Below are 288358 nucleotides of genomic sequence, written 5' to 3'. Positions count from 1 at the left end.
TCTATCCTTCTGTCCCCACGGTTTACGATCGATATCTTAAGAACGCTTAAGCCCAGGGTTCTTAAGCTTTGTAGACAGGTTGGTCATTATCAGCAGATAAAGCCTTTTGATTTTGAGGTCAGTTGGTCAACGGTCTATGTCGTGGTGACCATAAGATTACCTCCAGCTGAAAAAAATTTCCGATCAATATACGAAGAACACTAAGCCTAAGGCCTAAGGTACTCAAACTTCGTAGGCAGGTTGGTCATAACCAGCCGATGAACCCTCTTTCTTTAGAGGTCAGTGGGTTAAAGGTCAAGGTCGTTGTGACCGTAAGCTGAAAATACGAATTTTCTTGACAATAATTGAAAACGCTTAGGCCTACGGACCTCGAACTTGGAAGGGGTCCCTTTAACATGGCAAGCACCGTAAGTATTTTGACGTCAGTTAGTCAAGAGTCAAGGTCGTGGTGACATTGAGCTGAAAGTCCAAATTCGTTCAACAACTGACGAATGCTTGTATCCAGGTACCTCGAACTTGGTATGCTGGCGAACTGCATCTGTTTCCTTTTAGTCATGTTTCAAAAACATTCGCGGCGTCTTTGATGCTTTGCATCAATATTAGTCTTGTATATATTGCACTTAAGAGTTTAATAATGTAGTATCGAATTTACATGAATGAGAAAAACAATGTTTTATACCTGTGTATCATACATACTAATTTGATTACTTTAAGGGCTAAATACATAAAACGTCTGAATATAGCGGTCTTATTTTCAAAGCTATTCATTTATGATGTCACGTTAAATATTAATACTAGTTCTATATTTAAAGTATGTAATTCAAAAGTGTGATTTAAATTAAATATTTCTACTGCCAAATCTTCCACTGAATCTCGAGAAACTATTGGATGTGCTGATTATCACATGTGAAAAGGAAGAAGACTAATCAGAGTGGGGTAGTCATAAGTAGTTTGATGTGGCTGATCATTGGCTATCAAATATTTTTAATATTTGAATAAAGAATTGAACTGTATCGATGTGTGCTTTTCTATCAAGGTAGCATCACCGTATTATAATTTTCGAAGCTTAACGTCAGAGATGAGCATGAGTCTCCTTCGATCATTATATAGAGGACAGATGAGAAGATCATAATTTGTTGTCTCCTCCTGAATTCCGCATGAGCAGAAGGATGACGTACCAATGCTTTTAACAAAAAGGTGATGGTTCAATGAAATGCACTTGTTCCGTCAGCGCGTGTGTGTGACCTGTAGTCAGTGTTTTCGATGATAAAACAGAGTGTTTGGTATGGGATTATCCGAGTGAGCTTTAAAACTAGAAACTGTGTCAATGGATTGTGCCTCATCTGGGACACTATTCCATGCTGAGATTGTTGAAGGAACGAATGAATTAAGATAATTATAGTGACATGTGTGTACGATGCATAGAAATATTCGATCAGTTTCTTGTTATTTTGTTCAGGTATACTCTATTGTCTGAGAAAACAAATTTGACAGATAATCAGAAGAGGGACATTCTTCATTCTATAACAGAGTAGAAGCTATCCAAGACATATTCATTGTGAAGCAGCCGCAGAGAAACAAGTAACAATACGTTCGTATTCGTTTGGAAATTTTGTCAAGATAAACTTTTTTATGTGTACAATTGCTCCATATGACGTTCGCGTTCTCCAAGATTGGCCTAATGAAAGAAAGATAATAACCTCCAGAGACCTTCTATCAAGTTGATAGCGTAGACGTTTCAGGATGTAAACTCTTTACCAAGCTTTTTTAATACAGTTAATAAAAGTATGCCAATTGTCTTCATCAAAAATAAAACAGGTGTTTGTGAGAATTGCCAAAAGGGATATCAGTGTCAAACATGTACACAGACGGGTGAATGGCTTTGTTCCTTTTCCGAAACATAATCATTGATTCAGAATTAGTAAAATAAACAAACTACTTATCAGCCCAGAGATATATATGTTGTTGATGTATGTCTGTAGTGTCCACAAGCTTCTGGCTAAGTTGATCATAGTTACTATTCTCCATTGTCATATTACCATTTTCTACGACGAAGACCTTCTTAACCAATTTTATTGTAACCAAAAATCCAAAGATACGGCGATGAAAACGAATATTTTGCTCTAAAAACGGCTCTCCAACTCTATTATGGACTAAGCAGTTTTAGTTGGAAGTAAGTAAGGGACCGATAACTGATGAAGATTTTTTTGTAAAGTGTAATGAACCTGAAATGCATTGTTCAATGGCAACCTGTTGCGATATGGATCTGATTTTTCGCCGTGAATTATCAACTTAAGTATTCATATTGTAATCACCGGTAATGATAGTGTGATCACCGCTGCTATATTTCGCCAAACCTATAGAGTCTAATAATATTTATGCAAAAAGCTACAGAAACAAGCTCAGTAGCAAAAAGTTTAAACATAAACCAAGTTTAGTGGCACTGGGCAAACGCCAAAGACATAGAACACAAAATCACAGGCAAGAAACATAGAAGAACTGCATGAGGCTATAGTGGTTAATTACAGAGTAAAGAATTTGATGGAACAAACAATTTAGCGTACATTGAGGTGTGGGTACCTTAAAAACCAACCAGAGACACTCAAGCAAGCTCAAAAGTATTTCTTCTTTAAAAGTTGATACCGTCTTTGAAGCGGCAACACAAACCTATGAATCTCTTTAACAAACACGACGAACTGGTTTAGAAAAACCAGGGATAAGAATGTGGTCGTCTATGATTGCATCAGCTTACCAAGTCGCAGAAAAGGTAAGAATAAACTTAGCTTAAGGGTCAATTATTCCTTTTTTTATAGAAGACTCTATTTAAGTGTATAAAGGAAATTAGGACCTGGATTAGAGTGATTATCACCAGACAAGAGGAAAAATATATGCAACCAAGTTAATACTACCATGGAAATATAAAGCACAAGCAATTTTTAGTGAAACATGTATTTGTACCAAACCTTACACAAGCTGTGTGGCTTAATGTAAAATTACACTGGAATCGCATAAAGTGATCGAATTTAACTTGATATATTTAACGTGCAAAAACACCTTAAAAGATGAAACTTTGATATTCAACAGTAAATAGTAAATATCACCTATGTCGCTTACCTAGCCCAGTAGAAAAAAACATAGTTAGATGGAAACGACCGCTGTACTTATATTTAACATTTGGGAAGACCTTCATTTTGCTTTGCCTTTTCATGAAATTGAACAAACAAAAATGATATATTCTAGAACCATCGTCGACATGTTGATACAAATAAAGTACGATGTTGCTTAACTAGAACATTATCCACAATCACATTATCAATACACTGGCAGAGAAATAAAGAGCAAGTAGAAAGAGAGCAAAGAACAGGGATATGCGTAATCATGCGATAGTGATTATGGAGGATATAGTATATCTTACGTTGTGCCAGTCATAGAGAAAAACGTCTGTGTAGATAAAAATATGTTAGGCCAGTTGTCAAAATATCAAGAAAGCTGAACAAATGAGCAGGCGAAAAATCTACTTGGATGTTGGAAGCGGTGTGTATCAACAGTCAAATACGAAATGTAAAATAAAATAAAAATTAAAAAAAAACTTGTCTTGCAATTATGTTCATAAGAAAACATAAAATTTGTGTTTCCAACTTTCCTCAGATTGAAATAAAAAATCTTTATTCATATAAAAGGCCGAGTCGCGTATCTACACTGATGATGAGTATTATAAATGAAATAATGTTATTTCAAAGTAAGATTGTAGAACAATAAAAATTATTTTTTTTTTAATTCATTCGACCAAATACCAGTTTGTAAAGCCATACTTTCATAAACACATACAAAAAAGATTGTATTTTGAATGTCAAATAGTGTAACTGATGTTGTTTTTCTACACTATAATCTGACAATAATGTCAACAGATGGGATGGAGCCAGTGACTAAGTCAAACCTTCACGGTAGTCAACCATGCTTGTCCCAGGCCAGAGCCTTAACAAAACAAGAACACATTCACACCAGTTTATGCGCATTTGTTTAATAACATGGGTATAAATAAACTGCAAACATTCATAAACAAGAGCCGTCGTAAGACAGCGCGCTCGACTACGCCGCTTTGACTTAGAAGTGAATACAATAACGATGTAATATTACCAAGTTTGGTCTCTTTATGGCAAACCTTACTAAAATTATTTGATACATAAGGTGACTTTGATGCTGCCCTCCCACCAGCCCGCCCGAACAATGACGCAAGTCATTCAAATAACTCGATTTCCCATTATGAAATTGCAAATTGAATATGCAAACGCACATTACAGCTCCCAGCATGGAAACGATTTCTACCGAACAAATAAAAACGAATGCCGATAGCAATGCAAACCCAACCCATATCGATCCTAAAGAGCATACCACCTTGCAATCTACTTCTTACGCTACAACGGGAAATAACAGAAACACTGCCAATTCTTGCTCAAAGCAAACCCTAAGGTCTGAAAATCGAAGCGAGGAATGTAGAACAAACTTTACAAAACATCCTACGCCGGAACCAAGCGATACAACTCCCCACCCGAACAATCGATTCATCGCCGTGAAACACCGCCAGACTACATCATACTTTTTGGGGAATATTGACCCAGACGTCGTCGAACAGGATATCCATGATTACATGACAGATATGAAAGTTCGAGTGAAACGTCTTACACTATTTCGTGGACGTCATGGTTCATCCGCACGACTAAACATATATCCGGAAGACGAAGAAACAGTTGAAGATAACTCATTTTGGCCCGAAAATGTAACTTGGCGTCGGTGGGTCAGCAAACAAGAGTGGGAGCGCGAACGGGGGGAGTCCCGTCAGCGACGTCGTGACAACCTAAGGCACCAGCCATACCGTCATTACCACCGATACGATGACTCCTACAACAAACGACAACACAGAGTCGAAGACACCAGCTCACGTGACAATGACAGGAACAGCCAATGGTACTCTGATAGAGACGACTACCACGATATTGATGAGTGGGACCCATCGAGGGACTAACAATAATATTTAGTGACAAAATACTGACAAGATCCAGTCTTACAAGCATCATTTTATAATGCCATACTCCTTTTGGACTCACATTGTTATTGTTTTCATCGTACCTATGTCACTTAATAGTTTAGTATGGAATGTTAGAGGGATCATGTCATCAGCATACTCTCTCTCTAAGTTACTCGATGACGATACGATTGATATCGCCCTTCTTACTGAGCATAAGTTGTTATCTCACTCAGCCCATTTTTTGGATAGCGTTCATCCAAATTATACCTCATATTACACTATCGATGAATCGCTAGGCCACTTTGACGTCTTAAAATGTGGTAAGGGAGGGACAGCAATTATGATTAAGAACAATATTGGTTGTAAAATAAGTAAAATCACAGCCATAGATAATGATAGAATATCAGCGATCGAGATTATTTCTCACAAAAAGGCTCCGACGTATCTTTTCTGCATATACATGCCGTCTTGTAGCGACATTGAACTATTTAAGGAAACCCTGAAAGACGTCTGTGCTCTCTTTAACTTCTACTCCCGGATCGGAAATGTAATATTGGCCGGAGATTTCAATGCGCAAATAAACTCTCAATTCAGCACACAGTCATCCACCCCAAAATCCCGTATTTTTACAGAGTTTGTAGCTAAACACCAACTTACGTCGCTGAAAGAGCACATAGGAAATACAAACGAATATACTTTTCACCCGATGAAGTCGACAATAGATCATGTCTTAGTCCATAACTCATCATTAGATATGTTTCACTCATTCTCGGTTATACTTGAAAGAGACATACTTACCTCAGATCATGCGCCAATATTATTTTCTATAAACCTCGACCTAGGGAGAAAAGCACAACCCACAGTGCATAGAACATGTATAGCATGGAATAAATGCACACAGGGGCACATATCGAACTACCAAAGCCAACTAAGAAGCGAACTAAATAGCATCACGAACGAAAACACCGATGGATGCTCCCCTGATTTTATTAACTCATGGCTTTGCAATGCTTTAAAACAGGCCGTCTCACAACTTCCTGTAAGTAAGTTTAACCGAAAAGCCAAACCGTATTGGACGGAAGAGGTCAAAGCGGCGCATGCGCAGGCCCGATGCGCTCGGCATATATGGTTAATTCAAGGCAGACCCCGCAGTACAATGTCAGACTCATTCATAAACTATAAACAAGCCAAACGCACTTTCAGGAGAATACAGCGGAATTGTCGCGAGTCCCATGAAAACCAATTATATGACGAACTTAATAGAACAGCTGAAGTAGACTGTCGAATGTTTTGGAAGTTGTTAAAACGAAACAGCAAACGATCTTTTGAGACTTGCTCTGAGTTGAAAATAGACGACACGAATTATAAAGATGACAGGGTGACTGACGGATTTAAAAACCACTATTCAAAAGTTTTTAGTCACCCAAACGAGCATGACATCCTATCAGAAGATGATTTGTTCGAACTTCAGTGTTATCTTACATGTAAAACCACTAACAACACCGTCACCCCAATTAGCTTAGATGAGGTTAACAAAATAATCAAATCCCTCGCGAAGAGAAAAAGCCCTGGTCATGATGGAATAATGAACGAACATGTCATATTCGGCGGACTTGCTGTCACAAAAGCGCTTACACTACTATTCAATTTAGTCCTGATGCATGAGAAAATACCAATAGATTGGAAAACCAGCGTTATCATCCCTGTATATAAAGGTAAAGGAAAAGACAAACGTGACCCTTCAAGCTACAGACCTATATCATTACTCCCTTGTTTTTGCAAAATTTTCGAAAAGGTTATGGCCGAACGGATCAACTCTCATGTGTCGTCAGCAAGTAACACCTTCCCAAGCCCACAACAAAACGGATTCCAAAAGGGTCTCAGTTGTGTGACCACATCCTTTAATCTCCAAGAAACAATTTTCTATGCTATAAACAAAGGTAGCAATGCATATGTTGCATGTCTTGATCAGAAAGCCGCCTTTGACACAGTGAGGCACTCTGCATTACTCCTCAAATTAGGTCGACTTGGCCTTAATGGTAAACTACAAAGGGTCATCAAGTCCTCCTATGAAAACCTCAAATGCACCGTACGTGTTTGTCAAGACCTAATGTCAGATGCCTTCGACGTAGTCCGCGGCGTGCGTCAAGGGGGAGTCTTGTCCAGTTTTTACTATCTCGTTTATCTCGACAGCCTATTACAAAACTTAGAGATAATTAAGCATGGCTCTCGGCTTATGTCTGTTAATTGCGGCAGCCCAACATTTGCCGACGACATCTCTCTCATCTCGTTATCTCCGTATAAGCTGCAATGCATGGTGGATATTGTGTATAGTTACTGTAAACGTTGGCACGTTGATATCAATGTCGATAAATCTAACGTAGTCGTATTTACTCAAGCCCGCCGAGTCCCACAAGTATGCATCATTTATGGGGACCAAGAAATAAAACAGGTTACATCAATAACGCACCTAGGCATTTCCCAAGAGGGCAGCCTTAAAATACGTACACGCATTTCAGAACGCTTACAGAAAGCTAGAAATGCGTTTTTTTTCAATGGTGGGTCAGGGTGTCCACCCTCTCGGTGTGAACCCATTAGTATCCACAAGTCTTTACAAAAAAAATGTAATTCCAATTGCTCTCTACGGCTCCGAACTCTGGAACTCAATGACTAACGTTGACACCTTAGCCATCAACCGTCTCCAACACTTCGTAGCCAAAAAGATACAAGGACTGCCTATCTCTACCAGATCGGATATGTCGGAATCTTTTCTAGGATTAAATAAGTTAGATACCTACGTCGAAAAAAGAAAACTGATGTTCTTACACAAGTTGTTAATGCTTCCAAACAAATGTATAAGCAAACAAATTTTTGTGAGAAAATATATTTCTTACGTTCTTGATAACAACTCAATTAAACGAGGATTTATACCAGATATATGTAAGCTGCTGACCAAATATAACATGCAATTTGTGCTAAATAGCTACTTCTCCGTAGAAAGAGCCACCCCAGATAAACAAACTTGGAAACGCATGGTTAACAATGCTGTTATACTTAAATGCAAGTTATGCTGGGATATCCGTACTTCCAATGATTGCGATTTTATGTTATTTCGTATTCTTCATCCATGTTTACAACCTGCTATTATGTATACTATTTCAAGAAAAAGTAGTTTTCGTCACACAGCAAGGAGTATAGCAAAATTGTGGTGCAGACCTTCGATTTTACGAAACAGACATTGTGCTAAGTGTAACTTAACCTTTCAGGAAGAGCTTGTACATATATTAAGCGAGTGTTACCACACATTAGCAATTAGAGAAGACTTTACTACCCAAATGAATACTATTTTGAATGAACATGACTATGAAAGCTTAAATAACTTAGAACAAATACAATGGACTCTGCGACTTCTCGGAGCACCTTTAGAACCTTTTATAGACACGGACAACAACGCTCTACTTCTGCAATGTTCATACAATTATACATTACGGTGTATAAGTGCATACTTTGACTAGAGTTTGCTGAAGCGACATTTAATAGCGCTTATCATAATAACCGAGCTTGGTTGCTAATCAACTACCGATTATAACCATAATCATAATCACTTTTACCTCAACCTATCTACGTGCACAGCTAAACCGAACAGTATAGAAACATGTTCCGTAAAAGCCTCTTGTTCTGTTTCGTTAGTGTGATTACATAGCAATACTTGTATACAATGCATGCATCGTTTTCTTATACATACCTGTTATTATACTCATCACAGCTATGTTTATAATCACTAATTAAATCGCTAGCTCAAATAACAATGTGGACCCGTTATAGGATGAAAAAAAAATAGAATACAAAACCTAAAAACAAAAGCATCCAATGTACATATGTGTAACTAAATGTATACATATTATATATAATTATGTTAGATACGTTTTCCCTGCTTATTGTGTTAACTTGTTCTATATTGCTCAATGTTAGAGCACCTTACACGTTGTAAATATATTTGCATATCTTCTGTATAGGAGGAAATAAAGATTTGATTGATTGATTAATTGATTGTTGTAAGATGGTCGTAAATAATTTTGAATTTTATTAAGTGCGTTGAATGAACAGTAAAGAAGTTTTTTTATTAAAATCCCAACTTGCCCTTTACTTTTACTTGCCTAAAACTTTAACCTAAGTCGATCAGGGGCCATAAATTGTATTAAGGATATGGAGTTATGTAACCTCATTGGGTAACGGTCCTGAACAATTGTGTGAAGTATTAAGTCAATTGAACATAGGATATATAAGTTATTAATAAATATCCCAACCTGCCCTAAAACTTTAACCTAAGTTCCATAGTCAATCAGGGGCCATAATCTGTGTAAAGAATAATATAGAGTTATCTATCCTCATCATGTGATGGCCCTGAACAACTGTGTGAATTAATAAGTCAATTGAATGAAGGGTTTTGGAAAAATAATAATCCCAACTTGCCCTTAAACTTTAAACGGACGCCGACGCCGACGCCGGGGCGAGTAGTATAGCCCACCTATTCTTCGAATAGTCGAGCTAGAAATGACAATGTGAAAAATATCATTATGGCATATATGTTTGAATTATTTAATTTCTGATCATTGCATGTAAACAGCAAAAGACATACGTGTTTACTTCATTATACTTTAATTATTTATGTCAGCACGTAAGTTTCATAAATACAGTATATTTACAAAACACCTTTCAGACATAATGTAACAAGCTAATGACAAGTATTTAAGAAAGAAAATCAATAAACAGATAACAATGTGTTTTATTTGATTGTTGCTCTATAGCATGCATATGAACAAGAAACGAACAGCATTGTCTTTTTGGCTGAACTTTAATACTAATTTATAGATATTTTGATTTTTAAAAATGATGTGTACATATTTTAAGTGAGTCAAACATTTCATACACAGAATCTAGCCTTAAATGTACAGTCATGATAAAAGTTTTCAAAAATCTAATGACTTCGTTATTGTTAAATTATGTATGTTTAAGAAGCCGCAAAATAAGTTTAAAATAAGTAAGCAAATTTAGTACCTTAATTTAATTTCATGCAACATGTAATTAATTGTAATCTAGTCTGTACACATTATAAATAACTAAACAGTGTGTGAAGATATTTTATCAAAAATATACAGCACTTTGACATGTGGGAGCTTGTAATGTATCATATGAAGAGTGAATAATTTCTCAATTATATTGTACACCAAACCTTAATCGTTCAATCATGAAAACAGATGTAACAAAAACAATATGGCCTGACCCCGCACTGACGCCATCACGACTGAAATTGTGGGAGCTTGTAATGTATCATATGAAGAGTGAATAATTTCTCAATTATATTGTACACCAAACCTTAATCGTTCAATCATGAAAACAGATGTAACAAAAACAATATGGCTTGACCCCGCACTGACGGGTCACGGACACTACGGACCATGGACATTACGGACCAGACATTACGGACCAGATTTAGGGACACTACGGACCAGATTTAGGGACATTACGGACCATCTTCAGAAACTTACTGACCATCATTTATTTACATGCCATAACCTCATTTTCCGCTAAATCTGAGCCAAAATGATAAATGGCACTGTAACCTACCAGTCGGATTGTGTATTGAGCCGTGGGTTCAGTGAAAGTGCGCCGTTACAATGGGTTTTCACACTTTTATGATTGCCAATTAAAGGTTGTCAGTATAATGTTTGTTTCTTTTGTAATATACCGCCGATAATTACGGGTACAATTATAACTAATAAACACTAATTAAGGCAACAGAAATTGCCAGTTTTAAACATCAGTTTGCAAGAATTGCAACAAACACACATCGTTTATTTAATATATGCTCGATTTATTTTGGTAAATAAACTGCTTTGGAAAATATTTCTGCTCGATTTATTTTGGGAAATAAACTGTTTTGGGAAATATTTCTTCTGTTGCTTTTAACTGATTTAACTGCCGATCTTTCAAATTTCGTTCATTATTGTTCACATAATTGTTATAAATGCATCTATATAGGTCTTTAACACCTTTTGGAATTTCACAAGATTTTATATTGAACCATTGATCTATTCGAACTTCACGGGATTTTTCACAGTTTTATGAAAGATATAACGTCATACTGAGCACTCATATTCAAGTAATTATTAACAAATTAAAAACTAATGAGTGATTAATTTAAAAAAAAAAATGTTTAAATCATGGTCCGTAAGATTCCGAAGATGGTCCGTAATGTCACTAAATCTGGTCCGTAGTGTCCCTAAATCTGGTCCGTAATGTCTGGTCCGTAATGTCCATGGTCCGTAGTGTCCGTAATTCGCACTGACGCCATCACGACTGAAATTGTGTTCAAATGCAAAACGTGACTGAAATTTCCAGTCAAATCCAGATATTGGACGCCTTGATGAAACAGAGTGGGATACAAGAGATACGAGTGCGATACACTGGCTCTTGGCTCTTAAACCTCTTAAATGTGCTCGTATGTAAATGGCGGACTGGTTACATTACTGGATCTGGATAAAAGAAACCCACGTTTGAAATTGAAATACACTTGTAACGATTGCGACGTAATGCCTGTAAAGCACTCCAACAAAAGAGCAAAATCAAAACTCTCAATCCTTCAGCCTATATTTAAGGATGTGAAACCAGAATATTATTTCATTTTTTCAACTGGTGCATAAACAATTATTTTGATTACGCTAATAATTTAGACTTGTTTAGTATGTGGGTGTTTGCTTTGCTGTTCTTTATTATTAACGTAGACCCTGTACCATTGAACTGAGTTTATGTTTAAACTTTCGACTACTCGACTTGTTTCTTTAGTTTTTCATATAAATATTGTTGGAATATCTAGAGACAAAACAGCTTATTATAAAAAAAAAATTTGTAACATGTTTATATCTGTAAGTCCGTCCGTACCAAACAAATATCTAACTAACTCTAGCTCTAAAGGAAAAACAATATAGCATGAGAAATGAAACTCTAATGAATTTTAAACTGCATGTGAAATTCTTTGGTTCGTGTGTGGCAGCAACCTAAAAAGTGTGGCCATTGACTTATTTAAGCAAATAGCCTATAAAGCGGATAATCATGTGTCGCGTGTATATGTGCCACAGTCACGAAACCTTGGAGGGATCTTAAACAATATTTTAATTACGCACCTTGGGTTTGGTGTATTGCTGCGCTCAAAATAAGAGCGGAGTTATGAAAAATGAAACGGATAGTGTGGAGAAAGACTTGTGACTTGTTGACATGTAGATTATGATTCGTATCCCCTCGATAGGTATTAGTAGCGATGATCTGCGCGGGAAAATATAATTTTGGGTTGTTCTTTTTTTAATGCAACCAACAACGGACGTTATTGCCGTAAAAGGCATTGCGTAGTTTTTGTTTCGAATTGTATGCAAAGTATGCAGTGTCTTAGAATATTGTTAGTGTCATATGTATGTAGAGTATGTTTAGAATATACATACACACAAGATCAAAACAAAAACTAATGCTATGATATCATCGGTGTATTGCTGTGCTTAATATGTGTAGAGCTATGACGCTTGAATTTGTGTAAACATCTGAAAAGACCATACAATATTGTGTCGCGCATATTTCCAAATGGAGCTGAACTCTATTAAGCCAGCATGTCATGTTGTGCAAATGGGGTGTAGCGTCAGACATCTTCATCATTAACAGAAGAGTACTGTCCCTTTACTGAAATACAAATCATTAAACGTCGTGTTACCCCTATCTTGTAAGTATATAAGTAAAAGTCATAAAACTCTAGAAACATGGTAAGCTGCATGTCCATGTATAGCATGAAATATACTGCGTTTCACCTTTTAGGTTGTTAGTTTACATGTACAGTTGTGTACCTGTATAAACGGAAATATCACTGCCAGACACGCACCATTAGTACGCGAAGTTACAATCTAGGGTCATATGATTCAATACGTGACCTGCGGTAAGAGTTCTTGATTTTTCCGAGTTCGTATACTTAAAAAATAATGCAACCTATAGTGTGTAGAAAGACTTGTGACTTGTTGAAATGTAACTTAGGATTCGTATCCCCTCGAGAGGTATAACTAGGGATGATCTGCGCGAAAACATGTCACTTAAGGCTTGTTCTCTTTTTATCCAGCCAACCTCGGAACATGCCGTTAATGACATTATGTGTATTTTTGTTTCGATTTATATGCAAACTAGGTAGTTTCGAAGAATATTGTTAGTGTTAAATGTGTTATATAGTATAATTTGTAATTTAAAATCAACCCCAAATCATGTTTTTATTAATTTTCAATATTATTATAATAATGTATTAACTTTGTTTCAAGGCTTGAAATTAGCTCAGCTCATATTATCATATAGTAACATTCTAAACTTTAATACAACTGACAAAAAAGAACTAAAAATCCTACGCGTTTATCTATTTGATTTTATATTTATAAGTGTTACTATATAAAAATAAGACAATATGTAGAGTATGTTACGATTATACATACACACAAAGATAAAACAATAACTAATGCTATTCCACACGCGCATGGTTTCTCCGGTTCATGAGTACCGCATATATACATGTTTGTGTATGTAAGCTTATATGGTACGGTAAATATTCGGTACATTTTGTTCGTAATTCAGATAAATAGTTCAAAACTATGCTATTTTAAATAACTTCCATTTTATGCAGCCATGTCAGAAAAATCCCAATGCTTAATTAAAAGATTGATCATTGGAGAATAAAATATACTCAATTTCGCAATTACATTCAGTATTTATACACTAGTTCTTTACAGATATCTGGATATACTTTATGGCGGCGAATTGTAATGGGAGTGTTTGCCGGCTGCGATTCTTTTCAACTGTTTCAATCTTGGTAATATGTGTGTGCTTTAAATAATACTGTGCGCACTGCCGATATTGCAGCGGGCAACGGGGTATCCCTCCCCACCACCACCACCACCACGTCACAAAATGGTCAACATGTTATTTTGATGCACATTCATCGGCTATGGGCGGGAAATGACTCTGTTTGTTATAAGGAAACAGTTTGATACAAATTGCATACATTTACAATAAATAACACAGAAAGAAATATTTTATTTCCTTCTCAACATCATCATCGATGCCTTTAGAGAACTATGGGAATAGTAAAAAGAAAAGTCCGATGTGTTGAACTGTCCGTTTAGGTTGATCCAGGAACAGTTATTGTACCACCATCCTGCCTTGTAACTATTACCACACACGCTGCCCTTTGCAGTAAATGTCATGTTGTAACTGTATTTTAAAAAGTAGTTGCCGTGGTCACCTGAAAATTAATAATAGATAGTGTAATAGTATTAAACAACTGATAATAATATGTTTCATGTTAATCTGTGATTACAATTTAATCACGCAGCCTGCACATAAAGTAACAAAAAGTATGATCAATAAATTAAAACCCAAATAATTATCATATTCAAAAATGAAATGCGAAATTTCTGTAATTCTGATGTAAAGTGTATATATAATTAGCAGACCATTACCGCTAAAGTGTATCACATTGTATCTGATATACGTTTACAGCAATCGATTTATCATTATTGGAAACTTATTTTTTTCTATTTCTTATTACCACAACTCAGTTTATTTATTCGAATCAAATACGTATCAAATGCGCGCCATATTATCTACAGAAATGGTCATTCATGTGCATAGACAATTTCATGAATGATTTTGCTCAAGAAATAAATCCCTGCATGGCCATGTTATTACACATTTTCATAACCTTGTATTTGTTTGCGTAAAAAATTACCTAAACGTCATGCGGTTAGACTTTGATTGATATAGTTTCTCTCTGTGTTTAAATTCTAAAGAAACTTATAACTAATGACATTAAGGTATGGTTATAACATGATACACGGCCATAATTTTTAAAACCGCATTTACAAAACATCATACATTCTCATCAAAAAGTGCATTTTTAAAAGTATGGAGAATAAATTGAACTGTAAAACTGTCAAATATGAATAGTGAATGTCTTTCGAAAAACTCATTTTTATTGAAAATGTATGTAAATTAATCTGATACTAGATAGTCAAATTGTGAAATATGAACTGATGTCCAAAAGGTTCAAAAGTTACAAGAATATGACATGGTCGGAACGATTTGTCGGTTGCGGATGTAGCACCAAAAGCGTTATATATTTACAAATATCAGCTTTTTACAAATACAAACGTATGTTATTGATTACATTTCTTTAGAAATATTCGTTATCTAGTTTATGACCGGAAACCATGTTTTCTATTTTAAAAAAGCGACCTTGACCATGGCACCGCACAATAAAAAACATTCTAAGGCTATGTCTTCATAGACGATATTTACGCATTAGGATTTAATCAATTACCATGAATCCTAACTAATGCTTTAAAGCGGAAACAACCTGTTTGGCGCTAGAACTCCTGTCCACCCGGTAAACAATCATTCATCTAACATCGTTGATTATTTATGTTAAATATGGTTCATTAATACAAATGCAGGATGAAATGTAAATATATTGAGCAAACAAAGAGCTAAGAACTAAACATAAAAAAAATATGTTAAAACTAGTTATAATCGAAAACTGACACAATCATGTACCGGTCTTGGATAAGTTTGCTATTGTAACATGTAAAGGACTTAATCATCCAGCAGCAGTTCCGTTTCCACCCTTCATGATAAAGCCTGTAATTAACGAGGTACCGAGTAACCTGCTGTCCCAGTTCCATTCCCTCCAACGTGAAGCCTATATCCAGGGGCGTTCCCGAGACTAAAGTCAGGCCACTCTTCGTACAAAGACGTACCGTTCGCCAACGTCCCCTCCATCCTAATGGTGGACGTTCCTTGGTCTGCCAGCTCCTTGATGTAACTCAGTCCTGTGATTAATCAAATTATCGCCAACTTGTAGTTTTATGTTTTCATTTAAAACCGGATAATATAGAAGTTTCTATACTTAATGTACTAGTAAAGGCATGTATTGTTGACGTGCTGTGTTTTACGTCATCCTAGTATGTACACATAATACAAGTTTAGAATAACACCTCCGAGTAAAGCGATTATCTGAGAGCCAATACGTACCAGTTCATCAATAAGCTCACGAGACATTGAAAGTAAAAATATGAAGAGAAAGAAAACAAATCAACTCATGTAGGGTCTTATCTAACAAATATTCATCTTAACATTTCTTATTTTCGAAATGATGGGTTGTCGTTTAAATATTTATGCGAATAGCTACAGAAACAAGCTTAGTAGCAAAAAGTTTAAACATAAACCCGGTTTAATGGCACTGGGCAAACGCCAAAGACATAGAACATACAAACAAAAATTCACAAACAAGAAAAATGGAAGAACAGCACAAAACTCCACAAACAGCACAAAATGTTTGTAATTTAACACCATTTCTGTATATTTTGCAAAAGTAACGTTTTATCCCGACAAACCGTATTCTCATTTAAACATGTACTTAGTTTGCAATACAGGTAAGACTATATCTTAAGCATTCGCTTAAAGTGAAGTTTCGCAAAGAACACAACGGCAAATCTGATACGAACGTATATCAACAAGTACAGGTAGACGTAAACTTATGTTGAAACTATAACAAACATACTTACCAAGCCAATATTCTCCATACACATTACCAAAGCCTTCCGTAAAGTTACTCAACTCTCGGTAGAAGTCCACTGATCCGTCAAATCGGTTTTGTAAAACCTATTAGAATTAAAGAAATATTCAACAGAAGAATTATATTTTGGAATATTGTTTGAAAGAATGAAATGTACAAAAAGCAGGGATATTGTGGTTTCAGTTCATTTAATATGTTCATTGAAGCACAATCATACATACACATCTTTGTTTCCAATATAACCAGAAGAGGTAATATTCAGAAACAGATACATTTTAAAACAGCAGGCTCGGTTTGATTGAAAAACTTTGTATAGACAGTTATGTTAATGGTTACGCGGTCAACGACTCCTCAAATGGTATTCTATTACATGGATGCGAAACAGTGGCTCAAGCTCTTTTAGAAGCTGTATAAAGACTGTATAACCTCGGACAATAACTCGGCCAATATGAGATCACCTAATTAATAACATTATAGTATTGCCCCCAACAAAAAAGTGTGTACTACTACGTATTACTCCTTAAAGTATTCCAATTTACCAATTCAGATGCAAAGCAAGAAGTGTTGTTGTTGGTTTTAGGTTCAAATCCCATTATAACCTAGTTAGTTCTGTTAGATGAATGTTTATGCATTTTTCTATATATGGAGGTGGGCAACGATACGTTTTCGTCTTAATTTAATCGTAATAATTAAGCATACTTTTCTAGTGTTACATTATGATACAATGATAATGTTTAACTATATAAGCATAAAAAGGGATTTGAAAAATAGCACCACATTTATTAAAAATGTACAGAAGAATAACATTAACAGAAATCATTCAGTGTACAATAGGTCAGTTGATTTCAAAATTGATGGAATATAGCAAATAGTTTACCAGTTGTATGTCTATTTAATGTTTTTCGTCTAATGAGTCTTTTTAAAATGAAACACTTTTTCTTTGACCTACTACAATTAGTTTCTTTTGGTTTCTGATTGAATCCCTCAGACTGCTGCACTCCATTTTAGCCGAATTGCAATTTAATGCTTATAAATATATTGATATTTTACAAATAGTATAATATCTTAATAATAATAATAATACAAAGAAAACTTCAGATTTTCCAAATAGGCCGAGTTCAGTGCATAGAAAAGGAGTAATAACATGCTCATTCCAGTAACAGGCGCTCATATCCATTACCAGCAAAATAAAAGCTCTAGATAATATATATATAATGATTGAGGAAAGCGACTCAACTGGGTTATAATAAGTGTTAAGTAAGCAGTTAACCAAAGTATACAAGTGGTAAGTATGTAAAGTGCTTAACAGCTAGGCTTTGTACTAAATGGATAAAATCAAACTGACAGAAAGGGATCAAAACAACAACCTCAAACGTGAACTATTTGGTACTAGTACTGGTGTTATCTTTAGTGAAATTTAGATGAAAATGGATGAACATTTTCTACTTTCGGTTGTAAAAATGCATGTGTTTCATTAAATAATCGTTTGAATAACCCTATGAACAGTGTTTATACCAAATAACCGAAATACGTGTAAAGATAAAACATATGGCACTGTATTCCCCTATTTCTTAAATAATCCCTAATAATCGTGATGTTAGGTATATTACTAAAGATAGCGAGTTATACTTATTTTTTTGCATGCTGTCCGCTCTCTTTCTCTAGGTCGGAAGTGTCATTGGCTCTGTTTTCTTAACAAACCCTTTTAGTGCTGGAGCCACTTTTTTCGCACTCGTGTATTACTAAACGACACACTCCAATTCATACCAGAACATTATCATATTGAATGGGGACGAAGTATGAGGCGTCCTATTACAGCCACCTTACAATACATAGTGCCATTTGCAGTGACAAGTAAAATGTTCATGAATCTCTTATCAACTGATCCCTAAGAAGCGAAAGATACTGGCAACTAAAAGCAGCGCTCTTCATGTAAACATTTTTGAATTCGTCTGTTTTAAAATTATTTCATGGAGTATTTCTAATCAAGCATATGGTCTTTCTCAACGTCAAATCTCGCAATTTCAACAGCACAATGAACGTGTGATACTGATACGGTATATATGTTTAGTAGATGGTGATAATTGCTTCATGTGTCTTTAACTATGCTATGAGTTGATTTTAACCGTGCCATATTGGCCCAGAAAAATAAATAAATAAATAAATAAATAGTTGTGCAATATAAGTTTCATATTCGATTAAAACAAATACTTATATATTAGTAGGATATAAATAAAGGGGATAAGTGCCAAAAGTGATATTATATGAGGCCATTGTAAAACGTCGCCTCCTTTAATGCAGATGTGGAGCGTACAAGACGTCCATTTAAATGAACAGTATGTCATTTTCGCTGGACATGCATTTTTTTTTATTATTTTTTTTGTATTCCAGCTCATGTAGCATTATGATTATATTCCCATATTTACACCTCAACTTCCATTCCTTAAATGACTGGCCTTTCGGCGATTGCGTTCATCAATCACCTTCGGATATGTTTGGATCGCAGTTCATTGCATAACAATATACATGAAATATATTTATCTTGTTTGTATAGTGTCAAAAGGTCCCGTAAAATATAAATCAACATTTTATAAAGTGTTAATTTTTTTAATTTTAAATGTGCAGTTGCCATAACTATTTGAATTTTACGTTTAAAAGTGACTTCAAGTGGTAGAATGGGTAGGAACGGATCACTGAAAGTTTTTTTTAATGAAATAGTATTGTTTTTTAACTATTGGTGTAAATATGAGTAATCAATTGCGGGCTTGATGTCATTATCGGGGATATAGACGCAATTGGGCTGGCCAAAGTACGCTTGGAGTCCTTCGGACTCCACACACCTTGACCAGCCTAATTGCGTTCATTTAAAAAACATTTATTTTTCTCCTAATGATGCCAGCTGTTTCATTTTATTAATTAATTTTGAATTTGGATTTTACATACTGTCCAACCACCGCCGGCCGATGTCATCACACAATAGACGCTAATAACTGTCCTGCTCTTCCACAGAATAATGTTGTAAACACCGTCGGTAAGAGTTGAATTTCGGCGAAATAAATCAAGGCAATCCGACGCAATGTCTGAAACAAATATGAAATAAAGAGCATAAGATAACAGTTATTATCAATAACCCTTATGGTATGCTTTTGGCGAATTAGGGAGTTGTTCGCTTTGGAACACCTAAATTATTATTATTATATGTAATCACACATATTTACAAAAAGGCAAATTCTATAACCCTGCGCAAATAAACACATAAAAATAACTGTAAAAGAATTTTCCTTTGCTTGCGAGGTTTGATGTTTTGCGGAAGGATATTTTAGCAGCATGTTTTTGTGTTATGGTATAAAAGAAAATAAAAACGTGGTTCGCCACAAGAGGATTTCAATTGGCAGCGATAGCATTCAAGTATTTTTTCAATATGTCCCAGCCACCCACCCTCGCTTTAGGAGGGGTTAAAGATTTATTTGTTGTTTGAATAATGTATATATTGTCTTTGTATATTAAAGGCAAAGTACATGTTGGATTATCGTAAATCAAATAGCAAAGATATAATTTTTGCTGGTGTTCCTTTTAATAATTTGGAGGGTTAGTTAACAGTGAAGAGGCAAAAAACCACTGGAAGATAAACAGGTCGATAATCGTATAAATTAGGCGTCGCAATAGTTAAATCAGTTCCGTTACGGTTAGAACAAGTGTTTCAACTGTGTTATTGCCTTACGTACGTACAGACACGATCATGTCCGGTGCTCCGTGCTGTATGGTTTTGAAAGGATGACATCAAAATTCACGCCAATAACGGCAGACATCTAAACCCCCAAAGGCATCTAACATCGGAGACATGTTATTTGACAGGATTTCGTTTTCGCTTTTAAAGACTTTCGTGCTTAATAGTTCAAATATACAAATTGACTATTTGTCAACGTGAATTCAATTTCTACGTTGCTATATATTTCAATATTGAAAATACACGGTAAACACACGTTACATGTTTATACTTGTTTGTCTTGGACGTGTACCAATTTCCGAGGTATTTACATTTCATAGTTTGGCTAAAGTTGTATCTCTGTTTTTGTCTGTTTTTGCTCTGGCCTAACGTTTGTGAAATTTAATGTTGTGTTTGTGGATGACGTGAATGTAATATGAGTATATACACCTTTGAAATCATTTTTATAAATTCTAATGCCATTTATTTTGCTGTACATTTTTACTTCGATCTTTAAAATTGCATTTTCCGTTTCCTTACTGAACTGATTCATAAATGTATGTTACATGCACTTTTTACTCATTACGCTTCAAATACTATATGCAATACGCCGCCAATAACAAGTCCAGTTTCTAATTGTTGTTGTTGTTGTTGTTGTTGATTTTGTTATTGTTGTACTGTTTACGGTGCAAGGTATATTTTGCGATATTTGATTAGGAAATAATTAATGTACTCATGATCTTAGTATTATTCGTCAATGCGGTATGACAATTCTCATAATTGTTATTTAATTTAAAAAAATATTCAGTATACAGCCAGTCAAAAATGTGTTTGTTTGTACACATTGTATAGGTATTCGGCTTTAAATAAGAAAAATGTTGTTGTTTTTTTTCTTTTTAAAAATGTTGTTAATTTTTATCATATGTTTCCAAAAAAGACGTGTTTATAAAGACGTTTGATTAATGTTTTAAAGGTATTAGACCATCAGGCATGGAAGTGAATGACTATTGTCAATACAACCAATATGTATTTGGACTCACATATAATTTTTTAGATCACAATTCATAATACGAAATTAATTTGCAAATCTGGAGTAATTCTTTTTATCAAATACATCAGTGATCGCAAAATGATTTGATTATTAAATGTAAATATAATGTCAACGTTTCGAAAGTTTAGTGCAAACAACCGAGATTGTGATGTGGAGAAGACAAAACATTCCAATGGTAGACGTTCGTCATGAAATACTTCGTATCCTCGTTAAATTAGAATGCGTAGAACTGTGCCAGCACCCATAATAAATGTATTAACTTTTATAAACTTATTCATTTTTGTTGTATCGTTTCATTTGTATTGCATTGCAAGGTAAGCTATTAAAAACAATAACGAACTGTGTTATGCAGCGTAGTATCCATTCAATGTTGAACATGTATCTCTAGTTGCCAATTAATTGTCATTTGCACAATGTGTATCTATGTATGATAATATTATTAAGAGGTTATTTACACAAAACAGTCAATCTCCGATACAGCATAGACGTATCGAGCCATATTTCGTACATTACAAAATCGTAAATCCAGCTTTCATCTGTTTGCTTGAATGTCTTGAGTACCTCGAAAACAGAACGCGCTAAAGACAACCGTCCGTGATATACTCCGTTTATGTAAAATAATTTAGCAGCCATCGATTCACAGACGATAAGACTCATTTTAAGGAAAATATTCACAAAACAAATTTACGTATTTAAAATTAAAGTCTGTGATGTTGTTAGTAAAAATAAGTCCTGTAGAGAAATTATTGTATTTTCAATTGTGTTGTACTTTTTTACACCAGCATTAGCTATTTTGAAATACATGCATTTCCATCAGTATTTTTTTGAAAACCTAAATGGATAAATATCGTGTTTTTTCTCAACAACATTACTTCCTCTCGAGGACTTATGTTACTGACAAATCACACACAATATATATGTTTGATTATATTAAATACTTTCGTTGCAAGTAGTTCCTGTATATCCTGAGGAACAAGAGCAAGTGTACCCATGTGGTTGGGCGAAACATATTCCATTCACACAAGGATTACTGAGACAATGATCTGAAAGACAGAAAATTAACTCTGAGCACAAGTCCAATCTATCTATATCTTGCATGGTAATATTCTTTCTAAATATCTAAGTCATTCCACTTGTAGCATTGCCTCAGAAAGACTACGAACAACATTATTGATATGCAAATGCGTGTCTAAAGGTGTCTGGTCGATGCAAGCAGAATCGTTAAAAGTTTAACAAAGACAAACAGTAAAATGGTGATAATGGTGCCGTCTTGCAGCAATATATGATAGTAAATATTTAAAAACACCTTCACATCATTGTGATTTTCCCCCGAAATGCGGTTCTATTCAGGACAGCTTGACAACAATGCATACCTACTAGAACAACTAAATAACAGTATGGTATTGTATAGAATACAATCTAATTGCTCATATCTAACATTTTCGGAATGTTAATTATACTCTGTTAAAGTGAAACATACACAAACTTGACTAACAAGTATATACAACTGTTTCCTTCAGAACAATAAACGTAAGTATTACCTATATATTCAAATTGGTCCCCAGAGGTACCATTTGCACAGACACACGTATATCCTGCATCATAGTTGAGACATGATCCGTTTCTTAAGCAGGGATTTGGTTCACATGCATCTTGAAATAGTAGAGAAGCATTTGAAATAAGAGTTTGAAGTGAGACATATAGCACTTTGCCTAATATTTGAGAAGCAATTTGAACGTGAGGTCAATCGATTTCAATCGAAACCTAATTTCTAAAGATGATATAAACGGTAACATTCTTAAGTACGTTATTTCAATTAACCAATTTAATTACTAATAGTTGACAAAACAAAACATAGTTACCCGTAATTGATTATCTTCACCATGGTATTTATTTAATTCTTTAGAACTGTCAAACCAATTTAAAGGAGAACATTATACCTCATTTGCATTTTTCTTTCAACATTTAAAGGTACAAAGACAAGAGAGAAGCATAAATGGAAACGTTTTAACTTTAATGCAATTATATGTTGAACTCATTTGACTCTAATGAGTATTTCCAAAAAGGCATTTGATTGTATGTAGATATAAATATCAGCGATATTTTTTACGCTTTTTTCAACCTAAGAGTTGCCTTGAAATGAAAATCCCGTTTGACAGGCTAATATATTTTTCTCTGTACACAACTTATACTATTTTTTATCATTAAAGTCAAATAAGTTAAACATAATTATGTATAAGTCTTTATACGCTTATTTTGTGCATCTTTATAAACATAAAAATATACAATTTTTATATTGGCTTATATTAATCAAAAATGCCGGGACACTGCAAAATTTGATACAATTTTATTTTAACACTTCATTGCAAGAAGCTTAATTTTACTCATAAAAAATGTAATGCTTTCTAATTGAAATTTCATTTATTCGAAAATGTAAATGCTTTGTCGGCATAATTCGGTATAAAATAACAAATAAAACATTACATTGCGGGCCATACACAGCTTATAAACAGTTTGACTGAGGACGCTCGTTGGACCAAAGCGAAATGGTATGTTTTAATTTTTAAAGACTATGCATTTTATACCAAGACGAAAATAGTGTGCTGAGATTGAACCTGCTATTAGGCACATAAGATTGTTCGAGAAATTGAGGCCAGACTGTCTCAATACAAAGCGTACGATCATTTATTGGATCATGATCAGATTAACATACGAAACGTTTACTTACAAAATTGGCAACAATCAATTGACGAAATAAAAAATGCAAACACTGTAATACCAAATTAAAATGTGCTTTACCACGTCTGTCGCAAAGTTTTCCGATATACCCATGGTCACATATGCACACAGAGTGTCCGTTCATATCAATACATGTTCCATTATTACAAGGACCGGGAGCACATGGATCTAAGAAAAGGAAGTAAGATTTCTTTATAATGCATGCACTAGTAATTTCTTTTTACTCGATTATGACGATAGCTTAAAGTAGCTCGCCCGAATCCGCTTTCTGTGTAGAAACCAGTACCGGTGCCTATTTTGAAAAACCATGAGAAAGTTATACCCTGGTGGGGAGAAACCCAAAACACCTTGGATGTGAGGCGGGCACATATGCCACTAGACTACTCTTACCCTTTTCATGATTCATCTCTTTTAGGTTTCCTCAATCAATATATTGTTGACAAGTATTAAGGCAAATATGTTGTTTGGGTATGTTAAATATCTGACTCAAAAATGATAATGTCCTATGATACTTTTGAAGTAATATCCAGATATAATAGGAAAACGTTCAACGAAGGTAATGCCGTATTTCAATAATTTAAGTTCTACGAGAAATCCTGAAGGATGTGCCTAGTCTTTCTTTGAATGAAAGAGCACATCACACTTGATTGATTATGGTTCATAGAATGTTAAGGTACGTTTTACATGTCCTGGTTCGTTGCATGTCCTTCCTTTGTAGCCAGTATGACACTGGCAACTGTATTCTCTTGTCGTCTGCTGACATGTTCCATGCATGCAAGGGTTGAACGAGCAGAAGTCTAATAACAAGGGCAAACTTTTTAAGGTTCGAACGTTTCGTATTTCAAAGCCAAAAAGAGCAAAACAAAACAACTACCGACAAACAAATAGGGATTATTATATTGTTCAATTTGTTTGTCCAACATGTAGATATAAATCGAATTGCATTGCTATAGCATGCTTAATTACGTAACAGCGACACTCTTTAAAGTGTACAAGACCTTGGTAAAATCATTTCTGAGAAATAAGTGTATTTCAAATAAACCAGTTATGTCGCAGGTCAGGCCGCGATATCCGGCGTCGCGTATACAGCTAAAATTCCCGTTATGCGCAGCAACGCAGGCGCCGTGAACGCATGGATTGATTTTACAAACATCTAAAAGTAAAGATAAAGACGGACACTTTCTCTGATTCTCATAAAATCAACGTTAAAGGTGGATATATTTCAGGTAAGATCACCATTCTTCTAAAGCTACTCAAATTTGATATATGTTGATTTTGGGGTCATTCATATTCGTGTCAATCTTTGAGACAGCCGCATTAAAAATGGTCACAGACTTTCTTTTAAAAATGGCAATGGGGGGGATGTTGGAGATCCATTTACTAGTCTAGCCCCCAGTTAACTCTCTGTTGCACTGAAAAAATCCAGTGATGATGATCCAATTCATATGTTGTCCATCTGTGTTACATTGTGACGTTATGTGATCTTGTTCGGTTTCAGTTAGGCCTCGAACTTTGTTCCGATATACAGTTATATATTGGCTTTAAGTTTCCCTTGTAAAAATAAAATGTCAACTGTAAATGTGGTGAGGCCTTTATGTAATTGGTAATGTAAGCTGTACTTTAATTATACAAATATGCCCATTACATTATGTTACCCCGCATTGAAATCTCGAGTGCAGCAATAACGTAAACATCAAAATAGTCTGCATATGCTTAAATGCTCAACCTTTATGTAAGTCAAATAGCATATGTCAGGTATATACACTGAAAAAATGTTGTATTTAAAGGGACTGTACACCAGATTGGCACCAAAAATAGGTTTTTTTCTGTAACGAATCTCAGGACAATTATTTAATAAAATGTTTTACTCTTTGATATTATAATCGTAAAACCAAAATGTAAAATAATTCGATTCGGAGACTGGGTTCGAACCGTAGTCGCCAAAATTGCAGTCCAGTGCTGTATCCACTGTGTTACGAAGGCTTACCCTAAAAAGTTGGAATATTAAATCTATAACCCAAACTTGGTAATATCACGTGAAAACATCGACTAGCCAATCACGCATAAAGAATGAATTCTACTAGATAGACATACCTAGTGATCTTTATAGTGGAAAAATACGAAAAAACTGCGAAAAAAAAGTTAATTGTAGACTATTTGGTACTTAAGTAAGTAAGTTTTAATGCATTGTACACATCGATACCAAGTTTATGTCAGTTCTCGACAATTTTTTTTTTCGCTATTTCATCTCACGGAGTACAGCCACTTTAAATCGTTAACGCATTTTATATAAAGCTGATTTTTGTGAATGCGTTTTTCTGTTTTCTGATTTCACGAACGTTCATACTGATCACATACATGATACATTATATTTAAAAAAAATATTTATTTTTTTTCTTATTATTATTTTATTTTATTTTATTTTATTTTTATTTTTTGGAGGAGGAGGATTGTGAAGTTAACGTCAAATACCTTGCGAAATTAAAGCATCACATTGCTTGTTACAAAGATCGGTATCACAGCATCCATGGCAGACATGTTCAGTCAGAGATCGACGGCCTACCAATGTGCTGATGTCGACAGTGTCAGGCAAACAAGTCTGATGAAAGTAACTATGGTTAAAACTTTTGAATTGGTGTCAAATATTTAGGAAATGAAACTATAAGGATATACAGTAAAATATAAGCCATGTCAGTATTGAATATACTAAGATCACTAAAAACAATAACTATAACCTTGTTAAACGTCGAGTCTTAAGTTTAGTTCCATATTACATTCGTAAACCATGTTTTGAGATAATATTCCTTAAAACATCGAAACTATCTGTCTCACGTGTTTCTCAGCACATTGGCCAGAGTATACGAGATCTCCGAAATCTCTTCTGAAATCGTATCTGCAGACCTGAAAGTACAATACTTGCTTTGATGTATGGAATAGTCATTTGAATAGTCATTTCGCCACATTGCATAATAATTAAACTAGAACTTTTGATAAAATTAATCATTATATATTAACTATTTCATGAAACATTTTATATACTGAAAGTTGCATTTGGTGCGCGTGTGTGCGTATGTGTGTGTGTGTGTGTGTGTGTGTGTGTGCGTGTGTGCGTGTGTGCGTGCGTGCGTGTGTGCGTGCGTGCGTGCGTGTGTGTGTGATCATGTAGACCAACATACGAAAAGAAACTCAGTAAAACTTACCATTCCCGGTTCACAGACTTCTATCGCATTGCAGGTGTCGGGATGGGTGTTGGACGGACAGTTATAGCATACAGGGCCAATATTGGCAGGATAACCTGTGGTCAAGAGGTATAATAAAAATGTTTTCAGTAGCATATATTTATCTGAATTGATTGTAGTGAACTGTAGCAAATTGCTCAGTTATATTCAAGACAAGAAGCTTATCAAAAGATTATTTTATGGCTACTTTGCAAATAACAGCCATTTGGTTGGCCAAAAGTAATTAATAGATCAATACTGACCAATCAATAAACGTTTAACTAACGTTTGCTAAACCAACGAGTTAACCAATGGTATACAATTGGTTCCAGATAATTAAATAACCGGTTTATAAGGTTTCTTTGGCGTTTCTTAGTCTTTCTCAAACACCCATGCGAATGTAAACATAATTCTAAAATGTGCATGATTGTGTATTTACGCAAGATGTTCTTGTCTAAACAAATGTCATCACACGTCCTAATATCCGTTCGGGAAGAAAATAGAAACCATACCCGGTTCTCCACAGCCAGCTGCGTTACACAGATTGGAATCACAGCACGTCAGGCATCCGTCGCCGTGGTTTGTGTTGCTTCACAAACAATGCTGATTTAAGTAAGGTACATGAAAGATCTATTAATATGCGCCAAATTCTCAATCATCAGATATTCTGGTGCAGAAATTAGCTTCTGCATTATATGAATGTGTATCAAGATGTGAATGGTTTTGTAGTACAGTTCATCGTTGTATGAAAATAGTTGGTGAGTGCACTGTCAATGAAATAGAAGAGACTTAAAGAGTATCTGTGCACTGACCAAATGTTTTCATACATGGATGTACACCCCCCTAACAAATTACCTCTTATAAGATGAGAATATTGAGTGATTAAGTAATTTATAATAATTTGAATAATCAATTAATATTTTAAACACTGCAACTTATATTTGTCAGAAGTGTGTAGTTTTATTTAAAAAATGTCAATAACATAAGAAATTGCAATCTGTTTAGCCACGCATCCAACATTGTAGACGTTTCTTCCGTGAAGAGTTTTTACTTGCTGAACACCGCAAATCTATTGATGGCACGTTAATAAATAATAAAAACAATACAATTCACACTTGAGTGTGTTTCCATGGTAGAAACCAGAACTGGTGTCCGTTTGAAGATGTCATGATAAAGTACCCATGTTCGGACTCCATCCTAGAAACTCTTTCTGAGAAGCGGATACCAATACCACCTATTTTCTCAATACACACAACTAGGCATAACCTGCTAGCTTCGGGATAGACCTCGTTAAAAGACTTAACTACATATGAAAATGTGATGAGCACCGGTGATCAACTCAAATACCTTAACGCTAAGTAGACCTATTCGATAACGCTTACAATGTACTGAAAATAAAGATTTTGATTCGTTTCTTAATTACGCTTTTGAGAAACCTGAATTCGACCCGTATAGGACCTGTATCATGTCACTACTTCTCCTCCCTCAAACATTAAATATGTTTCCTGACGGTTTAAAACACATAATACACGTGTTGAATATGGGCGCCTCGGCCTATGACGGACTTTTGTTGTTTCCAGGGATATATCTGTTGGATTATGGCCGATATGTTCCGATTTAAGTTCACTCCGACTCTTTAGAACCTATTTCATTTATCTTAGCTCATTTATGCCTTAGATTATACAAAGAACAGCAACATATAATTGCTTCAATGTTAGTGAATGATATTATTCTAGACGGGTATTGTTGACTTGCTCAACAAAATTATCAATGTGGTGTCCTATATATGCAAAACCGTGCAATGTTGTTTCGTTCAAATTTAAAGATAATACAAGGCGAGGGGTAAACGCGGTTTCACAAATAAAGGCAAATGCATTTTTAAAGTGTCACATTAAAAAAGGTTAGTTAATCGTTTGTGTGTTCAAAATATAATTACAGGACATTCTGAATTGCGTTTCTCATTTTTACTTAAAGTCAACATTTCTTTTACTTGCACACTGCGCATAATTCACTGTTACGTTGGATATACAAGACTAATATACCTCATCTGCGTCACATGTTGATACGATTCTGCAATGTCGGGGTTGAGATATTCCACTACACTGCAGGCACTCAAGTGCAAACCCTGTCACATAGTATCTGTGGTCAATAGAACACGAAAACTTGACAATAAAACGGAACATTGTTCATATAAAGACGAAAAGCATAACGACTTTGACTTTAATTTCAGTATTTCTTTAAGTCAAACATAATCCTATTAGTTCAGTCTGTCTGTTATTTAAATCATTTTTAATGAACCAATTGGTTTGCCGTCATACCTGTTTGGAGTATTGTCAGCAAGGGAATGAGGATGATAAACATCGCTGGCATCTGGAAATACCATGCGTAATTGACCAAATCAGATTTATATCCAATTTTTATTTGCGTACTTTTATGAACTATTATGAGTTAATTCAAAATCACACGTGTTACCTTGTCTGAAACAAAATCCAAACTGATAAGGGGAAATATGAGAACACACTTGCCTGGCGTCTTGATTTCGGGACGCTCCTTATCGCCCCGTGATGTTCTATTTTCAACTACGTTAAATCTGTCACAGAGAACAAAAGTGCACCGATTCAAACGCTAACAAATTGATTAAAAGAAATAGCACAGCATTTATTTTATTTAATATTAGTAGTATATAATACGATGTTAATATGTATTGCCTTTCATATGCCTTTACTTTGACTTATAGAACTACAAGCATAGTGAAGGTTTCCGCATGGAGACGGCAAGGATGACACCAAGGATGACATATATCGTCATCTTTCTTCGAAAACAAGCCAATAAATGAGGTGTATCTTAGTGTATGTGGACTGCTAACTCCAATGTTTCATTTAAAACGGATGGTACTATGATGGAACAAAATTCCGTTGTACTAGATTGTCGTTTTCGTTGATAACAAAAGTTTCGCGGCTAACCGATTTTCCTTCCTAAAAAAGAAGTATAAAGGTTGGTTGCCCACACAGTATACGCACTTTACGCTGATTATAAAATAGATTTAAGTATTACCGCTAGATATAATATTCATCAATTAGTTATTGTCTCTCAAAATGAAAACCAATGTCTTCTAACATTTAGTAAAACGTGTGTATGTTAAAGTTACACCGATTTCACACAAAGACTAGTAAGAGATAGATCGTAAAGTACTGATAAGTACTTCAGTGTAAGCCGAGCCAATGTTGCCCGCATGTCAAGTGTATTCGATAAGGTATTTCACCGTTGCGATCACGTATACCGGTTCAAGCTCAAGTGGAATCATTTTACCAACGTTGTAAGCAAACAAAATGTGTCTTTTGATATTAATCAACATCAGTAAACTCCAGGACAATTGTTTACTTTATGAGTTCAATATAAATGGTCATGCAGAATGCTTCTAAACCAAAACTGTTAAACTAGTTGCATAATATGTTATAGTGGTATCTAAAAAAACTTTATCGCCATATTTAGGCTATTGCGTTGTCTTTATAAAGTGGTAGGAGACCATCCCTGACCGATGTTAGCACTACTTTAGACTACAATAGTACGTATTATTTATCTATAAGAGACGCGTTCTTATCTGGCTCTTGTTATGTGGTGAAATAAAGGATATAGAAAGAATGTAACTGGCAAATCATGCGAAAATATGTCGTTCTAACGAATAAAATTGTGTTTCAAAAATGGCATGTTCGTATCTTTATCCATTCCTGCTTTTGTTGACAGCTAAAACAGGTAAAAAGCATATATATTGACGTTTTGTAATACAGCTCTTATGCATAAACAAAACAAAATGTGTGTGAGTGCTGGCATTTATGTATAAAAGTGGAATAGTATATATTAGGAAAGTGTGAACGTTATCCATTTATAATACATAAGACGTCAAGAAACGGGGATTTCAATCATGGTAGCAAGGGTGATAAAGGGAAGCTTTGTACACTTTCATGTTCATACCAAGAAACTGCATTGTTTAAGCGTTGAACATTCATTTGTTTTTATTGCAAGGTGTTTTATGAATATCAGTAAAGATAGAGTATGATCCGTGGGGTTGTGTAACTTCATGTGTCTTGCGTACAGCTTATTTCAGATGGGGCCGTATCTTTACGCAATTATAACGGGAAGTGATACAATTACTCATATCAGCCGACTTACATAGTATTTCTTTACTTTAACTCAGTTAAGGTATTTAAAAAAAGAAGTTTTCTTTACCAAAGCATTTAAATTCGACGAAATTCATAGTATTGCGGAAGTAGATCAGCGCATGCGCTCTACGCTACTGCATGATACGGATAGGGAACACACGGTGTGTAATACGATTTTTTTCTGGAAGCCACATTTTAATTTTTTATCGCTCAATATATTCGTCGGACATTTAGCATGAATGTAAAAATTTAATTCATATTTTGCATTTAATATTCCTGAGCCATTTTGATTAGGAATTTCGCTTGATTATTAGCGATTGCTTATCTGAACGAACAAGTCACAAGCATGATTTTAAAATCTGATTAAGATTTAGGATAGTACCACAGCAATACAAAAATACAGAGATTATCATCAAATTAAAAAAAAAAAAAAATATCGCAAGCGGAACGTACTTTAAATGCATTTTTTTGTAAATAACGGTAAAATAAAGTAAGTTGTCACAATTGTTTAACAATTAAAAACAAGAAATTACAAACAAATATGTATCTTGTATTAACGTTAATGAAAAGATGAATTGCAGCTTTTGGGCTGGTGTGCCTGCAGTGAAGCGGTGTATCTCAACCCCGACATTGCCATCTCGTCTCAACATGTGATCAAGGCGAGGTATGAAAACAAACATTCACTCGTGTACTACATATAACAGTAGCACTTTGGTCTTTCTGTTAAAAAACTTTTAGTTTTCTTTTGCATGCGTTAATGCCACAAATATTTATGTAGGTTAAATAGCTTCTGATATGTTGTTTCGATCTCTTATTAACGAATATACAATCGAAAGGCAATCGACACTCGTACTAAGATCAAACAGAGTTGTTTCAGTCTATATCGACATCATCAACATCAGTACCTTAGATCAACATTTGGTACAACTGCTATTGGTATTTGTAATGTAAAGTCTTTTCGAAAACAACGTCATTGATAGTCAGTCAAAGCTTTGATTTTAAAGTAGCACAGAACAGGTCAAACTTTCTATGAAACAACACAAAGCGTATAATTAGCAATACTTTCTTTTATTTACAGATATGTGGTGTTCAAAAAGTCAAAACTGTGAACGGGCATAACGTGTACAATATTGGATGCGTATCTAACCAGGTGACATGTATCAAGATATATTGACACTGCCCGAAATTGATCTTAAAAATTAACACAGTTACATTTATTGTTCTGGGGGTTTAAATCTATTGTTTTTCTTTATAATTCCAACAATTAATTTTAAGGCACTGCTTCAGAATGATATTACTGTGACACAAGGATAAGTTAGAATTAGGGAGTCTTCTGTATAATTGATAAATTTCATTTTTAATAAGTATGGCCATTTAAACTTTTAACTGACTTTTTAACAGTGTATCATCTGTGTATATTACAGCATTGCACGATAAACAGCACTGTAGAGATACATGGTTGCATGTCTTGCTGTGACTCGGATCTGTGCAATGCACAGGGCTGTGGTGAACCCGGTAAGATCTCCGTTGTGTGATAGAGATACTTTAAAAATGTCTCAGTTACTACACAGTAGTAGTGCATAAAATATAGTGTATTTTAAAGTAAGCTGGAAAACACCACAATGGTGACAGCGGTTTTCGAAAAGACCAGTTGCGATATTCGTCCGCTCGGAAAGCTGTACGTGTGACTCAGCTGTTGTGGCTGGATTCACATTTGATTTTTTACTTGATTTTAAAGATTCAATGCAAAAAAGCTCTAGATAATTTGTGTCTTCGAGTATTGCTCTATTGAATAACTATACCAATTTGATTACAATTCGTCAATTATTTGAGCTTTTCCGAGTTTTGTGATAGCAGATAGCTGTGCAAGTTTGTTTTCAAAATGGTCGCCATTTTGTTCCATCGTTCTTATTTTTAACATTTGATAGTAGCTTGTTCTTTCGCTGTTAGTATACAAAATGAGTTAAAACCCTCAATAATGGTTAAATAATTAATGTTTCCGGCACATTTTGCACCAAATTTTGCCCTTTGAGCACATGTCAATGCTGCTGTGGCTTGATAAGGTAATATTAGGCACTTACCTTTAATAAGATCACTTCCAGTATCCCTAATTTATGATGGGGAGGGGAATTTCGGTGCAGTCAGTCTTACGCTCACTCGTTATGCTGAGTAATCTGGTTGGACAGATGAAGGATGCGTGCGTGCTTTCTTTCACGCAAAGCAGCTTATTATTACGTTTTGAGGGCCCATTTCGTACTCCCAATTTGTGAGGTATTACTGAGCTTGCAGAGTTATGACCCTTGGCTCTTGTCTGAAAAGATTATGAATTCCCAAATTATCAGCAGGGCTTGTAAGAGTATGCAAGATAAAGAAGCTGGGCTTATGGTTTGTATGGGTGAGCCCGGTAAAATCCATTAGGCAATACAACTTGTACAAAAAGTTCACTCAGCTGTTTATTGTTCTAGTACAGAGGAGAGTGAACATGTACATACCGTTGGTCAGGCTGTAGGTAGAGCAGCGGATGCAGTCCAGGTAAATTCTCCCATCCTGGATGTGGGAGGGTTAGGAGTCTTGAATGTAATAACTGTGGTGTTATAAATGCCTCATAAACCATAGTGACATGTTTTGGGTGGTTATCAAGGGAACTGGGATAGGTAAGTAATGTATATCACTTCGAGTAAATATTTCACCCGTGGCAAAGCCACTCGTAGAATACTTTTAGTGCTCACTCGGTGAAATATATTGCATATCTTTAACTGAAACAAACTAGTAACCTCTATATTCATTTTTAACTACGCATCAATATTTAAAATAATAGACAATTACACGATAAAGTGACTTGCTTATTTTTAATGAATTATACTTCGAAAGGCAGATTTTAATAATAACGCTTGTATCTTTGTCCAACTTCAGGTAACCCGGCCGGTATGGGTCCAATATTTTACAACTGTCCAATCCACACCCATCCAGATGCCTGCAATGTCATTGACTTTTGTGAGCAAGGGAGGGTAATTCTATGTCACGGTAGACAAGTACTTGTTTTACCAGTCTTACAGTAATGCATTCAGTCACTGTAGTGACTGAATTGTAGAATGCAGCCTTCAGAGTAAAAAGTATTAATTTGAACATAGTTTGCCACATATCACTGTTATACAAATACAAATTTAGCTTTACATTACCATTCAAAATTATTTTTCATTTAAGGACAATCATATTTAGAATAAGCTATTAGGTTGAATGTTGCATTTGTTAAGAATAAACAAACACATTATTGTTTCATTTAAATATAAAAAGTAAAATATAAACGTAAACTTTGTCATTACATACTTTTGCGAGTGCCTACTGAAAATATGGCGTATAAGCTCATACAATGATCATGTATTTAAGTATTCGGCTGTTTGTTTTGTACAGCTGTGTAAATACGACTTCAGGCGAGAGTTCGGTGTCTTGATCTATTCAGGACAATGTGCAGAGAAACACGTGAGTGACATCTGAAGCCTTTTTTTAAGTTGAACCCGTTTATTGGAAAAGGGACCTTTCATTGATAATGCAACATTTCAGCTGATTGATTATTATAGCCGGTTATCCACAGAAACAAAAGTCGGTGCAAATGTTGAAGATATACGCGCTTAGCACTATACCTGTCTTGACATTACGGCGGCTGACTGTGTGAGTCGCCAAGAGAAATATTGACGTTACTTCAGTTCTAATGTAACGCTAAGAAGTGATATTACACAAATGTAGTTAAATGAAGAAACCAATAAAATAAAATGGCTGTCGAATGAAGAGAACAGTTTATCAAAACCGTTTTTATAATATGGTGTGCGTGTTTATAATGGCAAACATATTTAAAGGGTCATTTTATTTTGTTTTTGTTCTACTGTCAGGATTTCTTATATTTAAGGGTTGTTTTATGTCAAGCAATATTGCGGAACCAATAGTATTACACTTGAATACATAGACTTGTTCTCCCGACCCATTGGGCATCAGCACATTAGTAGGAAGGGACACGGGCCATAGACGCACAATAACTGAACAAGTTTGCCATGGATGTTGTGAGACAAATCTCTGTAACAAGCAATGTGTCGCCAGCAGTTCGCAAGGTATTTCAATCCAAGTTTTCATTATGTTTGTCATAGCTTTCAGTAAAAACTCTTTCATTTGCAAAGTCTTAGTTAAACAATTAGGCCATGTGTATACAAGAGATAAATATAGGGTTAAGGCCTACATAATCATTTCTCCATTTACGAAACGCGTGGAGTTTTATGGTTACAGTGTTCACACATTTTAATAATCCAGCTGGACCATTCAATGATGTCAGATGGCATTACTATGTTTTTGTGACATTTTTAATAACTCAGAAGTAGTTTGCACTTTGTTATGTAAATGAATATGCACTAAATCTAAAGTATTTTGTAATTTGTTTGGTATAGAACATGTACAGATATCCGATGTTTATGGACGATAAAGGTACTACCATATTACCAGTCCTACTTTTTATATATTTTTATCTGACCAATGGTCAATGTTTTATAGAGGAAATGAACCTTGTTTACAGATTTGTGTGCACAAAATCCGTGTGGTGGAAACGGAAAATGTCTATCTCTCGGAGGAGGAGGCTCAACATGTGTTTGTAGAAATGGCACATATGGATCACGCTGTGAATTGATAGGTAACCTTCTGAACTTCGCTCTTGACTTTCTCTGACCCTTTAAAGAGGCGCAATATAGGTTGATGTAAAATCTAAATTTATAATTGCTATGTACTTTTGTTTAATTGATTTGACTTTAATGATCAAATAAAAAAACATAAGATTTGTGCATAGATTAAAAAAATATTAGCAATATTATGTAATTACATATATATTTATAGTTTAATATCGCTCATTGAAGTATAAAATTGTACTTTTACATATCTCTTGAATAGTGTTGTATTGTCGTTGACAGATCATTGTTTCTCCAATCCATGTGTACATGGAGAGTGCTTCTCAAGTAGGAACAATTACACGTGCCATTGTACGCAGGGGTACCAAGGAAGGAACTGCAATATAGGTGAATTTGGCAAGTATATGGAATTACTCTTTCTTTATATTTGTATTTAGAAAATGATCAAGGTCACACTAGCATACGAGGGTTGTTAAAGAAGTTCGTTGACTTTTTCATTATTATTTTTTTAGGTGAACATTGAACAAATTCCTTATATTACGATAAATGTCAGGGATTCCGCTCTTTATGTGAAGATTTCAGTTTTTCACATCAATTTTTTATAGTAGTACACGTTTGTCAATAATAGTGGAGGGGCAAGTTAGCTAACGCACCAAATGACGTCAAACGATATAATGCTTTTGAAGACGAGAAAGCTAATCTTTAAAGCATTTTTGCAAGCGAGAATATTTCAAAATGTCTGTTCATTAATTTTACGTAGCTCAATTCTGTTGAATGTACCAAAAACATTTTCATATTCACATTTTCAGAAGTAAAGGTCATGAATAAAATGAAACGCCATTACAGTCTTAAATATCATTGTTATACATAGTTGTTTTGTTTTTTTTATTATTGCTCTGCACAATGTGGATACATACAAACTGGTACTTTGGTAGTGATGATGAGTTAGCAATAGGATACAGATCGCCGGACGGATTCTGATTTAGTCATTTAGAAGGCCATTGGCGAAAACAACCGCCAAATTACGTCATTAATTGGTTGCATTAAGTAGATTATTTAGCGGTTCGCACATAAGCGCTGGCTTTTATAAACATGAGACATGTATGCGAACACTGAGTAATTTATTATTTATTTCATTCTTTTTTTTACCAAAACAATTATTCGGGCAAAAACAAAACGTTTACTTACTTCCGAACAAAATGTTATCTAGACGTCTTTTCTGTTACTTTAAGTAAACGCTACCGACTGCCTTGATATTTATCGCCAAGATCCGGCGGCAGCCGATGATGTTTACAATATTCGTCTCTTGAAAAGCAGCACAGTTATTCAAGTAATGTGTGTCATGTCATCTAAGGGGGCTGGATGGACAGTGAGTACTAAGCACATTATATCACATTTCTTTTTACTCATATTAATAGTTTGTCTGTGCCATCTCCAGTTTTCCAAACCGATCTACACATGTACCTATTCAAAAAATGCCTCACCAAACACAATGGAAGAACAATGATTTTTTGACGACATTAATCAATATAAATAACCATTCAGAACTCCTCGGCCATTTTCCATCGAATAAAACCTCGGACGTATGCCGGTCCATCAGCAGAAGTATTTCATAATAAATAAATAATAGTATTAATGAATTGTACTGTTTTAACGTGTTTTAGTATATCTTGGTTAACATTGAGTAACAGTGAAGTGATTTTTTGCAGAAATAATTATGATGCCCATGAATAAAGTCATTAAATTTAATTTCTAAATTGAAATTACTAAACGTTTTACTTGCAGCATGGTTAAGTGTAAAGTATTTGACATTGTAAACAGCCAACATACATCCGAACATGTTTTCGGTGGAAAATGGCTGAGGAGTTCCAATGTATAAATGACCTCATAAGATGTCTGAATCAAAAATATTGGTGAGGAGTTTAATACACATGTAATTATATGTATTTACCATGCTGTGGCGTTATGATTGGCCCTCGTGCTCATAACGTACCTCGTCTGCTCGGACCAATCATCATGCAATGGCCAGGCTTCGCCATGTATCATATACCTCTAAATAAAATTTATAACATCTTAAGATATATGAGTCTAAGTTGTTGTTGTTGTTGTTGTTGTTTTTGTTGTTTAAAATGCATGATATTAATATTCCTGGACATGTTTGAAAAAAAACATATTTTATACATTATTGGTATGAAACATTTGAATAATTATTAAAGATATTCTGTAAAAAAAATATTTTCTAATGTGCCTCCTGTGAGCTTGTTAATGGGCTGTTAAATTGTTATAAAATATGAAAAATGCATTTCTTAGATAACCAGGTTTTCAAGAACCGGTTTGACGGATTAGTGAATTTTTACTGATACCTGACTGATTACACCAACGGCTTTGATAGTGTCCCGGCTGCAGTCATATAGCCATAAATAGTCCATGATCATCAACGACATATCAACATCTGATTGGCATTTTAAATGGCTGGCCCTATATAATGTGAATGTGTCGTTGAGTGGTTCATATTGTAGGAAAAACTTGTATTACTTGTGATAATTACAGGACAGATGAAGTGATCCTTCATACTTCTGTTGGTGTTGTGAATCCATGCATTGACTCCATCTATGGTGTCGCAACTAATGCTGAAACGAAGCGTCGATGTACCTCATCATTGAAACCCCTGCGTTTTTTATTGTCAATGATGTATCCGTACTTTTAAAGTATTTTCGGTTCTGCGCATAGCCGCCTTATGGTGGTGACTTTCTTCATGATAATTACGTAATTGTTCATTCAAAACCCGCATATTCGCAGCAAAAGCATGGGCTGAAAATTACACAAAAAAGAAACCCACTTACATTTTATAGGGCAGACAATGGCAAGTTGAATTCAATTTGGCTAAAGGGAAAGGTTTACAAAGATTTATTTTTTTCAAACCACACAAAAAGTAAAACGTTCAATGTCTGACCGTATTAAAAAGTTAGAGCCCCAGTATGAACCTCCAAGCATTGCATTTTCTCCATTGTAGAATGTGCTTCAAATTGTAACCGATCTTTTTCTCCAACAAAACTGCACTGTCATTGAAAGTTCGCATATGTTAAGAAAAATTATTCTGTATCGAGGAATGGGAAAAACTCTCATATATTATAGCTCAGCCATCGAGCATTGCATGTTTGTGCTTACATTGGCAACGTAATTGTTAGAAAGGTTACTCACTATCGAAAATATGAAAGTGCGGCCTGAGAATTCTGCCTGTTTTTTAAATGTTCTTAGATGGCATCTTTTAAAACAGTAAACATATTGTCTGAATCAGAAAAGTACATTACTAACTAGAATCAAGACAATTTCCTTATTGATATACGATTGTGCGTCGAAAATGGTGATGGCCATGGTAATGAGCAATACATTGTCTTAAGGTAATGTGTTAAACAGAAAATGGTAGTAAGTTTCGTTCTTGTATAATCTCGTACGATAAGATCAATTATAGCAGGGCCAAAATAACAACCGGTGCCTTATAGAAGGCATTAACTTGGCTTTACATTTGGAAATGACTGTAACTGTTTTTGAATACCAGCCAGGGTTTTCAATTTTTAGTAGAAGCATGGCAAATAGATGATCCCTATTTTTGAGATATCGATTACTATCGATTGGTGCTTATGTTCCGACTAGCTCATCACAAGCTTCGTGGCGCTCTTGTTTCAATGTTATGTGTTTAATAGCGAAACACTTGATAATTTAACAAAGCTTTTTTTGCTACAAAGTTGTAATTTAAAAATATCCAAAACATAAACATTTTATTAAACCAGGACTGAAATACATAAAGGAGCTAACAGACCAAGCGACATCCATCATCAGGATGGAGGTGACGGCGGCGGACGGGACGTCGGCATACGAAGAATGGCCGAATTTTAGTCTCGGTGGTGCGACTAGATATAGGCTACATGTTGGGGGAACTGGAACTGGAACGGCTGATAAGTTGGCAATTCTTCTTCTTCTTTTCGAAGTTTTCTATTCTCGTGCAATTTTTCATTTCTCAAATATGCTTAATTCGTAATGACTTGTTTTACATATAGAACTACCATAGATAATTATGAGTTTGAAGTCATCTTAGGGTCAAAACTAAGATCTCTATGACATATGTTGGGATAAACTTTTGCCTTTAATTATTTCCAGAAATTAAATAGTTTCTATTCATCTTGAAAAAAATGTTCAAAATATTTGTTTTCACGATATTTGATACTTTTTTATGTTTTTTTCGGGCCATGGATGCAGGCATTGTCCAGTTAACAGACAGACAAACTTTGGCGTTCAAGGTCACTGTGACCTTGACCTTTGACCCGATGACTTCTTAAATCAATAGGAGTCATCTACTCGTCAGGCCCGACCTCCAAGTCAGGTTTGAGGGCCATGGGTGCAGGCATTGTCGGATTATCACTCTGACAAATTTTAGCATTCAAGGTCACTGTGACCATGTCAAGCCTCCATAACCACACTTTTTTCGCTGCTAAAGGCAGCCGCTGTGGTGATGGTGACCAGGGAGGCTGTTGGTACGGCGACTGTACCTACATCAACCTAAACGGACCGTACCGAATACCAGGCAGTACTGGCAAACATGATCTTATTGATTGCCCTTTCACATATGCCTCATTTAAACTGATTAAACCCCTAAGAAAAATATGATTCGATGTCGTTTTTGAATTCGTATGTACATACCTGTATATTGAAAATTTGTTTTTAGTTGTTGTTATTTTTGTATTAATGCCATGTGAGCTGTGTTGAAATAGTTTAAAATGCACATGGTCGTGTACAGTAACAAAGAGGCCAATGATTGTCTTAACTCCACTGGCATGTTCAATACAGAGCATTTATGTATGGGTAAAAGTCAACATAATACAATGATAATATCTCGTGATTTGTCAGTATCTTAGTTGGAACACTCGTAATTCCGTTATTCATTTTTGTTTTCGTAAAAAGTTCATTTTATAAAACATATGCGAGGCCAATTATAGGGCCAAAGAGAGACAAACACTACAATACCAATACACAGCTATCTGTAACAATTGTCTCTCTTAAAGTATACTTTGAAAAGGCTACACAATTCTAAGGGCAATAATCCACTCACACAAAAGTAGGTCTGGCTAGTTTTCAACACAGCTTTCATGGATGTCGAACTGCTATATATGTTTGATTGAGATACAATAACAAGAGGACCAAAATGGCCCTCAATCACTCGTCTGAGTAAAGTTTGAAACCTTTATTACAACTAGACAATGTAACACATAAAATATCTTAGCTCTATGGCTTTTTTATTTCAGACAATAACACTCTACGTTTGTTTTCCTTTTGATTTTTATGTAACACAGGTGACTCTCAGAGCGGGACCAATTTTGAACTCAGGGACACAATCTGAACAATCTAGGTAGAGAGCCATTAGAAAATGCTACACACCAAATACCTCACTTTTATATTTGTTCTCAGAACTGTACACATTGACCGAATATCATTGCTATAACTTCAAAAATAAGAAAGGATGTCAAAAAGGTCACCTATCAATGTAAATATTGATATTTGTTTGGAAAATGTGCACATGGTCAAAATTGCAATACATTAGCTTCTAAATTTCCTAAGTAGGCCAAAAGGTCACAATCAAGGTCATCGAAGCACAATAATTATATTTGTTTTCAAAACTGTTCACTTGATCTGAATTTTATTTCTGTAGCTTCAAAACAATTAAAATAAGACAATAGGTCACAGTCAAAATCATCCAAGTGCAACATTGACATTTGACTTCAATACTGTACACATGGCTAAATAATATTGCTTTAGGTTCAAAAATTTGAAAGTGGGTTAAAAGGTAACCTATCAATGTCAATTTTGATATTTGTTTGCAAAACTGTACACATGGTCCACATTTCAATGCAGTTGCTTCAAGCCTTAGAATGTAGGTCAAAAGTTAACAAGCAAGCTCATCTAAGCACAACATTGATATTTGTTTTCAAAACTATACACATAGTCAAAATGCATTGCTGTAGCTTCAAAAATAGGAAGGTAGGTCAAATGCTCACAGTCAAGGCATTTGGCCAGTAGAGCTTAAAATCAACCAACCCTCTTGAAATGTGGTTTGACCTCTTTTTACAAGAGCAAGGGAGAGTAAAACATAAAAACAATCTAAAAACAGGTTGTCTCTCTGTAATTCTAGACTTAAGAATTGTGCTAGCATGACAAAGTTTCAGTTAAGGCACGACCAACTATACTTTATTAATGTGGTACAGCATAAATGCAGCATTCAATAATGATAAACCTGTAAGTGTGACATTGAACTTCAAGTTCGGGTCATGGGTATTGTACGTGACACACTTGTACAAATTACATGTGCCAATTTATTTTTAAGGGCTTTTTCTTGTTTATTTATGGAAGACCCTAGACGAATTGGGGAAATTCGCATCGTAAAACTTACAGATTAGGCAAAAAACATTAACGCTTTCAATTTTGCGATAAAGTACCTGAAACAATTAAAAAATTTCAAGTCATAAAACAAATTTCGATATTGGGAATAAAATTAATCAGCCAAATCATCATTTTGGGCAACATTTCTCTGTGAAATTAGTGTATTTTATAATAATTGTTAATGAACAAATGTTCCGAATTCATTGGTTCTACGCTTAAAACAAGCGCATGCAATAAGAGCCACAGTGACAGTCAGCAAGTCATTTTGGATTTTCTTGATAACAGAAAAAGAATATGGAATGTGTCTGACATTCTGACCCCTGAGCTGGACAGAAAAGGCCTGAAGCATGACCTTGAACTTTGAAGTAAGGTCATGGGGTTTGCATGCTACACATCATCTTTAAATACCATCAAATGTGCCAATTTATTTTAAATATTCTTCGTGCATGACACAGCTACAGCCCTTGATGTAGGGATATGGGTCGTGCACGTGACAAATCATCTTAATGTATTGAACATATGTGCCTAATAAAGCATGTGATAAAATCAGAATTACACATGGGAGATTCTAAAATTCAAATTATTACTATTTGGTTTTTTTTATTTTTATTTATTCTTTAATCTGGTTTTAATGAGAGCAGATGTGACTGATAAGACTTACATTGCAAAAAGATATACCTGTATTAGGACTCAAAACATGTATGATTCCACCTACAAACGGCCTTTAGGACATGCATTGGACTGTATACAGCTATAAATTAGACTTTACAGACGACCCATGGAACACACATGTATATTCGACTCTATACGGTTATGATTTGACCACTTTACAGACGTACATGGGGCGGATCCAGGATTTGTCTTAAGTGGGGGCGTAACTTTTCGACCTGCGCTTTTCCATCCCTCGGAACCGAAATTTATTTGGTTTTAAATGTTGGCAGGGGGTTTGGGGGTACTCCCCAATTATAATTACATATATTAAAAATGAAAACAAAGATTCTAGGCATAACTATATGGGTATCATGTATACTGAATTAAATGTATATTGAATGCTGATTGAAAAGATGCACACACAAACAAGAACCTTCTATTCTCACATTTCAATTGGTCATAGTGACAGTTAAAAAAGATATATGTAACCAATATGTATATGTATATATGTATAACATGTTATACAACGTTTTCAAAGAAAAACACCGTCAATCGCTTCACACAGTCTCCAATGTAGGGGGAATGCAGATCGACCCCTTTGAGACCTTTTACAAAAATGTCTCATCTGGTGCTAGAATTATAGTCTACTTTGAGTCTGCAAATGTACATGTACGAAGCTGCATAGTCCAAGTATGAGAGGATATAGATCGGCACAATATCATCGTGTGTTTACTTTTGGTTTAAAACAATATCATGTTATGTCACAATGACCACTTATATTTCGCGTATTATCTGTAAATGAATGCATGTCCTTACACACGTTTTAGTGAAAACATTTGTCAAATACGTTAATTCTAACGGACCAGTTAAGGGATTTTTTTACCATTCTGACGTTTATTATACATGTTACCCGGCCGAAGAGTCGCTAAACCAAAAACAATCGTTATAAGACTCTGAACCATCTGTTCATATGTTCTTTAGTCGGATATTGAAACTTCGCCAAGTTCATGTCACAATGACCACTCATATTTCGTGTATTATCTGTAAATGAATGCATGTCCTTACACGCGTTTTAGTACAAACATTTGTCAGATACGTTATTTCTAACGGACCAGTCACCTTGCCGCAGTTACACGGTTAACTTTACGGTTAGCCTTAAAACTGTGTCGAGCATAATACCAGTGTTGCTGGTTGGATAGAGATCAGCCTCGACCCTATTTTGCATCAAGAGTTCTGCAAGTGGAGGTCACTGTGTCTGATAATATAGTGAATTGTAACCAAGTTTATTTGAAACTTTTGTTTGTTAATTAAAGAGTGGTGTTATATTAAATTAGTTTACAATATTTGAATAATGCTAAAAATGATTTGAATCAGTCTCCTGTTGGCGGTTAGGGAAACATAATGAATGTCCAAATGTTAAAAATGTTCCCCTAGCGTGCATTATTGTGGCTAACACAACAATGACATTAGTATAATGCAACCGAAAAAAGGGGAGTAACTGCGCGTTAAATTCACAGCGCTTGACAAACGGAGAACAAAAATGTTTAATGAGCATGCATTCTGGCTCAGAGTTCCTGAACTTAAATTGTTTTCCGAAGTTGAAAAGACAATATATTTAAACGTTAAAAATACAAAGGTGTCCGTCACATGGTTGCATGTCAAAGATATATATATATATATATCGTCTGTCTTTCTTCTTATCTTAAGTAATATAACGCGGGGGGGGGGGGGGGGGTAATCGGAAGAAAATATATTTTAAACACATTTGTTTAGTGACAGTCTTTATAAACGGAGTAGACTGTAGTCTGGACTACGCGTGCTGTAAGGGAGGGGTAGATCGATTTACATCGGACACCTTTTGTACCGATGGCTGCATTGACGGAATATATGGCTTTAGATGTCACAACGCTTGTTTTGAAAGTTGTTTTATGTGTGCACAAGCAACAGGTATACCATGTAACAGCTGCAAAGATACATTTTATGATACACACAGTGAGTGTAGCAAGAGCTGCTCAGTCGGGTGTGATGGGGGAGCCTGTAATGATGATTGAACATGTAGTACATGTACAGAAAACTTCGAAGGAACAAATTGCGGGACGTGTATACAAGGAAAATATGGTTCACTTTGTACACTAAATTGCACTTATCAGAACTGCCGATGTTCGAACGAAACTGATTGTACTTCTTGTAAAACGGGGTTCTACGGAAAAGGTTCCCTCTGTCAAACACCTTGTTCACCGGGATGTCAGGATGGTGTTTGTAATGACGACGGTAGTTGCAATTGTCTAGTAAGGTTTTTGGGAACTACATGCAGTGAATGTAAGCCAGGATATTATGGGACACACTGCAATGTATCCTGTTCGGTAGGATGTGTAAATGGACTGTGCTCAAAAGATGGCACTTGTTCATGTCGCACATACTTCGTTTCAGCGAAATGTGATACTTGTGTGGATGGACGATACGATGACAATTGTGTTCAGAACTGCAGCATAGGATGTGCCACATCGTCCTGTAGCAGAAGCATTGGCTTTTGTGAATGTCTTCCTAACTTTTCTGGAGATAAATGCGACCAATGCAAATCAGGCTTTCACGAAAGATACTGTGACTTACATTGCTCTGATAAATGCAAAGAAGGCACATGCTCACGATATGAAGGGAAATGCCGTAAATGGCTGTGTTGATGGATATTCGGGTGACAACTGCAAGATACACTGTGCCAATACATGCGCAACATGTCTACAATCTGATGCAGCACACTGCGAGTCATGCTACAATGAATACTCTGGCATAACCTGTCAATGTTTACCTAATTGCAATTGTGACTTTGCATCTGACGTATGCACTGCATGTGCAAACGATTATTCTTATCCTGAAAAACAATGTGCGTGTCAGTCGAAATATTGTATCGGAAGTGGATGTCATAAATGTATAAACCAAACGTTTTATGTTGATAACTAAGCCTGCTGTGAATGTCCAAACAATTGCAAACACAGTACTTGCAAAAGTGGACCTGTATGTATTTCTGGTTGCATGGACGGCTTTTACGGTTTGGATTGTTCTCAAAGTTGATTGTCCCTGAGTGCGGACTGTTTAAGATGTAGTCAGACTGATGGAAAGTGTCTGGAATGTAACGACGGTGTATATACCCATAACAATGGAAGCTGCATAAGTTGCAGTATGGATTGTATGAATGATCAGTGCGATTCTCAGACCGGCGCGTGTATCGATGGTTGCACAGAAATGTTTTGGGGAGACAAGTGTGATATTCAGTGCGTTTCTAAATGTGAAACCTGTCAACTAAATTCGGGATTCTGTTTGTCGTGTTCAGACACAACTTACTATGGACTTTTTTGCAACGAATCATGTAGTACCTCGTGTTTTAAAAGCAAATGCGAACAAAAAACAGGTTTTTGTTCGAATGGTTGCTCCAGAGATTCTTTTGGACGTATGTGTGATATCAAATGCCCTAAAAATTGTCAGCAAAGGGACACAGAAACGAGTTTTAATATCGATGGCGACTGTTTATATGGCTGTATCAATGGTCTTGAAGGCAGAGATTGTTCAGGTATATGTCAATGGCATATACATACTCGTATATCACATTTTATATAACTGTCTTTCTGACTAGAAAATGTGCAAACTAATTTGAAATTAGCAAGTTTTAATAAAGATTCTGATTCAGAATGTTGATATCAAACAATTCGCTGCAAATGATGGCAAAGATGCTCCATTCGAGTTCTGCCGATTTAAGGTAATTGCTATCTCAGGGATGAACTTTGATGTTCATTACCACAAAATAAAAATTGGATTTCGAGGAATTGAAAAATGTGTGTCAAATTAAAAACAAAATGGCGCTTGGAGTGATGAATATCATACAGGTGAAATATCCGTTTTACTTATATATACATATAGTGCAATATTTTTTGCAAAACATGCTTTCACTTAAAGACACCCTTGAATCATGATTGGGTTTTCATGTGCTGTAAACAAATGGTAGAACGGAATATGATGTCAAAAAACTATTTTTTTTCTCGAAACGTTTTGGTACTTCACCAAGTTTTTATAATTGAAGCATGATTGATTGCTATACTCACGTGGTTTTGAATTTCATCATCGTTTTTTGTATGTTTTTTTGGAAAAGAAAAAATGAAAGTATACAAGGGCTGTCCCATTAAATCATAGACATTCCTTATTTAAAAAAAAACTAATGAACCAATTGTTGACAAAGTTCTCTGACGTTTTATTCATCCTCATGTGCAAATACACACGAAATAACACTTAAAATAGCTATAAATGAAAATTCTACAAAACATTTAATAATACCATGTAACATAATCGGCTCAAGCCGACGTCATAATTGTGGCGGTAGACGTCATAATAATTTAACCCTGATGTGCGATACACTTATGGTGGCATCTTACCCAGTTCTCATAAACATTCATGAACCAATCACGGTCTAATGTGCGATTGAATGTTTGTATCGCATGGTTGATCTCAGTTCTATCATTGAATCGTGTTCCTCGCAAAAATGCCTTCAACTTTGGAAAATATGCAAAATCCAACGGCGCAAGATCGGGGGAATATGGTGGATGGATAGCTCGCTGGAACCCTAACATATCGATGTCTTATTGTGTGTTCCTAGAGGTATGGCTTGGGGCGTTGTCTTGGTGCAATACTACGTTTTCAATCTGAGCTGCCATGTCTGGGGGCTTCTTCTGTAACGCATGCATAAGATCATGGTGTACCGTCTGAAATGAGACAAAATACAATTTCCTTAGTTTGATGAATAAATGTTATAAGAGTTTTAAACATTTAATCATTTAAACATTTTATCAACTTCAAGCATAAACATTTTTATTATTATAATAATTTTATCTTAAGTTATATACTTATCTAAAGTATTTAAGTAATTTATTATTAACCAACCTGCGAATAGTAGCACAAATTTCATTGTTCTGCAATCCTTGTACTTCGGCCGCCCACGAGGTGTACACTCTGTAATATCGGCGCTAAATCTACCATGCCATTTATACACAAGTGCTCTTGAAACATTCTTGTAACGTTCTGTGAATTTCATCTGGCGTAACGTATTGATAGGTGTCATTCCTGATTGTACACAGAATTAAATAGCTGTTCTGTGCGCCGCTTCTTCGTCTGACGTCGCCATTTTCTGCTTATCACAGTTTGTGATGATGAAATACTATCGTGTGTATCGTTGTCAGTAATAACGTCAATATTGTTTGAAACTTAACATTATGACGTCAAACAACGGCGTCGTCATGCGATATGACGTTTTCCTGGGGAAATTGACGTTAATGTCTTCTCCATATAGTTCTCAGAAAGATTCGAAATACGTTTAAATACGTACTTATGAAAAAGAAGTCATGTTATTCTAGAGACGCTCGAAAAGTCTGCGTGTGAACGTTTATTTCACAAAAATCAGTAAATGCTCTTTCCAGTGTCTCTGCATTGGACAATTTCTTGTATCAGCTCGAAAAAATACAAAGGGATTTCGAAAAATAACACTTGACATGTACAAAAGGGTGAACCGAATGTGGTTATCTTATCGCAAAATGCAAATGATAAACTGGAGTTTAAAAAAAAAATGAGATAGCAATTATCTTAATACAAGTACTCTGTTTAATAGTATTAACACTAGTATTCATGTTAAATTAATTATGCACCCATGCCCATTATTTGGCTGTTTGAAAACGGAACGAGTGATTAGTATTCTCCCAAAATGGTGAACTTATACCTTCCTTATTCAAATGGGGACTGATTGTAGTGGAAATATTTTAACCTGTGGGCTTTTAACTTTTAAAGTAAATCCATTCTATACAAAAACTTGATTACAATTCGACATCTATTTTGCCAAATAGCGTGACGTTATGATCAGTCCTACGTCATAACATTTATGGCGTTTTTAGTTAGTCCTATCTTCACTTTCAAATAACATATATCTAATTGGAGCAACACACATATACACTTTCTTAATTGTGCTTATTGTATACAAGTTGAATCAAAATTGTTCTTTCAGAAAGACGAATTTACATTGTTTCTTCCACAAATATTGCAACCGCAGCTTTATCTGGAGTTTTGGGAATTTTGCTTATTTGTACAGCTGCTGGTTGTTACCTGTGGAACAAACGAAGGGCTACACAAACATGTATGTACAGTTAGATTAGCTTTACTGGTTGAGAAGCAGTTTCCGACGGAAAGCAGTTTCCGACAAATCGCTTTTTCGTGTACCTTCCTTTGATCTTCATAAAGAAGGTACTGCAATTCAACTATATGGTAACTAGACAATCAAAAGTTGAAATTCTTACCGAGACACGTAAGAAACTTTTATTGACTTATACAAACAATGATCATTGTGTACATATTTGTGAACACTGGTGGCATGCTTGTTTCGCATCTACATTCACTTAAATGTATAGAAGCACAAGTTTCCATCAAAAATGAATAAAAAAAATCATTGATATTCAGTCTCTGCCTGATTTCGAGTATGAATTGAATGTCGTAAAATTTTAAGGTTTAAATTCTTCGTAAATGCTGAAAAATTAAATAACATTTCTCTTATTACAGTCTTCTATTTAGTTTATTAATTAACGGATAATAAAAACACACAACAGGCACCTTAAATATGCCCCGCATTCAAGTTGTCAGAAACTGCTTCTCATCACAAGCTAATCAGAACAATGTAAGTACCCTCTTTGCGCCCCTATTAGATACACTATATGTGACGTCACACATGTAAAGGAATATATCGACAATAGCAGCTTGAGCTGTAGTTATATAAAATGTGAACATTTGAGTAGATATTTAAACACGTAAAAATAATTCAATAAAAACATTTGAAAAATGTCGGAAACTGCTTCTCAACCAATATACAGGAATGTTGACGAAAATTATTCTGTGCTTTCAATGTAGAAGTTCATAACACCGAGAATTTGTATGTGTTTATGGATGGTACGAGATATTGCATTTACATACTGAAACTAGAACATTGTCTGATCTTTTGTTTGCTGGTAGATTTTGTTGTTGCCATCCGAGTAATTATTCTATTTCAGAACAGTATAACCGTATATATATCATTAAACGTTATATGTATGTATACACGTTTCCGGTGTACATATAACAGTGTTTGTTTGAGACATCCTGTTGTGTGCCCGTATTCTCTAAACACTTGGTAAAGGTTGGGAAAATGTGCGGTTGAGCGCTCACAAACCGATTAGTAAGAAAGCGCCGTAAGTGGTTACCCCAACCCTTAAACATGGGTATGGATACATATTAGGCTGTTGGGCTAATTCAGTAAAATACCATATAGTTCCCTTTCTGACAGAATGGAACTTAAATTGTAGACGTATATCCAAGCACATACAACGAAATAATCCAATAATACACTAGTGGCTCTGAAGGTTATGCATCCAACGCACGACCACAGTGTTGTTCTTTAAAGTATCTAACAATATTGAACGTTCGAGCGTGAAATAGCGACATTTTCAGTCTGAAGTGCTTTAACCCAACACATTGTTATATACCACAGTATGATATAAATATAACTAATAACAAAAATCAGTCATTGCAACGAAAGAGGTAACCATTAACTTGTTTTCAGTGCCTTTCAAATCAATGCCGAAAAGTCGCTCAGCAAGTGAACAAAAACTGTCAATTTCCCCCATTTTGTATGTGATTTGTTTGATAATTTGCTTTATATAAATAAGTTCCTTTTATAAATCTTTCTTCAAGGAATTGTGTTTTGAATAAAAAAAATTATGACAAATGTTTGTGTGAAAGGGGTCGTTATTGCTTTTATACAATTAATTCAATGTGTTTCGACTTTGGTAAGAAAAAAAATAATGTTGTATCATTGCTGTCTTCTTTCACAAAAACATCTTCTCCTATACTAGATCTTTGTAATATATGCTCTTTTAAATAGAGTAAACATTAAAACTTTTAACTGCTTGCTTGTTATCTATGTATTATATTACTCTTTTGTTTTTATTTACATACGAAAGGTAAGGTGTGTTTATTTATAAATCAAAAACATGCGTATGTATAGAGGTATTTTGTACCCTCATTTTAGGCCATTTATCAGTGAGCTTACGAAAATGTATCGCTCAGAAAATTCACGAATGCAAAGCAATGGACTAATTAATAAAAAGAAAAAATTGACAATTTAAAGTTAAACTATTTGTTTCAACATTTCAACAGACATTAAACAATCCGAAAATAGGAAAATCCCTTGCTAAGATGGCTTATGACGTATGACCAACCAAACTTATTATATGTTAATATGGAGTTGCAACTGTTTTGCAAAAGATGTAAGTGTAACAGCTGTGTGTGTTTTGTTACTTTGAAGCCTTGTGCTTTTGAAACTTGGCATGCGGCTATAGTTTCCATTTTAGTATTATTTCAATTGAACAGTTCGTGGCAAAATATTTTAATAATACAAAAACATACATTAACTTGATTTAACCGTTTTGATTTGCAACAATTAGTGAAACAGATACAAATGCTTATAAAATCAGCACCAAATGTAAGTAACTTTCTCAAATATGTTGTTTAATTTTAATTAAAATTCTAAATATGGTTCACCTTTTTATATTAGAATATTTACCTGTTATATCAGAATGATATTAAAAATTCCTTTAAAGATATCTATAATAGATTTGTTTCGTTTCATATAGATAATTTATAAGATGGCAAACGTTTAGGTACTTTTATAAAGTTGGTTTCAAAATTAAAATGATCAGGAAATCCAGGTCACATTATGACATAAGTAAGCGCTCACATTCATATTTATCTCCAAATGGACATCATAATACTTTCATATTACTTTCAGTACTTTTGTTTTCATTTTGTTTGTTATATTATAGTGTTTTTACTTGGTAGCAAATTAGTTACTGCATTATATGAAAGTTGAAGTCATTGGTATACAATTACGCTCTGCAGTTGTTTCACCAAAACATATTTTAAACTAATCTTACTTGGTTCAGGTAAGAATATTACAAGAGTATATATAAATAGTTGGTTATTTCTAAGGCTCCATATAGCTTCATATTGTATAGGCTGTCTCATGTAAGCAGTTACAGGTATTTGTTTATATAAATGCCATTAAAGAACAATATCTAGAAAATACATCAGAAGTATTTTCTTTTAGCTGCGCCCGAAGCAATAAGGGACAGAAAAGAAATCCACGAAAAAATGAACATGGCACTTGATCGTTTTTTCTTATTCCGATTTTTAATTACTTAATAATATTCCATACATCGGTTACTTCGCTTTACAAAACAATACAATACAGTTGTCGCACAAACCAAATTAAGATAAAAAAAAAATATACAAGTTGTATTTTTATATTTTCAAAAAGTCGGTGCGGTACATCCGTTGAACAAAACATAAATAAAGTGTGGCCTTAAAGCTGCACTGTCACAGATTTACAGTTTTTTTGTCTGTAAATCAACTTTTTTTTCGTGAATGTCTGGACACCGGTTATAAAGACTACTAACTGCAGACAAAAGATCAGATCGCACTTTTTATACTTACGGTCGAAAATTAATGTTTTATGTTTGAAAGCTTTAATAACGCTTTAAGAATAATGATTTTTCGGCATTAAACATCATTTGTTGAACTGAAATCAGACAAGTGCGACCACAAATTAAAAAGATGTCAAAACGGTTAATCTGTGTAGTGCAGCTCTAAAGCAATATAGTTTAAATTAAAATACTTAAGGTCTCAATTAACCAAGACTGATTAATTCATATCTTGGTGGATTTTATTCTGCCAAAAGATCGCTTTTCAAAATAAATCGGCATTTTCAAATACAAATCCTTCCATACAGCTGATTCAAAACCGTTTTGACGGAACAGCCGACTTCTATCGGGTTTCAAGTAACTACATGGAAGGATGGTAGTGGCGGCGGTGGAAGGGACGTACAAAGAGTGACTGGACGTAATTTTTGGTGACATCACCGGATCCATTCAATGGAATGGGACTAGGACAGCGTGTCTCTCGTTTATTATAGGCTCCTGGATTGCGGATGTTTGAACGCAACTGCTGGAGACGTTTCAAAATTGGATTTTAAACCTAACTCCAATTATTTTAAATCTGTATAAACGTCACGAATGGCACCACGCTTGTTTTCCCCAACTTTGTCATCATTTTTAATTCTTGTTTTAAATTCTATCCACTCACATATGAAGCCAATAATAACTATGACAATAAGATATCATTTTAAAGGGACGTAAAACAGGTTGATGCAAAAACGATTATTTCAATGCATTGATGTGTTTAACTGATTTTACTTGAAAGATCAAAACAAAAATGGTTATGTTGTTTTTGTACAGATATAAAATATGTCATTATGTGAACTTGAGTTCATGTTATTAATGCTTATAATAGTTGTGCATAGTAAAATAAAGTAATAAATGGAAAAAATGCTTTGTCGTTAATAAATATTTCACAGGAATGTGTTTTGTTGTTTTTAATGATATTTATATACAATACCAATACCGTATTGCTTCATTTTCTTCAGTGTCTGTTATATATATAGCAAACTATCAAAAATTGAACTGCCGAAAGACTAAGCCTAGATGAATTTTCTGTACTTGTTCTAGATTTTGCCATTTGGATACACGTGCATAGGTATACGATGGAGCAAACTAATAACACATTCATTTAAGTCAGATAATTTTATGGTTAACAAACAAAGCTGAATACAATTAGGTTCAATGAAAGTGTTCAGATTATAACCAAGGTGGATGATTGCCCGCGGCCTGTGGCTTCATCAACATTTATTTAAAATGTACTATTTCCAAGTCAGTAAATTCTTTCAAAGTTTATGATAATTTACATGCTTATTATTTCAGCGTGATTTTGAAGACAACTTAAGCTGATAAAAATCACAACTTGTGTATGTGGTCTGTTTGTGATGTTTTGAATAATGGTTGGCCAAATACTGTACAACATTGCGACAAATACAAATATTCAAACATTTTTATAAATCGAATTATACTCAAATTATACAAAATAAATTTCATGGAAATTTAAATTCTTATTAAATTCAAAAGCCTTGTTGGTTAACATATTAAGATCCCGCCTGTGCCTCTATGTACTTATATACTCATTTTATTTTTCTGCCTCTTTGTGATTTAAAGCATGTTCGCCGGATGATTTGTTAAGTACAAATAATATAGCTAATGAACTACTTACAATATTTTTGCATTGGAATACTTTCGCACGACAACTGGCACTGATGAAAATCAAAATTATTAGCAATACTTCTGAATTAGAAGTACCACTATTAAGGCAAATCAAATTAGTATTCAATCTTGAGAAACCTAAAGCACATGGGCTTCAGGTTTCAATGTTTTCAGGATATTACCCATTAACATGTGTTCCTATTGACCTTCATAAGACTCTTGTAACATATTTACTGCAAACTCTCAGAAAATAATGGCATGCTAGAGTTTAGTTTGCTTAAAATCAAAGATGTTAGTATTTTCGTTTTGCGTGTGCATTTTGTTTGTGACATTAGTTTCGGGATTGAAATTGAACGACGAACCGCAATGTTTCTCTAGATTTGATTTCGATTACAAAGTTCTGATGAAGTTTGTTGAACTTGAAACGGAAACCAAACAACTGCAGAATATTGTAACAGAGCAGGGTAACAGGATAAAAGACCTCGAGGAAACATCCCAGGTGAGATCATTATTGGTGCGCTAGATAACGATATAAAATGGGATTTAAAGAGACTTGGAAGAAAAGGAGACTTTAACCTGTAACTAGGTAAGCGGTGTCCGATGTCTGTTTAATCGTTTGTTTTGCATCGTCGTATCTTGGATTGATAAACACTGTTGCTGCGCTGGTTTAATTCCTGTGCGAGTCTTTATCTGATCTGGTCGTTGAGTATTATTAATAAAAATAAAAGTTGAGGTGAAGTTTTCTTTACACTTCATCTCATTCCAGTTGATTCGGTGAGGCTTATACGTTTAGTTTTGATATATGTCAGGACAAGAATGCGGCATAAAACGGTTAAACCCCTTGACAGCACTCATTTCATACTTTAAAACATTTCTTGATTGTCTTAATACAATGCTAAATGTTTGTTAATTTGGTTTAAATATAGCCACGATGCTAAATAATGCTGTAATTCTTCTGTGCACTAATTTTTAAATACATGTATAAATATGTTTTCTTCAAATTGAAAACTGAACATTTATCAAAAAAATAACAAACGTCCCGCAGTAGATCTTCAACTGTGATGATATATAAATAGTATTCTAGAGTGTTTGGTGCTAGTTATCTCTCTTGATTAAATCTTCATCCGGTGCTGTCCTTGAAAAAGGGGATAAAAAGTGATAGCAGTTTAGCTGATTACTTTTTTTTTAAATATACTTCATAAAGTTTTCGTTGAGAGCCTGTTGGGTCGTTCAACAGGATATTAGTTGGATGGCTACTTGGCCTGTCAGTATCCTACTTTACTATTTGGAGCTAAATCTTAAGTGTTGAAAATGCTATATGACCCATTTCCGCTTTAAAGGGGCTTGTTTCATCGTGTGAAACACTTTGTGTTTTTCAGCAGTTAAACAACAGGGTTCGTGATCAAGAAAGGTCTGACAATGCTTTCAATTTGACAAGTGGTAAGTATTGAAAGTTTATATGTGTCATAACAAACGTTCATTTAACTGGAAAATGAAAATAACTTGTGATGATAGTTCTAATGTGTCGTGCTAAAATTGGCTTCTTTCATGGGAAACGCCACTAAAAATCGTAATACAGTAAGGCGTTAAAACAGTCAATCACGAGCGCTTGTCAGTAGCGCATTTGGTTTTTAGAGCTTCCGAATAAATGGTGATCATGAAAAATAAATGAATGCTTTATCTACGATTTGGCCAACCAATGTCATATGTTTCGACAATCTTGGTCGTATTCTCCTTGTTGTATCGTAGATTGACAACAAAGCCACATTCCTCTTAAAGAGTATGTTTAACGTTTTTGTCTAAAACTCAATCAGTATGTTGTTTCATACACATAGTGCAATTGACAAATAATGGGTAACTCGAGATACTTGTAGTATGTTCATCATTAAATCGGTAACACATACGCTGCAATATGCCGTTCAATATTGTTACCAATTGTTTATGTTGCAATGCAACACATTTAGAGACATGAGCGATAAATTATAAATCAATACAAAAAGGAAAGTTTATGCAATTATTAAAAGTGCTTGCATATTACTTTAGATTTAATTTAACAATTGAACGTTTAACATTTTTTTTTCAACAGCACACTCACGGCTGTTTCACGATGCTTCCGAAACGTTGACATTCTATTGACATTTAATAGTAACATCATTAAACGGGCACTGGTGTACTGATCGTATTGATCATACCACGACAAAAAATACCCTGCTGCCAACCCGCAAATATCCTTCCGCCAAACGTTAAACTACTCAAGAAGATGACAATTAATAAAAGTTGAAACTTAAATAGATATACATGTATGTGTAATTGCGCATGTTTATAGCCTTTGTTAATTGTAAACATGTGTGCTTAACATATTGAAAGTCTAGATGAATTATCAATGGTAACAAACCTTTGAGGAAAACGGTCTTATAAACTATTCAAATTAAGTTTTGTCTATGTTGCTTAGCAATTGTTGACAAGAGGTCTTATAAATAAATAGATCAATGTTCATTTTTAATGAAGGACATCATTTGTTTACAGATTTGTGTAAACACAATTCTTGTGATGGAAACGGAACATGTCTTCCTTTCGGGGGAGGTTTTACATGTGTGTGTAAAAATGGCACATATGGATCAAGCTGTGAGCTGACAGGTATGCTAAATTGTTCTGGATCTAGCTCTACAGATCATTGTTTTTCCAACCCATGTGTACACGGTGAATGCTTCTCAAGTAGGAACAATTACACGTGCCATTGTACCCAGGGGTACCAAGGAAGGAACTGCAATTTAGGTAAATTTTGCCAAGCATATATTACTTATTTTTATTCATTGCCATATCCATATGAGCATACATATAGTTTCATTTCACAATTCAGTTTGTCATAATAAAACTCGAATAAACAGCGTTATAGTTTGTGTAAACTAGATCATTTCATTTTAATGAATCGGTTAATTTTTCAAAGGTTATCAGGCAGACGACTAATTTAGTTCATTAAATGATCTCCAGTATTACAAAAGCCAGTTATCCTCAAATAGCAGGTGAATTTAAATGCATTATATGTATAACCTCATCAAATATGCCGTACATTTATATTGCGTAATCAACAGTCAATCGGCAATTTAATCAGGTAAGTCGGTTACTTTATACAGAGCCTTGGACAGGTAACAAACTATGAATTTGAACATTCAGCTAATATGCATTATCATATAACCAAGTTTAATTCTATAAATGTATACTAGCAAACATAAACCTATACTCTGGTTTTGCAACAGATGATAAATCCGTTCTAATTATGAATTAATAATAAACTTAACCCTTAATCACTTAACGTATTGATTTTCAGATAGTTGTGCAAATAGCCCTTGTTATTACAGAAGCTGTGTTGCAGATGTCACCGGGTTTACGTGTATTTGCCAGACTGGTTATGGTGGTGCTACTTGTAACGAAGATAATATAGGTTAACTAAAACAGTTTGCTTCTTAACATTAAACTACTAAAGCAAAACGGAGTTGGTCATATTACTCTCTTAAATGTGATATTTAAAAGGTGATTTTTATACCTGCAACATGCATATTTAATGTGCAGTGAAAACTCTGAAGCAACTAGCGTCACAGAATATGAATTTCTGTTCTTTCTAAACTTTATGATTTTATCTATGGTGTCTTCGATTTTTAAGTCACTTTCTCACCTCGTTATGATTTGACAAAGAGCATAAACTCACTTAAAATAATCTTATTAATCACATTTATTGTACATGTATAGATCTAGTGAATGTTTGTGGTTGCCCATACATTGCTGAATATATCATTTAAGAAATTTCTTTTTTTATTTCCCTTTCATATCAAAATTAGGATAAGAATAGGTAGACATGGTTTCAATACGTCTTTTTGTTATACATCATATAAATACCTTACAATTTTGTTAACGATTTTACGTGCCATTTTTTAATATTTTAAACGCATAATATGTTTTGATACTAGAACCTATCATTTGCAGTTTTGCAAAAATATATCAACACCTTTAATGCCCAAACACTGAATTTAAAAGTACATTTTCAGTGCATGTTTTTTTATCACCTGATTCGTGAGCCAATCGATTTTTTCATAAAGATCTAAAATGCTCTTTGCATAAATATATACTATATGCACAGTCAGTATGTGTCTCTTTATGATTTGTACAATTGGAGGTCTACTGTGCATTAAAATATCAATTTCAAAATGTTCAAATGCCCATTTAAATGTTTTTTTCCCTCAAAAAATGACTCTAAAATACATATTTTACTAAGAAAGTCCCATTGCATTCGATATTATTTAATGGAAATCTGAAGTATTCAGATATTCATATTTTCTGAATTAATGAACTACCTTAATTATAGAAGAATATTTCCGAACAAAACATTATCTAAATCACTTTTCTGTTATTTTAAGTAACTGCCACCGACTGCAATGATATATATCGCCAAAAAAAGACGGCAGCTGACGGTGTTTACAGTATTCGTCTCTGGAAAAGCCACACAGTTATTCAAGTAGTGTGTGTCAGGTCATCTGACGGGGCTGGATGGACAGTAAGTTGTCTCATATGGTTTTGCTTTTGCTTTAGTTCATGTTTATCGTCAATTCCAATTTTCCAAACGTGGATGTATATTATTTTAAAATAGCAAGGCCTTTACAATACAATTGCAAGCAGACTATTTGTGTTGATGTTGTTATGCCAATATTTGGATTATGTAGATAACATATAATGTTGTCTTGGGCCATATTCACTAACTGCATGAGTCTAAGTTTGAGACTTTGGCACAGAAATGCGATATTTTAATTAAAAACAATATAATTAATATATTTCATTTTGACAAAAGGTGAACAAACTTGGGTAAAACTAATCATTTGTAACATATATTCAGCAATCATTATCATCGAATATTTGCAAATTGAATACCAAAGAATGTTATAAGATAATATGAAAAAGAACATTTCTTGCATTCTTAGGTTTTCCAGAACCGGTTTGACGGATCTGTTAACTTCTACCGATACCTGACTGATTACACAAATGGCTTTGGTAATATTTCCGGGGAATATTGGCTGGGTACGTAGACCGGGCTGTCATCATTTAGTCATATATAGTTGATTTTTTAAACGATCATTCAAAATCTAAGCTACCCACAATGGTGACGTTGAGTACAGATTGTGTTTGTGTCTGGTTTGCCACTTTAATATCTGTTATATAAACAATATAAAGCGGTCCGTCGAGTTGCAGTTGTTTGCAGCCTTAATACTAAGATATTTCATGTTCATGAGCGCCTTTCACGAAAAAGCATATGAATTAAAATAAAATGGTACCAGGACTGGTCAGACTGTATTTATTGGAATGTTTACGACATATGTAGTTGATTAATTTAATAAAAACTGTTCTGGTACATTATGGATCACGTAAAACAAAATGTTATCAAAATGTTAATCAAATTATTAAATTAAAATACTCGTGTTATGCTTTATATTCAATACAATTTATTACATCTTACGATATGGCGCTTTCCTGACGACCAGTATCATTGATGTCTCGTACGGCGTCATTGTCGGCAACCACGGTACTTTCTTACGTGACAATCATACATACCGAGGGGAAATTGACTGAGAAAATCTCGTTTATATGATGATGCATTAGACAGGGGAAACAACTCTTCTTCCAATGAAATCGCATGATACAATTAGAAGTTGTCTCCGCAGGCCAGTGGTCTTTGTAGCTGTTTTAAAATGAGTTGTGATCGAGCGGTCCGAGTTATAACACCATACCATATTTTTTTTGTTTTCTATGGAGAAACATTAGTATGAGTTTCTATGCATATGTGAGTCATATTTCCGCTTTGGAAACATTGAACCTGCCTCATTAATTATTCATGATTACGATAATCGCCAACGGCAAACATCGGGGCTATCCGACAATGGTACGGCGTATATTATGACATGCTAACAGAAAAAATGGATTCCAATCAATAACTAAAAACGACTTAACCAGGAAATTTATATCCCGTGTATCGTTTTTTTTTTTTTACATAGGGTAATGCATCCGATTATCCTTTCATCTCGTTCTGTTTCTTCACCTCTTCTTAAATCTGGATTTGATAGGGAATTTCATGTCTCATGTCATAATGCAACCAATGGGCGTGGCAGACCTTCATTAACTCCAAGAAACAAACATTATTGGTCACTTTCCTGATTTTCTTTCTGAAGGAAACTTTGGGAGAACAAAATGTGTTGCAGAGAAGCGTGATGGTCTCAACCGTTTACTTTGCAGCATTGGGTAATTACGTGTGTTTTACGTGCATTATGGACATTTGAATGGAGGCCTTACGGTGCTGCTCGTGGTGCATTCATATCTGAACTAGAAAGGCTTTTAAAGCAAAAAGATGGTCAATGAGTGAAACTGATTAGGTAGATATACAGATGCTTCGTTCCAAGCGTGGAAATGATTTCTTAGTTTGGGTCAGTAGTACAAGTGTATTAAACCTCATTAAGGCACAGAAGCCCAATGGAGTCAGTAGGACTCGGGAATGGCTTCGTAGAGGTTACTAGTGGTATATTAAGTTGATCCTAAGCTGACTTTGAGAAGTAAAAAGAGCTTCCTCTTAGTGTTACTTTCTTTACTTTCTTTACTTGCTCCTCTTCGCGACGCTCTGTTTTCTATTTAATTCGTTTATTGAATGAGATCACGGTTATTTAACAAACCAAGTTGTAATTTCGAAATAACAAAACATAATTATCATTCAAGGCCTTAAGTACATTAAGGAACTGGCAGACCAAGGGATGACCACAATCAGGATGGAGGTGACTGCGGCGGATGGGACGTCGGCGTTTGAAGAGTGGCCGGACTTCAGTCTCGACGATGCCCCGGGATATATGCAACATGTTGGGGGAAATGGTCAAGGAACGGCTGGTGAGTCGACGAGTCTTACTTAATACGTGCAGTAACTGTACATGATGAAATAACTATATGTGTATGTCAGATATCTTTGACTTTTTAACAAATCCGGTTGGATCCAAAATTTGACTTTAACACCCTCTCCACCTCCCACCTACACCCCTCCCCACCCCGACAAAAATGTGCAACTTTATTCGATTTTTCCTTAAATGTTGGTCTCAAGTGTTGCATTTAGTGTATATTTGAGTCATTTGCCCTCACTTAAATGACATAATAATGGCTTTTTGGAGTCTTTAGGGACCCATACCCTTTCCCGCTTTTGAATTATTTAATAAAGTATCATGACATTTTGTTTCATAAGCTTGTCGGCAAATGAAAAATAACTTTTGTCGTGTCGTTGAAATTATTTTATTTTTCTTTACGTTTATAAATGTATTAGTAATTACTCTTTTATTTTTGTCACAAACTCTACAGTGTGGAATTTAATTGTCCCGCCTTAATTTCCAATACGAGAAATCGACAGGCGGTTTTGCCGTTACGGCAAACCGCACAACAGTAGAGAGTTAAATGGTGCGGCCAAATTGTTCCATGTTTTTGCATGATATAAATAAAGTTATCAGTACAGTAAATTATAGCTGTGTATAGTATGTACGAGTATTAGCAAATGTCAAACCAAAAACTTTAATCTTGACTTATTCTACGTTTCCGGGCAGAAATATACGATTATTGCGCGCACAAGTAGACATGAAAAGTAGTTATACTGGACGCACTTAACAGCCGACGATTTACGTAGCTTACGATGTAGATAACTGAAAAATAATAGTAGGATGTATATTAAATCATCACTGATATAAATGATAGCTGCTACATACTATGTATTAAAAAATATCAAACTTTAAAATATTTGGATGAAATGTAATAAATAGTAAAGATACTGACAATTTATTTGCGGTGTAGCAAACCAATAACTTAATTTTAGCTTATTTTGTCCAAATAAGCCGATGTAAATTATATTAATATATAACTGACCATTTATTTAGCTTTTCACATGCAACGAAGTTAGGTCTCATGTTAGGAGACACGTAACGATGGCTTGTGTATTCAATTGTTATAAACTAAAAACTTACCAATGCTTCTTTCTTATGTTTGATATGTTCGGACATCCCATATTTCATCAAAATGGGAAAATACGAAATGCGAAGAAATAGTATATGCAGAGTGCAATAACGACAAAATATAATAAACATACAATCAAACAAATTGCATTTAGCATTAATATATACATTTGAAAATCAAATTCGTTATATAAAGAATGTGCATTATTGATGAATGTGTATACACTGTAAGTAGCTGAACGTTTTGTGTTCACTTGGCAGTGCTGCTATTCTGCTATTCTTTAATTAATTAAAATATGTATTTTCAGTGCTGGAAGTATTTGATACATGTAACATGTATTTATTAACGTCTTTCAACAAACAAGATTGTTTTCAATTTAACTAGGCTTTAAGTGGCACTATGCTTTGTACCATGGGCATTTTCACAAACAACATCTGCTGGATCCAACTTTCTTTGTCGGTATAGACAGGTTGTCGGTCTAGATGATTTACTAAACAAAAGGAACTGAATGAACCTAATAACATTGTCGGTATAAGAAGAATGTCGTTATATCAATGTGTCGTTACATACTATTTTCTATGGACGAGCAAGCAATCCAGCAGGTTGTTTTATATTTATCTTGTATTGGTATAGATATAAGTACAGTAATTTATTTAAATATTGCATACAGTTGTGTTTTTGAAAGCTACATAGAGCAAGGCAAATGTGATTTGGGCTTAATTAAATAAAAAGAACTCTATACATACATCTCATACTGTCGACACATTTTGTTATTAAGGTTACTGTAGTCATGGCATTTTCAAAAGAAGTGCCAGTTGGAAATACTTGTTTAATTAGTTAAAGACGAAACACACAATAAATAACAGAATTGGCAATGCATAATGCATTCAACTTCAATGTTAATACAACAAAGGTAATTGTGCAAAGCACTTCTAAAATAACACGAACTAGTTCAATAGAATTGTCTTTAGCTATTATGATGATAATGAACAGTATGATAAAATGTATAAATGTAGTGAATATAATAACAAACGAATTAAACATGACTTGTCTGCATTCATTCTAAGACATAAATCATATATGATACTATAAAAAAAGGAAAATGAATCACTATTTTAAAACACATTGATTCTTAATCATACCCAGTGTAAAGCACCGATAAAATATCACAGCTTACCTGGGTCTAGGTAGTACTTAGAATTCCGATTGATTCAATACTTACCCCCGTAACCGAGCACCAAGCAGGGATTTGATACTGGTACAACCTGTGTCTCTTGAATTACATACCCGGCGATGGAGCCTGCGACATCATCGTCCAAAAACGGATAGTAACCATTGAGTCTTAATTGTATGGGACTGCATAGCAGGGGGGTACACGTATCCCGAATCTGCAACGGTTTAAGTGAGGTTTTGGAGTCTGATTTGCAAGATGGCGGCGAAACAATGACAGAATAGGATTTTCGGCACATGTTTTCGCCTGGTAAGTAGTATAAAGTAAATATTTCCAAAATATCATGACGCGCCTTCGGCTCTACAATAACCATGCGTCCCTCGGCTTTTTATTTCATGCTTCTAGATTACGGAATAAAATAGTTATTGAAGGAAAACCTTCGACCAGTCTGTTGTTTACAAATGTGGGAAGCGAATATTTAAGGACGTATAAGCTAAAAAAATGGTTTCTACTGTAATATTATTTAAATGTGGTATTTTAATTTCCTGACGATTCCTTTGCTGTACAAGAGCCTTCGTGACCATTTTCTTTTGGTTTAACCACCTAAATGTGTGCTGATAACAGTTCAACCACCTTTTGGCACCTGAACAGAAATGCAGTTGAAGAGCTGTAATAAATGAAAACAAACTGTGTGACAAATGAAACTTGTCACAAACGTCCCATAATATTATACTACCACGTGTTGAATACTTTATTATTATTTTTATTTTAAAGCGATTTATTTGTCTTTTCTTTAATGTCTATTTTTCTATACAATTTTATATTGATTAGTCCGTTTGATTGTTAACCTTGCCCTCTATAACTCTTCTGTTAGTATGAGCTGATATCAATGATCGTTAGAAAGAAAATGATCTTAATCGTTAGAAAGAATCGCTTATGACATGTTAAAAATGTCCGATAGGTAATAGTAACAATTTGAAACTATGCAGATCATCAACTATGAAAACGGTGTGGCTTTTTATGTTAATATTGGAGAAAAACAATATGATACGCTAAAAATTCACGCTTTCGGACTAGGATTGCTTTTTTTTTAAAAAGGCGAGTACCCCAACCCCCTGCCACTATTTTAAAATATACGAAATAAAAGTCTGAGGTAGGGGCGCATGTGAACATATTGCGCCCCTCTTACATTAGTTCCTCGAGTCACACCTGTATCTTCAAAGTAGTGCCAATGCAAACTCTACAGAACTGTTTTAAGCGCCTGTAAGCTACGTATTCATTGATTTTATACTGCCGATATTTCTTTTAAATGTCATTTTACTTTAAAAACCAAACTGATAAAGGAAACTTTCTACAATTTATCCGTGTTAAATGTCTTTCAGTTCTGATGCCATCATGCATATCAGACTCCAAAACCTCACTTAAACCGTTGCAGATTCGGAATACGTGTAACCCCCTGCATAGAGCGGTTTGTAATAAAGAGCAACACTTTCTTGAACATAATTGGGTTGTATAGAACGGTTTTGTGGCTTGTTAGGTACCTGGTGGTTTGACCCAGTTAACGTTTTCAGAACATCTGATGAATCATATGTTTGGTTTGTTGGGTACTCAGTATCTTGGAGGTTTCATGCGTACCTGATGGTCCTGATATGTATTATTAAACTCTCCGGTTGTTGGGCAATGGGTGTAGATGTATAAAATTTAAATGTTAAATATTACAAAAGGCTGTTTTGGCCGGCAACTTGCTAGACAAATAACGCAATGTGGGATTTTCTGGTACTTTAAGCTTAGAAAAATAATGACTGTTCAGCAATAGATGTTGATATTGGTTTTGCATTACTTAGACAAAATAAAGTAACTCAGTTTTGTTGAATTGAAAACCCTCTATGATCTAAGGAGATCATAAATAGGGTTTAACAAACATTTCAATAATACGATGAAAAATACAGGGGCAAGCCCAGTAGTCGAAAGAATAAAACAATATTACCTGTTTAAGGGCACAAGGCAAGAAGCCAAACGATAATTCACTATAACAAAACTATATTAAAGTCACATACACAAATACAAACGCCAATAACAAACTTACCCTACATACACAAATACAAACACCAAAAACAAACTTACCCCACATACACAAATACAAACACCAAAAACAAACTTACCCCACATACACAAATACAAACACCAAAAACAAACTTACCCCACATACACAAATACAAACGCCAAAAACAAACTTACTCCCACATACACAAATACAAACGCCAAAAACAAACTTACCCCACATACACAAATACAAACACCAAAAACAAACTTACCCCACATACACAAATACAAACGCCAAAAACAAACTTACCCCACATACACAAATACAAACGCCAAAAACAAACTTACCCCACATACACAAATACAAACGCCAAAAACAAACTTACCCCACATACACAAATACAAACGCCAAAAACAAACTTACACCACATACACAAATACAAACGCCAAAAACAAACTTACCCCACATACACAAATACAAACACCAAAAACAAACTTACCCCACATACACAAATACAAACGCCAAAAACAAACTTACCCCACATACACAAATACAAACGCCAAAAACAAACTTACACCACATACACAAATACAAACGCCAAAAACAAACTTACACCACATACACAAAAACAAACACCCCAAACAAACCATACCCTTATCAAAATTGTTTTACCGTTAAATGATGAGATTACCGCCTTGGAACGGTCAGTGGAACAAGAGTTCAATGAAACTCGAGTCTACTTGGGGCTTGAGGGTTGCTATAACCTCAAAAGTGTTCCATCATTTATCAATAATTAAAATTAAATTAAAATATATATGCCTCATCAGAGCACGATTCAACTTATTTTCAAGTTCTAAAACATCACCTGTAAACGAAGGAATCAAGACGGAGCAACAGTGCTAGCTCCTAAGAGGTACATTCAAAGACAACTATTAGAAAAAGCTCGCCTTAACAAGGTTTAAAAATATGTCTTCATTTAGTCTAATAATGAAAGTATCATTGTACAAACTAGGAGGTAAAGCACAATTGAATTATAATAAAACAATAAAGAAATGGGTTACGTTCTTTGAGATGTAATAACGAAATGAATAAAAAAAACACACGAACAGTATTTTATCTATGAGGTGTCATTCAAACTGTAAGCCAAAAACGGTCTTGAAGATATCTTTCAATCTTCAAAAAAAAACATTTGCGGACTGCAACGCTCAACTCGATCGAAAACGGTATTGAGAAATATTTTAATATCGGAAAAAAGTATATGAAGTAAATGTCAATTAAAGCTCAAGTCAAACGTAGTCATTGCTTTAGAGAACGATAATAAAAGCACGACTTGTGAAACTTTAAACAGTAATGTAATTTAAATTTTTATTTGACCTTGTAAATCAACTTGTTGAAGAAGAACTGTACTGTATGTTTGACAAACTTTAACTATTATTTATGATGCTGGTTGTTTAGGAATATGAGGCACAAGCGCGCCAGCCAAACCAAGAAAAATCTGCATCTTATTCCTGGAGAGAAAAAAAAATACACACCATGTGTTTTTTTATTATAATAGAAACTGTTCGGACAACTCAATTAGTAAAAATGGCTACATATTAATACTAAAACGTTCACCTATGAGTTTATTCTTTGATTGTAACACATGACCCGTCTTCATCATTGCAAAAAGGATCTTCAGAATTATTTTATGATAATTTTTGTGTACAGGTTGGAAATTTGGATTTTGGCATTCGGTTTTGATATTTATGCAAAAAGATACATTTGAACTTCCTTGACAACGAAATCAATTTGCTTATCATGGCATTACACTTTCGAAATTATTCAGGGCGGACTTCAAATATTAAAGCAGCTGCACTCACACAGATATACCACTTTTACAACTTTTTTATTTTTTGTCTTGGAAAGAGCAAATTTTTGCGTAAATAACTGCAAACCAATGATAAAATATTGCTGACAAAAGATCAGATCGCATATTACCTTGCGAAAAATAATGTTTTATGGCTTAAACCGTTACTAACGGTCTAAGAAAAATGCATTAAACATTAAGTTTTGAAGTATAAAAATCTGCGATCTTATTTTTGTCAGCAGTCTTATATAACTTGTTTCCATGGATTTTCGCAATAAATTGGCTCGTTCCAAGACAAAAAATAAAGAAGTTGTAAAAACGTTCAATCTGTGAGAGTGCAGCTTTAAGAAAAAAAAAGATTTCCTTTCTTCATATACATCCTAGTAGCATTCAAACTGAGATAACTTTAAATTAAAATGTGTTATATCAGATGTAAGCAATAGTTGTGAAACTTTTAATATGCAGTTAAAAGAGACAAACAAGTGTTGCAATGTGATTGCTGATAAGCGTTATTGAGGTGGGTTTAAGGGCCCGATAATAAATCTTGCTGCTGACCATATCTTTATCATTTCTTCATTTCTATTTTACTTTGTTGTTTTCAAATATTTATTTCCTTAAAATTTAATTGTGTTTTTGAACAAGTTGTATTATTGATAATTTTATCGGTGTCTTAAATGTTAATCTGGTTAATATTGTATTCATTTATTTAGAATAGGGACAATTTCAGTGACTTTTCAAAAGTGTTGAACTCATTTATTATTATTATTTCGGTTTAGTGTATTGTGTTTGTTGCTATTGATTATTTTTCATATTTGGTTTCGGGTATAATTTATTTGCATGTATTATTGTTTCTTCATAGTTCATATCTTCAGACACTGGAGCTACTACTAAAGACTACGGAAAGACAGCTCTTGTGATTGGTGCAGAGTGCCACTACACGAAGGAAGAGTTTCTAGACGAATCAGCTGCCGGGAACGTGGGAATCCACCAAGTGACGACTCATCTAGAGTGGACAGAGACGGTTACCATGAGGATGTTGTGCAAGATGCCTAGCGCACCTGCTTTGAATTAACTTTTGAATTGACATTTGATTTTGACACGCTTACATTTCAGATTGATTTTACTTGTTAACTTTTTGAATAAATGTTTTGTTCACCTTCCAACAAAGGTGAGCTCAGAAAAAAGAGCGCCAAAATTTTCGTGATTCTGCTTGCCAGTAATGACGGACCTTCTTTTCCGGGACATGCGCATGCGGCATGCCGCTGGCGTAGCCTACCCCTTTGGGGCGGCTAGCCGCATGCGCATGTCAGAAATTCAGAAATTTTGAACGTCACTCAGAAACTACAGGAGCAGCGTTGTAAAGTCCACCTCTGTACCGTCTGTCCACGCAGAGACGCCGACGTTTCGGAGTTTAACAGCAGGGTGCGACAAGTAAGCCGGGAAACAGGAGCCGATCTCATCGACTGCTACCAGGCGTTCGTCTACGGAAACGGAGATACAGTGATACCATACTTTACCCGCGACGGAATTCATCTCACTGAGCAGGGATCGAGAACACTAGTTGCGACTGTAAACAGTCGAGTTCATATTATTCGTGATAGAGACGGTAACCAGAAGACACACAGAACACAGAGACACTTTAACACACCTCCAACGCAGACGTGGGGCACGTTTCCCAGACAATCTAGGAATAACTTTCATTTCAGAATGGTAAAAAATGGAAGATATTCCCAATAGGATAAGCATGACAGACACTCTATTGATTTAACTCGTTCTTGCAATAGATATCATCATTTAGCTAATATATGCCAGGAATGTAATGTGGTAATATGTTCATGCAGTTTTTTTAGGCAAGTTATGTGTGTTGACCAAATTGAAACGTGTAAAAACATCGAAAGTATACATTCTGAGTTAACATACGACGTCTGGCAAAATGAGAATAGATCTAGCACAAATTGTATCGAAAATAATGTTGCGTTATACGGTCACGTCAACTCGCTAGGAACCGATATTAAATCTGATAAAATTATTACCGATACCGATAACAACGTAAGCACCATAATAAGCCAAAAATGCTGTCAACTAAATTGCACGAGTGTGTTGGGCGGTAGTCATAATTCGCAGTGTATTAATACAAATATGGAAACAAATGGAAACACATATACTCCAGCAGCCTCTTCTCAAGGTGACACTGTGTTCATGTTTGATAAGAAGGGTGTTCGGTGTGCACACTTAAACGTATGTCATTTGCTTCCGAAACTTGAGGAAATTAAATACCACCTTTGTCAATCGTATTCGCCAAATATATTAGGTTTATGTGAAACTTTTTTACACGCAGATATCAATGACAATATGCTGCAAGTTAAGAATTACACGTTTGAAAGGAAAGACCGAGAACATAAAAAGGGAGGGGGTATTCTTGTTTACGTGAACAATAATATACAGTACCGTAGACGTCTAGATCTCGAGGTAAATGACATTGAATCGATTTGGCTTGAAATTAATGGTCTATATTGCAAATCGTTCTTAATCAATTTCATTTATCGACCTCCGAACTCCCAACAAAAATGGATTGACTTATATGATAAGCAGTTAGAAATAGCTGATAGTTCTAATATTGGGTTTCATTTAATTGGAGATTTTAATATCAATTATTCGCCGGAAAGTGGCAAATATAACAACACTAAATGGGCAGATCTTACCACGAAGTATGGCTTGGAACAATTAATCAAATCACCAACAAGAATTTCAAAAAATAACTCTACAATAATAGATCATTTATATACGAATATGAGTAATCATGTAACTGAATGGTGTGTGTCTCACTTATCACTAAGTGACCACTTTCCCGTTTGTTTCACACATTCTATTACAGACAAATTACCAAAATTGGCCCCTAATAGCCATACAGTTATACAATATAGATCTTTTAAGAAATTTGAAAAAGAAGCTTTTCAGGCAGAATTGATGTTTTCAGGACTGGATGAAATAGACTCATTGTCAAATTCCAATGATGCACTGAAAAGATTTTATGAAATTCTAAATGGCATTTTATCTAAACATGCCCCAGTCAAAGATAAACGTGTGAAACGCGAGAATCAGCCTGATTGGTTTACTGAGGAAATTATATCTATAATAAATCACAGGGATAAATGCCGAAAAACTGGCAACATAGACCAGTATAAAATACTTAGAAATAAAGTAACTTCTATGATAAAGAAAAGTAAAAAGAATTTTTTCAACAATGCAATAAAAGACAATAAAAATCCGACATATTTATGGAAAAATCTAAAAGATATTTCACATTTGAATCAATCAACTTTGACAGCATTACCTCATAAAATGACATTTAATGAATTTCCGGTTGAAGATCCGTCAAATATTGTAAACGAATTAAACAGTCATTTTGTAAGCATTTCAAACATTATAAATAAAACAAAGTTTTTGAATACAAATTTTAGAAACTTAAAACATATTCTAGATACAAAACTAGGTACAAATAGGTTTGAGATTAAACATATTACCCCTTATGAAGTCCATACTATTATTGATAAATTAAATGTTGGAAAGGCCACAGGCATAGATGGAGTAGGCCCCAAAATTTTGAAGCAATCTGGTGATACTATTACACCTTGTATAGCATCAATTATCAACAGTAGTATAGCGCATGGAGTTTTCCCTGATAAACTGAAAGAAGCACGAGTAATACCAATTTTCAAGTCGGGCAACAAAGAGGACCCCAATAATTACCGCCCCATTTCAATACTCCCAACTATATCAAAAATCTTTGAAAGGCATATAGCGACACAGGTACAGTTGTACTTTGAGAAAACCGATGTCATACACAAAACACAATCTGGATTTAGAAAACACCATTCATGTAACACTGCTCTAATAAGACTTATAGATACTTGGCTTAAAGATGTTGACAGTGGTAAACTAGTTGGTGCGATATTTTTGGATTTGAGAAAAGCTTTCGATTTAGTTGATCATGAAATTCTTCTTTATAAATTGAAACTGTATCATTTTTCTGAAATAGCATTGAATTTGTTTAAATCATATCTTGAAAATAGAAACCAAATTGTAAAGATTGGCAAAATTAAATCGCAAAAACTCACTGTTACATCTGGGGTACCCCAGGGTTCCATACTGGGACCCTTGCTTTTTATTTTATACATAAATGATATTGCAGTTATGCATCCAACATTAAATATAGATCTATATGCAGATGACTCAACACTTTATGAATCTGGATATCAGTTGACGGATATTCAAAATAAATTACAACATCATTTAAATTATGTTAATAAGTGGTGTCAACTAAATAATATGTCATTGCATCCTTCCAAGACTAAATGCATGTTATTAGGGTCTGCAAATAAATTAAAAAACACTGGGAATCTTGAACTTTTTATTAATGATGTTCAAATAGTTAATGTTGTTGTGCAAAAGTTATTAGGGTTGTATATAGATAATACACTAAACTGGCATGTGCAAATCGATTATGTTTGTAAAAATCTGAATAAGAAAATTGCACTTCTAAAAAATATAATATATTTCCTCACACCTGATACAAAACGAATGTTTTACAATGCATATATTCTGCCAAATTTTGATTACGGCTGCTTGGTCTGGGGCAAGGGAACCAATTCATATGTGAATAAAATAAATAACTTACAAAAACGAATTGCAAAAATCATACTTGGTAAATCTAAACGAGATTCATCAACAAATCTATTTAAAGAACTAAAATGGCTAAACTTCTCGGATAGATGTAAATACCACGCAGCAGTATTAGTTTACAAGACGTTGAATAGCATGGCTCCATCATATATGTCAGAATTAGTAACAGTTTCAGACAATAATGTATATATGCTAAGATCAATGGCACACAAAGATATTGTTTTACAAACTAGACCTCGTACTAATTATATGAAAGCATCTTTACATATTACAGCAGAATTGTTTGGAATAATATACCTTTGGAAATACGAGAATCAAAAAACTTTAATACGTATAAAATAAAGGTCAAACAGTACCTCATAGGAAACTTGTGATTATACAAATTGTGATGTTTTATTCATAATTATATTTAACTGAGAGTATCTGTCTAATATTGATTCAACATCATCATCATGTCATCATATGCATCATTATCGTCAGCATCAACAGCATACTTATAATCATCATCATCATCGTCATCGTTGTTAGCATCGTCTTCATGTTTGTCTTATGATTATTTGCCATATTTTCATTCTGTTTCAGAGGGCCATATCGAAAATAAGATTCTGTAGTTTTGTACATGATCTTAATATGTCACCTTCTTGAAATAAAGATATTATTATTATTATATTATTATTATATAAAAACCAAAACAAAACCGTACCTTCATATTCACCAACTCCTTTTAAATTTTTGTTACCGATCATCTACTTTATCATTAATCAATTATAGTTGACAGGGTTTTCTCAAGTTTAAATACCGAAGAGTATTTCTCTCCGATCAAAAGTCTCCATTAACACCATTCCTGTTGACACCTCATCATTAGCAAGTGTCATCATTATCGCGAGCAATTCACTTTGACACCAATTAACCTTGCGGGTTTAAGTAATGATAGTTTCTCCGATCTTTACCGAAATAATTATCACCTTTTATGACACTTCCTAAAAAAAGATTAGGGCGGAAACGCGTTGCGCGTTGAACTTCAACGCTTGTTAGATTTAAATTGGCGCTTGTTAAATTGATAAAAAAAATATTGGGAAAAATTATGGGGATAAAAAGTATAACGCAAGGGTTATTGGTGGCAAAACAAAACATTATTTTTTTCTCTGGTTTCAGATATCGAAATGAAATTAAATTAAAATATATTAAGTAAGATGAAATAATTCCCATGATGAAATATTTCTTTTAAGAAAAATCGGACGAATGTCACGTAACGTCGTTACGTATCAACTTTAAAGTGTCACGTAACATAAAAGTTACGTATGAAACACTTTAAAGTAATAACAAAAATCAATAATAGAATTCAAAGTTTATTTGTATCAAAAAGTAAATACTTCATCATGGTGATCAAATGTAGATTCACTTAGATGCTGACAGTTCGTGATAGCCGCTGGCTATTAGACCAATTAGCGTGACAGTTCATGACTGTAGAATACATCTTTTTGTATATAACAAGAAATTAGATATGCATACCTGTCACAAACTAGACGAAATCAGCAGTATATATGAAAGCATGGTACTCATTTAGTGAAGGTTAGGTTTTGGGCATAAACTGGACATATAGCCCGTATGATACTTAAGAAGGTACATAACAAAATAAAGACTTAGAACACTTGAACAGTTGTTGGTTGTTTACTGAACGAACTATCACGAAAGTTAAGTGAGCGTTGGCATTACGCGACACGTAAAAGTTTGGCGCCTGCTGACCGAAGATATTCAAGAACAGGGTTGACGCGGAACACAACGGCGAAGTACGAACTTCCCTTAACAGCTTTAATGAATAAATTAATTTACTTACCCAATTCTGTCCTTGACGTATCCTCTGGGTGGCCACTATGGAAATTAATTACAATCATAACAGCTGGTGTTCTGCTTGTCAGTGTGACCGTTCTCATTCTTTGTAAATACTTCATCATGGTGATCAAATGTAGATTCACTTAGATGCTGACAGTTCGTGATAGCCGCTGGCTATTAGACCAATTAGCGTGACAGTTCATGACTGTAGAATACATCTTTTTGTATATAACAAGAAATTAGATATGCATACCTGTCACAAACTAGACGAAATCAGCAGTATATATGAAAGCATGGTACTCAGTTAGTGAAGGTTAGGTTTTGGGCATAAACTGGACATATAGCCCGTATGATACTTAAGAAGGTACATAACAAAATAAAGACTTAGAACACTTGAACAGTTGTTGGTTGTTTACTGAACGAACTATCACGAAAGTTAAGTGAGCGTTGGCATTACGCGACACGTAAAAGTTTGGCGCCTGCTGACCGAAGATATTCAAGAACAGGGTTGACGCGGAACACAACGGCGAAGTACGAACTTCCCTTAACAGCTTTAATGAATAAATTAATTTACTTACCCAATTCTGTCCTTGACGTATCCTCTGGGTGGCCACTATGGAAATTAATTACAATCATAACAGCTGGTGTTCTGCTTGTCGGTGTGACCGTTCTCATTCTTTGTCAATATCATTCTGCCTTCCTCAAATGTATTCCTAACCGATCGCGTCCCAAACCCCACCCACAATACAGTCAGGTGGTCTACAAGGCCAGTGAGGAATCTACTCTCGCCCAATCAGAGGCGAGGCCTGAAAAACCGGGTATCTGCAACCAATCAACGTCGGCTGCGAACCCAATGTCCGAAGCCATCCAACGACTTTATCTTTGCTTGGATCGGATGGATTTAAACCCTGAGGGCCACAATTAAAATTGTTGATAGCCACCGGGACTTCTGATATGTCACTAAAAAAATCGTCAGCCGACGATACCACAATATTGATGGACATCATTAATGAACTTGTACATAAAAATCGTTTACCTATTTATGGACTTATTCACTGAAGTACATGAGAAAATTCACTGTGTAGCAGCCCAACGCCAGGTCCATGTCTGCGTCTGCTGCTGTGAGGCCAGTTTCTCGCAGGTCGGTGAGAGCCCTCACCAGGAAAACGGCCGTGTTCCAAAGCGTTTGGACACGTGCCTCAGCGCATCTACAGCTGCCGCCTCAAGGACCAGCAGCTTCGCCCATCCTTCCGGTCTTGCCACTTACATGGACGTGCTCCAGCTGCTCAAGTGACCGCCCACGGTCACCACCCACGAACATTACCATAGACGTCAACAGTGTCGACTAGGGACAATTTCAGTGACTTTTCAAAAGTGTTGAACTCATTTATTATTATTATTTCGGTTTAGTGTATTGTGTTTGTTGCTATTGATTATTTTTCATATTTGGTTTCGGGTATAATTTATTTGCATGTATTATTGTTTCTTCATAGTTCATATAAAAACCAAAACAAAACCGTACCTTCATATTCACCAACTCCTTTTAAATTTTTGTTACCGATCATCTACTTTATCATTAATCAATTATAGTTGACATGGTGATCAAATGTAGATTCACTTAGATGCTGACAGTTCGTGATAGCCGCTGGCTATTAGACCAATTAGCGTGACAGTTCATGACTGTAGAATACATCTTTTTGTATATAACAAGAAATTAGATATGCATACCTGTCACAAACTAGACGAAATCAGCAGTATATATGAAAGCATGGTACTCAGTTAGTGAAGGTTATGTTTTGGCCATAAACTGGACATATAGCCCGTATGATACTTAAGAAGGTACATAACAAAATAAAGACTTAGAACACTTGAACAGTTGTTGGTTGTTTACTGAACGAACTATCACGAAAGTTAAGTGAGCGTTGGCATTACGCGACACGTAAAAGTTTGACGCCTGCTGACCGAAGATATTCAAGAACAGGGTTGACGCGGAACACAACGGCGAAGTACGAACTTCCCTTAACAGCTTTAATGAATAAATTAATTTACTTACCCAATTCTGTCCTTGACGTATCCTCTGGGTGGCCACTATGGAAATTAATTACAATCATAACAGCTGGTGTTCTGCTTGTCAGTGTGACCGTTCTCATTCTTTGTAAATATCATTCTGCCTTCCTCAAATGTATTCCTAACCGATCGCGTCCCAAACCCCACCCACAATACAGTCAGGTGGTCTACAAGGCCAGTGAGGAATCTACTCTCGCCCAATCAGAGGCGAGGCCTGAAAAACCGGGTATCTGCAACCAATCAACGTCGGCTGCGAACCCAATGTCCGAAGCCATACAACGACTTTATCCTTGCTTGGATCGGATGGATTTAAACCCTGAGGGCCACAATTAAAATTGTTGATAGCCACCGGGACTTCTGATATGTCACTAAAAAAATCGTCAGCCGACGATACCACAATATTGATGGACATCATTAATGAACTTGTACATAAAAATCGTTTACCTATTTATGGACTTATTCACTGAAGTACATGAGAAAATTCACTGTGTAGCAGCCCAACGCCAGGTCCATGTCTGCGTCTGCTGCTGTGAGGCCAGTTTCTCGCAGGTCGGTGAGAGCCCTCACCAGGAAAACGGCCGTGTTCCAAAGCGTTTGGACACGTGCCTCAGCGCATCTAGAGCTGCCGCCTCAAGGACCAGCAGCTTCGCCCATCCTTCCGGTCTTGCCACTTACATGGACGTGCTCCAGCTGCTCAAGTGACCGCCCACGGTCACCACCCACGAACATTACCATAGACGTCAACAGTGTCGACTAGGGACAATTTCAGTGACTTTTCAAAAGTGTTGAACTCATTTATTATTATTATTTCGGTTTAGTGTATTGTGTTTGTTGCTATTGATTATTTTTCATATTTGGTTTCGGGTATAATTTATTTGCATGTATTATTGTTTCTTCATAGTTCATATAAAAACCAAAACAAAACCGTACCTTCATATTCACCAACTCCTTTTAAATTTTTGTTACCGATCATCTACTTTATCATTAATCAATTATAGTTGACATGGTGATCAAATGTAGATTCACTTAGATGCTGACAGTTCGTGATAGCCGCTGGCTATTAGACCAATTAGCGTGACAGTTCATGACTGTAGAATACATCTTTTTGTATATAACAAGAAATTAGATATGCATACCTGTCACAAACTAGACGAAATCAGCAGTATATATGAAAGCATGGTACTCAGTTAGTGAAGGTTATGTTTTGGGCATAAACTGGACATATAGCCCGTATGATACTTAAGAAGGTACATAACAAAATAAAGACTTAGAACACTTGAACAGTTGTTGGTTGTTTACTGAACGAACTATCACGAAAGTTAAGTGAGCGTTGGCATTACGCGACACGTAAAAGTTTGGCGCCTGCTGACCGAAGATATTCAAGAACAGGGTTGACGCGGAGCACAACGGCGAAGTACGAACTTCCCTTAACAGCTTTAATGAATAAATTAATTTACTTACCCAATTCTGTCCTTGACGTATCCTCTGGGTGGCCACTATGGAAATTAATTACAATCATAACAGCTGGTGTTCTGCTTGTCAGTGTGACCGTTCTCATTCTTTGTAAATACTTCATCATGGTGATCAAATGTAGACTCACTTAGATGCTGACAGTTCGTGATAGCCGCTGGCTATTTGACCAATTAGCGTGACAGTTCATGACTGTAGAATACATCTTTTTGTATATAACAAGAAATTAGATATGCATACCTGTCACAAACTAGACGAAATCAGCAGTATATATGAAAGCATGGTACTCAGTTAGTGAAGGTTATGTTTTGGGCATAAACTGGACATATAGCCCGTATGATACTTAAGAAGGTACATAACAAAATAAAGACTTAGAACACTTGAACAGTTGTTGGTTGTTTACTGAACGAACTATCACGAAAGCTAAGTGAGCGTTGGCATTACGCGACACGTAAAAGTTTGGCGCCTGCTGACCGAAGATATTCAAGAACAGGGTTGACGCGGAACACAACGGCGAAGTACGAACTTCCCTTAACAGCTTTAATGAATAAATTAATTTACTTACCCAATTCTGTCCTTGACGTATCCTCTGGGTGGCCACTATGGAAATTAATTACAATCATAACAGCTGGTGTTCTGCTTGTCAGTGTGACCGTTCTCATTCTTTGTAAATATCATTCTGTCTTCCTCAAATGTATTCCTAACCGATCGCGTCCCAAACCCCACCCACAATACAGTCAGGTGGTCTACAAGGCCAGTGAGAAATCTACTCTCGCCCAATCAGAGGCGAGGCCTGAAAAACCGGGTATCTGCAACCAATCAACGTCGGCTGCGAACCCAATGTCCGAAGCCATCCAACGACTTTATCCTTGCTTGGATCGGATGGATTTAAACCCTGAGGGCCACAATTAAAATTGTTGATAGCCACCGGGACTTCTGATATGTCACTAAAAAAATCGTCAGCCGACGATACCACAATATTGATGGACATCATTAATGAACTTGTACATAAAAATCGTTTACCTATTTATGGACTTATTCACTGAAGTACATGAGAAAATTCACTGTGTAGCAGCCCAACGCCAGGTCCATGTCTGCGTCTGCTGCTGTGAGGCCAGTTTCTCGCAGGTCGGTGAGAGCCCTCACCAGGAAAACGGCCGTGTTCCAAAGCGTTTGGACACGTGCCTCAGCGCATCTACAGCTGCCGCCTCAAGGACCAGCAGCTTCGCCCATCCTTCCGGTCTTGCAACTTACATGGACGTGCTCCAGCTGCTCAAGTGACCGCCCACGGTCACCACCCACGAACATTACCATAGACGTCAACAGTGTCGACTAGGGACAATTTCAGTGACTTTTCAAAAGTGTTGAACTCATTTATTATTATTATTTCGGTTTAGTGTATTGTGTTTGTTGCTATTGATTATTTTTCATATTTGGTTTCGGGTATAATTTATTTGCATGTATTATTGTTTCTTCATAGTTCATATAAAAACCAAAACAAAACCGTACCTTCATATTCACCAACTCCTTTTAAATTTTTGTTACCGATCATCTACTTTATCATTAATCAATTATAGTTGACAGGGTTTTCTCAAGTTTAAATACCGAAGAGTATTTCTCTCCGATCAAATGTCTCCATTAACACCATTCCTGTTGACACCTCATCATTAGCAAGTGTCATCATTATCGCGAGCAATTCACTTTGACACCAATTAACCTTGCGGGTTTAAGTAATGATAGTTTCTCCGATCTTTACCGAAATAATTATCACCTTTTATGACACTTCCTAAAAAAAGATTAGGGCGGAAACGCGTTGCACGTTGAACTTCAACGCTTGTTAGATTTAAATTGGCGCTTGTTAAATTGATAAAAAAAATATTGGGAAAAATTATGGGGATAAAAAGTATAACGCAAGGGTTATTGGTGGCAAAACAAAACATTATTTTTTTCTCTGGTTTCAGATATCGAAATGAAATTAAATTAAAATATATTAAGTAAGATGAAATAATTCCCATGATGAAATATTTCTTTTAAGAAAAATCGGACGAATGTCACGTAACGTCGTTACGTATCAACTTTAAAGTGTCACGTAACATAAAAGTTACGTATGAAACACTTTAAAGTAATAACAAAAATCAATAATAGAATTCAAAGTTTATTTGTATCAAAAAGTAAATACTTCATCATGGTGATCAAATGTAGATTCACTTAGATGCTGACAGTTCGTGATAGCCGCTGGCTATTAGACCAATTAGCGTGACAGTTCATGACTGTAGAATACATCTTTTTGTATATAACAAGAAATTAGATATGCATACCTGTCACAAACTAGACGAAATCAGCAGTATATATGAAAGCATGGTACTCAGTTAGTGAAGGTTAGGTTTTGGGCATAAACTGGACATATAGCCCGTATGATACTTAAGAAGGTACATAACAAAATAAAGACTTAGAACACTTGAACAGTTGTTGGTTGTTTACTGAACGAACTATCACGAAAGTTAAGTGAGCGTTGGCATTACGCGACACGTAAAAGTTTGGCGCCTGCTGACCGAAGATATTCAAGAACAGGGTTGACGCGGAACACAACGGCGAAGTACGAACTTCCCTTAACAGCTTTAATGAATAAATTAATTTACTTACCCAATTCTGTCCTTGACGTATCCTCTGGGTGGCCACTATGGAAATTAATTACAATCATAACAGCTGGTGTTCTGCTTGTCAGTGTGACCGTTCTCATTCTTTGTAAATATCATTCTGCCTTCCTCAAATGTATTCCTAACCGATCGCGTCCCAAACCCCACCCACAATACAGTCAGGTGGTCTACAAGGCCAGTGAGGAATCTACTCTCGCCCAATCAGAGGCGAGGCCTGAAAAACCGGGTATCTGCAACCAATCAACGTCGGCTGCGAACCCAATGTCCGAAGCCATCCAACGACTTTATCCTTGCTTGGATCGGATGGATTTAAACCCTGAGGGCCACAATTAAAATTGTTGATAGCCACCGGGACTTCTGATATGTCACTAAAATAATCGTCAGCCGACGATACCACAATATTGATGGACATCATTAATGAACTTGTACATAAAAATCGTTTACCTATTTATGGACTTATTCACTGAAGTACATGAGAAAATTCACTGTGTAGCAGCCCAACGCCAGGTCCATGTCTGCGTCTGCTGCTGTGAGGCCAGTTTCTCGCAGGTCGGTGAGAGCCCTCACCAGGAAAACGGCCGTGTTCCAAAGCGTTTGGACACGTGCCTCAGCGCATCTAGAGCTGCCGCCTCAAGGACCAGCAGCTTCGCCCATCCTTCCGGTCTTGCCACTTACATGGACGTGCTCCAGCTGCTCAAGTGACCGCCCACGGTCACCACCCACGAACATTACCATAGACGTCAACAGTGTCGACTAGGGACAATTTCAGTGACTTTTCAAAAGTGTTGAACTCATTTATTATTATTATTTCGGTTTAGTGTATTGTGTTTGTTGCTATTGATTATTTTTTCATATTTGGTTTCGGGTATAATTTATTTGCATGTATTATTGTTTCTTCATAGTTCATATAAAAACCAAAACAAAACCGTACCTTCATATTCACCAACTCCTTTTAAATTTTTGTTACCGATCATCTACTTTATCATTAATCAATTATAGTTGACATGGTGATCAAATGTAGATTCACTTAGATGCTGACAGTTCGTGATAGCCGCTGGCTATTAGACCAATTAGCGTGACAGTTCATGACTGTAGAATACATCTTTTTGTATATAACAAGAAATTAGATATGCATACCTGTCACAAACTAGACGAAATCAGCAGTATATATGAAAGCATGGTACTCAGTTAGTGAAGGTTATGTTTTGGGCATAAACTGGACATATAGCCCGTATGATACTTAAGAAGGTACATAACAAAATAAAGACTTAGAACACTTGAACAGTTGTTGGTTGTTTACTGAACGAACTATCACGAAAGTTAAGTGAGCGTTGGCATTACGCGACACGTAAAAGTTTGGCGCCTGCTGACCGAAGATATTCAAGAACAGGGTTGACGCGGAACACAACGGCGAAGTACGAACTTCCCTTAACAGCTTTAATGAATAAATTAATTTACTTACCCAATTCTGTCCTTGACGTATCCTCTGGGTGGCCTCTATGGAAATTAATTACAATCATAACAGCTGGTGTTCTGCTTGTCAGTGTGACCGTTCTCATTCTTTGTAAATATCATTCTGCCTTCCTCAAATGTATTCCTAACCGATCGCGTCCCAAACCCCACCCACAATACAGTCAGGTGGTCTACAAGGCCAGTGAGGAATCTACTCTCGCCCAATCAGAGGCGAGGCCTGAAAAACCGGGTATCTGCAACCAATCAACGTCGGCTGCGAACCCAATGTCCGAAGCCATCCAACGACTTTATCCTTGCTTGGATCGGATGGATTTAAACCCTGAGGGCCACAATTAAAATTGTTGATAGCCACCGGGACTTCTGATATGTCACTAAAAAAATCGTCAGCCGACGATACCACAATATTGATGGACATCATTAATGAACTTGTACATAAAAATCGTTTACCTATTTATGGACTTATTCACTGAAGTACATGAGAAAATTCACTGTGTAGCAGCCCAACGCCAGGTCCATGTCTGCGTCTGCTGCTGTGAGGCCAGTTTCTCGCAGGTCGGTGAGAGCCCTCACCAGGAAAACGGCCGTGTTCAAAAGCGTTTGGACACGTGCCTCAGCGCATCTAGAGCTGCCGCCTCAAGGACCAGCAGCTTCGCCCATCCTTCCGGTCTTGCCACTTACATGGACGTGCTCCAGCTGCTCAAGTGACCGCCCACGGTCACCACCCACGAACATTACCATAGACGTCAACAGTGTCGACTAGGGACAATTTCAGTGACTTTTCAAAAGTGTTGAACTCATTTATTATTATTATTTCGGTTTAGTGTATTGTGTTTGTTGCTATTGACTATTTTTTCATATTTGGTTTCGGGTATAATTTATTTGCATGTATTATTGTTTCTTCATAGTTCATATAAAAACCAAAACAAAACCGTACCTTCATATTCACCAACTCCTTTTAAATTTTTGTTACCGATCATCTACTTTATCATTAATCAATTATAGTTGACATGGTGATCAAATGTAGATTCACTTAGATGCTGACAGTTCGTGATAGCCGCTGGCTATTAGACCAATTAGCGTGACAGTTCATGACTGTAGAATACATCTTTTTGTATATAACAAGAAATTAGATATGCATACCTGTCACAAACTAGACGAAATCAGCAGTATATATGAAAGCATGGTACTCAGTTAGTGAAGGTTATGTTTTGGGCATAAACTGGACATATAGCCCGTATGATACTTAAGAAGGTACATAACAAAATAAAGACTTAGAACACTTGAACAGTTGTTGGTTGTTTACTGAACGAACTATCACGAAAGTTAAGTGAGCGTTGGCATTACGCGACACGTAAAAGTTTGGCGCCTGCTGACCGAAGATATTCAAGAACAGGGTTGACGCGGAACACAACGGCGAAGTACGAACTTCCCTTAACAGCTTTAATGAATAAATTAATTTACTTACCCAATTCTGTCCTTGACGTATCCTCTGGGTGGCCACTATGGAAATTAATTACAATCATAACAGCTGGTGTTCTGCTTGTCAGTGTGACCGTTCTCATTCTTTGTAAATATCATTCTGCCTTCCTCAAATGTATTCCTAACCGATCGCGTCCCAAACCCCACCCACAATACAGTCAGGTGGTCTACAAGGCCAGTGAGGAATCTACTCTCGCCCAATCAGAGGCGAGGCCTGAAAAACCGGGTATCTGCAACCAATCAACGTCGGCTGCGAACCCAATGTCCGAAGCCATCCAACGACTTTATCCTTGCTTGGATCGGATGGATTTAAACCCTGAGGGCCACAATTAAAATTGTTGATAGCCACCGGGACTTCTGATATGTCACTAAAAAAATCGTCAGCCGACGATACCACAATATTGATGGACATCATTAATGAACTTGTACATAAAAATCGTTTACCTATTTATGGACTTATTCACTGAAGTACATGAGAAAATTCACTGTGTAGCGGCCCAACGCCAGGTCCATGTCTGCGTCTGCTGCTGTGAGGCCAGTTTCTCGCAGGTCGGTGAGAGCCCTCACCAGGAAAACGGCCGTGTTCCAAAGCGTTTGGACACGTGCCTCAGCGCATCTAGAGCTGCCGCCTCAAGGACCAGCAGCTTCGCCCATCCTTCCGGTCTTGCCACTTACATGGACGTGCTCCAGCTGCTCAAGTGACCGCCCACGGTCACCACCCACGAACATTACCATAGACGTCAACAGTGTCGACTAGGGACAATTTCAGTGACTTTTCAAAAGTGTTGAACTCATTTATTATTATTATTTCGGTTTAGTGTATTGTGTTTGTTGCTATTGATTATTTTTCATATTTGGTTTCGGGTATAATTTATTTGCATGTATTATTGTTTCTTCATAGTTCATATAAAAACCAAAACAAAACCGTACCTTCATATTCACCAACTCCTTTTAAATTTTTGTTACAATACAGTCAGGTCGTCTACAAGGCCAGTGAGGAATCTACTCTCGCCAAATCAGAGGCGAGGCCTGAAAAACCGGGTATCTGCAACCAATCAACGTCGGCTGCGAACCCAATGTCCGAAGCCATCCAACGACTTTATCCTTGCTTGGATCGGATGGATTTAAACCCTGAGGGCCACAATTAAAATTGTTGATAGCCACCGGGACTTCTGATATGTCACTAATAAAATCGTCAGCCGACGATACCACAATATTGATGGACATCATTAATGAACTTGTACATAAAAATCGTTTACCTATTTATGGACTTATTCACTGAAGTACATGAGAAAATTCACTGTGTAGCGGCCCAACGCCAGGTCCATGTCTGCGTCTGCTGCTGTGAGGCCAGTTTCTCGCAGGTCGGTGAGAGCCCTCACCAGGAAAACGGCCGTGTTCCAAAGCGTTTGGACACGTGCCTCAGCGCATCTAGAGCTGCCGCCTCAAGGACCAGCAGCTTCGCCCATCCTTCCGGTCTTGCCACTTACATGGACGTGCTCCAGCTGCTCAAGTGACCGCCCACGGTCACCACCCACGAACATTACCATAGACGTCAACAGTGTCGACTAGGGACAATTTCAGTGACTTTTCAAAAGTGTTGAACTCATTTATTATTATTATTTCGGTTTAGTGTATTGTGTTTGTTGCTATTGATTATTTTTCATATTTGGTTTCGGGTATAATTTATTTGCATGTATTATTGTTTCTTCATAGTTCATATAAAAACCAAAACAAAACCGTACCTTCATATTCACCAACTCCTTTTAAATTTTTGTTACCGATCATCTACTTTATCATTAATCAATTATAGTTGACATGGTGATCAAATGTAGATTCACTTAGATGCTGACAGTTCGTGATAGCCTCTGGCTATTAGACCAATTAGCGTGACAGTTCATGACTGTAGAATACATCTTTTTGTATATAACAAGAAATTAGATATGCATACCTGTCACAAACTAGACGAAATCAGCAGTATATATGAAAGCATGGTACTCAGTTAGTGAAGGTTAGGTTTTGGGCATAAACTGGACATATAGCCCGTATGATACTTAAGAAGGTACATAACAAAATAAAGACTTAGAACACTTGAACAGTTGTTGGTTGTTTACTGAACGAACTATCACGAAAGTTAAGTGAGCGTTGGCATTACGCGACACGTAAAAGTTTGGCGCCTGCTGACCGAAGATATTCAAGAACAGGGTTGACGCGGAACACAACGGCGAAGTACGAACTTCCCTTAACAGCTTTAATGAATAAATTAATTTACTTACCCAATTCTGTCCTTGACATACCTCTGGGTGGCCACTATGGAAATTAATTACAATCATAACAGCTGGTGTTCTGCTTGTCAGTGTGACCGTTCTCATTCTTTGTCAATATCATTCTGCCTTCCTCAAATGTATTCCTAACCGATCGCGTCCCAAACCCCACCCACAATACAGTCAGGTGGTCTACAAGGCCAGTGAGGAATCTACTCTCGCCCAATCAGAGGCGAGGCCTGAAAAACCGGGTATCTGCAACCAATCAACGTCGGCTGCGAACCCAATGTCCGAAGCCATCCAACGACTTTATCCTTGCTTGGATCGGATGGATTTAAACCCTGAGGGCCACAATTAAAATTGTTGATAGCCACCGGGACTTCTGATATGTCACTAAAAAAATCGTCAGCCGACGATACCACAATATTGATGGACATCATTAATGAACTTGTACATAAAAATCGTTTACCTATTTATGGACTTATTCACTGAAGTACATGAGAAAATTCACTGTGTAGCGGCCCAACGCCAGGTCCATGTCTGCGTCTGCTGCTGTGAGGCCAGTTTCTCGCAGGTCGGTGAGAGCCCTCACCAGGAAAACGGCCGTGTTCCAAAGCGTTTGGACACGTGCCTCAGCGCATCTAGAGCTGCCGCCTCAAGGACCAGCAGCTTCGCCCATCCTTCCGGTCTTGCCACTTACATGGACGTGCTCCAGCTGCTCAAGTGACCGCCCACGGTCACCACCCACGAACATTACCATAGACGTCAACAGTGTCGACTAGGGACAATTTCAGTGACTTTTCAAAAGTGTTGAACTCATTTATTATTATTATTTCGGTTTAGTGTATTGTGTTTGTTGCTATTGATTATTTTTCATATTTGGTTTCGGGTATAATTTATTTGCATGTATTATTGTTTCTTCATAGTTCATATAAAAACCAAAACAAAACCGTACCTTCATATTCACCAACTCCTTTTAAATTTTTGTTACCGATCATCTACTTTATCATTAATCAATTATAGTTGACAGGGTTTTCTCAAGTTTAAATACCGAAGAGTATTTCTCTCCGATCAAAAGTCTCCATTAACACCATTCCTGTTGACACCTCATCATTAGCAAGTGTCATCATTATCGCAAGCAATTCACTTTGACACCAATTAACCTTGCGGGTTTAAGTAATGATAGTTTCTCCGATCTTTACCGAAATAATTATCACCTTTTATGACACTTCCTAAAAAAAGATTAGGGCGGAAACGCGTTGCGCGTTGAACTTCAACGCTTGTTAGATTTAAATTGGCGCTTGTTAAATTGATAAAAAAAATATTGGGAAAAATTATGGGGATAAAAAGTATAACGCAAGGGTTATTGGTGGCAAAACAAAACATTATTTTTTTTCTCTGGTTTCAGATATCGAAATGAAATTAAATAAAAATATATTAAGTAAGATGAAATAATTCCCATGATGAAATATTTCTTTTAAGAAAAATCGGACGAATGTCACGTAACGTCGTTACGTATCAACTTTAAAGTGCCACGTAACATAAAAGTTACGAATGAAACACTTAAAAGTAATAACAAAAATCAATAATAGAATTCAAAGTTTATTTGTATCAAAAAGTAAATACTTCATCATGGTGATCAAATGTAGATTCACTTAGATGCTGACAGTTCGTGATAGCCGCTGGCTATTAGACCAATTAGCGTGACAGTTCATGACTGTAGAATACATCTTTTTGTATATAACAAGAAATTAGATATGCATACCTGTCACAAACTAGACGAAATCAGCAGTATATATGAAAGCATGGTACTCAGTTAGTGAAGGTTATGTTTTGGGCATAAACTGGACATATAGCCCGTATGATACTTAAGAAGGTACATAACAAAATAAAGACTTAGAACACTTGAACAGTTGTTGGTTGTTTACTGAACGAACTATCACGAAAGTTAAGTGAGCGTTGGCATTACGCGACACGTAAAAGTTTGGCGCCTGCTGACCGAAGATATTCAAGAACAGGGTTGACGCGGAACACAACGGCGAAGTACGAACTTCCCTTAACAGCTTTAATGAATAAATTAATTTACTTACACAATTCTGTCCTTGACGTATCCTCTGGGTGGCCACTATGGAAATTAATTACAATCATAACAGCTGGTGTTCTGCTTGTCAGTGTGACCGTTCTCATTCTTTGTAAATACTTCATCATGGTGATCAAATGTAGATTCACTTAGATGCTGACAGTTCGTGATAGCCGCTGGCTATTAGACCAATTAACGTGACAGTTCATGACTGTAGAATACATCTTTTTGTATATAACAAGAAATTAGATATGCATACCTGTCACAAACTAGACGAAATCAGCGTATATATGAAAGCATGGTACTCAGTTAGTGAAGGTTAGGTTTTGGGCATAAACTGGACATATAGCCCGTATGATACTTAAGAAGGTACATAACAAAATAAAGACTTAGAACACTTGAACAGTTGTTGGTTGTTTACTGAACGAACTATCACGAAAGTTAAGTGAGCGTTGGCATTACGCGACACGTAAAAGTTTGGCGCCTGCTGACCGAAGATATTCAAGAACAGGGTTGACGCGGAACACAACGGCGAAGTACGAACTTCCCTTAACAGCTTTAATGAATAAATTAATTTACTTACCCAATTCTGTCCTTGACGTATCCTCTGGGTGGCCACTATGGCTACAATCATAGCAGCTGGTGTTCTGCTTGTCAGTGTGACCGTTCTCATTCTTTGTCAATATCATTCTGCCTTCCTCAAATGTATTCCTAACCGATCGCGTCCCAAACCCCACCCACAATACAGTCAGGTGGTCTACAAGGCCAGTGAGGAATCTACTCTCGCCCAATCAGAGGCGAGGCCTGAAAAACCGGGTATCTGCAACCAATCAACGTCGGCTGCGAACCCAATGTCCGAAGCCATCCACCGACTTTATCCTTGCTTGGATCGGATGGATTTAAACCCTGAGGGCCACAATTAAAATTGTTGATAGCCACCGGGACTTCTGATATGTCACTAAAAAAATCGTCAGCCGACGATACCACAATATTGATGGACATCATTAATGAACTTGTACATAAAAATCGTTTACCTATTTATGGACTTATTCACTGAAGTACATGAGAAAATTCACTGTGTAGCGGCCCAACGCCAGGTCCATGTCTGCGTCTGCTGCTGTGAGGCCAGTTTCTCGCAGGTCGGTGAGAACCCTCACCAGGAAAACGGCCGTGTTCCAAAGCGTTTGGACACGTGCCTCAGCGCATCTAGAGCTGCCGCCTCAAGGACCAGCAGCTTCGCCCATCCTTCCGGTCTTGCCACTTACATGGACGTGCTCCAGCTGCTCAAGTGACCGCCCACGGTCACCACCCACGAACATTACCATAGACGTCAACAGTGTCGACTAGGGACAATTTCAGTGACTTTTCAAAAGTGTTGAACTCATTTATTATTATTATTTCGGTTTAGTGTATTGTGTTTGTTGCTATTGATTATTTTTCATGTTTGGTTTCGGGTATAATTTATTTGCATGTATTATTGTTTCTTCATAGTTCATATAAAAACCAAAACAAAACCGTACCTTCATATTCACCAACTCCTTTTAAATTTTTGTTACCGATCATCTACTTTATCATTAATCAATTATAGTTGACATGGTGATCAAATGTAGATTCACTTAGATGCTGACAGTTCGTGATAGCCGCTGGCTATTAGACCAATTAGCGTGACAGTTCATGACTGTAAAATACATCTTTTTGTATATAACAAGAAATTAGATATGCATACCTGTCACAAACTAGACGAAATCAGCAGTATATATGAAAGCATGGTACTCAGTTAGTGAAGGTTAGGTTTTGGGCATAAACTGGACATATAGCCCGTATGATACTTAAGAAGGTACATAACAAAATAAAGACTTAGAACACTTGAACAGTTGTTGGTTGTTTACTGAACGAACTATCACGAAAGTTAAGTGAGCGTTGGCATTACGCGACACGTAAAAGTTTGGCGCCTGCTGACCGAAGATATTCAAGAACAGGGTTGACGCGGAACACAACGGCGAAGTACGAACTTCCCTTAACAGCTTTAATGAATAAATTAATTTACTTACCCAATTCTGTCCTTGACGTATCCTCTGGGTGGCCACTATGGAAATTAATTACAATCATAACAGCTGGTGTTCTGCTTGTCAGTGTGACCGTTCTCATTCTTTGTAAATACTTCATCATGGTGATCAAATGTAGATTCACTTAGATGCTGACAGTTCGTGATAGCCGCTGGCTATTAGACCAATTAGCGTGACAGTTCATGACTGTAGAATACATCTTTTTGTATATAACAAGAAATTAGATATGCATACCTGTCACAAACTAGACGAAATCAGCAGTATATATGAAAGCATGGTACTCAGTTAGTGAAGGTTATGTTTTGGGCATAAACTGGACATATAGCCCGTATGATACTTAAGAAGGTACATAACAAAATAAAGACTTAGAACACTTGAACAGTTGTTGGTTGTTTACTGAACGAACTATCACGAAAGTTAAGTGAGCGTTGGCATTACGCGACACGTAAAAGTTTGGCGCCTGCTGACCGAAGATATTCAAGAACAGGGTTGACGCGGAACACAACGGCGAAGTACGAACTTCCCTTAACAGCTTTAATGAATAAATTAATTTACTTACCCAATTCTGTCCTTGACGTATCCTCTGGGTGGCCACTATGGAAATTAATTACAATCATAACAGCTGGTGTTCTGCTTGTCAGTGTGTCAGTGTCATTCTTTGTCAATATCATTCTGCCTTCCTCAAATGTATTCCTAACCGATCGCGTCCCAAACCCCACCCACAATACAGTCAGGTGGTCTACAAGGCCAGTGAGGAATCTACTCTCGCCCAATCAGAGGCGAGGCCTGAAAAACCGGGTATCTGCAACCAATCAACGTCGGCTGCGAACCCAATGTCCGAAGCCATCCAACGACTTTATCCTTGCTTGGATCGGATGGATTTAAACCCTGAGGGCCACAATTAAAATTGTTGATAGCCACCGGGACTTCTGATATGTCACTAAAAAAATCGTCAGCCGACGATACCACAATATTGATGGACATCATTAATGAACTTGTACATAAAAATCGTTTACCTATTTATGGACTTATTCACTGAAGTACATGAGAAAATTCACTGTGTAGCGGCCCAACGCCAGGTCCATGTCTGCGTCTGCTGCTGTGAGGCCAGTTTCTCGCAGGTCGGTGAGAGCCCTCACCAGGAAAACGGCCGTGTTCCAAAGCGTTTGGACACGTGCCTCAGCGCATCTAGAGCTGCCGCCTCAAGGACCAGCAGCTTCGCCCATCCTTCCGGTCTTGCCACTTACATGGACGTGCTCCAGCTGCTCAAGTGACCGCCCACGGTCACCACCCACGAACATTACCATAGACGTCAACAGTGTCGACTAGGGACAATTTCAGTGACTTTTCAAAAGTGTTGAACTCATTTATTATTATTATTTCGGTTTAGTGTATTGTGTTTGTTGCTATTGATTATTTTTCATATTTGGTTTCGGGTATAATTTATTTGCATGTATTATTGTTTCTTCATAGTTCATATAAAAACCAAAACAAAACCGTACCTTCATATTCACCAACTCCTTTTAAATTTTTGTTACCGATCATCTACTTTATCATTAATCAATTATAGTTGACATGGTGATCAAATGTAGATTCACTTAGATGCTGACAGTTCGTGATAGCCGCTGGCTATTAGACCAATTAGCGTGACAGTTCATGACTGTAGAATACATCTTTTTGTATATAACAAGAAATTAGATATACATACCTGTCACAAACTAGACGAAATCAGCAGTATATATGAAAGCATGGTACTCAGTTAGTGAAGGTTAGGTTTTGGGCATAAACTGGACATATAGCCCGTATGATACTTAAGAAGGTACATAACAAAATAAAGACTTAGAACACTTGAACAGTTGTTGGTTGTTTACTGAACGAACTATCACGAAAGTTAAGTGAGCGTTGGCATTACGCGACACGTAAAAGTTTGGCGCCTGCTGACCGAAGATATTCAAGAACAGGGTTGACGCGGAACACAACGGCGAAGTACGAACTTCCCTTAACAGCTTTAATGAATAAATTAATTTACTTACCCAATTCTGTCCTTGACGTATCCTCTGGGTGGCCACTATGGAAATTAATTACAATCATAACAGCTGGTGTTCTGCTTGTCAGTGTGACCGTTCTCATTCTTTGTCAATATCATTCTGCCTTCCTCAAATGTATTCCTAACCGATCGCGTCCCAAACCCCACCCACAATACAGTCAGGTGGTCTACAAGGCCAGTGAGGAATCTACTCTCGCCCAATCAGAGGCGAGGCCTGAAAAACCGGGTATCTGCAACCAATCAGCGTCGGCTGCGAACCCAATGTCCGAAGCCATCCAACGACTTTATCCTTGCTTGGATCGGATGGATTTAAACCCTGAGGGCCACAATTAAAATTGTTGATAGCCACCGGGACTTCTGATATGTCACTAAAAAAATCGTCAGCCGACGATACCACAATATTGATGGACATCATTAATGAACTTGTACATAAAAATCGTTTACCTATTTATGGACTTATTCACTGAAGTACATGAGAAAATTCACTGTGTAGCGGCCCAACGCCAGGTCCATGTCTGCGTCTGCTGCTGTGAGGCCAGTTTCTCGCAGGTCGGTGAGAGCCCTCACCAGGAAAACGGCCGTGTTCCAAAGCGTTTGGACACGTGCCTCAGCGCATCTAGAGCTGCCGCCTCAAGGACCAGCAGCTTCGCCCATCCTTCCGGTCTTGCCACTTACATGGACGTGCTCCAGCTGCTCAAGTGACCGCCCACGGTCACCACCCACGAACATTACCATAGACGTCAACAGTGTCGACTAGGGACAATTTCAGTGACTTTTCAAAAGTGTTGAACTCATTTATTATTATTATTTCGGTTTAGTGTATTGTGTTTGTTGCTATTGGTTAATTTTTCATATTTGGTTTCGGGTATAATTTATTTGCATGTATTATTGTTTCTTCATAGTTCATATAAAAACCAAAACAAAACCGTACCTTCATATTCACCAACTCCTTTTAAATTTTTGTTACCGATCATCTACTTTATCATTAATCAATTATAGTTGACAGGGTTTTCTCAAGTTTAAATACCGAAGAGTATTTCTCTCCGATCAAAAGTCTCCATTAACACCATTCCTGTTGACACCTCATCATTAGCAAGTGTCATCATTATCGCAAGCAATTCACTTTGACACCAAGTAACCTTGCGGGTTTAAGTAATGATAGTTTCTCCGATCTTTACCGAAATAATTATCACCTTTTATGACACTTCCTAAAAAAAGATTAGGGCGGAAACGCGTTGCGCGTTGAACTTCAACGCTTGTTAGATTTAAATTGGCGCTTGTTAAATTGATAAAAAAAATATTGGGAAAAATTATGGGGATAAAAAGTATAACGCAAGGGTTATTGGTGGCAAAACAAAACATTATTTTTTTTCTCTGGTTTCAGATATCGAAATGAAATTAAATTAAAATATATTAAGTAAGATGAAATAATTCCCATGATGAAATATTTCTTTTAAGAAAAATCGGACGAATCTCACGTAACGTCGTTACGTATCAACTTTAAAGTGCCACGTAACATAAAAGTTACGAATGAAACACTTTAAAGTAATAACAAAAATCAATAATAGAATTCAAAGTTTATTTGTATCAAAAAGTAAATACTTCATCATGGTGATCAAATGTAGATTCACTTAGATGCTGACAGTTCGTGATAGCCGCTGGCTATTAGACCAATTAGCGTGACAGTTCATGACTGTAGAATACATCTTTTTGTATATAACAAGAAATTAGATATGCATACCTGTCACAAACTAGACGAAATCAGCAGTATATATGAAAGCATGGTACTCAGTTAGTGAAGGTTAGGTTTTGGGCATAAACTGGACATATAGCCCGTATGATACTTAAGAAGGTACATAACAAAATAAAGACTTAGAACACTTGAACAGTTGTTGGTTGTTTACTGAACGAACTATCACGAAAGTTAAGTGAGCGTTGGCATTACGCGACACGTAAAAGTTTGGCGCCTGCTGACCGAAGATATTCAAGAACAGGGTTGACGCGGAACACAACGGCGAAGTACGAACTTCCCTTAACAGCTTTAATGAATAAATTAATTTACTTACCCAATTCTGTCCTTGACGTATCCTCTGGGTGGCCACTATGGAAATTAATTACAATCATAACAGCTGGTGTTCTGCTTGTCAGTGTGACCGTTCTCATTCTTTGTCAATATCATTCTGCCTTCCTCAAATGTATTCCTAACCGATCGCGTCCCAAACCCCACCCACAATACAGTCAGGTGGTCTACAAGGCCAGTGAGGAATCTACTCTCGCCCAATCAGAGGCGAGGCCTGAAAAACCGGGTATCTGCAACCAATCAGCGTCGGCTGCGAACCCAATGTCCGAAGCCATCCAACGACTTTATCCTTGCTTGGATCGGATGGATTTAAACCCTGAGGGCCACAATTAAAATTGTTGATAGCCACCGGGACTTCTGATATGTCACTAAAAAAATCGTCAGCCGACGATACCACAATATTGATGGACATCATTAATGAACTTGTACATAAAAATCGTTTACCTATTTATGGACTTATTCACTGAAGTACATGAGAAAATTCACTGTGTAGCGGCCCAACGCCAGGTCCATGTCTGCGTCTGCTGCTGTGAGGCCAGTTTCTCGCAGGTCGGTGAGAGCCCTCACCAGGAAAACGGCCGTGTTCCAAAGCGTTTGGACACGTGCCTCAGCGCATCTAGAGCTGCCGCCTCAAGGACCAGCAGCTTCGCCCATCCTTCCGGTCTTGCCACTTACATGGACGTGCTCCAGCTGCTCAAGTGACCGCCCACGGTCACCACCCACGAACATTACCATAGACGTCAACAGTGTCGACTAGGGACAATTTCAGTGACTTTTCAAAAGTGTTGAACTCATTTATTATTATTATTTCGGTTTAGTGTATTGTGTTTGTTGCTATTGATTATTTTTCATGTTTGGTTTCGGGTATAATTTATTTGCATGTATTATTGTTTCTTCATAGTTCATATAAAAACCAAAACAAAACCGTACCTTCATATTCACCAACTCCTTTTAAATTTTTGTTACCGATCATCTACTTTATCATTAATCAATTATAGTTGACATGGTGATCAAATGTAGATTCACTTAGATGCTGACAGTTCGTGATAGCCGCTGGCTATTAGACCAATTAGCGTGACAGTTCATGACTGTAGAATACATCTTTTTGTATATAACAAGAAATTAGATATGCATACCTGTCACAAACTAGACGAAATCAGCAGTATATATGAAAGCATGGTACTCAGTTAGTGAAGGTTAGGTTTTGGGCATAAACTGGACATATAGCCCGTATGATACTTAAGAAGGTACATAACAAAATAAAGACTTAGAACACTTGAACAGTTGTTGGTTGTTTACTGAACGAACTATCACGAAAGTTAAGTGAGCGTTGGCATTACGCGACACGTAAAAGTTTGGCGCCTGCTGACCGAAGATATTTAAGAACAGGGTTGACGCGGAGCACAACGGCGAAGTACGAACTTCCCTTAACAGCTTTAATGAATAAATTAATTTACTTACCCAATTCTGTCCTTGACGTATCCTCTGGGTGGCCACTATGGAAATTAATTACAATCATAACAGCTGGTGTTCTGCTTGTCAGTGTGACCGTTCTCATTCTTTGTAAATACTTCATCATGGTGATCAAATGTAGATTCACTTAGATGCTGACAGTTCGTGATAGCCGCTGGCTATTAGACCAATTAGCGTGACAGTTCATGACTGTAGAATACATCTTTTTGTATATAACAAGAAATTGGATATGCATACCTGTCACAAACTAGACGAAATCAGCAGTATATATGAAAGCATGGTACTCAGTTAGTGAAGGTTAGGTTTTGGGCATAAACTGGACATATAGCCCGTATGATACTTAAGAAGGTACATAACAAAATAAAGACTTAGAACACTTGAACAGTTGTTTGTTGTTTACTGAACGAACTATCACGAAAGTTAAGTGAGCGTTGGCATTACGCGACACGTAAAAGTTTGGCGCCTGCTGACCGAAGATATTCAAGAACAGGGTTGACGCGGAACACAACGGCGAAGTACGAACTTCCCTTAACAGCTTTAATGAATAAATTAATTTACTTACCCAATTCTGTCCTTGACGTATCCTCTGGGTGGCCACTATGGAAATTAATTACAATCATAACAGCTGGTGTTCTGCTTGTCAGTGTGACCGTTCTCATTCTTTGTCAATATCATTCTGCCTTCCTCAAATGTATTCGTAACCGATCGCGTCCCAAACCCCACCCACAATACAGTCAGGTGGTCTACAAGGCCAGTGAGGAATCTACTCTCGCCCAATCAGAGGCGAGGCCTGAAAAACCGGGTATCTGCAACCAATCAACGTCGGCTGCGAACCCAATGTCCGAAGCCATCCAACGACTTTATCCTTGCTTGGATCGGATGGATTTAAACCCTGAGGGCCACAATTAAAATTGTTGATAGCCACCGGGACTTCTGATATGTCACTAAAAAAATCGTCAGCCGACGATACCACAATATTGATGGACATCATTAATGAACTTGTACATAAAAATCGTTTACCTATTTATGGACTTATTCACTGAAGTACATGAGAAAATTCACTGTGTAGCGGCCCAACGCCAGGTCCATGTCTGCGTCTGCTGCTGTGAGGCCAGTTTCTCGCAGGTCGGTGAGAGCCCTCACCAGGAAAACGGCCGTGTTCCAAAGCGTTTGGACACGTGCCTCAGCGCATCTAGAGCTGCCGCCTCAAGGACCAGCAGCTTCGCCCATCCTTCCGGTCTTGCCACTTACATGGACGTGCTCCAGCTGCTCAAGTGACCGCCCACGGTCACCACCCACGAACATTACCATAGACGTCAACAGTGTCGACTAGGGACAATTTCAGTGACTTTTCAAAAGTGTTGAACTCATTTATTATTATTATTTCGGTTTAGTGTATTGTGTTTGTTGCTATTGATTATTTTTCATATTTGGTTTCGGGTATAATTTATTTGCATGTATTATTGTTTCTTCATAGTTCATATAAAAACCAAAACAAAACCGTACCTTCATATTCACCAACTCCTTTTAAATTTTTGTTACCGATCATCTACTTTATCATTAATCAATTATAGTTGACAGGGTTTTCTCAAGTTTAAATACCGAAGAGTATTTCTCTCCGATCAAAAGTCTCCATTAACACCATTCCTGTTGACACCTCATCATTAGCAAGTGTCAATATTATCGCGAGCAATTCACTTTGACACCAATTAACCTTGCGGGTTTAAGTAATGATAGTTTCTCCGATCTTTACCGAAATAATTATCACCTTTTATGACACTTCCTAAAAAAAGATTAGGGCGGAAACGCGTTGCGCGTTGAACTTCAACGCTTGTTAGATTTAAATTGGCGCTTGTTAAATTGATAAAAAAAAATATTGGGAAAAATTATGGGGATAAAAAGTATAACGCAAGGGTTATTGGTGGCAAAACAAAACATTATTTTTTTTCTCTGGTTTCAGATATCGAAATTAAATTAAATTAAAATATATTAAGTAAGATGAAATAATTCCCATGATGAAATATTTCTTTTAAGAAAAATCGGACGAATGTCACGTAACGTCGTTACGTATCAACTTTAAAGTGTCACGTAACATAAAAGTTACGTATGAAACACTTTAAAGTAATAACATAAATCAATAATAGAATTCAAAGTTTATTTGTATCAAAAAGTAAATACTTCATCATGGTGATCAAATGTAGATTCACTTAGATGCTGACAGTTCGTGATAGCCGCTGGCTATTAGACCAATTAGCGTGACAGTTCATGACTGTAGAATACATCTTTTTGTATATAACAAGAAATTAGATATGCATACCTGTCACAAACTAGACGAAATCAGCAGTATATATGAAAGCATGGTACTCAGTTAGTGAAGGTTAGGTTTTGGGCATAAACTGGACATATAGCCCGTATGATACTTAAGAAGGTACATAACAAAATAAAGACTTAGAACACTTGAACAGTTGTTGGTTGTTTACTGAACGAACTATCACGAAAGTTAAGTGAGCGTTGGCATTACGCGACACGTAAAAGTTTGGCGCCTGCTGACCGAAGATATTCAAGAACAGGGTTGACGCGGAACACAACGGCGAAGTACGAACTTCCCTTAACAGCTTTAATGAATAAATTAATTTACTTACCCAATTCTGTCCTTGACGTATCCTATGGGTGGCCACTATGGAAATTAATTACAATCATAACAGCTGGTGTTCTGCTTGTCAGTGTGACCGTTCTCATTCTTTGTAAATACTTCATCATGGTGATCAAATGTAGATTCACTTAGATGCTGACAGTTCGTGATAGCCGCTGGCTATTAGACCAATTAGCGTGACAGTTCATGACTGTAGAATACATCTTTTTGTATATAACAAGAAATTAGATATGCATACCTGTCACAAACTAGACGAAATCAGCAGTATATATGAAAGCATGGTACTCAGTTAGTGAAGGTTAGGTTTTGGGCATAAACTGGACATATAGCCCGTATGATACTTAAGAAGGTACATAACAAAATAAAGACTTAGAACACTTGAACAGTTGTTGGTTGTTTACTGAACGAACTATCACAAAAGTTAAGTGAGCGTTGGCATTACGCGACAGCCAACGAGAGTGATTAAAGTTGCGATAGCTTGTTTCACAATCGTTGTATAATTTAAGTAAGTTTAAACTAACACAAAACAATTAAAAGCAGTGCATGCATTAGCGAAAACATGAACAATTTTGTAAAACATCAGTTACATACATGTTACACAATAATAAAGAATAATTAAGATACTTTTACAGTAATACATGTGAGGATTTCTTTTAAAGGTGATTTTAGAGGTGATTTTAGTCTCTTATCTTTAAAGCCTGGTACAGATAGAACGCAAATTTATTTTACTTAAATTAAGTATAAAGTAATGATATAATTTTTTATCGTACTTAGATTTTTTCACATACTATCTAGGAATATAAGTCTGTCGTATATCATTATACAATATTTACACCGCAACGTCCATTCCTTATATGAACTGCCTTTTGGCAATTGCGTTCATCATTCAATGGACGCAACATCTTCGGATATGTTCGGATCGCAATTCATCGCATAACAATATACATGAAAAATATTGATCTTGTGATTGTTTGTATTGTGTCAGCAGGTCCCGTAAAATATAAATCAACATTTTAGAAAAAAATTTTTTTTAACTATATTGATGCCATCCGTGTTTACATTTTACGTTTAAAAGTGATTTCAAGTGATTGATCTTTTCCCGCGTTATTGTGACGCCATTTGAAAAAAAAAAATGCTTCCGGTTACAGTCGGGTCGTTCTATTTACAGAATGGGTAAGAAAGGGTCACTGAAAGGTTTTCTGAAATGAAATGAAATAAAATATTTTGACAATAATTGAATAAAATAATGAACTATTGGTGTAAATATAAGTCATGAATTGCGGGGTTGATGTCATTATCGGGGATACACACTTTGACCAGCCCAATTGCGTTCATACCCCGATAATGACATCAACCCCGCAAATCATTCCTTAATTAAAGAAACTAAAACAAATGACATTGATCTTCAATATCGTTTAAATTAAGACTAAATAAGACTAATTAAATAATTACATTGTATCATTAAAAGTATATCGACTGAAGAGCGTAAGTGATTGGAGTAAACCATATCTCATCCTGCAAACTTGTTTTGTCATTTATCAATGATTTGACCCGATATTGCAAAATTCATTTCAGAGCTAAATAGGATTTTCATCTTTAAAGTTCAGGCATTATGTTACATCATAAAATAAAAATGAGTTGTATATCACAGGACTGCACCAAAAATATAAAAAAAAAATGTTTTGTTTTTTATATTTTCCAATTTGCCTCCGTGACTGCTTTTAAACTTGTTTTGCCCGTACTTCCCACCTAGTTTGTTCCAACCTCACAACATGATATCCTTCATTGATTTACATTGCAAGCATGCCTTTCTTGACAATCGCCACTTCAACACTTTCAGAGTTTTATTTATATTATATAATTTTATGGAACAATTTAAAATATGTTTTATCACATGATTTTCTTTAATCGAGTGTAAAACAATCTTTTCGCACTTTATTGTATTCCACTATTCCCCCTAGTAATAAAACTCACCACGAAAACGTTTTCAAACTTGCTAAAGGCTTGCTTTATAACATTTCCTACACTCGTTTCATAAATGTTTTAATCAAAAGGCAACACATGTAAGTTTCTGAAATAAAGGCATATCTCAACTTAATAGTACTTGTATCATTACCTGAAATCCTAATTTTAGCTTTATCGAAATAAATTTTGCATGATATAAGATTTCTAGGTATTTAGTCCTTTGCTTTATGTATTATTATTATTTTATTTTTTTAGGTGACCAAGACAACTGGTTTACATCATACAATAAAAACTTCACTGCTAAGGGCAGCTACTGTGGCGACATAGCCCAGGGTGGGTGGTGGTACTACAGCTGTTCATACATCAACTTGAACGGGCCGTACAAGACACCAGGCATAATACCAACTGGGGTTATCGATAAACATTTCATGTATTATTACTCATTTAGACATAATGAGGCTTTGAAGGCATCTAGAATGATGCTGCGTAGATTATTTTGAACTAGGTTTTGGTTGTTATTTTTCATGAACGTGCTTGTATATATCTTTTTCTATGACTCAAAAAAAACGTTACCTTACTACCAGTAAAGAGTTATATTTAACTTTCATTTATGTACAAGTACATGACTTATTAATATGTTGAATAATAACGTACAGCAAAACATTGTTATGAATAAATGATAATCAACTTGTCTATAGATGTTCCAAAATGTTTAAACAATGAACGTTTTAAAGTACTTACCAAAAGTAAAATAATGTGTTTTGTTCCTGTATTCATTAGAACTCGGTTATCATGTTTAATACAATCATGTATATGTTGTTTTAAAACGATTTCTTAATTGTTATGCGCTATAACGTCACTGTACCCATATACTCAATTGCCTTATATTATACTTTTGCAATGTTAATTGCCATTTGTAAACGTGCAGTATATTAATACACACGGGAAAGTGATTGAATACACTCACACGTATACATTTTCCTTACATTTTTTTTTCAAATCAATACTATGACTGGTTTTCTTTAACAAACAAAACCGCATGTCATTTAATATTACATTTAATATTTTTTATCGTTTTTTTTCCAACGTACCGAAGAAAATGAATAAAACAAAAGAAAAAATATATTGATGTTACTTATGTCCTTTAAGTCATAGACATGGAATCGTTTTATACAAAGCGTCTTATATTATAAGATATAATTAAATATTTTCGTATTTCTTAATAAATTTTATAAACATAAATACAATAAACTAAGCTTTTCTTAAGAATTCTGTTATACAGCCCCTGATCGTTATATTTGGTCTAATAAATAAACAAAGAAGCTCAGACAGTATATTTATTAATATCTCTTTTGACATTCTTTTCTCAATGGTTAACAAATATGCCAAAACTGTCATATTGAGCTAAACCTGAAACTTGTGATTTGGAGAAATGGAAGATTGATTTATAATTTATTATTTTAAAGTCAAGGGACTTTGGCTGTTCAGGTCTCAGCTGGGCTTTGGCGCGGTGGGACATTTCTTCTTGGGCCGCAAAACATCGACTGGTCCTGCATATAAAACAGTACCTTCTTAAGATAATAACAATTTGGCTCGTCTAGTACAGTAGAATGATTTTAACACTGTGTAAGTCAGGATCTGGTCGTAATTGAGTTATCGCAGACAACATCTCAATAAACGAAGACTTCATATCTTCACATCATTAGTTCACAAACTACAACTGAACTGAAAATATAAGGCATAAACCTATACAGATGTATACCATACATATAAACGAAACACAGGCCTTGACCAACTGACACCGGGGACCGCAAAGGCATGTTACTTATTCCAATACAAATGTTACATGGGCAAGACTTTAACAGTACCAGGGACCGCATACCAACGAAAACCACACCACAATATAACCGGCATCGAGGGTCACACATCAAAGACACTTGAGTGCGTGAATCACGGCACAACAGCTATTATAAAGCTGGTACCGAGTGTAAAATATCAAGACACTTGTTGACGTATACCAACGGCACAAAAGCTACAATAAAATTGGCAGAGGGGAACACATATAAGAGACATTTGGGGCGCTGTATCAACAGCACACAAAATCAGCTACATTAAAAGTGGCTATGAGGAACCGTATATCAATGGCATGTGAGTTGCTAAACGACAAGTTCACGGGGCAATGCATCAACGACACTAAGGGTTGTGTATCAATAGTACGCGAGATACAATACATACAATTGGCACATTAGTCCAAACATCAAAGCCATTTGCGGCTGTGTTTTAACGACACTCAAGCAAAATTCAACAGACACAGGTAGCCACACATCAAAGATATTTGGGGTCGTGTATGGGCGACACTCGAGCAAAATTCAACAGACACAGGTAGCCACACATCAAAGATATTTGGGGTCGTGTATGGGCGACACTCGAGCAAAATTCAACAGACACAGGTAGCCACACATCAAAGATATTTGGGGTCGTGTATGGGCGACACTCGAGCAAAATTCAACAGACACAGGTAGCCACACATCAAAGATATTTGTGGTCGTGTATGGGCGACACTCGAGCAAAATTCAACAGACACAGGTAGCCACACATCAAAGATATTTGTGGTCGTGTATTAACGACACTCAAGCAAAATTCAACAGACACAGGTAGCCACACATCAAAGATATTTGTGGTCGTGTATGGGCGACACTCGAGCAAAATTCAACAGACACAGGTAGCCACACATCAAAGATATTTGTGGTCGTGTATGGGCGACACTCGAGCAAAATTCAACAGACACAGGTAGCCACACATCAAAGATATTTGTGGTCGTGTATGGGCGACACTCGAGCAAAATTCAACAGACACAGGTAGCCACACATCAAAGATATTTGGGGTCGTGTATGGGCGACACTCGAGCAAAATTCAACAGACACAGGTAGCCACACATCAAAGATATTTGGGGTCGTGTATGGGCGACACTCGAGCAAAATTCAACAGACACAGGTAGCCACACATCAAAGATATTTGGGGTCGTGTATGGGCGACACTCGAGCAAAATTCAACAGACACAGGTAGCCACACATCAAAGATATTTGTGGTCGTGTATGGGCGACACTCGAGCAAAATTCAACAGACACAGGTAGCCACACATCAAAGATATTTGGGGTCGTGTATGGGCGACACTCGAGCTACAAAACAACTGTGACTGTGGGACACACAATAACTTTGATAAGGCCCGTGTATCAACGGCACACAGGCTACACTTCAACAACGATGGGGGGATCCAGCAACGGCACTGTGTATTAACGACACAAACGCTAAAATACATCTGACACTGCGGAACACAAAGCAAGGACACTAAAGACCACGATTAACAATACACTGGAGCCGCTTATCAACGACACCAGGGGCCGTTTATCAATGAAACACGAGCTAATATGCCACTGGCACCGGTGACAACACATCACGACACTAAAGGCCGTGTATTAATGACACACAAGCCATTAAGCAGCTGATAACGGCCACCACAAATATACAACACCGAGGACAGTGTATGGACGACACACGAGCACAAACACTTGGAGTCGTGAATCAACGACACACGATAAAAAGTACGAATGGCACCGGGGAATACACATCAACGACTCTCGGGGCTGTGTATCAATGACAGCTACAATACAACATTTACCGGGGGTCACACATCAACGATATTAGGGACGTTTAGTAGCGACCCATGAGGTTCAATAACACTGTTACCGGGGGCCTGAAATAAAATATACTAGGACCGTGTATTAACTGCCCACAAGCTAAAACATACTGGTACCAGGACCACACATCTACGACACTTTGGTCTTGTATTTACGATACACGATCTACACTACATCTGGCACGGGGGTAACGAACTTTGGACTGTGTATTAGCGACACACGAGGTACTATACACTTGGCATAGGAGGCCACACATTAACGACATTTGGGGCCGTGCATTGGCGACACTCAATGAACTTACTTTTTGACTGGTACATAGGGACACACATCAACGACAATAGAGTTTGTGTTTAAATTTTATTAAACCGTAAGTAACGGTTTAGGACATAAAACATTAATTTTCGGACCGAAATATGAAAATCTGCGATCTGATCTTTTGTCAGCAATCTTATGTCATTGATTTGCAGATATTTATGCAAAAATGTTCTCTTTCCAAGACAAAAAATAAAAAAAATGTAAAAATGGTAAATCTGTGAGAGTGCAGCTTTAATAAAGTGAAGCAATTGACCCATGGTAAACTACAATGACACAACTATTTGAAGGCTCTGTTTAAAGTATTTTGCTAAACACAGACTCACCTTATGCAAGAGGCACAAACTATACGAAACAAAAATAAAACACAAGCAAAATATGTAAATCTATTAATTAAAAACAATATGGGGTTAGCAACCTGGAAAAGTCAGCAAAACAGAAAATAGGTATCAAGCTATTGTGATTGTTAACTCATACTTGTGCCAACAAATGTCGATGTTGATGGAGCCCATCATCAATGAAAATTTATTCATATCATCCATAATAAATGTTCATCAAAAATTATTTTTTCAAATCCCCCCTCCCAAAAAAATGGTTTGGTTAGGGTACCATTCTTTTCAAAACCATGTAGGGTAGGTAGGTTTTTTTACTTTTCATTATTTTGTTTAGTTAGGCTTTATGTAAGAACTTTAATGTCACCATTGGAGAATGGTGTTAAAATAGTCGTCTGTAAAATAAAGCTTATACGGTTTTAAACTACATATTGAAAAACAGACTAGGCAATTTTTATTGGCCCAATTACTATTACAAACTATGTGTGTGCAATGTTATGTGTTACATCCAATTATGTTAGAAAAAAATGGAAAATAAATATTCGGCCAAGAACAGGGTTGACGCGGAGCACAACGGCGAAGTACGAACTTCCCTTAACAGCTTTAATGAATAAATTAATTTACTTACCCAATTCTGTCCTTGACGTATCCTATGGGTGGCCACTATGGAAATTAATTACAATCATAACAGCTGGTGTTCTGCTTGTCAGTGTGACCGTTCTCATTCTTTGTAAATACTTCATCATGGTGATCAAATGTAGATTCACTTAGATGCTGACAGTTCGTGATAGCCGCTGGCTATTAGACCAATTAGCGTGACAGTTCATGACTGTAGAATACATCTTTTTGTATATAACAAGAAATTAGATATGCATACCTGTCACAAACTAGACGAAATCAGCAGTATATATGAAAGCATGGTACTCAGTTAGTGAAGGTTAGGTTTTGGGCATAAACTGGACATATAGCCCGTATGATACTTAAGAAGGTACATAACAAAATAAAGACTTAGAACACTTGAACAGTTGTTGGTTGTTTACTGAACGAACTATCACGAAAGTTAAGTGAGCGTTGGCATTACGCGACACGTAAAAGTTTGGCGCCTGCTGACCGAAGATATTCAAGAACAGGGTTGACGCGGAACACAACGGCGAAGTACGAACTTCCCTTAACAGCTTTAATGAATAAATTAATTTACTTACCCAATTCTGTCCTTGACGTATCCTCTGGGTGGCCACTATGGAAATTAATTACAATCATAACAGCTGGTGTTCTGCTTGTCAGTGTGACCGTTCTCATTCTTTGTAAATACTTCATCATGGTGATCAAATGTAGATTCACTTAGATGCTGACAGTTCGTGATAGCCGCTGGCTATTAGACCAATTAGCGTGACAGTTCATGACTGTAGAATACATCTTTTTGTATATAACAAGAAATTAGATATGCATACCTGTCACAAACTAGACGAAATCAGCAGTATATATGAAAGCATGGTACTCAGTTAGTGAAGGTTAGGTTTTGGGCATAAACTGGACATATAGCCCGTATGATACTTAAGAAGGTACATAACAAAATAAAGACTTAGAACACTTGAACAGTTGTTGGTTGTTTACTGAACGAACTATCACGAAAGTTAAGTGAGCGTTGGCATTACGCGACACGTAAAAGTTTGGCGCCTGCTGACCGAAGATATTCAAGAACAGGGTTGACGCGGAACACAACGGCGAAGTACGAACTTCCCTTAACAGCTTTAATGAATAAATTAATTTACTTACCCAATTCTGTCCTTGACGTATCCTCTGGGTGGCCACTATGGAAATTAATTACAATCATAACAGCTGGTGTTCTGCTTGTCAGTGTGACCGTTCTCATTCTTTGTCAATATCATTCTGCCTTCCTCAAATGTATTCCTAACCGATCGCGTCCCAAACCCCACCCACAATACAGTCAGGTGGTCTACAAGGCCAGTGAGGAATCTACTCTCGCCCAATCAGAGGCGAGGCCTGAAAAACCGGGTATCTGCAACCAATCAACGTCGGCTGCGAACCCAATGTCCGAAGCCATCCAACGACTTTATCCTTGCTTGGATCGGATGGATTTAAACCCTGAGGGCCACAATTAAAATTGTTGATAGCCACCGGGACTTCTGATATGTCACTAAAATAATCGTCAGCCGACGATACCACAATATTTATGGACATCATTAATGAACTTGTACATAAAAATCGTTTACCTATTTATGGACTTATTCACTGAAGTACATGAGAAAATTCACTGTGTAGCAGCCCAACGCCAGGTCCATGTCTGCGTCTGCTGCTGTGAGGCCAGTTTCTCGCAGGTCGGTGAGAGCCCTCACCAGGAAAACGGCCGTGTTCCAAAGCGTTTGGACACGTGCCTCAGCGCATCTAGAGCTGCCGCCTCAAGGACCAGCAGCTTCGCCCATCCTTCCGGTCTTGCCACTTACATGGACGTGCTCCAGCTGCTCAAGTGACCGCCCACGGTCACCACCCACGAACATTACCATAGACGTCAACAGTGTCGACTAGGGACAATTTCAGTGACTTTTCAAAAGTGTTGAACTCATTTATTATTATTATTTCGGTTTAGTGTATTGTGTTTGTTGCTATTGATTATTTTTCATATTTGGTTTCGGGTATAATTTATTTGCATGTATTATTGTTTCTTCATAGTTCATATAAAAACCAAAACAAAACCGTACCTTCATATTCACCAACTCCTTTTAAATTTTTGTTACCGATCATCTACTTTATCATTAATCAATTATAGTTGACAGGGTTTTCTCAAGTTTAAATACCGAAGAGTATTTCTCTCCGATCAAAAGTCTCCATTAACACCATTCCTGTTGACACCTCATCATTAGCAAGTGTCAATATTATCGCGAGCAATTCACTTTGACACCAATTAACCTTGCGGGTTTAAGTAATGATAGTTTCTCCGATCTTTACCGAAATAATTATCACCTTTTATGACACTTCCTAAAAAAAGATTAGGGCGGAAACGCGTTGCGCGTTGAACTTCAACGCTTGTTAGATTTAAATTGGCGCTTGTTAAATTGATAAAAAAAAATATTGGGAAAAATTATGGGGATAAAAAGTATAACGCAAGGGTTATTGGTGGCAAAACAAAACATTATTTTTTTTCTCTGGTTTCAGATATCGAAATTAAATTAAATTAAAATATATTAAGTAAGATGAAATAATTCCCATGATGAAATATTTCTTTTAAGAAAAATCGGACGAATGTCACGTAACGTCGTTACGTATCAACTTTAAAGTGTCACGTAACATAAAAGTTACGTATGAAACACTTTAAAGTAATAACATAAATCAATAATAGAATTCAAAGTTTATTTGTATCAAAAAGTAAATACTTCATCATGGTGATCAAATGTAGATTCACTTAGATGCTGACAGTTCGTGATAGCCGCTGGCTATTAGACCAATTAGCGTGACAGTTCATGACTGTAGAATACATCTTTTTGTATATAACAAGAAATTAGATATGCATACCTGTCACAAACTAGACGAAATCAGCAGTATATATGAAAGCATGGTACTCAGTTAGTGAAGGTTAGGTTTTGGGCATAAACTGGACATATAGCCCGTATGATACTTAAGAAGGTACATAACAAAATAAAGACTTAGAACACTTGAACAGTTGTTGGTTGTTTACTGAACGAACTATCACGAAAGTTAAGTGAGCGTTGGCATTACGCGACACGTAAAAGTTTGGCGCCTGCTGACCGAAGATATTCAAGAACAGGGTTGACGCGGAACACAACGGCGAAGTACGAACTTCCCTTAACAGCTTTAATGAATAAATTAATTTACTTACCCAATTCTGTCCTTGACGTATCCTATGGGTGGCCACTATGGAAATTAATTACAATCATAACAGCTGGTGTTCTGCTTGTCAGTGTGACCGTTCTCATTCTTTGTAAATACTTCATCATGGTGATCAAATGTAGATTCACTTAGATGCTGACAGTTCGTGATAGCCGCTGGCTATTAGACCAATTAGCGTGACAGTTCATGACTGTAGAATACATCTTTTTGTATATAACAAGAAATTAGATATGCATACCTGTCACAAACTAGACGAAATCAGCAGTATATATGAAAGCATGGTACTCAGTTAGTGAAGGTTAGGTTTTGGGCATAAACTGGACATATAGCCCGTATGATACTTAAGAAGGTACATAACAAAATAAAGACTTAGAACACTTGAACAGTTGTTGGTTGTTTACTGAACGAACTATCACAAAAGTTAAGTGAGCGTTGGCATTACGCGACAGCCAACGAGAGTGATTAAAGTTGCGATAGCTTGTTTCACAATCGTTGTATAATTTAAGTAAGTTTAAACTAACACAAAACAATTAAAAGCAGTGCATGCATTAGCGAAAACATGAACAATTTTGTAAAACATCAGTTACATACATGTTACACAATAATAAAGAATAATTAAGATACTTTTACAGTAATACATGTGAGGATTTCTTTTAAAGGTGATTTTAGAGGTGATTTTAGTCTCTTATCTTTAAAGCCTGGTACAGATAGAACGCAAATTTATTTTACTTAAATTAAGTATAAAGTAATGATATAATTTTTTATCGTACTTAGATTTTTTCACATACTATCTAGGAATATAAGTCTGTCGTATATCATTATACAATATTTACACCGCAACGTCCATTCCTTATATGAACTGCCTTTTGGCAATTGCGTTCATCATTCAATGGACGCAACATCTTCGGATATGTTCGGATCGCAATTCATCGCATAACAATATACATGAAAAATATTGATCTTGTGATTGTTTGTATTGTGTCAGCAGGTCCCGTAAAATATAAATCAACATTTTAGAAAAAAAAATTTTTTAACTATATTGATGCCATCCGTGTTTACATTTTACGTTTAAAAGTGATTTCAAGTGATTGATCTTTTCCCGCGTTATTGTGACGCCATTTGAAAAAAAAAAATGCTTCCGGTTACAGTCGGGTCGTTCTATTTACAGAATGGGTAAGAAAGGGTCACTGAAAGGTTTTCTGAAATGAAATGAAATAAAATATTTTGACAATAATTGAATAAAATAATGAACTATTGGTGTAAATATAAGTCATGAATTGCGGGGTTGATGTCATTATCGGGGATACACACTTTGACCAGCCCAATTGCGTTCATACCCCGATAATGACATCAACCCCGCAAATCATTCCTTAATTAAAGAAACTAAAACAAATGACATTGATCTTCAATATCGTTTAAATTAAGACTAAATAAGACTAATTAAATAATTACATTGTATCATTAAAAGTATATCGACTGAAGAGCGTAAGTGATTGGAGTAAACCATATCTCATCCTGCAAACTTGTTTTGTCATTTATCAATGATTTGACCCGATATTGCAAAATTCATTTCAGAGCTAAATAGGATTTTCATCTTTAAAGTTCAGGCATTATGTTACATCATAAAATAAAAATGAGTTGTATATCACAGGACTGCACCAAAAATATAAAAAAAAATGTTTTGTTTTTTATATTTTCCAATTTGCCTCCGTGACTGCTTTTAAACTTGTTTTGCCCGTACTTCCCACCTAGTTTGTTCCAACCTCACAACATGATATCCTTCATTGATTTACATTGCAAGCATGCCTTTCTTGACAATCGCCACTTCAACACTTTCAGAGTTTTATTTATATTATATAATTTTATGGAACAATTTAAAATATGTTTTATCACATGATTTTCTTTAATCGAGTGTAAAACAATCTTTTCGCACTTTATTGTATTCCACTATTCCCCCTAGTAATAAAACTCACCACGAAAACGTTTTCAAACTTGCTAAAGGCTTGCTTTATAACATTTCCTACACTCGTTTCATAAATGTTTTAATCAAAAGGCAACACATGTAAGTTTCTGAAATAAAGGCATATCTCAACTTAATAGTACTTGTATCATTACCTGAAATCCTAATTTTAGCTTTATCGAAATAAATTTTGCATGATATAAGATTTCTAGGTATTTAGTCCTTTGCTTTATGTATTATTATTATTTTATTTTTTTAGGTGACCAAGACAACTGGTTTACATCATACAATAAAAACTTCACTGCTAAGGGCAGCTACTGTGGCGACATAGCCCAGGGTGGGTGGTGGTACTACAGCTGTTCATACATCAACTTGAACGGGCCGTACAAGACACCAGGCATAATACCAACTGGGGTTATCGATAAACATTTCATGTATTATTACTCATTTAGACATAATGAGGCTTTGAAGGCATCTAGAATGATGCTGCGTAGATTATTTTGAACTAGGTTTTGGTTGTTATTTTTCATGAACGTGCTTGTATATATCTTTTTCTATGACTCAAAAAAAACGTTACCTTACTACCAGTAAAGAGTTATATTTAACTTTCATTTATGTACAAGTACATGACTTATTAATATGTTGAATAATAACGTACAGCAAAACATTGTTATGAATAAATGATAATCAACTTGTCTATAGATGTTCCAAAATGTTTAAACAATGAACGTTTTAAAGTACTTACCAAAAGTAAAATAATGTGTTTTGTTCCTGTATTCATTAGAACTCGGTTATCATGTTTAATACAATCATGTATATGTTGTTTTAAAACGATTTCTTAATTGTTATGCGCTATAACGTCACTGTACCCATATACTCAATTGCCTTATATTATACTTTTGCAATGTTAATTGCCATTTGTAAACGTGCAGTATATTAATACACACGGGAAAGTGATTGAATACACTCACACGTATACATTTTCCTTACATTTTTTTTTCAAATCAATACTATGACTGGTTTTCTTTAACAAACAAAACCGCATGTCATTTAATATTACATTTAATATTTTTTATCGTTTTTTTTCCAACGTACCGAAGAAAATGAATAAAACAAAAGAAAAAATATATTGATGTTACTTATGTCCTTTAAGTCATAGACATGGAATCGTTTTATACAAAGCGTCTTATATTATAAGATATAATTAAATATTTTCGTATTTCTTAATAAATTTTATAAACATAAATACAATAAACTAAGCTTTTCTTAAGAATTCTGTTATACAGCCCCTGATCGTTATATTTGGTCTAATAAATAAACAAAGAAGCTCAGACAGTATATTTATTAATATCTCTTTTGACATTCTTTTCTCAATGGTTAACAAATATGCCAAAACTGTCATATTGAGCTAAACCTGAAACTTGTGATTTGGAGAAATGGAAGATTGATTTATAATTTATTATTTTAAAGTCAAGGGACTTTGGCTGTTCAGGTCTCAGCTGGGCTTTGGCGCGGTGGGACATTTCTTCTTGGGCCGCAAAACATCGACTGGTCCTGCATATAAAACAGTACCTTCTTAAGATAATAACAATTTGGCTCGTCTAGTACAGTAGAATGATTTTAACACTGTGTAAGTCAGGATCTGGTCGTAATTGAGTTATCGCAGACAACATCTCAATAAACGAAGACTTCATATCTTCACATCATTAGTTCACAAACTACAACTGAACTGAAAATATAAGGCATAAACCTATACAGATGTATACCATACATATAAACGAAACACAGGCCTTGACCAACTGACACCGGGGACCGCAAAGGCATGTTACTTATTCCAATACAAATGTTACATGGGCAAGACTTTAACAGTACCAGGGACCGCATACCAACGAAAACCACACCACAATATAACCGGCATCGAGGGTCACACATCAAAGACACTTGAGTGCGTGAATCACGGCACAACAGCTATTATAAAGCTGGTACCGAGTGTAAAATATCAAGACACTTGTTGACGTATACCAACGGCACAAAAGCTACAATAAAATTGGCAGAGGGGAACACATATAAGAGACATTTGGGGCGCTGTATCAACAGCACACAAAATCAGCTACATTAAAAGTGGCTATGAGGAACCGTATATCAATGGCATGTGAGTTGCTAAACGACAAGTTCACGGGGCAATGCATCAACGACACTAAGGGTTGTGTATCAATAGTACGCGAGATACAATACATACAATTGGCACATTAGTCCAAACATCAAAGCCATTTGCGGCTGTGTTTTAACGACACTCAAGCAAAATTCAACAGACACAGGTAGCCACACATCAAAGATATTTGGGGTCGTGTATGGGCGACACTCGAGCAAAATTCAACAGACACAGGTAGCCACACATCAAAGATATTTGGGGTCGTGTATGGGCGACACTCGAGCAAAATTCAACAGACACAGGTAGCCACACATCAAAGATATTTGGGGTCGTGTATGGGCGACACTCGAGCAAAATTCAACAGACACAGGTAGCCACACATCAAAGATATTTGTGGTCGTGTATGGGCGACACTCGAGCAAAATTCAACAGACACAGGTAGCCACACATCAAAGATATTTGTGGTCGTGTATTAACGACACTCAAGCAAAATTCAACAGACACAGGTAGCCACACATCAAAGATATTTGTGGTCGTGTATGGGCGACACTCGAGCAAAATTCAACAGACACAGGTAGCCACACATCAAAGATATTTGTGGTCGTGTATGGGCGACACTCGAGCAAAATTCAACAGACACAGGTAGCCACACATCAAAGATATTTGTGGTCGTGTATGGGCGACACTCGAGCAAAATTCAACAGACACAGGTAGCCACACATCAAAGATATTTGGGGTCGTGTATGGGCGACACTCGAGCAAAATTCAACAGACACAGGTAGCCACACATCAAAGATATTTGGGGTCGTGTATGGGCGACACTCGAGCAAAATTCAACAGACACAGGTAGCCACACATCAAAGATATTTGGGGTCGTGTATGGGCGACACTCGAGCAAAATTCAACAGACACAGGTAGCCACACATCAAAGATATTTGTGGTCGTGTATGGGCGACACTCGAGCAAAATTCAACAGACACAGGTAGCCACACATCAAAGATATTTGGGGTCGTGTATGGGCGACACTCGAGCTACAAAACAACTGTGACTGTGGGACACACAATAACTTTGATAAGGCCCGTGTATCAACGGCACACAGGCTACACTTCAACAACGATGGGGGGATCCAGCAACGGCACTGTGTATTAACGACACAAACGCTAAAATACATCTGACACTGCGGAACACAAAGCAAGGACACTAAAGACCACGATTAACAATACACTGGAGCCGCTTATCAACGACACCAGGGGCCGTTTATCAATGAAACACGAGCTAATATGCCACTGGCACCGGTGACAACACATCACGACACTAAAGGCCGTGTATTAATGACACACAAGCCATTAAGCAGCTGATAACGGCCACCACAAATATACAACACCGAGGACAGTGTATGGACGACACACGAGCACAAACACTTGGAGTCGTGAATCAACGACACACGATAAAAAGTACGAATGGCACCGGGGAATACACATCAACGACTCTCGGGGCTGTGTATCAATGACAGCTACAATACAACATTTACCGGGGGTCACACATCAACGATATTAGGGACGTTTAGTAGCGACCCATGAGGTTCAATAACACTGTTACCGGGGGCCTGAAATAAAATATACTAGGACCGTGTATTAACTGCCCACAAGCTAAAACATACTGGTACCAGGACCACACATCTACGACACTTTGGTCTTGTATTTACGATACACGATCTACACTACATCTGGCACGGGGGTAACGAACTTTGGACTGTGTATTAGCGACACACGAGGTACTATACACTTGGCATAGGAGGCCACACATTAACGACATTTGGGGCCGTGCATTGGCGACACTCAATGAACTTACTTTTTGACTGGTACATAGGGACACACATCAACGACAATAGAGTTTGTGTTTAAATTTTATTAAACCGTAAGTAACGGTTTAGGACATAAAACATTAATTTTCGGACCGAAATATGAAAATCTGCGATCTGATCTTTTGTCAGCAATCTTATGTCATTGATTTGCAGATATTTATGCAAAAATGTTCTCTTTCCAAGACAAAAAATAAAAAAAATGTAAAAATGGTAAATCTGTGAGAGTGCAGCTTTAATAAAGTGAAGCAATTGACCCATGGTAAACTACAATGACACAACTATTTGAAGGCTCTGTTTAAAGTATTTTGCTAAACACAGACTCACCTTATGCAAGAGGCACAAACTATACGAAACAAAAATAAAACACAAGCAAAATATGTAAATCTATTAATTAAAAACAATATGGGGTTAGCAACCTGGAAAAGTCAGCAAAACAGAAAATAGGTATCAAGCTATTGTGATTGTTAACTCATACTTGTGCCAACAAATGTCGATGTTGATGGAGCCCATCATCAATGAAAATTTATTCATATCATCCATAATAAATGTTCATCAAAAATTATTTTTTCAAATCCCCCCTCCCAAAAAAATGGTTTGGTTAGGGTACCATTCTTTTCAAAACCATGTAGGGTAGGTAGGTTTTTTTACTTTTCATTATTTTGTTTAGTTAGGCTTTATGTAAGAACTTTAATGTCACCATTGGAGAATGGTGTTAAAATAGTCGTCTGTAAAATAAAGCTTATACGGTTTTAAACTACATATTGAAAAACAGACTAGGCAATTTTTATTGGCCCAATTACTATTACAAACTATGTGTGTGCAATGTTATGTGTTACATCCAATTATGTTAGAAAAAAATGGAAAATAAATATTCGGCCATTCACTAATTTTCAATTATGAATAAAATACGTTTTTACAATAAATATGATGATTTTATTCCAATGTTTCATTCAGAACTACACTTTCAATGAATTGCAATTTGATGATCAATTATGGTTTGATCGCCATTTTAATTTGATTATGAAATCAGTCATATTTCTAACTTTAAACACCATACTAATTAGCAAAATTGCTGTTAGTAAAATTGTTGTTAGTAAAATTGCTGTCAGTAAAATTGCTGTTTGTCATTGCTGGTCGTCTTCCAACCATTCCATCAACCAGCTAAAAGGGGTACATTTCTGCAATCAATAATAAAATTCGATTTCGCCAACTTGTTCCATCAACCTCAGACAAACTATCACAAATGACAGGGCCAAAGGCTAACTTCAATCGCTTTATTTAATTCGATCCAATTTCTGGGTATATTATATAGATATTCTGGCCTTTTTTTGTTTTTCAGATTTGCAGTGACCTAAATGGCACTCATTCGAGTAATTTTGAGCAACTCTGCTATTTATGAGTAAATAGGTTTAAAAAATATCAGCAGTACAATCTAATGCAATAAGTGACGGTTGTGTCCCTTTGCAAAACTTACAATAGTTCAATAACATTCAGAGGGCAAGAATATTTCCAAGGTCATGCACAATCCTTTCCCTTCTCAAAGCTAAACAATTCTTACTTTGTGCTCTCAAATAACAAGTCATTTTCTGTATCATACATAATAAATAGACACATCCCGCGCTGAAATCGCAATTGTTTGAACAAGCCTTTCTTTTGCATAAAGGAGAAAACAACTGTTTGTGCAATAATCTGATCTCGTTCTGTTTCACAGCAACCCATTTCAACTTCACAGCTTGGTTGACCTTTTTCTTCAGCTTTCATCAAACCTATATCTTCTACATTCGAAATCGTCACATCACCCAGAATAATGTCCACACTCCCATGTCATACATACAGGTTTCCTGCAACTAAACAAATACAACTATATAGCTATCACTGATTGTGATTATTATACCCTCAACGTTAACCTGATTGGCTCTTTCTCAAAGGGGCTAGACACCAGATTGTCTCAAAATCTGCAAATGCATTATTTCCAAAAGACAAGCCTAGAATTGTCAATACGAGCTTGTATGAGGGAGAAAATTCACCAGTTTACTAATGATATTTTGTTGAGCACTGTCTCAGCCGAGTTATCCTAATTAAACATAGCGCATAGTGTTTTCCCAGTTTAAAGTGTGTATTTACAGCATGTCATCGTCACGTGATTAGTACAGATACATAAACCAACGTTATTTTGAAATTAACTGGGATTAACGTGGTAGACAAACCCAGTAAATTTCGGAATGGAAATAAACACAAAAACCGCGAGTAATACTTTTTTTCGTTAGCGATGTGGTACATCAGTAAGTAAGAATCCATTTGTTTTACATAACGATATCAACTTGATGTAAGTTTTTGACTATTTTTTATTTGTTTTTATTGCAAATGTTTCATCTGGTGTCTAGTCCCTTTAACCCTCCGAGTGTTAACTAGTGAAAATTTTAATAGGTGATGTGATGTAACTACATTTAAGAAGCAGCTAGATCAATGAAGTCTCATTAATTTCAGTCCAGTTTTGGCAGGATTTGACCCTGGCTCGCATGGATTAGAAGCCCCTGCACTAATCAGTCATGCGGAAATAAATCATTGTGACTGATATACTTCGCTAAATTGAGCAAATCGGTCTTTAAATAGTTCAGGCTAAGGGTGGAGTGGAGCATTATTTCTTGAAATGTGCGTGTAAACTGTTTTATGGTGACATTTGAAGCGATAAATAATTGATTAGCGTTCTAAATATTGCCACAAGACAAGGTTTCCATGATGCTACAGACGACAGTCTTCAAGGGGGTTTTTAACAATGTTGTGACCAATAAAAAGGAGTTCCATACGGGCATTTTATCTTCGCCCGTGGGCAAGATAAGAATTTCTAGCATGGTTAAATTATTGGATCTTCTTATCTGAGGTGTCAAAAAGGTTCATCCCAACCCTCGCGCAGGGTGTTTTTCGGAAACTCGGTAAACCTCGTTTCCGCAAAACACCCTTCGCTCGGGTCGTGATGAATCTATCTTACACTCTCGGCCATGGAAGATACAAGTTTATAAATTCCCTAGGAAAACATCAAAGATCTTTCTGAGCCTTTGGACTGCATTATGGCTCGACCCCATCGCATTCCCTTTGCACCTTAAAGAGATATTTACACGCCAAATGGGGGAAATAACCTTCATTGTTGACTGAGATATATAAAATCAACGATATTAATTTAGCCCCAAAAGTTGGTTGTGTATCAACGTTGAATGGCATCTAAACGTCATACAACTGAGGGAGGAAAGAAAGAGGGAACTGGGTGATAATCAGAGCTGAATGTTAAGGATTGAAAAATAGTTTGAGTCGAAGGTATTTTGTCTTAGACTCTTGAGCGGGGGTGCGCGGTGATACAGCAATCCGGTGGATTTCCACTGGAAAAATGAAATCCACTCAGAACTCATTCATTTTAAAAAGTAAATAAAAATTATTGGAATATGCTTCTTAAATGGTTTACATTTCAACTGTTTTTGAAATTGTTTAAGAAAACAAAAAAGTAATAGCATTTTTTTTTTTTGGAAATCGAGGTGAAATCCACTTTTTGAGAAGTGAAATTCACTCATAACTCAGTATTTTTTCACATATATTTTCTTCTGTTGGAACTATAATGGAATATGCTTCATTATCTGTTTATATTTCAAATTTATTGAAATTGATCAAAAATGAGCAAGTTATAGGAAATGTAACCGGTAATGGTGTTATGTAACCGACGGTACCGGAAGCCGGTAAAGTAACAACAAAGATGTCGGTGCAATCGCTCGTCAGTCGTAAGAAAAAGAGTTTCATTGGATTACCAGCTCCTCTTGGATATGTCCCTGGTCTCGGACGTGGGTATGTAATATTATAAAGATAAATTGTTTATAATTTGCAGATAGTTTGTCATTTCTTTATGGGCATTCTAGTAAAAGTTAAATTGTCATCTATTTCCGCGACTGTTATGTAGGGTTTTTGCTTTTGCATTTAAGCGGTCCCCATAATTGCTGCCTAACTATTTTTGGAAGTTTTGGCAACAAATCCTTTTATGTCAGGCTGACAGCAGAGCAAACACGTATTGAGCAGGGGTGTTTGTGTATCGGCCCCATAATTACATGATGTCATAATTTTACACTTCTGATAGCGAATTAATGGGGACTGCTAACTAAGTCTTCACATATCTTACTTCAATTGTAATGTGTCACAAGACAACTTAATCGTGTTTGTTACTCTTAAAGGTCTAATAATCATATTGTCTTTCATTTGCAATAACTCTTTATTTTCCAGAGCAACTGGTTTTACAACACGATCTGATATTGGTCCTGCAAGAGATGCCGATGATATTTCGTAAGTAAACTTGTTTGTTTATTTAATCAATTTACTCGTAAAAAGCTTTTTTGGCTTGCTCAAATCATCCTGAAATTCAGCCACATTCCCTTATTATCTCAAAATGTTGAAATGAAAAATCTTATTGCAATTTCATTTTGTTTACAATTATTAATAATCACTTTCAGAGATGATCGCCATGGTCCACCAGTAAAGAAACCGCGGGATGGTGATGATGAGGAGGAAGACCTTAATGATGCTAACTATGATGAGGTAAGAAATCTTTTTTCTCATGCAGAATAATAAAGATAGCATTATTTGAATTGTTACACTTTTGATCTCTCTCTACAATACTGTACATGAGTTATAAAGTTCAGGAATAATCCGGAAATCAGGATTGAGAGTTTTTAATTTCAGACTATTGAACAGTTGTTAATATCTTATATATTGCTCGCACATTTGAATCAATAACAGTAGGAAGTATGTTGAAATTTCTATAAATGACTTTGGAAACAATTGAAAAAAATGCTCTAAGCCAATTAACCCTGCTTTAGGCATGAATCCCTCATTCTCAAACAACCCCCAGCTTTTTTTTTAGGGTTGACAATAATCAGATGTTTGAACCCCTGATGTTATTGTGTTTTATTTGTAATTGTCATTATCTTTTTCCCAATTCTTATTTTTTCATGTAATATTTTTCATATGAGGTGTATAGTTCTTTAATTGGAATCATCATCTTTAATCAAAATATTTATGGCACAGTGTTTAAAGCTATTTAGTCTGTATTTTGTTTCCCAGTTTACCGGATACGGAGGAAGTTTGTGCAGCAAGGACCCATATGACAAAGATGATGAGGAAGCGGATGCAGTGTACGAGGCAGTTGACAAACGCATGGATGAAAAGCGCAAGGAACGTAGGGAGAAAAAACTACAAGAGCAGATTGAGAAATATCGGCAGGAGAGGCCTAAGATTCAGCAGCAGTTTTCTGATTTAAAGGTGTGTGTTTGTTCTATTTAAAATAAAATAAATATATAAATATTAGATATTTGTTATATTAGAAATGAAGCTGAAATTTGAACCATTCTCAATTCCAAGATGTATAATTTGAAAACATACAAAGCTTAAAAGGTTAGAAGGAAAATACAATTTAGTTATATATAAAGATAACTTATGAAAATGGAAAATAAAAAAGTTTCTCTGTGACAGCATCTGGGTCTGGGCCATGATTACGAACAGTCACAAGTCTAGACTCAGACTCAGAAAAGCATGAATAAAATGAATATAAATGAACAAAAAATCATATTTATCCATTTCTTTAGCAGAAGTGTATGTTAATAAAAGTAAAACATTCAAATATTAATGTATTTCAGCTAATTTCACCATCATTGCTATAATAGAAGAAAAATTACATTGAAATGAAGCTTTGCCATAAGGAGTCTTGAGTCTGAACTCAGACTTGAGACTGATCATTATCACTGCCCCAGGTCCTCTGGATGTTGTTGTCATGCGAACTCAGGCACAAAGGCTGCTTTATGGAAAATGAATATCTGTCATATATTGCCAATGTTCTGACTGAACTTGAAAAAATCTTTGTCCCTACCCTACCATGGGTAGAATTTTTGGGACTGTTGCCCTAAACTCACTCTCAGATAAATGTTTAAGCCTTAACTTAATTTATTTTTACCAGAAGCACTAAATATTGAATCACAAGTTGTCAACTTTTGAAAGTTAATGGTTATTATTTTCATGTTTTGCAAACATCCTTTTTAAAAAAAACAACACTTTTTGAACAAAGGTGTCTAGCATATCAGGTAGTAGGGTTATATTGAGAAGGGTTCAAGAGGCCTGTCAACCTGTCAGTAATTTATTTTTATATATAAACAAACTGCCTTTAACAAGAATTTCAGTTTAAGTTCTCTATTTTCACTGTATTTAAAAGGACTGGTAAAAAATACTGAAATAAGAGAGAAAACAGAAGCTAAGATGTACATGTAGCATAATTAACAATATTTTTTAATTGGCATTAAAGATATTCTCATTCCATTGAGTCTAAAAGATGCTATTTATCTGATTAAACTAAATACATGTATTTATTATATGTTTATCTCTTTGGTGATGGTTGAGTTTTAGTGTTTCAGGGAACACTGGATCAGAGGGTCTCTGGTTCGATCCTTCGATTTGATAATTTTGTACTAGTGTTCACCCAGTAATGGTAAATTGTTCTCAATTACATGAACATAATTAAAGTATATTATAAAACTGTGCAATTTTTTTCGCTATGAAAGTTCTCTTAACCTTCCATTCACAGAGAGACCTGGCAGATGTCAGCATGGATGAATGGCTCAACATCCCGGAAGTCGGTGATGCGAGGAACAGAAAACAACGCAACCCCAGGGCAGAGAAGTATGTACATTTGGTTGACGTCTGGTTTAGCTTGTCCATTAATTATTGAAGAAAAAAGTTAAGGTATTGTGATAGTTTTGGTGTAGGCATTGACAGTTTGCAAAATGTTATATTAACTTTGCTTAGTCCATATTCAATACAGTACTTATAGTTATTCTTATACATGCCTCAATGATTTAATTCAGTTTATTGGCCAACTAATTGTATGGGAGTTTTAAAGTTCAGAATGAATTCTAAAATCGGGATCGAGAGCTTTTTACTTCAAACTATTGTAAAGATTGTGTTTTGTTGAGAAATTTGCATCAAAGGGGTAGGAAGTACCTTGAAATAAATTTAAATTATTTTGGAACGATTACATGAATCTCTCATGCACTCAAACAGACCCCTGGCTATTTTTCAGGATTGATAACTTGTATATTATTTTGTTATCATTTGAAAGGGTTTTATGTAGAAAAAGAACATGTAGTTGTTATACAAAAAACAATAGATACAGGTTTTTGGTCTTGAAATATTGCAAAATACATGAATGTTGTTTCATATGTGTTTTCAATTGATATAAAGGAAATAATATGAATTCTAATTATAACATGATCAGTAATGGGTTTTCGGTCATTAATTGTTCATTTTAAAGGCCCACCATCACTTGAATGCATTATCATTTTGATGCATATTCGTTTGATATAAAATAAACAAGCATATGATTGAGTCATAAACAAAAAATGAAATATAAGCCTTTATAATAAAACAAAATGATAGCTATGTGGCCACAAATTTCCCAGTTAAACGGCGCCAAAATATCCCCAATATTTTTTATCTGTGCCTAAATCATAGGATATGCGTTTTTTTAAATGGATCATTTAAATCAAATGAGTTAATAGCAATTCAATTTATGCATTCAAATAAAAACAAATTGCATCTACCTATACATCTACCACCTTGACAGTCATCGAAATTAGACTTTCGGATGAACAAGCCCGAATTCTTATACTTTTGCATGGAATCATATTTTTGAACAAGCCCTGCTATATAAATTTTAGAATTTGAGCAAGCCCGGAAGACATTTTACCAGTGCAGGGCTTGCGGGCTTGGGCTAATTTCGACCACTGCCTTGACCTGATGATCCAAACATGCATTTTGTTTTTTTATTTAAAACTTGATGGTTAAAATCAATACTTTCCCTTCCCAGGTACACCCCAGTGCCAGACAGCGTGTTGTCGAGAGCCGCAGCACAGACTGGAACTTCCAAAGTTCTTTCAGAACACGATCAGGTATTTTAAAAAAAGAGTTTTAGCTAAAGAGTTATTGAAGGGCCCTTAGCATGAATTTTCCGAGGCCCGAGGTACTTTCGCCAGTCCCTGGGAGTTTGAGCCAAAGGGATTCGACTGAAAACTACTGGTTATTCTGGTACTGTAATTGCATTTGTTTCTAGTTATGCTCTACCAAGGCTGTCTTTCTAATGAATTTAGGGGTGAATTTGTGCCCAATTTCCTCGCATCTTAAAGCATAATTTTTTCCAAAATTTAAAAGTAGTTCTGTAACTAGAACCCAGTTATTACTAAAGTTAATGTAACTGTCTATATGACACCACAGTTAACATACAGTTAACTATATTTTAGAATAAGAATATTTGTGTCTATGGAAATTCCCTTTTCCTTGCTAAAGTCTCCTTTGGCAGATTTGCCCCATTTCCTAAGTGCTGACAGACGGCCCTGTCTACCTTTCTGTTCAATGAGTAATAAAACTGTTACTTACTTTAAATGCTATTTGTGCTTTAAGTATCTTTATTGCAAATGTACTTTGTCAAAACTTCAGAAATTCGGAGGTCTTAACACACCATATGGCACTAACACGCCGGGTGGGTCAACTCCAGGAGACATTGATATGAAGAAAATTGGGCAGGCGAGAAACACACTGATGGACATTAAGCTAACACAGGTGGGTAATGGTTAAGAGATATTCAGTTGCATATGTTCGCCAATGATTAAGTTATGGTGACAAAAAATTCCAAACTCCTAGTTCCTAATTGGAAGCAAAATTGCTGAGTGTGTCTCTCCCGTTTCTTATTTTTCACAACCATTGGTCCTGGGGCTGTATTCAATGAGCAACTTAGATTAAACTGAATTTAAGATTAGAAATTAAGAGTTTTGATTGGCCTGTATATTTAGCTGACCAATAGTTTGAATGTGATCACTGAGGCATAAATAAGGATAAGATCAATATTGAATATTGAATACCATTGTAGAAATGGCTGAAGTATCAATCCTTGTGCAATAAATCATGACAGTTAATATTGCATACTAATCTCTGAATGTGAAAAAACTACATCGCACAATAAAGGATGTTGAAAGAACCATTTCAGGTCAAAAGAATTTCTTTTCTGTTTTTTTTTTGTGATTTTTCTCAGATTGGGAAAAATATCATATATTTTGCTAGGGAAATTGGTCTGATAGTTTGACCCGTGGGTACTGTAGAAAAATGGTTTTCCCCAATGCCATTGTGCCAACAAACATAACAAGTATATTGTTGTGAAATAACTTGTATCATAATTTGTTTCATCCTCAGGTATCGGACTCTGTGAGTGGACAGACAGTTGTGGACCCGAAAGGCTACTTGACGGATCTCCAATCTATGTTGCCATCACACGGTGGGGATATCAAGTAGGTTTCTTTGATATTGTTTCAGGGGTGTGATTTGTCGGCAGTTTCACAGATTTAAGCTTTTGTCATACCATTGACCAGTGTTGTGCAAAGACATCAAACTTGGCCCTTTCTCATAAATTGATCAAGATATTAATATAAACACGTGTAACTATTGACACAAATCAAGCAGGACCCATAACTCTTGCTTTGATACTTGAGCTTTGTGGAATATTTTCTCCTATAATAATCAGTGATTTTTTTTTGGTGCAATTTACTGCCTTCTAAAATGTCCATTTTTTCCAAAATCTTATATTTTTTTCCCAATTTGATTAATGTAGATAACGTTAATGAATAAAAAAAGCAATGAATTTCTTGAAATATAAACAAAATCTTGACAATACTTACTCTTTCACATCATAATGCATGCATAAAAAAATTGAACATGTCTATTTACCATTATATTAGCTATTTTGGCCTGATTTTGTATTTTTTTCCAGAATCAATTTTTCCCAATTTGCAAGGCACAGGCAGTAAAAATAATTCCAAAAAAAATATCGTATGTTAAGCACCTAAATGAATACAAATTTGAAATGTTGATGAACTCGAAGGATAGAACTGTACTTGTAAAAATGGCATTTTTTTGCAAAATTATTTTGGCCAAAATCTAATTAACTTGATTCTCCCTAACACATGCTGATAAATACCAAATTCTTCAAAAATACTTATCACTTTGTTTTATAATTCACTGTATAATATGTTTAAACAGGAGTTGAGTTGTTTTGTTTACAAATGTTTATCCGTTTCATGTACAAATCACATGCTATATGCCTTGATTTAGGATGCTATATGCCTTGAATTAGGATGCTATATGCCTTGATTTAGGATGCTATATGCCTTGATTTAGGATGCTATATGCCTTGATTTAGGATGCTATATGCCTTGATTTAGGATGCTATATGCCTTGAATTAGGATGCTATATGCCTTGATTTAGGATGCTATATGCCTTGATTTAGGATGCTATATGCCTTGAATTAGGATGCTATATGCCTTGAATTAGGATGCTATATGCCTTGATTTAGGATGCTATATGCCTTGATTTAGGATGCTATATGCCTTGATTTAGGATGCTATATGCCTTGATTTAGGATGCTATATGCCTTGATTTAGGATGCTATATGCCTTGAATTAGGATGCTATATGCCTTGATTTAGGATGCTATATGCCTTGATTTAGGATGCTATATGCCTTGATTTAGGATGCTATATGCCTTAATTTAGGATGCTATATGCCTTGATTTAGGATGCTATATGTCTTGATTTAGGATGCTATATGCCTTGATTTAGGTATAACACTTGAAACCTATGCAGTGATCTCCCTTGACTCGCAGAAAAGATCACTACCACCATGAACGCAAATATCTTGATTTTAGCTAAAGATTTTTTTCGGAAAAATGTGATTTTATTCACATATTTATGTGATATTCTATTTAAGTCCCATTAAATAATTTGGTTGTCAAATTCGAGTCGATAAAATTTAAGGGGCGGAAAAAAGAGGAGGAGGGCATGTTTGTCATTTTAATACAGAAAATGATCACTGAGTCCTGCATGCCGCAATTATGTCTTTACCAAACTATGGTATTTCAATTTCAGTGATGTGAAGAAAGCTCGGCTCCTGTTAAAGTCTGTCCGGGAGACAAATCCCAAACATCCGCCGGCGTGGATCGCGTCTGCACGTCTAGAAGAGGTGACGGGGAAGATTCAGGCAGCAAGAAATCTCATCATGAAGGGCTGCGAGGAATGTCCGAAATCAGAGGATGCTTGGTTGGAGGCAGCCAGGCTTATGGTGAGAGATATATGGCATATTTCATGTACATTTTGTACTTCACATTAGAGTTTTAGAGAAAGAGTTATTGGAAGAGTGCTGCATCCTGTCCTTTCTTGGTAGCTCTCTTCTGCCCTCATGTAGACCAGCAGGTGTAGAATTAAATGCTTAAGATAATAAAAAAATCTTTTGTTTTGTTTTAAGCTATAGATATTATTATCAATTCATATGCACTTGACATATTTGGCAGTTGAAACCTTCTATTACTTCAATTTAAAACAATTCCTTCAATTGTTTGTGAAATTCATTTCCCCCTTAGCACCCTTTCCTTTTTCTGCATCACCCTGTCCCGTTGAAAACCTGGTAAAACCCTATTTATATAGAGGATAAAGATTATTGTAAACACTAAAAATGAGAAAAAGCGTCAGTCTTCCAGATAAGTGAGTGCAAAAAGGAAGCTTTAAGAACAGACTGGAACCCGTTTCTAAAATTTTATTTCCCAAAATTGATCATTCTCAAATACATTGAATTATTCAGTCTAATAATTCTGAGAACTTCCAGTTGTCAGAAACATGTAAACAAATACTCAGATAAAAAACTTAACAGGAAATTTTCCTAATCATTTAAGTCGTAATGATTTTGAAAATCATAACGAGTATTATTGTGAAAAAAGTCTGGTGAAACATCACAAGCGTATTCGCAGTTGCATTATTAATTTAAAATTGAAAGAAAATATGCCTATTGGCAATAAAAAACAACATTTACACAAGGTTTTCATACTTTGAACATTGAAGCCTTCTACTTTTGAAGTTTATCCAAATTGAAGTGTCTGCACATCCAATTACTCAATTTGGAAGTTTGTGCCCATTTCTATGTAGTAATATACTTCCTAAAAAGGGAAACTCTGTAAGCTGATTTTAAACTGTAATTGTTGGTCGCCATAAAAGCTTCTATATTTGTTCATCATTAGGCTGAATGTTCAGAAATTAACGTTCAATCTGTGAGAGTGCAGCTTTAAAAGAAAAGTTAAGATTATAATTAACGACTTGTTATTAACTTTTAAACATAAAATATTTGATTGTGTGCTCATATATTTGAAAAGAAACAAGTACAGCCTAAACAGTTGTCTCAAATCTTGTTACAAATACAGCAGGGGGCTGTTTCAATAAAGGATTTTAGTCGTAACTTCAATTCTCTTAAACCTGTATAAAGATTAACAATACATGTACATCAATTATTTTTATTTACTCAATTTGGTGTTCATTTTCAATGCTGACTCGAGTTCAATTCACTCAAATATGTAATAAAATAATGAAACTATGACACTAAGATAATTTCAATTTACGATAAAAATCTTTATTGAAACGGACCCCAGATCACAATTGTGTCCACTTTACACCCAGAGCAGTAATTATTTAAAATTTAACAATGCTGATGTTAACAACATTGTTAACTTGAACCATTTTCTGAACAATCAAGCCATTGCGATGTTAAAATACATCGTTCTTATACCTTATTCTATCTCACATTGTTCTTATTCCTTATTCTATCTCACATTGTTCTTATACCTTATTCTACCTCACATTGTTCTTATTCCTTATTCTATCTCACATTGTTCTTATACCTTATTCTATCTCACATTGTTCTTATACCTTATTCTATCTCACATCGTTCTTATACCTTATTCTATCTCACATCGTTCTTATACCTTATTCTATCTCACATCGTTCTTATACCTTATTCTATCTCACATCGTTCTTATACCTTATTCTATCTCGTTCTACAGCCCGGGGACCAGGCTAAAGCTGTAGTTGCCCAGGCAGTGCGACAGCTCCCCCAGTCTGTAAGAATCTGGAGCAAGGCTTCTGACCTGGAAACAGAACTCAAGGCAAAGAAAAGAGTGTTCAGAAAAGGTAGGGGAAGATTATCTCGATATACAAACACATAGGAATTAATTTATGGGGTTTTCCCGCAATAAGCAGGGGGTTTTAAGTTCCAGGTCAATCCAGGATTGAGAGGTTTAACTTAAGATTATTGTTTAGTACTAAACAGAGGGTTTTTTCCCCTGGACATCAGCAAATTTGCATCAGAAACAGTAGGAGGTAGCTTAAAATGGATATAAATGATTTTTGAAACAATTTCAAAAGAGGTTGGGCAAAAATTCTTCATACTCAAACAGTTCCCCAGCTATGGTTCAGGATTGACAATTATCAGCTGTTAGAATAAGGTGATGGTAATTATTGGAAGGGAATGAATGTCATTTTCATTGCTTTGTAGAAATATAGATAAGTTATTGTGAGTTTTAGATGGTCAACAAATCCTTTTATTCTAAACTTTCTTACACCGTAAATCACTGTATAAAGGATACACTGTTTCCCCCAGAATTTCCATAAAAAATGCTAGCATCCTATATACGGTGATTTACGGTATTACAATAGTTTAATTTCTTAGAGAGTACTGTTACCTTTGTTACATCCTCACACAGAATACCTTCTATTAATTTCAGCTCTTGAGAACATACCAAACTCTGTGAAGTTGTGGAAACTTGCTGTCGAAATGGAGGATGAGGAAGAAGCTCGAATCATGCTTAGCAGAGCTGTTGAGTGCTGCCCCACTAGTGTTGAGGTATGTTGTGTCTAATTGCTTAGCAGAGCTGTTGAGTGCTGCCCCACTAGTGTTGAGGTATGTTGTGTCTTAACATTATTATGAGTTTAACTTTTTGATTAATTGAAACAACTTGACCTATTATTGTCAATAACAAAAAGTCATGATTTGGAAATAATTTTCAAGCTTTATTGTGTTATATTCTTTAACTGTCAAGAGCTGCAACACACTGTTGTCAACTATAATGCAGAGTTTCATCTATTGACATTCACTGCAACAATCTTTAATGATGAATAAAAAGTGAGTTTTTTATGAGTTTACAACCTATATATTCTGTATTTTGGCAAATGCATACAAATAAATTTCAGCCCTGGATTCTGGAACTATGAACATCAGAGTTTTCTTTGTTTTGTGTATTTCATAATTATGTCAATAATAACAAATTAAACTTGTAACCAGTTTTCTTTGTAAATGGTATGTAAGGAATGTTTTCATCATCTATTTCAGCTCTGGTTAGCCTTGGCCAGGTTGGAGAACTACTCCAATGCCCGTAAAGTGTTAAACAAGGCCCGTGAAAATATCCCCACTGATCGACTCATATGGGTCAGTGCTGCTAAGCTGGAAGAAGCCAATAATAACATACCAATGGTGGAAAAAATCATTGAAAGAGGTGAGCAATGGTCGAAATAAGCAGAAGCCTGCAAGCCCTGCACTGGTAAAATGTCTTCCGGGCATGCTGGGTTTTATAAAGCAAAGGTTTTTCACAAAATTGGTGCTAAGCATATATGTATAAGAGTTCAGGCTTGTTCATCCAAAAGTTTTATTGCCTGGGTGAGAACCTTTCAGCTTCTCTGTTTCTTGAAGGGTGAAGTTTGTTATAGCCTTGGGGTCATTCAAATGTTGCGGTGTGCAGAAACTTTAACCATAATTCAAAAAGCATTCAAAACATGACAATTGAACTTGGTACACATGTTGCCGGAGGAAATCCACACATGCACAGCATGGTCCATAACTCTCGTTTATTGGAGGCAATGCACGAGTGGTAAGCACGTTGGATGCTGGTTCAGTAATTGCGCTCACAACCCACAATTGTCATACATACACACATGTTAATGATTACATAAATAGAGATGATAATTCATTACATAGTGTAATAAATCTGTAAGGCTGTAAACAAATGGCAAAATTTTTATTTGGGAATTCTTTCGATCGAATATTTGACCAAAATGAATCTTTTAGAAGTTTCAATAACTATTATTATCTGCTATAGTAATATGCAGAGCTTTTTAACCCTTCTTTGTTGTAGCTGGTACATGCTAAGGACCCTCATATTTCCCAAAATTAGCCTCTGAAATTGCCCTTTTAAAAAACAAAAAGCAATACATTTTGAACAAATAAAACTCAAATAATTCAAATAATTTCCATTCCACTGCATTCATATTTGTAAACAAGCAAAATTAGATTGGCGAAGATTGTAAAATCCCAGTTAGATCCAAAGGACCAGCAGCCATTTATATTAGACATCTGTCATTGTTAAAAGTTGCTATCTCAAGTCACTGAACCCACTTATTGATAATTTAATTGCTTTCAGCACTAAACTCTCTCCGCGCCAACATGGTCGAGATCAACAAAGAGCAGTGGTTAAAAGATGCCGAGGACTGTGAGAAATCAGGGAGCATGCACACCTGCCAGGCCATTGTGTGAGTAGTGATGGGGGAGGGAGGGGTGAGGGGATGGGTTTAAAGATGCCGAGGACTGTGAAAAATCAGGCAGCATGCACACCTGCCAGGCCATTGTGTGAGTAGAGATGGGGAAGGCAGGGGTGAGGGAGAGGGGGTGGGGTTAAAGATGCCGAGGACTGTGAGAAATCAGACAGCATGCACACCTGCCAGGCCATTGTGTGAGTAGAGATGGGGAAGGGTTGGGTGTAAGGGGGAGGGGTTGGGGAGGCAGGTGCTGAGGACTTTGAGAATGCAAACTTTTTCACTCAAAAGCATCCTTGGGGTCCAATTGTTTCTTTAAAAAAAATCTATATGATTTAGCATTGGAAATGGAGCCAAACTTAGTAAAACAAATATGTAAGTCATATTTTATAAGCAAAATAAATGTATAAATGTTTTACTCCTGTATGCCAATAAAGAGTCCAGATATTGCCTTGACCTTGTTGATTGTGGTAATCATTGATCAATATTTCACAATTATACAATCAAACAGCTGATTTTCTATAAAAGCCAGCAGTCCATGCACATATGAAGTGGAAAAAACATATCAATACTCAGGCAAATTAATGAAAACTAAAAAAGTATTTGATCAACATCATTTTCCTCTATGAAAAATAAAAATAAGAAAGAAATATATATTACACAGAAACAAACATTGATTTTTTTCTAATTAACTGTTTCAGTCAAGCAGTGATAGGTATTGGTGTTGAAGAGGAAGATAAGAAACACACATGGATGGAAGATGCAGAATCTGTGAGTATTGCTTGTTTTGTTCATATGTTCTCACATTGCACAGTCCCTGTAACTCTCACTTTTTCTTTGAATCTCTCATTTTCGCTTTAGGACTCACACTTTTGCTTTGAGACTCACACTTTTGCTTTAAGACTTAAACTTTTGCCTTTAGTACTCACGCTTTTGCTTTGAGACTCACACTTTAGCTTTAAGACTTAAACTTTTTTTACTTTGAGACTCACATTTTTGCTTTGAGACTCACACTTTTGCTTTAAGACTTGAACTTTTGCCTTGAGACTTGAACTTTTGCCTTGAGACTCACGCTTTGCTTTAAGCCTTAAACTTTAAGATTTTTCTGGTTCAAGACTCACATTGCTTTGATAGTTCTGCCTTCATAGAAATAATTGCTTAAGACTGTCAATATATCTTTTGTTTTAAATAAATTTGGAAGTTGAAATGTAATATTACTTCCATTTAACACAATTCCTAACATTTTCTGTCAAATTCATTATGTTCAAGACTTAGTTTTTCATAGGCAGATATAATAAAATGTGTCTTATCTCCAAAAGCACCCTGTCCTTCTTTTGCATCGCCTATCCTTTTAAAACCTAGCTTTAACCCGTATATCTTTTAAAGGATGTATTCAGATGTTGACATCCATAATTCTCCATTACAGTGTGCGGTCCATGGTGCATACGAGTGTGCCCGCGCCATCTATGCCTATGCTCTTTCAGTTTTCCCCAGTAAGAAAAGCATCTGGCTGCGAGCTGCATACTTTGAGAAGAACTATGGAACAAGGTAAATTGTCATTTGTAAATTTAAATTAATAATAAACTAGATATTTCACCAACAAACACTTTCATGAAGTTTGGTGGAAATTGGATGAGAAATGTTCAAGTTAGAGAGCGGACAACATTGTGGAGCCGCCCGCCCGCCGCCCGCCCGCCATGGGTGTTCCCATAATACGGCCATCGTAAGATGGGCGTATAAAAATAGGTATAAAAATGATTTATTCATTGAAGAGTTTCTGTTGGTTCATAGAGAGTAATAAGGTTACTAAAATACATTAGAAGTATAATGTTCTTATAATGATGAAGGGATGATAAATTTCAGAGAAATATACCCAGTTTAATTTGTATATTTTAACATGAATATATACTATGACAGCCAAAAATGGGTATTACATTAACTAAGGATTAATCATAGATAGGCTTATGTTATTTGACATAAAGAATAATTAACTTGAAATGATAAGGAGAACAGGACTTATCTTAATTATATGAATGGTCTAATCTTACAGGGTTTCAGCTGAACTGGCCTAAGGTTACAAGGAATAACTAAACTAGTCTTATCTTAACAGTGATTTATTTGAACTGGCCTTCTTTTAGATGAATTTATCTTAACTGTTCTTATCTAACAGGGATTTATCTTAACTGGTTTAATATTTCAGGGATTTATCTGAACTGGTCTAAACTTGCAGGGATTTATCTTAACTGGTCTAAACTTACAGGGATTTATCATACCTGATCTATATCTTAACTGGTCTTATCTTAACTTTCGTATCTCATAGAGATTTATCTTAACTGGTCTCACCAAACAGGGACTCATCTCATCTATTCTTATCTTTACTGGTCTAAGCTAACTGGAATTCTTTTGACGCCCTTTTACATTACTGCTTTTGCTGATCGGGACAACCTTATCTTAACTTGTCTTAAGTTCACTTGCCTTATCTTTCAGGGAGTCTTTGGAAGCTCTTTTACAGAGAGCTGTGGCTCACTGCCCGAAAGCCGAGGTCCTTTGGCTGATGGGAGCAAAGTCTAAGTGGTTGGCTGTAAGTAACTTATATCAACAGATACAGATGTATGTATGCATTTCCTTAGTTTGAACATTAGCCTTTATTGGTTCAATTTTGTCTTAAAGGATTTTCTGATATTATAAAAAAAATTTTTTATATTTTTCATTCCGAAAGATGTGTTCATAATATGTGCTAATAAAAGTGGAGCATGTTATTTGTGATACATTCAGCATGATTTACCCTTTAATGTTTTTTTGTAGTAATTTCACATGATATTAATATTTGCATATTTGAGCCAAGAACACTGGCACAAGATGTTGAAGAATAATTATGTTCTATGACGATAACATTTAAGAGCAGTCTTCATCTCTTCTTTTCAAAAGTTTAGTGATACGATCAGTTTCGTAATCTCTGTCTCTTGAAGGGCGATGTACAGCAATCATTGAAAATGTATACCAGCCAAAAGAAGCATGTTGAAGGCCAATCAAGGGCAATCTCTATTGCCCATCTTTTATATGAGTTAAATCCAAGACTTTCAAGCCAATTCACAAAGTAACAATATTTCTTATCCCTTTCCCTTGTAGGGTGATGTCCCGGCTGCTAGGAGCATCTTAGCACTGGCGTTCCAGGCCAACCCTAACAGTGAAGAGATTTGGTTGGCGGCTGTGAAATTGGAGTCAGAAAATAACGAGTTTGAACGTGCCAGACGTTTGTTGCAGAAGGCAAGAGCTAGTGCTCCAACTGCTCGAGTGAGTGAATTTCTTCATCCTTATTTATGCAGTATATTAACATGGCGTTATACATAGAAAGGAAATATATAAGGCAAGTTTTAATGCTCATTTAATTTTGGGCATAATATTTGCACATTGCATAAGATGATATGCTGTGGGTGTTTTTTAATATTTATAAATAATAATAAAATTCTTTTTTTAGTTCAGGTAAGGCCTAAATAAAAATTGTTTGGTTAGGGTTACATCCTTTTCAAAAATAGGTAGGGTAGGTAGGCTTTTTTTAATTTTTTTATTAGGCTTTATATAAGAATGTCATTTTCATCATTGGAGAATGATGTTAAAGTTATCTTGTATATAAGCAATTAAGGTTTAAAACTACATAAAGAAAAGCAATAAAAAAAATATTTTTTTTTTTTTTTTTTTTAGTTTTTCATTATTATTTTTTCAAACTGACTATAAAAACGGTAGGGTCGGCGACTATTCCGTAGGTAGGGTCGGGTAACCCGAACCAAATGTATTTTTTGTTAGGCCTTATGAAACTATTTGTCCTTTTGTTTCCATATATGTATTTGAAAATATCATGGTTTAAAGTGTTATTGACATTTTGGTATTTTGTGTCACAGGTGTTCATGAAGTCTGTGAAGCTGGAATGGTGTATGGGTGAAATAAACAACGCCAAATCCCTGCTGGAAGATGCCACAAAACACTACCCTGACTTCCCTAAGGTAAATGGATCAATCCAAACTTTATGCTGATTTCCCCAAGTGAAAAATTGATCATTCCAACACAAACTGACTTCCTTGTTGATTGATTCAAACTTTTTGATTTTTCCAAACTGGTCACAAACTGCCCTAATGTGAAATGAATCAATTCAAACTTTACGCTGTCCATCTCTTACAGTCTAGATGTTTTTTTATTATGTTTTCACCATTTTCCTGAACTGTTTTGGTTGCAGTTATGGATGATGAAAGGTCAGATTGAGGAACAAGAGGGACATCTAGTAGAAGCCAGGGAGGCTTATAACCAGGGGGTAAGTGAGATAACACAGATTAAGTAGCCAGGGAGACATCTTATAGAAGCCAGAAAAGCTTACAACTAGGGGGTATGTGACATAATACAGATAAAGCAGCCAGGGAGACAACTCATAGAAGCCATGGATGGAAGTCAGATAGGCTTTTAACCAGGGGGTTAGTGAGAGGATTGAATAGCGAGAGGATTGTGTAGCCAGGGAACCATCTGACAGAAGTCAGGTAGCCTTATAACCAAGGGGATAGTTAGAGGATTGGGTAGCCATGGGAAAATCTAACAGAAGTCAGGTAGGCTTATAACCCGGGGCTTAGTCAGAGGATTGTGTAGCCAGGGAACCATCTGACAGAAGTCAGGTAGCCTTATAACCAAGGGGATAGTTAGAGGATTGGGTAGCCACGGGAAAATCTAACAGAAGTCAGGTAGGCTTATAACCCGGGGTTAGTCAGAGGATTGTGTAGCCATGGGAACATCCAACAGAAGTCAGGTATGCTTATAACCAGGGGCTTAGTCAGAGGATTGTGTAGCCAGGGGAACATTTGACAGAAGTCAGGTAGCCTTATAACCAAGGGAGTAGTTAGAGGATTGTGTAGCCAGGGGAACATTTGATAAAAGTCAGGTAGGCTTATAACAAGGGGGTTAGTTAGAGGATTGTGTAGCCAAAGGAACATCTGACGGAAGTCAGGTAGGCTTATAACCAGGGGGTTAGTTATTGGATTGATTAGCCAGGGGAACATCTAATGGAAGTCAGGTAGGCTTTTAACCAGGGGGTTAGTTATTGGATTGATTAGCCAGGGGAACATCTAATGGAAGTCAGGTAGGCTTTTAACCAGGGGGTTAGTTATTGGATTGATTAGCCAGGGGAACATCTAATGGAAGTCAGGTAGGCTTTTAACCAGGGGGTTAGTTATTGGATTGATTAGCCAGGGGAACATCTAATGGAAGTCAGGTAGGCTTATAACACTTTTGGTTATGAGATTATTAAATTATAGACATGTGTTTAGGTGCAAATGCTCCTAATTGAGTTTTCATGTAACAATTCCTGTTAAGTCTCTCAAGAAAAGATATACAATGTGTGAAGACCCGGGCATCCTGACCCAAAGACTTCAGTCATCAAATTAGACTTGAATGAATAAACTAGAATTCTTAAACAAGTATTTCGACTTCCTATTTTGACAACTGATTCTTATGGTTTTTATAAGAGCATCCTTCACATGTATCTCCTTTTCAAACTTTTAAAGCACATTGCATTTCCCTTAATTGCCTTACAGTTGAAGAAATGTAAAATATGAAAAAGTTCATTTGTACATGTGTTTTCTGCATAGCATAGTTTTCTGATCCAATTAGAACAATCTGTAAATAAGTCTCAAGCCCAAAAGGAGTAAAATATTAGCATGCCTCATAATTGAGTAACATATTGCAATTCCTGATTATGTCTTTAAAAAAAGAAATACATTCTGTAAAGACCCTGGCATCCTGACACTAAAAACTTCAGTCATCGAAATTAGACTTGAATGAATAAACTAGAATTCTTACATAAGTATTTTGAAGACTGATTCTTCTGAAATTTTTATGACCCACACAAACATGACTGTATCTCTTTTTCAAATTTTTAAAACGCATTACCTTAATTTCATTTCAGTTAAAGAAATGTCCACACGCCATTCCCCTGTGGTTGCTTCTGTCACGCCTGGAAGAGAGGTCTGGGCAGCTGATAAAGTCTCGGTCTATACTAGAGAAGGCTCGTCTGAAGAACCCGCAGACTCCAGAACTCTGGTTGGAGGCAGTGCGTCTTGAAAACCGTGGCGGAATGCGGAACATTGCCCAGAACCTCATGGCAAAAGGTATGACCAGTCAAACGTTTTTAGACTCTAATGAGCTGATGGATAGATCTTCAGAGCAGTGTACCATATTTCATCCACTTTTTTAAGGCTATATTTTTGTCAAATAAAAAACAACATTTGTGCTAGGATAATGAGCATCTAAAGAAAAAAGCTTTTACAGTTAAATTGCTTCACAGATGTACGTTACGTCTACACGTGCATATGACCATAACATTTAGTTTCAATGGTAAACTCCATTCTGTACTTTATGTCAAAGAAACTAGAAGATCCTGTTCTTTTCAAAGAACAGAATTTCTACCTGCCAGATATGTAGGATTTTAAATTGGACCCTGACACATAGAATCAATTTGATATACCCTATATATATATATAAAGTATAAACTAGCAGGATGTTCTGAAATAGGGTGGGTTTTTTCAGCAAAGAGAAATCGATGAAACTCACTGCATTTTTGTAAATACCATTTCTCTCTTAATTTATCATTTCTCCTAATGTGACCTAATGCCTTTGTCCAAACATTATTTACTAGCATCTAGATGTTCACACATAAATCTTAATCATTTAATGATTCCATTTCAGCTCTGCAGGAGTGTTCAAGCTCGGGTATTCTGTGGTCGGAGGCCATCTTCATGGAGCCTCGACCCCAGAGGAAGACAAAGTCAGTGGACGCTCTCAGACGGTGTGAGCATGACGCAAATGTACTGCTGGCAGCCTCAAAGTATGTGGCTGGTGTTGACAATTTTTTTGGTGTTTTAAGAGAAAACTTCTCTTCATGTAATAACATCTAAAAACATCTAGATTCATGAAATACATGCATAATTCCCCTCCACTATTACTTAACACAACTTCATAATCATTAACTTGGCCTTGTATCTATCACTTGTTCAATTTTCCTAAATCTTTTGACTGTGCAAATTGAAAACCATTTCCATGTCTACACTTTTTATACATTCTCTCTTTGAGCTTGTCATATTTGGTATTCTTACATTTCAAAAAAATATTTAACTGGTACATAAATTTTGCATTACTAGTTTATTAAAGCTAAAATAAAGTTCACTTATTCCAACCTTAATCTCATCCCAATTTAATAGGGTTGTGTTTCTTACAGAATGTTCTGGTCTGAGCGTAAGATCGGCAAGGCTCGGGAATGGTTTAATCGGACTGTGAAGATTGACCAGGATAACGGTGATGCATGGGCAAACTTCTACAAGTTTGAACTAATGCATGGAGATGAGGTATGTTAACCTTTATGAATTAGCTTTATACATATATCTTTTAACTTAGTGGTGGCAGAAGCTTATGAGGTTATAGAATTCATTACCATTTTGAGGAGCCATGTGAAAGTATCCCCCAGTGGGGATCAAACCCATAACCTGTTATATGACACACAGACTCTTATATGCTCGGCCACTCACACTCTTGTTAAATTGGTGGCATCGTTGGCGGAAACGTGTCTCGCGGAGGCAGTTTATTAATCTAATGATACTTCCATGTGGTTGAATTTAAAAAAAAATACATTTTTTACATGCTTCCTGGTAGTAAACATAGATTTTAGTGAAATAAAATTTATATTTTGTTGTTCTTAACAGTGAAAATATTTATTATTTTTAAAGGAAAAAAAAAAGAGTTTTAGCCCATTATGTCTTGATCAAATGTCAGCTCAGCTCGCACAGGGCTGGGACAAAAATAATGTCATTTCCGAAAAAAACACTATAATCACATAAATTGTGGCTTGCATTTCTGAAAAAATATATTTATTTTTTTTAAATCCTCTTTATGCATAAAATAAAAAGTAAAAAATTGATTATTTCAGTGTAAGATCACCAGATGAATGGTAAATTGTTCTTAATTCCAGGAAACGCAGACCAATATCCTCAAGCGCTGCACAAATGCCGAACCTCGACACGGTGAACACTGGTGTGTTGTGTCGAAAAACATCAAAAACTGGCGTCTCAAAGTGGAAGAGTTACTTCCCTTAGTGACAGAAGCCTTGCCAATACCAACATAGTTTCCTCCCCTGATTCAGAAAGATTAAATGTGATGTCAGGATTTTTGAAATGTCTATGTAGTTATTGGTCCCTTGGGTCTGGTATTAAAACTGCGAGCTAAAGTTGTGCTATGACCATTTATAAACTTTCAACATAGTATCCCTTTAAGCAGGTCATTTTTTTTTAAATCTCTGCATAGTTGAGTTACCTTTGTGGAGGAGCTGAAAATTGTGAAAATCAAGTTGAAAGCCATTATTTATGAACAATCGACATAGTTATCTCCCTTGGAGCAGGAAATGAAGACATGATGGCATTATTCATGAACTGTAGCAACAGAGTTCCCTCTCTTGGGTCAGAAGTTAACAAGGTGATGACATAATTCATTTACTATCACCATAGCAAAAGCAAGATTGTCATTGTGAATGTAATAATGTGAATAAGGATTAAAACAAACCAAATATTACCACATGTATCAGTCATCAAAATTAGATTTTTGTATGAACAAGCCCGAATTTTTATACTCTTGCTTGGTGTCAAATTCCCGAACAAGCCCTGCTGTATAAAATTCAGAATTTGAGCAAGCCCGGAAGACACTTTACCAGTGCAGGGCTTGCGGGCTTGTGCTAATTTCGACAACTGATGTATACAACCGTGCTGAAAATAATCTAAATGTTTATATATGTATATGCTGTAGATTTATTTGTTATTGTAATGGTTTTATTTCACTTATATTTCTGATAAATTTTGTCCCATTCAGATATTTTTTCTCGAAATACAATATGAAAAAGCCTACAGCAAGCTATTAAAATTATTATTATCAAGGTGTCGGATTTGTTTTTCAGAAACTCTCTGCCAGCTTGAATAAACAAGTCAAGAAAAACATCATTCATAATCATTATTTCGACCTCTGATTTAACCACAGCTCTATCAATTTATGGCTATTAAATGATGACAATATTATGCCTTGATACGTAAAAATTATAAATATTCGCTATAATGTTGAAATGAGGATTTTTAATGATGAAAAAAAAACGAATCTTATTTAATAATATTTAACTGCATGAGTGTTAATACAATGAAACTATCAATACAACATAAATAGGCTAATATAGTATTTGAGACAAATAATTCATTATCAAAAATGCAAAGGTACATGTATTGGGCCACGAGTTATACCAACCTCAATTACGGCCCTCTCCAAAAAAATCGAATAGAATAATGAATAAGAAAGAAATCTATCCTTCATAACAATTTATCTATAATATAGACTTAGCTTAATTGTGAGTGACAAATTTTTTTCATGTGTTTTTTTGTTTCGGAGATATTCATTATACTTCCATGTTTTGTCTCTAATGTTACAGAATAAATGTCATTGTCTGTAAATTGTGTTTTAATTAGTTTTCTGCTAGTCTGTTAAATCTGTGGTCAGCAATGCAGAAAGTAACTCTTTTTTTCCCTCCCAAAAAACATGCTATGGCCATGGAACTTGGTAACTTGCTCTTGACAAGTTGATGACGCTAATGCGTTTGGGTGGTAGTGCTGAGTAGTTGGCTATTCAGACTCAGGATAAGAAAGAACAACACCATGCGATCATGAAACTTGCCCTTGAAAAGTGGATGATCTCAATTAATTTGAGTGGTCATCGCCAAGTAGTTGGCTTACAGTTTAGACTCTGAATTAGAAAAGAAACCTGTTGTGGGCATGGATCCTGGTAACTTACCCTTGACAGTTAGATGACCCCAGTCCAATTGCTTTGTGATATCCGACTAGATGGCTCACCAGAAGGTAAGGGGTTCAATCTCTAGCTCATAGCCTAGTGTATGATTGGTTCAGGTTATTATCCCCCAGGAATGTTATTTGGTTCTTTAACACATGACATGTGTATAGCTGAAAGTTTCTCAGTTTGTTTCCTAGTCATCAGTGCATAGTGTTGTAAATCCTGCCATTACAGCTGAAAAAAATGCCTGCTTCATAACAATAGGTATATTTAGATCACGACTGTCAATGTGAAGGTCACAGATGACATGCTTGCCTCATAACCACCAGTATCTGTAGACGACTGTCAATGTGAAGGTCACAGATAATTTGTCTGCCTCATACTGTAACAACCAGTATTTGAAGATGACCCCTGCCCATGTGAAGGTCACAGATAATATGCCTGCCTCATAACCACCAATCCTTGTAGATAACCCCAGCCAAAGTGAACTTCACAGGGAACTTGCCTGCCTCATAACCACCAATATTTGTAGATTACCCCTGTCCATATAAAGGTCGCAGGGAACTTGCCTGCCTTATAACCACTAATATTTGTAGATTACCCCAGTCAATGTGATGGTCACAGGGAACTTGCCTGCCTAGTAACCACCAATATTTGTAGATGACCCCTGTCCATGTAAAGGTCACAGGGAACTTGCCTGCCTCATAACCACTAATATTTGTAGATGACCACTGTCCATGTGAAGGTCACAGGAAACTTGCCTGCCTCATAACCACCAATATCTGTAGATTACCCCAGTCAATGTGAAGGTCACAGGGAACTTGCCTGCCTCATAACCACCAATATTTGTAGATGACCACTGTCCATGTGAAGGTCACAGGGAACTTGCCTGCCTCATAACTACTAATATTTGTAGATGACCACTGTCCATGTGAAGGTCACAGGGAACTTGCCTGCCTCATAACCACCAATATCTGTAGATTACCCCAGTCAATGTGAAGGTCACAGGGAACTTGCCTGCCTCATAACCACCAATATTTGTAGATGACCACTGTCCATGTGAAGGTCACAGGGAACTCGCCTGCCTCATAACCACCAATATCTGTAGATTACCCCAGTCAATGTGAAGGTCACAGGGAACTTGCCTGCCTCATAACCACCAATATCTGTAGATTACCCCAGTCAATGTGAAGGTCACAGGGAACTTGCCTGCCTCATAACCACTAATATTTGTAGATGACCACTGTCCATGTGAAGGTCACAGGGAACTTGCCTGCCCCATAACCACCAATATTTGTAGATTACCCCTGTCAATGTGAAGGTCACAGGGAACTTGCCTGCCTCATAACCACTAATATTTGTAGATGACCACTGTCTATGTGAAGGTCACAGGGAACTTGCCTGCCTCATAACCACCAATATTTGTAGATTACCCAAGTCAATGTGAAGGTCACAGGGAACTTGCCTGCCTAGTAACCACCAATATTTGTAGATGACCCCTGTCCATGTGAAGGTCACAGGGAACTTGCCTGCCTCATAACCACCAATATTTGTAGATTACCCAAGTCAATGTGAAGGTCACAGGGAACTTGCCTGCCTAGTAACCACCAATAATTGAATATGACCCCTGCAAATATGACAGTCACAGAAAATACCTGCCTCATAACCACCAGTATTTGTAGATTACCTCTGCCAATGTAAAAGTTCACACATTACTTGCCTAACTCATAGCCACCAGTATTTGTAAATGACCCCTACCAATGTGAAGTTCAAAAGGCCAACCGTTTATCCTCGTTTTCAGAAATCTGATTAAGAACTACATGAAATTTATATAGTTAAAACATAAAATCATTAATCTTTCTACACATGTAGGTCACTTACATGAGTCTACTATTGACCTTTCATTTATTATAGGTCACTAGGTGAAAGGTTGAATACAGTACCTTATTTTGTGAAAAGTGACTGAGCCAATGTAATAATGAAAAGGTGAAAAGGGTTTATCATATGAACATTGATCTCAAAGATGACCCCTGTTAAATTTGGGGTAAGGAAGTTGAAGTCGGCCATTATGAAGCAGCTTGCAAAGCGTGGCAAACATGCATAATATGTTGTCCTGTCCTCCACCACTCGTGAAATATATCTTTTGGTGTTCATTCGGTGAAATGTTTTATGATCTTACACTAAAACATTCAATTATCCTCTATTCAATATTCATCCACCTGTTTAAGCATTGAAAAATAAAAACGCTCACACGTGGTAACAATAAACAATGCCTTTACTCAGAGATACAAACATGACTTGTAGCATGATTATATATGGTACATTCAATGTACATCAACAACCAGTCATAAAGTCACTAACAAGTCTTAAGGTATCAATTAATACAATACAATTTGATTAAACAAATATTATACAATACTTAATAATAATGACTTTCATTCAAAAGCATTTACAAGTTAACAACATTGCCGTCAATCATACCTGTACAAAGATTTCTAAATAAATAGTGAATGAAAAAAATTGAAGATCTTCAAAAGTGGCAGGCAAGAAAGGTTCTATCAGTTTCTTTATATAATGTCATTAAAGCTGCACTCTCACAGATTGACCGTTTCGGCAACTTTTTATTCTTTGAACTTTGAATCCACCATTTTGGCATAAATGTCTGGAAACCAGTGATTTAAGACTGCTGACAAAAGATCAGATGGCAAGTTTTCATATAAATTTACCTTCAAAAATTAAAATTTATAAAACAAAATCATCTTTTCTTAAAGCGTTAGGAACGCTTTTAGCCATAAAACATTAAATTTCAAACATAATATAAACACTGTGATGTGATCTTTTGACAGAAGTCTTATACCACTGGTTTCCAGACTTTTACACAAAAATTAGTCCATTCCAAGACAAAAAATAAAAAGTTGCCCAACAGTCAATCGGTGAGAATGCAGCTTCAAGCACCATGTCTCAGTCATCCCCTCTAGTAGCATATTCAATGCAAAACTTCCTTATTTGTACTAACTTCTGCAGCAAATTTTATAAAACTGGATAACTCTTTTGTTTGGGTTAAAGTTAGCCAAAATGTTCATTGATTGGTCAGTATTTATCTAATAATTAGTATCGACCAATCAAATACTTTAAATGTGTAAATCTGCCAAAAGGTAACCTGTGGACAACTTATCAAGGTCTTATACAATTGGCTGCTGGCGTTTTTCCTATGTGTCCTTTATTAAATAAAACATACCAAGTTTGACTGAAAATAGGGGATTTAGTTAGGGTCTCTCCTCAACTTGAAACAGACCTCACAAATATTATAAAATGAAACATACCAAGTCTGATTAAAAATAGGGGATTTAGTTAGGGTCCCCTACAACTTGAAACAGACCTTACAAATATTATAAAATGAAACATACCAAGTCTGATTAAAAATAGGGGATTTAGTTAGGGTCCCCTACAACTTGAAACAGACCTTACAAATATTAAATGAAACATACCAAGTTTGATTGAATATAGTGGATTTTGCTAGGGCCTCCCCATAACTTGAATAAGACGCTACAAATGGATTATAAAATTATTTTTATATGAAAATAAGTCCTTGTTAGTGTATTTTAGAAGCTTTAAATTGCATCAAAAGCATGTTAGTTTATAATAAATCATTTTAGCTTGATTTTAAAGAAAGCTGTAAGATGGTATGAATCTCTCTCAAGTTGGTTTAATGGGTTGGGATCAAATCCATGATCTCTGGTGGGAGAAGCCAACACCTTTACCATTAAACAGCTCTCAAAGCCAGAGTTATTGCCCTTGTTACAAATGTTCGCATTGCGTCTGGCAACATGTGAATGAAGTTTCATGTGAATGTCTAGTCATACAGTATTTTAAGGCTTTGAAGATTGTGTTAGTGTAATAAGAGGAGAAAAAATGTTACATCTAACTATTAAATGTCAATCATCCGGCACATTCATTTTGATTAAAAATAAAAAAAGTACACCAATAAATTAAAATCTATAACAAACCCTTCATGATTAAACAAAGTACCCCGTAACTTGAAGCTTAACAATATATGTAACATGCAGATCAACTACACCCCACTCCATTTTATTTATACAAATAAAAGCATTATGCACTAAACAATATCTTTAAATATGCACTTCATATCACAAAGCTATCAAAAACAATACTTAGAATAATAAACAAACATGACACTTAATTGTTTGATAACCATAACTTAGTAATCATGATTTATAATGACAACTATAGCTAAGTAATAATCATTTATTAATCATGATTTATAATGACATAACCATAGCTTAGTTATAATACTAATTCAAAATTTATAATGACATAACTGTAGCATAGTAATACTCATGATTTATGACATAACCATGGCTTAGTAATAATGATAAATAATGATTTATAATGACATAACCATATCTTAGTAATCATTATTAATCCCGATTTATATTGACATTATCATAGCTTAGTTATAATCATTACTAATCATGATTTTTAATGACACAACCATAGCTAGGTAATAATCATTTACTAATCATGATTTATAATGCCTTAACTGTAGCTTAGTAATACTCATGATTTAATCATGATTTATGACATAACCATGGCTTAGTAATCATGATTAATAATGATTTATAATGACATAATCATAGCTAAGTAATCATTATAAATCCTGATTTATAATAATGACATAACCATAGCTAAGTAATCATGATTTATAATGACATAATCATAGCTAAGTAATCATTATAAATCAGGATTTATAATGACATAACCATAGCTAAGTAATCATGATTTATAATGACATAAACATAGCTTAGTAATCATTATTAATCATGATTTATAATGACATAACCATAGCTAAGTAATCATGATTTATAATGACATAAACATAGCTTAGTAATCATTATTAATCATGATTTATAATGACATAACCATAGCTAAGTAATCATGATTTATAATGACATAAACATAGCTTAGTATCATTATTAATCATGATTTATAATGACATAATCATAGCTTAGTAATCATTATTAATCATGATTTATAATGACAACCATAGCTAAGTAATCATGATTTATAATGACATAAACATAGCTTAGTAATCATTATTAATCATGATTTATAATGACATAATCATAGCTAAGTAATCATGATTTATAATGACATAATCATAGCTTAGTAATCATTGTTAATCATGATTTATAATGAATAATCATAGCTTACGTAGTTATCATTATTAATCAATGATTTGATCTTGTTGATGGATATATCAATGATAATAAAACTTGAACAATGAAAGCATTTTACAAACAGTACAAGACGCTTAATAGAATTATTATGATATTCAAAAGTCCATGAACGTAGGAACAACATGCATATAACTATATAATCTATTATTTTTTTTCATAATAAACACACCTTACAGAATATATATATATATTTTATCAATTCAGTAAATTAAATCATGTAATAAAGGGTTTTAGCCACGATTTAAAAAGGACAGGGTGCTGCAGAAGAGGGACAGGGTGTTAAGGCAGAAAATAGCGCATTGTATAAGGCTGTGAAGAACTTGATCATTATGAATTGGACAACAAAAATTAGAAATGGTGTTTATTTTAAGTCATAAAAGGTTTAAGTGCCAAAATATGTACAGTTTTTATGTAAATATAATCTTGCTCTAATTTTTAATTCAAAGAAATTCTTCATTCTATGAAGGCAGAAGAGTGCCCATGTTCGTCTCCGTAAGGGCAGAATGGTGCTTCCAGAAAAAGTCATATTTGTGTAAACCAATTGAAATCAGATTGAACCAAGTAATTACTCATGCTTGTGATTTTATTCAATTTCCAATTTTATTGAGTGTTCAACATTATCTTTTGATACCAATAGGATGGCAGTATTTTTCAAATGTGCTGTACAATTATTTTGTTAAATCAGCCATCAGTCATTATTGATTTAATCAGGTGAGTCAAGAGATTAAAACAGAGGCTGGGTCCGTAGACAAATCAAGTATAGTTGGTTAATAGTGTGTACTGTGCTGGGCCTTACCACATTTAGTGGTCAGCTTTATATCTTGTCCAATGAAAAGGCAATATTTTTCAAGTTTAATAATACATTTATTTCTGTAAATCAGCTGTTACCTTTAATTGATTTTAATCAGGTGAAGCAATAGAAATAAGCATTGGCTGGCCGAGTTACTGGGTGGTGTACACAATATAATGTAGACAGCTAAACAACTTTGTTTGTAAAAATTGTTTGTAGGTACTAACATAAAATGAATGTGACTGCATATACTATATTTAACCATTACTTAAATTGGTGAATGCATATTAACAAACTCTAACCAATATTTAATACTTACTTAATAAAAGTTTGGACAAAAACTGATGAATCAGGTTAGATCAGATAATTATTAATACACCCTTGAAATCAGTTTAATCATTATTTTCACTTGAAAAGTATAAGTTGCTTTAAAGCAAAATTGTACCACCTAATCCTCTTAATAATAAATACAATGTCTATAATCAAAATACAATTCTAGAAAGAAAAAAAAAAGATGAAAAAACTTCTTTCTACAACACGGACTAAATAGATCTGATAAAGTTCTGTATGTAACACACAATGTTATAATGTAAATTTAACATCACTGCCCATTTTCAAATTTTCGGTTTTCTGATAATCTATTTCCGCGTACGAGACTGTCCCTTGTGTTATGTCATCATTGGACGAGGTATGCCTACTTTTTACACGAGGAGATTTATCATGGACGTTTTCCTTGGAATTGTTCAACTCAAGATCAGCATAATGAAGCTCATTTGAGGTTTTACTTGCCACTTCATTTAAATGCTGCTGAGACGTACACTTTGTCTGACTTTTCTGTCCCAGTTTATCAGCAGGAAAAGACATTTCTTCATACTGTGTCAGATCTGAAAAACTGTGCCGACTTGGGTGACCTGAATCTTGTAGAAGTTCAGAAACGTTCGGCACTTTCTCAAACACGGGAATATTCATACACGGCATACTTTTCTGCTTGTGTAATTCCAGTACGGAAACCAAAGGCTCTAAGCTACTTGTATTTTGCCCAGGTCCTCTTAAACCGTTCCCAGATTTTCCGTACTGAGTCGACATTACAGCAGGACCACTTGGGTGTCTCGTTCTTCCAGAAATCTGAATTTCGCCACTAGTACGCGGACTTTTGCTGGGTCCTGTAGGAACACTAGTCTGCCTGGAAACTCCGGCTACGTGAACATTCCCCTGACTCCCGTTTCCAAAATTTCTCCCAGGCATACTCCCCCTTAATACATCACTATCCTTGACAACCCCAGGGGAGGACCTTCTACCCCCAAGTGGAGGTTTCATCGGAGACCCTACACTACATTGTAAGCCTGATGCCCCCTCACCAGTGTCGTCTGCTATAAAGCTTACAGTATTATCAGGGACGGGTAATTCACCGATGAAACTTCGTGCTGGGTCTGGCATCGGTATCTCGTCTTCACTCGTCATACTGTCCAACACTTTACGACTTCTGTCGCTATTGGAGCTAGAAGTGCTCCCTGACCTATGGTGCATCTTTGTGGTACATGGGTTTGAGATAGCTTTATCCTTTTCACTCAACACTTTCTCATAATCAATGTCACAGTAACCTTCATCCTGAATCGGCTGCCCTTCTGGAGCGACAGGCATTGTAGACTTAACGACCATCTGCCTATGAGCTTTATCTAGAGAATACAATTTTACAGAGCCTATACTTTCTTGTGAACTCTGAGAAGGTTTCCGCACTAATCCTGTCGAACTGTCTTGTGACAACTTTCTTACAGAGGACACACTTTCATGTGAGCTCTGTGAGCTCATTCTATGGAAGCCCATACTGTCTTGTGAACTTTTCCTTGTTGAATGAGCACTACTTATACTACTTTGGGAGGTCTGTCTATCAATTCCTGTTGTTACATCAATCAAGCTCTCCCCTCTTTGACCAAGGTCAATACTTTCAGAGTTGTTTCCACTTTGCTGAGAGACTGATCTGTAAAATTCAGTCTTTCCACCTTTCTGCTCAGTACTGGTATTGCTCCGTGCGCTACATGTAAAGGTTATCCCACTATCCACATCACTTTCCTTCCGTGTCAGTCTATCATTATCGCTTAAAGATCTTCCTTGATTAGAGCCACCTATCATTACCTTATTCGAAGCAGTATTAACAAATATTTCATCATCTTTACCAATGTCCTCAGCCACAACAGAATGAGCGATGTATGATTTCACACGTTGCGGAGTTGTAATACTTTCACTTTTTTCCTCCTTTCCGGCCCCTGTATCTTTATCAGAAGCTGGGTCAAAGTCCATGTAAGAGAAATCATCAGATGTTCCCTTCTTCTTAACTTTTGTAGGTGAACTCTCATTACTTCTTTCTTTTTCTTTCACTATTCTCAATGGCGATGCTTTCAAAGGGGCTGGGTCCGCCTCCATGTAATCAGAACTTGGTTTTAACATATCACTTTCACCTTTACCCGTTAATTGACTTTCAGAAGATTTCTTAGGCGTTTTTTCAACACCACCATTCTTGCTTCCATTTGAATCATCCAATGTTTTAACAGAACTTTCGCTATGCTTCCTTGTAGCAAAACCTTCACTTGATTTTCTAGAACTATTTGTCCTTTTGGGAGTCTGATTTTCACCACCTTTCCTACTAGCGTTACTAAGTCTTTCACTTTCATTCTTGTTTATAACGTGATCTGGGTTCCCTTGCTCGTTCACAAGTTTATCCTGTTCAACTTGTCCCGGAAAATCAATCTCACAATACTCTCTATCTGGAAACACCCTTCTAGGTTGCTCCATTCTAGCTTCAAGATTAGGTGACTTGGGACCGATTCTATCTCCAATTTTATCTGCTTTATCGATCCTCTCTACACCTTTATTAGCTACACTGTTCTTTACGCCACTTTTGCTGGTTCCACTGACTTTACTGTTATAAACACTTGTTGAGGTAGCTGGATCGCCAGGCAGATATTCAAGATAAACACCGTCATCTTTCTTCACTTCTGGTTGTGTTTTTTTGTTTGTAAACATTTTATTTGAGAAAAGATCATCATCCGGCATACTGGTATAGTCCAATTTCTTTTCTATCGTAGGACTGTGGCTTCTTGATGTTTTATTAGGGGGAGTAACTCCACCATGATTATTACCTTTTCGTAATCTAGATTCTAACCCTGGGGATTTAACCAATTCCTTTTCACTTTTTGAACTATATTTACGGCTTAAAGCCTTTTCCTTATCTGTATTGATTTTCTTGCGAACACATAAACCTTCATTTGTTTTACTCCTATGCTTTTCCTCGTGTCGGTACTTTCCGCCACCTTGGTAGTCATTAGTAGAATCGCTCATTCCAGCAGCCATTTCCGGACTAAAAATGGCTGAATCGTAAGATTTACTGTAACCATGTTGTACTTTAATGTTCGGTCGGGATTTTAAACCGTATTCCTGTGTCTTGTAGGAATTATCATCAAAAACAGTGACTCCGATTGGCATTGCTTTACTTGGCTTGAACTGTACATAACTCTCATCCTCTGATTCCTTTCCCGAGCTACTTGGAGATCTTTTATCATTCATTTTCAACCTTGTGGTAACTTTGAGGTGATTTTCTGAGGGTACATTTGGGGAAAGCGTTTTGTAGCCAGATTTCTGTATGGGTTTTCCAGAGGCCTTGACTATTTTTGTACTGCTATGGGATTTGTCATAAAGGTTATGGCCAACGGAGGAAGCGGGTGATGAGCCGAGGCTATGAGTTGAGGAGCTTGGTGAAACTCCTCGGGAAGTTGACTTAGGGGTGCCTATTGTCATATCTACATAACCAGTAATATTTGGCTGTGGGGACATCGCAGATTGAACATTTGGGGAGGGTGTCTTGCGTTTATCGAATCCCATGTCCATATATTCAGACGCGGGGAAGTTTTTTTTTGCATAAGAATCCTCATTAAGTTTTTTTAAAGAGTCATTTGAGGAATTTCGACTTGAGCTAGACATTTTCTCAATGGATTCCTGTGATCGACGTCTGCCTGACATATCTGTTGATGTGTTTCCAATTGATTCAAAGGAATCATTTCTCAAATTAGCAATCAAGTGCCGCATATTGCCTTTAGACCCCTGACCATAGCTGGATGATCTTGGCCTGTGGGGCTGGGTGACCTGTTTGCCGAAGCTTGATGCTCGGGGTCGACAGCCGTAACTATCACTCGAAGTTCTTGGACGAATGAAATCCATTTCCATAAAACTGTCTGAGTCTTCCGATTTCACTGAAGTACTTAAAGGACTCGATGCATAATATGAGCCATCTTGGTGACCTTGAATGTATGGAGGTCGCTTGTTGGTAATCAAATGAGGAGCACTGCTGCTTTTGCTGCTATCTCGTTGCTCCCTTCGGAGAAAATCCGGCTGCTGATGATACTTATAAGTGGGCTTGGTAACTGGGCGACTTCCTACAGAGTAAGCCCGTTTTGGAAAATCGCCCGATACTGAATCGGAATCAGAGAGGTAGCTGTATGCTTTCACTGGTTTAAGGCTTTCCATGGACATGGGGCTTTGACCAGAGGGCGACATCGGAAGGTACGCCTCACCACCTGTAATTAACATAGGGATTAAAAGTGATACTCGTATTTAAAATCACATGTATGACAAACATATATTTTGAGTGATAAACCGTTAACTACATTTTTAAATGTGTGTTTCCACAGCAACTGTCGTAACACAATGACAATGTATGGTGAAATTGAAGTATTTTTCTGCAAAAATGGTACCAGGGCTTCCGTTAAAGGAAGTTTGGAAGTATATTACTCACAAGAAATGGGTTTAAACTTCTTAAATTGATTCCTTGGAAGTACAAAAACTTCCATAGTTTTGAAGAAAACTTCCTAAGTTGAAAGCTTGGAAGTTCAAAATATCAAAACCTTTTGTCAATATCACTTTTAGTCACAATTTCAATCAGTTTAACTGTTTTTAAGTAAAATGAATTATTATAAGTTAAAGTTGCACATTATTTGTTTTAAGGCCAAATAAAAAAATAGGTATGTTTCAGGTTACCCGACCAACCCTATTTTTTCCCGCCAACCCTAACCTATTTTTCCCTGAAAAAAAATGTGATTTGGGTACGAAAAGCATTTGTTACGAAATGTATGTAGGTAAAGTTGACAATATTAGAGTTGGATTTCTGAATGTATTTACCGTACTTCACCTTAGAGTTCGGACACCTTAAAATAATTCATTTTTCGCTCTACGAATTCATAGAAAATAACCATTTTTACATTTTATTTACATGTATGGTAAACCTGCCTTTTTTCTTCATGTCTGCATTTTACCACTTATTAATTTATCCGTAGTTATCAATGGTTATTACGCCTATAAGTCACTGTAGCTCCTTCATCAAGATAATTAAAATCCCATTCAACACCATTTTATACATGCATTGATATGAATAAACACCTTTTATCGGCTTCAGATCAAACAGTCACATTGTTTGACGTCACATAACTCAGTTATACCCACGAGGATCTCATGGAGAGCATGGATATTGTTATGCAGGATTAATGCGTCTGGTGTTTTTTTATTGTAACTTAAGTATTGCATTTATAACTTTAATTCATCACATTTAATAGTTACCTGTATCATTGAATGTGTTGACTTTATTGTTTTCATGCCAAGAAATCCTATCCAATTTTCGATTAAGAAGGAAACCCCTGTATGCCAGCATATACCTGGATTTTAGCAGCATATGCATTATGTTCCATTCAGTGGTTTTGTGCTAAGGGTTAAAGGGCTGACTTGGTTCTCCATGAAATTTTTATCAGTTATCTGCTGTTACAGCTAATTTATTTCATTTAATGGCCATTACGACCAGCATGAAATTCAGGGGAGCAATAATTTTGGTCATTTTTCGGAAAAATCTTTCTATAGTGCATGATTCTTAGATTTAATGCTTCATCTCATTTTGTTTATTACGACACTTGTCAAAAATAAAAATAAAAATTCAATAATAGTTTATTATTAAGTATTGACATGATTTTCTTAACTATAAAAAGTATAATTATTAATTAACTAAGCTAAGCATTACATCTTTGATATTGTTTATGAACAATCTCCTTGATAACAATATTTAACTATCTAAACCACACTCTTGTTATTATGTTTAATTATGTTTAAAGATTGAAAACATCAAGTACAAATGTACTAACTATATTTCTTAGTTCCCCGACAGCTTAATATTTTCCTCACGCCGGCCAAATCCTAATAGCCTCTTATAGAACAATACCGTAATCAAGTCGTTTAATTTAACAACTTGAGTACGGTATTGTTCTATAAGAGGCTCTTAGGATTTGGCCGGCGTGAGGATGTTTTTTGAAACAAATAGATTCACAAACCCAGTCAAACTTATCAACTTCTGGCTCAAAATGTTATGACTCATGTATATTTAATAAAATGATACCGGGGAGTTGTTTATCTGTGGATGTCGAAAATCTGCTTAAAGGGGCTATACTCCGTATGATAAAATAGCTAAAAAAAAGAGAAAAATTTCGAAAACTGAAATAAACTTGGCATCGATGTGTACAATGCATTGAAACTTACTAACTGAAGAACCCGGTCTCCGACACATTTTTTTTTTACATTTTGGTACTTTTTTTTACAATTATGATAAAGTGTAACACAGTCCATTAGATAATTGTCCTGAGATTCGTTACAGAAGAAAACTTTTTTGGTGCGAATCTGGTGTACAGTCCCTTTAAGGGTTCATTGTACTTTGCGCTCATTATAAATAGATAAATGAAGGGTCTTCGCATTGATACAAAAAGCTTAGTTCCTTCATTCACAGCAACATATAGTTGATTAACGCAAGATTAGCAAGTTATATGATAGTTAGTAGAAGGAATAGTAGTAGCTGTTGTTGTAGAAGTGGCAACAACAACAACAACAATTCAGCAGGAGCGGCAGTAGTTTTAGGGGTATCATCATTATCATCATCATCATCATCATCATCATCATCATCATCATCATCATCATCATCATCGGTGGTGGTGGTGGTGGTGGTTGTGGTGGTGCTGACAGTGGTGTTGTGGCGGTGGTGTTGACATTGGCAATAGCAGAAGCAGTAGTGGTAGTATCAACAACAATAGCTGCAGCATTACCACCTGTATTACTAAGACTTAAGAGCACACGTATTAAATGACCAACATAGTTGGTTCTGTTCGGTGGGGTTAAATACCTATTTACAGTAACGATCGTTCTGAGTCATGTTATTATTGGGGGGGGGTCAATATTTTACAGAAAAGGAGTCACTCAAGGATAGTGACCATTGTCGTGAGTTTATGTCGGTCAAAATATGTTCTTTCACAGGTCACGGTATGAAGACAATGCCAGATGAACACAAAACTAAGCAATTTTTTAGATTGAAACATTGCAAAAACAAATCCCAATCAGTTATACGAAAATGCATTTTAACCGCCTCAGAATGTGTTCATGATAATATGAACAAAACTGAAGTAAATTTAACATTCGGAGATTCAGTTTCGCCAATGTGATATATTTTTTCAAGTTTCGTTTGTATAATAATAAGTTTTACTAAATTAAGTACTCTGTAATTATGTCTAACACGTGATACTTCTTCACGTCTTTCTGGGCAAAATTTAATACATTCTTCCAAATCTTGACCCAAACTACAGCAACTCCCTAGATATGAAAACATGATTAAACACATGGTCAGATTCTCGGTCAATTAGGGGTTAATGTGTAGCTGAAATTGGCTCTTGTGTAGAAATGAAAAGTGGAAAAATTGGCTGGTATTTCTTGGCATGATTGATGTTTCAATGAGTATTACTGTGAGATTATTGCTTCATAAAGTCTATATTAAAAGTGTGATACAAGTTTCAAAGTTAATTGGCGGATCGTTTTACAAACATGTTATGTCTGTGTTTTCTTAATCTCTGCATTGCCCTTGTTGTTTCTTTAATCCTCCATTAAATATATTACACATCCTTTTCACCAGGCAATAAATCGTTTAGGATGGGATAACTAACTTATCACAGTGATGTATACGGTTAGGTAATCTAGCCAGGCATTGTAACGATAAAGATCAATAATTTTTGTCTGTGCGACTTAGTAACTGTAAAAGTTCAGTCAATGTCCTTTGGGTGTCCGAAAATTCGGTACCTAAAATAAATTATTTTTGAAAATAATAATGGATGTCCGAATTTATAGAATGGCCGAACTCTTAAGGTGAATTACGTTTGTGCTTGTGTGGCAGGTATGTTTCAATTCTTGAACTATATTTTCTTGTCAGATACAAATGTGTCAGATACTGACTTTCGGATTGATATGTCAGACTTAAGTGTGCAATTTTGGCAATAAAACCTGCATGCTACTTGTTCTTCAAACCTGAACCCCCAGGTCCTCTTGACAGCATTGAGGTTTCCTTGGCTGATGGCTTATATTGTAAATTTGCTGTCCCACTCTTCATGTAATTATGTTTCAGGGAGGTTAGTATTCTACAGAGGGTGATTGAAAGCAAACGGGTGCATAAAGAAAAGTAAAGCCGTTCCTGGAAAGTCTTAAATAATAGCAGAGTGGTGTACCATAACTTAGTTGAAATCCAACCATCATTGTCAAAAGTATTTAACCAGACAAATAAAGAATGTTTCCTTTGAAGCATGTAACATGTTTAAAAACTACTGATAAACCTGAAAATTGATGACTTTTATTTTTGTTACTTTCTGAGTCAACAGTTACTGAAATCAATATATCAAAAAAAAAAAATATTCCGACCTACCTACCCTATTTTTTTTAGCAGTGTTACCTGAAACACACCTATTTTTTTATTTGGCCTAATATACTTGTTGAAAAATAGTTGAAAAATAGATTGTATTCGGGAGACTTAAACTTCCACATTTCAGTGTAAAACTTCCAGAATTGATTGACAGGAAGTTCATACTTCCAGTTTCAAATTCTTAATGGAAGCCCTGTGGTACGATCAGCCAAAAAAAATCATCTTTTTATAAAAAATATTTCATATTTAAAAACAAAGTGCATTTAGGTTATATGGGAACAAACTCCAATATAAATATCTCAGAAAATCGTAAAAATTGAGTTTCAGAAACACAGAACAAGATAGCTTCATTCGTAATGTCCATTGTTGTCTTTCAGTTACACAAGGGGCATCAATTGACAATAATGTGCCAGACTATTTGCCCTGCTATGAATATAATTAACTCTGGAGACATACATACCTAGTTTTATACAAATATCTAATAAAAAAAAATATCAAGGATTTAGTCTTAAAATTGCACAAAAACGATAGTGTGCCGATTGTTCAGAACTTTATTAAGGTTAACAACATGATTAACGAGATTATTGTAAACTTTTCAACATGAAATATTTGATGATGTGCTCAATATTTAAATTTAAAAAGTACAGCTGAAGCAGATGTCTCAAATCTTGCTAGAAATACAGCAGATCAAAAGTGTATCCATTAAACTTCCAGAGCAGTAAGGATATCAACGGTAACAACGATGACAATAACAACTTTCAAAAAGTTCTGAGCAAGTGACCCAACAAATGGTGGTCAGTTAGGAGCAATCAACCGGTTTAAGTCAGATAACAGTGACCTTTATACAGTGAAAACCCGTTGGCTCGATCCAGTTTGAGCAAATTCAAACAAGAATATTGAGCCAAGAGGGAATGCTTTCATGAAGGGAACAAGGTTATGTTTTTGCCGAACGTGCTGGAGTCTTTCGAAAATTCAATGTGACATCCAATATGGCTTCGACGACACCAATGCTATCAAAATACCCAAACTTCATTCCTTTGAAAAAAAGACATGGTAAGTAACTTCATAACAGTCAACTTACTACCGCTCTCCTTGACTGTGGCCAGAGGTTGACCAGTGGGTATCATATCCATGTACCCTGGCTCCTTGGGCCTGATGGGGATAGGGGCCGTCATGCGTGGGGTCTTATTGCCTTCCATTATCATATAGCCCGGGCCTAGGTCTGTGGGAGCTAAAATAAAACGTGAAGCTTGATTATTATTTTTTGCACTCGTTTTTCAAGCCAACACGTCAAGTGAACTCGTTTATTCTTGCATATTCATGTACAACATGAACTAGAAGCGCCGCAATGCGACGAAACCAGGTTTTTGTTATGGGCAATCAGAAATTATAGCCAATTAATTTGTTGTATGAGCAAGTTCAATCTGCAGCTTCATATAAGCTATATTCACACTAAGATTCATCACTATCCATCAATTCTAACTAAGTTGTTGGGCAGAAAAACATTTTTCAATTTTTAGGAACAGTGACCTTGACCCCACCTCCCAAGCTAGCTCTTCACATAAGCTACCTTCACTCTAAGTTTCATCAATATCTATCAAATGAATGCTAACTAAAGTTATTGGGCAGAAACCATTTTTCTATTTTTAGTAACAGTGACCTTGACCCCACCCCCCTCAAAAGAAATTCCAAGCTTGCTCTTCACATAAGCTACTAGTACCTACACACAAAATTTCGTCAATATCTATCAATCCTAACTTAAGTTATTGGGCAGAAACCATTTTTCTATTTTTAGTAACAGTGACCTTGACCTTAGCTCCAACCCCCTCAAAAGCAATCCCAAGCTAGCTCTGTACATAAGCTACCTACACACCAAGTTTTATCAATATCTATCAATGCTAACTAAAGTTATTGGGCGGACACCATTTTTCTATTTTAAGTAATAGTGACCTTGACCTTAGCCCCTCCCCACTCAAAAGCAATCCCAAGCTAGCTCTTCATATAAGCAACTTACACACCAAGTTTCGTCAATATCTATCAATCCTAACTTAAGTTATTGGGCAGAAACCATTTTTCTATTTTTAGTAACAGTGAACTTGACCTTAGCTCCAACCCCCTCAAAAGCAATCCCAAGCTAGCTCTGTACATAAGCTACCTACACACCAAGTTTTATCAATATCTATCAATGCTAACTAAAGTTATTGGGCGGACACCATTTTTCTATTTTAAGTAATAGTGACCTTGACCTTAGCCCCTCCCCACTCAAAAGCAATCCCAAGCTAGCTCTTCATATAAGCAACTTACACACCAAGTTTTGTCAATATCTATCAATGCTAACTAAAGTTATTGGGCAGAAACCATTTTTCTATTTTTAATAACAGTGACCTTGACCTTAGCCCCACCCCCCTCAAAAGCAATCCCAAGCTAGCTCTTCCCATAAGCAACCTACACACACCAAGTTTCATCAATATCTATCAATGCTAACTAAAGTTATTGAACAGAAACCAATGTTTGATGCCCGCCCGCCCGCCAGCCCGTCCCCCCGCCTGCCCGCCCAACGACAACCTCATTCTAATAACCCGGTTTTCGTTGAAAACCTGGTCAAAAATGGAGGTAAATATTGAAGACAATGCTATTTAGAGGCTAAAATGAATTATAAAACATAAAATAGAGTGGAAACTTCCTAAGTCTTTTTTCGATTTTCTTATCTTTAATTATACACTTTTTGTATTTCGGTTATATAAAATGTTCATTATCTCTACGTATTTCCCAGGGTCCCAATGACTTTGAAATAGCAAGTGTTTACTGCATTACCATATTTAAAATATAATTATCATTATTAATTGATTTTAATGTATAATTTGTATCTGAGATTTTGATATCATGTATAATTCACATGCAAAGTAGCCCTTGTGTCAGAGGCCTAGTTGTAATGTGCACTCCACTTTTTCCGTTTAGCGCAGTGGTAAGCACACTCGCTTCTCACAAAGGCTTACAGGGTTCAATTCTCGGGCTGGGTGTATGAGTTTTGTTTGTGAACACCAAATCAGACAAATGGGTTTTTTCCTGGTACTCTGGCGTCCCCCCCACAAAACAAGACCAAAAGGAGTGCCATAGCATAAGCAAATATAATCTTCTTAAGGAGTTACTTAGCATAAGTAAAAATAACTGTCTTGAGGAGTTACTTAGCATAAGTAAATATAACTGTCTTGCGGAGTTACTTAGCATAAGAAAATACAACTTTCTTTAAGAGTTACTTGGTATAAGTAAATATAACTTTCTTTGTTACTTAGCATAAATGAAGATAACTTTCTTGGGAAGTTACTTAGCATAAGCAAATATAAATTTCTTTAGGAGTTACTTAGCATAAGTAGATACAACTTTCTTGGGAGTTACTTAGCATAAATAAAGATAACTTTCATGAGGAGATACTTAGCATAAGTAAATATAACTTTCTTGAGAAGTTACTTAGCATAAGTCAATATAACTTTCTTGAGAAGTTTGATAGCATAAGTAAATATAACTTTCTTCACAATTGTTCTAAAATAAATAAAGCTTAAACTACCATGCCAGACATATGATAAACTAGGTCTTCAATTATGCTCAAACTCTGGACCAACTAGTTAAGGCCACTATAACCCAAAAACAACGTTCAACTTACTTCTCTGTCCAGGCGTCATATCAATGTAACCACTCCCTGCTGCTGTGACAGGTGGCGCCATGCTGACATATCCGCTCTTGTCTGGTGGAGCGTGACCAGAGGGGGGTGGGGTCCGGCTCATATAACTATCGTTACCCGGGCTGCTAACGCCGCTACCAGGCTTCATGTCCATGTACCAGTCCCCTTTACCGGTAGAGTCTTGGCCTTCCGAGCCAGCTGAAGCTGAAATAAAGACAGACAGGTTGGATGTTAAATTGTTCATCATTTTCAACAAAATTCACAAAAATACAATAATCATGCACCTCCTACGATTTTCAACAATGACCACTTATGACAATGCCTTAGAATTAAAATATTTGCTGTATAAAACGGCTCAAATAAAGAAATGAGAAAATGTTATAAAAATTATTCCTGAAATATAACTGTACCTGGCCTTTCTAAATGCCTGGTTGGAGATGGGGTCATTGACCTTTGACCTGAGCCTGGGGTCATTGCCAAATAGTCACTATTTCCAGTCGGTGGTGGAGGGGTCAGTGTTCGAATCTTGTGACCTTGACCATGTCCATGAGCCTGACCTTGGGATGCTGGCTGACCGGGGGTCATCGACAAATAATCATCATAGAAGGCGGTTTGACCTTGCTTCATTTCCAGTGTCTTAACTGGTGGTGTAGGTGACCTTGACCTTGACCTTTGAACCGGGCTGGCCTGCCCTGGGCTCATAGGTAGATAGTCATCATTGCTACTGGATGGATCGTCGTAATCTTCTAAACTGTTGGACAATAAGACAAAAAAATCTATATATTCAGTATTATGAAGTTATTCAGACATCAATGTGTATACATGGATTTTAGCTAAAGAGTATAATAGGAGGGTAGAGTTTTAGCCATGATATAAAAAGGACAGGGTGCTGCAGAAAAGGGGCAGGGTGCTGCAGAAAAGGGGCAGGGTGCTGCAGAAAAGGGGCAGGGTGCTAAGGGAGAAAAGGGCACATTCAATCAGGCTATGAAGGACTTAATATTAAAAATTGGGCAGAAAATGTTAGAAATTGAGTTTAATTGAAGTCAAATTAGGTTTCAACTGCCAGATATGTGAAATGTTATGTATTTATAATCTTATTATAATTTTTAATTTAAACAAAAGAAATATATTTGACAGTCTGGAGCAATTAATTCTATGAAGGCAGAATGGTACCAATGCTGGTCTCCACGAGGGCAGAAGGACGCTACTAAAACAGGACAGGGTGCAGCAGCCTTCCATAACCCTAAAGCTAAACCCCTTTAGAAGGGTGCTGCACCCTGTCTATAGCACTCCTCCGCCGTCATGGGGACCAGCACTGGCACGCTTCTCTCTTCATTAGGATTAAATGCTCAAGACTGTCAAATATTATTTTTTTATTAATTAAAACTTATATGACTACATATTCATTCAATCTTAGCACCCTTGTCCTTTTCTGCAGCACCCTGCCCTTTTTAAACACCTAAAATCCTTTACCAAAACATTCAAAGTTAAGAGACAGAATTCACATTTGAATTCTAACTTGACCTATACTATACACCAAACTAACAACATTACATAGGCTTCGTTTACAAGCACTGTCTCCATTTCCATGCAAAAGTTTGGAATGACGAAGGACCCATCGTTGAAAAGTTTTCAGTGTTGTTAAAGTTAAACACTTCATCCCTTAACTTTTGAAGGTGAAATAGCTTACGATGTGCTCATATATTTCAATTAAACAACTACAGCTGAAACTGTTGTTTTAAAGCCTGTATTACTGCATGTCACAAGTGTGTTTATGAATCTACCATTGAAAATGAGCAACAATTATGCCAACAACATTATTAATTTGAACAAAGTTCTGAACAATTGGCCAATTTTCTTTTTAATAATCCTAGAAAATGAATATTTAGTTGGCAAAATTGTTGATTGTTGTAAATACTGGTTATTAAAAGCTCTTTTTAGTTGGTACCTTAACAGACAATACCAGGCATGTTTTTTTATCATAATTTTGATATTTAATCAAATACCATGTAAATATACCCCCACACTTTTTGTTTGATTTTCTAGACATAAACTTTGAGGTGTACTTCAAATTTCAAACAAATTTCAAAGAGCAACAATCCTGCAGTCACAAATGCCTTACACAAAAGATCCGTCCGGCATGGCACGCTCTATATTCTCGTAGGAGGATAGACCGTGGGCCAGTTCTGAGTGTCGACTAGTGTGGGAGGTGTGAGAAGTACGGGAATTCGTGCTGTCAGATCGTAGCCGCATTTCTTCTAACAGCGACGTGTCAAATGGGCTGAAATATAGTAAGGAGAAAATTATTCGGGAGCACAAAATGCAATAAGTCAGGGATGTATTTCACCTGGCAGCTGCAGGGCTAATAAACATTTTGGCGATAGTTTTTGGGGGAAGGGCACTTTCCCCTTCAAATGGGGGTCAAAAAGATTGAAGCACCATTCTGCAGAAGCAAACCTGACCTTTCAGAAGCCCTCTTTTATTTGAAGAAAACTGGAGTGTCAATACTAACATTAAATAAGGTACCAATCAAAAGCAATCAGTGAACCTTTTTAATCAGTTAAAAACAAATTGGTCCCTGGAATCATGAGATTCGCGGAAATCCACAAATCTGCAGACAAATCACATCCCTGAATGTGAGCTTATGTCGGCAATCAAAGACATGGTACGGTAAGGCCTAAAATAAAAATACACTTGGTTCGGGTTACCCGACCCACCGGCGCCGACCCTACCGTTTTTATAGTCAGTTTGAAAAATAAATGAAAATCTTTTCTTTTTTTTGGTTTTTAAATATGGAGTTTAAAACCTTAAATGCTTATACAGGAGATAACTTTAACACTATTCTCCAATGATGAAAATGACATTCTTAAATAAAGCCTAATAAAAAAATAATATAATAATAAATAAAAAGCCTACCTACCCTACCTATTTTTGAAAAGGATGTAACCCTGACCAAACAATTTATTTTTTTAGGCCTAACGGCAGCCTCGTTGTAAATGAGACTGTTCATTGACTGTAATTGTTAGTGCAACAATTAGTATGTCTGTCATTAAGTTATTGATATATTAAATGATCGCAGGTTAAAACAATTTCAATGTCAACTAACATGTTATTTTTAAAGTAATGTATATTTTGAAAATAATACAGCTCTGTTAGTTATAACCATGAATGTTAAAATAAATATGTCAGTGATTTTTTCAGCCAGGAATCAAGTTTAAAAATCAGTTGCCAGTCTAACAATATAACTCCCACTTCAAGAGAGTTGCCAGTCTAACCATATAACTCCGAATTCAAGCAAGTTGCCAGTCTAAGTTAACAATAAAATTCCGAATTCAAGACAGTTGCCAGTCTTAACATATAACTCAGAATTCAAGAAAGTTGCCAGTCTAACCATATAACTCCGAATTCAAGACAGTTGCCAGTCTAAACATATAACTCAGAATTCAAGAAAGTTGCCAGTCTAACCATATAACTCCAAATTCAAGCCAGTTGCCAGTCTAACTATATAACTCCCAGTTCAAAGAAGTTGCCAGTTTATTCAGTTAACTGCCAGATATTTTTTTATGACTTTTGTTGTCTTCCAAAAGTAACAATGGGGTTAATCGCAAAATATATCAAACCACTATATTTTTGCATGTGACCTATTGGCATTACATAGTGCCACCATAATGGGAAACAGATTATGAGGTCGCTGTTTGCCAAAATGTGTTTAAAACATTTTCAAACACGACAGTTGTTTTGGAAACAAAATCAGATGTCTCCCCCAAGCTTGTCTGATTCTGTTCCACTACATTTGACGTTGGGAGATATGGGTCATATTATGGGTGTTGTGTCAATAAACTGAACATTGGACACACGAGAATCACTGAAACAGAGATGAATATGTACAGACAATTTCATGAAAATCTTCAAGGAGTTTCGAAGATGCGCAGTTGACACAAAATCAATGACTTTATCCTATGACCTTAAAATGTGACTTTGACCTTGAACCGCATGCCTGGAAAGTGAGTTCTGCACTCAGCCAAGATGTGGTGAATATTTGACCAAAGTTTCATAAAAATCTTTCAAGATGTGTACCGAACACACAGCTGTCACATAAAGTATACACAAAACCTATGGCTAGAAGCTTTGACCTTGAACTTTGCCCTTGACCTTCTGCCAGCGCCTGAAATCTGGGTTCTGCAAATTGTCTCGATTTTGGTGAACATTTGACCAGAGTTTAATGAAAAAAAATTGTGGTTAACAAATTTTGAGCAAACTTGAAATTTATGACTTGAAACATTGACATAAACTATGACCTTGAGCTGGCACACATGTGTTGAGGGTTCTGCATATAGTCTCGATGTTGTGAACATTTGAGCAAAGTTTCATAAAGAATTCAAGGGGTTTAAGAGACACAGAGCAGACACAAATATATGGCTTGAACCTTTGACCTAGAACTGAGCTCTGACCTTGACCTAGAACAGGCACAACTGGGATTAGGAGATATGGAGCAAGCACAAAAGTGTGACAGACAGACGGACACACAGACATCCATGCTTAAAACATATGTCTGCAAAGCATGGGGGGGAGATGTAATGTTTTAGTACTCGCCAACATCAATAGTTTACTTTGATAAGATCCGTGGGTTTTCAAAATATATTATTTAGCGATGCAAAAAATGGTCTCGCAAACATCGATAACCACCTTGGGTTCTCTATATATATTATTAAGCGAAGCCAAAAACAGACACAAAACATTACCACTTACGAGATTAAAGCAATATTTTTATTACCTACAGTAACGAATAATTATTTACCTAGGTGAAGAGCCACCACTCGGTATATGGTCAAGGTTAGGATGGGAACTTCGAGAATACACAACTGTTGACTGAGGTCTGTTTATAGGTGCACGTGCTCGCCTAGGACTCCTGGATGAATAGAAAATTTATATTAAAGTATGTAATATTATGACAGCCCTGGTTTTATCTACAGTAGATTGTGGTATAGTAATTACTGCACAAGCTCACTTCAGACTCCTGGAAATATATCATTTTATTACGAATTATCAAATATTATAGCACCCGTGGTTTATCTACAGCAGACTAAGGTCTGGTAATTGTTGCATTTGTCCACGTCAGACTTCAGGAAAAACAGATGTTTAAAGGAGGTAGACACCAGATGGTCCAAAAAAACGACAAATACTGTATTTCCTTAAAACAGGCCTGGAATTCTCGATGCAAGCTAGTAGGAGTCCGATAAAACATCATTTTACCTGATGAAAAGAATAAACGCACCAATCATGTTGCTAGCTCATCTGAGTTTCCCTGTTTAAAAATAGCGCATGATGGTTTCCCAGACCAAATCATATCTGTTTATGAGTACAGATAAATTATGCCAACACTATTTTTAAACTTACTGGAATTGACATGGTAGACAACCCCAGTAAATTTCAAATTGGAAAAATGCGCAAAAACTGTGAATGATGCACATGAAGTACACAGTGTGAAACATCAGTAAGTAAGATTCATAGTATTGTACACCTGATGACCGCCCCTCCGCCCCCCAAAAGAAATCCTTCAAGTATATGTTTTATTTCAATAAAGGAGATAAAAGGTAGTAAAATATGTCCACAAGGCACCATTTCAGACTAGAAATTGTTTACATTTTCAAGGGGGAGTACCCCTCACGTACCCAGAGGCGTAGCCAAGAGTGAAATATTCCCTTTGGGTTAACATTTTTTATTTTTAAAAAGCAACTTTACAAAAAGCATTTTTTCTATAATAATGGATGAATTACCTTAACCCCACTTAAATAATGTTAAATATTTAAGATTCAATTTTCTTTTATACATGACTGTTATGATACATCAGCTTAACTTAAGATCTTCAAACAAGGAAAACAGTTTATATAAACATGTACTTGTTATTGTATAAAGTTCAGTTGGTTTTTATCAAAATAAGCTGTAAATGAAGTAAACAGGTCTTAAATCTGGAACAGCACATGTATTTACCATTATAAAATACAGACCTTCAAAAATGGTAAACAAATTATACCAGCAAGAATAGACAGTCTGATTCTATTTATTACTCTTTTTTAAGTTTATAGATAACATTTATTATTTTCAAACAGAAAAAAACTTGTTTGTAAACGCCAGTTCATTTTAGCATAAAACAATTAAAGGGGGAAATATAGGCTGAAACTTAATTGATGCAAAAAAAAATATTTTCTTTCATAATCATGTTTATTTTCTTTTATAATTATGCTTAATAATAACTCATTTGATTTTCATTTAAAGGATAAAATAAAAAATAAAAATTTATGAGCGATATATTGGCACTTTTTTAACTGAGAAATTTGTGGCCTATTATTTGATAACCCCAAATACATATATATATATATATGTTAATATTTGTTTAACTCTACACAAATTGTATGTTTTTGATTGTTTTGATCATAAAGTTAAATGAGTATTAATTTACACACTTGCCACTATAATGGCCTAAAAAAAATACATATGGTTCCAGTTACCCGACCCTACCAGTCTTTGCCTTAAAAAAAATTCAGCACTAGTCCTTTCGAGCAAGTAATTGAAGAAAACCACTTGCCCTAAAACAGTTTACTTGCCCAAAATATTTTTTAAAAAATCACAACAAACAAAAACACAAACAACAGAAGTATTTAATTAATAAGTGTCCAAGTGACGGGAAGACGCTTAGACGCTTATTAGTTGAGTACTACAAATGCTGAGCACGAGGAATTTTGTGACTTCACCAATTCATGCGTAAATATGCTAAAGCCAATATTTAGAACGTTCATTTAGGATTTGCGAATTGTTGCTGAAGAAATTATGAAAAATGAGGGATTTAAATTTCGGAAAAATGCACTTGCCTATTCAGGCAACCACTTGGGAATTTTTACTTGTCCGAAACAGCATTTACTTGTCCCAGGCTTCGGGCAACCCATTTACGACGAAGACTGCCCTACTGACTAAAAGGCGTCGACTCTACCATTTTAATAGTCATTGTTAAATTTATTTATTTTTAGTGTGTGTTTTAATATGGTGTTTAAAACCTTTGAAGCTTTATACAAAATATTTCTTCTTCACCATTTTAAAATGATGACAATAACGTTAAGTTCTTATATAACATAAAAAAATAAAATAAATATAAATAAAAAGCCTACCTACCCTACCTGTTTTTGAAAAGTTTGTAACTCTAACAAAACCATTATTTTTGGCCTAATTTATTTTAATAATTTATTGATGTTCATGTTCACTGTCTATCTATGGCTGTTAACCTTCTTAAAAACCTTGAGAAACATTTTTTCTATTTCCATAATTGTTATGGTCAATATCAATTGAACAGAATAAAATTATTCTTGAATGCATACATTTTCATATGCTGCAACTTTCCAGATTGTAATCAAAATTTGATTCCATTTTGGTGGATATCCCTCTTCCCCCGGATATTAACCCCTCCTAATACCCAACCCCTTCTCCTAGGGACCCCCAAAACAACGAAATAAATCCAATCTACCATGATTTTGGGTGAAATGAAACCAGAAACCGATACCTAAAACACCTATCTGAAATAAAATAGGTCAAGCTATTCACAGGCTTAGCCTATTTTTATTCTTCATATTGATTTCAAGTTCATTTAAGTTATTTTCTTATTTAATGAAGGTCAGTGTATCAGACTTATTGAATAGCCACCGATCTATGAATAGCTGAAATGAACAGGTTATGTTAACAGAAACACTAGACTAGCCTTTTAATAGAAATTGTAAAGAAATCCTTATCATTCTCTGACAGGGTTAGAATTCACCTATGTTATGCACTTTCAACATGACAAGACAATCGCAAAACCTATGTTATATATGATGACACAAGTCATTAATTATCATTCTCGTACATCATAATGCTGCAGCTTCATTTAAATGCATGCATCCGCCTTAGCGAAATAAACGTCATAAAGTTGGCTTTTTTGACTCTGTGTAACCAACATCATCTTTCCAAAGACCGTCATTCAGTATGAAAACATTATTGTTATACTCCTGCTAAATATGTTTTCATTTATTAAATTGCACTTAATTGATGTATGTGTGTATAACAGTCCTTTTCAAGTTTAACCTCTGAATTTAGAGCAAACCCAATACAGTCGAACCCTGTTGGACAAGCGAAAATACATCGAGGGAAATTCAAGCCAAGCGGGCCAATTTGTTAAATGCAGTAGAAAAAAATCAGCCCTTTACTTCCAGTTCGAGAAAACAAGGATATTGAGCCAAACGAATTCCAGCCAACAGGGTTCGACTGTACACCCACTATCTGGAGACTGAAGCTCTCCAATCAGCCATTGACAAAGGCGAACAATAGCGTCATGACCATTACCAGTACACTCGCATGCGTGCATGACCAGCGTGTGCGCATCAAATACAATGTATAAGGAAATCGAACAGCTGAGTTTAACAATAAAGTGCTGTACTTTTGAACTGAGAAGATAATTATATATCCACTTGCAGAATTTTGCAAGCTCAGGCTAAAGTCACTTGCCATATTTTAATTTCACTCCCTTTTTTGCTAGTATGGGAGTTCAAATTCGAGCTCTGAATTTTATATTCATATATTATTAAAGAAACTATTATTGTTTTTGAAAAAAGGGCTCCAGGTACCAACTTAACCAAATTAGAACCCTGAATATTCATTCATATAACAGAAAATATTATAATTTTAAAAATAAAGGCAACAGGTACCATTTTAACATGCACACATAAATTTTGAATAATATTCAATGATTATGTAAGAAATTAACCCCATGAAAAACTGAACTTCTTTTTAATAAAATGTGGTAATTTGCAATACCATAGTGCTCGAAATTAACACAAGCCCGCAAGCCCGCTTTGGTAAAATGTCTGCAGGGCTTCATCAAAATTAACACAAGCCTGCAAGCCCGCTATGGTAAAATATCTGTATTGCTTGATCAAATTCTCAATTTGATAATGCAGGACTTGTTACAGTTTTTTTATGCAAACAAGTGATTAATATAATAATTCGGTCTTGCTTATCCTGGAAGTCTAATTTTGATCATTGATAACCAAGTCTTCTCAATAATTATTATCAAAATAAAAATCTTTAAAATCTTTAAAAAAATAACATAAATGAAACCCCCCAAAAAATATATCTAATATCTTTTTAAGCACAAAATGAGGAAAGATTATCTAAATTTATAATGACAATAAATATAAATAATTGATCTAATGAGACTGGATACCTTCAAAAAAACACTCCATGTAACAAGTTGAAGCGCTTTACAAACATCAGATATTGGTCTATGCTTTGTGATCAAGGGTGCGAAATCATGGATTATATCACTGGTACCAGGTACTGTGTGTACATTACATCAGGAAGTGATCATTGCAAGACAGAAGTAGATTTCACAGAAGAAAAGCGATTTGTTCTGCAATATTTTGTTTAGAAATAGCTATTTATATAGACTTGATTGTTATTAAAATAGCATAGAGTTGATATGAATCTATTCCTTGATGGAAACTATTTCCAGGGGTTCGAACAGCTGATATTTGTCAATATTGCCAATTTGGGTGTCTGTTTGAGTTTGCCGTATTCATGCCCGAAGCATGGAAAAGGGGCTTAGATCCCCTTTGAATATGTTTCCAAAGTAATTTATATTCATTTCAAGGTAATTTCTACTGGTTTTTTTATGCAAATTTCGGAGGAAAATAAATCTTTACAACAGTATACTGTATGAAAGTCTAAAGAAAAGCTCTCAGTTCCGATAGGAAGGGTTAATCTTGAACTTAAGAACCCCTTTAATACTGGTGCCCTTTTTCATGGGCCAAAAGGTTTCTACCAATTTAGCCACTCAAAAGTGAAACCTTGGCAGGTATTCATAAAACATCTTAGGTCATTTTCTAACTGAAATTATTTTCTTAAAGTGGCACTCTTATTCAAAATCAATTCATGAACATGTATAACAAACAAAACTTAAGAAAAGTAATCTTTTAACTACTTACTAAATAATGCATTTATGGAAAATATTAAATACTGATAACAAAATGGTAACCGTGCATTTAATAGCTGAAAACGTAAATATATTAAATGATTGGTGAATGCTAAAAGATTTACTATCATCTCATAAGGTAGATTTATTGTGTTTTCTGTACCTTTCTTTCAAATTAAACATGGTATCCTTCATAAAAACCATCGTTTTCGACATTTATTCACCCTTTTTCGTATAAAAAAAACAATTTTATTAATTGTGGTAAATCTTATTTTGGAGTAAGAGTGCATCTTTAAGTTAAATATCTCACTAACCATAAGGTATTATGACCTCCTAATATCTGATATACATTATTATCATTGATTTGATGCAAAATACTTTCATGTTAAAACCACTTTAATCTTTTTTATTTTAATTTGACTTTGAAAAATTTAGGAAATTGACTTAAGTTAAGAAATGATTTAAGATGTTTTATGAATATCGGCCCAGGGTAAATTTTTAATACATTTAAAATAGTACAAAACCAGATCCAGTATTAATTCAAATCCTAACTTAAGTCATTTGCCTTAGTAAAGTATCTTAATCGTCATATAAATATAACCTTAATAGTTTCTAAAAACTTAATTTTTCATTAATTTTATAGAATTTACATACTTTTTATGTAAAAAAAAGTATATGAAAAACATTAGGAAATAGACTTAAATTAAAAAATGTTAAGATATTTTATGAATACTGGCCTAAGCCTCTTTCTAACCACTTTGGGTCAATTCACATAGCTAAATATGCCATTTAGCAAAAAAATAATCGCTTTACAAAAAGAATTGGGAAACCTTACACTAAAAAAAAAGTTTTTCTGTCTGCTACAAATGAGGAAATTATTATTTCTTTTCACTTTCAAGACTTGAAAATCTAAAATATCAATATGTGCGAGTGTAAATTATGTATTGCAATTAATCATGACAGTTAATATTGCATATTGATCTCTGAATGTGATGAAGAACAACGATTTCTGAATTCAATAATACCCAAAACCTACATCACATTCTTTTGATTGGGATTTTTTTTTCTCCAGATAGGGAAAAATATTATATATTTTGCTAGGGGAATGGGTCCAAATGTCGGACCCATAGGAACTTGGCCTGAAAACTTGACAAGTGCTTTAAGACCACCACCTCACCAAAACGCTTTCTTAATCAATATCTTACCCAGGGTTATGGTGACTCTCACTTGTTGTCCGGCCTCTAATCTTATAGCTGTGATCTGACGAGTGCGGGGGTCCCCCTGTGTTGCTACGGCGACGGAATCCTTCCTGCTGCTGGGCTCGGGAGGTAGCCATTTCCCTGAAAACATTGATATGCAATTATTAGCCATCTACATGCATTTGTATAGTATATATACTAGTTCAGGTTTTTTTCATTTAAAAGCTGCGCTCTCACAAATTGAACGTGTTGACAACTTTTTTTTTTTTTTTCTTTGTCTTGGAACAAGCATCTTTTTGCGAAAATGCATGAAATCCAGTGATATAAGACTGCTGACAAAAATCAGATCATAGTATTTTTATATTTTTGTTCAAATATAGATGTTTTATGCATTTTTCTTACAGTGTTAGTAACACTTTTAGTCATAAAACTTTAATTTACTAAAAAAAATATTTGAAAATCTGCGATTGGATCTTTTGTCAGCAGTCTTATATCACTGAGCAAAACTTGGCTCATTCCAAGACAAAAGATAAAAAAGTTATCAAAACGATAGATCTGAGAAAGTGCAGCTTTAGTGCCACGCTTGTAATTAATTGAACATAAGAAACAATAAAGCAAAAATAAACAATGGGCCGATTGCCCAGAACTTTGTTAAAGTTAACAACGTGATTAACGACGCTGTTGTTATATTTTCAAATATTTCACGATCACATATTTAAGATTAAACAAGTATAGCTGAAACAATTGTCTAAAATCTTGTTTGATTTTAAAGCTTCACTCTCAGAGATTTAAAGTTTTGACAACTTTTTTATTTTTTGTCTTGGAACGAGCCAATTTTTGCGAACATCCATGGATACCAGTTATATAAGACTGCTGACAAAAAATCAGATTTCAGAATTTTATATTTATTAAAGTTAAAAAATTGATGTTTCATGCATTTTTCTTAAACCATTAGTAATGGTTTTTTCGAATGGAAATATGAAAATCTACGATCTGATTTTTTGTCAGCAATCTTATATCATTGGTTTGCAGATATTTACGCAAAAATTTGCTCTTTCCAAGTTCAAATGGCCAATCTGTGAGAGTGCAGCTTTATAATACAGAATATAACAAGTGTATCCATTAAACATCCAGAGCAGTAACAATTTAAAGTTAACAATGATAAAGTTAACAACACTGTTAACTTTAACAAAGTTCTTAATAATCAGTCCAATATTTGCTTAGATTCCATGGGCGTGTGCTCATGCAAAACATAGCTTTAATTTGGAACATTTTGGATAGAGATCTTAGTTTTCAGCTTGCAAATTTACTTGGCAGATAGACCGCACGAGTAAGTGATGCGAAACAGGTAACAAGAGTGGATTTCCCTTAACAGTTAAAATTCCTGTTAAAATTTGCACTATTCTGTTATCAAATTGGATTTATTCTTTCTTTGTCAGTATGATCAATACAAAGCTCTTTTCTAATCAGTAAATCAATACGTGAAAACTTAACAAGTAAGCAGAAAACTGCATTTTATGTTTGAAACATGTTACTTAGTATACAGAAAATCTGCTATAAAAGCATTAAAGGAACCCATTCATTACCATAACTTATTGAGGGAGTTTATGATGCAACCTTAAAATAAAATGTTTTCAGTTAGTGGAAAAATGCTTAGTCGAGTGGCTAATGATAGATTTACGAGAATCATAGAGCTTTGGGTGTTTTCAGATACTAGGCCCAGTGCTTTTTCACCTCCTTTAATAGCGCTTGAAATAAGGTAGGGATTAAGTCAGACCGGGGGCTGCAGAAGTGGGACAGGGTGCCTCGGGAGAAAAGGGCACATTTTTATTGCGCTTTGAATGACTTTAGCAACATGAATATAAACAATTATTCCAAAAATATTGGAAACTGCGCTAAATTCAAGTAATTTTAGATGTAGCGGTAATAACCAAACGTGTACATTGTGTAGTGTGTTTGTATAAATTTATGATTGGACAGGAAATTTTGTTAATAAAACAAACAAATATTTCATGCTTATCTCTTGAGGGTTGAAACGTGGGACCAAAAAAGGCATGGAGCAGCAGCCTTTAATAATTGCCTAGTTAAAACCCTTTAAGGCTATTTTGCAACTGCAAAAATTGAAGAAAAAAAAAGATATCTCAATTTGATTCATAAAATGTCCCTTATTATTGCAATTTTCACTTCAAATGATTTTTCACGTGTTCTTTACGGTAGAGTTTCCACAATCACGATAGATTTAGATACAATGGGTTTACGAATTAACAGTTCACATAAGACACAACAAAACAAGCAAAAAAATCAACATTAATTCATTGTACATACTCAAGTATTCTGTTGTGCATATAGAGAGAGGTCTGGGTGTCTTCAACAAGCATCCACAACTCGCCGCTCCCAGTAACGGCAGTACGGCCAACCTCCATGAAGAAGAAATTGTCAGAATGTCCACACCTTCGTATACTGGAGAACTGAGGAGATAAAAATCAAATAATGTTACATGCACATGCTGGACCTATGTCTAATGTTACATGTAGACCCAATGTCTTATGTTTCATGTAGAACCAATGTATTATGTTACATGTAGACCCAATGTCTTATGCCACATGTAGTACCAATGTCTTATGTTTAATATAGAGCCAATGTCTTATGTTACATGTAGACCCAATGTCTTATGTTACATGTAGTACCAATGTCTTATGTTTAATGTAGAACCAATGTCTTATGTTACATGTATAACCAATGTATTATGTTACATGTATAACCAATGTATTATGTTACATGTAGACCCAATGTCTTATGTTACATGTAGACCCAATGTCTTATTTCACATGTATAACCAATGTCTTATGTTACATGTATAACCAATGTCTTGTGTTACATGTATAACCAATGTCTTATGTGACATGTAGACCAAATGTCTTATGCCACATGTATAACCAATGTCTTATGTTACATGTATAACCAATGTCTTATGTGACATGTATAACCAATGTCTTATGTTACATGTATAACCAATGTCTTATGTGACATGTAGACCAAATGTCTTATGCCACATGTAGAACCAATGTCTTGTGTTACATGTATAACCAATGTATTATGTTACATGTAGACCCAATGTCTTATGCCACATGTAGTACCAATGTCTTATGTTTCATGACTTTTTGTAGACCCAATGTCTTATGTTACATGTAGACCCAATGTCTTATGTTTCATGTAGAACCAATGTATTATGTTACATGTAGACCCAATGTCTTATGCCACATGTAGACCCAATGTCTTGTGTTACATGTATAACCAATGTATTATGTTACATGTAGACCCAATGTCTTATGCCACATGTAGAACCAATGTCTTGTGTTACATGTAGAACCAATGTCTTATGTTACATGTAGACCCAATGTCTTATGCCACATGTAGAACCAATGTCTTGTGTTACATGTATAACCAATGTATTATGTTACATGTAGACCCAATGTCTTATGCCACATGTAGTACCAATGTCTTATGTTTCATGACTTTTTGTAGACCCAATGTCTTATGTTACATGTAGACCCAATGTCTTATGTTTCATGTAGAACCAATGTCTTATGCCACATGTAGTACCAATGTCTTATGTTACATGTAGACCCAATGTCTTATGTTACATGTAGTACCAATGTCTTATGTTTCATGTAGAACCAATGTCTTATGCCACATGTAGTACCAATGTCTTATGTTACATGTAGACCCAATGTATTATGTTTCATGTAGAACCAATGTCTTATGTTACATGTAGACCCAATGTATTATGCCACATGTAGACCCAATGTATTATGTTTCATGTAGAACCAATGTCTTATGTTACTTGTAGACCCAATGTATTATGCCACATGTAGACCCAATGTATTATGTTTCATGTAGAACCAATGTCTTATGTTACATGTAGACCCAATGTCTTATGCCACATGTAGTACCAATGTCTTATGTTACATGTAGACCCAATGTCTTATGTTACATGTAGTACCAATGTCTTATGTTTCATGTAGAACCAATGTCTTATGTTACATGTATAACCAATGTATTATGTTACATGTAGACCCAATGTCTAATGTTACATGTAGACCCAATGTCTTATTTCACATGTATAACCAATGTTTTATGTTACATGTATAACCAATGTCTTGTGTTACATGTATAACTAATGTCTTATGTGACATGAAGACCAAATGTCTTATGCCACGTGTAGAACCAATGTATTATGCCACATGTAGACCCAATGTCTTATGTTACATGTAGAACCAATGTCCTATGTTACATGTAGACCCAATGTCTTATGTAACATGTAGAACCAATGTCTTTTCTTGCATACCGGACGTGTGTTTCCGGTCATGTGACCGGTGCTGGAAAAACTCATCTTACACCCCCATGTAAGATGAGTCACACGAAACAACGCGCCACTTCTTATTTCTTTTATTGTATGATTTATGAAAAGTATATATGCAATTTCAATAAAGCGGAATCAAAAATATAAGAATACAATACTTTTAATTAAAATTGAAAATAAATACTCGTAAAAGCCCGATTTTTATTTAGGAACTATTGACGTCGATAGTGATTTAAAATTACTGCGCTTTATGACGTCAGTACTCAACGCCGCACGCGCTTTTTGGCGAAATGTACAAAAGTGCGTTTTCTACGTCAATTTTTCAACAAATTCATAATTTTAGGTATGCAAGAAAAAATATAAATCATGTTTTTCCGGTCCGGATCGAAAAATCCGACCCTCAGGCACGCTGCGTGACCGGTAACTCGGCAAGCCTCGTTACCGGCTTACGCGCGTGCCCTCGGGTCGGATTTTTCTATGCCTACCTACCCTTTCTGTTTTTGAAAATGATAACCCTAACCAAACCATTTTTTGTCCGTATCAGATATAAAGGCATAAATTGACCAACTCCAAAATACATGTACAGTACACTCAACGAGTAACACCCACTTTCTGTTTCCCTTCGCGGATTTTTGCTATCGCGGCCAACACAATGATTTTATCGACTGTCCGCGTTACTCGGAGTTTGAATTTAAGGACCTCGGAGGGTGATAAGTCGACACTAGATAAAAATCTACGCTAAAGTTATATTTATTTTATTAAAATTTTCAACAGATTACGACGGCTCCACTAAATTGCTATTATTCTTTTTCCTCTGCCCGTTTTGCATGAAATTAGCTTACCACAAGAATGCAGTCGTATTTCACTAGTTGCTCATGAATCTTATAAACATGTTTTACTAATGACTGATAAACACATGAAATTCTAGGTTACATTTTTTCGGAAAATCAGGAGGTCAAACACGCGTTCAAAGTTCACAGCGCATGGTTTTGAAGGCCTTCTTGCCTCCTTTTCTGTGAAAAATTCCATGAAACTTCATAGCTATTTTTAACCACCAATTATAAATAGTATATATTCTACATTGTATTGATCACGCGCTTGACGTCAGAGGTCATGGTTCAGAATCTCGTACATAGTCGGCTGCTTTATGATGCAATAACTTAGTGGATATACTTTAATGATTCAATGTTTATAATTCAAGACAATATTCAATTGGCGTTTACGGACATTAATACAAATTAAACGTTGGTACATGTAAGAATCTTTTACGCTAAACAATGTGCATAAGAATAAAAATATGTAACTTCTGAACAAGAATGATTTCTTGCTTATCTGATTAGACTCGGAGTTCCGCCGCGGGATCATAAAATCGGACGATTCTCAAGGCTATCGTTCATATTAAACTCGGCGGTAAGCCAGCCACTCGGAGGAACTCGGGGGGATTTTAGCAAGGGCAACAGTTTTACCCTCGGAGGAAACCCGCGATCATCGACTTTATCCCTCGGAGTGAGTGAGGAAAGTGGGTCTAACTCGTTGAGTGTACTGTACAAAGGTCACAAATAAAAAGGACCTTAAAAAAATAAAAAAAAATATTCAGCAAGTCAATACAAATGTAGTATTACATACCTGAAAGACATATGACGGATGAAATTTGTCAAGCTCAACAAGACTAACTTCCTTGTTCGACAAACATAATCTGTATGGTCCTTCAATCCGTGTACAAGAGGTCTTGGACTTCTTCTTGATACTGCCTTGCCACACGTATTCTGTAAAGACAAATAAAACAAATACGTTACAATTTTCATCAGAACTCACGGTGGTCACAATAACATTTAGCAGACGCCCGCTTATTGAAAATTATGCGGCCAAGCTGAAGTTAATAATTCAAGCTATTAGCTCATTGAACAGTTTTTAACTGAACTCATATTTATAAGCTATTCATCTGAACTACAATATTTTATGACAGTTCTTTTTTTACCCTTAAAGTAAGGCCTAAAAAAAAAATACATTTGGTTCGGGTTACGGAATAGGCGCCGACCCTACTGTTTTTATAGTCAGTTTGAAAAAAAAAATGAAAAACTAAAAAAAAAAAAAAATCGTTTTTTTTTTTATTGCTTTTCAATATGTAGTTTAAGGTATTAGTCATGTAATAAAACTCGGGTAGCATTGACATATATCGCCACTCGCCGTAACAGATCGCGACGAACATCGAGCGTATTCGGCCTGTACCGGATGTTGCTATTTTTAGAAACAGAAGGTATTTCCCCGCTATTCATAGGTCAATAATGGAATTTCTACATTGTAGTATTTGGAAACTCTGTGAAGTATTTCTCATGAATATACGTTTAAAATAAATAAACACTTAAAGTGCACGCTGACAGTTGATTACGATACATCTAACAACTTGAGTCATTACAGTAAAACATGGATTATAAGTGAATTATACGCGTAAGAGAAGATTATCTGTCGAAAAAACGAACTGTCAACAATCAGCATGGAACTGGGATATTCAGATATTCGTATCAAAGGGCTATGAATGTAAGTATCCTTGAGCAGTTTTGTACGTTGATGTGTTCAAAAATGTTTGTTTTTTAATTTATCTTTGAAATTCTTAAATCATTTTTGTTAGCTAAATGTTTAGACAGCGTGTTCATATTTGTACATGTATTCATGTACATGTTACATATTTTTATATGTACTTATGTATATGTTACATATTTTGATATGTACTTATGTACAATATTTATGTATATGATGAGTATATAATCTTTAATTTGATTGTTATATCTTAGAAAAATATTAGACTTAAAATTTTGTTTAAAAATGATGTGTTTTGGTACGTTACCTATTTCTAACATATATGTATCAGCTTGTTTATATTTTATTGTGTATATGTATGGCAGTATAGTTATCTATACTTATTAGTTAGAAAGGCTTTAAAGTACACCTTTTTTCGTTACAGCACTAAACATTCTTGATGGGTAAAGTACCTGAAGGGGCATGAAAACCAAATCAGCATTGACTCAGCATTGAGTAGTTATCATCTGTGCTCACACTACAAGTACAAAGCATGGGAACAGACCAAACTTCAAATGTTGAAGAGTGAAGAATTATTGTGAAAAAATCTTAATGTTAGAATACCAATGACAAAATATTACCCACAGATATTGTTTACATGTTAAAATATTAAAAAGACATTAGTTGAGAACTTTCACTCTGACATTTTTGGAGGGGCATTACCGCCCACTTAGTGTTCTTGTTTCTTTACATATTTTAGTTTAAAAGTACACTCATTGTTTTAAACTCTATTTCTGAGTTAGTATCATAATTAAATTCATTTATTTGAAAAAGTACATTTTATGAATAAGTCCATTTAAGCTTTATAAATTTTTACAAGAAAAAGGTTGATTTTTAAGCATTTTATTAGCTATAAAAATGTATGGTTACATGACATTATGTATATTTTCTTCAAAACTGGACGGTAAACTATCATAAATTGTCTTCTAAATTGTTCAATAGACATCATAGATAATATTTAAAATGATTTCAGCAACTCGCCTTATATTTCACTACATTTTATGAATTTTGTAAAGCTGCTATATATTTTCAAACATCGAAATACTGCTCTGTTCTGAAGACTCACAAGATCAATCAAAATGATTTTTATCCATGTGTATCAATAATTTGTTCGTTTGAACTTAAGTTTTCTGTTAACTGAAGTATTATTTTACCAGAAACTGTTGTGTTTATTTCACGGTAAAAAATCTTCAAACTTTGGATAAAAGTCCCATAGTGTACCATGATTATAACTATGTTGTCGGTTAAAGCTTTTATAAAAGTGTGTATTACGCGGCTAATACCTTAAACCTTAAATGCTTATACAGAAGATACCTTTAACACCATTCTCCAATGATGAAAATGATATTCTTATATAAAGCCTAATAAAAAAAAAAAATAAAAATAAAAAGCCTACCTACCCTACCTATTTTTGAAAAGGATGTAACCCTAACCAAACAATTTTTTTTTTAGGCCTAATAGTAGGCTTCGTTTTTCCCATAAAAATATAAATTCCCCTCCAGTGAGAATTTATTATCTTTTATAAAATCTCACAATTAAATAAATGATGCTTCTGTGCGACTTATCTATTGCTCTATTGATATTTTTTCTCAGATGGATCCAAATTATTTCAAAAAGTACTGGTACTCTGTGATGTTTCCTCGAAACGGAAAAAATAAATAAATGTTTTTTTTTTCCTTTTACAAAAAGGACTTCCCCATCACTGGTAAAAAAGGCCCTGAAATTGTTTAATAGCAAATTGAAATTTAAACATGCACATTGTTCTATATCTATGGAACGGACTATAGATAGACTGACCACGTGATTGGCCAGAGCCCGCGGAGCCCGGCACGCTCCAGCGTCAGTCATTAACTATAGCTCGATAGGATAACATGCAACTGTAGATTGTGTATTAAACTGTTAAATAGACATAGCCTTTTGTACTTGCCTTCACCCTTGTGTTGACTTTACATTAGCACTACTACAAATATAAAACATGATGTCAGAAAATAGACGAATTACGTAGTCCTGTGACAGTGATCTTGACATTATTTGGACTTAATTCATAACAGCGAAATATGAATATGTCAGGAATTACACCTCCGTGCATGGATTGGGACAGTACAAACCTCCCGGAGGCGTGGGAAAGGTTCAAGCGACACGTGGAACTCATCTTCACTGGACCTTTGAGCTCCAAATCAGAGATAGAGAAAGTGTCATATCTTCTCTTGTGGATAGGCGACAAAGGCCGCGACGTTCATCAAGCGTGGACTCTGACTGAAGCCGAGAAAAAGAGCCTGAAATCCATTTACAAGAAATTTCAAGCTCACGTCCAGCCAAAACTCAACCCAATTTTCGCGCGCTTCAGATTCTACAACGAAGTTCAAGGAGCTGACACTATCGACAAATTTGTCACTCGACTACGACTACGCTCACGTGACTGTAAGTTCAACGCAAACGAAGACGAAATGATCAGAGACAGGATCGTTTTCGGCACGAACAATTCAAGAATAAGGGAAAAACTCATCAATGAAGGAGAGAAGCTAACGCTTGACAAAGCACTCCAGATAGCTCAAAGCTTTGAGTACTGCCAGACTCAAATGGCAACCATGAATTTGACGTCAACGCAAACGGACACACCGCCAGTCACCCCAACACCCGTGGACGCCATACACAGACGTAACGGACGTAAGCCACCGGACAACCACCAACAGCAGCGCCAACCACCACAGCAGCGCCAACAACAACGTTCATATCAACGATATGAGAAATCATGTGACAATTGCGGACGAGTGCACGGACCTACCAAAACTCAGTGCCCAGCATTTGGCAAATTGTGTAACAAGTGCCAAAAACAAAATCATTTTGGACATATGTGCAGAAGTAACCAGAATTACCACAAATCTGTACATGACATTGACGCTAGTGCTGTAGACGGTGCATGTGGATATTCATGTGACACACCGGAATACTACATCGACATGGTAAAAAGTCGCGCAACAAAATGGACCGAGGTCATTCACTGTACAAACACGAGATGGAAAAATTTACCGCCGAAATCGCAAAGTTCTACATAAAACAAATGAAATTGTGTCAGACATCCTGCCTTTAGATTACAACATTTCGGCTAGCTCTCCGATTTCCCCAGATGCGCCCCAGTCGGTCAGCTCAGGTCAAATTCCGACTTCAAGCAATTCAAACAGTGAATCAGGCTCCCCTTATGTAACACGGTCTGGCAGATTTGTGAGAAGGAATGTGCGCAACTATGATCAGAACTGGGTTAACCACTAATCAGCGATCAAATGCTGATAAGCACATTTTCCTTTACCTGTGCTTTGAACAATGTAGGAGCAGTGGTTAACTAGCACGATTTATTGTTTTTACATGTAATGTATACAACTAATCCACATTGGTATTAGCATCTCATTTTGTAATGCAATAACTTATTTTATTCCAGAACGAGGAAGATGTTCTATATCTATGGAACGGACTATAGATAGACTGACCACGTGATTGGCCAGAGCCCGCGGAGCCCGGCACGCTCCAGCGTCAGTCATTAACTATAGCTCGATAGGATAACATGCAACTGTAGATTGTGTATTAAACTGTTAAATAGACATAGCCTTTTGTACTTGCCTTCACCCTTGTGTTGACTTTACATTAGCACTACTACAAATATAAAACACACATCATATACAAAAAAATCCCCTTTTTCACTTAAACACAGCAAATTTTTCCCCTTCTCAAAGGCCTCAGACACCTTCCATTTTTAAGAAAAAAAAAACACCCTGTATGAGATGAAATTTCATTGAATCATGTCTTGCCAATGTAAATGTAGGCACTGTTACGGGCTTGATACAGGAATTAAAAATTGTATTTGAAACACAGTGATATGAAAATACAGTGGGGGTTTTCGACCCTATTCTCTTCCTGAAAAAAGTGTATATTTCCCATACCCACTTAAATAATCCCTTTTCTGGGGAGAAATGCCCTCTGATCATTCAGTAAATGTATCAATTAGTAGTCATTTATGAATTAGTCCATAAGTTTGTTGTATAATAGGTTTGAAAACAAGCTAAAACTTATATAATTATGTTAGTATTATTCCCCTTATTGCCAAAACTACGTTTTTTTTACCCCATCAAATGGCCCCGCCACTATTCCCCTAAATGGGAAAAAAACACTGCCATTTGCAAATTTAATGCAGGCACTATTTGGCTTGATTTATTAATTGATAAAAATATTCAAAACACAGTGATATGAAAATCTACATTTTAAAGGGTTTGGTAATAGCACAGTACACTGTTTTAGTATCAGCATAAATTTTGTATTTTAATTCCTACAAGCAGCAGTGTGTGTAATAGCGGGGGGCAGGCTTTTTAGACAACTGGTTTAATAAATCACGGTTTATACAGATGCTTATAAGTCTTAGTCATCAAATGTTAATATCACTGCTAAACTGCTATTATGATTATACCAAGATGCCCTTTTAAGAAAATTTAAACATGGTCACGTTATTTTTTTGCACTTTTATGTAAAAATTGCCATGACATTTATCCATCCTGGAGATACATGTAACTCTTAAAGTAAGACATCTAATTCTTGTACTAAAAGTTTGAACTACCCAGGGCTGACATTTAAGGAAGTTTGGAAGTGTATTTAACTCTAAAATGTGACAAAACTTTCAATTTGAGTCATTGGTAGCACAATAACTTCCATTATTTTGGAGAAATCTCCCAAAAGTTAGTGTTTCTTTGTCGTTGTTTTTTAATCTCTAACATAATAGTTAAAGTGGGACGCTTATTCAAAATTAATACATACACGTGTATAACAAACAAATTTTTGTGTGATGTATCTTTAGCTACACACTAAATAATAGATTTTTGGAAAATATTAATTACTGATTTATATAACAAGATTGTAACTGTGTATTTAATAGCTGAAAACGCAAAAATATTAAATGATTGGTGAATGCTAAAAGATTTACAGTGATCTAATATTGTCTCATAAGGTAGAAATATCATGTTTTCTGCACCTTTCTTTCAAATTAAACTCGGAATCCTTCACAAGAGCCAGTGTTTTCGACATTTTTTCATCCTTTTTGATATATCAAAACAATTTTATTATTAAATTGTGGTTAATCTCAGTTGAGAGTAAGAGTGCATCTTTAAAAAAAATATTGGAACAATCTGCTGTGATCAGAGACAAAAACTTTCACATTTCAGTGAAAAACTTTCAATATTTATGGTACAAGGTATTGTGATGGCAGTTTAAAATTCTTAAGGGAAGCCCTAAATTTACAATTGAGCAAGACCCACTTCGGAACTTTGCATTTCAACATGTTTGTCAGGGCTTCCTTTAAAGGAAGTTTGAAAGTTCAAGTATATTACTCCCTAAAAATGGGTTAAAACTTCCAAAATTGATTCCTTGGAAAACAATCTAATGTATTGCATAAAAGTCCATACATGTACATATGTAATTATGTTTGGCGTACAGGTACACGTACATCACAGTTTTACTTTATTTTGATTGGATAAGAAATTACTATTTAAATGAAGGCTGAATTGATTGGTCAAATTGTTGAACTAACTATAATGTCAATGTAAAAAAAGGTTTGGTTAGGGTTACATACTTTTCAAAAATAGGTAGGGTTGGTAGGCTTTTTATTTTATTTTTTTTAATTAGGCTATATATAAGAATGTTATTTTCATCATTGGAGAATGGTGTTAAAGTAAATATACTGTATAAAGCATTCAAGATTTAAACTACATATTGAAAAGCAAGTATGTTTTTTTTTATTTTTCATTTTATTTTCAAACTGACTATAAAAACGGTAGCGTTGACGCCTCTTTCGTAGGTAGGGTCGGGTAACCCGAACCAAATGTTTTTTAGGCCTAAGAAGATGATTTTTTTTTCATAAATAGGGTTTAGCCATGTTTAAAAAAGGGCAGGGTGCTGAAGAAGAGAGCCTACAGGGTTCTGAGGGAGGAAAGGGCACATTGATGAACTTGAACATTACGCATTTTATTTTGGAAAAAATATTACATTTCAATTTATAAGGAAGCTTTTAACTGCCAAACAAGCTTGTATGTATAAATTAATAAATGTATCATATATGTGTTAATCAAAACAAAATAAATTTTGACAGTCTGAAGCATTTAATTTCATTTTATGGCAGAAGGGTGCACATGCTCGTATCCATGAGGGCAGAATGGTGCTACAAAAATGACAGGATGAATTTAAGCGCCCTTCAATGACTCTTTATAGGGTTTTAGCCAGGCTTTCAAAGGACAGGGACCTGCAGAAAAGGGACAGTGTGTTGCAGAAAAAAGGAATGGTGCTTAGGGAGAAAAGGGCTCAGTCTGTCTGGCATGGAAGAATTTAAACATTATGATTTTCACAAAATAAAAAGTAAGAATTGTGCCTAAGTTACCATTGCCAAATATGTCAAGTTTGTATGAATTCATAATGGTATGTTAAGATTTTTGAAAGAAAAAAGTTTTTTTTATCATTTTAAGCATTTAATTCTATGAAGGCAGGAGGGTACCCATGCTGGTCTCCATGAGGGCAGAAGGGTGCTACCAAAAAGGGACAGGTTGCAGTACCCTTCTATAACTCTTAGCTTAAACCCTATTTTAGCAAAAACTCCGCATAATGAAAAAAGTGATAATGTGTACATACCAAAATGAGGTTTAGGGCCCTCCCCATCGGGCAGATATTCATTCTGGTATTCAAGAAGTTTGCTTAACCAATCTTCCTGTTCCTCTTCAGAATCCGCAATAACTGAGAAACATTCGGTTCCTTCGAATATTGAAATCACACTTTTATGCTTATCAATTTTCTTGTTAATATTAAAGCATTTAAAAAGATGGATGGAGCGCTTAGGAAGATGTCCAGTTTTGAACTTCTTCTCACTGTCGTAGTAATCCAGGCGGGAGGGCCCACTGCTGCTTGTTGATCGGAGAATAAAATATTTCTTCTTCATTGTCTGAAACACAAGTAAGCAACATTTTAACTTCTATAATATTTTAAACTAAAAATTAAATAGTATGACATTCATTAATGATTTATTGATTGCTGATAATGCTATGATATCAACTGAATTAATAAGGAATTCATTATAATTGTACAGAAGATGATCAACGATTGTTTCACAGTAAAATTTTGATATGTATTTCACTGTGAGTGCTGCAGCAAAAGACATATTTCACTCATGAAGTACTCAGTGAGCACCGAGGCTATATTTCACTGATTGCAACGTGACATTTTTTTTTTTAGAAGCACAACCTCTTTTAGCAAATGTAGCAATAAAGTGCCATTCATGAATATCTTGATGGGTTTGTTGAATAAAATGTATGAAAACAAGATGCACATTATATAAATCCTGTTAGTATTTTTCTGCTTTTGCCGAAACAACGCTATTTTCCCCTAATCAAATGGGCCCCGCCACCATGATTTCATTTAAAGTGAAAAAAAACATGGATAAATTTTTCATTGTATGATAAACAGGACAATTATGATAAACAGGACAATTATTGTACTTTTAAAAAAAATGTGCCAAATTGTAAGTGAAATGCCTTTTATCAAAAATGTATCCCAGCCCTGAGCGCGCTGACATTCGTTTTCAATATCAGAGCTGGCTATAATTTCAAAGCAGTGAAAGATATCAATTTGATATTTTCCAAAGTGAATTTAAAACCGTTTTTTTTATGAGAATGAATGAGTTTACTGGTTAATGGCAAATGGTTAGGGATTAAACTATGATCCAGTATTGTTAAATGCTGTAGTGGTAAAAGCTGCACCCTCACAGATTTACCGTTTTTACAACCTTTTTATTTTTTGTCTTGGAATGAGCTATTTTTTTGCGTAAATATCTGCAATCCAGTGATAAAAGACTGCTGACAAAAGACCAGATCGCAGATTTTCATAATTCTTTTCCAAAATTAATGTTTTATGGCTGAAACTGTTACTTATGGTTTAAGAAAAATAATAAAATATCAATTTTTAAACTTAAATATATAAAAATCTGCGATCTAATGATTTGTCAGCAGTCTTATATCACTGGTTTGCATGCATTTTCCCATAAATTGGCTCGTTCCAAGACAAAACTTAACAAGAGCTGTCACAGAGACAGCGCGCTCGACTATTCCGCCGCTTTTCAGTGTAAGGATTGAAAAGTTTTGGCGAAACATGCATGGATCACTTTTAGATTAGATTTCAATGCAATACATGATGTGCAGAGATATTAACATAAATGTTGTTACATGCAAAATTTTAACAAGAATTTTTAAGTGTAATAATAAAGGGCCATTATTTGCAAAACACAGTTATCTAACTTGATTAATCAATTAGGTTGGGTGGTTGAATACCATTGTATAAAGTCTCAATGCAATACATCAAGAAGTTGCTGAGATAGTGTCCTACATGTATGTGTGCTAACTTGCAAGACCTTAACCAGAATTTCGAAGTCGCATAATAAAGGGGCAAAAATCTTACTTGATTAAATAAGAAGGTTAAATGGTTAGGAGCCTGTATGTAAAGTTTCAATGCAACACATGATGTATTTGCTGAAGCATTGACTTAAAAGTGGTTACATGCAAAACCTTAACCAGAATTTCTATGTTGAATTAAAAAGGGGCCATTATTTGAATTTAATGCAAACTAGAGTTATCTTACTTGGTTATTTAAGTAGATTGTATGGTTGAGTACCATTTTATAAAGTCTCAATGCAATTCATCCAGTAGTTGCTGAGATATTAACCTATGTGTGCTAACATGCAAAACCTTAACCAGAATTTCTAAGTCAAATAATAAAGGGCAATTATTTACAATAAATGCAAACTAGAGTTATCTAACTTGGTAAATTAAGTAGGTTGGATAGTTGAGTACCATTGTATAAAGTCTCAATGCAATACCTCAAGTAGTTGCTGAGATATTAACCTATGTGTGCTTGCACGCAAAACCTTAACCAGAATTTCTAAGTCAAATAATAAAGGCCTATTATTGGCATTATATGCAAAGTAGAGTTATCAAACTTGGTTAATTAAGTAGGTTGGATAGTTGAGTACTATTGCATAAAGTCTCAATGCAATACCTCAAGTAGTTGCTGAGATATTAACCTATGTGTGCTTGCACGCAAAACCTTAACCAAGGGGTGACGTCGACGCAGACGCCGACGCTTGGGTGAGTAGTATAGCTCTCCTTATTCTTCGAATAGTCAAGCTAAAAACGTTCAATCTGTGAGAGTGCAGCTTTAACGTCATCCTAGCACAACATTGATATTTGTTTTCAGAACTGTAAACATCATCCAAATTTCATTGCTGTAGCTTCTAAAATAAGAAAGTAGATCAAAAGGACACAGAAAAGCTCATCCAAAGACAACATAATATAAGTAGTCATGGTCTACATTTTATTGCTGTTGCTTCAAAAAATGACAACGTAAGTCAAAATTGTTCATCAAATTTTGTAATACAAAAATATCATCAACGGTTCTCATTTTAGCCATGAAACCAGCTTCTTGTGCCATCAAAGATATGGGCCTAGCGGTTTCAGACGAGAAGATTTTCAATGTTTTTCTTACAGCAAAATTGTTTTGATGCCATTCATTCTGATTGGGATCCTGGGATAAGCATTATTACGTCTATAAAAGACCATAAAACAAGCCATATAATCATTATATGTAATTTCATATTAGTTCTGTGCACGAAAAGTCAATATCCAACCAACAGTTATGAGTTTATGGTTCTTGTTTTTTATTCCTTACCATAAAAACATAACAGTGTTTAAATGAATCTACCGATAACAATGCAAAAGTGTTCCCTGTGCCATTAGAAGCTTTGTTGAAAGAAGTATTTAAAGCCTATATTTTAATGCAATTAATTCTTGTTTTGTGCAAAATACTTTCGAAGTAGCATGGTAAAATATGAATGTAGCCTTTAATAATCTATTTCAAACATCAAATACTTGTTTAAATACAATTTCAATATTTTTCAGAACACCCTTTTTATGACCAACCTGTTTAGAACATGATTTTTTTTTAAACTAGTGCATTAGGCTACAGTGTGATATGGAATAAAAAAACAAACATCCTGTACGAAAAGTTAAAGCTACACTCTCACAGATTGACAGTTTTCACCTTTATTTCAATTTTTTGTCTCAGAATCAGCTGTTTTTGACATCGTTACATTCAATTCAGTCATATAAGATAATTCACTAAAGAACACATCAAATTCAATCGTTTGGAAATCTGCCAAAAAACTTATTTTTCTAAAAGCGTTACTAACCCTTTTGACCATATAAAGTAAACCTAGGAGGAAAAGTGCGCCCGGTGTGGGGCTCGAACCCACGACCGCCGGAACACTAGCACCCACACACACTACACATAAAACATCAATTCTCGAATGTTCATATGAAATCTGCAATCTGATATTTTGCCAGCAGTCTTATATCACTGGTTTTCAGATAAAAACGCAAGAATTAGCTCAAAAAATAAAAAAATGTCAAAACGGTCAATCTATAAGAGTGCAGCTTTAACACATACAATGTATGAAATAATGATATAAACATTTAACAAAACAGCAGTAAAAACAATCAGATAAAAAATTGACAATATTCAATTAAAATTAACTCAAGATACCATTATTAATCCCAATTCATTATATAGCAAAAAATATATAATATCATGATAAAATTTATATATCATGATAAAATTATTTGAATATTCGTATCCTTAGATCTAAATCAAGTGTTATTTTTAACCACTGTATTAATGCAACTTAGTACCTTCAATTTCTTCAGGAGTCCTTGTTTCACAATGTCAGAACCAGGAGCTTCCCGGTACTGACCGATTCTGCGCTGTGCATCCATAGAAATGATTCTTTTTAAACCCGCTAATTATTCTTAATTGGCACAAGGCAATCAACCGGAACCTCTGAACACAGACACATTCTTGACATTTTGAAGCTCACGTTTTCATGCGTATGCTGCTTAAAACATTAAGGTATATTACAATGAAATAAAATTAACCATATATTATAAACTGCAAAAAACAAATGAGTACGAGTGAATGTCAATATTGTAAACAACTTCTTGCAGAAAGTGGTTTTTTTTAATATTTTGTCTTGTGTTATAACTTTTCAGCGTACAGCGGAAGAATCATGGCAGTCTAAACAACAAGTTTCACACTTGTTGTTTGTCTTGCCCACCAATGCTAAGTTGATCAAGTTCATTGTTGTTTACAAAAACATTTTATCCCCTGCAACGTTCTAATTTGCTCTGAGGAAGCCATCTTTAGATTTATTGTCACGTGACATATGTACATGTAAACAACTTATACGCATGCGTAATAGCTTTACGGCTACACATCACTATTATGTTTAACAAAAAAGTCAATATTTGTTTATTTCCGAATGTCAAATGCCAAAAATAATGCAGATATGGTGCATGACGAAAATTACAAAAAAAAGAATAATATAAGCATACTTAATAAGAATCAATTATACACACATTCTATGCTAGTATGCAACCTGGAAGCATGATGTTTCGTCTCAAATATCTAACTACATGCACTCACAGGGGTTTCTCTCTAAAAAAAATATTCTTATATATATATAAGAATAGTTTTTTTCGAGAGAAACCCCTGTGCATGCACTAACAAATAAAAAAAACTTACAGCAGCTGTTAACCTTGTCATAGTGAAAAAAATGACATGCTGATAAACAGAACAGACCTTCATATTTTATTCCTCGTAAACTTTACGGTTTTTTTTTTTTGGGGGGGGGGGTATATTTACATATGAATGTATCAACATTAATTACTACTATATACTATGCATGCAGTGAGCGACTTAATTATATTCTGATTGACATATAAAGGATGAACTAAAAATAATTCTACTGCAATTCATCAAATATAGTTCAATATCATTTGAATTTCGTATATATACAATTTTCAACATATGACTTACTAATATGACCAATAAAATATTAAAATCATCGGCTAAACATAAGAATAAAACATTACCTTAATATTTTAAATGTTACTGTAAAAAGCTGCTTATTACGATGAACCAATTAATAATCTGGTTTATATATTCATTTATAAAGTATATCGGATCTTAAATGCTTCTGATATATATATTTACCTAACATAAATGCTTCAGATTTATTTTGTGTATTAGAAAGTTGTACAAGCTCAAACATAAGTTAGCCACGATCCAACTTAATTGAACATATAGCTCTTAATGGTTTAGGTGCATACATGCAAAATCCCCCTGAATTCCGACCCATCCCCTGGTCCTCCGCCGGGAGATCCATATCCTCTGAAATTATTTTTTTCTTTCCTTTTTCCTTTTTCTTTTCTTTTTTTTTTTAAATTAGCTCAAGGTTGACAGTGGCAAGCATTCATACTATTATGAGTGTGAAATTCCATGAAGGCCCACGATGACTAAGTCCAAACATTATTGTAATTATTATTGTAACTAGAGGCTGTATCTGTATTTATTCTTATACTAGTATCGTAAATGTAGATATTGCGCTAAATTTCGCTGCGTAAAAGTCCACTGGTGTAGTATCAAAATCACCCGGAATTCAGACCAAATTCCCCTTGGAAGCCTCTCGGAAATATGACATGTATGTTGGTTCACTTGATATTCGTAACCTTTATACACTATATAAAAGAGGGTATGTTAAACAGTTTTATTTTAATGAAACAATTAAATCGGATAAAAGACATAGAGATGGTTGTCATTTATTATATGCTTTCCAGCGGTTTATAGAGATTTGTCAGTGAAATAAAATTAATTTTTCATTGTTCAAACAGTGAAAATATATAAAATTGATATTTTTCATTGTTTTTAAATTATAGCCCGCTCTCATGTCCATATCAAACTTTAGCGCGCACAGGGCTGGGACACAAATTCAACGAGGTCATTTCCTAAATGACGTTACGTGCGCATACAAATTGGCGCGTTTATCCAAAAAAGTGTAATAAATTGACTTTATACTCCATTTTTAGGCAAATAGTAAAAAGAATAATTGTTTGTTTCAGTGTATGATAGCAATATATTTCACCTTGTAAACACCAAAATTGAATATATCTTTTTGCTCACTCGGTGAAATATATAACGACCTTAACGGAAAGAAATAATTATCCTCTGTTTATTTGATGGATTTGATCATAATATCGTTTTCTTCTGCTTCCACATTGTCGGCAACCATTTTTTCTTCAGTTACACTTCATACACAACGAAGCGTAGTGGAGTGGTGCATCGGGAGTATTCGACGATGCCGCTTCAAATACAGTAATATTTTATGAAGTAAGTTATATAAAGAAGCTAGTTAATTTCAACAGAAAAGAACCGCATATTTTTTTGCCAAATTGTGAACATTTACTGTTAAAATAATATGCAGAGGGTTTTAGTTTATTTCAGTGTAAGATTGTAATATAATTCACCGAGTGACCCCCAAAAGCTATATTTTACGAGTGGCGTAGCCACGAGTGAAATATTCACGTTTGGTGTTCACGAGGGTGAATCCCAAGATGCTTCGAGAACTTGGGAGCTGGTCAATGATATTCAGGAGGCATTATGCACCAGTCAATTGTTACCACGGCCCCCAGGTCCGGCGGTAAACCGGGGATAGCCAGGGAAATGGGCCGTGTTTTAGGTGGCCCCGCAGTGCCGTGTGAATGCGGTGGTTTTGTCGTCACGCAAGATATAGCAGGGAATGGGCTTTACCTAGGCTCCCTGGGGTGCGGTGGCATTTGGCTGGGATTTGACCATCAGATCGTCACCGCAGGACGGGGGTTTTACCCGGGGTTGGCTGAAAAGTCAAAATCCCCGCTATTCCCCGGACCTGGGGGTTGGTGGGGGGGGGGGGGGTACAATTGACTGGTGCATTACCACCAGCTTGGTAATGGGTCATTGACAAGCAGTTTGTTGTTCATAATCATCATTACTCATTAGTATCGTGTAAAACATTTGTTTCCTAATCAAAATAGTCAATATATCCCAGACAACATGTGCTAGTTCACAATGGTGAAATTCAGCAATAATACCGAACACCACAGATTAGACCCCTATATTTTAACAAATTTAGCCGACATCACACTTCTCGTTTTAAAACAAATTAACCATTCGGAACTCCTCGGCCATTTTTATCAAAAACAACCTAGAATGTATGCCGGTACATCAGTAGAAGAAGTTCGTAATTTTTGTAATTTTATCATTAATTAAATGTAGTGTTTTAGCTTGTATTTATCAAAGGTGCTCGTCACATTGCATGGATACAGTTTTTTATAAAAAAAATAAAAAAAATTAAATTTTAATTATTATTTATTTTGGTCAAAATAGTGAATATATGTCATTTAAAAAATATTCCACAATTTTTTCATAAAAGAAAATTAGTATTATATATAAATAAATATTTATTTATATATTATACTAATTTTCTTTCATGAAAAATAGTGGAATATTTTCTTTTTAAATGACATGTATTCACTATCTTGACCGAAATAAATAAATAAAAAAAAATACTTAAAAAAAGAATGTATTACTGTATCCAGGCTATGTGACGAACACCTGTGGTATTTATTGATCTAAGTTTAAATTGATTGTCGGTGAAGTGTATTATTGAAAACATAATTCAGATTCCAAAGAGTTAAGTCATTATATTTAACTGCTTATTACTACTCGATCTACTTGCAGCGGGCTTTATCGATTTCTTAGTATGTAAACCGACCAAATACATCCGAGGTTGATTTCGATAAAAATTGCCAAGAAGCTCCGAATGCAAATAAACACTTAACAGGAACATGGCTTGTTATTGGCAGCAAATACACAGATCAATTGAAAAAAATTGTATTCTAGTTGAACTGTGTCAGATGGAAGTCATATCACATGAGTGCCGCTTTGTCGAATGTGAAATCGCCAGAAAACTGTTCCCGCAAAACACATCTTTTTAAACGACAGATAAAGTAATACACGTAGCGCAACGTAGCGTAAAGTAATACACGTAGCGCAACGTAGCGTAAAGTAATAAACGTAGCGCAACAACAAAGGGGGTCGCACAAATCATCTGAAACGAAACTAAAATATAGCATAACAACAAATTGATACAGTCTACTCAAGAAACTATCTGTTAATCCTAGATAAATCTGCCTCCTGTATGTAGAGACTATCATTGAATAATATCATTCAATATAAACAGGTGGATAGGTGGGAACAAGCATATATCACTAACGTGTTCAGGCTGCCAATAAAAAAGCCTCGAGTGAAGAAACCACATCGCCCACTATCTCGAATACCCCTGCACGAACACCCCGTGCGTTCCCGCCAATATTCCTACGACAAATAACTCGAGCAGACGACGTATCGTCTATTTTGAAACATTTAAAAAAATATCTAGCAGCACGGGTCGCAATCGGAACACTTCGGCCATTATCCGACAGAATTGATCTATCTCGAAGTTTGACGGAGATGGTCGATTGTTTAAATACCGTAACACGGGTCAGACGGGAGGGTTTTTTTATATTGGGGTAAAATATGTAAGGAATAACCACACGAAATGTTTTTGGTGTTTGTATTTTTTGTGGTCTAATTAAAAATAGAGGATTTTGTTTTGTTCATTAATTTTACGTACAATAGATTCTGACAATTGCACCAAATAATAGTTTCATAGAGCCTGCGACCGAGGAACACCCGCACCCACTTCCTGGCGATAAAGGGCCCCTTACCAATACGGTATACTAGTATAATAAAATACATAATATTGTGATTTTTTTCAACTTTAGCAACTTATTCATTTAAGATTTAATACGTGTACCGCCAAGATATTATTTTGACTACTGGGTTACTTGATATATAGCGGCATGTCAATAAATCCAGCCACTCGATAATCGATTGACCTTTTTTTCTTTTTTCGCTGCCCCTTAAATTTTATTGACAGAAATAAAAATGTTGAACTGTATTTGCGTATCGGACCGGTACTGTCCGGGTACGGCGTTTATTCATACCTTTGGTGTCGATGTATAACATTCACATCTAAAAAAAGGAAAATTGTTACGATCGTGTTCGTGGTCCGTCTAGAAACACATGTATATGGTCCCTGGAGCAATAAGAAAGAGCATGAACTCATTCAACGGTGAAAGGTTTATCCAATATAAAAAATGTCACCCACTCCATTAAAAAAATAATTGGATGAAAATCTAGCAATTAATTTATATTGACCTTAATGCACCAGTCAATTGTAACCACGCCCCCCCCCCCCCAGGTCCGGGGGTATACCGGGGAAAGCCGGGAAAGTGGACCGTGTTTTTACCTTTCAGGTGGCCCCGCAGTGCCGGGTGTATGCGGTGGTTTTATCTTCGCGCAAAATATAGCGGGGAATGGGCCTAACCTAAGGTCCCTTGGGTGCGGGGGCATTTGGCGGGGATTATATCATCAGTTCATCTCCGCAGGGCGGGGATTTTAGCCGGGGTTGGCTGGACCAAAAGTCAAAGTCCCCGCTATTCCCCGGTTCTGGTGGGGGGCGTGGTTACAATTGACTGGTGCATTATTAGTCTATGTTGCTATTCACCATGACCTCCGTCTAAGCAGCAACAGTCAATGTTGTTTCGGCCGTTTATTTTCCTTCGAGTCTTTTCGTTAATTGGACGAAAGAAACTGGTTAAAAAAGATGTGAATGGCGTCTTTGTGACTCAGACTATAAACATCCTGAGTATTCACGTTACGCGTGCGGAAACGGACTACGGTGGTATATAGTGATCAAGTCGCCTCAAGCGGCAGCACGAATCAACGGTCCTTTGTCAGTAGCTTCTTCAGTGGGCGTCTGCGCGCCGGAGTATCACTACATTGTTCTTTAAGATTCGGCACATATTTTAAATTGTGCATAAAAGTTATACTGACGTCTCGGTGCACCCGTTTAAATACCAATGACGGCAGAGCCTGCATTAGCATCATGTGCTCCAACGTTCATCACATTTTAGGAAGTAAAACAATTTACAAATCACAACAGCCTTTACAACAATATAAACGGCTTGACAGAGTGGCAGAAGCAGCTTCAAAGAGTGATAGAAGCAGTTTGAACGAGTGGCATAATCAGCTGGAAAAACGACAGAAGCAGCTTGAAATATTGATAGTAAGCCGGTTGAAAGATAGACAGAAACAGCTTGAAAGAGTAACAGACGCGGCTTTAAAGAACGACAGAATGAGCTTGAAAGAGTGACAGAAGTGGCTTGAAAGAGTGACAGAAGTGGCTTGAAAGAGTAACAGACGCGGCTTTAAAGAACGACAGAATGAGCTTGAAAGAGTGACAGACGCGGCTTTAAAGAACGACAGAATGAGCTTGAAAGAGTGACAGACGCGGCTTTAAAGAACGACAGAAGCAGCTTGAAAGAGTGACAGACGCGGCTTTAAAGAACGACAGAATGAGCTTGAAAGAGTGACAGACGCGGCTTTAAAGAACGACAGAAGCAGCTTGAAAGAGTGACAGAAGCAGCTTGAAAGAGTGACAGAAGTAGATTGAAAGAGTGACAGAAGCAGCCTGAAAGAGTGACAGAGACAGCTTGAAAAAGTGCCAGAGGCAGTTTGAAAGAACAACAGAAGCAGCCTGAAAGAGTGATAGAAACAGCTTGAAAGAGTGACAGAAGCAGCTTGAAAGAGTGGCAGAAGCAGCTTGAAAAACACACGATAGAAGCAACCTGAAAGAGTGACAGATACAGCTTGGAAGTGTGACACAAGAGGCTTGAAAAGTGGCAGAAGCAGCTTGAACGAGTTGCAGAAGCAACTTGAAAGAGTGACAGAGACAGCTTGGAAGTGACACAAGCAGCTTGAAAGAGTGATATAAACAGTTTGAACGAGTGGCAGAAGTGGATTGAAATAGTGACACAAGCAACTTAAGAGTGCCAGAAGCAGCTTGAAAGATGATATAAACAGTTTGAACGAGTGGCAGAAGCGGATTGAAAGAGTGACAGAAGCAGCTTAAAAGAGTGACAGAAGCAGCTTGAAAAATAGTGATAGAAGCAGCTTTAAAGAGTGACAAAAGCAGCTTGAAAGAAGAGTGATAGCAGTTAAAAAGTGAGTTGGACGCCGCTTTAGAGTTACAGAAGCAGCTTGTAAGAATGGCGGAAGCGAGACAAAGTATAAGCTGCAATGCTTCCTTTTAATATCTGTCAGGCTTATTTTGATTAGTATACATATTTCACTAGTCTATTGATCACGCACGTATTATTACCGAGGTAAATCCTTTGATTATGCTTGAGTTGAAACACACGTGCAGCAAAAAGAAAACGAGCGTTTTTTTCCAAGAAGCTAAAAACTCTTGTAACCTTTTGCAATAGTTTTCACTTTAATGATGTTCACTGTTGGGTTAATTGGCGTTTTAAACACAAAATGGCAGATCCCAGGCAACATATATGTGTTATGGTTCAATTTTGGCGATCTACAGAAAAAAAGGGTGTGCGCTTCAACTGGATTTTGATGCATTTGTCATTGGCTCACATAAAATTGTGAACACCAAGATTGAGTATTTTATACCAGAATAAAAGGAAAAGCAAATTTTCATTCCATTTTTTTCAGCTTTTATCCTGTTTGTGTGTGTGTTTTTTTTATCATATTATGTTCGAAGCATTTCTCCATATAAACCACAACACAAATAAACCTTTACACGTTTATTTTTCACAAGTATTTTTGAAGGAAATAATTCATCATTTTTTCCCTCTTTTTCAAAGATCTTTTTAATAGTCCTAAAACAGCAACAAACGAAAGCATAATTTTTTAAATATAAAACCCTTAAATGCACATTATTCATTGGTATATCACAGAACCTTGTATATCAAATAATTATGAATAAGCACAACTTATTCTATAGAACATTGATGAATTGTCTACAGGTTAACTTTTATCTAGTTCTTCTCATTGAAATGCTTTCATTGGTTCATGGTTATTATTGGATAAATATTGACCAATCAATAAACATCTGTAATAATTTTGACTTAACCAAAAATGTAACCAATTTTATACTATTGGCAGCAGATGAACTTTTTACTTTAAATTAATTTATTATCATCATCATCATGAAATTCTTGGGTCATGTATTCAATATAGTTCTTATACTCATCCTTAGACATGCTTCATTGATTTCATTCAATCATTTGGCAATTGATTTTACAGCCAATCAAAACACTCAGATTCTCTCTCTTAAAATTAAGCTCAATCTAAGGTGGTTATAGAATACAGCCTCTGTTGGTCTCTCTTTCTCTTTCTCTCTCTCTCCTACTTTATAATCATCCCACTTGGGCGAAACATATAAAACACCGGCCCCTCACAGAAATAATGTGTCTACTGTCAATCACAAATTAAAGTGACACTCTTATTCAAAATCAACACATACACATGTATAACAAAGATCCATTTTGAGTGATAATCCTTTAACAACTTACTAAATAATGCATTTAAAGAAAATATTAATTACTGATAACAAGATTGTAACAGTGTACTTAATATCTGAAAATGCAAAAATATTAAATGATTGGTGAGTGTTTAAAGATTTACTGTGATCTACTATCGTCTTGGTAGCCTTCATAAGAACTAATGTTTTCGAAATTTATTCTTTCTTTTTGGTATTTAAAACAATTGTATTAATTGTGGTAAATCTTATTGGGGAGTTAAAGTGCATCTTTAATTAGACGCAAAATGCAGATAAAATGTCAACGGATAAGAGGATCTTTAGAGAGAAAACACAAAAGATTTTCTCTGGCTACAGTCACAGTCAAATTGTGAGCATACATGTTGGTGTATTGAACAAAGAAAGCATTGTCACAAAAAATGTAACAAGAGGTTATTTAGTTCATAGAAAAACAACTAAATCTGTCCATATTATGTTCTTAGCATTGTACAGAAATATTAATGCACAAGTTTTAGTATAAACTTATAAACTATCAAATATATCATAATACAAGACGTGATACCACTAAAAAATTCCATTGAAATCTTGCTAAGTGTTCATAATTTTGAAAATGTTCTGACAGTAAAATTTAATAAAACACATATCCATAAATAAATACCACACTCGCAAAATTAAACAAACAGTCATTCATTAAAGTACTTCAACTATATTTCGATGTTACAAAACCACAGAAAAGATATACAATCTTAAGATAAATTTGTGGTGAACACAACTAAATTTACAAACAAGCTTAACGAGACATGAAGACAAGGTCATTAATTATTCTTAAAACCACTGCCCTTGAACAAGTCAACATGTTTATTAGTGTTTAAAATAAAGAAGTATCTTTTTATAATGTTTTTTTTTCTATTTCAAACCAGATTTTATTGAACATTTCATTAAAGTCCTAAGTTCAAAGAGGGCAGTTTAATTTTCTTCAAAAATTTTGAAACATTATAAACGTCCGTACAGTATCCTATTTTATGTGAATTAATTAAAACTTCATTTTAGGCTACTTGACTTGTTGATTTAAGTTTTATCATTTCCATTTTCTTACAACTATGGCAGAAAAATATGTCATTAAATGAATGTACAGGTATAGACTTTAAATTGTAATATGGCAGATTGCTCAGAACTGTAAAAGTTAACAACATCGATAGCGGTATCATGTTAACTTAATAGATTAGTAATATATTTTATGATGTGCTATTTCATCATATATTTGAGTTATACAAGTAAAGTTGAAACAGCTGTCTTAAATCTTGTAAGTGTTATTGCAGATCACATGTGTATCCATTAAACTTCCAGAGCAGCAACGATTTGAAAGTTAACAATGATGATGTTAGCAACGATGTTAACTATAACAAAGTTCTGAACAAAAAGCCATTTGTTAATTGACTTTATCTTTGCTAAATTTATGTATGAAATTTGTAGCCATTTTGTACAAATAATATATAAAGCAAACACTGTTACTAATATTTCAAAATCAGACCATTTCATTTCAAAATTCAGTTTATTTTTTCACATTTTTGATAAATGAAAAAGAAAAAAACTAGTAGTTAAAATTGCACAAGAGTCACATTATTTAGGTGAGAGGCCCCGCACAGGGTATTAGGTGTAAAATATGTGTTGTCTAAGCGGGATGATGGGGGCCATCAACGGGGAGGGTTCATCTCAAGCTGCAGAACACGGGTCGGCGGCACCTCTAGCTCCGCATTCACCTGAAAATGTATAAAAATACATTTGATCATTTATATGATTATAGATTCTGATTGACCGGGAAGCTGAAGGGCTAAACAACCCGTCATGTAAAAGCAAAACTGAATTTTAAAAATTAAATAAGTAAAAAAAGTAAGTTTTTTTTTTCCGGAGCCATAAGATCTGCTGAAATCTGCAAATGTGCAGACAAACCACATCCCTGGATTATAAACTTATCAGGTTTTTGAGCAAAAAAGTCTAGGGTTTGTGATAGCCTTTGTGTTGTTATCATTGGTTTCACGTGTCAAATGTACATAATTAGATTTGATTTTTATATAATTTTTAAAGAAAAAAATCGTAAAAATATGATTATTCTTGGTTTTGTTCGCAATGATGTCATATTGCAAAAACCTTGACCTTGGCCATAATTAAAAAAGTTTGATGATATTCACATGAAATTAAGTACAAATATTGCCTAAGGGCTATTTCATTTAAACATATAACCCCCAGAGGGAAGGCACTTTTAAATTATGCCACCCCCCTACAGAAGCAAATTTACCTTTGTGGGGTTGAAATAAGCGAAAAAAGACACCCACCTATATACTATTTAAAAAAATTGCCTCCCCCCGTGGGTTATATGTTTTACTGGAATAGCCCAGACCCATAACTCTGCCTTTAATAATCATTTAGTTATTTGCTGTTTCAAATGAAAAAACAACAAACAGACAAAAGACTGGCATTTGCTTGCTACACGCTTTTGTAACCCTGAATCATGTGAAATGTCAAGGTCACTCAATTTGGATACCATTGACCTTGACATTTAATATGATCTTTTTTCTCAATGTGAAATTGTTTTATATAAATTATATCAAATGCAAAAATGTTGCATCATTTTCGTAAACAAAATGATGAATTTTGTATGTAATTATAACAAACTCACAATGCTCCTAATCATAATTGATTGCCTCCTGCGAGTTTTAATGAATTTTAGTTTAAAATTTACACAATTTGGCCACTTACACTTGAATAATATTGGTATTTAAAAAGTGACGTACCTTGGAGTTGACATACTGATGAAGCAACATTCGGAGCTCGGCGTTCTGTTGTCTTAGCGCATCAGTTTCGTTAATAAGTCCAGCTCTTGAGCCCAGGGTATCACTGGAAGAAAGGATATTCAAGAATGGTTAATTAACAGCACATTTTGCCTGTTCATTTACTGCCAGCTTTTTTATTTAGTATTGATCTGCTACAAACCACAACAACCACCACCACCACCACCTCTTGCCTTTGTCGATAATGGGGCACGTTCTCTTGGTGTCTAGAAAGGGACACCAGCACTATCTAATACTAGATTGATTCATGTAGGCGCATAGCTAACCACACAAGCTAAAATTACTTACTTCAAACTAGACAAACATACCTGTATTTTTCCAGTCCCTCAAGTAGAGCATCCCAGAGGCGCTCCTTCTTCTTATCAATCACCTGAGCGTACTTCGCCCAGTATTCCGAGTCACCTGTGTCATCTCGATCACCCAGAGACTTGATCTTGAATTGAGAAGCCTTCCCTTTCTCTCTGTAAGGATTCATTTACAAGCTCATGTAAAAAAACTCAGTAAATTGAGCCTAAATAAAAGGCATTAAAATCATGCCTATATCTTCTACTGGTGACTTTTTTGGAGATTTTTCATGATTTCGTTGTTAGATTATCATGTAAATTTAAAATATTGCCTGAGAAATGTTAACATTCTTTAAATTTGTTTAAAGGCAGGCCAGCTTATGATTTCATATCCATCTAATCAACAAAATATGCAGTAAGCTCTATATTGTAAAGATAGATTGCTCGAATGTCTGTTCTTCTTAAACATCATGAAATCACAATAAATATTTTCACAGATTTCAGAGGAATTAGAAAATTTCATAATTTTCTAAAGTTTTTTGAATGCAAAGTCTTTATATTTTCACATTAAATTTATGTCACAAGAAAAAACCAAGACAAATTGGACTGAACACATCTGGCCCACCATTAAAAGAATACACTGCAATGCCAGGCAGTACATCACTAACATTCTTAAGACAAATCACAATCCTAGTCTTGACCTAATCCATAATTTGACCAAATAACATCAAAAGTTATTCAAAATTGTATAATTATATGTTTTTGCACTTTTAAAAAAAAAAACGCATTCTCTCATAGATTATGTTTATAAATAACTTAAGACAAGATGCCAAAGATAAATAATTCTACAGCAAAAAAATGTACCATAACTAAGTACCACTCATTGCTTTTTTTATCATTTACTCAAATAATATATTTGCTCTAGAATTAGTTTTCCTTGGAATCTTGACTTTTTTAATCAAATTTTTCTTTGAGGGAATGCGCTGTAAAACATGCGTGAATTTGATTAACTGTTGATGCTTTGTGGTAAAGAGTTGAGATCGAGATTTGACTTATAAAGAATATTTATGATGAACTGCCTGGCATTAAAATGTCTCACCTACTAATAAATGATGTAACATACCTCTGTGGCTTCCTGTGCTGGTCCACAAACAGTCGGAGTGCCTTTAGAACCTCGTTCGGGTTTATAAGCTCCACTGTTTCGCTCTTTGTTGACACCGCGTCTCCTTCTTTGCCAGTCAGTTTGTAGATCTCGGCATCGAGGTCGTCAGCCATCTCACTCTCTGAGTAAAACGTCTTTGATTCCTCATCTTCTTTCTGAATAAGAAATATTTAGAGGCGTTGATTAATTTCAAGTTTTAATTGACCAAGATGAACAATTTAAATAAATGCAAATTAGATCATAAGCTTGTTAGTTAAAAGTTGATAGTGGCATCAATGTTGTCAATGATTTCACACTTTCAGTTAAACGTCTTGAATTTCAAATCCTCATCATGAAGTTGAAGTAAATGCAGTAATGGCGATGTTTATTAAAATAGTTAAGTATTTATCATGATAAATCATACTAAAAAATCAAAATTTTAATTTTAACAGTACCGTAGTCAAAATTAGCACAAGCTTGCTAACCATGCACTAGAAACATGTTCTCAAGGATTGATTTCAAAAAATCCAGGCAATAGAGTGAGAATTAGGGGGAATGTTCATCTTCAAGTCTTTTGATGACTAAAAATATATTGAAGGACCGCCCCGATAGATCAGTGGTAGAGCGTTCGCTTCGGGATCAAACCCTGGCCAAGTCAAACCAAAAGAAGTTAAAATATGTTACCAGTAGCTACCTGGCCTAGTGCTCGCAAATTAACTGGTAGTACTGGGAATATGGTGTTCTCAGTACTGATTCAACCCAAGTCGTGATGGCTTCACTACGGGGTCAAGCCATAATGCGGCCAATGGGCACGGGCAGACCGTGATAAATTCAAATAAACAAAATTATATATCAAAGATTAGAATTTCAAAACTTCTATCTGGCCTTTAACTATTACCTTCTCCTCAACCTCTGCCTGTCCTGGTTTCCCCTTAAGCTGCATGAAGTAACTGGCCAGGAGGTGGATGTCCTCTTCAGTGTCGATGTTAAGGGCCTGCAATTACACAAGCACTCACGTTACACGCATTGGTTTCAGATTGAGATCTATAATAAATAGTTTTAAAGAGATAGGAATTTAAACAATGATACAGTGGGTATTAATATTTGCACAGCCAAGATTCCGCGGTTAATTTGTGACTAGAAGGGCAATAAAGAGTAACTCTGAAATGGTTGGAAATGTCTGACAGTTATAGGTTTTACCAGACGGATCTATTTATAAATTTCAAATCTACATAAAAAGAATAGATTTAAAAGAGATCACAAAGGTGGACAGCATCAGCCTGTTATCATAATAAATTGTATAGAAATAGAATTGTTGTAAGCAATTAAGATATTGGCACAAAATTGGAGGGTGAAGGGGTGGTATTAAGTTTCATTTGATGAAAGTTGCCCATTTTGCTCAAAACATCTTTAGTCCCTTATCACAGGATTAAGCTAAGCTCTCTATTCTTGTTTTAGAATAATTTTTGTAAAATTTACATTCTTAAGAGATTTGGACTTAAAAAATAAATCATCTTCAAGAAAAACTAATTTATATTAAGTAAAATCAAGATTAATTTGGCTTAATGAAATAAGCTACTTAATCTAGTTACACTGAAGAACATTTGAGAAATTGGTGCCTGAGGTTTACAGATTTTCAACACAAATTTTCACCTTGACAATTCCATACATTTTTTTTTCATTTTGATGTTCACAATGCAAATTTTAAATTGAAATTCGAGGGTATCTTTTCTGTAACACAAATAAGCTAATAAAACGTAAACTTACACTGAAGATGGCATCAAGTTTCATGAGTGATTGCTCGTCCTTCTCCAGTGGTGCCAGAAGTGTGTTGAGCTTCTGTTCCACAAGGAAACCCTGGAATCAAACAAATACATGTCTACATGGTGAGGTTAACACAAAAAGGCTCCCTCTGCTACTTCATTTCAGATGTCACTTAAAACCAGTCTGGCTAGTTTGGTTTTTAAGACTTTTCTCACTTAAAACCAGTCTGGATAGTTTGTTTTTTAAGACTATTGTTTGTTATTTAAAACCAGTCTGGCTAGTTAGGGTTTTTGAACCTTTTAATGTCACTAAATATTCTGGCTAGAATGTATTGGAACTTTTGTTTGTCACTAAACACAAGTCTTGCTAGAATGTTTTTGGACTTTAGTCACTAAAAAGCAGTCTGCCAAGTATGGAACTTTTGTTTGTCACTAAACACAAGTCTTGCTAGAATGTTTTTGGACTTTAGTCACTAAAAAGCAGTCTGCCAAGTATGGAACTTTTGTTTGTCACTAAACACAAGTCTTGCTAGAATGTTTTTGGACTTTAGTCACTAAAAAGCAGTCTGCCAAGTATGTTTTTTTGGACTAGATTTCATCAAAACATGAAGAGTTTCTGAAACTCATTTATGCTAAGCAAAGTCATTTCTGTCAATATTATGAAATATGTCGAGATAACAAGAGCTGTCACAGAGACAGCGCGCTCGACTATTCCGCCACTTTTCGGTGTATGGATTGAAAAGTTTTGGCATGAATCACTGTTGGATTAGATTTCAATGCAATACATGATGTGCTGAGATATTTACATAAATTGAATTGGAAAATATTTGTGGTGGTACGCAAACTTTAACGTAAATTCTAAGTCGAAAAAGGGGCATTATGTCAAAATGCTTGATAGAGTTACCTCCTCCTGTGTACAGGTTTGGAGCATGATGGTGAACAAGCGTGCAAAGTTTCAAAGCTAGATGGCAATGGACTTTGAAAATATTTGAGGTGGTACGCAAACTTTAACATAAGTGGTTACGCCGACGTAGACGCTCGGGTGACTAGGATAGCTCTCCTAATTCTTCGAATAGTCGAGCTAAAAATACAACTTACTCATGGATTGCTTGAAAGCTACAAAATAACTTATGTAAAATTACAGTGTCTTAACTCAACATGCACAAAAAACAACACACTCACCGATTCATCACACAGCAACTCGAGGATCTGTTTTATGGTCTGAGCTGAAATTTTGTCAAGTATGCTCGATTTCTTTGGTTTCCTGTCGGCGGGAATATCGTCGCTCATTTCTGACTGCTGGTCTTCATCTTGGGCCTGACTTCCAGCTGAAATGAGTTTACAGTATTTTATTTTGGCTTAATTAATGAACTTTTTGTAGAAAAATATGCATGGCCAACTGTAAAGCTTTTCCTTAACTTAACATCCCAGACAACACCAAACATAATGATTCATCTGTGAGTAAATTTTTTGCCCTCTAAAATTGCAGAATAAATAGAAAACTTGATTATAATATATAGATTACGTGTTCAACAAAATCGAAACCTTTTCAGGTTTTTACTTAACAACAAAAACACTACATTAACTACAAGATTGAATTACAAAATTTTGTGTAAAATTGCATTGGAAAAACTACAAAATCGATGAAAAAAAGGGAAGCACCAAATAAACATTGACATTTTTCATGTTTTCCACTACAAGACGCCTTTCCTTTCACCACGTCACATTTATTTATAACTGGAGATTATTCAGTACAGTCGAACACTGTTGGCTCAAACAAGATGTTAAGGACCGTTTTTTTTATTCTGAAGGTAAACATTCCAGCTTGTCTTGAATTTTCCGAGGCTAGAGGTATTTTTATTGGTCTCTCAGGGAAATTGAGTCAATAGGGATTGACTGTATATAATATATATTATATATTCAGCAAACTATGTACCTGTCTGCCTGTCTCCCGTAGCGGAGAGCACTTCCTGTACGACCTGCTTTGCTGTCACACCCGACATCTTTGACTCCTCCTCCATCAGTGGCCCAATATTCTCCATGAACGACCTGGAAACACAACAACAGTCAGACACCTTTCAAACTTATAATATGTTTTGACTTAATGAATTTCCAAAGTATGTGTTGATTGCTTGATTGATTGATTGTTGTTTATTCAGGTGACAAAACACTAATATATACTTGGTAATACCTAAAAATTAGAATTGATGCTAAAATTAGAATACAGCTTAAAAGTACCGGGTACTTGAAAATATATTAAACAGACTTATCAAGACATGCTACAGTCTAAAATACAGGCAGGATAATTATTTGACTACAACTACAATACAGCATATTTAATGCATTTGTGGACGAATTTATAAAAGCTAAAGCTGGCTTCTCGACATAAGTTGAGTGTGTTTATAATCTAAGATGGCTAATGAAAGCCCATGTTAACTTATATAAAACAAGAGTATGGTACATTAAGAGGATTTCAACACTTGTCACTCTGTCTATGTCACTCAAGGGGCATAGCTCTAAAAAATGACATAATTCCTGGATCTGGTCAATGGAACAGTACCGGTACTCTAAAATTCGCCCTATGAAAGATTTGTAAAACTTGCTTCAAATGTGCATGTTATAATTATGAACAATCAATGATTTTAAGACTGGTTTACTCACAGGTCAGATGGTGCCCAGTCAAGCCCCATCTGCTGCGTGCTGATGATGCGATCAGCCTCGAGCACATTGCTTACGAAGTCCTTCAACTCTTCCTCATTCATACACCACACATCGTTAAACTTGTTGGCATCTGCCTGGGTGAAGTGTCTGCAATATATATTGTTGAAGTTCTAATACTAAGAAGAAGAAACACAATATCAGCCTTAGTCTTCCTTTGCAATATTCTCAGAGTCTGACGGCCTCCAAAGCTTCCAAATCGAACCCCGAGATCCTGATTTTAGCAGTCATGCACTACCAGACTTCCTTCATGTAAATTGTTTTAATAATAAGTATTTTGCCCCTTCATACTTTTCTATTCTTCATACCTATTTAAGTGTTTTCAAAATCTGAAAAAGATTTTTCTTTAAAGAACAGCATTGTATGCTGTGAACTTTTTTTCCAGTGTTTAGAACAGGCAACAAAAAGTTTGAACCTCAGACTAACATGTACCTTATTTCTAATGGAAGTAAATATTCATGTCATCTTGCATATTCACTTTTTGGTATAAATAAAAACTCCTAGTATCTTTTTTATCTTAAAATAATTGATGCAAAGCATTGTAAATACCCGGTTAGCACAATTCTAAGCAGCCTTTTATGCATTCAGCGCTTCAAGTTGGTATTTATGGTAAAATATGCATAAAAGATCATATTTTTGGTCATTGAAAATAAGTATAAAAATTCTATATTAAATGGCCACTTATGTTATATATTACAGTCGAAACTTGCTATGTCAAACTCCGTTATCTCGATATTCCTGTTATGTCGAACTTTTTTTCGAATATTTTGGGTCCAGTTAGACATGTTCTGTTTTTCAGTTATATAGAATGTTAAATATCATTGTTTGTTATCTCTAAGTATTTCCTGAAGTGCCAACGACTTTGACATAGCAAGTTTCGACTGTATATGAAAACTACACCTTCAATCCCCATTACCTATTTTTCTTCTGTAAATCTTTAAACTGCTCCATGATTTTCTTGTAGTCATCGTTAAGCTGCGAGTTCTCATCCCTGTACTGTTTCTCCTGCTTCGCACACTTGATCCGCAGACCGTTCAGGACGTCTTGAAGCCTGCAAGCGATAACAATGGTAATAAGGTTGTGTGGTAAGCGCAGTGGTTAAGCACATCAGCCATACAAGTCAGTTTTCTACTGGCACTCTGTGGCTAATTGTACAAAACTGGTTAACTTTTTGATTTGGTCAATGTTAACCAAGATAATTATTGATTGGTCAATATTTATCCAAAAATTAATTTTAACCAATCATAGCATTTGGACATGCAAACTAGTCTAAATATAGCCTGTGGACAACTTATCCAAGTATTATAAAATTGGATACTGCTGTTTTCCCAACAACTCGAGACCACACTCTCCAAACAGAGTGAGTAAGCATAAGTCAATATAACTCTCTTCACAATTGTTGTTAAAGAAATAGAGACTGAAGTTATACAGTTATACAATGGTAATAAAACTAACATATAACTATACTAGGTATATTGGCAGGTTTCGTAAATCAGTGGTCGAAATGACAGCTGATAGTCACACTTATAAACATAAAAAGGACAGATTATCAATTGTAGGAAGAACAGTCTTTTACACGCAGGAATTTACCATTTTGAGGTAAATTTTAGCACATTGCAAATTAGACATGCTAAATTATTTTAAACTTTCTCTCTCCATTTCAATTCTAGGACTGGTGCCTACCTTGTGATTTTCCTTTTCTGTTGAGACTTGGTGATGGTGTTTTCGTCGTCACGTTTCTTCAGCACCTGGAAGTTATACTCTAGTTTCTCCTGGTTGAGCTGATACGTGGCTCTCATCTGCTGTAGTTGCTGCTCCAACAGCTGAGGAAGACAAAAACCAAACTCATTATCTTTATTCACACGAATCAAACTTTTGTTTCTTTGCAAGTGTTAGCCTAACCTTTTTCGACCCCCATTTGTTTATTACTTGTAAACATCAAAAAGGCCAGTAACTGCGTCATGGATGTTAAGACTATGAAAATGTTTGTTTTCGATGTATGAATTTGTCGATCAAATATACTAAATAACTATATGTATGTTTTGTTAGTTAACAGTAACCTGAATGCGACATTTTAACAACCTATAATGGTAGCTTTATCATGTTATTAGCTACTTATAAGAGTTCAACACTGAAGCCAAATTTGAAAGGAGCATATATTTACCCCAAGTGTAAAATGTATGGCCACCTTTGTAATTAGAGAGTTTTTGCCCAACACTACTATACAGTTTTGAACTATACAATACAGTACTTAATTATATACTACACATGTTTGAACTTAACGTCTTAAGGTTAAACCCTACCAGTACATCTGTCTCTAGGTTAAACCCTACCAGTAAATCTGTCTCTAGGTTAAACCCTACCATGACATTTGTCTCTAGGTTAAACCATATCAGTACATTTGTCTCTAGGTTAAACCCTACCAGGACATCTGTCTCTAGGTTAAACCCTACCAGGACATCTGTCTCTAGGTTAAACCCTACCAGGACATTTGTCTCTAGGTTAAACCCTACCAGTACATCTGTCTCTAGGTTAAACCCTACCAGGACATCTGTCTCTAGGTTAAACCCTACCAGGATATCTGTCTCTAGGTTAAACCCTACCAGTACATCTGTCTCTAGGTTAAACCCTACCAGTACATCTGTCTCTAGGTAAAACCCTACCAGTACATCCATTTCAGGGTTAAACCATACCTGAACATCTGTCTCTAGCCTAATCTTGACCATGTTATATTCCTCAGAATCCTGGACACGTAAGTGTTGAAGCTGGTTCTCGTAATCCTCAACACGTTTTTCACGAGACTTCATGTACTCAACTTCTTTGTCACGTCGATGCTGCATCCGCTCTTCCCACTTTCGCTTGTGGAGTTCAAGTGAGTCGTTTCTCTCTGCCACAAATGCCATCTGGGGTGAAGATGTTTGAAAATGTTATGTTGATCAGCTTCATAAGCCTTAATTTATGTTTCACTTCATATAATGTCCTCAAATCAAGCTCTAACATAATTTATATGCTGGCCCCAGTTTTTCAAAACTTCTTAAGCTTAACAGGCTTAAGTAGCTTATTTCAATTAGCCCAAATACATAGTTTATATAGATAATTCATATCTTAAGTCTAAAAACTCTTTAATATGTAAATATTACGCAATTAATTTAAAAACAACTAGAACTGTAAGCCAAAGGCTAACGAATACCCCACAACCCTTCCCTGTCTAGGTTGTTTGCCCTGGCCTTAGTTATGGTATCATTAGAAAGCACAAGGCAATACATTATTACCCCACTCCCACCCACCTCAGGGGAGATAACAAACCGGTTTCTCTCATTTTCACCATAAAGGGGTCATGACTCCTGACAGGATATTCCAAAATGAAGGTGGACGGGTGAATTTGACAGTCTGCCAACCCAATTTCTGTTTACCCACCCCCACCACCTCCCCCCCACACATGAGTACCAAGGAAATAATACAGGTGCACAAAATCACATATACAAAGGTTCACATCATGGTCATGGATAGCTGAAAGTTTGAGAAAAATATATTGAAAAATGACAAAGGAGTAGGCCACCAAAGCGAATATTGTAACAAATTTAAGGCCTGTATGCACCTAACTTCAGGACTTTTGATGGTCTTTTTAAGGACAAAATCAATTAAAGGTCTTTTTAAGGCCATGCAAACATTCTGATTAATACAGGTGCACCAAATCACATATTCAACAGTTCATATCATGGTCATTGACATCTGAAAGTTTGAAAAAGATTTATAGAAAAAATGAGAAAAAATGACCAAGGATTAGGCTAGACAAAGCTGTATAATTTTTGCCTATTTTAACTTATTCAGGGGCCATAATTGGAGACATGATCATGTGATTCCAACCACAATCACAGGGGCAAATGTTCTCACCATGGCTAAAAGTTTGAAAAAGATTCATTCAAAAATGACGAAGGAGTAGGACGAACAAAACTAATTTTACCCAATTTAACTCATTAAGGGGCCACAACTCCACTCAGGATCATGTGACTCCCACCAAATTCATGGAGGCAAAGGTTTACATTATGGCCATTAATATTTGAAAGTTTGAAAAAGATTTGCTCAATAGCTTCAAAGAAGAATCCTGGACAAAGCTAATTTTGCCCAATTTAACTCATTAAGGATCATGCGACTCTGACCAAATCCACGGAGGCACAGGTTTACATCATGGTCATTAATATTTGAAAGTTTGAAAAAGATTTGTTCAATAACGACAAAGATGAATCCCGGACAAAAAAAACGGACGGACAGACGGACAGACAGACGGACAGACGGACAACCCGATTCCAGTATACCCCCCCCCCAAAATTTGTTTTGGGGGGTATAAAAATAGTGAGCTTAGCTTAATATTATAAGGGATTTAAGAAATTTCGAGAAATTGGGGCCAGGTGATATAATAAAAACTTAAGTCTTCTTTATCAACATCATGCACTATCTTCAAGTACGGTACACTCTCGGTTTATTTATTTTTAGATAGTCATTCAACATGCAAATCAACCACAAATTTTCAATATCTGCTTGATAAAAAAACTATTTACCATTATATTCACATAACTTAACATAATGTTTCAATCTTTATTTCTAAAATAAACATTTGATTAAAAAGGTCTGACAAGAACTTGCACAGTTAAACACACATTTTTGTCACAAAGCAGAATTTTCTATAGGCAAAAATGATACACCATCTGATCAGTGAAGATAAGATTTTCAGTTATTCTAACCAAAAAATTCTTATGCAATTCATACCTCAATTTCTTTCATCTCTTCCCGCAGAGCCTTAGTGAGATTTTTAATCTGTTCTTCCATACGCTCAATCATGAGATCCACATCATCAGCCTGTTTTTTCAGATCTTTCACATACTGGTCATCCTTGCTTTTCAGTTCCTAAAAGAGAAATAAGTCAATATCTGATCAAATTTATTCAGACAAAGCCATTCATTGATCGGAAAGATACACCGAGTCATTTAGTGATTGGAAATAGTTAAAACTTTCAGGTTAAAATTTCTTTATTATGTAATCAATATCATTCTTGGTCATTTCACTGATCCCAAACCTCTGAAGTGTAATTAATTGATCTAAAAAGTCTACAGTTAATAATTTATCATTAAGCTCTACAGTCAATTATCTATTAGAAAGCTCTGAAGAGCTTATGTTATACTTAAATAGCATTTTTTAATAAGTCTTGACAGACATACACGCATAGATTTAAATACAAAATTAGAAAATTACGGCAATATCTAAAAAGATTCGAACTAAAACATGTACCTGTTGGAAATCGTTGATCAGTTTGTTCTTCTCATCGATCATCGCATCACAGGACGTTTTCTGAGTCATCAACATCTGTAAAATAAAGAGAAATATAAGAGAGATTCATACTTAAGATTCATATTTTTAATCCCTCTTAAATACTATCCAAAATATTTGCCAGGATTGAGAATAAATATATCATTATAATGATTTGTTACTGCAATGAGATAAATTAGAAGGAAATGTACAACAGTTAGATTTAGGTATTTATTTTTTGAGAGGCTGATTTTACAATTTATGCAGAAAGGCATTACCTAACCAGCAATAAGCAAAATATCACACTGGTCATAGAATATCATAACTTTATTTCATTGATTTTATTTAATATAAAAAATGATTAATAAATACACATCGTAAATGACTGGTAATAAGAAGATAGGGATTATAAGAGGCAGACAAAACAATTCTAACACTTTTCTTTTATTTTGACTATAAACATTTTAAGAAATGACTTAAGAGTTTTATGAGTACCTTACCAGCTATATAAAATCCAAATTTAAGCAAACCAAGGGGGAATTTTACCAGTGCAAGGCTTTGGGGGGTTATTAGTCCAAATACTTGTACAGTGACGGAGTTTTATGTCTTTTTTATATGGCAAATTAGAAGAATCCTGTTTAACATGTCTAATATTTTAGACTAGCGGGGTTACGAGTGCTCATTTCGGTGAATGAGCTTTTTATAATTTTCAGCTCCGACAAGATTTCAATTATTTTGATTGTTTATATTCAACTTTGACAGTGCACAGTTTCTGTGTGGCTTGCTAGGCTAGCTATAATGTAACAACCTACCTCATGAAGTGATTGAGGAATTGAGTGCTGCAATGCTTGTTCCCATTTCTTTGTGATCTGGAAAAAACACAAACACAATGAAGGTCTAAAACTGTTACAATCAAACAAACAATGACATCAATTATTTAATCATTGTTTGAATTTTTGCATTAATAAATAAAAAATATTTTCAAACAGTAATTTGAAGTCTTAATTTGTTTTAATTATTAATAATATTTTATATGCTTGTTGTTCTTGCTTCAATATCCACCAATTATGAGAACAAGAAATTACATTTGTTTGTTACTGACCTAATATAATGCAGGAGGGTTTACAGACTCTCCACCCACTTTGGGGTACCATAAATACATAACCAGCTTAGTGTTTAAGATTATAATTTAACTACTGACCCAGGCCCTGTTTTAAGTCAACTGATTCATCTGATTAAAATCATTCACAGCTGACTGCTGATTTACAAAATAATTGTATGGTCAATTTTAGGAGAACTGCCTTTCCACTGAACAAAATATAATTTAACGACGAATAAAATTCCAATTTTGTAATTATGATTACCTCTTCAAATCTTTCTGCTCCCGATTTTGCTTCCTGTTCAAGTTTATCTTTCCTGAAAAAGATAACTCAAAACAATAACCCTTTTATTTCTCACATGATTTAATATAAAATTTACTTATGGGGTATTTTCCTATCTGCTTTAAAAATACTTCTATTTTAATCTACCATTATAAAAAGATAACAAATCATTTTATAAGCTACATATAGATCATGGAATAAAGGCAGTGTAGACATGGATTTCGACTCAATTTACACAAAGAAAAGAAAGAACGATGATAAAATTCACAAATAAAAATTCACCTCTGTCTTTTAGCATCCTCTTCTTCATTTCTCCTCATGGCTTCCCGGGCATCGCCCGCCACTCTGATGTTAGTGACCAGATCAAACCCATCCTGCTTAAGCTTCGTCAGGCGAAGTCGACTCTCCTCTATCTGCTTTCTGCTCTTAGTCAGTTCTTCTTTAATCTCTTTCTTTTCATTTGGGTCTTCACCCAAGGCAGCTCTGAAATTTTAAAGAATACATCAGACATCAATTGTCAAAACATTGTTTCTGACTGTACCACTGTAAGCAGACCTGAGGTTAATTACATATGAGTTGTATTCTGTGATTTTGGGTCTGGTGTTTTTTTTAGTTTTGGACATGTTCTTTACATTAGAATGGAATACAATTATTTGACAAACCATTAGGTATAAAGAATACCTTGAGGATAATTTTTAACAAACCAGTTGTCACTAAAATCAATCAGAGTATTGCATGAAATGAAATTTATCTGATGCAGCATTTTCTGCATATTTATGACATACACATTTGACTACCAGGTACTAGCACTTGCACTCTCTACTAAAAATTAAAGCATATATGCATCAGAATGTTACAAGATAAATCTTTGTAATATCCTGATAGAATTTGGCTGCCTCACAGAGAGCGCTTTTTGACTCTGGTTGTTGCATGCTGTCCCCTCAAAGAAAAGTTTAAAAGGAGTCACTCAAATTCAATCAGTCAAAAGAGTAATTTGTGCATTATCACTCAATGTTTTATGTAAACAAATACAATTCCAATACATTAGATAAACTACCTAAACTATCTAAAACATTTAATGATCAATCTGAATATGAGCATCTGATCAACACTGATCATGCATTCATCTTGATTATGTACCGTACCCACATTTAAATAATTACTTGCAAACAACTATCATTGTGACATAAGTGTACTATTCTTTTATAATGAAACAACTGATACATGTATGTAAAGAATTCTGGCTAGTTCATTCAAAAGACTAACTTCGATGATGCCAGCTGAGGACAATATTTGATGTCAATTTTCTGTGGCAAAATCTAGCGTGTCAATTAGTCCACCTAAATGGCCGTCAACGAGTCTTTTAACGATTTTTTTTTTAATATGGCAGACTCGTGACGTCCACCATCCCAGCAAAAAGTAGCAAGCGGTCCTTGCGCAGAGAATCCTCGCGGCCACAATTTTGAAATTATCTCCGTTATAAATTCAAATTTCTACGAAAATATTATTGCCTACTATTAAACACATATTAAGTTATGTCAGTATGCCCCAAAAAACATGTTAAGTTATCATAAAACACTTACAAGTGTCGATTGTTTATCAAGTATCCCGATATCGGTAAATCTGGGACAAATCTGACTGGTTGTGTTCATGTATAACGGTGTTTGTGACCCATAATATATTAATGTGAAAATAACAACTCTAATGACAAATTTAATCCATTTCAGATCACTGTCGGATAAAAATTGAACAACTTTGTCATTATTTTTCAACCTCAATGCATATTATTTCAGTATATCATTTCGCCCATTGTTAAATGGTAGAGAGTTGTAGCGTTACAGGGAAACATAACTTATGTTTCCCTGTAACGCTACAACTCTCTACCATTTAACAATGGGCATAATGAGCGATCAGGGATACTTTTTTTTTATTATTTTGACATTTCTTATGTCATAAGAAATGTCAAAATAATAAAAAAAAAGTATCCCTGATCGCTCATTATTGTAGCTAGCGTGTCAATGAAATCAATTTTATCACGAAGCAGCTTTAAAATAGTTTTTCAACAATAAAACAAATAATTGGACATGTATTTGCAACAAATGACAGTTTAGGCACAATTTGAACAACTTGGGTGGAATTGAACTAACCTCCGCGCAGCTTCAACCCGTTTCTGAATCCTTATTCTACGGGCTGCAATTCTCTCTTCCGGGTCAACTGCGTCAACAGTTGGTCCGGTTTCTTCTTCCTCTCCGCTGGAACTCATTTTTATACTGTGTCAGTTTAAAACGGGTTTTTTATTCGTTGTGTATCTGTTGCTATGTGTTTGCAGCCATTAATCACGTGACTTTCTTAAAGGTCCTAAGAAAAACATATAAAAAGGCTAAATACCACTATATATACGGTTTCGTAACTTCACTTCCGACCTTGCCTCATGGTTATTGGTAATTTTATGCCATATTGTTCACCTATAACAGGTAAAATAACATTTAAATATCGGAAACAAGTATTCATAACACCACATACTTACATGTGTTGGTGTTTTACTTATTTTTTAAAATGATTCGCTCAAGGTTTGTAAAATGCACTATTTTAATAACGAAATAAAGTGTGGCAAATCATAAGGAGTGTTAAAACAGAAATATCAAAAGCTGGAACCCTTCAGCAAATGTTGATAATGTGCTCAAATATCGTCTTTGAAGACCACAATTTTCATAAGCGTTTATAACGCGATTAAAAGTTAATTATTTATTATCAAATTAACGTTTCCGTGGCCCAGTGGTCAAGTCGTCCACCTACGGAGCTGGTGGTCGTGGGTTCGATCCCTGGCCGCGTTATATCGAAAGACGGTAAAAGTTGGTACAAGTAGCTCCCGTAAACGATACAATAGATTCTAATTCAATAATAATTGTCTTTTGATTTTTAATGTGATATTTGGGAAAAAGATTTGGAAAGAAATAATTCATTTTAATTAACACCGAGTGTTTGTTGATCTTTAAAACGCCGGTGTGCTTATTTGATGTGGCACCGTTTCTTCTCGGTAAGTTAAAGTCTTATAGGTCTTATTTGTATGCAAAATCGTATAAAAGAACATTTAAATTGTGTTGTCTTAGTCACGCTTTTAAAACATGTTTTGCGAGTGTATGTGTTATTATGACAATAAGCTTGTAATGCTTAGATCAAAATAAATAGTATGTTCCGATCTGATTTTAAATATAACAGCTACAACATGCCTATCCGAGAAAGGTTCTGTTAATTCCAAACATGAGGAAATTATAAGTAACCCGAGGGTTGAAAATGTATGTATATAATATTTTAACTTCATGTATGAGCGGCATGATAATTCCCCACTGTGCTTCCCTTTTTTACTGCGTTGTCTCACAGCATGTGGTCAATTTCCTGTGTATCTGTTTATTGGTCCAGTACACTCTGAAAGTTGACACTCTCAGAGTAGATAATCTTATTGTCTGACCAATACATATCAAATTTTTGTATAAACAATATACATAGCTAAATGAATTAATCAGAGTTATCGATAAATAAGTGTTTTAATAAATACACAATTATGATCAAAAGTTCACAGGGCCCAAAATAATCAATTCTACTGACCCTTGAAAGAGCATGTAATAAAGATTAAAGAGGTTAAACAGGAAGATATGCAAATATGTACATTAAGAAATGAACTATTATGTAAATCATGTCATATTATATAAGTGTAACAGAACATCTTTCTCTTAAAGTAACTGCTATAATGTAAAAACAACCCGATGTTGCATATTATTGCATTAACATTATTTCTTCAAATTAAAAAAAAATAATATCGGAACGTTCTATTATAAAGTGATTATATTTTAAAATTATTATTTGCTATAAACATTCTATTGTTTTATGCAATTAAAGAATGGTATAAACATTCGACACTGACACGCACACATCCATTAATTTGCAACACGTGTCAATGAGGGGCTTCATAACACCTTCAATTTAGGTTATAGTAACTTGAATATGGCACCGTTTATGATACCGGTTTATGTTGATACCGGATTTTACTTTACAGTCGGTACCGGGAAATATCATACTCCCTCCAGAAATCCCGGGATCGATAGGCCCGGTATCAATGTCCACACATGTCTCAAGAGGCTTGTTTAAATTAAAACATTGATTGAAGATGCGTATTTCACATCATGGTCTGTGCTTTTTGTTTGAGGTTATATATTCATTACATTTTTATGAACTTATATGCATGCATGTGTAGTTATAACAATAATTGGAAATGCGTATTGCACATCATAATCTGTGCAATTATCTATGCTTTTTTATGTGAGGTGTACGCTATTGTTTGTTATTTTTTTTGCTAGTTTGCTTTTCTTTTAATCCAAAAACAATGTAAAAAAGTTTTTAATTTGCCACCGTGCCTAGGTTCACAAAACTTCTTAATTTGATTTAAATGAAATTTCCAAGTCATGTTTTCAACATAAAAAGCCCCCGTTCTTTTATGCTGATCACACGGTTATGAGCAATTTTTCGAAAATTAATCGAAATCGAGGTGAAATCAAGTTTTCGAGAAGTGAAATCCACTCATAACTCATTCGTTTTAATTAAAAGATAACATTTATTGTTTACTTATTGGAAAGTGCCCCATGAAGGGTTTATATTACAAATTTTATTGAAATTTGTCAAAAAATAAAGAAGTTAGAGCAATTTTTCGAAAATTGATCGGAAATCGAAGTGAAATTCACTTTTTGAGGAGTGAAATCCACTCAAAACACATTTATTTTAACAAATCTTTTATTTTCATTAGCAAATAATGGAATTGGCTTCACAATAGGTTTATTATATCAAATTTTTAAACAAATTGTTAAAAAATGAAAAAGTTATAGAAATATTTTGAAAATTGATCGGAAATCAAAGTATAATCCAGTTTTCGAGAAGTGAAATCCACTCGTAAATCATTTATTTTGTAACAAATATTTTTTTTTAAATTAAGTTTTGTTGAAAATGCTAAAAAGAATACGAACGTTAGATAATACTGTTTTATTCTTGGGCGTCTTTTAGGCTGTAAATATAATTTAAACAAATTAGAACTTAAACATATAAATCCTTATTTCCTTTTATATTTAATTTAATTTAATCATCAATAGTTGAATAAATTTATATTTTCAATTTAGCGGATTACATAAGGTTGATTTATGTCATTTAATGTTTATAGAAAATACCATAACTATCAATTCAATTTGAAATCCTTCTTGAGGCACTTTCCAGTATGTATACAAAAAAATAAATAATTCAAATGAATGAGTTCTGAGTGAATTTCACGTTTAAAGTGAAATGGATTTCTGTATCAACCGCACCGATATATTTCGATTCTGAAGGACGGGCGCACGTCAAAAGGTTGCATCAGTTAGTTGCGCTCTAATGTCCATTCCTAGACCCGCCCCTGAAAATGTCTACGGAGTGTGAATGAAATGGTAAGGGGCCTAAATATCTGATCTCTTATTAAGGGACCGAAACATCAAGGGGCCGAAATATCTAGCACCGGTTTCTTTGTAAACGTTTTGACTAAATACGACAGACACATATGTACTTCCTTTTCCGGTTAACATCAAAACATGGCGGTGTGTAAAAATGACACATATGATTATATCGACTTGTATCGGTGGTTTTATCAATCTGATGGACTAGAAATAAACTTAATCATTTAAAATAATAATTATTTAGTTGCATGGCACAATATTGGTATGATGTTAAGACTGCAATGGTATTAATTGACCAAAAGTTTGAAGTCGTTAGTAAAACGAAAACGTTTGTTTTCCATTAAAAATGTGGTGTTGGTTAGTCTTTGTAATGGTTCTACTGCATGTCACTCCAAACGGCACATATAAGATTGTCAGCGTTGTTCTTTGAAGGGCGATGTGATATATGTGAGCCGAATATAAGTAATGAAAGATAATTAGCAGTGATGTCCAATTTTGGAATTGCTGTCAGTCACTTTCTTACATCATGTTTATCAAGTTTTCTGTAGAATAGGTTAGAATGTACAGCTGTTTGCACTGTCGAAAACAATTTCACCAATGAATACTGTCCATAACTTAGCTCAATTCAATATCATTCATGTGTGTATTTAAACAAATTTTGTAAATAAACAGATAGAGCAATATGTAAATTTATACATTTATTTCTATACTGGTTGAGAAGCAGTTTCCGACAGTTTTTAAGTTTTTAAACGTTTTTATTGAATTATTTATACGTGTTTAAATATCTACTGAAAGTGTTCACATTTTATATAACTACAGCTCAAGTTGCTATTGTCGATATATTTCTAACGTGTGTGACGTCACATATAGTGTATCTAATAGGGGCGCAAAGAGGATACTTAACGTTGTTCTGATAAGCTTGCGATGAGAAGCAGTTTCCGACAATTTGAATGCGGGGCATATTTGAGGTGCCTGTTGTGTGTTTTTATTATCCGTTTATTTAATAAACTAAATATAAGACTGTAATAAGAGAAATGTTATTTAATTTTTCAGCATTTACAAAAAAAATTAAACCTTAAAATTTACGACATTCAATACATACTCGAAATCAGGCAGAGACTGAATATCAATGATTTTTTTATTCATTTCTGATGGAAACTTGTGTTTGTATACATTTAAGTGAATGTGGATGCGAAACAAGCATGACACCAGTGTTCACAAATATGTACACAATGATCACCGTTTGTATAAGTCAATTAAGGAAAACCTTGTAGCTATTCATAGATATGCAAATTAGGTTCACACGCATGCGCAATACGCTGCGCGTGCAGATCCCCCACGTGCAAGTTTGTGTACAAAATGAAAAATAAACATTAAACATTAAATAATAATCAAAGTTTCTTACGTGTCTCGGAAAAAATTTCAACTCTTGATTGCCTAGTTACCATATAGCTGAATTGCAGTACATTCTTTATGAAGATCTAAGGAAGGTACGCGAAAAAGCGATTTGTCGGAAACTGCTTTCCGTCGGAAACTGCTTTCCGTCGGAAACTGCTTCTCAACCAGTACAGCATCATTGTATTAAAAAAATCACTTGAAAATCTAGTGCAAGCTTCATTAATTCTCGTTTAAGGCAGAAGCTCATGAAGTCTTGAGACTGCTGCCGTTTGAAATGCAACATAATTTTGGCCCTGCTGGTTATTTTAATAAACAGCATATTTTTGATCAAAAAAACCTTCTGGTTTAAAGAATGTGCAGTCAGACAGTCATTGTTTTTGTTAGTCTTTATCTATTATTCTAATTCATGTCACTTTTAACGGCACATAGTGGTTTGTTATCCTTGCCCTTTGAAGTGCAATGGGATACATGTGAGCCGAATAGAAATAAGGAAAGATAATTAGCAGTGGTATCCAATTTTGGAATTGCTGTCAGTCCCTTTCCTACATGTTTATTTAGGGTTACAAGTTCCTTCTTCGAGCTAACATATTGTGCACATTCACCATCCATTTCAACAATGCATTTTGTACATAATTTGGTTCAATTAAATTCCATTCATGATTTTAAGTCATTATTCTCATCATGACTATAATCAGGACCAGGAAAATACTCTACATGAACTCGTGCGTAAATTTGCTCATTATTTTATTATTTTCAATTCTTAGCGGCACCATTCTATAAAAAAAATCATTCTCCTTAAAACAAAGTCTGAGCACTCCCTCTAGGGCTGAGGCCCATGTTGAGGCTGGTTGAGTCTAAAAGTGATGTTCTAAAATTGACACAATTTTGACCTTGCCAACACTTTCATGATTAAAGTTAACCCTGCAATAAATACCAGTACTTAATAAACATGCATGTAATCGTTATTTTCAGGACGACAAATCTAAGGATAAAGAGAAGAATCCTATGCGCGAGCTGCGCATCGTGAAGCTGTGCCTAAACATTTGTGTTGGAGAGTCCGGTGACAGACTGACCCGTGCCGCCAAAGTGCTTGAACAGTTGACCGGCCAGCAGCCCGTTTTCTCCAAAGGTAGTTTTTTTTTACAAGGTTCCTATTAAATCAAGGCTCATGTATTTATTTAGATGGTTTAAGTTTTCTCAATAAGTCAATAATAAGAATGGGTTAAATGTCCAAGCATTTAATGTACTCGCCTCAAAGCCATTAATATACTAAGGTAAATGAACATATCTAGGTTATTTTGATCAATGAATGTCCAACGTGTTAAAGCATTACGTGTGTATTAGCTTTTATTTGATTTTTTTCCAGCCCGCTACACAGTGCGATCATTTGGCATCCGAAGAAATGAGAAGATTGCTGTCCATTGCACTGTAAGAGGAGCAAAGGCCGAAGAAATTCTGGAACGTGGACTCAAGGTAGCTGAATTATAGAATAAACGAGTACTGAAGATACAATAATTTTAGATTGAACAAATATATAATCTGTTCTTCATAGAAATGTATTATGATTATCTTGATGCCTTCCTTTGACTGGTTGTATGTGAAGTTCAATATCGATGTTGGGACATAATTTTAATTTTCAAAATCAGAGCTGAAACATTTTGGACAAGTAAATAAAACAACTAGGCTTTATTTCATTTCAGTATAGCTGTTCATTGCTGTGTGGCAACTGTTGTTTTATTTTGAACATGCACATTGGCATGGAATTTCAACTGATGTTGCCGATTCTGTCTTATCTTTTGTCGTTATGAGTTGGTTGGATACTAAACTATGAAACATTTGAATATGTATTTTAAATATTGTGCTACATTGTATTATTGTCTGTCTGTATGGGGTGATTTGTATTGGTCAGCTAAAGGCTTAATAAAGGAGTGCCCTGTGCCAGCTTTTGAATTGAAATATTTCTGTTTATCAAAGGCAAGACAGGTGTTGCTTCATAGATCAAAAGGAATTTCCTCTGTCTGGTGCTAAATCCTCTAATTATATCCCATCACAGAACTTCTTACCCAAATCCAAAAATTCTTGATTGCCAAAAAGAACCAGTTACAAATGAATGTATTTGACTCAATTGCAGTCACCAAACAAATAAGATAACTTATTTTTCCAGGTGCGTGAGTACGAGTTGAGAAAAAACAACTTCTCTGTGTCTGGCAACTTTGGGTTTGGTATCCAGGAACACATCGATCTGGGAATCAAGTACGATCCAAGTATTGGCATCTACGGCATGGACTTCTACGTAGTCCTTGGACGACCAGGTTTGTGACCAGGGTCGATATTCGGATTGTCATTGTGTCGAGATGGGGCTGAAATTCAGCCGATTCCTCAATCTTAACAATTATACTTTCTTTTCAAACCTTTGACTTAAAATTTACAAAACATTTTTTTTTTATTTCAGATATGTATGTCTAAATGCAGTTTTGTTTGATTTAAATTCTTCAAACCCAAATCTTAAGTGTTCTACAGTAAATTCACAACTTTAGGCATTTTGTCGCTATTAAAACTATTCCGAAGGCCCTGACCTGGCCACATTCTCAAAAGGTAAAAAGAACACTAGGGTGGGTTACAATTTTGTTACTGAAATAGGGCAGGTATAGGAATGATGTGACATATTTTCATGTTATTTATTAACTATCTGTACCCATGATTTCATGTTCATGTACTGACTGTGGATCTAAATGTGTACTGGTGTTTACCAGCTGTGCCCCAGATGCCTGGCTGTGTATTGCAGTCTGGGTCCTGGGGTCTCACGCAAGCTCAGGGTCAGAGAGAAAGGTCAAGGTCATAGTGCTGGTGCTGGCATGTAGGTCAGCATCAGTCTCCTACTGTTGCAACATTAAACTTCTTTTGCCCTGCTCAATTTCTTTGCTGTTAATATTGATAATTAAAGTTTACTGATCTGTACTGAAACTTCATTCATTAAAAATCCCTAAGGTCAATGTGTAAGTGGGACTGGCCAGTTTTATCATGTTTTGACTCTGGAACTAAATGTGTACTGGTGTTTACCAGCTGTGCCCCAGATGCCTGGCTGTGTATTGCAGTCTGGGTCCTGGGGTCTCACGAAAGCTCAGGGTCAGAGAGAAAAGTCAAGGTCATAGTGCTGGTGCTGGCATGTAGGTCAGCATCAGTCTCCTACTGTTGCGACATTCTTCATTTTTCAAGCCTTAAAGCAAAACTTATCAAGTCCAAAGCATTGCTTAGTGCATGTTACACTGTTAAAAAATATATCTAGTGATTTTACAAACTTTTTTTACTCCCTTTGCTCTTTTAAAAAGATCGGGGGGAAAGGACGACAAGTGCCAAATTTGGCGAAAATAGGATCATACCAATTAAAAAAATAATGTTACAAAGTACCTTAATTACGGAAGTAATATTTTTATAACACTTATATGTAGTCTGGATAATACTGGTCAATTAATTTGGCAGTTTTAAATTGCACTTTGTTTTACTGATTCATTGATCAAGTGCTTCTTTCGATATGCACTTGAATATTGAAGGTTTTTTGGGGGGGGGGGGTGGGGGGGTATAAGTGCTTTTTTCTCAGGTGTAACAGCAGTGTAAACTGCAGTAACATTTCTAGAAAGAAATCGGAGGCATCCTGCTTAGTGATGCAAAAAAGGTCCAAGAGGAAAACAAACCTCCGGATTCACAGCATGACAAATCACTGTCCAGGTACCTGTTAATTCATGTATTGACTCTGGAACACAATGTGTACTGGTTTTTACCAGCTGTGCCCCAGATGCCTGGCTGTGTATTGCAGTCTGGGTCCTGGGGTCTCACGCAAGCTCAGGGTCAGAGATAAAGGTCAAGGTCATAGTGCTGGTGCTGGCATGTAGGTCAGAATCAGTGTCCTACTGTTGCGACATTATACATTTTCAAGGCATGATTTCTTCACTAAGGGTCTCCTTACATGTCTTAACATAATTTTCTTCAGATGATTATATTGATAACCCTGCATTTCAAGCTGTTGTTGTTTTTAAAAAAAGTCTGTATTACCTTAGTATTGTATCCTGATGGGGATGCAAAATAGTTAGTATTTGCCGTTATTTTCAATAAGGTTCAATATACTACGTACTGATAAGAAACTTGGTACTCATTCTGTAAGAGACGACGTGGAAATGTACAGCAATGTCTTCATTACTTAATAATAATCACAGTTTTTGTAATGAATATAGATGGATATATTGGTATAGAGTTGCTTGTGTTTTCTGGAAGCTCCGAAACTTTGGTGCAAATATGACCTGCTTGGTTGGTTACTTTAATATTATAAAGATACATATATTTCAATGAGGAAGAATGATCTGTTTAAAAACCCAATTTGATTGTCACTATTGACTTTTAATGCACACTGGCACGGAAAAGCAACTATCACAGCGCAACTTTGACCTGCTTCTATAGCCTGGTTGGTTACTCAACTCTGAAACAGATTCTTTTGAAAAACAACTGATAGTGACTTTAAAACTGAATGCACTCTGGCACGGAAAAGCAACTATTGGTTGTATTTTCTGTTATAAGTCTACGTGCAAGAGAAATGTCATAGCGCAACTCTGACCTGCTTCTATAGCGTGGTTGGTTACTTAACTCTGAAACAGATTCATTGAAAAAGAACTGATACTGAATTCTAAGCTGAATGCACTCTGGCACGGAAAAGCAACTATTGGTTGTATTTTCTGTTATAAGTCTACATGCAAGAGAAATGTTATAGCGCAACTCTGGCCTGCTTCTATGGCCTGGTTGGTTACTTAACTCTGAAACAGATTCATTGAAAAAGCACTGATGGTGAATTCTAAGCTGAATGCACTCTGGCACGGAAAAGCAACTATTGGTTGTATTTTCTGTTATAAGTCTACGTGCAAGAGAAATGTCATAGTGCAACTCTGACCTGCTTCTATAGCGTGGTTGGTTACTTAACTCGGAAACAGATTCATTGAAAAAGAACTGATAGTAAATTCTAAGCTGAATGCACTCTGGCATGGAAAAGCAGCTATTGGTTGTATTTTCTGTTATAAGTCTACGTGCAAGAGAAATGTCATAGTGCAACTCTGACCTGCTTCTATAGCGTGGTTGGTTACTTAACTCGGAAACAGATTCATTGAAAAAGAACTGATAGTAAATTCTAAGCTGAATGCACTCTGGCATGGAAAAGCAGCTATTGGTTGTATTTTCTGTTATAAGTCTACGTGCAAGAGAAATGTCATAGCGCAACTCTGACCTGCTTTTTTAGCGTGGTTGGTTACTTAACTCTGAAACAGATTCATTGAAAAAGAACTGATGGTGAATTTTAAGCTGAATGCACTCTGGCATGGAAAAGCAGCTATTGGTTGTATTTTCTGTTATAAGTCTACGTGCAAGAGAAATGTCATAGCGCAACTCTGGCCTGCTTCTTTAGCGTGGTTGGTTACTTAACTCTGAAACAGATTCATTGAAAAAGAACTGATGGTGAATTTTAAGCTGAATGCACTCTGGCATGGAAAAGCAGATATTGGTTGTATTTTCTGTTATAAGTCTACGTGCAAGAGAAATGTCATAGCGCAACTCTGACCTGCTTCTATAGCCTGGTTGGTTACTTAACTCTGAAACAGATTCATTGAAAAAGAACTTATAGTGAATTTTAAGCTGAATGCACTCTGGCACGGAAAAGCAACTATTGGTTGTATTTTCTGTATAAGTCGAAGTGCAAGAGAAACGTCACAGCGCAACTCTGACCTGCTTCTATAGCGTGGTTGGTTACTTAACTCTGAAACATCCATGGTGACAAATGTCAGGATTCAAGTTGGCAATCTAATATATTTTAACATTTCATGTTGCCATGTTGTCATAATTATATTTAAATTCATTATTGCCTTTTTCACATTTTTGGATTTAACAATGTCATGCCAACATAATTCAGGGTGCAATTGTGTTTCAAGTACATTAGGAATCTATAGATTCAACTTTTGAATATGATAATTTTTCATGATATCATTGTTGACATACATGTAATTTTAATATAACCATGTTGACATATTTCAGGATTCAACATTGCACAGAGACGAAGGAAGAAGAACCGTGTGGGGCTCAAACACAAGGTGACCAAGGAACAGTCCATGAAATGGTTCCAACAGAAAGTAAGTTCAAGAATAACGTATCAGGAATATGTTCAGTAATTAGTTAAATTTAGGCCACAATTTTCTTATTTGGTCAGGGTTACATCCTTTTTAAAAATAGGTAGGGTAGGTAGGCTTTATATATTTATTTTTTTATTAGGCTTTATGTAAGAACGTTATTGTCATCATTGGATAATAGTGTTAAAATAATATTCTGTATAAAGCTTTAGAAGTTTTTAAGCTACATATTAAGACACACACTTAAAAAAAAAATTAATAGAATTTTTTCCCAAATTACCATAAAAAAACACGGTAGGGTCGGCTCTTATTTCGTAGGTATGGTTCAAACCCAAACCAAATGTGTTTTATTTAGGCCTTATGAGTATTTTAGTTAGGCCTAAACAAAAAATACATTTGGTTCGGGTTTCCCGACCCTACCTATGGAATAGGCGCTGACCCTACCGTTTTTATGCCCCCACAAAGTGGCGGCAGATAGGGTTGCCCTTGTCCGTACGTACGTCTGTCTGTCTGTCTGTCTGTCTGTACGTACGTACGTCCCGAAGATTGTTTCCGATCTAATTCTTGAAAACTGTGTGTCCAATCATCACCAAACTTTAAACACATGTTTGTGACCATAATATCTTGATCAAGTTCAATAGTCATGGAAATCGCTTTAGTCATTTAGGAGTTACGGCCCATTTTTGCCAAAAATACTTCAAAAATATATGTTTCCAATCTAATTCTTGAAAAGTATGTGTCCAATCCTCACCAAACTTTACATACATGATTGTGACCATAATATCTTGATCAAGTTCGATAGCCATGGAAATCGCTTTTGTCATTTAGGAGTTACGGCCCTTTATTTGCAAAAAAAGACTTGAGATTATCCTGAATAATCATTATGGCTTATTTTCTGTGACAAAAAATCGAAGTGGGGGCATCCGTGTCCTATGGACACCTTTCTAGTTTATAGTCAGTTTGAAAAAAAAAAAAAAATACTTTTCAATATGTAGTTTAAAACCTTAAATGCTTATACAAAAGATAATTTTAACAACATTCTCCAATGATGAAAATGATATTCTTATTCAAAGCGTAATAAAAAAAAAAAGCATGCCTATTTTTAAAAAAGGAACCTAACAATTTTATTTTTTAGGCCTTGTATGAAGATCTTGATGATGAGTTGATGACGAGACTGATTATGTCGTGTACGCTTGTTTTACAACGTTCATGACTCAGTGATGTCAAACGAGGCATTTGTCTGACAGAGATCTTTGTTACCATATAGTCTTACCCTGGCCAATGGAATCTTAATGATTTAATTTTTTTATGAAATTTGTAATCAGTCTTTATGTGGCCCTCCTGTGTCAAGTGGGGTAATCTTGGAAGGTCGCACAACATTATTAATATTAAAGCTGGATACTTTGTACCTAACAGGATTAACACACTCAAAAGATGAAAATGTCATAAAAGCGTGTTGTTTTTTTCTGAACAAATTAACATTTTTTTCCCCAGATGTGAAAGATGAATTTCTGAATTCTTTGTTCAAACAAATAGAAATAATAGGACCCCTGAACATTAAATATATTGTTAAAGAACAAACAAACTTGATCCCATTCTCTCATCTATTCTGTCTTTGTTTTTAAGCATTCTTCCCTAGCATAAAGGCCTTGGCCCACTTCCCAATATGGGAACAAAAATACTAGGTTTGATGTCCCAAATAGATGTCACCCTATTAAAATTGGATGCCGCCCTTGTTGTTTTCGTGTTGTTGGAGTATATTAAATACATGTGCAAGTGCACACGCATTTGTTAAGCATTGACATTGGACTAGTATAATTTTTTATCTCCTTGTTGGTTTATTTATATATTGGTATGTCAATTAAGCTATATTTGTAACCCACTGAATTAAGTGCCACTCAAATATACAATGGACATTTAAAGTTATTTTCTTCTTTTTTTCAGTACGACGGCATCATCTTACCTGGGAAATAAAGACTTTGTTATGTTATGTAAGGATGAAAATAAACGGGCGTCCAGAGAGAATCATTGTGTTGTTAATTGTGAATGTTAGGATAGAATCATTTGTGATGTTTTGGAAAATGTCCTTGATCCAAGTCTACAATTTGTGTCGAGGCAGTTTGAACTCGTGCTCAGATAGGATAAAAATGTTAGAAAGTATTAGGCTCAAGACCAGTAATATTTTCTCAATATAGTACCTACAAAATTATATTTTATACACACATCATAGAACGGGATTATTATAGTTTTTCCTGCGACGTACTGGCGGTGTCCAATATGTTTTCCAATCAATACACAATTGCCCAAACATCATCAGATTTGCTCAGAATTTTTCTGGGCATAATATCTCGGACAAGTTCAATAAGAAGTCATATTGCTGGAGTCACCTGAGAGCTAAGGGCCATGAGTTATTGGAATTACCTGAAATTGGTCTTGTCCAATCAATAATTTGAGAAGCCTTTGTCCAATCAGCATCAAATTTGGTCAGAATGTCACTATGTGTATGGGTATTTAATCTTGGTCTGATTCAATTGTATGTCCAGTCATTCCACAGTAATGACTTTGAATTGGCAAAAGCTTTTTAGTGACTGCTCCCTTAATATGGGCTAACATACAGCCACTTGTCCTAAAAATAGGAGGGGCGTAATTTGCTACATGTGCTGTTAAGAGGGGCTTGACACCATAATGATGATTCCAAAATCGGCAAATAAATTATTTCCACAAGACAAGCCTATTATGTCAATACGAGCTAGAATGAGGTCAATAATACACCTTTTTTATGATTAAAATATTTTGTCGCCGTCTCAGCTGAGTTAACCCGTTTAAAATTGGTGCATAATGGTTTTCCAGTGTATATTTGGCATGGGAAAATCGAGCAAATATATACCGAAGCTTTTTTAAAACTTTCTGGGTTTTACGTGGTAGACAACCCCAGTAAATTTGAATGGAAAAACTGCGAAAGAAACCGCTTTCGTAAGCCATGTGATACATCAGTAATAAGATTTAATGCGTTGTGCACAGCAATATCAAAGTTTTGACAATTTGTTCAAGCAATTGTACTAGGTGGAGTCTAGTCCCTTTAAAACATGGATCATGTGATTAAACTATGGCATAGTCAGATTACAGTAAATCTTGTAAAATCAATTGAACCATGTCAGTTTCCATAGAATCCTGGAGCAACATGTAGCTGGGAAAGATTTGTCATATTTTAATATCGTTTCCGATCAATATAGGTCCTTTGGCGTAATTGGAAGTATTTCACAAACTTGAATGAGCATAAACAAGTTTATTTTATAATTATTTAAAATCAATATATGTATAACAAACATAAATTTTGACTTATAAACCTTTAAATACTAAATGATGCATTTATGGCGAATATTCATTACTGATTATAACAAGATTGTAACCGTGTTATCTAATAGCTGAAAACACAAAAATATTAAATGATTGGTGAATGCTAAAAGATTTACAGTGATCTACTATAGTATCATTAGGTAGAACTACTGTGTTTTGCACATTTTTTCAAATTAAACTTCGTAGCCTTCATAAAATCCATTGTTTTCGATAATTATTCATCCTTTTTGGAATATTAAAACAATAGTTTTAATTGTGGTAAATCGTATTTGGGAGTAAGAGTGCATCTTAAATTTAATAAAATACAGTTAAAATAACAAGTGGTAGCTAATACATGTACTACTGATGAACTTGAATATACATGTATAAAGATGTGATCATGCCAAAAAACTCATAATACATTCAAGTGACATTCTTACCTAAAATCAATGCATGTGGAAAATATTAATTACTTGTAACCAGATTGTAACGATTTATTAAATAGCTGAAAACGCACAAATATTGAATGACTGGAAGGTCCTAAAAGATTTACAGTAATCAACTATTAGTATCATCTCATTAAGTAGAAAAACAATGTTTTCTGCACCTTGCTTTCAAATAAAACACAGTATCCTTCATAAGAACCATAATTTTCGATATGTGTTTATTTTTGGTGAATTATGGAAAAACATATGCATTAATTGTGGAGTAAGAGTGCTTCTTTAATTTTAAAATTTGCCAATTTAATGATTAAGTAATTGATTTAAAATGCAACATTAATAATAACACTTTGATCTGCATTGTCCAAACTGGGATTAAACACGATTTTTTTTAGAGATTTTGAAGAAGTATGGCTTCAGGCATTTTTTTATCAAGCCCAATGGTTCACAGCAAAAGTACACAGACTCATCATAAAAGTTATAATGTTCATGCTAATTTTTTAAAATGAACAAAAAACATTTTTAAAGGGACTGTACTCCGTATGATGAAATTGCGAAAAAAAGAAGAAAATTGTCAAAAACAGATATATACTTGGTATCGATGTGTACAATGCATTGAAACTTACTTACTGAAGTACCACATAGTTTACAATTAATTCATTTTTCGCAGTTTTTTTCATTAAAAAATATTACTAGGTATGTCTACCTAGTAGAATTCATTCCTTATGCATGATTGGCTAGTCGATGTTATCACGTGATATTACCAAGTTAGGTTTATAGTTTACGTATTCCAACTGTTTATAAAAAGCCTTTGTACAGAGGATACAACACTGGACTGCAATTTAGGCAATACCGGTTCGAAACCGGTCTCCGACTCGATTTTTTTTTTTACAATTATGATAACAAAGAGTAAAACATTTTATTAAATAATTGTCCTGAGATTCGTTACAGAATTATTATTTTTTGTGCCAATCTGGTGTACAGTCCCTTTAAGTGTTGAACTTTAATATTCTTTTATTATTTTTCCGAAACAACCCGCTCGATTTTATTTTTTAGCATTCATCAGGTTGGTTGGAAGACATTGGGCTGATTGTTCAGAACTTTGTATATACATGTATATGTTAACTACGTGATTAACAACAATAACGTGACCTATTTGATGTGTTCAAAAATTAAAATCAAACCAGAAAAGCGGAGACATTCTTGCATACCGGATGTGTGTTTCCGGTCATGTGACCGGTGCTGGAAATTATTAGTCTTACACCCCCATGTAAGATGAGTCACGCGCAACAACGCGCCACTTTTTCCTTTTATTGTATGGTTTATGAAAAGTATATTATGCATTTCATTAAAGTGCAATAAAAATATAAGTAAACAATACCTTTAATTAAAATTGGAAGCAAATAATCGTAAAAGCGCTATTTTTAAAGGAACTATTTGACGTCGATAAGTGATTTAAAATTTCTGCGCTTAATGACGTCAGTACACGACGTCGCACGCGCTTTTTTGGTGAAATGTACAAAAGCACTTTTTCTACGTCAATTTGTCCACAAATTCATATTTTAGGTATACAAGAAAAATATCAACCCTGTTTTTCCGGTCCGGATCGAAAAATCTGACCCTTGGGCACGGCTGCGTCACCGGTAACTCGGCAAGCCTCGTTGCCGGCTTAAGCGCGTGCCCTCGGGCCGGATTTTTCTACCCGTACCGGAAACACATGATAGATACTTATACTCTTCTCAAAAATTGCAAGGAACACTGCAGTAATAAAATTTGAAAGTTAACAACGATGATTTTTATCACACTGTTAACGTTAAAAAACAGCGATGATGTAAATGGCATCAAAGTTCTGAGGAATTGGGCCACAGAAGATGTTTTAAAAATAGTTTGATACCATTTCTCCAATATTCACGAGAATAATACACTTAATAATTATTTCAAAATTAATGATCCATGAATATAGTTGACTTGTGCATTTAGATATAGTTATAGATAATGAAATATGTTTAGTTATTCAAAACTACTTTTGAAGCTGCACTCTCACAGATTGAACGTTTTGACAACTTTATTTTTGTCTTGGAACGAGCCAATTTTGGTGAAAATCCATGGAAACCAGTGATATGAGACTGCAAACAAAAAATAAGATCGCAGATTTTAATATTCAAGTTAAAAAAATGATGTTTTATGCATTTTTCTTAAACCGTTTGTAACGGTTTAAGCCATAACACATTAATTTTCAAACGGAGATATGAAAATCCACGATCTGATTTTTTGTCAGCAATCATATATCATTGGTTTGCAGATATATACGCAAAAAATTGCTCTTTCCAAGACAAAAAAAAGTTGTCAAAATGGTATATCTGTGAGAGTGCAGCTTTAATGTCAACTTGTTTAATTGGATGAGTTTAATCATACAATTTTTCTGTTCATATCAGAATCAATAACTGTCAAGGCTTTGTTTATGATAGATAAGTGAACTCATTATGAGACTCATTTTTTTCACCAATATGGTCTCTCTGCAAGAAAGGTAGGCTTCAGACTGATTTGGGACACCTCGGCCATTTTCCATCAAAAACCACCTCGAATGTGTGCCGGTATGTCAGTACAAATAGTTCATAAATTTTAAATGACAGTCCTATTAATAAATTATATACTTTTAACGTGTATTTTGTATATCTAAGTTTAAAATGATTTCCAGTGAAGTGTATTATTGCATAAACAAAGATTCCCAAGAGTAAATTCAAAATATTTCACTGCTCAATTGAAATTGCTACGCGACCTACTTGCAGCGTAGTTAAATATTAAGATTTCTTATATGTAAACCGTCCATATATATCAGGGGGTGTTTTCGATGGAAAATGGTCGAGGTGTTCTGAATGCCTTCAAACTGGGACAGCAGGAGGCGAAACAGAACAGACGAGTATTCGCTGTCTTCTACTAAGCACTATGTTGAAAAATCCAAGCACCAGGCCAATGCCGAAAAGGTAGAAGGAAAATCCCAGTATCTCGAGTAACGATCCAAGTTTTAATAAGCCTGACAGCATCAAGACTTCATTTACAAAGGAAGTTAATCCAAAGCAAACTGAAATATAAGAAAAAAATATATGAAAACTATAGACAGAATACCGAAAGACGTTAAGATATGGTACCAGTAGCTCCCTTGTTTAGCGCTCGGCATTAAAAAGTCAGTACTGGGAAAATCAGCAATCATAACAACTCGGCCATCTCCGGCAAGCTTCGAGAAAGACTTATTCCTGTTGGATACAGGCCGAGGTGTTCCGATTGGGAATATAAGTTTCTTGCATACCGGACGTGTTTCTTGCATACCTGGAAAACCCCATCTTACATACCCCATGTAAGACGAGTCACGTGCAACAACGCGCCACTTCTCATTTCACATATTGCATGATTTATGAGAAATATATTATGCAGCGTGCCCGAGGGTCGGATTTTTCGGAAAAACATGATTGATATTTTTTCTTGCATTTAGTAACCTAAAACTATGAGTTTGTGGAAAATTGACGTAGAAAACGCTCTTTTGTACATTTCATCAGAAAGCGCGTGCGACGTTATTTACTGACGTCATAGCGCGTAGTAATTTCAAATAACTTATCACAGCATTTTTTACGATTATTTATTTTCAATTTTAATTAAAAGTCTTGCAAGCATATATTTGATTGCGCTTTATTGAAACGGCATAATATACTTTTCATAAACCATACAATAAAAGAAATGGCATGTTGTTGCGCGTGACTCATCTTACATTGGGGTTGTAAGATGAGTTTTTTCAGCACTGGTCACATGACCGGAAACACACGTCCGGTATGCAAGAAAAATCCAGGGGCAAATGTAAAATATTGTGACCTGAATGTTCATGCTTTTATATTATTATTTATTTATATATATTTTACAATTGCATGTCGGCAATCTAGTGTCTGAGTGACAATTGCTCCTGTTCGAAATTCGGTTCTAATCTTGAAGGTGGTATTAAAGAAATTCAAATGAATTAAGTTTTTTTCGAATTCCGTTTGAAGAATGAGTTGCTTGCTTGATGTCATTATCGGGGTTTGAATGCAGTTGTGCTAGTAACAGTGTGTGGAGTCGGAAGGACTCCGCGCATATTTTTACCAGCCCAACTGCATTCATATCCCCGATAATGACATCAAGCACGCAGTTCATGACTTATACTAATTCCAATATTTCATTATTTCTTATCAGAATTGTTTATAAAATACTTAATATCATTTTTGTCATATTTTTCCTTACAGTATTTCTTTCCCACCCATGCTGTACATAGAACGACCCGACCGGTTAAAACATTTTATTGCTTTGTACAAAAATATTCCCAAAATAAAAACACTTTTTAACGTAATATTGAAACGTTAATGACAAATATACATTAAACAAATCATAAATAAAAACTTGTCAACATTTTGTTTACAAAATCGTGGACACAATGCAGACACAAGTACGCGTTTTATATTAATACGCGATGATTCGCGATCCGAACATATCGTTATGTTGTGTTCATCGCAAAATATTTACACCTCAACTTCCATTCCTTAAATGAACTGCCTTTTGGCAATTGCGTTTTAAATTAATAGTTGCCATAGTGTTTAAATTTTACGTTTTAATGTGATTTCAAGTGGCTGATCTTTTCCCGCGTTATTGTGGCGCCATTTGAAAAAAATGCTTCCGGTTACATTCGGGCTGTTCTACATACAGAATGAATAGGAAAGAGTTACTGAAAGGTTTCTTCAATGAAATGAAGTATTTTAACAATTATTGAATGAAATAATGAACTATTGGTGTAAATATAAGGAATGAATTTTGACTCCACACACTTTGACCAGCCCAATTGCGTTCATACCCCGATAATGACATCAAGCCCGCAATTCATTCCTTAAATATTCGCAATTGCCGAAAGGCCATTCATTGGTCCAGTAACATGAGCGAGTCACTTTAGTGAAACTAAGATGACTGACTGTAGCATCTTGTACACAATAAGTTACAATAATAATAGTAGAATTATTGATAATAAACAGACAAGTACTGATCGAGATGTCCATTTTCAATTTTTAACTAGGTTAGTAGGTCATAGGTCAGGGCTGCAGTGACTCCATTAAACCTGTAATAAAATTGGTATTAAATCGGGTTAGACAATGATGGGTTCTCCAGACATATGCGCAATCTGGCCAGCATCAATATCGATACCAAGTTTCTTCACGATAGTTATTACATTGAGAAAAATTAATCACTTAAAAAGTAATGGTTGCCGCGACCTTGACCTAATGACCTTAAATAAAAGGGGTCATTAGCAATAACCCTACTAAGTTAGGGGACCGTTAAGCGATTTAGATATATTCAGTGAAAACCATTTTTCTAGTTATGGTCACCTTGACCTTAACCTAGTAAATAGGTGTCATCTCCCAAACACTACAAATAAGTATGTAAACTTAGTTTAAGAACTCTTTAATTAGTCTGGATCAGGAGTTTTGGACTTTATGGTCACTATGACCTTGACCTTTGATCTACATTACCAAAAATCATTAGGGGTCATCTAGTCGTCACAAACGAAAATGCTGCAATTCCTCAAGCCTAATGCGGTACCTACAGTCTTTGACAAGTTATTTATTGATGACGATGATGGACAAAATGATCCCTTTGCAACTGCCTTGCTTTCCAGGCGACAAATGACTATATTGTCTAAATGTCAGAAATCTACACGTACCTCCAATTGCGTTCATGGTTTGCAGATAAGAGACTTTCTTATAGCTCCAGTCATTGTTGATAACCTGTTAATGAAATCATTATAGTACAGCATTTGGTCAAAATTCACCCTTCAAGCTCTTCACTGGTAAATTGTCTTTCAGGCTTGCTCAAATTCTGAATTTTATGTAGCAGGGCTTGTTAAAAAAAATGATGCCAAGCAGAAGTATAAGAATTTGTGGTTGTTCATCCAAGTCTAATTTCGATGATTGATAGTATACTGTAACAATTACAATACTTTTACCCATTGTGGATGGATTCACAGTTACTTGGTTTTTGGACTGCATTTTTGGCGCATATCATAGAGTACTAAAACTGGATGGATTGACCACTAATTAGTGTTACTTTCATTGCACAAATATGATGTTTCTGATCGGTTGGCATTATTTTTCTACAAATACCCCTACTTGTGCATTCTCTTTAGTTTCTGCTATGAAATCACTGTTTAAGGGCCGGCAACAATGCAAAAGAGGGTGGGAAGGTCAAAAACTAAAACGTTTAAAAAGTTCATGTTTTATTTATTTTTTAGGAACGATCTTTTTGGGAGCGAAACATAGATTCTTGGTGACATGTTTTGGGGTAGTAAGTAGTTAAACAAATTTTACAAAAGAAGATTGTGTCAAATTTTAGATGAAAACACATTATTTCGGAAAAGTCTGTCGACATTATTACTTTATTTTTATGTAAAAATGCCCCAGACTATACCAACAATGATTTGAGAGTTAAATTCTTGATGATATCTTGTCAAATAAGTTAATCAGTTATTCCGATAAATTTGACTGGTATACATATTCTTTTTTGTATTAAGACATTTCCAGGAAAATGTAATTGCTTTTTGATTGGAAATCTGATAAAATATTGTTTCAACTGATATATGAATCATGCTTGTTAAATATTGAACAACAACACTAAACAGAAATAGATTTTTTTAAACATTTTAAATTTTGGTCCTTCGATCGACTTTTGCATCGCTGCCGGCATTTAATCGGAATAACTCACTCCCGATTTCTTCTGATCATCGATTATGATTTTGGTACGATTTTAATCCCTTATAAATGCATGTGCATACCATTTTTTCCAGACATCACAATGAGTAAAAATGCAAAAATTAATGAATATAATACAAGGTTAGTTCTTTATATAAAAGGAAGTTGTACTGTTAACAACCCCAAAAATAAGTTGCTGTATTAGTACAGGTCTATGAAAGTCATCCTCGGCACCCCAGCGTATCATAACCTATATGAGACCCTGGGCAAATCAGCTGTAAAAATTTCGTACTCATGAATAATCAATAAGGTAAAATCCAGCCGCTTGATTGGTCGCATGAGACCCACCTCATGCGGTGCGGAAATGGCCGAGAAGTTACGGATGTAATCTCGGTTCGAAATAATCCAATGAGATCACGGCTTACAAATCGCTTTAGGCAGGATATTGTTAAATATGCCAACGGCTCTTCACAAAGCAGATTCTTTCCTCTTTGTTATCGGCTATTTCATTGGTCGGAAAATGCTTATGATTATTCAATATTTACGAAGTTTTCCTAGCCAATTTGTCCAGGGTATCATATAGGTTATGATACGCTAGGGTGCCGAGGATGATGAAAGTCGACAGTCAAAAAGTCAACAGATACCAGCCCGATTGTTTAGAACTTTGTTTAGTAAACAGCAATTTAAACGAAATCATTGCTAACTTTCAAATCTTTACTCTTCTGGAAGCATAATTGATACAATGTTATAGAACTGCTGTTTTTTCTAACAAGATTTAGACAACTGGTTCTCTATTTGTTTTATTTAAATATATGAGTCCATTATAAAAATGCATATATCTATTACGCTTCCACCGCAAACACGACTTGTACATTAGCAACGATTCCGTTTATCACGTTATTATTATATTTTAAATGTTTTTAGTGGGTAAAAGTCAAGATTTTATTTTAGACTTCTTATCCATTGTGCCATAAAGACAGAGTACTGTGGATATTTGGACCTTTTTACAATACATTGATAATTGAAAACATCACGTGATAATTAACCAATCACATACAAATGAAATCGATATATGCGGTTAATAACGGGATTCAAAAATGTGGTCTTCAAAGGCAATATTTGAACAAAAAACAACATTTGCTGAAGGCTCCAGCTGTCAATATCTGGGTTTTAAAACTCCTTATGATTTGCCACACTTTATTTCGTATTAGAAAGTGTATTTTACCAAACAATCGGCACATCAGAATTTGGAAAACACATATATAAAACTCATGCAAACTTACCATGGTTGCTTGAAGGATCATCGCTAATCCAAAAAGACCACAGCAGATGCCACCGGCTACCACCAATATCAGCCACCAGATCGACACTGGGAATAAATACTTACACTTTGAACTTCAAAATTCCCCCAGGGCCTTATAAGTAAAAAATGGAAGAAGCCTTGCTTTTTCATTTCGGGTAATTTGAACGCGTGAACGCTTTAAATTGGAAAACTGGAAACTAGTGGTTTCATACTGCTTAAAGATTAGATCGCTGCAGGTTTTTATATAAATTTACGTTCAAAAATTGATGTTTTTAAGCATAAAACATTAAATTTCGAACGCAATTTAAACACGGCGACCTGATCTTTTGTCAGCAGTCTTAAATCAATAGATTCAATACATTTACAAAAAAAATTGGTTCATTCCAAGACACAAAATATTTATTTTTGTCAAAACGATAAATCTGTGAGAGTACAGATTAATATTCACGACTGGAATTCATTGGAGCCATAACATTTTGTTAAGACGTGCTGGAGCATTTGCAACGCACAACAAAATTGTGTTCCAATGATTGTCCGGCGTTAATTACATATTAATAACATTTTATTAGAAATACGCCTCAACTTGTATATATATAAATTATGTAGGATGCGGTAAGTAAATGGTAAAGAACAATTTGAAAGGCCCGCTGATGTTAACAATTACCATACCTTCTGTTCCTTCATTCCAATCAACAACGCCTTTGTAGTCTAAACATACATCAACGTCAACTGCAAGACCGGACAAACAGGCCTTAAACAATCCAATATTCATTTGTATCTCTGGTGTAGAAATCTGCACCCAGTTTGGGGTGGCATAGCCGACAATCAGTAGAACTGCACATACAGACTCAGTTGCCGCCAAAATAAGTGCCGTTTGCTTGACCTGTTGTAAAAATGAAAATAAAACAATTTGAATTGTAACCGCCAAGGAGACCAACATATTGGCGTTTATTCATTTCCAGTGAACTATTGTAACTGGATCGCAAAAATATACGATTTCATTTTATATTTTCTCCATGATTTTCTTACATGTGAAAACAGTGACCTGAAATATTTCAAACACAATTCAATATAGTGCAAAATGCGTTTTAGCCTATTAAATAAATTGCTTTTTATACCATAAATGACTCTTTTATGTCAAACACAATAAAAACAAGAGGGCCATAATGGCCCTAAATCGCTCATCTGAGTATAAGTGTTTAACCTTTGTAATCAATATATAGCTTGATAGGTTTTCTTAAAGCTGTAGATATGGTCCAAATTTCAAAACTGAAGCTTCAAAAATAAGAAAGTAGGTCAAAAGGTCACCTGACAATGTCAATTTGGATATATGTTTTCAAACTGTACACATGCTCGAAATTTCATAACAGAGACTTCATTCTTGATATTTGTTTTCAAAATTCTACACATGGTCCAAATTTCATTGCTGTAGCTTCAAAAATAAGAAAGCAGGTCAACAGGTCACAGTCAAGGTCATCCAACCACAACATTGTTATTTGTTTACAGAATTGTGAACATTGTCAAAATTTCTTCGCAGTAGTTTCAAAAATAAGACAGAAGGTCAAAAAGGTGGGACCAACTTTGATCCAAGGGGTATTATATGCACACTCCTGGTAAAGTACCACTATATGACTACTTGTAACACATTATTAAAGGTCTGGGCCTAGCAGTTTCAGACAAGAATATTTTCAAGAATACCCTATATAAGTTCACAGGAAACCTCATGGCATAGCCAGTTTTGACCACAGAGGCATACTTTGATGTTCACAAGCAATTGTGTTAAGTACAGACACACGAACAGACAGAGCACCATCCAATAAAATCAATAAACTGCCTAAACCTTTGAGTAATTGATAACACTACCAATATAACCATTCTACCATCCAACACAACATATCTTTCCTTCTAAATATGACGTTTAAATTGTTGTGTACATATAAGGTTTATTCACTAACCACGTAAAGGGAAAGATTGTTACTTACAATAGTTTACATGTAGTTCAAAAGTCTGATTATTAAATTCACCATTGAGTAAAAATGAAATTCTTCTAGAAAATAAAGAGATATAATAATTACTTCAACCCATAAACCTATAAAAAGAGCAATTATTACCTAAGAAGTGACTACTTTAAAGAATTAATAAAATATGAAATGTATTTCCTTAATTGTTACTGAAAATAGACAACTAAAAATAGAAAGTGCAATCTCCGACAGAAAGTGAGTCCATATGGCAAGATTTGCTGCCCTTGTTTCAAGAGTAAACTTTACATAACTATCAGATTTTAACAAAATGTATTTGTAGTGAACATGTAACCCACATGGCCATTTTTGAACCCTTGGGCATAATTTGAACAAACTTGGTAGAAAAATACTAGACAATGTTTCAAACCAAATATCTAAGCTCTAGGCCTCATAGTTTTTGTCAAGAAATGTTTTGTAGTTTTTTACCTTTAGGTTGCCATGGCAACCAGAGTTCTGCATGGAATTCATTTCTTTGAACATTTTTAAAAGTTGGTAACGCTGGACGACAGACGACGGACGGCAGACGCCGGACATAGACCGATCACAATAGCTTACCTTGAGCACTTTGTGCTCAGGTGAGCTAAAAACAAGGCCCCAACATGACGAAATTACTCATTGAATCCTTCAATCAAATCTCAATCTCAGCCTTGAGTTGTTTGAAGCACGCCAATTATACAGTGGACTGGTAAGCCTCAAGATTATTGAAATATGAATATTAGTTTCAAAATTTCTTAAGACAAGGGTGAAGTATTTATTTCGCCAGCAGCTATACAAATTCAATGGCCGAGATCAGCACAAGCCCGAACGTCGGAGCTCGTTAAAACAAATATGGCTAAACTGGTATAGTCTCACTATCACAGATTGACAGTTTTGACATTTTATTTTTTTGTCTCAAAATAAGATGATTTTGTTATCAATGTCTTTAACTCAGTACTATAAATAACTCACAAGAGAGCAGAAAAACGGTCAAAAATACTTTTTCTTAACACACTAGTAACGTTTTAGCCATTAAACATCAATTTGAAAAACTACGTGAATTATTTTGAAAGCAGTCTTATATCACTGGTTTCAGACTTATGCAAAAAATGTCACATACCATGACAAAAAAATAAAGCATGTTTTTAAAACGGTCAATCTTTCAAAGTGTAGCTTTTAATCATAATGACTGTATAATAGAGGCAAATATACTGTCTCCCATTACATCAATGTACAATAGGTAAATTGATCAATGCTATCAAACGCACCTAAATACTGATTATCTTCCATTCTACTGGTAAGCAAAGGTAACCACTGCCACATGTTCAACATCACTTATATATGAAGCAGAAATGTATAAATACTATTGTATTTGATATATTCCACTGTTTTGAAATTTTAGCCAGTTCTGCTATCGAAAACAAACATCAGCGTTCACAGGGCTTGGACACAGTATCGACGACGTCATTCTCGAATGTACGGATGCATTCAGTTTGGCGCATTTTTTGCCCTATGAAATGCACTTGAATGTCTATGAAATATAACTTTTAGTGCTCACTCGTTAAACTATTTTACGATCTTACATTGTTACAAACAAGAATCCTCTATGCATGCTTGAAAACCTTCTCTTTGTGGATTCTCAAGATTCATACCAATTGGAACCGAAATTCATATTTTGAAAATGAAAGCAGATTTTTGGGCTTAGAAATCAAAAGCCAACAAAATGGTAACGTTTTTCCTACGAAGTTAATTATCAGCTTATGTACTAATCAGAATATATCGTCACCTTAGTGCAATAACTCAATATATGCTTCTATTTCTATATGCAGTTATTGAGTTATTGCACTAAGGTGACGATATGTTGAGTAATTTATAGACTTCAAACCCAATGATATAAAAATGCATGTAACATATTTTATATTTCATTATTAAAATCACATGGGTATAGGTGTCCCAAGACGAAGTTATACCACTACTATAAAACTGTCGGAAACTGCTTCTCAACCAGTATGGCATATATGCAGTCGATTCTGAATGACACTAGCGGTATTAGCGCCAGCAATGTAGGCCACAAGATAAGACTTTGGTTAAGGCCAGTCGAGCTATTTTGGGCTATCTGGGCTTGATAATTAAAAGAATCGTCAACAGGCGTTCTGGAAATAAAAAACCCCAAATAACTTCTAATAATTTATACATCCCTGGACCTGGTTACATAAAATGATTTATTTTATGCATCGAGGTGTATCTTAATACTAAAACGCTAGTCCAAATAATTTTTGTACGTTGAAGGATATTTTTACGATTTTTATCTGGCAAATCATTACAATAATCCCGTTTAAACACGTCTATTATTTTAGACTAGACCTAAAAAAATACATTTGGTTCGGGTTTTCCGACCCTACTTATTTTAAGTGCTTTTCAATATGTTAAATGTAGTTTAAAACCTTAAATGCTTTATACAGAAGATACCTAACAACATTCTCCAATGATGAAAATAGCATTTTGATATAAAGCCTAATGAAAAAAGCCTACCTACCCTACCTATTTTTGAAAGGGATGTTACCCTAATGCACCAGTCAATTGTAAACACGATTTTACCATCTGTCCGGGGTTGGCTGGACCGAAAGTCATAGTCCCCGCTATTCCCCGGACCTGGGGGAGCCGTGGTTACAACTGACTGGTGCATAACCAAACCACAGTGGCTTGATGACAAAGGCTCATTCAAGTCATAATAAATAATTTCAACTAGCCAAAATTATATTTTATACATACTTGAACATGTATATCATCGATATATTAGTAATACATTGCCATAAACATAAAATGAGGTTTGAAAAAATTCAAAAATACCATTTTTAGGCCCTACTAAAACGCTTGCTTTTAAATTCTCAGATCATGATGCAGTACCAATTACTTGCTGATTTGTTTTAAACTGGTTAATGTAACTATCCTTATAATTCCAGTGGGCCTTGGAACAAAAACCAATAACAGAATGACACATTATAGTGAAGAATTTAACAAGAAAAAGAATCAACCTACTTCGTTGGTCGCCATTTTGTTTACATGATGGCACGCGCTTACAAACTCTGTTGACGTATATTAATGACGTAACATTGATGGCGTATCAGAAAGGCTAGGAGTCAGTCCGTTTGATAATATTTATTTAATTAAAACGTGTTGTCATACTTAAAGTGACACTCTCATTCAAAATCAATACATAAACATGTATAGTTAACAAGCATAAATTTGAGTGATAAACCTTTGACTTATTACTAAATAATGCACTTATGGAAAATATTAATTACTGATAACATGATTGTAACCGTGCATTAAAATAGCTATATAATAACGCAAAAATATTAAATGATTGGTGAAAGCTCAAATATTTAAGTGAGTACTGTGATCTTCTATCGTGTCATTAGGTCTATTGAACCTTATTTGGGAGTAAGAGCGCATCTTTAAACCACATGGTTGTACAAAGGTTAGTACATCTCAACAATTTTTCGCATTTTTACTGTAATCATTTCTGGAAAATATATTTCTTTTAAAAATTGATCATATAAGTGACTGTACATTAATTGGTATTTAAGAGATGAAGTTTTACGTTCGTGTCAAATTAACCAAAAATTATAGAAGAAATTTCACATTTATTGAAAAACGTAGGCGACGAGCATAAACTTTTTTTTGTTTCTATTTTGGAATTATCACTTATTCTATCATGATTTAACGGCTCGCTATAGGCGGCGGATATGCGTTCATAATAATGTAACGACCCGTTGTAGGCGGCGGATGTGCGGGGAAGGGATCTGTTGGCTTTGGTTGACGTCGCACGTTACAAATGGTGGCAGCGGCGGGATGTTGACAACTGTCGAATAAGAGTTGCCTTACCCACGAATTTCCCAGGCCAAGACTCGGGAGGGGAAAGTAATGTAACGGTCCACTGTAGGCAGTGGATATGCGTTCATAATGATGTAACGATACGCTGTAGTCGGCGGATGTGCGATCCGCTGTAGGGATGTGTGTTCATAATAATGTTACGGTCCGCTGTAGGCGGCGGATGGGCGTTCATAGTATAAAATTCCGTTATAGACGGAAATACGTTCATAGTAGGTATGTTTACTTGGTTGGAAATATGCAAAATAGCAAAGCCCGGGTTCTGTGTGGATAGAGAATTTACTGTATATAAAGACCAGCGGACCCCTTCAGGGTCGAACATGCTTTTCTCTGAAGGGATCTGTTGGTGTTTGTTGACGTCGCACGTTACAATAATATAAAAACGCATATCAGTTGAACCGTGCATCAAGTTAATATGAACTGAATGGTTAATCTTGTTTAAGGACATACTTTGGTTTTAAACACGGCAATGTAATCTAGCCATTGCGACCACCGGATTCCACTGGTATTGACACTTTTAATACATGTTATTGTTTTTGAGTTTTTTACTAGTTGAAGCGAGAGGATCGTCAGAGTATACTCTGGTACGCTCGGCTGAACCTTAACTAGGGCAAAAAGAAAGAAAAAAATGTGTTTATGGTGATTGTCTCAAAATCAATGCGACGAGTATATAAAGCAATGCATAGCAAGTCGAATAATTCACCGGGTACACATAAAGCTATGCATATCAAGTCAAATAATTCACGGAGAATATAAAGCAATGAATAACAAATAAAATAAATCGCCGAGTATATGTAGCAATGCATAGCTTCAGTGTAGTCAAATAATTCGATGAGGATAGCAATTCTCTAATTAAAGCTAGACAAATAATACGCCGAGTATAGCAGTGCATAGCAAGTCAAATAATCTGCCGAGTATAGCAATGCATAGCAAGTCAAATAATGTGCCGAGTATAGCAATGCATAGCAAGTCAAATAATGTGCCGAGTATAGCAGTGCATAGCAAGTCAAATAATGTGCCGAGTATAGCAGTGCATAGCAAGTCAAATAATGTGCCGAGTATAGCAATGCATAGCAAGTCAAATAATGTGCCGAGTATAGCAATGCATAACAAGTCAAATAATGTGCCGAGTATAGCAATGCATAGCAAGTCAAATAATGTGCCGAGTATAGCAATGCATAGCAAGTCAAATAATGTGCCGAGTATAGCAATGCATAGCAAGTCAAATAATGTGCCGAGTATAGCAATGAATAGCAAGTCAAATAATGTGCCGAGTATAGCAATGCATAGCAAGTCAAATAATGTGCCGAGTATAGCAATGCACATCAAGTCAAATAATGAGTCAAGTATAGCAATGCATAGCAAGTCAAATAATGTGCCGAGTATAGCAATGCATAGCAATTCAAATAATGTGCCGAGTATAGCAAATTATATGAAGTCAAATAATGTGCCGAGTATAGCAATGCATAGCAAGTCAAATAATGTGCCAAGGATAGCAATGCATAGCAAGTCAAATAATGTGCCGAGTATAGCAATGCATAGCAAGTCAAATAATGTGCCGAGTATAGCAATGCATAGCAAGTCAAATAATGTGCCGAGTATAGCAATGCATATGAAGTCAAATAACACGCAGGGAATAGCAATGCATAGCAAGTCAAATAATGTGCCAAGTATAGCACTGCATATGAAGTCAAATAACACGCAGAGAATAGCAATGCATAACAAATCAAATAATGTGCCAAGTATAGCAATGCATAGCAAGTCAAATAATGTGCCGAGTATAGCAATGCAAAGCAAGTCAAACAATGTGCCAATTATAGCAATGCATAGCAAGTCAAATAATACGCCAAGTATAGCAATGCATAGCAAGTCAAATAATGTGCAAAGTATAGCAATGCATAGCAAGTCAAATAACATGCCGGAAATAGCAATGCATAGCTAGTCAAATAATGTGCCAAGTAAATCAATGCATAGCAAGTCAAATTATGTGCCAAGGAAAGCAATGCATAGCAAGTCAAATAATGTGCCAAGGAGAGCAATGCATAGCAAGTCAAATAACACGCCGGGAATAGCAATGCATAGCAAGTCAAATAACACGCCGGGTATAGCAATGCATAGCAAGTCAAATAATGTGCCGAGTATAGCAATGCATAGCAAGTCAAATAATATGCCAAGTATAGCAATGCATAGCAAGTCAAATAACACGCCAAGTATAGCAATGCATAGCAAGTCAAATAATGTGCCAAGTATACCAATGCATACCAAGTCAAATAACACGCCGGGTATAGCAATGCATAGCAAGTCAAGTAATTAGTCAAATTATGTGCCAAGTATAGCAATGTATAGCAAGTCAAATAATGTGCCGAGTATAGCAATGCATAGCAAGTCAAATAATGTGCCGAGTATAGCAATGCATAGCAAGTCAAATAATGTGCCGAGTATAGCAATGCATAGCAAGTCAAATAACACGCCGAGTATAGCAATGCATAGCAAGTCAAATAATTAGTCAAATTATGTGCCAAGTATAGCAATGCATAGCAGGTCAAATAGTGTGCCAAGTACAGCAATGCATAGCAAGTCAAATAACACGCCGAGTATAGCAATGCATAGCAAGTCAAATAACACTTCGGGTATAGCAAGTCAAATAACACGCTGGGTATAGCAATGAATAGCAAGTCAAATAATGTGCCGGGTATAGCAATGCTTATCAAGTCAAATAATGTGCAAAGAATAGCAATGCATATCAATTCAAATAATGTGCTAAGTATAGCAATGCATAGCAAGTGAAATAACAGGTCGGGAATAGCAATGCATAGCTAGTCAAATAATGTGCCAAGGATAGCAATGCATAGCAAGTTAAATAACACGCCGAGTATAGCAATGCATAGCAAGTCAAATAATGTGCCGAGTATAGCATGCATAGCAAGTCAAATAGTACGCCGGGTATAGCAATGCAATATATATAGCAAGTCAAATTATGTGCCGAGGAAAGCAATGCATAGCAAGTCAAATAATGTGCCAAGGATAGCAATGCATAGCAAGTCAAATAATGTGCCGAGTATAGCAATGCATAGCAAGTCAAATAATGTGCCGAGTATAGCACTGCATAGCAAGTCAAATAACACGCCGGGTATAGCAATGCATAGCAAGTCAAATAACACGCCGGGTATAGCAATGCATAGCAAGTCAAATTATGTGCCAAGGAAAGCAATGCATAGCAAGTCAAATAATGTGCCAAGTATAGCAATGCATAGCAAATCAAATAATGTGCCAGGTATAGCAATGCATAGCAAGTCAAATAACACGACGGGAATAGCAATGCATAGCTAGTCAAATAATGTGCCAAGTTAAGCCATGCATAGCAAGTCAAATAATGTGCCGAGTATAGCAATGCATAGCAAGTCAAATAATGTGCCAAGTATAGCAATGCATAGCAAGTCAAATAACACGCCGGGTATAGCAATGCATAGCAAGTCAAATAATGTGCCGAGTATAGCAATGCATAGCAAGTCAAATAATTTGCCGGGTATAGCAATGCATAGCAAGTCAAATAACACGCCAAATATAGCAATGCATAGCTAGTCAAATAATGTGCCGAGTATAGCAATGCATAGCAAGTCAAATAACACGCCGGAAATAGCAATGCATAGCAAGTCAAACTATGTGCCGAGTATAGCAATGCATAGGTAGTCAAATAATGTGCCGGGTATAGCAATGCATAGCAAGTCAAATAATGTGCCAAATATAGCAATGCATAGCAAGTCAAATAATGTGCCAAGAATAGCAATGCATAGCAAGTCAAATAACACGCCGAGTATAGCAATGCATAGCAAGTCAAATAATGTGCCGAGTATAGCAATGCATAGCAAGTCAAATAACACGCCGAGTATAGCAATGCATAGCAAGTCAAATAACACGCCGGGTATAGCAATGCATTGCAAGTCAAATAATGTGCCAAGTTTAGCAATGCATAGCAAGTCAAATTATGTTCCAATGAAAGCTATGCATAGCAAGTCAAATAGCACGCCGAGTATAGCAATGCATAGCAAGTCAAATAATGTGCCAAGTATAGCAATACATAGCAAGTCAAATAACACCTCGGGTATAGCAATGCATAGCTAGTCAAATAACACGCCGGGTATAGCATGCATAGCAAGTCAAATAATGTGCCAAGTAAAGCAATGCATAGCAAGTCAAATAACACGCCGGGTAAAGCAATGCATAGCTAGTCAAATAACACGCCGGGTAAAGCAATGCATAGCTAGTCAAATAACACGCCGGGTAAAGCAATGCATAGCAAGTCAAATAACACGCCGGGTAAAGCAATGCATAGCAAGTCAAATAACACGCCGGGTAAAGCAATGCATAGCTAGTCAAATAATGTGCCGAGAAAAGCAATGCATAGCAAGTCAACTAATGTGCCGAGTATAGCAAGCAATGCATAGCAAGTCAAATAATTCGCCGGGGATAAATAGCAATGCATAGCAAGTCAAATAATTCGCAAAGTTCATATATCTCAATGCATAGCAAGTCAAATAATTTGCCGGGTATAATTTGAGATGGCAATGCATAGAAAGTACATAAAGTAATGCATAGCAAGTCAAATTATTCGCGGAGTAAAATTCTATATTGCAATACCGAGCCAGTCAAATAAAATGTTAAGTACATATACTAGTATAGCAAATCAAATTACGATGGCACAGAGGTGACATGTGTATGTTTTTATTTATCCAGTGCGTGCGACATACTAAGTCGTGGGCACACGACATAATTAATCAATCAGAATACACTTTACATACATGAATGTTGTTTGAAAATTGCTGATAGCAGAAACGATTTATTTCCATTATATTTTGAAGTGACACTCTTATTCAAAATCAATACATACACATGTATAACAAACATCAATTTTGACTGATAAACCTTTAACTACTTACTAAATAATGCATTTATTGAAAATATTAATTACTGATAACAAGATTGTAACTGTGTATTTAATGGAAAAAGCGCATAAATATTAAATGATTGGTGAATACATAACGTAGAAATACCGTGTTTTATGCTCATTTCTTTCAAATTAAACTTGGTATCCTTCATAAGAATCATTGTTTTTGACATTTATTCATCCTTTTTGGAAATTAAAACAATATTATAAATTGTGGTAAATCTTTTCTGGGAGAAAGAGTGCATCTTTAATGCAGGGTTAACGTATGAAGAATTTCGGTTTCATTTTGCGATCAGCATAATATACACATATCACTCAGATATTTACATGGTTACGCGGGTGAATGTTGCGACGAAGAATCTATGGTGACCCACTGTACGGTGGTTGACTTTATTAGCAACGCAATTGAACATTCTGGACCTCTGCATGGATACCGAGTCATGCGTCAACGTTGCATTGTCAATGGTTTACGGGTTCGGGCCAACGATGTTGCTACCATCCTTCGCAAATTCGACCCTCGGGGTAAATTAAACGTGACAGCGTAAAGCTAACACCTTTAAAAATCTACCATAAAGTTTCCAAAACGTATACTGAAATTAATATTAGCTTCTGGTGGTGGTGGTGTCCGGTTTGATCATTTAGGCGAGTGGAGGACGTATTCATATCATGATCTGAAATCAAACATAGAGCGTATACATTGTATTTTTATTCCAATGCCAATAATGTTATTTAACAGTGATGCGAAATCTAGTGTTACAGTAGGATATTTACACAATATACGAGGAGTAATCCAGAATTAACAGGACTGCCCCCCATTTATGTATCGATTAGTCAGCAACACCACTTCTATCGTTACTACCCCTTTCATTTGATCGCACAATAATCAAGATGTATAATTCTTTCCCGTATATGTTTATTGCATCATGCCAAATATCTAAATTGCTGACAGCCATGCTGACAACACAACTTGATTATTGTGAACGATGGCAGAGAGCATGAGTTACTATGTCGTGCGCACGAGATAAGTAACTCGTGCAGAAGAGTTATTAAGTCGTGCGCACGAGTTATTGTCGCCCGCACAAGTTATTGTCTTGCGCACGAGGTACTAAGTCGTGCGCACGAGATTATAAGTATCTTCCATGGCCGGGAGTGTAAGATAGGTTCATCCTCAGCCGAGCGTAGGGTGTTTTGCAGAAACAAGGTTTACCGTGGCATCGAGTTGACATCTGTATGTTTTAATTTATCTCGATCGCACGATATACTAAGTCGTGCGCACGATATAAATAAAAACACACACATGTCACCTCTTAGCACCGTACAAATAACTGATAATTTAATTCAGCAATGCATAAACAGTCAAATAATTCGCCGAGATCACATATGATATAGCAATGCATAGCAAGTCAAATAATTCCCCGAGTAAAGCAATACATTGCAAATCAAAGTATTTCCCGAGAATATCTATATCATTGCAAAGCAAGTCAAAGAATTTTCTTAATTAAGCTGTATCCGTTGGCTAGCAACACAGCGACGACGTATTAAGCCAACCTTTAAGTATCGAAAAGGCATCGTATAACACACAGAGCGAGCGGATATAGCTTTTAATAACAATAACAGCTATACCATCAAATTACTGTGGTATTTTGTCTCATTAGAATACTGTTATTATCGCGAATATATTTCCATTTCTGTTTTGTTATTCTGGAAATCTAGGCGTGTTTAGTTGTTCGTATTGATTCGCAGTGTTAACTTCGGTTGACACAAATACTGTGTTGCGCTTTAAGCACTGTTTTGTTTTGTTTTGCTCGTGGATACGAAGATATTCTTTAAAATGGGCCAGAAGCCAAGGTTGGTAATGTATGCTTCATGGTTTGATTTGGCTTGTATCATTATTATAATACTTATTTAGATAAACACGAAAGCTATTTTTTCTGTAATATCATAGATTTTGAAAAAAAACTTGTTTGCTTAAAATTATTTATGCTGTATTCACAACATTAATGCTAATACAATTTATGGTATGTTATGTTATGTTATGTTATGTATAAAGTTGGCAGGATTTTATTTTAGATATGAAAAGTAGAAGTATTTTTGATATCATGTTTGCAGTCTCGTGATAGCTTGTCAAATCTAACAATGCGTAAAAAGTATGCTGTTTCTAGTTTATAGACCTAACCTCTTTTGCCCCGACCCTAAATATTTCCATTGCTTCAGAATTTGTTTAATCATTCGTTTGATGTTTTTCTTTTATACGCTAAAAGTGGGGTGTTTTGGCTTTAACAATATCGATGATGCTAATAATGATTGTATGCATGTCCTTAAAGCTGCACCCTAACAGATAAAACGTTTTAACATTTTTATATTTTTTGTCTTGGAACCAGCCAATTAATGCAAAAGTACATGGAAACAAATGATATAAGACTGCTTACGAAAATTCAGATCGCAGATTTTCATATTTTAGGTCTAAAAATGATGTTTTATGCATTTTTCTTATACCGTTAGTAACGCTTTAAGCCATTAAAATATTTTTTTCTAGCGAAATATGAAAAGCTGCGATCTGATCTTTGGTCAATAGTCTTATATCACTGGTTTGCAGAGATTTACGAAAAACATGGCTCATTCCAAGACAAAAATAAAAAAGTAGTAAAATGGTACATATGTGAGCTTTAAGCATTCATTTCATAGTTTTTGATAACAGAAAAGTCTAAAGGTCCTAGGTAAATAAATGTTTTTCAAACAAAATTCATATACATATGTACTTTCAGGCATATAAGAATGATAATTGAAACAAAGGCCGTTATACATTATATACATGTATTTGTGGTCCTTTATACAAGTTCACATAACTTATATACACTAACGGATTTAGGTTGGAGTGTCCCCTCATACCGGTAAAGATTGTAAATTATCTTTTATTTTAAATATTATTTTTGAAGTTTAACCGATATCACCTTGATTAATTGAAATGTGATAAAAAATATCTAAAAAATGAGAGAAGAAAATCATTTAAGGTGATACTCGTATTTAAAACCAATACATAAACATGTATAACACATATAATTGTTGACTGATAAATATTTAACTACCTAGTAAATAATGTATTTAATATGGAAAATATCAATTACTGATAACAAGAGTGTAACTGTGTATTTAATAGCTGCAAACGCACAACTATTAAATGACTGGTGGGTCACATAATATTTAAGGAGATATACGATCGTCTCATAAGATAGAAAAACCGTGTTTTCTGCATATTTCTTTATCAAACAATTAAACACGGTGTCCTGTATAAGAAACATTGTTTTCGATATTTATTCATCCTTTACGATGGATAAAAGCAATTGTATTAAGTGTTGTACTGCTTATTTGGGAGTAAGAGCGCATCTTTAAATTAAAAAGTTTATTTAGCTGAAATCCAGACTAATTTTGCTTGATAAGGTAGACCACTGCGTATGTGATCAGTTGTGTCTTCTATGTAGCAAAAACCATCTTTCGGAACTCCTCGGCCATTTTTTTTTCGAAAACAACCTCGGATGTATGGCGGTACATCAAAAGAAGTAGTTCGTTAAATTTTGAATTATATCATTAATTAAATGTAGTGTTTAAGCTCTTATTTGTTGATCTAAGTTTAAATTGATTGCTGGTGAATAATATTATTGCAAACATAATTAAGACCCAAGAGTTTAATCATTAACTTAAACTGCTAAATTAAATTACTACGCGATCTACATGCAGTGTACCGATTTCTTACATTGTAAACTGTCCATATACATCCGAGGTAGTTCTCGATAAAAATGGCCGAGGGGCTCCGAATGATAAAATCATCAGCCAACAACTGACTAGTTATCAAATCGTTTGGAATAATTTGGCCATTTTCCATCGAAAACAACCTCGGATGGACATGGACGGTTTACAATGTCAGAATTCTTTTATCTACGCTTCAAGTAGATAGCGAAGTTCAAAAGAGCAGTTTAACTTAATGACTTTACTCTTGATACTCTTTATTATTTATGCAATACTACACTTTACTGGCAATTTATTTATATATAATTGTTTTCGATGAAATTTCTTAGAGGTGCTCCGAATGGTTATCCAGTGTGAAAGCAAGTTTGGTTAGCTGAAAAAACCAAGGTTCATGTTCGTTTCATAAATGTGCACATATAGCCAAAACATGGCAGATTTTACAAGATGGTACAGCATATTGGTAAACACCCTGTCGGAATATAAATAAATTTCATGTGTAAGAGGGGTCGATCGAAATACCTGATCCAGAGGGCACGTGCGGAAGCCGATAACAAGCCTCGCCAATTTACCGGCCATGGCGATGCATTTCGTGTCTTAATAACATCCGGTAGATGGCGAAAATGACACACCTAATACTATAAATATCTAAAACAGGCGGCGGCTATGTACCACACTACCTAACCCTAACCCAACCCCAAATGACGTGTATAACCAGCACCGACTACGCCCCGCCTACGTCCGCTACTTGACGCTATTTAGACTAAGTATTTCTTCTATCATACCTAAAACGTAAAATTTTAGTAAGAATTGGCGTTTTAAATGTTGTCTGTATATACTTAACCAAAAAGCGCTTGCAAAAACATATACAACTAAGAAATAATTTGTTCAAACTGTGAATAAGTTTTAAAAATTCATTTTACTAAACACTGCATAGAAATAAGAACCACAAAGCACTAAGGTTTGGTCATCTGTAAGGCACCAAACACACGGATAATCATTACTCAAGTTAAAGTAACCATAAAGCACAAATGAAACAGCTTGTACACTTATATAGATATTTCCTGCGTCTCTCATGGTAAGTCTCTTATTTGTACTGCATTTTAAATCTATAAGGTTAAACGACCAGGTGAACTAGTTTATTGTGAGACGCATTTAAAGCGCTCCGTTTGCATGAATAATTACATCATTTCCGCGTGATGTAGAGCATGAATAATTACATCATTTCCGCGTGATGTAGAGCATGAATAATTACATCATTTCCGCGTCAAGTAGAGCATGAATAATTACATCATTTCCGCGTGATGTAGAACATGAATAATTACATCATTTCCGCGTGATGTAGAACATGAATAATTACATCATTTCCGCGTGATGTAGAGCATGAATAATTACATCATTTCCGCGTGATGTAGAGCATGAATAATTACATCATTTCCGCGTGATGTAGAGCATAAATAATTACATCATTTCCGCGTGATGTAGAGCATGAATAATTACATCATTTCCGCGTGATGTAGAGCATGAATAATTACATCATTTCCGCGTGATGTAGAGCATGAATAATTACATCATTTCCGCGTGATGTAGAGCATGAATAATTACATCATTTCCGCGTGATGTAGAGCATGAATAATTACATCATTTCCGCGTGATGTAGAGCATGAATAATTACATCATTTCCGCGTGATGTAGAGCATGATTAATTACATCATTTCCGCGTGATGTAGAGCACGATTAATTACATCATTTCCGCGTGATGTAGAGCACGATTAATTACATCATTTCCGCGTGATGTAGAGCATGAATAATTACATCATTTCCGCGTGATGTAGAACATAGGAACATAATAAAATATAGACACTCATGAAATACGATATATCTTTTTATGAAAAAAAACAAGATTAGAAATTGTCATATTCAAGGTGAAGGTAATTGTTCAAGTACTAGAAAGCCAAGGGCAATCGGAACACCTCGGCAATCTCCGCCATACGACGATCTTCGGTAGTTTGCCGGTGACTTAGTAAAAGTAGTTCGTACAATTAATATCAATACTATTAATTGACTATTTGTTTTAACGTCCAATTTATATTTTTAAGCTCAAATCAATTACCAATGAAGTGTCCTTTTGCATAAATCAGTAAAATTTCTAAGAGTAAAGTCCGAAGGGTTTACTGCAAAATTAAAATAACTACGCGATTTACTTGCAGCGTAGTTCAATGTAAAGATTTCTGACATTGTAAACCGCCCATGTTTCGAAGAAAAATGGCCGAGATGACTGATTGAAGGGAGCGAGAGCGTCATGTCAATATAAATGAATCTACATTGCCACGTAAGCAAATAAACGAAATATAGGAAATGTAAAACTCTGCTTTGATTGGTCGCATAGCAAACAATGAGCTAGTACAATATTTCTAAAATCGCCGGTTGGTTGTCAATAACGCAAAGTGGCGGATTCGTGGTCTAGTGGTAACACACTGGACTATCAATCCAGGGGTCGCAGGTTCGATTCCCCGTCGCATCACTAAAAATACTAATCGTCTTCCGGGAGAGACGTTGAATGGGGGTCCCGTGTGACACAGTGCTATACACTGGTGCACGTTAAAGAACCAAGGTATCTCTAACCAGGGTTACATCCTGTCTGTGCACTATGCTCCAAAAACCTAAAATGACCAACAATCTTAACGGAGCACTAGCCGAATGGGCAAGGCTCGAGTGCGAGTATAAATAAGCTTACATACACAATAACGCCAAGTGGCATATTAACTACCGACTAACAACATTCTCAGCTATGGTGCCATACCAAACACGAGTATTATCTGGCAATGTTAACAGATATTAGATAGGTAATAACAATAACAATAATAACCGAATTTATTGTAGCGTATGAACTTTCTGTATGTGATTTTACTCGTTTGTTTCACATTGTTTGTAACTACGCATACACGTTGGCATTGATCATTATAAACATAATTATGTGTTGATGACAATTTACATTGTACAATACGAAATGAGCTGTCTGTCTGTCTGTCTGTCTGTCTGTCTGTCTTGACGTATTTCTTAAACTGTACATTGATTTATCGATATGCTGTATATGCATAAGATATGACACATGCTGTTATGTTTTGTTCTGTTCTGTTCTATTACACTACAAAAGTTGTTTGGATTTATAGTTTACTTGAATTGAATAGAACAAAAAGTACTACATGTGTATAATTAAAAAACAACATGGTGATTCTGGCTGTCGAGGCAGGTGGTGTTAATTGCATTACGCTCAATAATTAATCTCAATCTTACTACAAAAGTACTGCTATAAGTGCATGTACTAGTTGTTTGTACTTCTGTAGGGTCTAATTTATATAATTTATCTGTGTCGATTACAACATGTTTTTGTCCATTACAGCATGTTTAAGTCCTTTACATGTGTCTGTCCATTACAACATGTATCTGCCCATTACAACATGTGCCTGTGCATTACAATGGGTGTCTGTCCATTACAACATGTGTCTGTGCATTACAATGGGTGTCTGTCCATTACAACATGTGACTGTCCATTGCAACATGTGTCTCTCCATAACAACGTGTGTCTGTCCATTACAACGTGTGTCTCTCCATTACAACATGTGTCTCTCCATTACAACGTGTGTCTGTCCATTACAACATGTGTCTCTCCATTACAACGTGTGTCTCTCCATTACAACATGTGTCTGTCCATTACAACGCGTGTCTCTCCATTACAACATGCTTCCAATACAACATTTGTCCATTACAACTTGTGTCTGTCCATTACAACATGTGTCCATTACAACATGTGTCCATAACAACATGTGTATGTCCATTACAACATGTGTCCATTACAACGTGTGCCAATTACAACGTGTGTTAGATGTCAGAATTAGATGTTAGAGGCTACAGACTCAATACGAGGTTTCTATAACCATGCTTTGTTTACCCTTGCTGCCAATATACAGACTCAATACGTCTTTTCTATAACCATGCTTTGTTTACCCTTGCCATGTTTTGTTTACCCTTGCTGCCAATATACAGATTCAATACGAGGTTTCTATAACCATCCTTTGTTTACCCTTGCTGCCAATATACAGACTCAAAACGAGGTTTCTATTACCATGCTTTGTTTACCCTTCCTGCCATTATACAGACTCACTACAAGGTTACTATAGCCATGCTTTGTTTAATCTTTCTGCTGTTTTAAGTCTCAATACGAGGTTTCTTTAGCCTTGCTTTGTAAAGGGTAACTTCCTGCCAATATACAGTCTCAATAAATCTGAGACTGCGATTAACAAGTCCTGCTTACATTTGTTATCAATTGATCTTTCTTTCTTTGTGGAGTGCACTGATTTTACATATATAGAAACAAATAACACATATTGTGAGCCCAGTTGTGATATTAATATCAAATGCCACTTCGAATAGTCGAACTAAAACAAGAATCACGCATAGACAAATTACGTGAAATGGTATTGACATTTTCCTCATGTTCCCTGTTGTTTTTCACGGGAATTATTTGCATATATGATGGTATTCAGATTATGTTTATTACGTTCGTAAATAGTTGTGAGACCATTGCAATTGGAACACCTCGGCCATTTCCATCGAAAATAAACTCGGATGTATGCCGCTGGATTAGAAGAAATTGTTCATGAAATAATATTAAAACTGAAATTAAAGCTGCACTCTCACAGATTGAACGTTTTGACAACTTTTTTTTAATTATTTTTGTCTTGGGATGAGCCAATTTTTGCGACAATCCATGAACACAAGTCATATAAGACTGCTGACAAAAAATTAGATCGCAGATGTTATATTTAAGTTCAAAAACTGATGTTTTATGCATTTTTCTTAAACCGTTAGAAACGGTTTAAGCTATAACACATTAACTTTCAAACGGAAATATGAAAATCTACGATCTGTTGTTGTTTTTTGTCAGCAATCTTACATCATTGGGTTGCAGATATTTACGTAAAAAATTGCTCTGTCCAAGACAAAAAATAAAGAAGTTGTAAAAATAGTAAATCTGTGAGAGTGCAGCTTTAATATAGTCCTTCAACGTGTTATATGTATAACTAAGTTCAAATTTATTCCAAATGAAACATTTTACCACATAAATAGATAAGATTCCTAAGAGTAAAGTCCTTTTATCTGCTGAATTGAAATTACTACGCCATCTACTTGCAGCTTTTAGTTAAATTGTCAACCGCCCATATACATCCGAGGTTGTTTTCTATTGAAAATGGCCGATGTGTACCGATTGAAATCCTTGCTGTGTCTTGTTATAAAGCCTGTTTCTGGCGTTGATAAATGTCAAGGCGTATTTTAACTGAGTAAAAATCTGGCATGTTCCAAAGCGCAAAATGTAGGACAATTAATTTAACCATTTTCTCAATTGAAATATTTCACCGAAATTCAACAGTTGATCTTCTATTTATTCTAAAATTATCTCTCCTAACAATACAGATGATGCATTTTATAAAAATCAGCTTTAAATAATGCACCAGTCAATTGTAACCATTGCCCCCAGGTCCGGGGAATAGCGGGGACTTCGGGCTGGTTTCAATTGACTGGTGCATAACGTATAACAATCAGGATTTTATAAACACAGTTAAATTACTATACCGTTGGTGCTCTATAATTATAGTTATCACTAAAACGTCAACTTCCATTAGCAATGACACTACTAATAATGAAATAAGTCTCCAATATACGATCATTTTCACAAAGATGATATTTTCGATAATTCAGGTTGCCATATCCAAACATAACCGTAATTTAAAGCTGTACTCTCACCGATTTGACTTTTTGACATTTTTTTGCCTTGGAATAAGCCAGTTGTATGCGTAAATGTCTGGAAACCAGTGATTAAATACTGCTGACAAAAGATCAGAACGACCCTTTTCATATTTGCTTTTGAATATTGATATTTTATGGCTAAAACCGTTACTTACACCTGAAATTTTCGACAGCTTCCCTATCAATTGAGATCTGTTCTATTGTGAGTTATCTTATATCATTGAATTGAAGGCATTGATACCAGAATCCTCGACAAAAACTAAAATACGGTCAAAACTGTCAATCTGTGAGAGTGCAGCTTTAAAGACCTCGACGCATTTCATTTCAACACACACGTGCATTCAAGTAAAATATAATTGGAATTTTCAAGTTTTATTAAGTGAATTCGTTTCATGTGGGCAGGGTACGTTGTTATGCCAACCCCTAATGCCCCCAACCCCATATAAATTACCCGGAAGGCAAATTTATTCCAAGGTTTATAAATAATAATGGTTGATATAACAAGTACTAAATCACAAGTATTATAATTTTCAATAATATTATTCAGAATTTAAGTATAATAAAAATAATTCATGTGATTTAGTACTATTTACTGCTACCCAATCATTATTTATATTTTTAGCCATATTTTTTCATATATTTGTTATTACTATATTTTTGCCTCTATATAATAAGCGGTGGAGGCATAGGGCATTGGAATAGCCACGGACACTCGTTGGGCTGACTTCTATATTGTTATAGTCTTAATTCGTTGTAATATGATGATATTTATGAAAAATATTCGTCTGGAAAATTTATTTGTATTTGAAAGATTGCTTTATTTGCTTAGTATTCAATTTCATTTAAAGAGACTAGACACTAGATGGTTCCAAGCTCGCCAAATACAGTATTTCCTCAAAACAAGCTTAACATTGTCAATATGAGTTAGTATGAGGACTATAATACAGTGTGAGTATACCACGTGATATATTGCGTCAAAGATGCTACGAAGGGAGGTAAGATTTTGCTTCGAATAAAGTCTTTAATCAAAGCACTATTTCTTCACCATTTTAAATGAAACATAGCGCAGTATACGCCGCTTACGGAGCCCCGCCTTCGGTCTTTTGCCAGAGTTTGATTGAGAATTAAATTTCTTAAAACACTTCGACATTTCCACAAAATTACCGTCTGGCGGAGCACTGTCAAAACATTAGTTAGGAAACAGGTTTGTCGAAATGCTGGATAAAGCGTATTACCTTATCAAACTGCGGTACTAAAACAAAGTCGGGGCTGTTTAACGACATAGACTGCCCTATGTTTCATTTAAAATAGTGTAGTAAAAGAAAAGATATCTTTGTTTTAAGACTTCATTTTAAGCCAAATGTTGCCTTCCGATGTACCATATATGACGTAATTTATCACGTGGTATACACACAATGTAATGCATTAGTTTGCAAATTAAAATAACAATTTCTCTTTGCCTCAGCTGTGTTTACCCGTTTAAATAGTGCATAACGGTTTTCTTGTTTAAAGTGTGTATATTTAGCAGTGGAAGTCACGTGATTAGTACATATACATATAGCGACGCTACTTTTAAATTAACTGATATTTATGTGGTAGACAGACCCAGTAAATGTCGAATTGGAAAAATACACAAAAACTGCGAAAGAGATATACGTCGTTAACGATGTGACACATCAGTAAGTTAGATTAAAAGCGTTGTAAACGACGATATCATTTTTATGTACGTTTATGACAAGATCCTATTTTCTTGCAATTGTATCATCCGGTGTCTAGTCCCTTTAAGTTCCTGATCTTTTGACATCTTGTTTTATTATCGTTTATGATTATTTGCTTTGCTTTGGAAAACAAGATGCGAAATATTATAGCCGAGCTGCGCTTGAAAATTCCTGTGTGTGCTGACTAGATTCATACTATTTTTATTACTTTGATCTATCTACAGATATTGTGTGTCAATCCTGAAATTAATCTTTTTTTCAGTTTAATACGATTGAAATATGAATGCGTGCAAGTTTCTGTTTGAAAACTGATATTACTTTCTTAGCATATAATAATCTTTGTGAAATGGTTTTTGCATGGGCGTGGTCGTTAAGACCATCACAAAGAAACACTCCGTCTGAAGTTATTTCAAGATATTGATTGAGACTATAAATTGCGATGAAATTTTGTAAATAGTAAAGGTTTATACGATACATGTACATACATTTTGATTTGTTTTGTGGTCTTAAAGTTGCACTCTCACAAATTGACCGTTTTGACAAATTTTATTCTTTTGACTTGGAATCAGCCAATTTTGGCATAAATGTCTGGAAATCAGTGATTTAAGACTGCTGACAAAAGATCAGATGGCATTTTTTCATGTTTACGTTCAAAAATTGAAATTTATGTCGAAAAATTCATTTTTCCTTAAAGCATTTGGAACGCTTTTAGCCATAAAACATTAAAGTTCAAACATACATATAAACACTGCGATCTGATCTTTTGACAGCAGTCTTATATCACTGGTTTCCAGACATTTATGCAAAAATAGGTCCATTCCAATACAAAAAAAAAAATAAAAAAAATTGCAATTGTTTTTATTTTTTTTTTGTCTTGGAATGAGCCAATTTTTGTATAAAACCAGTGATATTAGAAGACTGACTAAAGATTATAGATCGCACTTGTTCATTGTTATGGTCGAAAAAAATGGTTAAAAGCGTTACTATTCATTAAGAAAATTGAAATTTTCGGCCATGTTTCGAACTGAATTGAATTAATTTAAACCAAATTCAGTTGATTCTGAGACACTATACTGACACACCTGTCTATCTGTGAGAGTGAAGCTTTAAGGGTCAAGCTCAACTACTTTATGCAGACAAATTGTAAAAGTAAAATAGCGAGAGGGTGCTATTTTTAATTGACGGCTTACTATGGTTATATTTAGTTGGGTATATGGGTCATAACTGTGTCTGAAAAAAAAATGGTTTATTCTTAATAAGTGATGATTTGAGTATACAGATTACAATGTCATGTGCCAGAACGGACAAACGCATGAACAGTTATAAACATAGCAGTACATTAACTGTAGCCATAATAGAATAAACTGGACAAACGTCAACCTTGTGCAACAACTCAGTAATTGCATATAAACATATAGGGTTAGTAAGTTATCGCATTAAGTAAAACATTGTTGTATTAAGGTTCTGTATGAATAAAGGAAAGAAATCCTTAATATGAAAATAGCATAAGCTGACTTAAATGTGCGTTATTGTACATCATGTATCACCAAACATCAAAATATAGAATATAGGTATGTTATATATATTGCTTAATCTGCATGATTGTATTATGCTTGCACGAAAGCGTCCTAGTGCCACAGTTTTAAATACCTTGGGAGACGCTATATCGTAATTATGAGACACTAAGTCCTAATTAGGAGATTTTAAGTCCTAATCAGGAGACATTATCTCTATATTGCAAGAAATGAAGTCCTACTTAGTTGACAGTATCTCCTTATTGTGAAAAACCAAGTCCTTATTAATAGAAAGTATCTCTTATTGCGAGAAACCAAGCCCTTGTTAAGGGACAGCATATCCATCTTGCAAGCGAGAAACCGAGTCTTAATTAGTAGACAGTATCTCCTAATGGCGAGAAATCAAGTCCTCGCTAGGGGACAGCATATCCCTCTTGCGAGAAACCATGTCCTAATTAGTAGAAAGTATCTCTTCTTGTGATTAACCAAGTCCTAATTAGTAGACAGTAAATCCTTATTGCGAGAAACCAAGTCCTAATTAGCAGATAATAAGCCATAATTAGGATTTTGGTACATAACTTATTATCTCCAAGTTACGAGATACTAATACGATTTTCCTTCTAATTAGAAAATAGTATCTGCTAATTACGATCTAGTATATCCTAATTAGGATTTATTATATCCAAATAGGAAAAAGTATCTGATAATTATGAGAGTGTGTATCCTAATTAGGAGATGATTCATAAAAGCATGTTATGGACAGTGTCCGTTCCATTTGTTTGTATTTGTAAAATCATGATGCGTTTTCTTATATCGTCATTTAAAGTTGCACTATCACAGATTGAACGTTTTGACATTTTTAAAAAAAAAATTTTTGTCTTGGAACGAGCCAATATTTGCGAAAATCCATGGAAACCAGTTATATAAGACTGCTGACAAAAATTAGATCGCAGATTTTTATATATAAGTTCAAAAATTCATGTTCTATGCATTTTTCTTAAACCGGCTATAAAACATAAATTTTCGAACGGAATTATGAAAATCTGCGATCTGATCTTTTGTCAGCAATCTTTTATCATTGTTTTGCAGATATCAACGCAAAAATATGCTCTTTCCAAGATAAAAAATTAAAAAAAGTTGTAAAAATGGTATATCTGTGAGAGTGCAGCTTTAAAACAATACTCTTAATTGTGGTAAATATTATATGGGAGTAAGAGTGAAGATTGTACACAGTAGATCCGGTTGCTGTGCGGTGTCGTTTGAAATCGATCTGAGGGGCAGATGGGGACACATATACCGCGCATTTAATTGTTACAGTTGTCATTTAGTTATTTCCCAATGGGTTGACGTGAAATATCTCATAGTGCATTAAAATATTTCCATTATGATATTAATTACGATAAATTTATTAGAAATCGGAAACTAAGACTACCAACAAAAAATATTCTTATCTCTCACCATAAGGCATGTTAATTTGGCATTGGACTTATATCTGCACGGCAGGCAATCAGAGATATAATAAAGTTTTGTTTCTACCTTGCGATATAATATGATTCCTTTGTTAAACGATTTCCCAAAAGACCAACAGATGTACGCATTTAAACGGACTCCCTCACGATTTCTAAGCTAGCTGTTTAACCTTTCCATTTTGTGCGTATTACATTAAAAATACATTTATTTAGTTTTTATTCAGAATATTTTTTGTTAATACATATTTAAATATTTGCCCGGAAAAGCATCTTTTTTGCGGAAAAAGTTTAAAAACTAAGGCTGTTTAAATTTAAAAAGGTGTTTTGAGTGATAAACCTTTAACTTCATTCTAAATAATGCAAATTTATGCAAATTTTAATCACTGATAACAAGATTGTAACGCGTTTATATTATGTATATTCAATTTTCGAACGTAAAAATAAAAATAAACTGCGGTCTGACCTTTTGTCAGCAGTCACTGGTTTCCAGATATATACGCAAACATTGTTTCATTCCAAGACCAAAATTACATAAAAAGTTGTTAAAACGGACAATCTGTGAGAGTGCAGCTTTAAGATAATTTGAAACTCATTTTCTTATCTCTCACAAGTTTTGTTTTCAACTGACGTCTTTTTTATTTCCAATACCTCAGCAAACCTCATTTATTCTCAAAGTCATTACACCAGACACACGCCATTGTGAGTTCTTTGCCACTTTTAACAATAGTCTCATTAAGTTTATCTTAATGATAACTGTTACTAGAGGAACGAATGACGTAGAAGCAAATATTGACAATAAGTTGTTTTTTTAATCGTTTTCTTCTTTAAGAGATCAATATACTAACATACATAAAAGAACTTTCATTTTACATTGACAGAACATTATTAAGGAGTAAATCTTTTTTCTTAGAAAAAAATAAAGCTGGGTGAAGTATTCAACACTCATTGAAAGCTTAAAGGTCAATAAAACGAAGGTCACAATATAAAATTTGCGAAACCTATAACGCCCCATTAATGCACTAGTCAATTGCAACCAAGCCCCCCCCCCCCCCCGGTCCGGGGGTATACCGGGGATAGCCGGGGAATTGGGCCGTGTTTTTACCTTTCAGGTTGCCCCGCAGTGTCGGGTGTATGCGGTGGTTTTGTCTTCGCGCAAAATATAGCGGGGAATGGCCTTACATAGGGTCCCTGGTGTGCGGGGGTATTTGGCAGGGATTTTAACATCAGTTCGTTCCTGCAGGGCGGGGATTTTACCCGGGGTTGGCTGGACCAAGTCAAAAGTCAAAGTCCCCGCTATTCCCCGGACCTTGGGGAGCCGTGGTTACAATTGACTGGTGCATTAAATAAGAATAATTCGACAATGAATATTGGTATTTGTATTTATGATGTATATGGCCCGTTTTTGGTCCTTATCAATTGTGGGTACAAAGATTGTCAAGTTCAAGGTCATACTCTTTTTGTGGAAAAGAAGAGAAATATATCCGCAAAAATTAAAGCATGGTTTGACGCAGGCACATGAAACTTTGTAGCACGGTTGCACCGTAACCAGAAGATGACTTTTATTGATTTTAGGGTGAGTAGGTCGGTGGTCCAGACAAAAGACATTATGTTTGTAGAAAAGATGTCCACTAAGAAACTAGAAAATAGGATGAAGTAGGATAATGAAACACTGATGATAGTTTACTTTGTGGGAACAAGGAGTTAGAAGGTCAAGTTCTACATACTATTGCTGTGAACCTTGTGCAAAAATTTACAAAAACTTATTAATTTTTGAAACAATGCTTTTTACTTCATATTACCAAAATGTTTTAATACACCATACTAATTAAATGTACTTGTATTGTTTTTCGGCGAGGCAGTATAAGATTGAGTTTGAATTCGAATTTAAACCAATCGATTAGTTAAAGGCGCAGTGTTTCAATACACAACAAAATCATGTTTTGATTGACTTTTATTTTAGTAGGAAAATGCCATTTAGTACACGCTAGACAAACACTTTCACGTGAACTGTATCTGAGTCCTTGTAAGCTATGTATTGATTAATACGTCTTTTGCTTTGCTCAGTATTTAAAAATGTCTTTATGAGTCACTAGTGTATTCAGGGGGAGGGTGGCGCACCCCCCCCCCCCAAAAAAAAAAAGCCGTTCAAATTTACTTTTGTACATCAACAATCGGAAACCCCCCGCTCAAAATGTATCATTTAGGAGTTGAATTATTAAATTTATTGAGGGAGTAACACAACTCCCGTATCTACATTTTAAGCAATACAAATTTTGATACAGAGGAAGGGGCGCATGTCAAAAGATTGCGACCCTAAGTTACGCCCCCTCTAACGTCAATTCCTGGAACCGCCCATGGGTAGGCTTGTTCCGAGGTGACTTACAGTTTTTATTTTGATATTTTTGAAAAGTTAATGGACATATTAGATTTAGACCATAACTTAAATTGTTATAGCCGCGGCAATTTGAACAATAAGTTTCTACATTTTGACTAGAGGTTCTCTTACAGGCTTTATCTTTGAAATGTTCATACATAAGTGCTTTTTCTGGTAATAAACTAGTTTGGGTTTTATATTGGTTTCACGAACTGTGTATTTTTGTAACAGTTTCAAAGACAAAGATGACCACTTTTATCATTTGTTTTACAAAATCCGAAACTGGTTTTCGAAACTATCGAAACCACATCCGGAGGCGGTTCGGGCGGTTCGTTCCATCCGAAAACTAGTTCACTATGATAAAAAAACCCATGGCGGACAGTGATCAAACTCGTGTGTTGAAATACCATAAAGTTAAAACGGGCAACTGACCATCTGGGGTAACATCGTTTTGACCCCCCCCCCTTCCCCAGATGTAATGGCTACATGCAGAAGCTCCACCATGTTGTAGATGCTGTACAAAAAAACAACACATGCATTTCATGCCAAACAGGTTTCCAAACCGCCGATAACAATGAACCCCAAACTGAAAATAGTTTGGTATCAACAAAACTCCCTTAATTTAAACATTATATGTTTTACAACGATTGTGAAGAAAGGTATGATAACTTATATTCCAAAAAGGATGAATAAATATCGAAAACAATGGTTCTTATGAATGATACCGAGTTTAATTTGATAAAAATGAACATAAAACACGGTATTTCTCCCTCATGAGACTAAAGTAGACAATAGTAAATCTTTTAGCATTTATCAATCATTTAATATTTGTGCGTTTTCAGCTATTAATATTTTCCATAAATGTATTATTTATTAAGTAGTTAAAGGTTTATCACTTAATAATTATGTTTGTTATTCATGTGTATGTATTGATTTTGAATAAGAGTGTCGCTCCCTTTGGCACGATGTTGCGCGAGAGTTGCGTTGATGAGGGAAACCGGAGAACCCAGAGAAAAGCCATTTGTCCGGTTTGGTTGTCACTTACCAAACTCACATGCGCCCATGCCGGGAATCGAACCCTTGGGCCGTATTTAGTAAGCAACTTAGATTAAACTTAAATTTAAGATTAGAAACTAAGTGTTTTGATTGGCCTGTAATTAGCTGAACAATAGGCTGAATGGAATCACTGAGCCCTGAACACCTTTGTGAGTGCACTTACCTCTGCGCTAACCGGACAACCGAAATATTCATCTATTAAGTGAATGCTATAGGACAAGCACGACCCATGTGTGTATGTTTCATATTGTATTTTATAGGCTTCGTTGTTTCTTATATACGGGATTATCAGTAAATTTCACTGTTCAAAATTTGATTTGCTAACCTAAATTCAAGACATATGGTCGATATAAATGGCATGTTAAAACTGTCGTGTTTTAAAATCATTCTCCGAAGTATTAAATGTTGGTTTTCGTTTCAAGTATTTTCTTTCTAAAAGCAAATTTATATATATAATATATGTCGAAGTAAACGCATAAGATGATGTATTTGTTTGATGGTAATGGTAGGAGAAACCCAATTTTCCTTCTCAAAATTGTATTATTACGATTTTGTTTGAACATTTTCAGCTGTTCCATTAAAAGTAAATGAGCTATAACACTCAGTAACCGGTCTTAATCTAGTTACATATTGTTTTCAAGGACAAGGCACACATGTATTGAAAAACAATTACTCCAGTTGTAAAGGGACTAGACACCAGATGGTCCCCAAATCAGCAAATACAGTATGTTCTAAAAACAAGACTAGAATTGTCAAAACGAGCTAGTATTAAACAATACATTAAACGATTAAAAGAATATGTTGTCGCTGTCTCAGCAAACTTGACCCGTTTAAAATAGTGCATACTAGTTTCCAAGTTTATATTTTGTATATTAAGCATGTGAAAGTCACGTGATTAGTGCAGATACTAATACCGATGTTACACTTCAATTTACTGGTATTTACATGGTAGACAAATCCGGCCAATTTCGAATTTGAATAATTCGCAAAAACTACAAAAGATACATGTATCATAAGCAATGTGATACATCAGTAAGTAAAATTCAATGCGATGTACCCAACGTGTTAATTTTATGTAAGTTTTTGATAAAAAAAATCTTGCAATCGATTCATCTAGTGTCCAGTCCCTTTAATGATTTTTCGGCGGAGTTGAGCCTTGGTGTTCGCATTCGGTCTTCTAAGTAGAATATTTAAGCCATTCACACCCTTGTATTTTGTTTGTTTGTTTGTGGCGGATCCGTGGTCTAGTGGTAACACACTTGACTATCAATCCAGGGATCACAGGTTCGTTTCCCCGTAGCATCACTAAAAACTACTAATCGTCTTCCGGGAGGGACGTTAAATGGGGTCCCGCGTGACAGTACTATACACTGGTTCACGTTAAAGAACCGGGGTAGCTCTAACCAGGGTTACATTCTGTCTGTGCACTATGCTCCAAAAACCTAATATGACTAACAATCTTAACGGAACACTCGCCGAATGGGCAAGGCCCGAGTACGAGTATAAATAAGCTTACTTACATACACATTTTGTTTATAAGGTCAGCAGTTTAAGCAATCGAGTTGCTGGTTACACAAAACGATGGTAAGAAGCGTGCCTGTTTGATGGGTGGGTTAACTAGTGGTTTCTTAAATACATATAAATTAATACTGTTTGTTAAAGCAATTTTTATTGAAATCATTATAGTTGTAGGACATGCCTGTTGACATATACAGAATTTAAGCCATTTTGTCTCTTATTGCTACGATATTTTACAGACTCTCCATTTATTTATCCACTAATGTATGGGACAATAATATAACAAAATTTATTACACTGGTGATTTACTATTTATAATATTCATTTTCAAACATTTGTAATATAAAAAATCAAATCTTTATATGTACCCATTTCACTCGTTTGCCTTTGTGACATTTATCATTTGATTTTACCTCATTTATCCATGTTTGAATTGGAATGAGTGAAATAAAGGAAACTTGACTTGACTTAAATACCTATTACTGATGCTCTTTTAGCAAGAAACCGGAGAAGATATCAGAGCAGCTTATGGAGAACTACCTGCGGGCGGAATTTAAGGCAATGGACAGAGACGAAGACAACAGACTCAGCAGACAAGAGGCTATTGAACTTCTCACCATGATTGGCTGCAACAAGGCCAAAAGGAAAATGCAAGTAAGATGTATTTTCTTTCGTCACGGAGCTTCTCACAATGATAGGTTGATGTAAGTTTATGAGGACACTGCAAGTACGATTTTTTGTTCGTCACGGATCAATCCTCCGTGATATATTGCAGTAAACCCAAGAAAACACTGCAAGTAAGACTTATTGTTTATTTGTCACGGATCTTCCCAACATTAAAGTTAGACCGCAGTAAAGCCAATAGGACACTGCAAGTAAGACTTATTGTTTGTTTGTTACGGATCTTCCCAACATGAAAGTTAGACCGCAGTAAAGCCAATAGGACACTGCAAGTAAGACTTATTGTTTGTTTGTCAAGGATCTTCCCAACATGAAAGTTAGACCGCAGTAAATCCAATAGGACACTGCAAGTAAGACTTATTGTTTGTTTGTCAAGGATCTTCCCAACATAAAAGTTAGACCGCAGTAAAGCCAATAGGACACTGCAAGTAAGACTTATTGTTTGTTTGTTACGGATCTTCCCAACATGAAAGTTAGACCGCAGTAAAGCCAATAGGACACTGCAAGTAAGACCTATTGTTTGTTTGTCACGGATCTTCCCAACATGAAAGTTAGACCGCAGTAAAGCCAATAGGACACTGCAAGTAAGACTTATTGTTTGTTTGTCACGGATCTTCCCAACATGAAAGTTAGACCGCAGAAAAGCCAATAGGACACTGCAAGTAAGACTTATTGTTTGTTTGTCACGGGTATTCCCAACATGAAAGTTAGACCGCAGTAAAGCCAATAGGACACTGCAAGTAAGACCTATTGTTTGTTTGTCACGGGTATTCCCAAACTGAACGTTAGACCGCAGTAAATCCAATAAAACACTGCAAGTAAGACCTATTGTTTGTTTGTCACGGGTATTCCCAAACTGAACGTTAGACCACAGTAAAGCCAATAGGACACTGCAAGTAAGACCTATTGTTTGTTTGTCACGGGTATTCCCAAACTGAACGTTAGACCGCAGTAAATCCAATAAAACACTGCAAGTAAGACCTATTGTTTGTTTGTCACGGATCTTCCCAATATGAAAGTTAGACCACAGTAAAGCCAATAGGACACTGCAAGTAAGACTTATTGTTTGTTTGTCACGGATCTTCCCAACATAAAAGTTAGACCGCAGTAAAGCCAATAGGACACTGCAAGTAAGACCTATTGTTTGTTTGTCACGGGTATTCCCAAACTGAACGTTAGACCGCAGTAAATCCAATAAAACACTGCAAGTAAGACCTATTGTTTATTTGTCACGGATCTTCCCAACATGAAAGTTAGACCGCAGTAAAGCCAATAGGACACTGCAAGTAAGACTTATTGTTTGTTTGTTACGGATCTTCCCAACATGAAAGTTAGACCGCAGCAAAGCCAATAGGACACTGCAAGTAAGACTTATTGTTTGTTTGTTACGGATCTTCCCAACATGAAAGTTAGACCGCAGTAAAGCCAATAGGACGCTGCAAGTAAGACTTATTGTTTGTTTGTCACGGGTATTCCCAACATAAAAGTTAGACCGCAGCAAAGCCAATAGGACACTGCAAGTAAGACTTATTGTTTGTTTGTTACGGATCTTCCCAACATGAAAGTTAGACCGCAGTAAAGCCAATAGGACACTGCAAGTAAGACTTATTGTTTGTTTGTTACGGATCTTCCCAACATGAAAGTTAGACCGCAGTAAAGCCAATAGGACGCTGCAGGTAAGACTTATTGTTTATTTGTCACGGATCTTCCCAACATGAAAGTTAGACCGCAGTAAAGCCAATAGGACACTGCAAGTAAGACTTATTGTTTGTTTGTCACGGATCTTCCCAACATGAAAGTTAGACCGCAGTAAAGCCAATAGGACGCTGCAGGTAAGACTTATTGTTTGTTTGTGACGGATCTTCCCAACATGAAAGTTAGACCGCAGTAAAGCCAATAGGACATTGCAAGTAAAACTTATTGTTTGTTTGTTACGGATCTTCCCAACATGAAAGTTAGACCGCAGTAAAGCCAATAAAACACTGCAAGTAAGACTTATTGTTTATTTGTCACGGATCTTCCCAACATGAAAGTTAGACCGCAGTAAAGCCAATAGGACGCTGCAAGTAAGACTTATTGTTTATTTGTCACGGATCTTCCCAACATGAAAGTTAGACCGCAGTAAAGCCAATAGGACGCTGCAGGTAAGACTTATTGTTTATTTGTCACGGATCTTCCCAACATGAAAGTTAGACCGCAGTAAAGCCAATAGGACACTGCAAGTAAGACTTATTGTTTGTTTGTCACGGATCTTCTCAACATGAAAGTTAGACCGCAGTAAAGCCAATAGGACACTGCAAGTAAGACTTATTGTTTGTTTGTCAAGGATCTTCCCAACATGAAAGTTAGACCGCAGTAACGCCAATAGGACACTGCAGGTAAAACTTATTGTTTGTTTGTCACGGATCTTCCCAACATGAAAGTTAGACCGCAGTAAAGCCAATAGGACGCTGCAGGTAAGACTTATTGTTTATTTGTCACGGATCTTCCCAACATGAAAGTTAGACCGCAGTAAAGCCAATAGGACACTGCAAGTAAGACTTATTGTTTGTTTGTCACGGATCTTCCCAACATGAAAGTTAGACCGTAGTAAAGCCAATAGGACACTGCAAGTAAGACTTATTGTTTATTTGTCACGGATCTTCCCAACATGAAAGTTAGACCGCAGTAAAGCCAATAGGACGCTGTAGGTAAGACTTATTGTTTGTTTGTCACGGATCTTCCAACATGAAAGTTAGACCGCAGTAAAGCCAATAGGACGCTGCAGGTAAGACTTATTGTTTGTTTGTCACGGATCTTCCCAACATGAAAGTTAGACCGCAGTAAAGCCAATAGGACGCTGCAAGTAAGACTTATTGTTTGTTTGTTACGGATCTTCCCAACATGAAAATTAAACCGCAGTAAAGCCAATAGGACGCTGCAGGTAAGACTTATTGTTTGTTTGTCACGGATCTTCCCAACATGAAAGTTAGACCGCAGTAAAGCCAATAGGACACTGCAAGTAAGACTTATTGTTTGTTTGTCACGGATCTTCCCAACATGAAAGTTAGACCGCAGTAAAGCCAATAGGACACTGCAAATAAGACTTATTGTTTGTTTGTCACGGATCTTCCCAACATGAAAGTTAGACCGCAGTAAAGCCAATAGGACGCTGCAGGTAAGACTTATTGTTTGTTTGTCACGGATCTTCCCAACATGAAAGTTAGACCGCAGTAAAGCCAATAGGACGCTGCAAGTAAGACTTATTGTTTGTTTGTCACGGATCTTACCAACATGAAAGTTAGACCGCAGTAAAGCCAATAGGACGCTGCAAGTAAGACTTATTGTTTGTTTGTCACGGATGTTCCCAACATGAAAGTTAGACCGCAGTAAAGCCAATAGGACGCTGCAAGTAAGACTTATTGTTTGTTTGTCAAGGATCTTCCCAACATGAAAGTTAGACCGCAGTAAAGCCAATAGGACGCTGCAGGTAAGACTTATTGCTTATTTGTCACGGATCTTCCCAACATGAAAGTTAGACCGCAGTAAAGCCAATAGGACACTGCAAGTAAGACTTATTGCTTGTTTGTCACGGATCTTCCCAACATGAAAGTTAGACGGCAGTAAAGCCAAAAGGACACTGCAAGTAAGACTTATTGTTTGTTTGTCAAGGATCTTCCCAACATGAAAGTTAGACCGCAGTAAAGCCAAAAGGACACTGCAAGTAAGACTTATTGTTTGTTTGTCACGGATGTTCCCAACATGAAAGTTAGACCGCAGTAAAGCCAATAGGACGCTGCAAGTAAGACTTATTGTTTGTTTGTCAAGGATCTTCCCAACATGAAAGTTAGACCGCAGTAAAGCCAATAGGACGCTGCAGGTAAGACTTATTGCTTATTTGTCACGGATCTTCCCAACATGAAAGTTAGACCGCAGTAAAGCCAATAGGACACTGCAAGTAAGACTTATTGCTTGTTTGTCACGGATCTTCCCAACATGAAAGTTAGACGGCAGTAAAGCCAAAAGGACACTGCAAGTAAGACTTATTGTTTGTTTGTCAAGGATCTTCCCAACATGAAAGTTAGACCGCAGTAAAGCCAAAAGGACACTGCAAGTAAGACTTATTGTTTGTTTGTCACGGATCTTCCCAACATGAAAGTTAGACCGCAGTAAAGCCAATAGGACGCTGCAAGTAAGACTTATTGTTTGTTTGTCACGGATCTTCCCAACATGAAAGTTAGACGGCAGTAAAGCCAAAAGGACACTGCAAGTAAGACTTATTGTTTGTTTGTCAAGGATCTTCCCAACCTGAAAGTTAGACCGCAGTAAAGCCAATAGGAGACTGCAAGTAAGACTTATTGTTTGTTTGTCAAGGATCTTCCCAACATGAAAGTTAGACCGCAGTAAAGCCAATAGGAGACTGCAAGTAAGACTTATTGTTTGTTTGTTACGGATCTTCCCAACATGAAAGTTAGACCGCAGTAAAGCCAATAGGACACTGCAAGTAAGACTTATTGTTTGTTTGTCAAGGATCTTCCCAACATGAAAGTTAGACCGCAGTAAAGCCAATAGGACGCTGCAGGTAAGACTTATTGTTTATTTGTCACGGATCTTCCCAACATGAAAGTTAGACCGCAGTAAAGCCAATAGGACACTGCAAGTAAGACTTATTGTTTGTTTGTCAAGGATCTTCCCAACATGAAAGTTAGACCGCAGTAAAGCCAATAGGACACTGCAAGTAAGACTTATTGTTTGTTTGTCAAGGATCTTCCCAACATGAAAGTTAGACCGCAGTAAAGCCAAAACGACACTACAGGTAATACTTTTTGTTTGTTTGTCAAGGATCTTCCCAACATGAAAGTTAGACCGCAGTAAAGCCAATAGGACGCTGCAGGTAAGACTTATTGTTTATTTGTCACGGATCTTCCCAACATGAAAGTTAGACCGCAGTAAAGCCAATAGGACACTGCAAGTAAGACTTATTGTTTGTTTGTCAAGGATCTTCCCAACACGAAAGTTAGACCGCAGTAAAGCCAATAGGACACTGCAAGTAAGACTTATTGTTTGTTTGTCAAGGATCTTCCCAACATGAAAGTTAGACCGCAGTAAAGCCAAAACGACACTACAGGTAATACTTTTTGTTTGTTTGTCAAGGATCTTCCCAACATGAAAGTTGGACCGCAGTAAAGCCAATAGGACACTGCAAGTAAGACTTATTGTTTGTTTGTCAAGGATCTTCCCAACATGAAAGTTAGACCGCAGTAAAGCCAATACGACACTACAGGCAAGACTTTTTGTTTGTTTGTCAAGGATCTTCCCAACATGAAAGTTAGACCGCAGTAAAGCCAATAGGACACTGCAAGTAAGACTTATTGTTTGTTTGTCACGGATCTTCCCAACATGAAAGTTAGACCGCAGTAAATCCAATAGGACACTGCAAGTAAGACTTATTGTTTGTTTGTCCGTTTGTTCTTTTCCTTTTTAAACATTATGTTACTAATATGATCGTAATAGGTTATGTGAGGAATACTCATAGTGTATGAACGTCATGTGTATCTCTTGCTGCTTAGGTGGACACTACCAAGTCAGAGTTATTTCATTGCGAGATAGTGAAAGCATTACCTTGTTGCTATATCTTCTCTTCATTCACATAAATAATTGCTTTACACTTTTCTTTGATCTCTTTAAGGTAATACACTTCGTTAGGTTACGAAGATGTGTTAATGCATTTAAGATATTAAAGGGATTGTACACCAGATTGGCACCAAAAAAAGTTTTTTTTCTGTAACGAATCTCAGGACAATTATTTCATAAAATGTTATACTCTTTGTTATCATAATTGTAAAAAAACCATACCAAAGTGTAAGAAAAAAATCGAGCCGGAGACGGGGTTCGAACCGGTGTCGCCAAAATTGGAGTCCAGTGCTGTATCCCCTGTGCTACGAAGACTTACTTTAAACAGTTGGAATATTTAAGCTATATACCTAACATAATCATATCACGTGATAACATCGACTAGCCAATCACGCATAAGGAATGAATTCTACTAGGTAGACATATCTAGTAATATTTTTAATGGAAAAAAATACGAAAAAACTGCGAAAAATAAATTAATTGTAAACTATGTGGTACTTCAGTTAGTAAGTTTCAATGCATTATACACATCGATCCCAAATTTATGTCAGTTTTTTACAATTTTCTTTTTTCTCGCTGTTTTATCATACGGAGTACATCCCCTTTAACATCGAGATTATTTCCGTGTTTAATTAATATTGATTAATTATTATATTATTTGTGCATAATCTACATTTTGAAATACCACCATAATGACGCTACTTTTATGATATGATTTATTAAAATGATGTTATAATTTTGCAATAAAAATTGACTTTGATTATATTGCAATTTTTTTAATTTGTTTTTTAAATAGCATGGTGCCTATATAAACACACTCTTGGTGAAAACCTTAATATATATATGTATATATATATATATATATATATATATATATATATATATATATATATATATATATATATATATATATATATATATTCTAACTTTAAAATGAAACTAAACCAATGGCAACAATTAGCATAAATGATCGATGGCCTACCTTCAAGTTTCTCTACTCCTCTGTGTCTTTTGCCTTATTCAATTTCTCTGCTTCAGGAATGGGACTACCGAAAAGCCGATATTGTTCTTTTGGAGGATTATATCGAGAATTTCAAAGATGACAAGTACTTACAGAAAAGGTAAGACAATCGGAACTAATACTGTTGCATGATTAAAGGTGTAGCCACCAGATGGTCTAGAATTGCCAATGCGAGCTAGTAGGAGGCCGATGTTACATAACTTTACATGAAGTAATAAACACAACAATCATGTTGTTGCCTATCCTTTTACCCCCGTTTAAAAAAGAGCATAATGGTTTCTCAGTTTAAATCATTTCTGTTTATGAGTACAGATAAATACCAACGCTAGTTTTAAACTTACTGGAATTTACGTGGTAGACAGCCCTAGTAAATTTCGAATTAGAAAATGAGCAACAAATGCGAAAGATGCATGTGTCGTTAGGGATGTGATACATTAGTAAGTAAGAATCATTACACTGTGCACATCGATGTCAATTTAATATAATTCTTTTACAATTTTCTTTTTTTCTTGTAATTGTACCATCTGGTGTCTAGTCCCTTTAATGTATACGTAATTATACATGCAGCTTTGCTCGCTGTACTTTGCATTTCATTTTGGAGCCAGATTACAATAGACATTTCAATGTAAATAATCGTCAACCATTTAAAGTGACACTCTTATTCAAAATCAGTACACACACATTTAAAACAAACATCCATTTTGACTGATACAACTTTAACTACTTACTAAATAATGCATTTATGAAAAGTATTAATTTCTGAAAACAAAATTGTAACCGTGTATTTAACAACAGAAAGCGCAAAAATATTAAATGATTGGTGAACGCTTAAAGATTTACTGTGGTCTACTGTAGTCTCATAAGGTAGAAATACCGTGTTTTAGGCACAATTTGTTCAAATAAAACTGGGTATCCTTCATAAGAACCATTGTTTTCGACATGTATTCCTCCTTTTTGGAATATTAAAACAATATTATTAATTGTGGTAAATCTTTTCTGGGAGTAAGAGTGCATCTTTAATGTTTATTGTGGTATCCAGGACCATGAAGTACCGGCAACTCTTTCGTTTGTTTGACAAGAACGCTGACGGGCGGGCCAGCAAACAGGAAATAATCAATGGACTTGAATCGGTGAGTATAAAAGTTTATTCAAGATAAAATTGTCTTAAGGTATATTTTGGGGAATTTCCAATATAAAACGTGACTTGGCCTTTATAAAATTACTAGAGCCATCCTTAGTTATTCCGTAAAGGCCTGATCATATCGAGCCCATGACGCATCTGTACAACGACAAGACATAAGAATGCTCATTATTTCCATTATCTAAACATTATACCCACAAGGTACATAGTCATAAAATATAAATACATATATATAACGTGAGTTTAACATGTCACATAATACAGATTTAACACATGAACTTTCAATAAATACATATGAACAATTTGCCAAACGTGAACGATGCTTATAGGTGTGGATCACTACTAAGTCATGTGATCACACGATCAACTATTGTCTGTTATCAACTGTAATATTATCCTACAGTGTGGAACATTATCAAAACATGTGTTGACAATTTTGATACTGAAAGTTTTGTTAGTGATTCAGCACAAGCCTTAACACCCTTGGTGATAGATAATCTTCCCAAGTGTCCTTTTTTGGTTCCATAGAAGTTAATGTTTGATGTACATGCTTCTGATTAATTTTGCTAAAACTAAACGTACACAGTTTTGAATCATTGATAGCTGCAATATTTCGATATTTCAACAGCTTTTAATACCTATATTAAAAATCGTTCAATATATTATAGACAGAAATCTGATCAGAAGCGAGAGTATCACTCTCATCCAAAATAATATTAACATCAGAATTTAGTGCAGCGGCGCGGAACAAGAAAGGCTTAATTGTTGGTCATTTTTGGTCATTTTTTTTAGATTATGGACCCTCGCATCTTTGTTTGAAAATATATCCATAAACTCCCTTTTATTTTTCAACTTAGTTTTTTTTTGTCTTGTGTAAGCATTCCAGCTTAAAGCTGCACTCTCACAGATTTATCATTTTGACAACTTTGTTATTTTTTTGTCTTTCAAGGTGCCAATTTATGCAAAAATGCATGGTCACCAGTGATATAAGGCTGCTGACAAAAATCTGATCGCAGATTTTTATTTCTAAGTTCAAAAATTGATGTTTAATCCATTTTTTCTTAAACCGTTAGTAACGCTTTTAGCCATAAAACATTAATTTTCGAATGGAAATATGAAAATAAGCGATCTGATCTTTTGTCAGCAGTCTTAAATCACTTGTTTGCAGATATAAGCGCAAAAATTGGCTCATTCCAAAAAATAAAATAAAAAAGTTGTCAAAACGGTAAATCTGTTAGAGTGCAGCTTTGAATCAGGTTTATTTTTTAAATAAATGCATTCCTTAGAAATATCTTATTGTAAATAGCCTTTTTTATTTTTTTAAATATCCACAGCTCATTGTCATAGAATATTTTTGTTCTTTTTAGATCTGCATAGAGGTAATGTTATTGTCGTTTGGCATGTGTATTTTAAATTGTATTGTTATGTGTTTGTCACATGACGCATCGACAGTAGTTTGCTTGGAATGAGCTCCTGCTTTAGTGTCATATGAACTGTAAACAATTTGTGTCATGGATTGACATTCATTGTTACTCTTATGCGGTTGGGAATTGCAATTTAACAGAGAAAATGTTAATTTTAAGCTCCATTTCTCCGCCAGAATGACACATTCACTCGTTTCTGAAATCCTTACCTAAAAAATCGATACCTTAACAATTTAGGCCTAAACATACATTTAGTTCGCGTTACCCGACCCTACCTACTAAATAGGCGCCGACCCTAACGTTTATATAGACAGTTGATAAATAAGTGTTTGTTTTAATATGAAACCTTTAAAGATTTATACAGAAGATTACTTTAACACCATTCTTCAATGATGACAGTATCGTGATTATATAAAAATAACCTACCTACCCTACATGTTTATGAAAGGGACGTAACCCAAACCAAACCATTTTTTTGGCCTTATCATTGATTTTCTACCATCTCCTTCGCAGCAACACCGTTCTTAATTAAAGTAAAAAACGCTTTGACTCTACGGTGGACTCGTGTCAAGTGAACCCGTTCCAAGGCGGTACTCTACGGTGCCATAATTGTGACATGCGTGTGTTTTTTTTTATATATCTCGTGTGCACGAAATACTAAGTCTTGAGCACGACATACTAAGCCGTGCGCACGAGATACTATGTCTGTATGTCGTTTGCACGAGATAATAAAGTCGTGCGCACGACATAATTAGCCAATCAGAATACACTTTAACAGTTATGTTTGTAAGGTGTATTCTGATTTGCTAATTATGTCGTGCGCAGAACTTAGTAACTCGTGTGCATGGCATAGTAACTCGTGCGCGCGACATAGTATCTCGTGCGCACGACTTAATTATCTCGTGCGCGCGACATAGAATCTCGAATGCACAACGTAGTTCGTGCGCAATACTTTATCATCTCGTGCGCACGACATAGTATCTCATGCACATGACTTAGTATCTCGTGCGCACGAGATAAATGAAAACATGCACATGTCACCTCTGTGACACCGTAGTACTCCCATCAATTGTCGGTAAACTAATTTGATGCCTGTGTGGTTTGCTTGTGGTCAGTTGTTTGTGGTATGTATACATTTACCCATATAGTTTTTATTCATCCTATGTATTAACTTCAATTTTAAACCATTATTTATTTATTTATTTATTTATTTATTTATTTATTTATTAATTAATTAATTAATTAATTCATTCATTCATTCATTCATTTATTCATTCATTCATTTATTTATTTATTTATTTATATATATATATATATATGTTTTTTTTTATTTATTTCACTTTATGACATTTCCTTCTTTTCTGAATCTTCAACAGTTATTTTAGTAATTTATTAATTTGAATCGTTATACATGTAATGTCATATAAATGTAATTACATTGTCTCCCCCTAGATTTTTAATATTATGAGTTAATAACATAAAATATAATATACCGATAATAATAAACGATACTCTACATCTATACTCATTTGCTGCGATGAATATTGCTAATGCATTAAAGGTTGTTGTTGCTGTTGTTGTTGTTGTTTTCCTTGGTTATTGTCGTTTGGTTATTGCCTTAGGCCTCTGAACAGTTTTTATAATTGATAAACTACAGTCGAACCTCGTTGACTCACACTCGCTTGGCTCGATTTCATCGTTGGCTCGAACTGGATGTTAAGGACCGATTTGTTTGGTACACTTCAGTGAATATTCCTGCGTTTTTTTGGTTAAATTTGCTAAAAAAGAGTTTTCTACATTTTCCACAAATACTAATATAGGTATGCAAGAACGAATAACAATCATGTGTTACCGGTCCGAATAAAAAAATCCAACCCTCGGGTACGCTGCCTAGCAAGTCTCGTAATCGGCTTACGCACGTGTCGGGTCGGATTTTTCTATCCGGACAGGAAACACATGATATTCATTATTATTCATCTATGTTATTTTTATGTTATTTCTTGGCAGCAACTTGACATAGAAGTCGACGACAGCACGCTTAAAACAATCGAACAGATGGGTGCAGACAAAGATGGCAAGATAACGTATGAAGAGTTTCTTACGAAACAGTTCCAGATCCTTATGGAGAAGGACAAACCGGCGGTCGACAAGGGCGAAACATCGCCACATTTGACGGACGATGAGGCGAACAACGGGATGTAGTGTTGATTGTTGTTGTTTTTTACTCGATTTATGAGCATTCCAAATATTTTCATTCGTCTGAATGAATATATTTAAAAACGAAACATTCGAAGCAGGTGTACGTTGTGATGACATTCCTAGACATTCCTCAACAGTTGTATATCACTTTTCTATATTAACCCACGTTTTTCATTTTCACATTTTTATTCCATCATACGAAAATATACTACACTACCAACCACGCGTTTTTGCAGCCGTGGAAGAGATTGCGCCATCGCTGAAAATCGCGGCGATATATTTCGCGGTCGCCAACCCGATGGTACGCGTTATCACCGCGTTCATCTGCTGCTTCCGCGAACGACTTTCGAAAACATGCACGCGGTGGCTTACCGCGATGTGCAGGTATTTTTATAGGTAAAGGTGGTACAATTAGAAGATAGAACATGTAAACTAAACCGTGCTCGCAAAATGTAATTCATTAGATTGCGAGGGTAAACAATCTCTTATATTAATACTAAAAACACAACCAAAACACAACGCATCGAAAAACGTGCGCAGTTTTATTCAATTTAGTATATTGACAATCACACAAGGTGACAATAGCGTCTAAATAGTTTCACAGTTGCAAAGCATACTTTTCAGGGATCAAACTACGTTTTGAGTACGAACCAAGATTTGTAAACTACGGGTCAAGTTGGTATGAGTTTAATAAACTTGACTATAATTATATTTATAGGACGGGAACAAAGAATATAAACTTCAGAAAATTGACAGTTATCTTAATCAATCTTCATTAATTAACACTACGCAATGCCGTGTTTTGCGGTGACTCGACGCGGTGGAACGCGGGGAAATTATAGAAATGAACGCGGTGGGCGTTATGCTTCAATCGCGGCGTATAGTGAAAATAAGGTTAAAACGATAACGTCCGCAGTGGAAAAATCGCGACGAAGTGCAAAATGAGCAAAAAAGCATGGTTGGTAGTGTTATGTGTATCACTTCTGAGAAATATGTAGGTGTTCTTGGACACTGGCACCGGAATTTCAAACTCAGTCTTTTTTTTGAAATAAAAAAAACCTTATAATTCGAAACTAAGAATTAAATACTGTACAAAATGCATATTTATAAAAATAATATTTTCTTCACATTTTTGTTATTATAATGTTTAGTTGGGAATAATAAGATTTGTTTTTGGATTAAAAAAAAAAAATGAATGAATTTGAAAATCCGATGCCAGTGGTCTTGGATTATTGATAGTCAAAAAGACACGAGTTTTTAAATATACTTTGAAGCTGACATTTTTTTTCTATAAAATATGTGAAAATATAGTCCACATTTGACATTGATTTGTTGTTTGACTCCCATCGGTTACTTTAAACATTTTTTTCATACATGTAAAATTTCCGTCTAAATTGTTGCATGAAATAAACATAAAATATGGAAACCGGAAAAATATCCGTATTACAACACTGTTTTCTGAATCTGTATCACACAGTTGCCTAGTGCGCATGCGCAAATCAACTTTCACAATACGACGCAAAAGAAATAGGACAGTTGTTGAATATTTTTAATGCTTTTGTAAAGACAATTATTTTACATTTTATTTAAAAAAAGTGATTTTAGGGTATGACATAAAGCAATACTTACGCTATTCTGTTGATGTGTGGATTTTTCTCGCTTCTTGCGTAAATATAATTCGCAATCGACTATCAATCTCGTGGGCTTTGGTTTGAACGAAAATCTTTACAATCAATCGACGAACATTATACTCCATTTGTATTCTTTTGTATTTATTTATATAAATTCATATTATATTCACTCTTTATACCTGTATATTGTTGTATTTTTATCTGCAGGCGAGGCGTAAGAAAATTATATACATTAATTATTCGGCCGATTGTCCAGAACTTTGTTACAGTTAACAACGTTGTTAACTTGGTATTTGTTAATTTTCAAAGCGTTACTGCTCTCGAAGTTGAATGAATACACTTGTGATCTGCTGCATTGCAGATGTGCTTGTTAATATCCAAATATGAGACCCATCATTAACAAGTTCATGTTTAAAAGTTAACAACGATGTCGTAAATCACGTTGTTAACTTTAACAAAATTCTGAAAAATCGGCTCCTTGTGTTGTTTTTTGTGAAGTGCCTTGAAGTTACTTGAATTACATGTTCTCTTTTTCAATTTACTGATAACATGAGTAATTTGCATCAAATGTATGGTTATGATAAAATGTAGTAAAATTATGTATTTGGCAAAGCCTGTGCCCAGAGTTTGTAAAGAGTAAAATGATATTGAAGTTATTCAGCATGAGAGATTAAGATATATTTGTTGTATAGGCATTTATCTTTGTTCATTTAAATAAAGGTTCTCTCCTTGTTTACATCGTTCTTTTTGGTCTACCATTCATACCGCTGCGCCCGGCTGCCGACTGAATCATCAAGAAGACCAAAAATAAACACGGAAAAGTTATATTACTCTCAATAATTATAGTAATTTCGTGGTATACGTTTGGCAAAAATCATGAATCTTGAAAATGTCTTTGTTCCAGTATTTAAGTGTCTAGCACATGGTAAGAACACCTGCAGTATTTACGATTACGATGTGCGATTACGTCATAATAATTGGAAAACAATATTAAATAAACAATAACGTATCGTATTGACTTTTATTAAGTTCGAGTAGGTTTTTCCCGACATATAAAACATAAATAATAGTCAATTATACATTATCAGTATCAATCCGACTTGTAAACATTTACACGTTTAGCGAATTAATAGTCGGAATAAATGTCGCTTGGTCTTCGGGTTCTTGTGAATGTTTTAAAACAGAGTCAGGCCAAATAGGCAAAATCAGACAACAAAGCATTGCTTTACTGGGTGAGCAAATAAATCGGAACACGGCACTATTTTTGAAATATTTTTAGTTAGACGTGCACCACAACTACAAAATCTTCCATCAGCATACTAGGATTCAAACCAATTGGTTGATATAAATGGTATTTATCAAGATACTACCAATCGGCATGAAAAGTACTTTATTAACCGCACAGTCAAGGACTGCCATTTTTGCCCTCGGAGTACCTAAATATGGAACCGTTTTAAAATATATTTTTTATGTATCCTTTTATGTTTCTCGCTGTACGGAGGTTGTTCTCGCTGTACGGGGGTTGTTCTCGCTATACGAAGGTTGTTCTCGCTATACGGAGGTTGTTCTCGCTATACGGAGGTTGTTCTCGCTGTACGGAGGTTGTTCTCGCTATACGGAAGTTGTTCTCGCTGTAAGGAGGTTGTTCTCGCTATACGCAGGTTGTTCTCGCTGTACGGGGGTTGTTCTCGCTATACGGAGGTTGTTCTCGCTGTACGGAGGTTGTTCTCGCTATATACGGAGGTTGTTCTCCTGTACGGAGGTAGTTCTCGCTGTACGGAGGTTGTTCTCGCTGTACGGGGGTTGTTCTCGCTATACGGGGGTTGTTCTCGCTATACGGAGGTTGTTCTCGCTATACGGAGGTTGTTCTCGCTATACGGAGGTTGTTCTCGCTATACGGAGGTTGTTCTCGCTATACGGAGGTTGTTCTCGCTGTACGGGGGTTGTTCTCGCTATACGGAGGTTGTTCTCGCTATACGGAGGTTGTTCTCGCTATACGGAGGTTGTTCTCGCTATACGCAGGTTGTTCTCGCTGTACGGAGGTTGTTCTCGCTGTACGGAGGTTGTTCTCGCTGTACGGAGGTTGTTCTCGCTATACGGAGGTTGTTCTCGCTGTACGGAGGTTGTTCTCGCTGTACGGGGGTTGTTCTCGCTGTACAGGGGTTGTTCTCGCTATACGGAGGTTGTTCTCGCTATACGGAGGTTGTTCTCGCTATACGGAGGTTGTTCTCGCTATACGGAGGTTGTTCTCGCTATACGGAGGTTGTTCTCGCTATGTTCTCGCTATACGGAGGTTGTTCTCGCTATACGGAGGTTGTTCTCGCTATACGGAGGTTGTTCTCGCTATACGGAGGTTGTTCTCGCTATACGGAGGTTGTTCTCGATGTACGGAGGTTGTTATACGGAGGTTGTTCTCGCTATACGGAGGTTGTTCTCGCTATACGGGGGTTGTTCTCGCTATACGGGGGTTGTTCTCGCTATGTTCTCGCTATACGGAGGTTGTTCTTGCTATACGGGGGTTGTTCTCGCTATACGGAGGTTGTTCTCGCTGTACGGGGGTTGTTCTTGCTATACGGAGGTTGTTCTCGCTATACGGAGGTTGTTCTCGCTGTACGGGGGTTGTTCTTGCTATACGGGGGTTGTTCTCGCTATATGGAGGTTGTTCTCGCTATACGGAGGTTGTTCTCGCTGTACGGGGGTTGTTCTCGCTATACGGAGGTTGTTCTTGCTATACGGAGGTTGTTCTCGCTATATGGAGGTTGTTTTAACGAGTCACAAGCAGCTGGAACAAAATAAACAGAACAGAACAGTTATTTTATTAAGACTTGTACAAAGAACAGCATCTTCTCAACTACAAATGAATAATAAATAAACAAACACATGACATGGCATAGGTTATACATTATATGAAATAGAATCATAAATAAAAAAATATAAAATGAATAAAACTGAGCACGATTTTGCTCTCCACCCGAATTGCACATCAATAAAGTCAAATTACTTTCTTGGTGTTTGACTTTCGTGACTTACTTCAGGGTTCCTTATCTTTTTTGAAGACCCAAAACTTGTCAATATAATATTATTAATTATTGTTCGGCTATAGGTTGCCAATATACTGTTCATATCTTCAACATTGTTTATACGTCCTTTTACCAATGCCAAAATGCCAGATTCTCAGTAACAAATGCCCTCAATCCTAAATGTCTGATATGTGTGCCTGATCATACTACTGGAAAAGACTGACAAAATTAAGCGTTCTCGACTACGATGTTTGTTTTAAATAGTGCCATAATTTAAAAAATATCTCCATAAACATAAAAACGTAGGTTTAATCCTTCCAATTTCTTAAGATAACTCAGCCGCTCTAAACACGGGTGTCAATTGCTGACTTTTACTGTTTTAGAAGAAGCTGTGTAGAAAAAACGAGCAAAAGGCATTTCCAAGCTAGAGATGAAGAGCGGAAATAATGGTAAAATGAAAGTTAAAGTCTTTCTATATATAGAAATATTTGAGAAATCGAGGAATGCAGTGCCATATGAATATGTTTAATATTCACACCTACTTAAATTATTTTGTAAAATACTGTTTATGGAAAAGTCAGATTGATTCAACCATGAATCCCATGCATTTTTACGAACGAAAGTAGAACATAAAAGGCATACACATAATACATGTATAACAGTAAGTGATTTGTTTTAAGTCTGTCTTTGTGGCTATATAATCAGGAACCATAATCAAAACCACAATTTCTAGCATGTGAAGTGGCTTAATACTTTTGCGAACTGATGCCATATTACGCCTGCGTTAAAGTATCCACTTAATCAGAGTGCAGGCGCCGGTAGATAAGTAAAACTGTTAGTTTTCTCCTTGATGGTCCAGGAACCAACGGACTATTGTAAGAACACACAAATGTTTCCACTTCAACTAGGCCAAGCTTAATGTTGGTAAATAGTGAACCGCAACACAACTTGTAAAGAGTACTAAATATAAAACAAGTGTACAAAAAAAGTAACACTAAAAAGCATCAATCCGATCGATGTACTAGCGGTCAGTTTCAGAATTGATAGAATTTAGCATTTAGTCGACCAGTTTTCGTCTATTTCCTACTTCTTATATCACACACTTTTCTTAAACCCAACGCATTTAATTAATTTTTGTATTTTTGTTTGGAGTTAAAAACTGGCCAAAAAAACAGAATCCATATGGTTATTTATCCTGTCACTTGAATACATATCAGTCCAATAACAAGGTGCCGTGTAAATTTCAGATCGTTAGAATAGTAGACCACATGATGTGTATATGCAGTCAGTTGGTTATGTGACCGCGAAAACTAACTTATTTTCGGTTCTAAAATTTCCGAGAAAACGCACAAAAATGCTTAAGTATCTTAACCATAGTTCGCCAACAATCAACCTCAGCAGTCACTCGCCCTGGAAATTTTGCACTTCACTTTTCACTTTGCATACTAATGATACTGACAAGAAAATCGGCAAGAAAATCTACATTTGCACTTACCCAACCCGGAAATGATGAAAACTGATTGTGCAGCATCCAACGATTGATAATTCCATTTCTGTGGTGAATGACAAAATCTCACTTTCAACGGAAATGAATTCTCTGTTGCAGGTGGAAATCTGGAAATCCAAGCTTAATTCTTTAATATCAACATGAATAAGATGTATTCAAAGTGTGGCGATTATTTGTAAACACTCGGGATCTTGAACAATGATCTGTGAAGTCTGTGACATGCGAAATAATTGTTACATCATTAGAAAATGTTTGGTGACTGATTCATGTTTATGCACTTTTAAAATATTTTATAGTTTGGACTGATATTGACGTATTACAATGTAATGAGTTTGACTATAAACGTATTGAGTAAAAATTTTGAGAACTATTTTTGGGCACATATTAACATGGATACCTAGTGTGCCGATGTCAACAGGGAAAAAACAGTTGCCCCCCCCCTTTTTAAAAAAGTACTTGTACACTTTGTGTTAATTTATCGTGTTTTAACAAACAAAGGAACAGAATAAATAGAATACTAGGTAAGTGCCGTGGATGGAGAAACCTTATATGGCTCACCTACGAAGTTTATTGGGTTCGCCTTCGGCTCACCTGAAGAATTCCTCCGTCTTGCCAGATAAGCTTCTTTCATCCACGGCACTTACCTAGTATTCTCTATATAGATGTTGGGATAGTAATACTTAACCCCATTGTCATTTCTGAGATTGTTGCACCAATTATCAGCTGGACTGCAATTAAACACTCACAAATATATCGATACTTTAAAGAATGCAACTATATCTTAGACTGTATGTAAACACAACATTCGAAACATGCCGAGTTGTTTTGAATTATTAAGCAGCGTATTCGCTCAGCCTCCAACGTTTTTGGATTTTGGGTTCAGCTCAACCCAGAAAAGGAGTATAATTTTTTAATCGTATGAACAGGCGGTCTTGTTCATTCCCGACCAAAGAAAGGCACTCGAGATTACTAGTTTTATTTTAATTTTATGGTTCTTGAGTGCAATCAGCAGATGATTGATGAAAACATTCTAATTCGTTTGTAAACATGCATGTATTTCATGGGAGTAACATTCTTACTACTTCTTAAACAGTATGTTTATAAAATAACCGAAATACTTGTGAAGACATATGTAAATGCCACAGAATTCCGCCCAAGATGATCGTTATATTAGATAAAAGACAAGTCATACTTACTTTGTATATTTTTTTCCGCTCCTTGTCTCTTTCTTGAAAATGACTTTGGCTCTTTTTATTTACAGCTCCTAAAAGAGCAGGGGCCACTGCTTCGCATTCCTGCTATAGCCATCATTGATCATTCAAATAATTATCTGCTGTTTACCCTCTGTCCCGTACATATGAGCATACAAACGTTTACAATGTGTAAAACTCAAATGTAAACAAACAACCGAAATTGGTTTCAAGGTTTCAAGATATATTTGAATTCAAGGCTTAACTATGAACAAAAGAGTTGTAAAATAATACATACAAACAAATAACATGGAACAAATACAAAATAACTAAATAGTACATGTTCGTAGGTCTGAACAAAACATTTACTATTAAATCTAAATTGCACAAAACCATGTATGCCGGTACATCAGTAGAAGTAGTTCGTAAAATTTAGAATAATAGAAAATTTATAGTAATGTATTACTAACTTTAAATTGATTGCAAATAAGTGTTTAATTGCATAAGTAATATTACGATTCCCAAGGGTAAAGTCATGAAGTTTAACGGCTAATTTGAAGACACTACTTTTGAAAACTTTTTCGCTGACATATTGAACTTGCTTAAGGTAGCATGATTTCTATTAAATATTTTAAACTTTAGGTTGCATTGTAAATATTTGCATTTTTGTATTGAGCATATTCAAGAGCACCTGTTTAAACCTCTTTTGGCAACCTACAAGCAAATTGTCAATTCACATTTTATATGAAATCAAAGTTTCACATGACTTACTCTTTAAAAATTGAAAGGTTCCTTTCACAGCCAATGGTATTATTATAGTTTCTTTTATCATATCATTAAAAGGTTTGCAAATAAAACGGATTAAAACAAATTGTAAAGAGTATACAAGCTTGAGTTGTCACCAAACAAAACAATCCAAAACACTTAAGGCAACGAAACGAGATGTCAAATATTTAATATTTAAAGACATAACATTATTTATTTTGCAAGGTGGCATGTTATGACAATAAGCCGTTAGTTGTACCCAGGCTAGCATCGAAATAAAGATATACGGATCCTAGCAGGAATGAAGAAATTATTTGTTATTTTGTTGGCAATGCAATTTGCAGCGGTTTGCTTTGCACGGGAGCCAGAGTGTTCAAGGTTTCATTACGAGGAAAAGCTGTTAGAGAAAGTGATCAGATCGGAAATCAGAATGGAAGTGTTTGAGAAAGCATTTAAGAAGGCAACTGATTCTGTGGAAGAAAATATTAAGACGATAACAGGTAAGCTAGTTTTCAATCTTTGAAAATTAAGGGTTGTTTGATTAAATCAGGCTCATGATGTTAACAGTATTAATTATTGACAATAATTGCTCCATTGTCATTGGTACGAATGGCAGCATTCTGCAAATAAAAGGAAGTACACACAGTTATTATTACTACATGTACCTTTAAATTCTTATTTGTCTCTATTCAAGGCCTAACAAACAAAGTGCAAGAGTTGCAGAGAGAAATAGAATCAACCAAATCAGTCATAAGCAGTGGAATATACATACGATGGGGTCGGCGGTCCTGCCCTGGAACCACGGAACTGGTGTACGAAGGGTTTGCTGGAGGTGGAGATTACGATCAAAATGGAGCAAGCAGTAATTATATTTGTCTGCCAAAGGACCCAATCTTTGATTGCGATGAAAGAACAGCGGGTTCGGTAAGCAGGGTTTACGGTGCTGAGTATCAAACAAGTTCTGCAACATTTCACACGGATTTACATGACAAAGAAGTCCCATGTGCCGTCTGCCACGTTATTGGAAGAAGCGTTGTCATGATCCCGGCGAAGAATGCCTGTTATAGCGGATGGCATACGGAGTATTATGGCTATTTGATGTCGTCTTATCACGGCCATAAAGGGAACAAGGAGCTCGTTTGCATGGACGGAAACCCTGAAATGGCGGATGGAAGTGATGATGGTAACCAGAATGGTGCTTTGTTTTACTTTGCTCAAGCTGCTTGTGGCTCGTTAAAATGTCCTCCTTATAGCGAGAACAAGGCGTTAACCTGTGTTGTGTGTTCGAAATAGAAGGAAAAAGCTTATATTGTTTATTTGAAACAATGTGCATGTAATTGATCAGCATACTGCATGTATTGGCTTTGCGTACATAATTTAACCTTTTGTCGTTTTAAGACATTATTGCATAAAATGTATGTTTTCGGTCCAATATCGTGTTGTGTTAAAACGCAAAAAAAACGGGCGTTATCGGTAGAAAACGTGCATTATTCAGTAAATTAAGTGCCGTTAATGACCGGCTTTTTGTTTTACATAAGCGCTTTCAGGGCTCGCATCATAACAATGACAGCTAAACGACCTGCAATGCGTTCAGTAAGGCGAGCGTTTACAAAACGCTCGCAAACGTTTTGTTTTGCATCCATGTTGCAACGCAGCGCATAAACTGCAAGCGGGGAACCAAAAAACAAACGTTCGCCGCAAACGTCTTTGCTGAACGCACTGCAGGTTTCTGACCGAAAGTGGGTCAACGATTCCAACTTTTGCACAAAGACAAATTTCAGCATATATAGCTGTATAGAAATATCAACAAATTAATTAAACCGCATTTAACTTACATATTTTCTTCTGAGTTGTCTTTTCCTGGCAAGCTGATGTGTGTTTACTAGATAGTACGTTCTGCAGTTGTTTTGACTATTTATTTGCTTTAAAAGCACTAAATTAAGTCTAAAACGTTCCACACCTCTGAACTTTAGTTATTTCTGTCGATTTTAATCAGAACAAACGATCTAAATGAATATGATTCCATTACGTTGTATGAAATGGACAAAGAAGTTTCAAATATATGTTCTCTGATGCTGAAAATGCTGTACATTTTATCAAGAACATGTTAACAAATCGTTCAGGCTTATATTAGTTGTCAAAACAAATAAAGGTTAAAGTAGGACTATATCGGTAATTAATCAATTACCCAATTGGTATTGCGTGTAAATAATCCCAGTAATCCAGTCAATTTACAAAAAAACAACACTTTCTAAAGAATGAACACTGGAAAAAAATGGCGTTGAAACAAAAATGCAATTGCCGAGTTATGTTGCGGCCCTAATCGAGCTTAATGTAAAACTTTTTCAATGACATCACTCATGAAGTCACACAAGCACATGTTATGGAGGTTACTTTGAACTTACTGTTTTTGCATTTTCGTGACATTTAACAGGTTTTTTAAACACAAACGTGCT

The 288358-nt window shown here is 35.5% G+C and overlaps 7 protein-coding genes and 1 long non-coding RNA gene across 8 annotated transcripts; 5 read left to right on the top strand and 3 right to left on the bottom strand.

Moving 5' to 3' along the window:
- Window positions 1–28397: 28397 nt before the first annotated feature.
- LOC128205636 (uncharacterized) lies at window positions 28398–29765 on the bottom strand. The gene is made up of 3 exons (XR_008256299.1): window positions 29712–29765; window positions 29436–29518; window positions 28398–28462 (listed from the first exon to the last, which is right to left on the bottom strand). It is a non-coding gene; the product is annotated as an uncharacterized LOC128205636 (long non-coding RNA).
- A 25142-nt stretch (window positions 29766–54907) lies between these two features.
- LOC128204507 (microfibril-associated glycoprotein 4-like) lies at window positions 54908–100861 on the top strand. The gene is made up of 9 exons (XM_052905920.1): window positions 54908–55003; window positions 55884–55944; window positions 57031–57141; window positions 57175–57279; window positions 57833–57946; window positions 58917–59053; window positions 59475–59571; window positions 61255–61419; window positions 100127–100861. Exons 1-9 carry the CDS (start codon window positions 54908–54910, stop codon window positions 100369–100371), a joined length of 1131 nt encoding a protein of 376 aa, XP_052761880.1. The 3' UTR covers window positions 100372–100861.
- Window positions 100862–117789: 16928 nt separating this feature from the next.
- Window positions 117790–139156, top strand: LOC128206933 (pre-mRNA-processing factor 6-like). The gene is made up of 23 exons (XM_052909672.1): window positions 117790–117887; window positions 118317–118376; window positions 118544–118628; window positions 119154–119351; window positions 120664–120758; window positions 121945–122026; window positions 122571–122693; window positions 123321–123415; window positions 125048–125240; window positions 127006–127132; window positions 127726–127844; window positions 128331–128493; window positions 129415–129523; window positions 130228–130297; window positions 130953–131074; window positions 132014–132107; window positions 132656–132820; window positions 133426–133527; window positions 133758–133832; window positions 135471–135672; window positions 136250–136388; window positions 136779–136905; window positions 137526–139156. Exons 1-23 carry the CDS (start codon window positions 117799–117801, stop codon window positions 137676–137678), a joined length of 2787 nt encoding a protein of 928 aa, XP_052765632.1. The 5' UTR covers window positions 117790–117798; the 3' UTR covers window positions 137679–139156.
- A 2476-nt stretch (window positions 139157–141632) lies between these two features.
- LOC128205638 (uncharacterized) lies at window positions 141633–187258 on the bottom strand. The gene is made up of 11 exons (XM_052907443.1): window positions 186754–187258; window positions 182654–182960; window positions 175043–175182; window positions 171379–171521; window positions 169060–169194; window positions 162659–162769; window positions 159983–160141; window positions 158271–158611; window positions 157843–158064; window positions 155263–155412; window positions 141633–149991 (listed from the first exon to the last, which is right to left on the bottom strand). The coding sequence occupies exons 1-11, from the start codon at window positions 186835–186837 to the stop codon at window positions 146006–146008; spliced, it is 5778 nt and encodes a 1925-aa protein (XP_052763403.1). The 5' UTR covers window positions 186838–187258; the 3' UTR covers window positions 141633–146005.
- On the top strand, window positions 177763–179632 carry LOC128205639 (uncharacterized). The gene is made up of 2 exons (XM_052907444.1): window positions 177763–178956; window positions 179430–179632. The coding sequence occupies exons 1-2, from the start codon at window positions 178051–178053 to the stop codon at window positions 179466–179468; spliced, it is 945 nt and encodes a 314-aa protein (XP_052763404.1). The 5' UTR covers window positions 177763–178050; the 3' UTR covers window positions 179469–179632.
- A 7366-nt stretch (window positions 187259–194624) lies between the features above and the next one.
- LOC128204096 (dynein regulatory complex protein 1-like) lies at window positions 194625–213148 on the bottom strand. The gene is made up of 18 exons (XM_052905440.1): window positions 212963–213148; window positions 211098–211298; window positions 210798–210849; window positions 210246–210302; window positions 209416–209490; window positions 208897–209034; window positions 206823–207032; window positions 205813–205952; window positions 205046–205180; window positions 204073–204219; window positions 203348–203460; window positions 202594–202739; window positions 201416–201505; window positions 200547–200642; window positions 199631–199824; window positions 198532–198684; window positions 198167–198269; window positions 194625–197134 (listed from the first exon to the last, which is right to left on the bottom strand). Exons 1-18 carry the CDS (start codon window positions 213076–213078, stop codon window positions 197069–197071), a joined length of 2232 nt encoding a protein of 743 aa, XP_052761400.1. The 5' UTR covers window positions 213079–213148; the 3' UTR covers window positions 194625–197068.
- A 3237-nt stretch (window positions 213149–216385) lies between these two features.
- LOC128206431 (60S ribosomal protein L11) lies at window positions 216386–225867 on the top strand. The gene is made up of 6 exons (XM_052908855.1): window positions 216386–216427; window positions 218657–218813; window positions 219051–219157; window positions 219849–219996; window positions 223751–223845; window positions 225787–225867. Exons 1-6 carry the CDS (start codon window positions 216422–216424, stop codon window positions 225814–225816), a joined length of 543 nt encoding a protein of 180 aa, XP_052764815.1. The 5' UTR covers window positions 216386–216421; the 3' UTR covers window positions 225817–225867.
- Window positions 225868–248164: 22297 nt separating this feature from the next.
- Window positions 248165–280152, top strand: LOC128206244 (uncharacterized). Its single transcript, XM_052908590.1, has 6 exons — window positions 248165–248360; window positions 266208–266364; window positions 273043–273125; window positions 274065–274155; window positions 275534–275545; window positions 277598–280152. Exons 1-6 carry the CDS (start codon window positions 248344–248346, stop codon window positions 277790–277792), a joined length of 555 nt encoding a protein of 184 aa, XP_052764550.1. The 5' UTR covers window positions 248165–248343; the 3' UTR covers window positions 277793–280152.
- The last annotated feature ends 8206 nt before the right edge of the window (window positions 280153–288358 follow it).

Source organism: Mya arenaria, chromosome 10, assembly GCF_026914265.1.
Source record: "Mya arenaria isolate MELC-2E11 chromosome 10, ASM2691426v1".
NCBI lineage: Eukaryota > Metazoa > Mollusca > Bivalvia > Myida > Myidae > Mya > Mya arenaria.
This window is presented reverse-complemented; position numbering and strand designations above follow the sequence as displayed.

Excerpts from the sequence above, each read along its gene's own strand:
- LOC128204507 (XM_052905920.1), top strand. The coding sequence starts at position 54,908 with ATGAAGTTTGTTGAACTTGAAACGGAAACCAAACAACTGCAGAATATT. Across the intron at positions 55,945-57,030 it reads TGCTTTCAATTTGACAAGTG|ATTTGTGTAAACACAATTCT; the intron begins GTAAGTATTGAA and ends ATTTGTTTACAG. Across the intron at positions 61,420-100,126 it reads AAATGGTCAAGGAACGGCTG|GTGACCAAGACAACTGGTTT; the intron begins GTGAGTCGACGA and ends TTATTTTTTTAG.
- LOC128206431 (XM_052908855.1), top strand. Across the intron at positions 219,158-219,848 it reads TTCTGGAACGTGGACTCAAG|GTGCGTGAGTACGAGTTGAG; the intron begins GTAGCTGAATTA and ends TTATTTTTCCAG. Across the intron at positions 219,997-223,750 it reads CGTAGTCCTTGGACGACCAG|GATTCAACATTGCACAGAGA; the intron begins GTTTGTGACCAG and ends GACATATTTCAG.
- LOC128205639 (XM_052907444.1), top strand. The coding sequence starts at position 178,051 with ATGAATATGTCAGGAATTACACCTCCGTGCATGGATTGGGACAGTACA. Across the intron at positions 178,957-179,429 it reads CGGAATACTACATCGACATG|AACGAGGAAGATGTTCTATA; the intron begins GTAAAAAGTCGC and ends ATTTTATTCCAG.
- LOC128204096 (XM_052905440.1), bottom strand. The coding sequence starts at position 213,078 with ATGAGTTCCAGCGGAGAGGAAGAAGAAACCGGACCAACTGTTGACGCA. Across the intron at positions 205,953-206,822 it reads GGCTAGAGACAGATGTTCAG|CTGTTGGAGCAGCAACTACA; the intron begins GTATGGTTTAAC and ends TGTCTTCCTCAG. Across the intron at positions 202,740-203,347 it reads TACGGGAGACAGGCAGACAG|CTGGAAGTCAGGCCCAAGAT; the intron begins GTACATAGTTTG and ends AACTCATTTCAG.
- LOC128206933 (XM_052909672.1), top strand. The coding sequence starts at position 117,799 with ATGTCGGTGCAATCGCTCGTCAGTCGTAAGAAAAAGAGTTTCATTGGA. Across the intron at positions 129,524-130,227 it reads CACACCTGCCAGGCCATTGT|TCAAGCAGTGATAGGTATTG; the intron begins GTGAGTAGTGAT and ends TAACTGTTTCAG. Across the intron at positions 132,108-132,655 it reads CAAAGTCTAAGTGGTTGGCT|GGTGATGTCCCGGCTGCTAG; the intron begins GTAAGTAACTTA and ends TTTCCCTTGTAG.
- LOC128205638 (XM_052907443.1), bottom strand. The coding sequence starts at position 186,837 with ATGGATGCACAGCGCAGAATCGGTCAGTACCGGGAAGCTCCTGGTTCT. Across the intron at positions 158,612-159,982 it reads ATGCCGGACGGATCTTTTGT|TTTAGAAGATTACGACGATC; the intron begins GTAAGGCATTTG and ends ATTGTCCAACAG. Across the intron at positions 155,413-157,842 it reads TATGACGCCTGGACAGAGAA|CTCCCACAGACCTAGGCCCG; the intron begins GTAAGTTGAACG and ends GTTTTATTTTAG.
- LOC128206244 (XM_052908590.1), top strand. Across the intron at positions 266,365-273,042 it reads AGGCCAAAAGGAAAATGCAA|GAATGGGACTACCGAAAAGC; the intron begins GTAAGATGTATT and ends TCTCTGCTTCAG. Across the intron at positions 273,126-274,064 it reads GACAAGTACTTACAGAAAAG|GACCATGAAGTACCGGCAAC; the intron begins GTAAGACAATCG and ends TGTGGTATCCAG.